The sequence below is a fragment of the Vigna unguiculata genome, chromosome 7 (genome assembly GCF_004118075.2).
Source record: "Vigna unguiculata cultivar IT97K-499-35 chromosome 7, ASM411807v1, whole genome shotgun sequence".
Taxonomy (NCBI): domain Eukaryota; kingdom Viridiplantae; phylum Streptophyta; class Magnoliopsida; order Fabales; family Fabaceae; genus Vigna; species Vigna unguiculata.
The window spans coordinates 36,620,395-36,904,039 of NC_040285.1; the positions used below are offsets into that span (position 1 = coordinate 36,620,395).

At 30.3% G+C, this 283,645-nt stretch overlaps 32 protein-coding genes, 1 long non-coding RNA gene, 2 other non-coding genes and 2 pseudogenes across 44 annotated transcripts; 27 read left to right on the forward strand and 10 right to left on the reverse strand.

The window, feature by feature from the left end:
* Window positions 1-1,597: 1,597 nt before the first annotated feature.
* LOC114191742 (cysteine-rich receptor-like protein kinase 25) lies at window positions 1,598-4,741 on the forward strand. Its single transcript, XM_028081110.1, has 7 exons — window positions 1,598-2,477; window positions 2,958-3,098; window positions 3,192-3,313; window positions 3,384-3,594; window positions 3,709-3,946; window positions 4,047-4,197; window positions 4,294-4,741. The coding sequence occupies exons 1-7, from the start codon at window positions 1,598-1,600 to the stop codon at window positions 4,606-4,608; spliced, it is 2,058 nt and encodes a 685-aa protein (XP_027936911.1). The 3' UTR covers window positions 4,609-4,741.
* Window positions 4,742-7,960: 3,219 nt separating this feature from the next.
* Window positions 7,961-12,758, forward strand: LOC114191741 (cysteine-rich receptor-like protein kinase 10). Its single transcript, XM_028081109.1, has 7 exons — window positions 7,961-9,735; window positions 10,754-10,891; window positions 11,011-11,132; window positions 11,262-11,472; window positions 11,592-11,826; window positions 11,925-12,078; window positions 12,204-12,758. The coding sequence occupies exons 1-7, from the start codon at window positions 8,172-8,174 to the stop codon at window positions 12,534-12,536; spliced, it is 2,757 nt and encodes a 918-aa protein (XP_027936910.1). The 5' UTR covers window positions 7,961-8,171; the 3' UTR covers window positions 12,537-12,758.
* Window positions 12,759-18,292: 5,534 nt separating this feature from the next.
* On the forward strand, window positions 18,293-29,883 carry LOC114191422. Its single transcript, XM_028080594.1, has 14 exons — window positions 18,293-20,065; window positions 20,350-20,484; window positions 20,591-20,712; window positions 20,798-21,008; window positions 21,120-21,357; window positions 21,446-21,611; window positions 21,704-22,033; window positions 25,962-26,898; window positions 27,939-28,076; window positions 28,171-28,292; window positions 28,588-28,798; window positions 28,910-29,144; window positions 29,222-29,375; window positions 29,457-29,883. Exons 1-14 carry the CDS (start codon window positions 18,532-18,534, stop codon window positions 29,787-29,789), a joined length of 4,866 nt encoding a protein of 1,621 aa, XP_027936395.1. The 5' UTR covers window positions 18,293-18,531; the 3' UTR covers window positions 29,790-29,883.
* Window positions 29,884-35,807: 5,924 nt separating this feature from the next.
* On the forward strand, window positions 35,808-40,411 carry LOC114191841 (putative receptor-like protein kinase At4g00960). Its single transcript, XM_028081264.1, has 7 exons — window positions 35,808-36,743; window positions 38,348-38,485; window positions 38,581-38,702; window positions 38,784-38,994; window positions 39,130-39,364; window positions 39,454-39,607; window positions 39,917-40,411. Exons 1-7 carry the CDS (start codon window positions 35,939-35,941, stop codon window positions 40,244-40,246), a joined length of 1,995 nt encoding a protein of 664 aa, XP_027937065.1. The 5' UTR covers window positions 35,808-35,938; the 3' UTR covers window positions 40,247-40,411.
* An 869-nt stretch (window positions 40,412-41,280) lies between these two features.
* On the forward strand, window positions 41,281-50,924 carry LOC114191423. The gene is made up of 14 exons (XM_028080595.1): window positions 41,281-42,161; window positions 43,860-43,997; window positions 44,100-44,221; window positions 44,767-44,977; window positions 45,089-45,323; window positions 45,406-45,559; window positions 45,671-45,967; window positions 47,712-48,585; window positions 48,926-49,069; window positions 49,194-49,315; window positions 49,389-49,599; window positions 49,712-49,949; window positions 50,135-50,285; window positions 50,399-50,924. The coding sequence occupies exons 1-14, from the start codon at window positions 41,366-41,368 to the stop codon at window positions 50,729-50,731; spliced, it is 4,026 nt and encodes a 1,341-aa protein (XP_027936396.1). The 5' UTR covers window positions 41,281-41,365; the 3' UTR covers window positions 50,732-50,924.
* Window positions 50,925-56,671: 5,747 nt separating this feature from the next.
* On the reverse strand, window positions 56,672-59,207 carry LOC114191848. 3 transcript variants are annotated; one of them, XR_003606026.1, is made up of 4 exons: window positions 59,195-59,207; window positions 59,053-59,089; window positions 58,690-58,750; window positions 56,672-57,433 (listed from the first exon to the last, which is right to left on the reverse strand). It is a non-coding gene; the product is annotated as an uncharacterized LOC114191848 (long non-coding RNA). The 3 variants fall into 3 exon arrangements; XR_003606027.1 differs by lacking the exon at window positions 59,195-59,207 and having other exon boundaries at window positions 56,672-57,110; window positions 57,197-57,433; window positions 59,053-59,143; XR_003606025.1 differs by lacking the exon at window positions 59,195-59,207 and having other exon boundaries at window positions 59,053-59,143.
* Window positions 59,208-61,488: 2,281 nt separating this feature from the next.
* On the forward strand, window positions 61,489-72,020 carry LOC114191843 (cysteine-rich receptor-like protein kinase 10). Of its 2 annotated transcripts, none has more exons than XM_028081267.1 (7): window positions 61,489-62,334; window positions 69,573-69,713; window positions 69,813-69,934; window positions 70,025-70,235; window positions 70,473-70,710; window positions 70,830-70,980; window positions 71,120-72,020. In XM_028081267.1, the coding sequence occupies exons 1-7, from the start codon at window positions 61,524-61,526 to the stop codon at window positions 71,453-71,455; spliced, it is 2,010 nt and encodes a 669-aa protein (XP_027937068.1). In that variant the 5' UTR covers window positions 61,489-61,523; the 3' UTR covers window positions 71,456-72,020. The 2 variants fall into 2 exon arrangements, with proteins under 2 accessions (XP_027937068.1, XP_027937067.1); XM_028081266.1 differs by lacking the exon at window positions 61,489-62,334 and adding an exon at window positions 68,548-69,503.
* Window positions 65,171-66,655, forward strand: LOC114191844 (cysteine-rich receptor-like protein kinase 25). Its single transcript, XM_028081268.1, has 3 exons — window positions 65,171-66,103; window positions 66,183-66,313; window positions 66,416-66,655. Exons 1-3 carry the CDS (start codon window positions 65,317-65,319, stop codon window positions 66,431-66,433), a joined length of 936 nt encoding a protein of 311 aa, XP_027937069.1. The 5' UTR covers window positions 65,171-65,316; the 3' UTR covers window positions 66,434-66,655.
* Window positions 72,021-72,810: 790 nt separating the features above from the next.
* Window positions 72,811-75,999, forward strand: LOC114191833 (cysteine-rich receptor-like protein kinase 10). 2 transcript variants are annotated; one of them, XM_028081253.1, is made up of 7 exons: window positions 72,813-73,748; window positions 74,024-74,158; window positions 74,258-74,379; window positions 74,465-74,675; window positions 74,872-75,109; window positions 75,258-75,408; window positions 75,545-75,999. In XM_028081253.1, exons 1-7 carry the CDS (start codon window positions 72,968-72,970, stop codon window positions 75,887-75,889), a joined length of 1,983 nt encoding a protein of 660 aa, XP_027937054.1. In that variant the 5' UTR covers window positions 72,813-72,967; the 3' UTR covers window positions 75,890-75,999. The 2 variants fall into 2 exon arrangements, with proteins under 2 accessions (XP_027937053.1, XP_027937054.1); XM_028081252.1 differs by having other exon boundaries at window positions 72,811-73,748; window positions 74,024-74,379.
* Window positions 76,000-76,396: 397 nt separating this feature from the next.
* LOC114191424 lies at window positions 76,397-87,166 on the forward strand. Its single transcript, XM_028080596.1, has 14 exons — window positions 76,397-77,208; window positions 78,206-78,361; window positions 78,494-78,618; window positions 78,692-78,902; window positions 78,999-79,242; window positions 79,394-79,550; window positions 79,658-79,985; window positions 83,437-84,279; window positions 85,448-85,582; window positions 85,668-85,789; window positions 85,871-86,081; window positions 86,195-86,432; window positions 86,525-86,672; window positions 86,775-87,166. Exons 1-14 carry the CDS (start codon window positions 76,452-76,454, stop codon window positions 87,087-87,089), a joined length of 3,990 nt encoding a protein of 1,329 aa, XP_027936397.1. The 5' UTR covers window positions 76,397-76,451; the 3' UTR covers window positions 87,090-87,166.
* Window positions 87,167-90,334: 3,168 nt separating this feature from the next.
* Window positions 90,335-98,704, forward strand: LOC114191425 (annotated as a pseudogene).
* A 1,592-nt stretch (window positions 98,705-100,296) lies between these two features.
* On the forward strand, window positions 100,297-103,586 carry LOC114191835 (putative receptor-like protein kinase At4g00960). The gene is made up of 7 exons (XM_028081256.1): window positions 100,297-101,299; window positions 101,595-101,717; window positions 101,931-102,055; window positions 102,165-102,375; window positions 102,488-102,725; window positions 102,867-103,017; window positions 103,137-103,586. Exons 1-7 carry the CDS (start codon window positions 100,453-100,455, stop codon window positions 103,479-103,481), a joined length of 2,040 nt encoding a protein of 679 aa, XP_027937057.1. The 5' UTR covers window positions 100,297-100,452; the 3' UTR covers window positions 103,482-103,586.
* A 1,021-nt stretch (window positions 103,587-104,607) lies between these two features.
* Window positions 104,608-107,941, forward strand: LOC114191838 (putative receptor-like protein kinase At4g00960). Its single transcript, XM_028081260.1, has 7 exons — window positions 104,608-105,493; window positions 105,682-105,801; window positions 106,273-106,412; window positions 106,505-106,715; window positions 106,832-107,063; window positions 107,186-107,336; window positions 107,481-107,941. Exons 1-7 carry the CDS (start codon window positions 104,674-104,676, stop codon window positions 107,823-107,825), a joined length of 2,019 nt encoding a protein of 672 aa, XP_027937061.1. The 5' UTR covers window positions 104,608-104,673; the 3' UTR covers window positions 107,826-107,941.
* A 936-nt stretch (window positions 107,942-108,877) lies between these two features.
* On the forward strand, window positions 108,878-112,102 carry LOC114191834 (putative receptor-like protein kinase At4g00960). The gene is made up of 7 exons (XM_028081254.1): window positions 108,878-109,749; window positions 110,001-110,123; window positions 110,472-110,605; window positions 110,705-110,915; window positions 111,038-111,275; window positions 111,410-111,560; window positions 111,691-112,102. The coding sequence occupies exons 1-7, from the start codon at window positions 108,897-108,899 to the stop codon at window positions 112,033-112,035; spliced, it is 2,055 nt and encodes a 684-aa protein (XP_027937055.1). The 5' UTR covers window positions 108,878-108,896; the 3' UTR covers window positions 112,036-112,102.
* A 428-nt stretch (window positions 112,103-112,530) lies between these two features.
* Window positions 112,531-113,569, forward strand: LOC114191845 (cysteine-rich receptor-like protein kinase 29). The gene has a single exon (XM_028081269.1). The coding sequence runs from the start codon at window positions 112,634-112,636 to the stop codon at window positions 113,417-113,419; it is 786 nt and encodes a 261-aa protein (XP_027937070.1). The 5' UTR covers window positions 112,531-112,633; the 3' UTR covers window positions 113,420-113,569.
* Window positions 113,570-117,882: 4,313 nt separating this feature from the next.
* Window positions 117,883-125,541, forward strand: LOC114191832 (cysteine-rich receptor-like protein kinase 10). 2 transcript variants are annotated; one of them, XM_028081251.1, is made up of 8 exons: window positions 117,883-118,535; window positions 123,113-123,386; window positions 123,486-123,621; window positions 123,732-123,868; window positions 123,960-124,170; window positions 124,273-124,510; window positions 124,766-124,916; window positions 125,037-125,541. In XM_028081251.1, the coding sequence occupies exons 1-8, from the start codon at window positions 117,985-117,987 to the stop codon at window positions 125,385-125,387; spliced, it is 2,049 nt and encodes a 682-aa protein (XP_027937052.1). In that variant the 5' UTR covers window positions 117,883-117,984; the 3' UTR covers window positions 125,388-125,541. The 2 variants fall into 2 exon arrangements, with proteins under 2 accessions (XP_027937052.1, XP_027937051.1); XM_028081250.1 differs by lacking the exon at window positions 117,883-118,535 and having other exon boundaries at window positions 122,446-123,363; window positions 123,505-123,621; window positions 123,714-123,868.
* Window positions 125,542-128,625: 3,084 nt separating this feature from the next.
* Window positions 128,626-131,748, forward strand: LOC114191426 (putative receptor-like protein kinase At4g00960). The gene is made up of 7 exons (XM_028080597.1): window positions 128,626-129,436; window positions 129,726-129,845; window positions 130,007-130,143; window positions 130,241-130,451; window positions 130,565-130,802; window positions 131,000-131,150; window positions 131,271-131,748. Exons 1-7 carry the CDS (start codon window positions 128,626-128,628, stop codon window positions 131,619-131,621), a joined length of 2,019 nt encoding a protein of 672 aa, XP_027936398.1. The 3' UTR covers window positions 131,622-131,748.
* A 2,454-nt stretch (window positions 131,749-134,202) lies between these two features.
* LOC114191842 (putative receptor-like protein kinase At4g00960) lies at window positions 134,203-137,440 on the forward strand. Its single transcript, XM_028081265.1, has 7 exons — window positions 134,203-135,094; window positions 135,185-135,307; window positions 135,714-135,847; window positions 135,935-136,145; window positions 136,221-136,458; window positions 136,617-136,767; window positions 136,875-137,440. The coding sequence occupies exons 1-7, from the start codon at window positions 134,305-134,307 to the stop codon at window positions 137,220-137,222; spliced, it is 1,995 nt and encodes a 664-aa protein (XP_027937066.1). The 5' UTR covers window positions 134,203-134,304; the 3' UTR covers window positions 137,223-137,440.
* Window positions 137,441-138,976: 1,536 nt separating this feature from the next.
* LOC114191837 (putative receptor-like protein kinase At4g00960) lies at window positions 138,977-142,169 on the forward strand. Its single transcript, XM_028081259.1, has 7 exons — window positions 138,977-139,871; window positions 139,962-140,084; window positions 140,388-140,518; window positions 140,604-140,814; window positions 140,890-141,127; window positions 141,286-141,436; window positions 141,548-142,169. The coding sequence occupies exons 1-7, from the start codon at window positions 139,052-139,054 to the stop codon at window positions 141,893-141,895; spliced, it is 2,022 nt and encodes a 673-aa protein (XP_027937060.1). The 5' UTR covers window positions 138,977-139,051; the 3' UTR covers window positions 141,896-142,169.
* Window positions 141,814-147,530, forward strand: LOC114191846 (cysteine-rich receptor-like protein kinase 29). Its single transcript, XM_028081270.1, has 3 exons — window positions 141,814-141,932; window positions 142,023-142,092; window positions 146,563-147,530. Exon 3 carries the CDS (start codon window positions 146,650-146,652, stop codon window positions 147,430-147,432), a length of 783 nt encoding a protein of 260 aa, XP_027937071.1. The 5' UTR covers window positions 141,814-141,932; window positions 142,023-142,092; window positions 146,563-146,649; the 3' UTR covers window positions 147,433-147,530.
* Window positions 147,531-151,882: 4,352 nt separating this feature from the next.
* LOC114191839 (putative receptor-like protein kinase At4g00960) lies at window positions 151,883-155,187 on the forward strand. Its single transcript, XM_028081261.1, has 7 exons — window positions 151,883-152,773; window positions 152,907-153,026; window positions 153,203-153,345; window positions 153,454-153,664; window positions 153,863-154,100; window positions 154,350-154,500; window positions 154,621-155,187. Exons 1-7 carry the CDS (start codon window positions 151,975-151,977, stop codon window positions 154,969-154,971), a joined length of 2,013 nt encoding a protein of 670 aa, XP_027937062.1. The 5' UTR covers window positions 151,883-151,974; the 3' UTR covers window positions 154,972-155,187.
* A 3,355-nt stretch (window positions 155,188-158,542) lies between these two features.
* LOC114191836 (putative receptor-like protein kinase At4g00960) lies at window positions 158,543-161,970 on the forward strand. Of its 2 annotated transcripts, XM_028081257.1 has the most exons (7): window positions 158,544-159,452; window positions 159,870-159,989; window positions 160,233-160,378; window positions 160,481-160,691; window positions 160,789-161,026; window positions 161,143-161,293; window positions 161,422-161,970. In XM_028081257.1, exons 1-7 carry the CDS (start codon window positions 158,645-158,647, stop codon window positions 161,770-161,772), a joined length of 2,025 nt encoding a protein of 674 aa, XP_027937058.1. In that variant the 5' UTR covers window positions 158,544-158,644; the 3' UTR covers window positions 161,773-161,970. The 2 variants fall into 2 exon arrangements, with proteins under 2 accessions (XP_027937059.1, XP_027937058.1); XM_028081258.1 differs by lacking the exon at window positions 159,870-159,989 and having other exon boundaries at window positions 158,543-159,452.
* Window positions 161,971-166,970: 5,000 nt separating this feature from the next.
* LOC114191831 lies at window positions 166,971-175,336 on the forward strand (annotated as a pseudogene).
* Window positions 175,337-180,926: 5,590 nt separating this feature from the next.
* On the forward strand, window positions 180,927-185,397 carry LOC114191427. The gene is made up of 4 exons (XM_028080599.1): window positions 180,927-181,927; window positions 182,118-182,155; window positions 183,954-184,884; window positions 185,100-185,397. Exons 1-4 carry the CDS (start codon window positions 181,084-181,086, stop codon window positions 185,207-185,209), a joined length of 1,923 nt encoding a protein of 640 aa, XP_027936400.1. The 5' UTR covers window positions 180,927-181,083; the 3' UTR covers window positions 185,210-185,397.
* Window positions 185,398-186,815: 1,418 nt separating this feature from the next.
* Window positions 186,816-190,810, forward strand: LOC114192243 (putative receptor-like protein kinase At4g00960). Its single transcript, XM_028081902.1, has 7 exons — window positions 186,816-187,775; window positions 188,434-188,553; window positions 189,062-189,213; window positions 189,291-189,501; window positions 189,627-189,864; window positions 189,988-190,138; window positions 190,229-190,810. The coding sequence occupies exons 1-7, from the start codon at window positions 186,956-186,958 to the stop codon at window positions 190,577-190,579; spliced, it is 2,043 nt and encodes a 680-aa protein (XP_027937703.1). The 5' UTR covers window positions 186,816-186,955; the 3' UTR covers window positions 190,580-190,810.
* A 9,295-nt stretch (window positions 190,811-200,105) lies between these two features.
* LOC114191428 (cysteine-rich receptor-like protein kinase 29) lies at window positions 200,106-204,083 on the forward strand. The gene is made up of 7 exons (XM_028080600.1): window positions 200,106-200,916; window positions 202,139-202,249; window positions 202,434-202,498; window positions 202,590-202,800; window positions 202,923-203,160; window positions 203,283-203,430; window positions 203,522-204,083. Exons 1-7 carry the CDS (start codon window positions 200,106-200,108, stop codon window positions 203,876-203,878), a joined length of 1,941 nt encoding a protein of 646 aa, XP_027936401.1. The 3' UTR covers window positions 203,879-204,083.
* A 1,381-nt stretch (window positions 204,084-205,464) lies between these two features.
* LOC114190458 lies at window positions 205,465-207,741 on the reverse strand. Its single transcript, XM_028079351.1, has 5 exons — window positions 207,528-207,741; window positions 207,336-207,440; window positions 206,372-206,442; window positions 206,182-206,244; window positions 205,465-206,066 (listed from the first exon to the last, which is right to left on the reverse strand). The coding sequence occupies exons 1-5, from the start codon at window positions 207,592-207,594 to the stop codon at window positions 205,749-205,751; spliced, it is 624 nt and encodes a 207-aa protein (XP_027935152.1). The 5' UTR covers window positions 207,595-207,741; the 3' UTR covers window positions 205,465-205,748.
* Window positions 207,742-212,362: 4,621 nt separating this feature from the next.
* Window positions 212,363-213,602, reverse strand: LOC114192705 (probable xyloglucan endotransglucosylase/hydrolase protein 10). Its single transcript, XM_028082491.1, has 4 exons — window positions 213,413-213,602; window positions 213,222-213,322; window positions 212,942-213,135; window positions 212,363-212,856 (listed from the first exon to the last, which is right to left on the reverse strand). The coding sequence occupies exons 1-4, from the start codon at window positions 213,600-213,602 to the stop codon at window positions 212,457-212,459; spliced, it is 885 nt and encodes a 294-aa protein (XP_027938292.1). The 3' UTR covers window positions 212,363-212,456.
* Window positions 213,603-216,744: 3,142 nt separating this feature from the next.
* On the reverse strand, window positions 216,745-218,022 carry LOC114192347 (probable xyloglucan endotransglucosylase/hydrolase protein 10). The gene is made up of 4 exons (XM_028082042.1): window positions 217,815-218,022; window positions 217,624-217,724; window positions 217,340-217,533; window positions 216,745-217,250 (listed from the first exon to the last, which is right to left on the reverse strand). The coding sequence occupies exons 1-4, from the start codon at window positions 218,002-218,004 to the stop codon at window positions 216,848-216,850; spliced, it is 888 nt and encodes a 295-aa protein (XP_027937843.1). The 5' UTR covers window positions 218,005-218,022; the 3' UTR covers window positions 216,745-216,847.
* A 4,713-nt stretch (window positions 218,023-222,735) lies between these two features.
* Window positions 222,736-226,786, forward strand: LOC114191647 (dentin sialophosphoprotein-like). 2 transcript variants are annotated; one of them, XM_028080952.1, is made up of 3 exons: window positions 222,744-223,000; window positions 223,598-223,700; window positions 224,824-226,786. In XM_028080952.1, the coding sequence occupies exon 3, from the start codon at window positions 224,880-224,882 to the stop codon at window positions 226,458-226,460; it is 1,581 nt and encodes a 526-aa protein (XP_027936753.1). In that variant the 5' UTR covers window positions 222,744-223,000; window positions 223,598-223,700; window positions 224,824-224,879; the 3' UTR covers window positions 226,461-226,786. The 2 variants fall into 2 exon arrangements, with proteins under 2 accessions (XP_027936752.1, XP_027936753.1); XM_028080951.1 differs by lacking the exon at window positions 223,598-223,700 and having other exon boundaries at window positions 222,736-223,000.
* Window positions 226,787-228,190: 1,404 nt separating this feature from the next.
* LOC114189570 (agamous-like MADS-box protein AGL62) lies at window positions 228,191-229,212 on the reverse strand. The gene has a single exon (XM_028078172.1). It carries the CDS (start codon window positions 228,960-228,962, stop codon window positions 228,294-228,296), a length of 669 nt encoding a protein of 222 aa, XP_027933973.1. The 5' UTR covers window positions 228,963-229,212; the 3' UTR covers window positions 228,191-228,293.
* Window positions 229,213-243,081: 13,869 nt separating this feature from the next.
* On the reverse strand, window positions 243,082-244,239 carry LOC114192606 (agamous-like MADS-box protein AGL62). Its single transcript, XM_028082386.1, has one exon. The coding sequence runs from the start codon at window positions 244,178-244,180 to the stop codon at window positions 243,368-243,370; it is 813 nt and encodes a 270-aa protein (XP_027938187.1). The 5' UTR covers window positions 244,181-244,239; the 3' UTR covers window positions 243,082-243,367.
* An 11,664-nt stretch (window positions 244,240-255,903) lies between these two features.
* On the reverse strand, window positions 255,904-257,947 carry LOC114190901 (premnaspirodiene oxygenase-like). The gene is made up of 2 exons (XM_028079969.1): window positions 257,047-257,947; window positions 255,904-256,783 (listed from the first exon to the last, which is right to left on the reverse strand). Exons 1-2 carry the CDS (start codon window positions 257,941-257,943, stop codon window positions 256,151-256,153), a joined length of 1,530 nt encoding a protein of 509 aa, XP_027935770.1. The 5' UTR covers window positions 257,944-257,947; the 3' UTR covers window positions 255,904-256,150.
* Window positions 257,948-263,556: 5,609 nt separating this feature from the next.
* LOC114192865 lies at window positions 263,557-263,643 on the reverse strand. Its single transcript, XR_003606184.1, has one exon. It is a non-coding gene; the product is annotated as a small nucleolar RNA snoR114 (small nucleolar RNA).
* Window positions 263,644-263,650: 7 nt separating this feature from the next.
* TRNAG-GCC lies at window positions 263,651-263,721 on the reverse strand. Its single transcript has one exon. It is a non-coding gene; the product is annotated as a tRNA-Gly (tRNA).
* A 4,405-nt stretch (window positions 263,722-268,126) lies between these two features.
* Window positions 268,127-269,174, forward strand: LOC114192770 (agamous-like MADS-box protein AGL62). The gene has a single exon (XM_028082583.1). It carries the CDS (start codon window positions 268,301-268,303, stop codon window positions 269,045-269,047), a length of 747 nt encoding a protein of 248 aa, XP_027938384.1. The 5' UTR covers window positions 268,127-268,300; the 3' UTR covers window positions 269,048-269,174.
* A 1,642-nt stretch (window positions 269,175-270,816) lies between these two features.
* On the reverse strand, window positions 270,817-275,640 carry LOC114189841 (inositol-tetrakisphosphate 1-kinase 3-like). Of its 3 annotated transcripts, none has more exons than XM_028078552.1 (10): window positions 275,223-275,640; window positions 273,900-273,981; window positions 273,674-273,706; window positions 272,902-273,022; window positions 272,566-272,664; window positions 272,212-272,331; window positions 271,935-272,111; window positions 271,478-271,533; window positions 271,301-271,385; window positions 270,817-271,158 (listed from the first exon to the last, which is right to left on the reverse strand). In XM_028078552.1, the coding sequence occupies exons 1-10, from the start codon at window positions 275,375-275,377 to the stop codon at window positions 271,067-271,069; spliced, it is 1,020 nt and encodes a 339-aa protein (XP_027934353.1). In that variant the 5' UTR covers window positions 275,378-275,640; the 3' UTR covers window positions 270,817-271,066. The 3 variants fall into 3 exon arrangements, with proteins under 3 accessions (XP_027934353.1, XP_027934355.1, XP_027934356.1); XM_028078554.1 differs by lacking the exon at window positions 275,223-275,640 and adding an exon at window positions 273,388-273,454; XM_028078555.1 differs by lacking the exons at window positions 273,674-273,706; window positions 273,900-273,981; window positions 275,223-275,640 and adding exons at window positions 273,156-273,196; window positions 273,388-273,405.
* Between the last annotated feature and the right edge of the window lie 8,005 nt (window positions 275,641-283,645).

Consider the following 283,645-nt stretch of genomic DNA (forward strand, 5'->3'; position numbering starts at 1 on the left):
ATGGCATCAATATCTGTTGGCGGAAGATTCAATTCGATTAACTTTCATGACAAAAGTAATGGAAACAAGCCTCAAGTATATAGCATAGGAGTGAACATGGCACTGACACAACAAAAAATTTCATTAAAAACGCAGCTGATTGGTTGTGCATATTTTCAAAATTGTGAAACAATATTGGTAGGGTCAGAAAAGCATGATCGGCAAAATGAACGCAATTATGACAAAAAGGGAGGACCATGAATGAAGTGTATTGGGTCCACGCCAAAGCAAAAAATATGGAACACGAACTTCATCATCACCTCCTTAATGTCACGACAAACCTCAAACAATGAACTTAATATATTTGCTTGTTGAAGTTGAAGCTGAACACAGTATATATACATTGTTTCTGGAGAATAGAGAATAGGATGACGAACCAAATGCAGGCATGTGCCGATATATGTCAAAATATCATTATCTTGGAATCACTTTTAGAATATTTTTTAGTGTTTACGTCTTCTGAAACATATGTTATTTTTATGTTTATATAAATTTATTTTATTCATATTTTGATTAATCGGAATAATCTCAAGACCAGTCTTATTCATAAAATGTCTTTTAAATGTATAAAAGGTTTAAACTAATTAATTTCATTTTTTGTCTCACTCAACTAAAAGGGAAGTGGAGTCTTTTAGGTAAAGAAAATATTAATTTTCGTAGAGAAAAGGAAGAGAAAAAAAATTACCGATTTATTCATCAAACTAATTTCCTCTTTATTCATTCTTGGATTAGTATGAAATTTTGACAATAGATTTGTGATTCTTCATTTTAATGTTGAGAATGTTAATTAAAGTACGTGGGAATCAGTTTTACATTATTGGTCTATTTTAGTTTTTTTGATGTATCGGTCAATTGTATTGTAAGCATATATCTGTTTTTGTTTTTGACCTGACTGTTGCATTTATTTGATTTTAGTGTAACATGATTAATGGAGTTGTGTCCGTGATTATACTGCTCATTGAGAGAATTTTACCACGTTAAAAGTATTTTAGTATCTTTTTATGATCACTGTTATTATTCTTTATTGTTGTTGCAAGTTTGGAGATAAATTATTTTCCTTATTTAGTTGTGATGTTTTGTTGGTTGGTTCCCTGTCTAATCTAGTGTTTGTTACTGAATGGTCATTTGTTACCACCAAATTACTAATAACCGTAAACATTACTTTATTTGTGCTAGTATTTAAAATTATAAAAAAAAAAATGATTGATTATTCATTTTCAAGGTGTAGCCCACGATTCTAAATAAAAGTACAGATAACTACACTTGTTTCCGAGTGGTCCTTGATTTTCAATTGGCAGAGTTATCAGAAGTTTTGAATTCTGTGGAGATTTTAAAGAAAATCACTGGAGGTTGTATCCATGATTGCTGTGCACGAAGTAAGTGGGTCGTTACCTTTTTACAATTGCTATAATATTGTCACGAGGCTCTTTGAAGGTGGAGTTCAATATAAAAATATTGGGTGGAGAGGACATGAGTGAAAAAGAATAGTAGTATATATAGTGTGATATACAATTATACCCTTCTTAATTTCTAGCTTGAAAGATTATAAAGAAAGCAGATGCATCTGCCACCCCATAATTATACCCTTCTTTGTTTCCCTTGTAAAAAAGGCATGGCTTCATTTTACTTCTTCATTTTGCAGCTATCTTTCTTTTCCCTCTTTCTTCATTGCTCTGCTTATAATATCATCCAAGGTGCTACCCATGAAAATCCCAAAGCTTTCTATAACTGTACAAGGAACACCACTTCCGCTTCCTATAGCGTGGCTTACCGTTCTAACGTCAAAACACTCCTAGATTGGCTCTCCTCCAATGCCACTAACCATGACAGATTCTACAACACCACAGTTGCTAGCCAACACAAAGCAGACACTGCCTATGGGAGCTTCTTTTGTATGAGAAACGCCCCTAAACTCTGCCAACAATGCGTCACAGAAGCTGCTAAACTTCTATCATCACTTTGCACCATTGCGCAAGAGGCTATTGTATGGTACGAAGTGTGCTACGTGCGCTACTCTGATCGTTGTTTCTTCTCCACTGTGGAGGATAGTCCTAAACTCTCCTTTGGGAATGATGAGGACTATAAGGGTCAGGTTGAGCGTTTCAACGCTATTGTGTGGGATATGCTGAACGATTTGAGAAATGAGGCAGCAAGTGCTTCTGATAAACGAGCTGATAAGTCTGTGAATATCACAGATAACCAAAACACTTATGGCTGTGCTTGGTGCCTACCATACATGTCCGAAGACAAGTGCAGATGGTGTCTTAGCGTGGCCATAGCAGAGAATCCAACCGGTTGCTGCAGAGGAAAATCTGGGGGATCAGTCATACTTCCTAGTTGTGGTGTTAGATACGAATTATATCCATTCCTTTCGGTACATAGTACTTGGCTGTCTCCTCCACCACTTCTCAACACTCCTCCTCCTTTTGCTTCACCAGGTTTGGTAGCTATCATTATCTCTGCTTTTGTATTCTCTTAACAAATATCATCCTTGGAAATCCATTTCCTCATCTATTACCAGAAAAATAGAGAAAATTCTGGAAGTGTTTATTATATGATGTGAAAGGTATCGTGAGGTGTTTAGAACGTAGGGTGTCTAAGATCATTACCATCATCACAATTTTGCTACAGTTTCATACACAAGACATGAGATAAGTTAGTGAATTTGGCAAAACATTAGGGTCAGATTCTAAGATTTTATCGATCCATAACACAATTTCCACTCGTCATATGTTACTTTCAAACATTGACTCCTCTCATATGTTACTATCAAACAGTAGGCAGGCTCTTTTCTTCCTCTTCATCACTCAAGAGCAATATCAGTCATGAGAAATATATTGTTTTAGTTGCGTCATAAATAATAAATAATACTTCTTGCTGCAAAGTAGAAATGACGTAAGGTATTAATATTCTTGCAGGGAAAAGAAAACAGAAGACACTAACAATAGTTGTGACGGTTGTTCCAATTGTTGTTTCACTGGTGCTTTTATCCTTGGGTTGCGTCTGTTTTCTACGAAGGAAAGAAACAAAGAATCGACATGATATTCTCAAAGAAAGCTGTAATGTAGAAAAAAATATACACTTTTTTTTTTCTCAACCTCAAGAATCACTTTCTTTAGCTAAATAACTGAATTGAAATTTCTTTGCTGTAGTTGGGCATGACAGTACCACTTTGGAGTCCTTGCGATTTGAATTAGTCAAAATTGAAGCTGCAACAAATAGATTCGCTAAAGAAAACATGATAGGCAAAGGTGGATTTGGAGAGGTTTATAGGGTAAATATTTACCTAGTTCCAAGTTAAATAGTTGTATACTTATTTCCCACACTAACTGTATGTTTTTCAGGGTATTCTTTCAGATGGACAAGAAATAGCCGTGAAGAGGCTCACTGGGAGCTCTCGGCAAGGTGCAGTAGAGTTTAAAAATGAGGTTCAAGTTATCGCTAAGCTTCAACATAGAAATTTAGTAAGATTACTAGGATTTTGCTTGGAAGATGATGAAAAGATACTCATTTATGAGTATGTGCCAAACAAGAGTCTTGATTATTTTTTATTAGGTATGATACTCTATACTATTATAAATAAAAGATGTTTGAATGATAATCACTTTTATAGTTTATTCTAATCTGAAATGAACACCGATCATTCTAAAAAATTTGACTTATTTCTAGATATCAAGAAGCGAAGATTACTGTCGTGGTCAGAACGACTGAAGATCATAAGAGGAATTGCACGAGGAATTCTATATCTACACGAAGATTCTTGCTTAAAAATAATTCATCGTGATCTAAAACCCAGCAATGTTTTATTAGACAGTAACATGAACCCAAAAATTTCAGATTTTGGCATGGCTAGAATTGTTGCGGGAGATGAAAATGAAGCAAGTACGGGCAGAATTGTGGGGACATAGTAAGATGGATTCTATTTCATTCACTTAATATGTTGTGTTTTACCTGACAAACATTATGATTGTTATATACTAACAAATTTTCTCATGTTTCATGTACAGTGGTTACATGTCTCCAGAATATGCGATGCATGGACAATTTTCTGTGAAATCTGATGTATTTAGTTTTGGTGTTATGGTTCTGGAGATTATTAATGGAAAGAGGAAAGGTTGTTTGTCTGAACCAGAGGTTATTGATGACATCCGCAGACATGTAAGTGACAAATTTATTCCATTTCTATTTAGTGAAGAGAAGAAACATGGGATTGAGAGTTTGATTTGATTCGTTGTTGACATCTGCGGATTGTAGGCTTGGACAAAATGGACAAAGGAAAGAGCACTAGAACTGTTGGATCCTGAGATAGAAGGAGGTTATTGTGGTGAAGAAGTGAAGAAATGTATCCACATTGGTTTGTTGTGTGTTCAAGAAGATCCAAACGATAGGCCTACAATGGCAACAGTTGTGCTTTATCTCAACAACCCTTCAATTAACTTGCCTTCCCCTCATGAACCAGGATATTTTAAGCGTAACAGAGAACAACTCAACATCACCAACGATAAAGAATTGGATAATATCACTGATTCCGTCAACGATATTTCTCTAACTAAATTCTTTCCTCGATAATTACCATTTTGCTGTCTTATTTGTTGCTTATGCTACATACAATTCAACCATAGGCATTTACATTTTCGAATAGACAATATTACAAAATTGGAACAATATAACTTCAGTTTTGTGGATTTTTTTTTTTCTCTTTTATGTATTGTTCATTTTTATCTAATGTAGAATCCTAACTCACGGTTACATGAGAAAAAGTCACCAACTTCTTAAATATAACGTAAACTGAAATTCTTTTATGGAAATATGTTATAAATTAACATTTTATTATGACAAACTATTGCAAGTTCGTAGACTCATGTAGAAGTTTAAAGTTATCCACAAAAGTTCATTCATATTGATCTATTGAATTAAAAAATAAAAATGTTATATCCACAATTTCACATCTTAACAGATTCACTAGAATAGCCGTCTCCACAAGAATAGTAGAAAATGTCTGGCATGGACATAGAATGATTAAAGTTCCAATCAAGATGGTAATGAATTGTCCTTGAGTAGTTTTAATCCCCCATAGTTGGTTTATTTCTTATTCATGACAGTTTATTTCTATAATGAACATTTATTGGTATGGAGTTTATTCGGTTTTTTTTTGTATTTAAGGGTTCTTTTAAATTCAAATTTATAAAAATAGATCTGTTGAATTTTCTTTTTCAAAATAGAGTCAAGTCGTCGTCGTAGTCGACATTACAGGTGAAGTCGTCCTTCACTGTACCGGTTTCTTCTTCTTTTTTTTTTTTTTTTCCAGAAAGCGAAACCGTATTCTCAGAAACCGGTTTCCATTTATTTTAAAAGTGAAGTCGTCCTTGGACCTGACGACTTCACTTTTTGGTTTTTTTTTTTTTTTTTACATTCAGTTTTATATATATATTTTTAATTATATATTATTTATTTTCGAGTGTATGGGGTCGACAACTTTTTGTTATTTTATACAATCAATGCAACGATGCATATTATTATTTTATTTCAAAAATTTTATTTATATTTTGCATATCAAAAAAGTTCAATAAATAATTGTTTAAGATAGTTTTTCAAAATACATGTTCTTTTTCTTTTCATTGAATAAGTCCTTAGAGTTTAAGCAAGAGGCAATATAGGATAGAACATATTTTAATCATTTATTTGGTACAGGTAGAGATGAAAAAAAACATCTTAACAGTACTAATTAAGAAGATACTTTTAATAAATATATGGGAATATATGGATATTTAATTACATACTTACTTCTACTTCTTACGGAAGGAATTAATATAATGTATCTACAAATACTTATTACCAATTTATTAACAAATTATTAATAAAAATATATTTATAATTACAAAATTCTTTATAATTTGACTTCTTATATATTTTTATTTTTTTATTTGATCCTATAGTCTACTGTAAACAAATATTTAAAAAAAAACTAAATAATATATAATTAAAAATATATATATATATATATATATAAAGTTGAATGTAAAAAAAAAAGAAAAAAAAATCAAAAACTGAAGTCGTCAGGCCTAAGGACGACTTCACTTTTAAAATAAATGGAAACCGGCTTCTGAGAGCACGGTTTCGCTTTCTGAAAAAAGAAAAAAACAAAAGAAACCGGCACAGTGGAGCGACTTCATCTTTAATGTCGTCCTCCACCATGACGACTTGACCCTATTTTGCAAAAAAAATTCAACGAACCTATTTTTACAAATTTGAATTTAAAAGAACCCCTAAATACAAAAAAATCAGTTTATTCAATTATTAGATTTTTATACGAAAGCAATGAAATTTAAGAAAGAAAGGAACTTTAATTTCTGATTAGGAATAATTTTAAGGCTTCTAAATTTAATTGGGATGGGCTGGATAATGTAAAGTGAGATATATAAAACAAATACGGAGCTAATATAGTTTTTGTAAACATAAACTTACGTCAGAACAATTTTCCAAAGAATTCTAGACTTTAGATAAAAGTGTTTTAAAATAATATAAAATAATTAAAATATGTTAGGAATTTCAAGGTATTTAATTTGAAAATTTATATATTAAATAAAAATAAATAAAATGGAAAATATATAAGTAGAATGTTTTAGAAAATTATTTTTTAAAAGTTTTGAATTAAAAGTTTCATTATGATATTTTATTAGGGATGACAATACGGGTTGGCCCGACTGGTTTAGGCTCGTCCCGCACATCACTTGGGTCGTGGGCCTGCAGGCTGGCCCACTTTTTTAATTTTTAATTTTTAATTTTTTTTTAAATTTTTATGATAAGACTTTCAATTTTTAAAAATTAGAAAACTTTAAGAAGTTCACAAAATTAAGTAAAGAATTTGGGAAATTGGATGATAAATTGATAATTCAACATTTTCATCATATTTATATTCCTACCATGACATATACAATGTATTCTTTAAATTTTAGCACATTGAAAAATACATAATACTTATTTTTTCCAGTTATAGAAGAATTTGAAATGTTTATATAAGAGTCCATAAAAAAAATAACTAATATACACAAGTGCAAATTTTTTTTTATGTCAACTTGCAGACTGGCCCACGTAGGCCGCGAACTTATGCGGGCCTGCAGGTTCACTATCCTGACCTGTCCTGCCTTTTTTTTCATGGACTTGCGGACCAACCAGACAGCTAGACCCATATTGTCATCCATATATTTTATATAAGGTAAAGTGGATAATCATCTCATGCCAACCCATCACTTTGTTAAAAACAAGACGAATGAGTTGAAATTTTCAATTCCGGTCACTTCATTTTGGTTGTCGCATTTCAATTACTAATACAATGTTATAATTATTTTAATTTTTTTAATTATAAATATTAATTAAATAATTATTTAGAAAATTTAATATAATTAAATATATATATAAATTTTAAAAAAATTAAATATTTTAAAAAATATTACCAATGATAAGCACGCCTACCGCGCCTAATTTTGTAAGAGTTTATTCGTTCTTTATGTTTGAGAGAAAGGTATTCGAGTATATAAGAGTCTATCAAAGTGAGAGAAATTGTGATGGATTAATTGGCTTTGACCAAACTAAGTTAGATTAAACCACAAGTTCTATCTCTTTGAAGTTGTTTTTCTTTTCTTTTCTTATGACACTGGCCCACCCGCACTGTATTTCCCAGTGATTTCTAGCACTGTAAAGTTCCCTCTTCCTGAGAACAAAAATATTGGGCCGATCTAAGTTAGACAGCGTGTATAGATTAATATATGTTGAGTCAGGCACGTGATTGATTTTATTTATTCCTAACTTTTCTTTTCCCCATAAAATAGCATGAAAATTTGTTTTCATTGTGTAATGCTAGCCAGCTATACATAGCCAAATTGAAGGAGCATCCCGAGCAAGAATGTGAACAGAAAAATTAAATATTGGGGAGGACTACACTTCAACCCTCATGCTCAAAAGTACACCTTCCGGGAAGATAGAAGACATATTTTTGTTTTTTGATTCACTGGTCCGTTGACTTGTGTCGTTTAGGTACTTTCTTCTGCTGGGTAATGAAGATGTTCTAGTTTAAGTACAGTAACTGGCCATTGCAAATCGCCAATAACTATCCAAGATTAACAAACCAGTCCATGGCTTCCTTTAACCTTGTCCACTTCTTTACCTTTCTCAGCTTCATCATCAATTTCGTACCCACTGAAGCACAGTTCGACCGTAGTATCTTTGGCCCCAGTTGCCAATATTTCAACAGAACCACTCCAAAGAGCGCCTTAGCATTAAACCTGAGGGCCATTCTTTCTGATCTATCTTCCAATGCTACCGCTAAAAACAAACCATTCTACAACACAACAGTGGCCACCAAAAACCACCCCGAAAGTACTGTCTACGGAATGTTCTTCTGCTGGGGTGATGTCCCCCCTGAGCATTGTAGCCAGTGTGTGGCAAGCGCAACAAAAGCAGTGTTCTCAGATCCAGATCAAGAATTATTTTGTTCCCTAGCCCCATATGCATATATTACCTACAGAGACTGCATGATTCGCTATTCCAACATTTCCTTTTTCTCCACCCCTGACTTAACTTCGGGCTCCTCTTCATGCTTCTCTGTCGATGTCTCCAACAAGACAAACTTGATAAGTTTGTATTCCAAAACCATTAACCAAGTGGTCGAAAAGGCATCAAATTCTGGTGTTGGTGAGAAGAAGTATGCCACAAAGGAAGCAAGGATAGCTGGATTTAAGACCCTTTACTGTCAAGCTCAATGCACACCTGATCTATCACCCCAAGATTGCAGAAAATGTCTAAATTTTAGCGTAGCGGAAACTCGACGGACATGTCTATCAGACTTACCGTTGTGGGATCGTAATCCCAGCTGTAGCATGAGGTGCGATGTCTATCCTTTCTATCGCCCCAGTACCTCTCCCCCACCTTCGGGATTCCTTCCGGTTACACATTCTTCCAACACAGATTCACAAGCTCCTGCTTACCTTTCCCAAAAGTGTTCCAGGAACCAAACCAATATCACCGGTGACACAACTTTCCGGTCAAATCTCAACACCCTCTTCACTTCTTTGTCTTCCCAGTCCACCACCAACTCCGGTTTCTTCAATGACACGGTGGACACGATCAGTGGCTTCTTCATGTGCTTCGCTGACCTTTCCCCTACCCTCTGTGAGCTATGTATCCAAAATGCAACCCAAACAATATCCTCAGAATGCCCCTCCTCCAGAGAAGCTGCCATTTGGTACAATCACTGTATGCTTCACTATTCCGATCACCCGTTTCTCCCCACACTGGACACAACCCCTGCTTATCGCCACTTCAATATCGTCGATACTTTCAAACCCAACCCGCAGCAAAGCTTCTTCACATGGACTTTGGCAGAATCTGTATCTCAACTGCGATTGGATATTGCCGCAGAGCGCACTAACACTAAAAATTATGGAATTAAACAAGAAAAACTGAATGATAAACAAACCCTCCATACTCTTGCTCAATGTAGGCCAGATCTATCTCCTTCGGATTGCAGCACCTGCCTAGATAACATTATGAGAAACGAAATCCCATGGTGTTGTTTAGCAAGTCCAGAGGGAAAAGTACTGTATCCAAGCTGCTATATTATGTTTGGCTTGTCCCCATTTCACACTGAAGCTTCTCAAGTTGAGCCGCGCAAGCCAGATACTTCTTCTCCTGCCACAGGTGATGTTCCTATTCCTGCAACATTTGAATGCATGCATAACATGTTTAATCTACTTCCCAACCTAATAATCGTATCTGATATGTTTTTTTTTTTTTCATTTGGTAGTCTAGGAGAACATGCGGTAATTTGATTGAATTTCAGTGAGAAAAAGTGCTTTTTAACCACATCACAAAAAGAGGGCAAAGTGCACTAAATTGACATTCTAAAACAATAATATATTAATTATATTTATATTACTTTTTAATTTAAAATTGTAATATATATTTTAAGGAGGGTGTCAAATAACTTTTGCCTTCTAATAATTTCACGTTTTAATATGTAAACTGTGTCTAGCTGTCTTTTGCAGTTTTCAACAAATTAGGCCCTAAAATATCTATGTATTATGTAAGTTTTGCACTTCAACAAAACCTATACCATCGGGTATACTACAAATTTTTGTCAGAGTAAAATTTTCGGTGTCCGTTTATTAGAATGTTAAGTGAGTTATTCTTTCTAACATGTCCACTAATTTTATTACACTCAATATAGTTTCATATCGACTATGTTTCAAAGTGTTGGAATATCTCAAAGCGTTGAAAATAGTCTAAGTGTGAATCAAAAATCTCACATTGGATAAAATAGACAAAATTAAACATTATATAAAAATGAAGACCCATAACACCATTGTTTTAAGATTTTGGTGTAAAAGTGGTGTCAAATGTCCTATATATGTAAAACTAATGTCATATAAGTATATGAAACCACAATCTCTCAATAACTATAATAAGTTATAATTATGAAATTTGACATTTTGTAAGTTCTTTCTCTATTAATAGTTAAAGTAAAGTAATGAAACATCTTAATATTTTTTTAAACTTTTTCACTTTATAATGGTTAATGTTATTTAAAAGCAAGCGATAATTTTATAAAATTTGTAAAAACTAGATTCTTCACGTATTTTGGGAAACTTCATAATATAATTTATTCTAACGATTCTATTCTATGGCTCATTGATCTAGTAGTTAGTTTCTTATGCAGAAAGTGACAATGGGTCAAAAACAATTATCTTAGTTGTTGTCCCCGTGGGTGTCTCTGCCATACTCCTTTCCCTCTGCTACTATTTGCTAAGGAGAAATACAAGGAAAATTAATTACAACACTCTTCTCAGAGAAAATTGTAAGTATATTCTAATCATATATAGTTAAATGAAGTTTCAATCCACCATTCTTCGTTGGCAAGTTTTTATTTGGAAATTTCAAAATTTAATTCGGCAAATTAAACATATTTTTTATTAGTTGGTCAGGAAAGTATCACTTTGGAGGGATTGCAATTCGATTTGACTACAATTAAAGCAGCAACAAATAATTTTTCGCCTATGCAGAAGATTGGAAAAGGTGGATTTGGAGAAGTTTACAAGGTAAAAGGGAAAATTAATAATTTATTTGTATAATGTCTTCTAATACAAATAAATACTGACTTTTATATATATATATATATATATATATATATATATATATATATATATATATATATACTTTTTTTATAGGGTATTCTTGTTGATGGACGTCATATAGCTGTAAAAAGACTTTCAACAAGATCTAAACAAGGTTCAGTCGAGTTTAAGAATGAAGTGTTATTAATAGCCAATCTTCAACACAGGAATCTTGTATCATTGATTGGCTTTTGTCTGGAAGAAGAAGAAAAAATTCTTATATATGAATACATGTCAAATGGAAGTCTTGATTACCTTTTATTTGGTTAGATATTTCTACCTTCAAAGTCTTTAAAGTTATTTGTTACACTATATCATATATTAGTTTAAATATTTTTATCATGTTTTAATTGCATTTCACAATCATTCAAATTACTTTTGAAGGTACTCAGCAACAAAAGTTAGACTGGCCTAAACGATATAATATCATACAAGGGACAGCTTTAGGAATTCTTTATCTACATGAATATTCTCGACGCAAAGTTATACATCGTGATCTTAAACCTAGTAATGTTTTACTGGATGAAAATATGAATCCAAAAATTTCAGATTTTGGCATGGCTAGAATTGTTGAAATTGATCAAGATGGTGGGAATACACATAAAATAGCTGGAACATAGTATGTTTTTCTCACTTATATACTTTCTTCTAGATCTCACTCTTATGTATACTATGTGCAGGTTATGTTTTTGCTAATATAATCAATTTTTTTTGTAGTGGTTATATTTCACCAGAATATGCTATGTTTGGACAATTTTCTGAGAAGTCGGATACTTTTAGTTTTGGTATTATGATTCTTGAGATTATCACTGGAAAAAAGAATATAAAGTTTTATGAATCTTATGATGATGGAAAAGGCATCATTGGTTATGTGAGTGTCATTATCTATTATCTAATATTAATGTCTATATATATATATATATATATATCGCATAAATTTAATTTTGCTTGATGAAATGTTTTAGTATTCATATTGCTCTTTATAAACTATTTCAGGTTTGGAAACAATGGAAAAATCATGAACCGTTAAGCATCTTGGACTCATACATTAAAGAAAGTTATTCAGCAGAGGAAGTTCTTAAATGCATTCATATTAGTCTATTATGCGTTCAAGAAAATCCAAATGAGAGACCTTCAATGGCAACAATTATTTCATATCTTAACAATCACTCACTTGATTTGCCATCTCCAGACGAACCAACATTTTTCTTTCACAGATGCGGAATGGATTCGGAGATAGTTATACAAAATCAATCCAAATCCAATCCAGCTGCTGGCAACTCAGAATCTGTTAACGACATGTCCATGAGTATTTTTCATCCACGTTAGATACTAAGCATTTCTTTCGGAATAGTTAATGAAAAAGGGAAGAGGTGAAGAAAGAACAAAGATTTATATTGTTAAAAAGGAAAACAAGTGTTAAAGCCAATAGTTAGTTTTCATATAGTTTCTGTTATATGTTAATATAATAGATAGTTTTCTCTTTCTGTTTTTTACGTTCCTCTCCCTCTCTGTATATGCTTTCTCTCTCTTATGTAAATATAAGATTTTCTACTTAATGAAATTACATGTATAGTTTCTTTTCTAATATGGGATCGAGAGGACAGCAGCCATGGTTTTTGTGTCGGGGAATAAGTGTAAGTCAACAAGTTCTACATTGGATAAAATAGGCAAAATTAAATACTATATAAGAATAAAGATCCATAACACCATTGTCTTAAAGTTTTGAGGTTAAAGAGGTGTCAAATGTCTTATATATGTGTAAAACCAATGTCATATAACCATATGAAATCACAATCTCTCAATGACTATAAACCATATATATGAAAAAATATATAACCCAACAGAGGTATCAGAGCCGATGGTTCAGGTGACTGACCGCATAACCATAACCAAAAAAGGGTCACCTAAATGATTGACCACATAACCACAACCAAAGAGGGATTACTCATACATATGAAGGGAAATATATCATATGAAAAAAAAAAAAGACTCAATCTTGAGGAGAGATGGTTGGGAATAATCCAAGTGAGTCAAAAAGTCTTACATTTGATAGAATAGACAAAGTTAAACATTATATAATAATAAAGACCCATAAAACCATTGTCTTAGGGTGTGTTCGTTTCTAGGAATGTCACTGTTCAATGGTATTTGAGAGAGCGGATTTTCGTGTATGAGCGTGTTCATTTTTAATGATTTTCACTAGGGATGGCAACGGGGCGGGGCGGGGACGAGTTTCGCTATCCCATACCCATCCCCGCATAAAAAATTCATCCCCATCCCCATACCCAAACCCAACGGGTATCAAACTTTTTTCCTATCCCCATCCCCACCGGGTAACGGGTATAATCTCGTACCCATACCCGTACCCGTGTTCTAACTACTTCAATATTAATTTTTATAAAAGAAAAAAAATTACGGTAAAGAAAATATAATATTATGAAATATTCAATATTAGGAGGATTTTCTTCGATGCCAAATACCTTAAAATAAATTATAATTGTTTACATTTTATATTAGAATACCAAATAAAATTTCATGTGAACCAAAACATTTGTTAAATTTGCAAACTACAACATTGATGAACTTAGTTGATAAAATTAAAAAATATTTCAAAAAAATATAAAAGGAAAACAAATATTTAAATTAAAATATATTTTAAATGTTTGTTTACTTCAATTTTTTAAATTCTAATGAATATCTTTTTTATACACTAATAAAAGTTATAATATATCACTTGATCAAAATGACACAAAGAATAAATAATAAACATAATAATAAAAGGAAAACAAATATTCAAATTAAAATATATTTTAAATGTTTGTTTACTTCAATTTTTTAAATTATAATAATCTCTTTTTTATACACTAATAAAAGTTATAATACATCACTTGATCAAAATGACACAAAGAACAAATAATAAACATAATAATAAAATTTTGACATAGATTTTGTATCTTTTGAACTTCAATATATGTTGGATAATGACAAATAAATATTCATAACAATTACATTAAATTTTTATATTGTAGTAAATAAAAGTTATTTATACAATTAAAGTGGAAAAAATTACAGTATGATTAATAGTGAGTTATAAAATAACAAATAATTAGATAGAATATATCGAAATATTATTCTACATGATGAAAATAAACAATAAATAAAAATATTAAAAGACTAACAAATGTGTGTTTTAGAAATAATTTGAGAGACTATCGAAAGAAATCGCACAAAGGAAATCAAATGTATAATTAAGGTATGATAAAATGAAAAATACCTTACAGAACTAATTATTAAATTATGTTTGAAGTGGTTAAAATTAAATAGAAATATCATTAGTGACCAAAAAATTTGTCATTAAATTACATATAAATTAGTAATTAAATTGGTCACTAAATCAAGTACAGATTCGATCATTGAATCGGTCACTAATTTAGTCATTGATTCAGACAATAAATCAACTACTACCACCAATGACGAAAAATAGTGACTGATATGGGTTACTGACTAAATCAGTCACCATTTCATGTTTTTCTTGTAGTGAATTATCATATACTATTCCTAAATATCATTATATATATATATATATATAAAATTTTAACCACTTCAAACAGAATTTAAAGTGAAAAAATTACATTATGATTAATAATGAGTTATAAAATAAAAAATAATTAGATAGAATATATCGAAATATTATTCTACATGATAAAAATAAAAAAAATAAATAAAAATATTAAAAAACTAACAAATGTGTGTTTTAAAAATAATTTGAGAGACTATCGAAAAAAATCACACAAAGGAAATCAAATGTATAACTAAGGTATGATAAGACGAAAAATATCTTAGAGAATTAAGAAAACTTTTCAAATATTAACATATAATTAATGGTTGAAAAATAACGAAAATTATTTTAATGAAACAAAAGAGTTCTTCAAATTAAACAAAAATTAATAATAATAATAAGTAAATAATTTTTTTTATATTATCTTAAATTGAGAGTATAAACATTCTCATGTGAAAGAAAAATTTATAATAAATAAAAATATTAAAAAATAATATAAATATTCAAATGTGAGGCATAATTTTTTTTTAATTAACATACATCATTTTAACATAATTACATAAAGGTTATGATAAGATAAAAAATATATTGGAGATGAGAATGAGTTTCATGACAAATGAAATAATTAAAAGAAATAAAAAATAGAAAAAAAAATATATATAGGGGTTACTTGATTAATTGTGAATATTTTAATAATTTAAACGAGAATGGAGATATGGCGGGGACGGGTATTATGGCGAGTATATGTACATCCCCATACCCATCCCCACACCCAACTGAAAAAGTCGGGGATTCCCCATACCCATACCCATACCCAGTCAATGCGGGGATTCCCCGTCAAAACGGGGACGGGTTCGGGCAATACCCACGGGGACGAGTTTATTTGCCATCTCTAATTTTCACGAATATGGAAGAGTGTATTTGGGGGATGGATGGATTAATCCATCCCCTCAAAACAGCGATGATACTGCAGTGGAGTTAGGCAGATGACGAAAATGTCCTTGTTGAATCCATGTATGTATGGGGAAGAAGAGAGTTGGTTGAGTGTGGTGGGCGAGGAAGAGGATGAAGGGGTGGGCTGTAGTTGCACGAAAGTGGCATGGTGATGGTGGTGATATACACCGGTGCTGCAAGTGTGCAAGTGTGTGTTGTGTGGATGGCACCGGTTACGTAACCGGTGCCTTAACATTGAAGGTGATGACACCGGTTACGACACTGGTATCATGTGTGTGTGTGTTTTTTGTTTTTTTTTTTAAACTTTTTTTTTAACTTTTTTTATATAACTTTTGTATAATTTTTTTAAAATTTAATTGAATAAATTTTTTTACATTCATAAAAATTTAATTGTTTTATTTTAAATTTTCATACAATTTTAATATTTTTTTAATTTGTATTAATTAATTATAATTATTTTTATAACATCAAATTACAAAATTATTCTCTTTTTCTATCAAGGGTATTTTGGTAACTTCCTAATTCTATCAATTTTTACAATTAATTTTATCTATCACATCAATCAAATCTCTCACTAACTTTCATAAAACTTATCTCCAAATCCACTTACTTTACTCTCTAAATCCACTCAAAAAAACATAAAAATTCATCTATCCAAATCTACACAAATCCATCTTCATACTCTCTCCCATATCCACCCCTCAAACGAACACACCCTTAAGGTTTTGGGGTTGGTGTCAAATGTCTTGTATATATAAAAAATCAATGTCATATAAACCATATGAAACCACAATCTCTCAATGACTATATATATATATATATATATATATATATATGAAAGAATGTATAACACTGAAATATCCCAAACCTCTGTCACCCCTCAAATTCCCCCTTGCACTTTCTTAATGGCGAACATTCCACCACATTTTCTCACATCCACTGATGCTACAACCAATGCTGTTAATCCACGCTATCTTCATTATCAAACAAGACCTCTAGATCATGGTTTGGCTCTTGGCGTCAATGTCTTCTACTATTCTTAAAGAAATGGTCAGCCTCAAAACGTCTGCAGAAATATTGAAGAAACTCAACACATACTACATTAGTCATTCCAAAGCACGCATAGAGAAGTTCAAGATGAAATTGAAAACTACCAAGAAAGACAAAAGTATAGCTATGTATGTTCTTGACATTAAAAGCACAGTCAATTCTGTTCTTGCTCCTGGATATAATATCACTGATGAAGAATATATTGAAGTCATTGGCTTACTTGATGAATATGATGCGTTTGTAACCTCTTTCTCGTCTTAACCCTTATTCCTGTTACCGAGATTGAAGTTTCCTCCTTGCTCAAGAAGAAGGAATTGAGAGACATAGACAAATTGATCTCACGATTCAAGCGAATATAACTCAGCACTCCTGAAACAAAAACACTCGCGAAAGGCAGAATCATCGCACTAGGGAAACCTTTTTCAGGATACAACAACACTTATGGAATACATTCTTTCTTTTCCAGAAACAACAATCGCTCGACCTGGCAAACCACTCGATCACCTTCTCAATCCATACCTAGGCCTCGATGTCAGTCACAAAACAAGACATCTTGCGTCCGATTGTTGGCACCGCTTCAATCAGGATTTTCAGCATTCTTTTCAAGTTCATAATTCTCAGGTTTCATCTTCCTATATACTAATGTTGATGACCAACTGTCTATGTCCTCCACTATGATTGATCCTTATGATTGATCCTTTTGTTAGGTCTACAAAAATTCTTTGGAAGATATAATACCAATAAGATCTGAGCCAAATCATATTAACACTACTCTTAACCTAAAATCTTAAGACAATAGATTTTTGTGTTTTATCCTTGTATGATATACTGAACTTTGTCATTTTTACTATGAGATTTAGACTCATTTGAATTTACAATAATTTTGAAGTATTCCAAATAACACGGCATATTTTCCTTAATAATGAGTTCTCAAATATTTAGTAAAGTGTCTATAGACTACTTTTCAAATATTGATTATCTCAATAGATACAATCATGTATTAAGATAAGAGTAATCATATTTTCACACACATTATTCATTCATTTGACACTACAATGTAAAGGTAAAATAATAATAAGAAAAGTAAACTTCTTGTATTTATGAAAGAAAAGAAAGAAGGAAGGGTAATGAAAGTTTGTAAAAAATTTTGATTGTCAAATTATGATTACTCTTGAGACAAAGACGACTATTCTCTCTTTGAAGATGTTTTCTTTCTTTTGCCATTTTTAGCATGCCTACCTGCAATGTATTTCCGAGATTTCTAGCACAGTAAAGTTCCCTCTTCCTAAGAACAAAAATATTGGGTGGAATTCGACTGAAAGATTGACTGATCTAAGTTTGACAGCGTGTATAGATTAGGAAAATTATTTTCTTAAGATAGGTTGAGTCACGCACGTGATTGATTTTATTTATTCCTAACTTTTCTTTTCCCCATAAGATAGCATGAAAAATTGTTTTCATTGTGTAATGCTAGCCAGCTATACATAGCCAAATTCAAGGAGCATCCCAAACAAGAATGTGAACAGCAAAATTAAATATTGGGAGGACTACACCTCAACCCTCATGCTCAAAAGTACACCTTCCAGGAAGATAGAAGACATAATTTTATTTATGATTCACCGGTCCGTTCACTTGTGTCGTCTACCTACTTTCTTCTGCTGGGTAATCAAGATGTTCTAGTTTAAGTACAGTAACTGGCCATTGCAAATTCCCAATAGTTAATAAAATTGCAAAACACACTACTGCATTGTAGCGTACATGGCCTCCTTTACCCTTATTCACATATTTGCACTTCTCAGCTTCACCATCAATTTCGTAGCCACTGAAGCACAGTTCGGCTATGATTTTTCGGGCTATAATTGTTCAGAAAGCCTAACCACTCGAAACAGCGATTTCCAATCGAACGTGAGGACCCTTCTGTCATATTTATCTTCCAACGCCACCGCTAACAAGCAATTCTACAACACCACAGTCACCGGTACAACCCACTCCAACACTGTGTATGGGATGTTCTTCTGCTCGGGTGACGTCCCCCCTGAGCTTTGCAGCGAGTGCGTGGCAAACGCAACCAATGCAATATTTTCAGACCCAGATGCATATCCAAATTGTTCCTTGACCACAGATGCAGTGATTGGGTACGGCAACTGCATGTTTCGCTTTTCCAACCGTTATTTCTTCTCCGAGCTTAATCTGTATCCAAACTTTCCCACTTCCAACATTTGCGACCCTAAAAGTGAGCCCACGCAGAAAGACTCGAACAGGTTTTTATACAAAACATGTAAGGAAGCGGTGGATGAGGCAGCCGAATCTCCTATTGGTGTGAAGAAGTATGCCACAAGGGAAGCAAGGATGTCTGGGTTTCAGACCCTTTACTGTCAAGCTCAATGCACACCTGATCTCTCACCCCATGACTGCAGAAAATGTTTAAATTATATGATGCCGGGTGCTCAAGATAACAGCTGTCTACCTAGGTATCGTTTGTTAAGCTGTAGCTTGAGGTGCGAAGTCTACCCTTTCTATCGCCCAACTACTACTCCCGCACCTCCCGAACCTGTTCTGGTCCCTGATTCTTCCAACACAGATTCCCAACAACCTCGTTATCTTTCACACAACTGTTCCAGTTCCAGCAACAAAGCCATGATCACCGCCGACAGCGCTTTTCTGTCGAATCTCGCGACACTCTTCACTTACTTGTCTTCCAACTCCACCACCAAGCCCCGTTTCTACAACACCACCGTCGACACGGTGAGTGGCCTCTTCATGTGTCGGGGGGATCTTTCTCCAGATCTCTGTCGACTATGTGTCTTAGATGCAACCAAACGAATAGCCACAGAGTGCCGCTCTTCCAAAGAGGCAGTTATTTGGTACAATAACTGTTTTCTTCGCTATTCCAATCACCCATTTCCCTCCACACTGGAAATCAGTCCTACCTATCACCGCTTGGATGTAGAAAATACTTCAGCCCCCAATCTGCACCAGAGATTCTTCACTTGGACTTTGGCCAAGGCTTTATATGAAGCACAGATGGATACTGGGGGAGCGTTTAAGAACTATGGAACAAAGGAAGAAAAACTCAATGATCACCAAAGCCTCTATACTCTTGCTCAGTGCACGCCAAATATAGATGGTTTCACATGCCAAATCTGTCTAGACAGGATTTTCAACGAAATTCCATGGTGTTGTTTGGCGAGTCCAGTGGGGAAAGTATTTTATCCTAGCTGCTATATGACGTTTGGATTGTCCCCTGGTAACACCAGTGATCACCAAATTGAAGCCAAAAGCCCTGCTACAGGTAATCTTCTGATTCTATCAGTATTTCCATAAATAATCACCTAATTCATATGCTCCCTGCTCCCAAAAGCCAAAAGATATTTTCTTTTTTTAAAATGTCATTTAGCTATTCCAAAACATTTAATTCTATGAAAAACACTGCAACAGAGAACAAGGTAAAATACTTGTATTTCATAATAATTAGTTGTTTTTCTATTCCTATGGCAAGATACATTTAGTATTGCTATTATGAATCGTTAACAGTTATTATTGAGGCCTGAATTAATGAGGCGTGTTAATTTGTAGGAAAAGGTAGGTCAAGCATGATTATCTTAATTGTTTTCTTTGTGGCTCTCTCGCTGGTATTGCTTTCCTTTTGCTGCTATTTAAGACGGAGAAATGCAAGAAAAAGTAGCTATAACACTCTTCTCAGAAAAATTTGTAAGTATTGGGAATATGGTTGCAACAACAAATCAATCTACAATTATTTACATGTGAGTTTCATAGATTTTTCAAACTGAACTAATTTAACAATATTTTGGTATAGTTGGTCATGAAAGTGTCACTTTAAAGGGCTTGCAATTTCATCTGAATATGGTTAAAGCAGCAACGAATAATTTTTCCCATCAGAATAAGATTGGCAAAGGGGGATTTGGAGAAGTTTACAAGGTAAGAAAATGTGATAATTTTTTTTATTTATACTTTCTTTATTTTGTTACAGTACAAACAAAATGATACTTTATACATTTTTTAGGGCATTTTGTCTGATGGACGACAAGTAGCTATTAAAAGGCTTTCAAGATGTTCTAAGCAAGGTTCAACAGAATTCAAAAACGAAGTTTTATTAATAGCCAAGTTACAACACAAAAATCTTGTGGCATTTATAGGATTTTGCTTAGAAGAGGAGGAAAAAGTTCTTATTTATGAATATATGCAGAAAGGAAGTCTTGATTATCTTTTATTTGGTTAGATATCTTTCACCTTAAACTTTTTAATTAGTTAAAGTGATTTAAATATTATGTATTTCTTTTATATAATTATAATTAATTTTCTTATTCATTCAAAATGTTTTGCAGACGACACTCAACCGCAAAAGTTAAGTTGGTCCGAGCGATACAAGATTATAGAAGGAATTGCTCTAGGAATTTTATATTTACATGATTATTCACGACTTAAAATTATACATCGAGATCTTAAACCTAGTAATGTTTTATTAGATGAGAACATGAATCCCAAAATATCAGACTTCGGCATGGCTAAAATTGTTGATTTGGATCAAGATCGTGGAAATACTAACAAAATTGTTGGAACATAGTAAGTTTTCTCCCTTATTTATTTTTTAAAAAAAATTTGTTTGTCTCACTTTTATACATATTTGTTAGCTAATTTATATTTTTTATAGTGGTTACATGTCACCAGAATATGCTATGCTTGGACAATTTTCTGAAAAGTCAGATGTTTTCAGTTTTGGTATCATGGTTCTTGAAATTGTTACTGGAAAAAGGAATGTGAATGCTTATGAATCACAAGATGAATCAGGTACTATTGTGGAAGGCTTCATGGGTTATGTAAGTATGGCAATTCGGAACTTTTTAATAATAATTGCACAAATATATATATATACTCCTTCATAAATATCCATTTTCATAATTTGTTATAGGTTTGGAGACAATGGAAAGATCAAAGATTATTAGGCATCTTGGACTCCAACATAAAGGAAAACTTTTCGGAAGTGGAAGTTCTAAAATGTATTCATATTGGTTTGTTATGTATTCAAGAAAATCCAAATATTAGACCTACAATGGCAACTGTGGTTTCATATCTTAACAATGGATCACTAGAATTATCGTCTCCACAAGATCCAACACTTTTCATGCAGAACATAGGTCATCCGATAATTCCTAAGCAAGGATCAAGTTCCAGTCAAGATAACAATGATCACCATCAGGTATCTATTAATGAGATGTCTGTAAGTAATTTTTATCCAAGATAATTCATTAATTTCTTATTTGATAGCATTAATTTTTTTGTTTATTCCTCAAAGAAAGTTATAATTTATCTTTGTAAAGTTTAATAAACTTTCATTTAACATTGATGGAGATTAATGCTTATGTATTGATGGAGATTTAACAGAGAACAAGTCAACATGACGAACGATAAAGAATTGGATAATATCAGTGATTCCGTCACCGATATTTCTCTAACTAAATTCTTTCCTTGATAATACCATTTTGCCGTTTTATTTGTTACTTATGTTTAGAGATGAAATAAACTCATTTTTATGAATATTATTTGAATTTGTCTTTATTTTAACTGAAATTTTCATATTAATTAGATATAAGAATGAATGTAAAAAATCTCCGAATATTAATTAGATATAAGAATGAGTATAAAAAATTTCCATTTTTTCGGTCGAAAATGAAAGTAAATATAAAAATTTACATATCTGCCCGATAATATATGAAATTGCAAAATCCCTGCCGGCCCGTCCAGTTGCCATCATGCTACATACACTTCAACTGTACGCATTAAATTGTAACAAATCCATCGAACATTTGCATTTTCTAATAGACAATATTAGAAAATTGGAACAATATAACTTCAATTTTGGCTCTGAGTTCTTCCGATATTCATCATAAAATTCAAAATTTGAATTTGAGAATCACTGAGTTTGGACAACTAAATTCTTGAGTTCTTCATAAACTCATAATAAAATTCAGAATTTTATGTACAGTAAATGAAGATAGATGTTCCAGTTTAAGTACAGTAAATGGTCATATTTAGGGGTGGTAAAACGGGTTAGCTCGATCTATTTTGGCATGGTTCGTATGTGGTCCGTTAAAAACAGGTCGAGCCGAGCTGGCCCATCAAACAGAAGCGGGCTAATAATCACAACCTGTCCCGTATAGGACAGGCTAATGAATAGGGTCGGACTGACCCGTCCAGTTTTTTTTTTCCTTTTTAGGAGTTTTTTAATTTGTTTTCAAATTTTTTAATTTATTTTATTTTTTAAATTTGTTTATATATACATATAAATTATTATTAAAGTCATATTTAATCAAATAAAATATTTTTTAAATTTTTAATTGATTAGTTAATGTTTTTAATTAGATAAGTTAAAATAATTATCAAATTTACATATTAAATTGTTCAATTATAACTAATAATTTAAATTTGATTTGTAGATATTAATAATTTAAATTATAATACTATTATATATTTATACATTAACAGGTTGGCCCGTTGGCCCGTTGGCCAACCCGTTTTGGCACCCCAACCATATTCACGCACAGATAGAAGGCATTTAGGAGCTAAAATTGTTCAATCATACTTAGGGATGGCAACCTGGCGGGGCGGGGACGAGTTTCGCTATCCCATACTCATTCTCGCAGAAAAAATTCATCCTCATCCCCATACCCAGATCCAACGGTTATAAAACTTTTGTCTCATCCCCATCTCCACTGGGTAACGAGTATAATCTTGTACTCATACCCGTACCCGTGTTCTAATTACTTTAATATTTATTTTTATAAAAGAAAAAATTACAACAAAGAAAACATAATATTATCAAATATTCAATATTAGAAGGATGATTGTTTCTTCCATATCAAATACTTTGAAATAAATTATAATTGTTTACATTTTATATTAGAATACCAAATAAAATTTCATGAGAACCAAAACATTTATTAAATTTGCAAACTACAAACATTAATGAAACTTAGTTGATAAAATTAAAAATTATTTTAAAAAAAAATATAAAAGGAAAACAAATATTCAAATTAAAATATATTTTAAATGTTTGTTTACTTCAATTTTTTTAATTCTAATGAATCTCTTATTTATACACTAATAAAAGTTATAATGCATCACTTAATCAAAATGACACAAAGAACAAATAATAAACATAATAATAAAGTTTTGACATAGATTTTATATCTTTTGAACTCTAATATATGTTGGATAGTGACAAAAAAATATTCATAGAAATTACATTAAATTTTATATTATAGTAAATAAAAGTTATTTATACAATTAAAGTATAAAAATTACCTTATGATTAATAATGAGTTAGAAAATAAAAAATAATTAGATAGAATATATCGAAATATTATTCTACATGATGAAAATAAACAATAAATAAAAATATTAAAAAATTAACAAATGTGTGTCTTAGAAATAATTTGAGAGACGGTTGAAAAAAATCGTACAAAGTAAATCAAATGTATAATTAAGGGTATGCTGAGATGAAAAATACCTTAGAGATCTAAGAAAACTTTTCAAATATCAAAATATATACTCAATGGTTGAAAAATAACGAAAATTATTTTAACAAAACAAAAGAGTTCTTCAAATTAAACAAAAATTAATAATAATAAATAATTTTTTTTATATTACCTTAATGTAAAAGAAAAATATATAATAAATAAAAATATTAAAAAAGAATAGAAATATTCAAATGTGAGGCATAATTTTTTTTTAATTAATATACATCATTTTAACATAATTACATAAAGGTTATGATAACATAAAAAATATATTAGAGATGCGAATGAGTTTCATGACAAATCAAATAATTAGAAGAAATAAAAAATAGAAAATATATATATATATATATATATATATATATATATATATATATGGTTACTTAACTAATTGTGAATATTTTAATAATTTAAATGAGGACGGGTATTATGGTGGGGATATGTACATCCTCATATCCATTCCCGTACCCAATTGAAAAAGTCGGAAATTCCCCATACCCATACCCATACCCATACCCAGTCAATATGGAGATTCCCGGATTCGAATAATACCCACGGATCGAATTTATTTACCATCTCTAATCATACTACGACCGTAAGAAAACAGAAACTGTGCAAATGTAAACAAAAAAGAATTGTATTTGGGCGTAAAATTTGTAATTTTTTTATCAATATAGGAAAGAATTAAATTAATAAAGTAGAAAAATTTAGGGTAATATAAGACCTTATTTACTTAGTTTAGCCTTAATTTTTATCTTTTGTAATCTCATAATGATTTAAGACCAATGGTTGTGATCGATCACATTAACCCTTATATTTAAGAGCATCTAAAAAACTTATTTGGCAAATATATCACTCATATTTGTTAAATAGCTTCTCATTATCTTATCTCTGCATTCCCACGTAATGCTACGTCACACCCTTTTTTTCTTTCTTCATTTCCCTGAATGTTACGGCGACTGAATCACAGAGCCACATTTAAATTTAATCAAAATTTTGACCTTTTAAATCATCTTAAAACTTTAATTATTTATTGTAAAAAATATAAATTTAAAAGTTTAATTAAAAAGACATAAAAAATCAATTAAAATAAGAAAAATAGATAATAAAAAAAATCAAAGAGCCGAAATTATAATTGAGATGAATAATCATAATATATTAGTAGGTAATTTTTTTCATTTTTCCGTTTCATTTTTTTACTTATAAAAAATCATTTCATCTGTATTTTTTTTTTCAAATTTTGTATAGTAAATAGAAAAGCAAAAAAATAATTTTAATATTTTCCATAGAAATCTCTGAAAAAGAATATGATTTTATAATCATAAAATAAAAATACCATATCTTAGATGACGAATAACATATTTGCGATGGAAACGTTTGGAACAAGCGAGAAAATAAACGATGAAAAGTCTCCCTAGAATGACGGACTCCACTCCATGTGTGGAAAAATTTCTTGTACTGTTTTTTTTTCTCCATTTTTTTATTTTTATAAAGATGGACCAAAAGTCTCCTGAAAATGATTCAGGTGCAATCTTGGGCAATTTTCTGTCAATATTTATTGAGATTATCTCCATGATTTATCATTCATGTGTTAGAATCCTAAAGAAATTATTTAATAAAATGCGTTACCATTTATTAAATCATACTCTTAAGACCGAGTTACGGGTAAGAAAGAAATTTAGTATAATAGATAAAAGTCTTTGTTTGGTGACCCTTAAATTCTACTCCATCTCATCATATGAACCAGACTCAAAGAACCATTCTCTGAACTCATCCATGGCTTCGTATCTCAAATACGTGATACCCTTTATCTTTTCTATCACCTTCAACTTCACTGCCACCAGCGCACAGGGTCTTTCTTATCAGTACCAAGTCTGTTCAACAAACAAATTCACTCCCAATAGCACCTTCCAAAGCCACCTCACAACCCTCTTCTCTTCCTTAACTTCGGAAGCCTCCAGCAATGTCGAATTCTTCAACAACACCATCACGGGGACAAACTCTTCCGACACAGTGTACGGATTATTCATGTGCAGGGGTGACATCCCCTCCGACCTATGCAATCACTGTGTCGGGAACGCAACACAGAGACTATCCACACACGCAGACTGCACCTTGTCCAAAGCTGCAGTGGTGTATTACGACGAGTGCATAGTTAGGTATTCCAACCGTTCTTTCTTCTCCACCCTAACCATGCAAGCTGGTTATGCCCTTTGGAACCCCACCAATATGACCAACCAAGAAAGCTTCAAGAGTTTACTGTATGACACCATGAACAAAACTGCGGATGAAGCAGCCGATTTTCCTACTGGTGCTAAAAAGTTCGGCACAAGAGAAATAAGCATAGACATATTTCAGAACCTTTATTGTCTTGCTCAGTGCACACAAGACCTGTCTCCCGGAGATTGCAGAAGCTGTCTGGATAGCTTGATAAATTCCGATCTTCCAGAGTGCTGTGCAGGATCTCAGGGAGGAAGAGTTTATTACCCAAACTGCATCATCAGGTTTGAAATTTACCCTTTTTTTCGATCCCTTTCCACGGCACCAACACCATCACCGGCAGGACTCGTTCCTCCGCCCAATTCAGGAGGTGAGTTATGTTTAATATTATATGCTTCTGTCATCTGCCGGCTGAATTAAGATTTGATTTTTCACTATTCTCGTAAAAAATACACTTTTCACGGTGTTATTTGACAATAAACAACCATTTTTATAAAAGAAATTAAAAATGTTTATCAAAAAATATTTTCTATTTTTTTAAGCCATAACAGATCATATAAGAATTTAAACATTTTTCTTACTTTAATTTTCAATTTCTTTTTAATTGAAAAAACTCGTTCAGCAGATACTGTTAAAATATTTTTTATTAAAAATTATTAATTATATAAACTCTATATGTTTATATTTTATATTTGGAAATTACTTATTTTCGTTTGTATACGTATGTTTTTAATGCATCTACCTTTGTTATTTAAAATTATATAAAGACCGAAATGAATTTAAAAAAAAATTGTTGGTGTAATAAATTAAAATAAATAACAAGAAATAAAAGTAAAAATTACAGTGACATAAAAACAAAAATGAGTAAATATTAATTCATTATAAGAATAAGTTGTTTTCTTGTCTTATGTTGTTTCTTTCGTGGAAGTCCCGCATCTATTTCATACTATATAAATGTTTCATACTATATAAATGAAATGTAAATTTTATTTTATAAATTAAAATAGGTTTAAAATTTTATTTCTTACATTATTAGATGAACTTGAGTAAAAACCTCTTCTTTATTAATTTAAGTCTCATAACACTTGCATAAATCTGTTGGTAATAAGTTGAAACGAGAATCGAAAGAAGAATGTAATGTAATTGTTTGTAATATTTAAACAAAAAAGCATTTTCATTCTGTTCTTTATCCTTCCGGGATAATAAAGTTTATATTGCTTTATTCCATGGAAATGTACTATATTATTAATATATATATATATATATATATATATATATATATATATATATATATATATATATATATATATAACAAGACATATTATTATTGTTATTATATCTATTTATTATTATCCGCACTGAATCGCAAATGTTATTTGTATACGAATGACATATAAACTTCTTGTGCAGAAAATAAAAGAAGTCGATCTCGAACAATTACCTTAATTGTTGTTCCCATTGTCAGTTTGGCGACTTTCTTGAGTATATTTTATTATATTCTCAGGAGAAGAGCGAGAAAGAGTCGTAAGATTCTTCTTAGAAAAAATTGTATGTATTACAATTCTAAAAGAAACTTCAGTTTTAATTATTGATTGCAAGACTTTAAAAGGTTCGTAAACTTATTTCATACATATTGGTTCAGTTGGGGAAGAAAGTTCCACTCTAGAAGGGTTGCAATTTGATTTGGCCACGATTAAAGTAGCAACAAATAACTTTTCCCTTGAGAACAAGATTGGGAAAGGTGGATTTGGAGAGGTTTATAAGGTAAAATGATAAATTTATCTTTTAGTAATATTTTTTAAATAATAGTTTTTTTATAATAAATTTATATTTGGAAAATTATACTTTGAATTCTATTTTTTGACTCTCTTCCTTTACTTTCTGATGTGACTTACTATGGGTCATTGATTCTTTCAAAGAAAAATATACTGATATATTAATTAATGACCCACATAAAAGCACGTGAAAGAGTAAATAAAGAGAGTCAAAATATGAGAGTCATAGTACCATCATCCTTTATATTAGGTGATCATGTTTAAAGTCTGATTTTTATTTATAGGGTATTCTTCTCGATGGACGATATATAGCTGTTAAAAGACTTTCAACAAGTTCTAGACAAGGTTCAGTTGAGTTCAAAAATGAAATTTTATTGATAGCCAAGCTCCAACATAAAAATCTCGTGGCATTCATAGGATTTTGTTTGGAAGAAGAAGAGAAAATTCTTATTTATGAATATGTATCAAATGGTAGTTTGGACTACTTTTTATTTGGTAAACACCTTTTAACCTTGAATTTTTTAATAATTTAAATTATTCATGCATGTAATTCAACTTAATATTACTATAAAAGATCACTTACTCTTGTTTTATTTGATATAACAGCTGATCAACAGGAGAAATTAAGTTGGTATCAACGCTACAAAATTATTGGAGGAACTGCTCTTGGAATTCTTTATTTACATGAATATTCTCGACTTAAAATTATTCATCGTGATCTTAAACCCAGTAATATTTTATTGGATGAAAATATGAATCCTAAAATATCAGATTTTGGATTGGCTAGAATTGTCGACATAGATCAAAATCGTGCAGAAACTAATCGAATAGTTGGAACATAGTAAGTGTTGAATTCTAACTCATTAATTTATTTTTTTTAGTTCTTTACATTATACGATTTAACCATTTTTTTTGTAGTGGTTACATGTCACCTGAATATGCAATGTTCGGACAATTCTCTGAAAAATCAGATGTTTTCAGTTTTGGAATTATAATACTTGAGATAATTACCGGTAAGAAAAATGGAAATTCTTATGGACCCAACCAAGGTGAAGAAGGCTTGATGAGTAATGTAAGTATAATAATTTCTTATATATTATCTATAAAAAAAATGCAACAACTTCAATTTTAATTAATTTGATATTTGTTGCAGGTTTGGAGAAATTGGACGAATCGAACACCATTGACTATACTTGAATCAAATATGAAAGAAAATTATTTTCAAACCGAAGTGATTCGATGCATTGAAATTGGTTTATTATGTGTTCAAGAAAATCCAGATGTTAGACCTACAATTGCAGAAGTTGTTTCTTATCTTAATGATCTCACACTTGAATTGCCATCTCCTGAAGAACCAGCATTTTTCTCTCATGCAATAGATCCGAAAACAGTCATGCAGCACGGGTCAAGTTCCAACTCATCTGTGACTGCTTCCATACCGTTTTCTATTAATGAAATGTCTATTAGTGACTTTTATCCACGATGATAGGTTATTTTTATTGTAAGTATGTATTTACTTTGTAGATGGCTATCATCTATGAATAATTTTAATTTTTAATAATGTGACTGTTTTGAAAAAAATTCTTTGGTGATTTTAAAGTAACTTGTTCTATTACACGAGAAATTAGGCTCTCTTTATTTAATGTGTTACAAGGGATTGATTAATTTGGAGTAATTAAGAGAAAAATGGAAATTAATTGTGCTCTGGCTTAATGAAAGGATAAGAAATTTGAAGAAGTTTTGCTTTTATTTTTGATGTATTTATGTCATGTGTTTGATTAATACAACTCAAAAGTCGAAATATGTAAGATAAAAAAGATAAAATCCATACTTACCAAAACATGGACCAAAGTGGCACAAAGTGTAGAACTTGGCTTTTTTTGTATTTTGAGGTCAATTTGTAATCAAATTTGTATAAATGGGTTCGTTACTTTTTTTTTTCAAAAATGGGTTAAGTTGTTAGGGAGGAGGACGACATTGAAGATGAAGTCGTCCTCCACAATTTCAGTTTCTTTATTTTTCTTTAAACAGGTGATGTCGTTACCTGGGAGGACGTTTTGTTCATTTGGAAAAAGTGAAGTCGTCGTCCTACATGACTTCACTTTTTCATTTTTTTGTTTTTTTTTTTTTTTCATTTTGATTAATTTTTTAGTTTAAATTTATTGAAAAAATAAACAGTAAAAAAACATTAATAGAATAAAAATAAACATTAAATTAATATATTTTAACATTGATTAATAATTAAAATATAATAATTAAGTTAGTAAAAAATTATAAAAATAAATAATTATAAATTAAAAAAAAACAAGAACAGGTATCGAAAATTGAAAAAAATAATATTAATCAAAACTGAAAAATAAAAAAAATAAGAAAACTAATCAAAACTGTTGAATTAAAAAAAGGAAAAAGGAAATCTGAAATATTTAAAAAAGAAAATAATTAAAAGTGAAAATTTTGAAAAAAAATAAAAAAAAAAAACTAAAAAGTTTGAAAAAAATAAATGAAAAGTAAAGTCGTCGTTTAAACCACAACCGTTCTAAAAAGTGACAAAATCATTTAAAAAAAAAAGCAAAATCGGTCATGTTGACGATTTCACTCTAAATGTCATTATGTTCCATAATGACTTGACCCAATTTAAAAATAAAAAAAATCAACAAATTCTATTTTACAATTTTTTTTATCAAAGAAATCCTGAAATACAAAAAAACGGTAGAACTTCTTCGGCATTTTAAAATCGGACATGAGAGGCAACAAACAAGAGTGGAAAGTTTGAAAGTTCAAGCATTGAAAAGTTCATACACAAATTATGAAACAATTATCATAGCAATAAACATATCCCAGTCTCTTTCAAAAGTAAGTAAATTCTTCCGCACCAAACACAAAATGTAATCAAAATTTTAATTGTTTTGCATATTTTGTTAACGATAAATATGAAAATAAAAAAAAAACTTCTTTATAATAAAAAAAATTGATGAAAAAAATTAAAATATAGACGAATCAAAATTATAATTGATAAATAAAAAATTGAAATCATGAACAAAATTTACCCCTCTGTTTCTGATATTTTTCAAACGTCAAAAAAGTGATGGAAAACGTAAGGGATGCGCAAGAAATTAAATAAGGAGAGTAGAGTGCAGGTGCAACGTGTGGACAATTTTCTGTCCGTGCCCGTCGCTGGTAATGTTTCTTCTTTTCCCACTTAATAACATGTGGGGTCTACTTCGAGTAGATATTTCTGTTTAGATTTCATACCTCTTTTCCTCCATTGTTATCAAATTTTTCCTCTCTTTCGTTGTATTAAACTAGTTTCACTTTTTAAAAAGTAAGTTAAAGTAATTTATTTCGTTAAATTAACGAAAACGATATTATTTTATTGTCACGGTCATTCCTTGTCTGTTCTATACGTTACTTTTATCAATAAATTTACTTTAAATAATAAGATTTCATAGTTGGTCGCGTTATATTCTATCATAGTAACTACTATTATCAATTTGATAGAAATGAATTACTGTTTAATTAGAAAATTAGAAAATAACTAATTTAATTTTTGATAAATTTTATTGCAATATTTTTATTTTTTTTCTTTTTTCTCTCTTATAATCTCCTTTATTTTTGAACAAAGAATGAAAGTGTTTGAGTAAGTAAGGATATCAAATAAATCTGTCTATATAGGTATTGTCTGAATTCTTAACGGAGAATCCTTACACGGATTGGATATAAATATAAGTACGAACAACAGTGGATTTACGTTGTGACCTAGGGAGTCATGGCCCCCCAATTTTTTTTATTTATATTATTTATTATATAATTTTAACTATATTTTTTAAAATTTGATATTTTTAATATATTTATAAATTTAATATTTAAAAAAAATTATATATCAATACATAAGAAAAAGTTTTTTTATTGTCCATATTTATTTTTTAATTTGACTTTTTAAATAAAAATAATTATTTTCTTAATATTATTTTTTAAGTGATAGTTTAACCATCTTTTTATTTAATTATTTTTTTAAATTTAATCACTTTAAATGAAAATTATAAAAATTATTTATATTTAATTTTATAATTATAATTATAATTATAACAATAATTATAATTTTATTATTTTTTAATATCATACAAAAATAAATACAATGTTTTTACTAGTTTATATAAAAAATTTGGGATTACTTTTTTGATTTTTATTTTAATTCAAAAATATCAAGTTAGTTCTCTAATTTTTGTTAGTTTCAATTTGGTTCCGATTTTTGAAAGAATGAAGCAATTTGATTTTTTTTTTGTTAAATTTCTTGGATTGGATCAATGTTTTACCATAAAAATTGTAGTTGTGAATAATGATTTTCTTTGTTAATGTAATTAAAATAATCCTAGTATCAATTTTGATGAAAAAATCTTGTTTCACTTCAAGAAATCTAATAAAAATGATCAAATTGCATCCGTTTTTAAAAGATTGGGAGCACTTTAAGACTGGAAAAAAAATTAGAGAATCAATATAACATTTTTGGTCAAAAAAATGGACCAAAAAAGTAATTCGACCAAAATTTTGACACTCCCAAAATATTGGATGAAGATCCGCCAATGAGTATGAGAAATACACGACTTTTTGATATGAGATGGAATGTATATATCTATCTCATACTCATACCTGCCATAATATTCGTTCCTATCATATCCCGTTCCTTTAAACTACTCATAGTCTATTAAGTAACATTATATATATATATATATATATATATATATATATATATATATATATATATACACACACACACACACACACACTACACATTTTTTTTTAATTTTCTTTTAATTATTTGATTTGTCTTAAAACTCATCCGCATCTCCAATATATTTTTTGTCTTATCACAATCTTTATACAATTATGTTCAAATGATGTATATTAATTAAATATTTTTTATGTCTCATATTTGACTATTTCTAATATTTTTTAATATTTTTATTTATTGTATATTTTATTTTCACATGAAAATGTTTAACACTCTCATTTTAAGTGTTCAATAACATAAACATTTCATTTAATAAGTTATATGAAAAACTATTTTTTTATTCTATTATTATTAATTTTAGTTTCATGTGAAAAGTTCTTGTGTTTCGTTAAAACAATTTTTGCTATCTCAGAACCTTCAACTAGGTTGATATTTGAAAAGTTCTCTTAGATCTTGGAGGTATTTTTTATCTTATCATATCCTTATTTATACATTTGTTTTCCCTTATGTAATTTTATTCCATGGTCTCTCAAATATTTTCTAAGACACACATTTGATCATTATTTTAATATTTTTATTTGTTGTTTATTTTTATAATGTAGAATACTATTTGTATATTTTTATATAATTATTTTTATTCTATAAATTATTATCATACATGTAATTTTATCACTATAATTATATAAATAAATTTTATTTGTCATAATATAATAATTTAATGTATTGTCATGAATTTTTTTATCACGTAAAACTTTTATTAGTGTATAAAATAAGATTTCATTAGAATTTAAAAAAATTAATTAAACATACATTTAAAATATTTTTAAAATTTAATATTTATTTTTCTTTTATATTTTTTTAAAATATTTTTAAATTTTATCAACTAGGTTTCATTAGTGTTTGTAAATTTAATAAATGATTTGGTTCTCATTAAATTTGATTTGATATTCTAATTTGAAATATATATAATTGATATATATATATATATATATATATATAATAATTATAATTTCTTTCTAAATATTTGATATTGAAGAAACAAATATCTTTTTAATATTGAATATGTGATAATATTATGTTTTCTTTACCGTAATTTTATTTTATTTTTATAAAAATTAATTAATTAATATTGAAACAATAATAAAATAGGTACAGATACAAGTTCAAATATATACTCGTTATTTGGTAAAATGAGGATGAGACAAAAATTTGATAGTTGTTAAATTTGAGGGATTAAATATAGTGATGAGGATGTATATGTGAGAGAAAGAGAGTGTGTGAGAGTATTTTCTTGAGAGTACTAAAATCATATAGCACTTCAAAAGGAAATTTTATGATTCAAACGTACTTTTTATATGTTGTCACATAGTTCTACACAAACCTTCCAAAGATAAACTTTTTTTTGAAACAAATTTACCTTACAATTTTTTATTTAATGTTTTTAAATAAAATAACTTGTAGTTTAATTCTTTAGCCATTTTTAACTATTATTTTCACTTTCTTTATTTCATTCATTATGTGAATTTCAATAAAAAATAATTGAGTTTTTAAACCATCTTAAAATTTTGGTTTTTTTAATGGTAAATGTGAAAATGACATAAAGTTAATTGTAATAAATAGGAAAAACACGAATCTTAAAAATGAAAGATATCGGTTAAAAATCTCATATCAATTCAAGATAAAATAATTTCATAATATAAATGAAGTATAAACTTCATGTTACAGATCAATTTTTAATTTTGTGAGATTAAACGAGACTTTAAACCTAATTCTACCGATACCAAAGTTATTATTGATAAGTAACCAATAAAACTTAAATCATAAAATATATTTTAGTATACAATGGCCTTTTTGTGGTGTTGTTGTTAGGAAGTGGACAACGACTGTTTCTGATATTTTATCAAACGTCAAATTCCGAAGGAAAGGGATTGGGAAATGACGAAAGATGGACTAAAATAAAAGTCTTCCACTCTTTATTGTTATTGGTATCGAAATTGCGAAATATATATATATATATATATATATATATATATATATATATATATATATATATATATATATATATATATATATACTTTAATATCATTTTGATGAAGTGTGAGAACACGTGGACAATTTTGCAGCTGTACAAAGTAAGCTACCCGTGTCTTAACGAGGTTGATTAAGGATTCATTCTCAGAAGACCCATATTATATTTTAAAATTTATTTTGTAAAGATTATTTAAAATATATAAATACAAATAATGTATGGGAATAAATTAAATTTAAACTTATTTTTTAGCATATATTAATTTTTAATTTATTATATAAATATCTTTTATTAAACATTTAACTCTTGAGTTTTTTGACATGTCATGATTATCTCATTAAGTAGGGTGAGTTATAATTTATGTTTAATTTTATAAAACCAGCACTATTAGAATGAGTTAGAATTTGATATAGTTGTTCAAGTTTATAAAACGAACACTATATATGTAATTTAATTTGTACAATCAGATTAATAATCAGGAATTCGTCGTTCGTCTACGACGTAAGAAATAGAAAAGAAACTTAATTAATAGAAAGATAAACTCAATTAATAAAAAACAAAAAATCTGACTCACAAAGAAATTAAAATATATCATGAGCATGACTTTCAAAAAAAATCGTATTCATTTTTGCTAACTCCAATTGGAATAATGATAAGGGATTCCTTTCCTGGTGAGCATCCTCAGGAAATTATTTCAACAACTCATTTACTTGTATTAAATAATCTATTTAGACCCATTTAGCGGTAAGAAAGTTGGTGCTGTACGTAAAAGTCTCCGTCATGATTGAAATATGAAAATAAAAAAAAGTCTCCACCTTGCTTATGAAATGAAACTCTGCATTTAGATATCCTCACAAAGAACTACATCAAAAAATCCATGGCATCATGTTTCAGCTATGTCATACCCTTTATCTCTCTTATCTCCCTCTGTTTTATAAGGACTAGAGCTCAGGGACTTCAATATCAGTACCAGGTTTGCTCAAGAAACAAATTCACTCCCAATAGTACTTTTCAAAGCCACCTCACAACCCTATTCTCTTCCTTATCTTCCAAAGCCTCCAACAATGTCGAATTCTTCAACGATACCGTCACTGGGACAAACCCCTCCGACACAGTGTACGGACTATTCATGTGCAGAGGGGACATCCCCTCCGACCTGTGCAATAACTGCGTCGGAAACGCGACACAGAGACTGTCCACACACGTAGATTGTTCGTTGTCCGTAGAAGCAGTGGTGTATTACGACGAGTGCATAGTTCGGTATTCCAACCTCTCTTTCTTCGGCACCGCAGACATGGAAATGAGCTCAGGCTATGTCCTGGCGAGCCCCATCAACATGACAAACCAAGAAAGCTTCAAGCGTTTGGTGTATGTGAGCTTGAACGAAACGGCGGATGAGGCAATGAGTTCAGGTAGTGACGGTGAGAAGTTCGCGACAAAGGAAACAGACATAGATATATTTCAGAAGCTATATTGTCTTGCACAGTGCACACCAGACCTGTCTCCGACAGATTGCAGAAGCTGTCTGAATAGTTTGATAAATTCGGATCTTCCACGGTGCTGTGCAGGGAGGCAGGGAGGAAGAGTTTTATATCCCAACTGTGTCATCAGGTTTGAAATTTACCCTTTTTATCGGTCTCTTGGTTCGGCTCCTACGCCAGCACCGCCGCCGAAATTGGGAGGTAAGTTAGTTCACTACTATGTGCTTGTAATGGCTCTGTTTCTGTTAAACTTATATCCTGAGAAACAAGAATCAAAAAGAATATGTGATGAAAGTGGTTGCAATATCTACAGCATAATTAAACTACACTGGGGTTGAAGAATTCAGGGAAACTTATCTGAGTTAGGATTTTGGACTTTTTTTAGTTTTCTTTCGGAACAAATAGGTATTTTGTTATGCGGCCAATGATATTCTGAAACAATTCTAATATTTCATTATTCTAATCATTATTTAATTATTTATTTTAATTTTTTCTAGTGATGTGATATAATAATTATAAAATGATTAGAATGTTGGATTACAAGTGAATCTGAATCAAAATATTGGTATCCTTTATTTTGTTATGCAATAACAAAAAAAGTAATACCGGAAATAGAAGTCAAAACATCAAGTTTAGTTACGGAAATAAAACATTTAAATTCTCTTTACTATTATTTTAGAAATTTTGATGATGAAATTTAAATTAAATTTTCAGGTAATGAAAGTTGATATTAATGAATCAACAGTAAACTTATTTATCCAAATACATACTATATAAGTTAAATGAAACATATCAAAACGAAAGCTATTTTCCTATTTCAAAAAAATGACATAATGTTTAAAAATAAAGAAAAATGGTCTTTTCACATTCGAACAACTATTTTAATTTTTTTTTATGTGATTATTAAAAATATGAATTTTGTAATTATAAGAAAAACAAAATAATGAACATAAAAGAGTAAATAGCCTCTTTTTTTTTTCTGTGATGATATATATATATATATATATATATATATATATATATATATTTTAATTTTATGTCAAATGATTTCATTTTTAAAGGATGAGTCAATCTAATTTTTTTTTTTTTATCGTGAAAACATTATTGAAATAACCTATATCATTATTTATTGTTTGTGTTATATATCACTTTATTGATTTTCACTAATGATATATTATTCGTTGTTATATAATGTGTTATTATTATATTGTTCTTGTCATTAATTTGATAAGAAAAGTATATGAACTCATCTCTCAAAAAGTGATAATAGAAATGATATAAATAGAAAAAATCATCCATTTCTCAGTGTTGATTAGGACAAATAGTTGATAGAGCGCCACACAATACATCCTAATTTTGATGAATAGTGCGGCTTCACCCAAAGAGATTTTTTTAGATCTGATTATACTTTCCTTTAGTGTTCCATATTTAGATTACATGAAACTTCATTTTCAATTCTCTCTCATCTACTCATTTCTTTTCAAAATTATACTGTAAAAATAAACACACTGTGTGTACAAAAAGAATCTAACTTATCCAAAACAGAGATGACATTAAACAATCCTATCTTAAATAACTGATCAAATCAATACATGCAACCAACTAAATATACAAAGAATTCTGTTAATTATCTAATATAAAATTGTTTAATCTCAGTTTTATTTTTATAAATTAAACTATTCTATATAAAAATTGATTAAACAGATAAAAAAAATTGTATGTGTGATTTCTGAGAGCCCCTTCTAAATACTTATGTGAATGAAAATATTATGTGTATATGAATAACACATAAAATTGTTGTGCAGAAAATAATTCGAGTAGATCAAGAACAATTATCTTAGTTGTTGTACCCATTGTTAGTTTCGCAATTTTCTCTGCTTTTTGCTACTATTTGCTAAGGAGAAGAGCAAGAAAGAGGTCAAAGAATCTTCTTAAAGAAAATTGTAAGTATTGGGATGGTATTATAAAAACTTCAGTTTTTAATTATTGATTTGTAAGTTGCATGTTCATAAAATTATTTACAAGCATGTTGATACAGTTGGTGAAGAAAGTTCCATTCTAGAAGGGTTGCAGTTTGATTTGGCTACAATTAAATTAGCGACAGATCATTTTTCAAATGAGAGCGAGATTGGGAAAGGTGGATTTGGAGAGGTTTATAAGGTAAGAAAAGTATTATAATAAAATTTATGTATTAATTTAGTGACTAAATTTTCATAAATAATTGTTTATATTTATTTATAGGGTATTCTTCAAGATGGACGACATATAGCAGTTAAAAGACTTTCGATAGGTTCCAAACAAGGTTCAGTTGAATTTAAAAATGAGATTTTGTTGATCGCTAAGTTACAACACAGAAATCTTGTGGCATTCATAGGATTTTGTTTAGAAGAACAAGAAAAGATCCTTATTTACGAATATGTGCCAAATCATAGTCTGGATTACCTCTTATTTGGTTCGTTCTCTCACCTTAAACTCATTGATTAGTTAAGATGATTTCTCCATGCATTTGAGTTGAAGATTTATTAATCTAGTTCAAATGGTTGTTATAAAATATTTCTTACTTGTTCCTATTCGTTTGATATTGTAGGTACTAAACAAGAAAAATTAAGTTGGCATGAACGTTATAAAATCATAAGAGGCACTGCTCTAGGAATTCTTTATTTACATGACTATTCTCGACTTAAAATTATACATCGTGATCTTAAACCGAGTAATATTTTGTTAGATGAAAATATGAATCCTAAAATATCAGATTTCGGCTTGGCTAGAATTTTTGACGTTGATCAAAATCGTGCTGAAACTGATCGAATTGTTGGAACTTAGTAAGTTACAAATTCTAACCTATATACATTCACTATTATTATATATTTTTTACAATATTTAATGTAACTTGTTTGTGTTTTTTTAACAGCGGTTATATGTCTCCTGAATATGCAATGCTTGGACAATTCTCTGAAAAATCAGATGTTTTTAGTTTTGGAATTATAGTTATTGAGATTATTACTGGTAAAAAGAATGCTCGTTCTTATGAATCTCACCACATGGATGAAGTTCTCATGAGTCATGTGAGTTTTCTAACTTTTCACATTGAGTATATATTCACACATGTTATATATCACCAAATTGCTCCTTATCTCCTTTTTTTTTCATAACCTTATAATTATTTAAAAGTATATACTAGCACTAATTATACATTATATTAACACCTCTTAATTGTTTGAAAAATATTATAACATACACCCTTACGAGAAAGCTTGTTGTCAAGGGTAAAATAATAAGAGTGTTGTTGCTCTGAAATGTGTATAAGAAAACAAAATTATGAGTACAACAAAAAGCAAGAATTCAATATTTAATTAATTTGATATTTATTACAGGTGTGGAGACAATGGAAGAATGAAACACCAATGGGTATATTGGATCCAAATATGAAAGAAAATTACTCTGAAAGTGAAGTTGTTAGATGCCTTCAAATTGGTTTATTATGTGTTCAAGAGAATCCAAATATTAGACCTACCATGGCAACAGTAGTTTCCTATCTTAATAATCATTCACTTGAATTGCCATCACCTCAAGAACCTGCATTTTTCTTACAAGGAATAGATAGAAGAGTTATGCAGCAAGGATCAAGTTCCAGCTTTTCTGCCAACAGTTCCATGCCATTCTCTGTCAATGAGATGTCTACAACTAATTTTTATCCACGATAATACTTTTATTTTCTTATAAATGTCTTTGTTGTATAGATATCATCCTTTCTTAATTTCGGTAAGGATATGTCATAATTTTGAAAGGGTAGCTTAGATAATTATAAAATAACTTTTATGTAAAATTACTGGTTATGTAAATGAAATATTACTCTTTCTTTTGTGTACTGTCCTTCTCTTAATGTTTGATGTGATTTTTTTTTTTCATTTTATAGTATTTTTTATCTGTAAATATTTCATAGCAAGTTTCCCTTTGATAAATTTATAATTTATATCTACTTGTTAGTTTTAAATTGTACTAAACATCAATTAACATATTTACGTTGACATAGATCAAATATTTTCCGTCCGGTTAAAATTTTCTTGGAAGAACGATGATACATAATTATATCGCTTACTAGATGCAGAAACCTTAAGAAGAAGGAAAAAAACAGAGAACGTGAATGAAAAAAGAGGATAAGAAAAAGCTATTGATTATATTTTGTGAGAGAAAGAAACTTTACTCTTTCTATTTTCAACTCCAAGAACATTCCACTCACCCTCCATTTTTTTTCTTCTAATTTCTATTGTAACCTCGTAGGCCCAAATCAGCACCATTACAAGCCCATCTATTTTAACCATTAGCACCACCTAAAGTACTAAAAACACCTTTATTTTCCTTTACTGTATTCACACCTATATTCAATCTAATTTCTCTATAAACACAAATCCTAATGTTTTCACCCTCCAATCGAAAATATCCAACTCCCCATCCAAGACTAAAACCAACGCAGATTACATAGTATTTTAAACACATAAATTAAATCAGTTACAAATTAAACTTGAGTTAAATTTAATTATCACATAAATATTTTCTTAAGTATTAATATAATATTTTATATATATATATATATATATATATATATATATATATATATATATATATATATATACACACACTTGGCGTACACTTATTTTATTTCTCTTTTGACAAAAGGTAAACCATTAATCTTAGGAAAAGTCTTTCTCCATAAATTGACAGTTTGAAAGGCCTGAGGTATTAGAATCTTGTATTGTGTACATGAATTATGAACTATTCATTCATCTCTTCTTACATTATCTCTCTCAACAAACACCACGCACATGTCGTTACTCGTCTACCTTTACTTTTTGGGTTTCTTCCTCAATTTTTCCATAACCGATGCCTCTGAAATTTACTACCTCAATCACAGTTGTTCAAGCAACAGAACCTTCACTCCAAACAGCGCATACGAATCCAACCTCCGAACCCTCCTCACGTCCCTGTCTTCCCATGCCACCACTGCACAATTCTTCAACGCCACATCGGGTGGTGGAGGCGGCAAGGAAACCGTTTACGCCTCCTACATGTGCCGTGGCGATGTCACCAACCACACGTGCCAAGAGTGCATCAGAACTGCATCCCAACAAATATCCGAAGTGTGTCCCCACTCCAAAGAGGCCTTAATTTGGTACCACGAATGTTTGGTTCGTTATTCCAACCGTTGTTTTTTCTCCACCTTGGAGGAGTGGCCAAGGTTCAACTTCATGGATTACAACGTAACGAATTCAACAAATGAGGAAGGAAGCTATGGGTTCTGGTTGTTATCGAAAACGTTGAGTGATGCTGTGGGTGAGGCAGCGAACGCGGGTCCCGCGGGCACCATGAAATTTGCGACGAAAAACGCTACCGTTTTTGGGTCCCAGAAAATTCATACTCTGGTTCAGTGCACGCCAGATCTATCAAGCGAAGATTGCAGTGAGTGTTTGGGTGATATTATGAAAGATATTCCTTTTTGTTGTCTTGGAAGGATCGGTGGAATGGTTCTATTTCCCAGCTGCACTTTGATGTTTGGGTCAAGACATTTCTACAGAGACGTTCATGTTGCTTCTAATGCCACACAACAATCAAAACCTTCAGGTAAATTCTCACGCCAAATGTTTCCACAGACCTATTCTTGAAAAAAAATAAAAACTTATTTATAATTTAAAGTTAGTTTACGAATGAACAAATTTACAGAAATACAAAAAAAATATATTTGTTCTAAAATTAATTTCCCGCCGCTGAGTTAACTTTGCATAGTTTTCTTTATCATGCTTTGATAGTCTCAGTCAGTATTGAGCACGATAATCAAACCTTCCTTTTCGTCCATTATAACTTGTTTGGTAATGCATCTTCAACTACTGACACGCGTTTTTCTGAGGTAATAATGGCTATCTTTATAGCTTTTGCTTACTTTTAACGGTGAACACGGAAATAAAGTCTATGATCCACGTCAACTATTGATTGAATAAGAACTTTCGATATTTAAAATAGCATAATATTTAGTAAATAAATAGTGCCAACAAATGCAAAACCGGTGGAATTTCCGTTATGGAAATTTTCTTTTTACAAAATTTTAACAATGTCCATATGGCAACATTCAATTAGATCAATATTTAAAAAAAAATATATTATGATTTGGAAAGAGAAGATAACATTTAATGAAGGTTTGTCAAAGTTAGTTAACATAACCTTTGTCAAAATATCAAAACCCATTTAGTATAACACGATATCTAAAGAAATAAAGGTACTGATACAAAGAAATTAAAGAGTAATTTGTCGGTTATAAGAAAGAATTTATGGAGACTGATTTTTCATTAGTTGAGAAGACGTGAAGAAATTATTATTTTAACTATGGGGAAGTGAGATTTACATAAAATTCTTTCTCCTCCATGAAATATATATTTATTTTTTATGTTACTTTTTCGTTCTATATTATCTTTAGAATGAATATCAAAAAGGGTGATTTGATTTAGTTCGATCCGATCTATTATGGATTAATCACTTAGACCTAACACAATGAGGTTTATTTATTATCAAGCCAAATAATTTACATTCAACTCGATCCATTACAGGTTGGTGAATTAAACGGATTGACTAACAAACTCACTTAATTAAAAAAAATACAATTTTTTCTTAGTAAAAACAAACTAGATTATAATTGTGATTGAAATATAAATAAATTTCAATACAATCAATATACAATTCAAAATAATGTTTAACCCAAAAAACAAACCAAAATCACAAAAATATTAGGTTTGCATTTGTCAACCCATTATGTATCTAAAAAAACAACTCAACCCAATCGAAATACAAACAAATTTTGTAACCCTTTATTTATGGATGGGTTATTGAGTTAACTCGGCTCACTAGAGGTTCAACTCGAGTGAGTCAAATTCTTGATGGACCAAGTCAAAAATTAACCCGTACTAAAATTTATAAAACAAAAACTAAATTTAACTCAACTTAACTCGAACCCATTAACCAACCCATTTTGACAACTTTACCTCTATCGAAGTTTATTATTCTCTTTCTCGTTATCTCTTTCTCTTTTTATCCTCGTAATCGAGGTATACGTTCACCAGTTCCTGCATTAAGAAAATTAATTTATAATTTCCTTTCATTTTTATCACATTCAAATAATGAATTAGAAATAAAATTAAATTTCATTTTACACTAGACGAGGGCAAGGTAAACCCTTTTTCTTACTCACTTTAGCACTAGAAGAAAAGAATGGGGTGACTCCTTTCACAATTTTTAGTTTGCATCAGAATAACACCTTTATTTCGTGTGTAGGAAATAAAACGATTTCACCTGGAGGAATTGTTACGGTTGTCATCTTTCTTGTCTTCACAATGCTAATCTCTTTTCACTGTTATTTCTTGAGGAGAAGAGCAAGAAAGCGCAAGTATAAGGTTCTTTTAAAACAAAACTGTAAGTATTTTGATTCTAACAACAATATTTAATTTCTAACTATGCAGTTCCAAGCCTGAAAAAATTGCAAACTTAATTTAACAATTTGCTATACATGTGTAGTTGGTCAAGAAAGTGTCACCCTAGAAGGGTTACAATTTGATTTGGATACAATTCAAGCAGCAACAAATAACTTTTCAAATGAAAACAAGATTGGGAAAGGTGGTTTTGGAGAAGTTTACAAGGTAAAAGAATATCATAATCTTTCATTTTATGATTAAACTCAATTAAATTTCAAGTACATAAATTTAGGTATTTTTAATTGAATTTTTATTAATAAAAGTTGTTCTATTGACTGTTTTAAATATTGTTTTTTCTTTAAGTGTTTTACTATTTGTTTTTAAATAGATAGTGAGACAATTACTTTCATCTTTCCATCTCTAACTCACATATGAACTTGATAAAGTTTCTCTTTCTAAGAGTAAGTTGACCAAAGTTGAAAGAGATTACAGAGTGAAGGAACAAATTGATCATGGAAATGTGAAAAGATGAAAACAAAGGTCACATCATTTTACTAACAAAAAAAAAATCAAAGAGCAGAATACCTAGAAAAAAATTATATATATATATATATATATATATATATATATATATATATATTTTGGACATCCAATGTAACAACAAATTTTAGTAGTCACTCTCAATTACAAATGCATAAATTGATGAGTTATTTAAATTAATTGAACCATATGATTATATTTCTCATTTTAATAATGTTGCAACTTTTTAGGGCATCCTTTCTTCTGGACTGCATATAGCAGTAAAAAGATTATCACAAAGTTCTGCACAAGGTTCCATTGAATTTAAGAATGAAGTTCTATTAATAGCCAAATTACAACACAGAAACCTCGTGGAGTTAATAGGTTTTTGTCTAGAGGCACAAGAGAAGATACTTATATACAAATTCATGCATAATGGAAGTCTCGATAAATTTCTATTTGGTTTGATGCTTGATCTTATACTCTTGAAATTTAGCATTTCTTTCATACATTATATGAGGCTTGTAAACATGTGTTCACTTACTTTCCTCATTTACTTAATAAACGTTTCAGGTCATCAACAAAAAAATTTGAATTGGTGTCAACGTTTCAAAATTATAGAAGGGATTGCTCGAGGAATTCTTTATTTACATGAACATTCTCGACTTAAAGTTATACATCGTGATATCAAACCTAGTAATATTTTATTAGATGAAAATATGAATCCTAAAATATCAGATTTTGGTATGGCTAGAATTATGGACATAGACCAAGATCGTGGAAAGACTAAACGTATAGTTGGAACATAGTAAGTTACAAAATTTCATTTGTATCTCCTTTCACTTTTTTACATGATATATTTTAGCTAACTTATATATTTTTTCATGTAGTGGTTATATGTCTCCAGAATACGTAATGTTTGGACAATTTTCTGAAAAATCAGATATTTTTAGTTTTGGAGTTATGATTTTGGAGATTATTACAGGAAAAAAGAATATAAGTTCTCATGAATCGTATTACATGCCAAATGGACTCATGAGCTATGTGAGTATAATAGTTAAATTTTTATGTCATCCTCGTACTTGTGATCTAAATAAAATTCACTTAAATGTTAAGAAATAATTCCAAACATCATTGTTTCATAAACTATTACAGGTTTGGGGAAAATGGATGGACGAAACACCATTGAGCATATTAGATCCGGTTTTGGAAGAAAATTATTCTAGAATTGAAGTAATTAAGTGTATTCATATTGGCTTATTATGTGTTCAAGAAAATAAAAATAGTAGACCTACAATAGCGGATGTTGTTTCATATCTTGATGGTCGTCACACACTTGAATTTCCATCTCCACAAGAACCAGCATATTTGTTGTTGGACAAGAAGGATACAAAAATAGTCTCAGAACACTTTTCTGTTAATGAGATGTCTGTCAGTACATGTTATGCTCGATGATAAGTTAATTCAAATGTTTGATAACAAAGTCAATTCAATGTTTGATAACACTTTTACTTATATTTTTAATATTTAATATGCTTTAGAACATAGTCTAAAGTAAGATTTTTAATATTGGTTTAGTAATAGTTTTTTTTTTTTAAAATAAAACAGGATTTACCTATTTACAAATTTATATTTTTTATCTTTTACACTGAAATAAAAATAAGCAACATAAATAAAACGTAGTAATAAATAATTATTATAATTATCTTATAGATAATCCACCCACAACAACCTCAACCATATTTTTTCCTTCTTATCTTTTGCTCTACAACAAAATTAATATTTAATGACATGCTTATACATATGAAGACAAAGTAGTGAACAATAATTAAGAGTATCATACAGTGTTAATACAATTAATGTGATTAACGTGATCTCTACCCAACACATTATATTCATTCATAACAACAAAGAACAAAACATAAATAAATAATCACTTATACATTACTATAAATATAAAATATAACTAAAGCAAATATTATATTCCTTACCTTTCTACTACTTACGAATTTGTTAATTTTTTCGTCCCTGTTGACATGGCCCCGTGGTTCAATGATTTGATTGAATGATGAAGTATGAGGATGGTTTGGTTAGGTCCACATCGATGAGTACAGGCAAAATGGCACATAGCGAAGTTGGCTTTTACTATCACGTGCCAGTGCTGACTCCACAACCAACAATAATTGACAATGCCATTTGACCCACCTCTCAAATGCCATATTCTATAATTAACTATAGTAATTTGTCAATAAATTTTTTTTTACTCTCATTTTATATTATTTTATTTTAAATACAAAAGATATTTTATTATGACTATTTTCCTCTTCTAAAATAATGTATAACTTTTCCCTTATGTAAACTACCACGTAATAGAAAGGAGGAGAATGCATTCGCTACGTTTCTAAAACAGTCAGATTAAGGCGACTGGATTTTTCAATTTTCTTAACTTTCTTTAGAGATAAAGAAGCTGTCATTAAGACGTAAACAAGGTGGATAAGATAGGATAGTAATTCATAGGATATGGATAGTAATTTTTCTGTACTCTATGTGTATTTATTTGTGGAATAAATATTTATCTCATACTTGTATTTCTGTTTATTAGGTATCCGTTATGTGAGTATTCACATAATTTTTTAATATATACAGATACCCACGAGTATTTATAAAAAGTAGAAATAAATATTTAACAACATATTTTAATCATAAATTCAAATAAAATATAATATATAACATTCATAGATTTTAAACAAAGTCCAAATAATCTATTTAAATAATGTTAAATGACAGTTTACAAAGAAATAAATTTTTTTTAACTAATTGATAAAAAAAATTATTCATTTAAATATAATATGTTAATATTTTAATTATATTTTTTTTATATTTTTTAATTTAAATTAAAGTATAATAAATACAGATATTCAAATATACAGATAATATATATAATATTATATTCATCCATTAACAAGTAAGTATTAAAAATATCCATATTCACTATCCATATATATCCATTTCAGATACCCGCTCCTACGAATTAGTTTTTAACGTTCACCTCTTATAAAAATCATAATCTATTTACAATCATTCATATATAATTGAATTAGTTTTAAATACAAGATCACAAAATATGAATCACCACTTCCATATTTTACTTTGTTGACAAACCTCAATCCAATTCATAGACTGCGGCCATCTCTGACTTCTCTCCCTTCACGCGCATCTGCATGATGCCATCACTCATTTCTTCGTCTCAGTTAGTGCAGAAATTTTGCAGCACAAGAGAATCATGATTACCAAGTCCAAAAATAGTTTAAAACTGTTCCTTTTTTGCATCCTTGTGTTCACCGTTACAGAAACATCTGCTTCGGTGTTCAACAACGTTAGCTGCTCCAGTAACCACACTTTCACTCCAAACACCACCTTCAACGCCAACCTCAACACCCTTCTCTCTTACCTTTCCTCCAATGTCACCAACAACCTTAGATTCTTCAACACAACATCTGGGGAGGGTTCGGACACCGTCTATGGCCTCTACATGTGCCGTGGAGACGTGCCGTTTGCTCTATGCAGAGAGTGTGTGGGTTTCGCGACCCTAACCATAGCCTCGTCTTGTCCCACATCGAAAGAGGCTGTGATTTGGTACAACGAGTGTTTGTTGCGCTACTCTTACAGGTTCTTCTTCTCTAAAATGGAAGAGTGGCCAAGGCACCAGGTCAATATCCCGTTGGGGGATCCTGTCGTTTTGCACAGTAATGGATTCTACACTGCGTTAGGATCCATTTTTGATGAACTTCCAAATCAAGCAGCACTGGCTCTTAGAGTGTCTAATCCTTATGCCGTTAAGCAAGAAAACGCTACTTCGAATGTGACCCTCTATGGCCTCGCTCAGTGCACACCGGACTTGGCTGCCGGAGATTGCAAACGGTGTATCGCCGATGCGGCGGCGGAATTCGCCGTGTCTTGTTGCGGAGGGAGCATAGGGGCAAGTGTTCTGTTTCCCAGTTGCATTGTTAGGTATGAAACATATCCGTTTTATCAGCATTCTGGAACCTCCGCGCCAACAACGATTAAGGGTAAGTTTGTCTTCTTTTGTTTCTCCAATGAAAATGTTAGATTCTTTGGTTTAAAGGATGACAGAGAGAGAAAGGTTTTAGGGGAAAGACTCAAAGCCAACGAGACTAATTAATTAAATCACTTGAACTCAGACAACTCTTCAAAAAGTGTTCTGTAAGAGAGAAGATTTGTTTGATGATAGGAAGCATGATTTTTCAACTGTTGCTTCATATATAACTAGCATACTTGTCGAATATGTGCTGTATTGAGCTTGATCATTAGGTGATTAATTTAGTACAGAAGAAAACGTCGAAATGGTGTTGATGGTGTGTGGTTTGTCAATATGACACGTTTTGACAGGTTCAGGGAATATTCGCACTGAACTGATTGCGATAGTCGTTGTCATGGTTGTCGTTTTGGTAATCATTTTGTTCTTTGGCTACTACGGTTGCATCCGCATAAAAGCTAGGAAGAAACGCAAGGCCAGTAACGACAGAGAAAACTGTAATCTCAATGAACCTCTTATTATCTTCAATTGAGCTTAGTAGAAAAGCCTCAAGTTTTTTTTTTTTTTATTACATGTACTTGGTGTGAGTATTTCCAATAACTGCTGTGAATTGTAATGAAGTTGGCCCAGAAATCAGTGTCTTGGAGTCCTTGGAATTTGATTTTGCTACAATTGAAGCAGCAACAAACAAGTTTTCTGAAGAGCGCAGGATCGGCAAAGGGGGTTACGGAGAAGTCTACAAGGTAACATAAATGCGATGATTAATGTGCCATCTATGTTGTTTTCTAGTTCTATTCTAATGGCATGTAATCACAGGGAATCCTTCCTAGCGGAGAAGAAGTTGCTGTAAAGAGATTGTCAACAAATTCTAAGCAGGGAGCGGAGGAATTCAAGAATGAAGTGTTGTTAATAGCTAAACTTCAACACAAAAATTTGGTGAGGTTAATAGGATTTTGCCAAGAAGACAGAGAGAAAATACTCATCTATGAATATGTCCCTAACAAAAGCCTTGATCACTTTTTATTTGGTAAGACATTTCGGTATTTGTTTCTACTACGAGTTTACATTGCAATTTTAATCGAATGGGAAATAAAAATTGATTTATACTTTGTAATGTATTTGACTAATGGTATTTATAGATCCCGAAAAACAAAGAATATTAACTTGGTCAGAGAGGTATAAAATCATAAAAGGAATTGCAAGAGGAATTCTTTATCTTCATGAAGACTCTCGTCTGAAGATTATACATCGTGATATCAAACCAAGCAATGTTCTATTGGACAATGACTTCAATCCAAAAATCTCTGATTTTGGCATGGCAAGGATGGTAGATACAAACCAGATTCAAGGATGTACGAATAGAGTTGTTGGTACATAGTGAGTTGCAAACCCTTACATCTTTCAAAAGTAAATTCTTTTTTATGTAATTCGTTTATTTATCATCGTAAAAGAATTGTGATAGGTTCTGAAAACTCTCCCGTTCATTACAAATCTTCCATCCATGGTTAGTCTGGTTGTGTATAATCTCCATGCTGATTGTTTTCTGCATTCTTCCTTTTCAGCGGTTACATGCCTCCTGAGTATGCCATGCATGGACACTTTTCGGAAAAGTCTGATGTATTCAGTTTTGGAGTTATGATTCTTGAGATTATCAGTGGAAAGAAGAATTCTTGTTCTTTTGAATCATCTCGTGTTGATGATCTCTTAAGTTATGTGAGTATTCAATTCTTGTTTCTTGTTATTCACTGCTGTTCTTTGAACCATAGTTCAAAAGAGACAAAAACAAAGTTTAAGAAAGTAATAATACGAAAATTAATTAATTTCAGGCATGGAACAATTGGAGGGATGTATCGCCATTTCAATTGTTGGATCCGAGTCTTGTAGAATCTTACTCTCCAAACGAAGTTGAGAAGTGTATGCAGATCGGTTTATTATGTGTGCAAGAAAATCCTGATGACAGACCTATAATAGGAACCATCGTTTCATATCTTAGCAACCCTTCAGTTGAAATGCCATTCCCTTTAGAGCCAGCGTTTTTCATGCAAGGCAGAGTAAGAAGACATTCAGCTGAACATCAACCATCTTCAGGTTACTCCACCAATCATTCTTTCTCCACCTCTGTAAATAACATGTCCACTACCGTATTCTTCCCTAGATAGTATTGTGTTATATGTTATATCAGATTAAGTTTATAGTTTTTATATTTTAATTGTGTATTTAATATCAACATTGAAAGATCATTAAGAGGGTATTGCAAAATTCCCCCTCTATTGATACAGCATAAGTTAAAATTTTAACTTGTAAGCTTTATCAGTTCATGAAAGGAAGTAATGAAACTAAATTAGACAAAAAGTAATAATGATTAATTATTGACGATGATTACAGAATTTACCCTAAAAAGATATTGGAGAGAATTGATGGACATGAGAGAAACAGAAAGAAAAAATGTGGCTAGCTTGAAGCATATTAGGTTGAATTAAGATGAAGAAATTCCAACTTAGGGCCCACAGTTTTAAAGAAGCCACCTATTTATGACATTCCAGCGAGTGAGGTTAGCACTTACATGTACATTGTTTCACATTTTTTTAGTAACATATGTATTCAAGTGCTACTATACAATGTAATGGAAAGAATAAAGTAAAAAGGCCCACGTGTATCATTAAAATATTTGTTTAGAAAACATATTTTAATATTATTATTGATAAATCAATAATTTAATTTAAAAGTTATAGATGTTATAATTGTCAATTTAGATATATTCAAACGATAAATTCATCTAACAATGATATAATTATATATTTATGTATAATTAATTATTACTATGTATTATGTGTTATATGTTATGTGTTTTTGAGTAATTTGGAATAATCAATTTGTGATGACATAAATTGTTATTTTGTTTAGATTAAAAAATGTCAGTATGATGTTTTTTAAGAATTTAATTACAGAACATGTTTGTGATAATAAGTTTAGAGTTTTAGTCAAGATTAAAGAATAAAAAACAGGTGTTAATTTTTTTTGTTTTGGATTTTCTTGTTAGATTTCAAAGTTATTTAAAATATATTTGAAATAACTGAGTCATGTTTTTTTTTTATATTTTTAATATTTATAACAGATTTTATTGTTAATATATATAAATTAGTGATTTGAATAATTATTATTGTTATTGGTTTAATTATTTAATGATTAATTTTATTGTTTAAATATATTATTAATTTATTTAATTATAACAATTTGTAATAGTAATAAGTTGTGAAAGTAAAATATAAGTATATTATGTAATATGGTCATGTATAAATTAAATATAATATAAAATTGATGTTAAAACTTTAAAAAAATATATTATATGTTATATCTATAACAATATATAAAGAGAATTATCTCTTTTGTGTCCACATTTTAAAATACCAATTTTACCCTTTAAAATATAATTATTTATTAAATTTTTAAAAATTGACCGTTATTTTTACAAACATTTTTATAAAATTGTCTATCTCTACTCTTTTATTTTTTCTATTTATCAACAATTATTCTCTCATATTTTTTAATATATTTCACTTTATTTTAATAAATATAATTTTATTTTATATATTAACTTAATAATATTACATTACCACCTACTAATATAATATAATGTATATTTAAAAAATGTGTCGCGCATGTGTGTACGCTAGTATTAAAATAAGATGCATACTTTGTATGATATATTAGAATAAAATATGTATGCACATATCGTTATTAAAGTAAAATTTAGGCATATGGTATTATATGGTCATGTACAAAATATATACAATGTGAAATAATGTTAAATTAGTGTTAAAATTTTTAAATAGTAATATATGTAGATATAAACACATGTATATTACAATAGAATAAAATGTAGATATATTATGTTATATGGTCTCGTACAAAATATATATAAGATAAAATTTATGTTAAAATTTTTAAATAGAGACACATATAAACATATGTATATTATATTAAAATATAATGTGTATTCATAGGTCCTTGTTAAAGTAAAATGTAGGGGTATTATGTAATAATGTCCCATATAAAATAATACAACATGAAATTTTATTAACATTTTTAAATAGAAACACATGTAGATATAAACATTTGTATATTATATTAAAATAAAATGAGTATACACGGGGCGTTGCTAAAGTAAAATGTAATATAGTCCCATAGAAAATAAATATAATATGAAATTGATATTAACATATTTAAATAGAAACAAATGTAGAAACAAACACATTTATATTACATTAAAAGGAAATGCATATGCATGAGTTGTTGTTAAAGTAATATTTAGGCATAATGTGTAATATGGTCCTATATAAAATAAATACATGGTGAAATTGATGATAAAATTTTAAAATAGAAACATAGATGTACATAAAAACCCTTGAATGTTATATTTAAATTAAATACGTATGCACAGGTTGCTACTAAAATAAAATGTTGTCATATTATGTAATATGGTCAAATAAAAAAAATAACATGAATTTGATGTTAACATCGAAATACGTGTAGATACAAACACATGTATATTACATTAGAATGAAATGCATATGCACGTGTTATTGTTAAAATAAAATTTAGGCATAATATGTAATATGGTCCTATATAAAATAAATATAATGTGAAATTGATAATAAATTTTTTAAATAGAATTATATTAAAATGAAATGTATATGCACATGTAGCTGCTAAAGTAAAATGTAGACATATTGTATAATATGATCCAAAACAAAAATAAAATATAATAAATCTTTCCAATCTTCAATAAATACAGAATCAACCTCCATTGAGTATTAAAACAATAGTTTAATAAATAAAGAAATAAATTAAAAAAAGTTGAACATTTCATCATAATTATAATAACAAATAATAATAATACAAATAACATTAATAATTGAACAAAAATATTAAAATGAAATAAAATTATAATATCAATAATAATAATGTTAAATATATTGCAAATTAAGAAAAACAATGTAAACATAATTAAATATATTGACAAAATATAATTCTACAAATAGTTTTTGAAATGCATATGTTGTTAAAGTAAAGCTTATAGGTGTAATATAGTCCCATGTAAAATAAATAAACATGAAATTGATGATAAATTTTTTAAATAAAATTATATTAAAATGAAATGCGTATGAGGTATAATGTAAGCATATTTTATAACATGTTACTGTACAAAAATAAAATATAATAAATCTTTCTGATCTTCAATAAATACAAATTCAATTTCCACTAAATATTAAAATAATAGTATTAATAAATAAAGAAATAAATTAAAAAATATTCATTACATTTATAATAACAAATAATAATAATAAAAATAACATTATTAATTGAACAAAAATATTAAAATGAAATAAAATTATTGAATAAAATTATAATACCAATAATAGTAATAATAAATATATTGTAAATTAAGAAAGATAATGCACATATAATTAAATATATTGACAAAATATAATTCTACAAATAGTTTTTGAATATCGTTAAAGAAATTTAAAATATTTAAACAAATCAACAAATAAGAACGTATGAATTCAAAATCTTGATTCACAATCAAAGAAATTTAAAATAATTAAGGAAATTTACTAATCGATAAAAAATCTTTATAAATTAAATATGTAATTATTAATTATAAATATATAAATTTAAAAGATTTCAAAACCTATGAAATAAAAAATAATTAATCCGTAGTTAGAAAATTAAAAACATTTAATAAAACTAATTGGTCAATTAATAAAAAAATTTAGAAATAGCATATAAATTGATTGTAAAAATAAATGTTTTAATCCTTGAAATATTCTCAATCCCATTTAAAAATAAATTAATTATCACTTTCAAAAGGTTAAATTGATACAAATTTAAAATAGAAATAACTAAATACAGCTTTATCATTTTGGTAAGATGAACAGCAAGAAATCATAAAAGTAAAAGTGGAATCGACCAATATTTTTGCAATAAACCCAATTTTTATAAAAGAGTAAGATAGCCTATTACCATATAACACTCTGGATATGTTAACATTCTATATCCTGATTTTACTTGTTACCATATAATACTCCCTTGAACCACAAATTTTGGCCAAATCTTGAAAAGATAACTTATTCACACAGTAAAATGCTTACTATACAAATAACGTTGTAAAATAATATTAAAACTGACATTGTAAATAAAATATAATAAATATATTCAATACATATTGATTCAAAATTTGTTGAGTAATAATTAAAGTAATAATTTATAATAAAATATATTTATCGATTCAAATAATAATAACAAAATAGATATTGTAATATTGTTATTTTAAATGCATAAATTATTTTTTGCAATATTATGATTGATATATTGTAAATGTATTCAATATATATGAAATTCAATAAAACTAATAAATCTATTATACAGTTATGAGAATAATAATTTAACTTGTGTACTTATTGATCTGGATATTCATGTAGTGATAAATATATTATTTAAATAATCATTTGGGTTATTGACAATAATAAATTTATATTAGCTAAATTATTCAATATAATCAATAACAATAACGTGATTAAGTAAATATGACATTGTAATATGTTTTTGTTATAATATTTGTTAGTTATTTTTTATATTTAAATATATATTTGTGTTAATTGAAAATAATCGGTTTATATTAGAAAAAATATTTTTTCTATAATTACCATGATATATTTTTGTTAGTTATTTTTTATATTTAATGTAGATTTGTGTTAATTGAAAATAATCAGTTTATATTAGGAAAAATATATTTCGTATAATTAACATGAAATGATATATTAGTTATTTTGTATTGTATAATTGATGATTAATTGTTATTATTTGACAACATTTAACTATTAATTATTCCAATATATTATTAATAGTGGTCAAATCATTATATTTTCAGAATCAATAAGATGGATTTGATTTTGGCGGCGAACAATACTTATTAGGTGTCTTTTCAATACTCTGCAGTTTGATTTGGTGGAGGCCCTTTAGATTTAGTAAATCAGTTTTCTAATACTATACTCAGTATGTCTATTAACTTGGTTCAGTATGTCTATTAATTTGGTTCAATGATAGTCTAATATTTTGTGTTAATTTGTTTACTGTAGATAGGTTATTTCATTGAAGTAGTTTTTTTTTTTTCGTTCCATTATAAAGTATTGTGAAATTAATTGAAATTAATTATAAATAGTTATTTTCATGATAACGTATGGTCAAATCAATTATAAATCTTTTTATTCAAATTTGACATTATTTATTATGAAGTGTCACTATGATTAACTATAATAAACTTATTTTACTTTGAATGCTTAAATTATATTTCTGTGATATTATGATTGATTTAGTAGTTATAAAAATAATAATTTACCTAGCATAAGATTAACTATTATAAAAAATTCCATTAATAAAAGAAATGTGTTATACAGTTATTAAAACGATTATTAGGTATAATTATAAAATGTATAATATTTTTTATTATAGAAATATCAATTAATTAAAGATTTGAAAAAGAATACATTTTTAATAATTATTTAAATTAAATAATCATTTACTTTGTATAATATAATATTACTTATTATAGAAGGGTCGATTAATAAGATAAATATACTCTACATTTAATAGCACAATTATTATAAATAATAATAAAATTAAGAGTTATATACTATATTAAAATAAATTGTATATTTTTTGTTATTGTTATAGTTAATAGTATATATCTGGTGCAATATGACCCGTAAACAATATATGATAAGTTTTTTTTATGTTTTTTGAAATCCTATTGTGATTCCATTGTAAACAATAATAATGGACCTTTTGTTTTAATTTGTTGTATTATTTTTATTGTATTTATTTGTAGTTATATAAGATAGCGGTTTTATTTTTTTTTTCAATAATTGAATCTATTTCTTTTAATTTGCAATAAGAAAATTGATATAACAATAATAATAACAATAACTTGTATAATATGAAAGTTTTTAAAGATATGAAAGATTTTGAATATAAATATTTATTATGTTTAACATAATTACAACAGAAATAAAATAAGAATTTAATGGTACATTTATTTAGCATATGATGAATTAAAATTCAATGCTAACCATGTAAGTATACAATCAACCAAGTCTAAACATCAAAGATAGCATTATCTCATACACCTTTGTTACTCAAACCACAATCTAAAATGTCTTCAACTGCCTTTAACCGTTTAGGTACCAAATTCAATCAATCGAAGGTAAATTCAACTCCTAGAACTATCGGTTGCAACAACCAATGAACACAAACACTTAAGTGACTATAAACACTAAAGAAGCATTACAAACCATAAATCATATAATGCCATGGTTAGGAAAAAAGTAACACGATAGCCAAAAAAAAAATTAAAATTGAACTACATGGATTGAGATTTAGTGTGGGAAACAATGATAATTGTTGTAGTGATCAAAATCATGTTGGCCACAATCAACAATATCAGCCTCACCCACAATTATTTCATCAAGATTTAATCTGCAGACAACGTCAACAAATGATATCAGTCCAAGAAGCTGCAAAACATGAAAAATCCTGAAAAATACACAATAAAATTTCGTCACCTAAACACATGCCAGAAATATTCAAAAACCATCTCCCAAAGAGGTTTTACACTTCCCGTGCATGAAAGCCATCAAACAGAAAGAAGAAAAGAAGAACAACCAAGAAGCAACTAAAAAGTTAATAAATTAAATAAATAGAAAGAAAAGTACATTCATCAAATGAAACAATAAATCGTAACATGTACCTTCTATGTGTTATTTTAACAACAAACACCATCTCCCCGGCATTTCAAATGGCTACAGAAAAAGAAAAATAAGCACACAGATAAATGAAACGCCTTTTCTTGAAGAGACATAAAAAAAAGGTTTTCTGCAAAGATCAAACATTTGAAAGCAAAATACATAAAACCCAAACCAAGATATGATATAGCTGTAAAATTGTAAAATGGTAAGGACAGAATTGGGAGACATGAAGCATAGAGAACAACACCATCAAGAAAAACATGTACAAAAATCAAGACAGAAACATAGACATCTTCATTTCAGTCATACTTTTTCTTCAATCCACAACCGTACACATTACAAAAAATCTTACCCTTTATTCAATCTACAACCATAGACATCAAAAAAGCAACTAAACACACAATAATGATATTAAAAACAAAAAATAGTAAATATACTTCATGAAAACAAAAGGTTTAAGTTTTTCTTCAAAACAATGAAAAAACAAAAGGTTCAAGCTTTTCTTCAAAACAATGAAAAAAGAAGAAGTAGAAAAAGTAGAAAACAAAAGTAGAAGAAGACCATGAAGGAGGAGAAAGAAAACTCAAGCTACTGACTTTAACCAACTATTAAAACGTACTAATCCAGAGGACACCATCTTCATCACAAAAAACCACAAAAAAATTAAACCTTTCATGATAAAAAGAAGAAGGAACACATAAGAATTAAAAGAAAAATAAATAACACCATAAAAAATAACAGAGAAATATGAACATAGCTTTCAATAAATACTAACCCACTGCTACAACATATTTAACAGAAAACAAATTACAAAAACATAACCTTTTATAAAGAAGAAGGACCACAAAAGAAGTAAAAAAAATAACACAATGAAGAACAACAAACAAATCTCAAAAACAAACCACAAATAGACGAAAAAAAGAAAAGAAAAGAAGACCACCAACAATAACATCATCATCCTCACTCATTCTTTTTGTTCAAAAATACTTTCTAAAAACGAAAAGTTGAACCTTTTCTTCAACCCACAGTAATAGATGTATCAAGTATAAAAAAATAAATACAACAACAACAAAACATGTTCAAGATTTTGTTAAAAAATACCTTCTAAAAATAAAAACATCAGCGTTTTCTTCAAAACGAAACACATTGCAAAAATTAAATCTTTCACGAAGTAAACAAAAAAATAATAGAACAACAACAACAACAACAACAAACAGAACAAAAAAAAACTTAAGTTGGTATGAGGAAGAAGAAAGAAGAAGGATTGAAGAAGAAGAATAAGGAATACGAAAGAAGAAAAAAGAAATTACCTCGACGAAGTTGATTGCCTCGGAGAAGAAGATCCTACCGATTGCCTTGCAAAAATTAAATCTTTCACAAAGTAAAAAAAATAACAGAGTAAGAAGAAGAAAGAAAAAAGATCCTTGAAGAAAAAAGAATAAATTAAGAAATAGAAGTAAAAAGAATAAATTAAGAAATAGAAGAAAAAATGACCTACACCAACCAAAACTTCTGTCAATCAACAAAAATAAATAGAAAAAAAACTTAAGTTGGTATGAGGAAGAAGGAAGAAGAAGGATTGAAGAAGAAGAAGGAAAACAGAAGAAGAAGAAGAAGAAGAAGAAGGAAAATAGAAGAAGAAGAAGAAGGAAAACGAAAGAAAAAAAAATTACCTCGACGAAGTTGATTGCTTGGGAGAAGAAAACCCTACTGTCAACGTTCAACAACAACAAACCGGAAATTAAAAAAAAAACGAAAACCTAACTTGATATGAAGAAGAAGAAAGAAGAAGGATTGAAGAAGAAAAAAGCTAACCTGAAGAAAGGTGATTGCCTTGGAGAAGAAGGATGCTGCTGACAACGTCAATCAATATTTAAAAAAGATAACCACATCAAAAAGACAAAAATACCCTCAATTTCAACCACGTGTCAATAAATTAAAATGTCTATTTCAGTAATTTACCTACACTAAGAATTTCTTAGATATATAGTAGATTAGACATGAACAGTAAATTAGGCGTGAAAAAGCAGCAACACAATGGTGTGCAAATTTCTAATTATATATGACACAAAAATGCACTTGGAGAGATTTCCTCCACCTCGCTCATAATTTCTATAACAAGGAATGCAATTAGACTGAAAAGGTAATTTCAAGATTATCCTTAATAATTATCTAAAAGTCTTTATTTGTTTTTAAATATTAATTAAAAACAGAAACTAGAGCATTATCCACATTTATTATTATAGTTATTATATTTAGATACGTGAAATTGAATACCCTTGATTTTAAAAGGAGTCTATAAATTGAAGAATAGAAAAAAAATTAGGAATTATGGGATTTAATTAAAATAATTTACTTATAGCCTTAAACATAAATAATTAAAAATAAAAGCTCGAAATTCAAGAAAAAAAGACATTAATACTGAATTTTGTTGACAAATATCCTAAACTCCTTAATAAAAAAATTAAATTTTATACACTTAATTTAAAGATAATTTTTAAGTAAATTATAATAATATATTGCTTTTCAATATAAATTCCAAGATGATATTTGATTTTTTTAATTAAATTAATTAAATGTTCATGTTAGACATTCTTATGTAATTTGACATTTTATAGTGATATTCTAAATTCCATCTATCATTATTATTATTAAAAGTAAAAATAATAAAAATAATCATCCGTGAAATTGAATTCATGATCAAATAATAGATAACTAGTATCCTTTTTTTTTTTACCAGAAAAGAATTATATATATATATATATATAAAGTTTTTTAAGTTGTGTTATCTTATTACAAAAACATTTATTTATTGTAAACATCATAGATTAAACTTAACAAAATTTAATTAACTTTCCTGTTTAGTAATCAAAGTACTCTTATATAGAGTGACTACAAAGTTACATCAGGTCCAAAGTTTTGATTTTAATCAAGCATAAATTTAAATTTGTAATCAAGCATCATACTCTAACAGATCTATAATATGTTGTTCAGATCTCCATATTCATTTAATGTTACACCTTTGTGCTGCATTTAATCTAGTTGGTATTTCAAGGTTGTCTGTAAATTTATTAAAGGTTGTATGAGACATTCTTCACTAATTTCCTATATAACATAACAAGCACTAGATCAAATCTGATATAGTTAGATTATCTTGACAAGAAACAAAACACTTGACTAACATCCCTTATATATTAGAAGTTGATATTCTTATTATGAAAAGAAATTCAAACTAACGTTAGAAGACAAAACATAATAAATCTTTCTATTTATTAAACTCATATTAGTCTACATAAATTATTTGCTCGAAATTACAAGAAATTTTTAACTACATATTTCTATAATAACATATCTTTATAATGAGTTAAACATTCCATTCATCGTCTTTTAAGAATCCAAATTTATCTATTTTAAATTGGAGAGTGTTATATATATATATATATATATATATATATATATATATATATATATATATATATATATATATTTGATTAATTGGTTAATTGATGAAAAATAATTCATTCATTTATTCTTTTAATTATAAAATTATTTATATTATATTACTTGTATTTGTTTATGTTTAAATTTTTTATCGAAATTTTTATAAAAAATTTAAAATGAAAAATGAAAAATGAAAAATAATTTATTCATAAGTTAAAATATATAAATTAATTTTAAGATAGGAAAAACCTTTTTTTTTTTAAATTATCTATATCTCCTTGTGAAAAAAACTCAATTAAACATGTTTAGCGTCAAATTTTTTTCTAGTATGACATGCTAATTTCGATTTAAATGCAAGTTATATTTGGGATTAATTTAAACGTACATCATAACTGTGATTAATAGTTTGAAATAACTATGTCAAAATTAATTTTATCAAACTAAATATTTCTATACTTGTTCTCAATGGTGATATATCTTAATTTGAAGAGAATCAAAATAATATATTTAAAATAAACACAATATTAATGTTTAATCTTGTTTAAGTAGCTTGACTTGCTTCATTGACTTGACATGCATCAAGAAAAGTAGAATGCCACCACGTGTTTTGTGGTCAATTGTATGGATTGAATCAACAATCCAGCGCTCCCAACTTCGCATTTTTACACAACCAAACTAAATACAATAGTAACAACGTCACGACATGGCCCGTCTTTCCTTCAAACATGCTCTCCTCTTCATATTTCTTATCTTTACCACTGTCCACGCAACAGATGTTCCTATTTTCCTTCGCCAAAATTGCACAACCAACGAAACCTTCACCTCCAACACCACTTTCCAAGTCAACCTCAGCACCCTCTTGTCTTTTCTATCCAACTCCACCCGAAACACCGAATTTCGCAACGCCACCGTATCCGGCGGAAGCCCCTCCGACACAGTTTACGGTCTCTTCCTCTGCCGCGGCGACGTGCCCCCTCAACTTTGTCAACAGTGTGTCCTGAACGCGACCCAAAGACTCAGCAATCAAAACACAGATACATGCAAGTTTGCAAAAAGCGCTATAATTTGGTACGACGAATGTTTGGTTCGATATTCCAACAGGGACTTTTTCTCCACGGTGGAGACGAGACCCAGAATGCGTCTGCGGAACACCGCCAACATTTCCGACACAAAAAGCTTCTTGCGCTTGTTGTACACCACCTTGAATGAAACCGCAGACGAGGCAGCGAATTCTTCTAACGGTGCTAAGTTATACGCCACAAAACAAGCTAAGATCTCTGGGTTTCAGACCCTCTATTGTCTGACTCAGTGCACACCGGATTTGTCACCCCAAGATTGCAGAAAGTGTCTCAGTGATGTGATAGGGGATCTTTCATGGTGTTGTCCTGGAAGCCAAGGAGGAAGAGTTTTGTATCCAAGTTGTAACTTTAGGTATGAGCTCTATCCTTTCTACAGAATGGATTCTCCGCCACCTGAAGCAAATGTTAGTCCAACAACTTCTACCATCAAAAAAGGTATTGCTACATATTACAGTTCTTTAAAGTGTTTTAGAGTTATGAATTGAAACTAGAACAACATGCGAATAAATGATTTAGGTCAGATTAGGTTAACAAGGAAAAAAAACACAAGTAATGTGGTAGATTACGGACTCATGTATTAACGTTACAATTAACTGAACTTAATGATCTGTTTTTCTGTCTTTAGGTGAAGCAGGAAAAAGAGGCGTCTCATCAGAGATAGCAACTGCAACTTTTGTTTCAATTAGTGTGACTTGGCTGTGGTGGGTATTTGGTTCTTAAGTGGAAAGAGCAGGGAAGAAGAATCGTTTCAAGTTTCTGCAGATACGCAAACAAAAAGTCTTGAAACCAAGAATCGCTGCAGACATTTATACTTCAATAAGCTCTGGACAGAGCAAGACTATTGCTTCTAATTATACAGAGATGCCTTAACAAAAAGAGTTTCTCATTCTGATGTAACTTGAAAACAATTAATCATATTGTAGAGAGTACTCGATCTTGTTATCCTACTGAATTAGGGGTAATTTGGCAACTATTTTCTTCTTTGTCATATAATTTATAGGATCATTTTGGTATGGGATAGTTTGATAACTAGAAAATAATATTTAGAACACTCAAATATAACAACTTTTTTTAAGAGAAATTCAATTAAAAGTAATCAAATTTATGAAGTAAAATATTTAAAATTTGATGAAGCCTAGTAATATTTGTTTAAAATTGAAAATAAAATAAAATCAGACTAAATGTAAAGGGGCGTTATTTTGCATATCTTGTTAGTTGATTTTTTTAAGGCCATGTTGTTTTAAATGGATGGAAAATTATCTTTTAACAAATTATTGTTTTTTTTACAAATTTGATAAAATTTTCATAAATAAAATTCAATAGATTAATTTTTTATTTTTTAACTAAAATGAAGTAATAAAGTAATACATTTTTTATTTAAAGAAGTAGTTTATCAAAGTTTGTTAAATTTTGTTTGTTAAACTATGTGAAAGGAAGAGCATATGCCAATTTAAAGGATTTTTTTTTTTTGTTTTTTTTTAATTGATTTACAGGTGAAGGAGAGAGTGAAAATGCAGGATTCATCCTTCATGCCATATTCCCTCATGCAAAGAGATTTGGGGTAAAGATTTATTTTTACAAAAACATTCTCATTTAAAATTATTTGTCTATCATGGACACTACCACTCTTTACTATTCTATGGTTTACATTTTTCCTTCAGAGCTTAAGTATGTTCATTATACAAATATGCACTATTTTTTTTTTCTAATTTCTATGATCAATATTTAGACACATACTCTATTTGTAAAATGTATTTCTCACTATCCTAATTTTAAAAGATAAAAAATGTTTTCGAATTAAATATTAATTATATCATAAAAAAGTAGCTTTTTTTCTTCACAATAATCATTAATATCTAAATATTTCTTTTTCAAAAAATAAGGGATTATTTAAAAATAAATATTTTTTTTTCAAAATTAATGAATAATAATGTTAAAAGAAATTAACTCATCTAAAATTCATTTCATATTTTTAACATCAAGAACAATTTAATATTTTTTATTTTTTATTTATTAAATTTTTTTATCTATCACTTCAATCAAATCACTTATAAATTTTCACTGACTTCACTTCTTAATCTATTCAAAAATCAGATTCAAATCTCTTAAAAGAAACAATATTAATTTCATTCTCAAATTATCCCAATTTTTTCCTTTTTCCCTCCTCTAAATCGATCTATAAAAAAGAACACACCTTTAACACAAAAAATTATTTAAAAGATGTAATTTATGCAGGTTTAATAAAGATTGGTTGTATTATTCATTAGCAACTTAATAAACTTCTGAAAGGTAGCGGGCATACTATTTTGGCCAATGTTCATAAAGATTGAAATATTTTTCTTATTTTTATTTGTTTCTTTTCATTTAAATAAAAACACGCCAAATAAGTATAAAGTATTATCAGTACACTGCCTCCCAAACATAACTAATGTTTAAAGATATTTCTCACATTAAAAAGTTAAGCATTTCAAGAAAAAAAAAATTATTTGGTGACAAATTTAATAAAATATGTGTTCTTTCTATTAATAAATTTATTATTAAAATTTTTCAAGACAACGTAATTACTAGAGGACAATATTAGATTCCATACTTAAATTTCTCATACAAAAAATGAAAATAAGTTATTTTTGGATAAATGTTTTTAGAAAATAAAACCATAAATTCTTATCCATGTGAGAAAAAAAAAAATGTGTAGAGGCGTTTGTCATTTGACTGTTCTCTACTCCTACTTCAAAGATAACGCGATCCAGAACACAAGGACATAGGTCATAAAAATCGAATTATTTGTAACCTAATTTTACTTGGGTATATTTATATACGAGTTTCTGGTAATTATTTTTTTTAAACTCTTTGTATAAATTAAAACTTACATATAAAATATAAAAATAAAAAAAATAATTACTTTTTTAAAGTAATTAATATATATGCTGATTCCATACGAGTTTTTGGTTTTTATTTCTCCCTTTCACAAAAAAGTTTAGAAGAAACTTGTGGAAACATGCCAATCCGTGGCTAATTAAATTATTTTTAAGATATTTAATGGTCTTTGACTTCAGCTCACATCTAAGTCTTCTCGTTTGCCATCTTTCTCAACAATTGATCCTTTCTTTTTCGTCATCATGGCCAACGAAACCGAACCCTCATTTGTCCTCACACCAAATTATTTCCACCACCTATGCTTAAAATGATTGGACACAGACTTTGCTTCTTTTTTTCTTTTATTTTTTCGTGTGTTTGTGAACGTAGAAATTCTTTTTCATTTTACTATTCAAACCCCTTCCCTCTATGTATGTACTGACGTCACTGTTTACCCTGATCCAGAAGCACTAGGTTCTCAAACAAACTATTACAAACATAAACATAGGAAAAACAATAATTCACGAACTGCAAATCCTTCTCTAAACCAACATCACCAACATGCCTCATTCCAACTACTCAGCAATTCCCTCAGTTTTCTTCTTCCTCTTCAGTTCCTTCTTCTTTTCAACCAAAGCAACGCCAATATACAGTTCCCATGTCTGCACACACTCTACCACAAACCAACCAAACACCACATTCCAAACCAACCTCAACCTCCTCCTCTCTTCCCTTTCTTCCAAGGCCACCGAAGCCACCCAATTCTACAAAACAACAATTGCCACCGAAACCCCCAACTCCGTCAAGGGCCTCTTCCTCTGCCGCGGCGACACCCTCGCCGCCGCCTGCCACGACTGCGTCACCGCTGCAGCAGCGGACCTAAAGCGCCGGTGCCCGGTTGATAAGGAGGCCATAATCTGGTACGACGTGTGCATGGTACGCTACTCCAACCAATACCTCAACAACATCGTACCCGGAGTGGACATGTCTGATTCCAAAAACGTGACTGGCATTAACCTTGACCGATTCAACGAGCTGCTTGCGGGATTGCTGAATTCCCTGGCAACGAAAGCTAAGAATTCGGAAAATAAGAAATTTGCGACAGGGGAAGTGAACCTCACGCGTTCGGTGACCCTTTATGGGTTAGTGCAGTGCACGCCAGATTTGTCATTGTTCGATTGCAGGATGTGTTTTAGCAGCGCCATTGCGTCTGTTCCGAATTGCTGTGATGGGAAACGAGGGGCAAGAGTGTTGCTTCCTGGATGCAATATCAGATATGAAGTGTATCCATTTTACAGCAGCAATAACAACACATTGACCCCACCGATTGTGAAACCTCGTCCTTCAGGTACAGAGTTAGTAAGTAGTAAATTGTGCTTATTTGATTTTGAGGAGTGAGTGATTGAATTGTATTGACGTTTGCCCAGGACGGAGTGGTGTTGAAGTGATTCTTACATTTGTTATCCCTGTTGTTGCTGCGATGGTGCTTTTCGCTTTTGGGATATGTACTGTCATGAGAAAGCAAGCAAAGAGTGTGATACAATTGTGGAAGCAAACGGTAACAAAACTTGAATTCTTGGATTCCAATTTAAGTAATTGTTTGATAGTTTCGTGTTGTGGTCGATGTTGCTGACTGTTTGATTTTGGGGTTGAAAAACAGAATTATTCTGAGGTGTAGATGAGACTGATGCTGCAAAGAATAGCAAAGGTTGGAGACAAGAGATAGTAATGGGAATGCAATATTGTTAATGCTGAATATTTGAATTTTATGTGCTTAATTAGGAAGGACGTAATGCAAAACAACCTTGATTATTGATATCGGATAGATAGTGCAGTGGTTAGGAAGTTGTATTAGTAATCATCAATTTTTATTTTTATTTATCTTGGTGAGTTTTTATTATATATATATATATATATATATTTTTTTTTTTGATATAAAATTCACTACCCATTAAGAAATGGGCCATTAAATTCTTCAAATGTTGGTGAAGAATTCATTAATAATCAATGTGTTCATCTGAAATTTGCAATTATAAAATGAGAATATGCATTCCGTATAGGAATAAATAGGTAAATAACCATGTTGGATTCTTATAAATTCAGATATATCACACACAAAACAAAGAAAAAAAATAGAAATAAAAACGGTTCAAACTGATATATTTAAGGGGTGAACTTGAAATATACTTCATAAATCATAAAAAAAAAAGAACATATAATGAATATGGAAAACATAATCACAACATTAAGACTTGCTATAAAAATCAAACTCAGAACTTTTGTAATTCACTTATGTAATCTGCATAAAAATTTGTTTTTTTCTTGATTCATAAAATATATATAATTTGATTTATTATTCAACAGCAAATTATATACTAAAAAATTAGTTATACATTTTACCGCGAATTATTTAGAGATGCATTTTTACTTTTAAAGATACAGTAACTAAATTGATTAATCATTATTTAAAATTTCAAGATTTATTTGCAATTATTAATTATTTATTGTTATTATTATTAGTGATTCGTTTTTTTTTGAATTTTAAAAAATATAAATATTTTTTTTTATTTTTGTAGATACTTTTTTTATTAAAACTATTTATTTTAGTTTAAAAAAAATTAGATAAATCAAACAGTTAAATTTAACAAAAATATTATTAAATAACAAAAATATAAAATAGTCATTTTTAATTAAAAAACTAATTATTTATTAAATGATAAAATTAAGAATCAAAATGTGAACATAATGAAATATAAATAATTTTTACTTTTAGACATTTAATAACTAATTAATTTTCTTTCAAAAGGTGTAATTTATACTTTTATTTTTTATTTTTTTAAATGCCATCACTCTGTTATAAATTTAATAGACCGATAAGATATGTAAATATTACAAAATTTATAATAAAAAGTGGGAAATAGTGCAAATAAAATTGGTGAAATGATAATAATTAAATAATAAAATATACTGTAAAGGCAAATCTAAATTCATTATGCTGGACAAGTTTAAAAACACAGTTGCCAATTTAATTATTTGTTGAGCTTTCACAATTTTTTAAAAAAGGAAAATATATTTTGTCAACACAAGGATTTTTTTTAGATAAAAAGGGGTTCAATAAGAACAACATAGGTTGAACACGGATTGAAGAGGTGAATAATCAATTTTTGAAGACCAACAAACTACTCTCCACTTCAATAATGCATATTCGTGGTATCTGTTCCTTCTACCATCTAAACAAAACCAACATTAGATATTATAAAAGAGATGAATAATGTTGAGAATGGTATTAACAAAATTAAATTTTTATTTTTTTAACTAAAATAAAATAATAAAATTATTTTTTTACCTAAATAAGAAAATTTGTTAAAACTTTGTTAAATTTTTTTTATCAACCATTAATAATTCAAAAATCAATAATCTATATTAAATTATATCAAAAAAATAAAAGGAGTAGAAAAATGAAAATCATAATATAAGTTTTGACAAAAATAAGAAAATAAAGTATTAGTGGCACATATACTTAGGACGTAAAAAATTTGTTCCAATATATCATTTTTATTGTTATTATTTTTGTTAAAATAATTATATATTAATAATCAAATTTTGATAATTTTCTTTTTAACTTGAGGTATTGTTTTTTAATTGATTTAAAAATAAAAAAATTAAAAATTAAAAAACAATTTAAAAAATAACACCTCAAATTAAAGTTGTTTTCAAATGTTAAAAAAATCAATTATTTTAAGACTGAACAGAAGAAGTTTCAGATTAAAACACATTGACTTGTCGCAAGCAAGCATTTGTGGTGGTGGTTCCCTTTTGACGTGAAGACTCGCGTCTCCTCAGTAAACACACCTTCGTCATCTATCAAACATGTTGAAAGATTAAACGCAACAACAGAATCTATTTCCATAGAAAAGAAAAAAACAGTTAGTTATTGCTTACCTCACTGATTCTCTCCGAGATGTGCATCTTGAAATCCTCTTCAACCCACTTGCTTATAATTCTCTCCCTGTTTCTGTTCCTAATCTGTGCAAGTGAAGCTGCACCGACATATACCATCCATGCCTGCACAGATGAATCCTTTTACCTACCCAACACAACATTTCAAACCAACTTGAACCTCCTTCTCTCATCCCTCGTCTCCAACGCCACCCTCCACGACGGTTTCTACCGCACCACCATCTCTCTCGGAGCCCCCGGAGAGGTCAAGGGACTCTTCCTCTGCCGCGGCGATGTCACCCCCTCCGGGTGTCACGACTGCGTCGCCGCCGCTACAAAAAAGATCACACAGTTCTGCACCAACCAGACAGAGTCCATTATCTGGTACGACGAGTGCATGCTGCGCTACTCCAACAACTCCCGCCTCAACGACGTAGTCCCTCGGTTTAACTTGTTCAATGTGCAAAGCGTCCCTGAGTCGGACCACTCACAGTTCAACAAAATTCTTGTCTCCACGTTGAATGATGCGAAACAAGAAGCCCTCAATTCGGGGAAAAATTTTGCTACAAAAGAAGCGAATGTCACGAGCTCAATGAAGCTCTACACACTGGTCCAATGCACGCCCGATTTGTCCACTTCTTTATGCACCATGTGCTTCGAAAGCGCCATCAGTGCCATTCCTAATTGCTGTGACGGCAAACAAGGTGCACAGTCTCTGCTTCCGGGTTGTAATGTTAGATATGAATTGTACCCGTTTTACAATGTTTCCTCTGTCTCCACACAACCACAGTTTTTCTCTCCATCTTCAGGTATCAAATACAGTTCCTTGATTAATTTTTTGTTGCTGGGCTGTCTTAGAAAGCGATGAACCTGTGCAGGGAGAAGCAGAATTTCTGTAATTGTAATTGTGGCGATTGTTGTCCCAATTGTTGTTGCGGCTGTACTTTTCATTGTTGGCGTCTGCTTCCTACGTAAGAGGGCAAGCCAAAGATACATTAATTCTTTGGGCCAGGATTCAAGTAATCTCTCTTTCTCGGTCAAGGTGATTGTATTGTATAGTTTGTTTCTCTTGACTTTAATTTGGTTGCTGATTATTTCTGTCTTTGTTTGCTGTGTAGTTGTGGATGATCTTACTGATGTGGAGTTCCTGCAATTTGACTTGGCTACAGTTGAAGCTGTCACAAACAGATTCTCGGATGAGAACAAGATTGGCCATGGCGGATTTGGGGTGGTTTATAAGGTATGAAACATGTTTGTGCTAAATTCAGATAACACATAATTCATTTTATGATAAAGTGATTAATTGGTCTATTCCAATGATTGTTTTTAGGGTGTCCTCCCTAACGGACATGAGATAGCTGTGAAGAGGTTGTCAGCAACCTCCTTGCAGGGTGCAATAGAGTTCAGGAACGAAGCTTCCCTTGTAGCCAAACTTCAGCATAGAAATTTAGTGAGACTTTTAGGATTTTGCTTGGAGGGGCAGGAGAAAATCCTTATCTATGAATACATACCAAACAAAAGCCTTGATCACTTTCTATTTGGTATGTACTTTTTCTACTCCTTTGTTACCTGATGTCTCAATAAGTGTAGTGATTGATTTCGATAAATAGACTGATATGATACCTCACAAGCAGAATCATTTCATTGTATTCACATGATGATACCTTTATCCTTATTAAACAGCAGTCATGTTGAAGGGAGTTAATAGTTGTATTGTCGGAAATTTTAGTAACTTTCCTATTGATAATATAGTTATTTCATTTTTGCAAACATTGTAGACCCTGTCAAGCAAAGAGAGTTAGATTGGTCAAAACGCTACAAGATTATAGTTGGCATTGCCAGAGGAATTCTTTATTTACACGAAGATTCCCAGCTTAGAATTATACACCGCGATCTAAAAGCCAGTAATGTTTTACTGGATGAAAATATGAATCCAAAGATTTCAGATTTTGGTTTGGCAAAAATTTTTCAGGCAGATCAGACTCAAGTAAATACAGGAAGAATTGTTGGGACATTGTAAGTCTAATGTCTATGTTTCATCTTGTCTTATGTTTTAGCAGGAAAAAAAAGTATTTCCTTTCCAAAAAGTTTATTGTTCATTTCCAATCAAGGGGACTATATTGTTGCTTTTTCAGTGGCTACATGCCTCCGGAATACGCAATGCGTGGACAATTTTCGGTGAAATCAGATGTGTTCAGTTTCGGTATCTTAGTTTTGGAGATTGTGAGTGGCAAGAAGAATACTGATTTATATCAATCGAAACACGCCGATGACCTCTTAAGTCTTGTGAGTATAAATAATAGTACTTTTTTTCTTCCACTCTTCCGGTACCAAACTTATAGCTTCAATGCTCAGTTACACACTATTTCAGTGGGTGAGGAAATGAGACATTCCTAGTTTAAATACTAACATTAAACTACTACAGGCTTGGAAGCATTGGACGGAACAAACACCTATGGAGTTTGTGGATCCAACTCTGCGAGGTTCTTATTCAAGAAATGAAGTAAATAGATGCATCCATGTTGGTTTATTGTGTGTACAGGAGAGTCCATCTCACAGACCATCAATGGCCACCATTGCACTTATGCTGAACAGTTATTCAGTTACCATGTCAGTGCCCCGACAACCAGCATCTTTCCTACGTGCTAGAAGTCCTAACGGAGGGCCTGACTCTGATCAGTCCACCACCAACCAGTCTACCACCAGTTCAATTCCATGGTCTGTGAATGAAGTATCCATTACGGAATTATACCCTCGCTAAAGGATTGTGTTTCATGTTTTCTACAATCAATCCAGTGTACCAACAAGTCTTTTCAAACTATGGTGTTACTTTCAAACGTACCTAGGATATACATAGTAAACCTAAATGGCTCAAAAGGTTCTGTCTAATATACTTCATGCTGGATGAAGATGTAGACCAATCTTGTTTTTGAAGCACAAGGTTAATTCCCAGATGGATTCTTGTTTCTTGCCGCATTATACTGGTTAAAGGAAGTGCTTCCAAATGCAAGTATCTAGTTCTCCAATACTGCAACAGATCACTTCAAATTATGATTGTGACGTAAACTGTGTCTGGACTGAGAATTTATGCATGCTATAGTTCCAGAATATGAACCTATATATAGTTTTGACTGTTGCCCCTGTCTTTCAAAGAGCCGTGCTTTGTGCAAGGAAAGTGAGGTTGCCCATTCTAATGGTGGGGCATACTAGAAGTTTGAATATTCAGGACTCACTGTTCATTTTTTAGGATACATTTCAGTGTAGTACGAGTTTGAATCAACTATTTATTGAAAGAATGTCTCTATCACGTTCCGTTTGGATTTTAAGATGCACTTATGAAGACCGAAAACACTGAATGTAAAAAACGAGATCAAAATCACGAAAAACAAAGTAAATGGATGTTAAACTTTCCCCTGCAAAGTACAAAAATTTGCAAAGAAAGTAATAATAATAATATATATATATATATATATATATATATATATATATATATATATATATATATATATATATTGAAACAAATATATTAAACTAATCACATCATATTAATTACAATTTTTTATAAATTTTATTTCATTTTTCTTCATAATTTTATGATTTTTTTTCTTAATCTAAACAATTTCATTTTTTACTTTTTTTTTTACATCAACTACTCAAATCCATCATTTAATTCAATAACAATTTGGTTTTAACCTTGTTAAGCACTGTACCGTCGACACCAACATGAATGTATCTAATGAAAATTTAAGCTGTGGATTTTCTTATAAAAAATAGGTTCTTCCATCATTAAACTTGACTTCATTACTTATGTTTATTTAATTTTAACAAACTGTGTAAAATTGATTTTTTTTTCTTTCTTGTAATATTGTTTTCCCCATCTCGCACACTGGTCCCTTTCTTGCATCCTCTCAAGAACAGTTGTTAAAAGATACTTTATTTTACGAATTAGTGTTACACATAACACATCAAGATCAAGTGATTTTCGTCAAACTATTCGGTGCTTTAACAATTCTATTTTATTGAACTGTCACACAGGACAGAGACACCGTTTGATTTTCGTCAAATGGTTCAAAATTTACAATATCTGATTTAACATTTAACGAAAAGGTAGTCTTTGGTGTTAGCCAACATTGACTTGTATGTATCCTCTGAGGTGAGGACAGAGAATTTCATTTCCATCGTAATATTCATCATCACCCACCCGACCAGAATCTGATGAGCACACTGAAAGATTAAGTGTCAGAACAAAATCTACTTATCTTACCTCTCCGAGATGTGCATCTTGAAATCCTCTTCAACCCACTTGCTAATTCTCTCCTTGTTTGTGTTCCTTAACTATGCAACAGAAGCTGCACCTACATATAGCGCACATGCCTGCACAGATGGATCCTTTTACCGACCCAACACAACATTCCAAACCAACTTGAATCTCTTCCTCTCATCCCTCGTCTCTAACGCCACCCTCCACGACGGTTACTACCTCACCAACTTCTCCCTAGGAGCCCCTGGCGAGGTCAAGGGACTCTTCCTCTGCCGCGGTGACGTAACCCCCTCCGTCTGCCACGACTGTGTCGCCGCCGCGGCCGACAACATCACACGCCTCTGCACCAACCAAACAGAGTCTGTAATATGGTATGACGAGTGTATGGTGCGCTACTCCAACCTTTCCTTCCTCAACAACATAGTCCCAAGTATTGGCATCAGTTCCCAACAGAGCGTTCCTGATTCCGATATTAACAGCTTCATCGATTTTCTTGCATCCGCGCTGAATGGTGTGGCGCAGGATGCGGTGAATTCTCTTTCGGGTAGAATGTTTGCCACAAGAGAAGCGAGTTTCACGAGCTCAATGAGTCTGTACGCCCTGGCGCAGTGTAGACCTGATTTATCCGTCTTCGATTGCAACATGTGCTTAACAGGCGCCATCAGTAGCCTCGGTGAAGGAAAACGAGGTGCACGGAACCTGCTTCCTAGTTGTAATGTCAGATATGAATTGTACCCTTTTTACAATGTTTCCGCCGTCTCCACTAAACCAGAGTCTCTTTCCCCATCTTCAGGTATCAAAGTTTTATACCATATTAACATGTACTAAGCTCATGTGCAGTTCGTTGATGATTTAGTATTCTCTAATCAAATTAAAGTTTTACATTCATTATTTGCATTGAAGATCAGTATAATTATATGATAAAACTATAATTCTGGCTATAGAATAGGACTGAAGGTGCTTAAAAGAAGTGAATCTCAGCTTTGTCCTTGTAATATAAACATGCCGCTGTCTAAATTTCAATGACCTTGTTAATGGGGTGTCTTAGAAAGTGATTAACCTGTACAGGAAAAAGAAGTATCTCTATAATTCTGGCTATTGGTGTCCCAATTGTCGTTGCGGTGCTACTTCTCATTGTTGGCGTCTGCTTCCTACGCAAGAGAGCAAGCGATAAATACAATAATTCTTTTGGCCAGGATTCAAGTAATCTCTCTTTCTCCATCAAACTGATATTTTCGTGTAATCTGTTTCAATTGCCTTTAATTTGGTGGCTGATGATTATTATCTTTCTTTGCTGTGTAGTTGTGGAAGGTCTGAGCGATGCGGATTCATTGCAATTTGACTTGGCTATGATTGAAGCTGCCACGAACAGATTCTCGGATGAGAACAAAATTGGCAAAGGGGGATTTGGGGTGGTTTATAAGGTATGGAACATTTTTTCTGAGTAACACATCATAATTCATTTTATGATAAAGTAGTTAACTGTTTTATTCCAATGATTGTTTTTAGGGTGTCCTCCCTGACGGACAGGAGATAGCTGTGAAGAGGTTGTCAGTAACCTCCTTGCAGGGGGCAGTAGAGTTCAGGAATGAAGCTGCCCTTGTGGCCAAGCTTCAACATAGAAATTTAGTGAGACTATTGGGATTTTGCTTGGAGGGCCAGGAAAAGATTCTTGTCTACGAATATATTCCAAACAAAAGCCTTGATTACTTTCTATTCGGTATGTACCTTTTCTACTTTTCTTACATGTCGCAATTAGTGCAGTGATTGATTGCCCTCAACAGACTAAATGACACCTCATAAACAGAGTAACTAACTTCATTGAACATAGTTGGAGGATTAATAGTTTCTGTAAATGGAATTTGTTGTAATTTCGCTGTTTTAATCTGAGTATTTCATTTTGACAAATTTTGCAGATTCTACGAAGCAAAGAGAGTTAGATTGGTCACAACGCTACAAGATTATAGTTGGCATTGCTAGAGGAATTCTTTATTTACATGAAGATTCTCAACTTAGAATTGTACACCGTGATCTCAAAGCTAGCAATGTTTTATTAGATCAAAATATGAACCCAAAGATTTCTGATTTTGGCATGGCAAAGATTTTCCAGGCAGACCAGACTCAAGTAAATACAGGAAGAATAGTTGGGACTTAGTAAGTCCAATGTCTTTATGTCATTTCCTCTTGGATATATAACTTGTTATACAGATAGTTAGTTAAGTTCAGCGGGAAAAAATGTGTTCTTTCCAAAAATTTTGCTGTTTTTCTTTTTCTAAATAAGGGGATTATATTGTTGTTTCAGTGGTTACATGTCCCCAGAATATGCAATGCGTGGTCAGTTTTCTATGAAATCGGATGTGTTCAGCTTTGGTGTCTTGGTTTTGGAGATTGTGAGTGGCAAGAAGAATACTGATTTTTATCAGTCAAATCACGCTGATGACCTCTTAATCTTTGTGAGTGCAATAGTAATTTATTTTCTTCTGCTCTGCTGATGCCATGGGTAGCTGCAATATCTAGCTACAGACTATTTCAGTGGGTGAGGAAAAATGAGACATTCCTAGTTTAAATACTAACATTATTCTACTACAGGCTTGGAAGAAATGGACAGAGCAAACACCAATGGAGTTTGTGGATCCAACTCTGAGAGGTTCTTGTTCGAGAAATGAAGTAAACAGATGCATCCAAATTGCTTTATTATGCGTTCAGGAAAATCCATCTCACCGACCATCAATGGCCACCATTGCACTTATGCTCAACAGTTATTCAGTTACCATGTCAATGCCACGACAACCAGCATCTTTCCTGCGTGGAAGAACTCCTAACAGGCTTAACCGAGGGCTTGACTCTGATCAGTCTACCACCGATCAATCTACCTCCTCTTCAATTCCATGGTCTGTGAATGAAGTATCCGTCACTGAAGTATACCCTCGCTAATGGATCATTTTTAGTTTTCTTCCATCAGTCCACTGTAATCAATTTCATCAACTATTTGTATCTAAATTAAAGTACAACTTTTTTTTTTATCTGATCCAGTTAAGCTATGATTTAAATGTCTCCTTCAGATATTTCCATTTTACACACATCATAAAGGCAGTATCTTTATATTTTCTCTAAATAACTTCTGTAAAATTTTTTTTTGACTAAGATTATAAATATTTGTACACGTATAATGAGTATTCTACTAAACTTGTTATATTTCGTAATCTTACATTTTAATCCCTAAATTTATACCGTTTATTTATTTATTTCTTAAAATTAGAATCTCCGGAGTTGACTAAGTCATAAGTAATACGTGTTCGAGTTTTAAGTCAGCAAAGACCATTTGCGTGGAATAATGACGGAAAAGCTCGAGTGAATAGTCACATGGTTGGCATTCATTGCTGTCCGAAATGAAACTAAAATATCTAAACACACAAAACATAACAACAAAGGTTTTCCATTATCATTATTTAAAACATAAGCTACAGAATTCCTCCAATTAATTATTCAATCCAACATGCTAGCCTCCAACTTCTGTACAACCTCGTTAACACTTCAATTACTATGTCTGCTCTTTCATGCAACTGCATCGGCAGCAGTTTACAGTGCCCACTTCTGCACCAATCAAACCTTTTACGCATCCGACACCAAATTTCAATCCAACTTAAATACCCTCCTCTCTTCTCTTGTTTCAAACTCCTCCCTTCCCTCCCTCAACGGTTTCTTCCGAACCTCCGTCGATGACATCGACGGCCGTTTCCTCTGCCGGGGCGACGTCAACGCAACCGTCTGCCACGGCTGCGTCGCCGCAGCAGCAGCGAACATAACTCGCCTCTGTCCCAACGATACCGAGTCCTACATCTGGTACGACGAGTGTATGCTAATCTACTCCAACAGCACCTTCGACAATGATGACATAGTTCCCGGGATTCCCCTCAACGACGAAGGAAGCACCGTTAACACAAATCACGACCACTTCAACCAATTACTGTCGAACTTATTAAACACTTTGGAGGGAAAAGCTTTGGAGAGTGAGAAGAAGTTCGCCGCAGGAGCGGTGAGTGTGACGAGCGCGCAAACGCTGTATGGAATGGCGCAGTGCGAGCCAGACTCAACGAGTGGTCGTTGTGAGGCGTGCTTTGGAAGCGCAATTTCAAGTATTCCAAACTGTTGCAACGGAAGCGGAGGAGCAAGGGTTCTGCTTCCCTTATGTAGCATCAGATACCAACTGTATCCCTTTTTGTACAATTCCACCATGGTCATTCCTTCTTCAGGTATGCATATTATTATGTATATCATCGACTATGAGTCTTCTCCGCTAACCCAAGTTTTCTTAATAGTCCTAAAACGATTCAATTCAGTACATTGATCTCTTTTTCTTTACTGTTTTTTGTCTTTCTGCTTTTACCTTAAATGTAATGAAATTTGTGTAAAAATTTTTGAGTGAACAATCAGAAAGTGATAGAGTTTTCAAGTGCTACTTACATGATTTTCACTATTTTAGGATTTTCCCCCTTAAATTATAGAACACGAGTGAATTTAATGATACAGGTTTTTGTTTGAAAATTAAGACAAAAGTATAATTCAACAAATTCAAAATAATTAACATAATTTTTTATAGGATAATAATTTATAATTGAAAGATGGTGAAAGAGATTCAGACTGTCAAGTAATAGTAATTTTTATCAGTTTACTAATTTCAGTCTTACGCCAACGTTGTTTTGTGATTCAGTTATTGTGGTCTTTAAGGAGGAAGTTGGTTCAATTATATTGGGGCCACATGTATTTGAGGATGATAGTATAATCTTTGAATATAATTGATTTTTTTTAACTTCTATCTAATCAACTATAAGATTTTTTGTTTAAATTTCTGAAAAGAAAAATATTTATTTTGGTTTGTTCTTATCAATAAGTTGACTCTATTAACTTATTTCTATTTTCTTTTAATTTTTTTCTTAAATTTTTTTATCATAATAATTTCTAATATGACGATATACATTATAAGTATATAAATAAGGGATTTAATGCATATTCTTTTTCAATATTATTTCCATATCATGTAATACTTGTTTTAACTTAATAAATATGAGTAATAAAATTGACACAAACAATAAAAACAAGTTACCAAAATATTTATTTTATCAAATATCTAATTTAGGAAAATTAGTATTTATCCCAAACAAAAAACAAAACTTCAAATTTATTTATGCTCTAAAATTATTCATTGTGGTTTGAATAGTATATTTTTTTTTTGTTGCATGTTTCAAAAAGAGGTCCCTCGGGCAGGAAGCAAAAGTACATTGGTGGTTGTGGCAATTGTTCTCCCTGCTATTTCGGCGATGCTTTTGTTTATAGGATGCTGTTGGTGGCGAAGAAGGCAAACAAAAAGAAAAAATCTTGAGGATGTCCAGGAAGTGAATGATAGCAGTAATGTTCTTTTTTTTCTAAAGAAAAAATAAATTGAAGTTGTGATCCAGTCCAATAATTGATCTATTTCGAGGTTTGAACAATGTGCTTATTTTTGCAACTATAATAACTTCATACTGCTATTTAATGCAGTTAGGAGATATTTGACTAGTGAGGAAGAGTCTTTGCATTTTGACTTGGCTACAATCGAAGCAGCCACAAATAGTTTCTCAGATGAAATGAAGATAGGAGAAGGTGGATTTGGTGCAGTTTATAAGGTATGAATTAATAAATTTCTTATGGTAAAAGATACAGTGTGTAGAGCTTTGGTAATGTGAAGAATGGTTTTAGGGTACCTTTCCCAATGGAGAAGAGATAGCTGTGAAGAGGCTATCAAGAACCTCCCTCCAAGGTGACAGAGAATTCAAGAACGAGGTTCTACTTGTTGCTCAGCTTCAACACAGAAATTTAGTTAGACTTTTAGGCTTTTGTATGGAGAAAACAGAGAGAATACTGGTTTACGAGTTTATCAAAAATTCCAGCCTCGACCACTTTCTATTTGGTTTGTTATTTTGAACCCTTTTGCTCTGGTTATCCCTTTCGAGATATTATATAAACTAATCGTTCTTAGAATACTACAATTTTGTTTAAATTGTAGGTCACGAAGACCAAGGAGTGCTAGACTGGGCAAGACGTTACAACATTATAGTTGGGATTGCACGAGGAATTCAATATCTTCATGAAGATTCTCGACTAAAAGTAATACACCGTGATCTCAAGGCATCTAATGTTTTATTAGATGCCGATATGAATCCAAAGATTTCCGACTTTGGAATGGCAAAGGTTTTTCATGGAAATCAAAGTCAAGAAAATACAAGAACAGGAAGAGTAGTTGGAACTTTGTAAGTTAAATGTAATTGTAGATTATGGTGTATACCTTATACCAGCTGAAAGAATTGTTTCTGAACAGGAAAATCATTCATTTTCGATTTGAAAATCTTTCGAGTTATTTACTGGAGTCTACGTGCTAACAATATTTTTATTTATTTATAGTGGTTACATGTCTCCTGAATATGCCATGCATGGGAAATTCTCAGTGAAATCCGACGTGTTCAGTTTTGGAGTGTTGGTTTTGGAGATCCTTAGCGGCAAGAAGAACACAAGTTACTATCGATCACATGAGGACAATGATGATGACCTTTTGAGCTTTGTGAGTTTTGAACTACGATTTAACATGTTTTTGTTTAGTTGATTAGCTGTGCCAGGAATTTCAAGAATATATGTATGTATGTATGTCTAACTAAAGTTTTGGCACAGGCTTGGAAGAATTGGATAGATCGAACACCTTTCCAGATATTGGATCCAAAATTGAGAGGTTCTTATTCTAGAAATGAAGTTCAGAGATGCATCCATATTGCTTTGTTATGTGTTCAAGAAAACCCAGTTGAGAGACCTTCAATGGCGACAATAATGCTTGCATTGAACTCTTATTCAGTGACTTTAGGGTTTCCCAGACAGCCAGCATCTCTTGTGAGAGGAAGAGCAACAAAAGAGAGATTAAGACACCAGCTTGATTCTGATCACTCCAACAGTTCTTCAATCCCTTTTTCTGCTGCTGATTCATTGATCACTCAAGTATATCCTCGTTAAAAAGGTTGTGATCAATCTCAGTTAACTGAACCCTTCTTATGTGATGAAATGAATAAAACTCACCAATATTTGAGAAACAAATGACTGCTTCATAAACTAGTTTGTATATAATTTAATTTTTTAAACATACTTTACTTTTCAAGTAATCAAATGTATTTTATAACACGTATTAAATCGAATTGATAATTGATAATTGATAATTCTTAATTATTGTTTTATTAAATGTTTCTTTGATCATGTTTAAAGTGTATGAGAGAAAATTTCACTCAACTATATTTGTAGAAATTACGTGTTTGAGGATCCTCTATAAATTGAGCTCAACTAATATTATTCTGCCACTGAAGATGAAAAGAAGTCATAAATCGCGGAGATTCCTTACTTTATCCTTATCTGTCTTTCATAAAATTATTACTGCGAGTATTAAACTTTCTTTTGGTTTAGTTTAGAATAAATTTTAGTTTGAATAGTTGTAGTTGATTTTGAACCTAATTATTTTTATGTTGATTACTGATTAATTGCGTGAAAGTGTGGCATACTTGTGAGTAATTTTCTGTCTAAAGAATTTCGATATGTAATTACGAAGTCACGATTTATTGCTCAATTAAGTTGAGGTTAAACTAAATTAGTAAAATTGAGTGTGATTCACATAATAAGCACCGAGAAGGGAAAACAAAATCAAAGAGATCCATACACAATTGTTCTCCCAAAGAGAATTCGAGATGCACAACAGTCGTAATTTATTATAAAGGAATATTTTCTTCTCTGTAGTTGTGTCTTTTCTAGGTCTTTTCTCTTTTGTCTTCTTTGAAGAGTAGCTAGTTAACTTTATATAGATCTCCAATTCGTCCTTATTTCAGTTTTTCTAAAATCGTGGTAGGTGATTGATGTGTGCCGAGGTTATCCCAACCTCTGCAGAAATGTGATTACCTGATCGTTTAGTCGTTATCCTGATAAGAGGAGACGGACTGCGGATTTATGTATTGAGCCTTCATCTATACACATAAGTTAACTTCAGATCGAATCTAATCTATCTATGTACATAGATCGACTTTAGATTGGACCCTACACATTTGTGCAAATAGATCGACTCTGGTCTAGTCGCCAGGGTGTACAATGACCACTTTAATTAATTAAAATTTTTTAATTTTTTAATCCTGTTTGTATTTTTTCAAATAAATCAAAAAATTAAAATTAATAATTTATTCCTTCTTTCTTCTTAAAGTATATGAGTAATTGATTGACTTGATATATTCATTGTGTTATTAATCGTACGGCCATTAACTTATTGTGGTTCTCACCAATCTAGAAAGATTATAGAAAGTCAATATTTTCTATACTGTTCGGTCCAAAATGTTTTTTGAAATTAATTTAAAAATATAAAATAACCGATATGAAAACCTTTTCTTGTTTTGCTAATGATAGTATTGTTTTCTGTTTTCTTTAGATAACAAATACGTTAAAAATAAAAAAATGATTTTATTCAAATACCATGTCGAGTGCTTCGCAAATCATGTTCTTCCTTCCAAATGTGTTGAAAATCTAAGTCAGTCCCTTTTTAGATTGGTGAACATTTATCTAACATTTACGTACCCTCCAAACTAATAGATTCACTCAAACAAAAAACATAAAAGTATTATAAGAAAAGTAAGAAATGTAAGAAGTTTTAAAAAAATAAAATAAAATGAATTTGAATATTGTTTAGTGCAAATCCAAATGGTATTTAGTAATAATTTTAATAAATTTAAAAATTAAAACTCCAGCCCATCATAAATTTCACCTAATTAATTTTCTCCTCATCTAATTAAAAAAGCATCTAGTGTGTTTGCGAACCAATTGTGTTAACTAAACTCACCGGTAGCCAGCACAAACTTAGTTCATTTCAAATATATGACGTATTTTGCAAACAGTACATTTATAGTACATTCCCTTTGTACGTGTTTTTTTTTTATTTGGTATTTTTCTTCTTATTTTAATTTTTTTAAATAAGATTTAAGATAGTAGATCTCTTTTTTATTATTCGCGATTACAGGATCTGTCTGGTGTCTTAGTTTAGAAGAGATGAGAAAAGTCGCGATTGAATGTGGATATCTGGCATTGAATACAGAATATGAAACATTATCTCGCGTTGAAAATTATAAGGCTAGGCAAAATATCAATTAGATAACTTAATATTTTATTTTTAGGAAAGATAGCCTCAGATTTTAAGTGTTACGGCTTTGGTGTTATAATAACAACTTGCAGAGCCAGTGATATTATGCAAGGTATAGGGCAACTTTGATCCTGGCAGTATACTCTTAAAAAAATTATTTCAAACTAATAAATAATAAATATAATTTAATAATATTATTACGCTTTTTTTAAATTTCTATATATAAAGTTATTTATTAGCCATCATGATAAACTCTCAAAGTTATTCTTTTGAATTAATAAAATTATTTAATACAAAGGAATTCACAGCGTTGTACTATGATTAGGGATAAAATTTAGGCGTATAGTATTGTTGATTAGTAAATAGTATAATTTAATTTTAGTAATAGGTTGAGAAAGTGGTACTTAAACTTTGTATTGATTGTTAAAAGGAAATTTGAATTAGAGAATCGTATACTTAAAAACCCTTAATTAAAGTATTGCACATAAATTTGACTATATTGTAGAAAATATTTATTTTGTCTATAGTAACAAAGTTTGAACCTAAATACATATATTGCAGAAAATACTCAATTTGTTTACTACTAAACTCGCTTGGGAAGAAGTAGCTATTTGAAAGTTATTGAGAATAGAGTGGTGAACATGATGATGCATGGGACCGAACAGGAGGCTGCGGTCAGCGAAGGGGTTCTTAATTAAGTTCTTTCTTAACCCTTTAATCCCACTTGAAGTGCTGTTCATTTGTTGATTCTGTTGTTCAGAAAAGGTTTTAAAATACCAACTTCTTTTTATTTTTAATCATAAACTTATATTTAAGCCAAACATTATGTTAATCGATCTACTCATTAAATGGTAGGGTTTGAATACATTTAACATGTGAACTAATGCAAATTTGACAAAAGGGAAAAAGCCGTTTGAAACCAATTTCATTTTTGAGGTCCATTTCACACCAACTTTTAATAATATAATATTAAATTAACATAATAAAAATAAAAATAAATTAAATGTTATAATAAAATAGTAATTTTTTAAAGTGTAAGTTGAAGTCAGAGAAAATATACAGTGTCAAAATAACCACTGCCCTTGACAAAAAGAGTTGAATCTGGGAACCGATTGATATCAACCGAAGTAGCTTTTTCAAACTTTCATTCTGAATTTTTTAATGAGTGGACTAGGTCTTTGTTCGGTTGCTTCTAGACCTGCATTTCAATTTGTCAAACATCACGCACTGAAGATGCTGGAAGTGTATGCGTAAAAGAAAAATTCTGACAGTTTATCATTTTATGGTTTACAATAACTTATAGTAATTCCCAACCCAAAATCTTGTGTTGTGCGCGAAACGATGTTTTGGCGCAACATGTTCCTCTCCAGCTCCACCAACCACGTTACCTTTCTTCTGTCCCTGTCTCTCTTGGTAATGGAACCGATTTGTTCCTCTGCAGCTCCGGTTTACAATTACTGTCCAACCAACGCATCCTACAATTCCAGCGCTACATTCGAAAATAATCTCAAATTCCTTTTCCAATCTCTTCTCTCCAACATTTCCCAATCCGACGGCTCCTATTCCACCTTCATGGGCTTGGGGACCGCAAGCGTCGCCAGCGGCTCTTTCCTCTGCCGCGGCGACGTCTCCCTTGCCACCTGTAACGACTGCATAACCACCGCCGTCACCGAAATAACACAACTCTGCCCCAACAAAACAGAGTCCATAATATGGTACGACGAGTGCATGCTCCGTTTCACCAACACCTACTACAACCCCATCAACATCGAACCGGGAGCCAGCTTGTCGAACGATGAAAACATCTCCGCCTCCGACTTGGTCAGCTTTAACAGCACGTTGTTCGGCTTGTTGGACGATTTGGTGGAAGAGAGTGCGAATTCTAACTCGGCGAGGAAATTCGCCACCGGCGATAGAGAATTCGCCGGATCCTCGCCTCGGAGAAGGGTGTACGCCCTGACGGAGTGCGACCCGTCCTTCACGAATAGTGTGTGTGAAGAGTGTTTGCAAAACGCCATTTCAACTCTTCCTTCGTGCTGCGAAGGAAAACAGGGCGCGAGGGCTCTGCTTGCAATGTGCAATGTTAGATACGAATTGTTTCAGTTTTACAATACGAGTGCCACGTCAGCATCCTCATCAGGTTTTTTTCTTGACAAATATATAACCCATTTACTCGTAATTAATAGTATAAATAATTTTTCTATTTAATGAAATTACCTGAGTATAATGTATTGCACTGTTAAGTAATTTCTATATTTTTGTGTAGTATCTCAAAAACCTATTAGTTAAGTTTGAGATCATATATATTCCATTTAGCTGTAATTAGATTAATAAGCTATGTTTTCTGTATTTCATATAATTTCATTATTCCGTGGAAACAGAAATATTAAAGCTAATTTTTTTATTAATTTACTTTATACTTGGGATATTTTTTTTTTCCATTGTATGACACTCCCCATTCCTGTAGTTAGAAAGCATCCAACCCTAATTTCCAAAATTTCAAATCGATCGGCCTCAAACTTCCCCTTCGAGTTCATCCAATGTTGGTTCTGTCGTGAGGGAAGGAGGTAGAGACGATGGAGGAACAATCGTCGTCGTCATTGGTACTGTCTACGGTGGCAGAGGAAAGCACAAAACTGGATTTCATCAAAAGCCGAAGAGATAACCATAACAGTGTCTCTCCTCCCTAGCTTCTTCGCTGGCTGAGACACTATAACGATGTCTCGCATCTCCATCGTCCTTGTCGTTGCGGCCTGCAAACGGCGAAAATGGCGTCGCTCCACGCACAGCGGCAAATGGAAACGACGGTGATTGAGATGCGACCTTAGGAGCTGGAGGCGATAGTAAAAAAGCGAATAACGAAAATGGCAGTGTAGAGATTCAGGCAACGGAGACAACAACAAGGCCACCGACAGAGGAAGTTGTGTAGCTGAAGATGGCGGTGTTGGAGGCGTTATTGACGGTTAAAGAGAGAAACCAAATATGAAACAGAAAAGATGTCACTGGTCGTGGGTTGGATGAACTCGACGGAAGGAGATTGAAACCGCTCTTCGGCAATATGAAAAATTGATTAGTGTTCGTGAATTGAATTCATGTGACCACAGCCTACTAATCTTCATCGATTTCAGAGAGGGTACTACAGAAATTACCTTATAATTAAGTTAAAGAATATATTGATGAAGATTAGTTGAATGCCAAGTTGTTAGTGACATGTTTTTAGGTGTATGTATGTGTAATGAATCATCTTTCTTTTCTTTTTGTAATTACTAATTACTAAAGCCTATTTTTTCGTGCAATTATTTATGCAGGAAATAGCAATTATGTATTACGAGTAATCTTCATTGTTGCCCTCGTTATTGTGTCGATAATTCTCGTATGTGGTGTCTGCTATTTCATATTCAAAAGATCAAAGAAGAAATACAACACTCTTCTAAGGGAAAATTGTAAGTAATCTGAAAAGAAACTGACCCTTTCCCATTTCTTTAAAAGGTTAAATTTACTGATTTCAGCTCTTGGATGTTCCTCTAGTTGGAGAAGAAAGTTCTACTTTGGAGTCGTTACAATTTGATTTAGCCATAATAGAAGTTGCCACAAAGAAGTTTTCACATGAAAACAGGATAGGTGAAGGTGGATTTGGAGATGTTTATAAGGTGAGAAAGCCTTATTAAAAATATATGCATGTTTGTTTCTATTTGTTTCTTGTAGTTAACATGCATTGTTTGTGCTTTTAGGGTATCCTTCCAGATGGACGAGAAATAGCAGTTAAAAAACTTTCACATAGTTCAGGCCAAGGTGCAGCAGAATTCAAGAATGAGATTTTGTTAATAGCAAAACTTCAACATAAAAATTTAGTGACATTGTTAGGATTTTGTTTGGAAGCTGAAGAAAAGATGCTTATTTATGAATTTGTGCCTAATAAAAGCCTAGACTACTTTCTATTTGGTAAGGTTATATTACTACTATTTATTGCTGAGCTTTGAAATACTTTAGCGGATAGAAAAACACTCCCTTATATGTTTCCTTTATCTTACTTTGATTGAATATTTCATTTACAGATTCATACAAAAGTAGTCAAATGAAGTGGTCAGAACGTTACAAAATTATTCAAGGAATTAGCCAAGGAATTTTATATTTACATGAACATTCACGATTGAAAGTTATACACCGTGATCTCAAACCTAGCAATATTTTATTGGATGACAACATGAATCCAAAGATTTCAGATTTTGGATTGGCAAGAATTGTTGGTGTAGATCAATATCAAAGAAAAACAAATAGAATCGTGGGAACATAGTAAGTATTTTTCAAGTACAATTCATCTTGTTTATTAACAATTTTTATTTATTGAAATATACATGTTTACTAACATTTATATTTGTAAACAGTGGATATATGTCACCCGAATATGCTATGCATGGACAATTTTCAGAAAAGTCCGATGTTTTCAGTTTTGGAGTTATAATACTAGAAATAGTTAGCGCTAAAAAGAATGCAAGAGATGTTTTCTCAGACGATGATGACCTCTTGAGCTATGTATGTATATATTTGTATGAGATTATTTTACATTAATCGATGTTAATCAGACGTAAAGAAGGCATAGATCTAATTAATATTTGATTTATGAATTTGTTGCAGGCTTGGGATCAATGGAGGGATCGGACACCATTAAACATATTAGACCAAAATATTAAGGAATCCTGCAATCACAGTGAAGTCATAAAATGCATCCAAATAGGTTTATTATGTGTACAAGAGAAGCCGCATGACAGACCTACAATGACACAAGTTGTTTCATATCTCGGTAGCTCTTTGTCTGAGTTACCATTTCCTGAAAAACCCATAAATTCTAATCAAAGTGGACTAGTTCAAAAGATGATAGCAAGAGGATCTAGTTCAGGTTCTGCACAAACAATGAATGAAATGTCTGTGAGCATATTTATCCCTCGGTAGCATATGTATAGTCTTGTGTATAAATAGATTGTATATCCTAGCTAGTTAAAATCTACATTAATTTGATGTTCTGGTTATCCTCAGACTTAAGATTTCACAATATGAGATAGATAACTTGCCATTATTTAAGTTAAACAATTGTTTCTTTTGATAGAAAAATATAATCACTAATGAGAGTTATTTACGGTTGCTATAGAATATAGGTTGCTATATAGAATATACGCATTGATAAAGGTATGTTGATGCCCTTTACTCCTTAAGAATTATATGTTTGAAAATATATTATGTTACTATTTTTTTAAAATATGATTAAAAGTAACTCCTTTTTTTTATCATAAATATGTGTCAGGAAATGGTTAAAAGAAAAATGAATTAGTTAATATACATTTTGTACAAAAATAGAAATAATGGGCCTAAAACTTAGAGGCTCACAAAAGAAAATGACATGTAAAAGAGGCCCAGAGTTAAATGCATTCCTTCTTCATACTGGTGTTGGGTTCTGAGATTAGGTCCACAGATTTTTGCCCAACAGCGCAGCACCATATATTATTAAAATAATGTATTATTTAAAAAATTGTACATGCTACGTTCAAAATAAATCAAAAAGCAAAATCACTAATAACATTTGTATTCTGAATATAATCGTAGTTCAATGACTTTGAAAATTTTAACTTATATTTACGTATCTAGTTACTTTTACATTATGCATTTTACTTGTGATATTTGTATACATGTTCTTTTATAAAACTAAGAATAGTGGCCTATAGTAGAGTGAAAAAAAAAAACAAATAATTAATCGCTTTGTTTTTGTATTTTTAAACTGATTCAATAATTAAATTGATTTTGCATGAACTTTTCATAATTCTGATTTTTAAAAAGTGATAATTAAATAATATTGTCTTAATAAGATCATTCCAAAATTCAACTCCTTTCCCAAAATCACAGTTTATTTCATGGACAAATTGCTATTGCATGCATGAGTTTTAAGTTTTGAATACTCATATACGGAACCTTTTAATTGAATTTTTAATAATTTTTTTATATTTTATTGAATTCAACAAAATTATAATTTTCAATCGAATCCAGCTGTTTAACTTTTTTATTGACTATGATGTGAAGGTTAATTGTGATTATATGAATGTTTTCTTAGCTCCACCTAGTATAGTTATCTTTACATATATAATTTTACTGTTTTATAATTTTATAGTAAAATATTAAAATTATTAGTGTTACAAGATTATTGAAGAAATTTCACGAGAAATTCTTTATTTACATGAATATTTAAAATTAAAAATTAAAAATTATACATTAACGACTTCAAATCAAATAACGTGTTGTTAAATGACAATATAAAATAAAAGATATCTAACTTTGGTATGTCGAGAATGATTTAAATATATTTTATTTTTAATGTATTTTATAAATGTGCATTAAATTGAATAAATAATTCTTAATTATTGATTTATTAAATGTTTTTTACTTTTGTATTTGTTGTATGATTATTCATTTATACATTAGTTGTAACAATAAGATATAGTTAAAAATGATTTTTATACTAATTTAAATGTATTATAGAAATTTTTTTAAATAATAACCAATTTTAATAATAAAATAATTAATGACTACACTGATTAATTTAGATATAAGGTACAGAGAACTAAAATAGTTTCAATCAATTATGATTGATCTCTAAATAGATAACTAAAATTATTATTATTATGAATTAATCACTAACATAACTTTAAGAAAGTATTATTTATAATAATATTAATAAATAAATAAATAAAATGCCGGCTCATCATACATTTCACCTATTTAATTTTCTACTCATCTACTTAAAAAAGCATCTAATTAATGTGTTTGCTTGCGAACGGTTTGGTTTAACCAGACTCACTGGTAGCCAAAACAGCTTAATTCATCTCAAATATGGCCTATTTTGGAAACTCCTTTTTACATATTATTTTGTATTATTTTATATGGTATTTTCTTTTTTGTCTTATTTTATTTTTTTTGAAATAAGATTTAAGATAGTATATACTTTTTTATTACTCGCAATTACAGTGTATGTCTGCTGTCTTAGTTTAAAAGAGAGGAGAAAAGTCGTGATTGAAGACTGGATATCTGACATTGAATAATATAAAATAAAACCTCGTACTGAACATTATAAGGCAAGGCCAAATACAAATTAGATAACTTCAGAGTTTACTTTTATGAAACATAGCTTCAGAATTTAAGTGTTACGGCTTTCGTGTTATAATAAGAACATGCAGTAATATTACGAAAGGTAGGACAACTTTAAATCCTGGCAGTAAACTTTTAAAAAACTATTTTAAACTGATAAATACTTTAAATTTCTATATATAAAGTTTTTTATTAGCCATCATGATAAGCTTTCAAAGTCATTCTGTTGAATTAATAAAATTATTTAATACACAGGAATCACAGCGTTGTAATATGATATTACGGATGAAATTTAGGCGCGTAGTATTGTTGATTAGTTAATATTATAATTTCATTTCAGTAATAGATTAAGAAAGTGGTACTTAAACTTTGTATTGATTGTTAAAAGGAAATTTGAATTAGAGAATCGTATACTTAAAAACCCTTAAGTATTGCACTTAAATTTTGATTATATAGTAGAAAATATTTATTTTGTGCATAATAACAAAGTTTGAACTTACATACATATATTACAGAAAGTACTCAATTTGTTTACTGCTAAACCCGCTTGGGAAGAAGTAGTTATTTGAAAGTTATCTGAGAATAGAGCGGTGAACATGATGATGCATGCATGGGACCTAACAGGAGGCGGCGGTCAGCGAAATGGTTCTTAGGTTCTTTCTTAACCCTTATCCTAATTCAAGTGCTGTCCATTTGTTGTTTTTTTTTCAGAAAAGGTTTTAAAATACCAACTTCTTTTATTTTGTCATAAACTTATGTTTAGCCTAACTTTATGTTAATCGATCAATCAATAAATGGTAGGGTTTGAATACATTTAACACGTGAACTGATGCAAAATTGAAAAAAAAAGAAGGTTGAATGAGGTAAATATGATTGATATCAACCGAAAAGTAGGCTAGCTTTTCAAACTTTCATTCTGAAATTTCTGGTGAGTGGACTAGGTCTTTGTGCGGTTGCTTCTAGACCTGCATTTCAATTTGTCCAACATCACGCACAGAAAATGTACGCGTAAGGCATTTCTGAGAGTGTATCATTTTATAATTACAATGACTTATAGTTAATAATACACTTACTACTCCAATTCCAAAATCTTGTGTTGTGCGCGAAACAATGTTTTGGCGCAACATTTTTCTCTCCAACTCCACCAACCATGTTACCTTTCTTCTGTTCCTGTCTCTGTTCGTAATTGAACCGTTATTTTCCTCTGCAGCTCCGGTTTACAATTACTGCCCAACCAACGCATCCTACAATTCCAGCGCAACATTCGAAACCAATCTCAAGTTCCTCCTCGAATCTCTCGTCTCCAACATCTCGCAATCCGACGGCTCCTATTCCTCCGCCATGGGCTTGGGGACCACAAGCGTCGCCAGCGGCTATTTCCTCTGCCGCGGTGACGTCTCCATGGCCACGTGTAACGACTGCATAACCACAGCCGCCACCGAAATAACACAACTCTGCCCCAACAAAACAGAGTCCGTAATATGGTACGACGAGTGCACGCTCCGTTTCACCAACACCTACTTCGACCCTGCCAGCACCGAACCCGGAGCTAGCTTATCGAACGGTCAAAACATCTCCGCCTCCGACTTGGACAGCTTTAACCGCACGTTGTTCGGCTTGTTGGACGATTTGGTGGAAGAGAGTGCGAATTCTAACTCGGCGAGGAAATTCGCCACCGGCGATAGAGAATTCGCTGGATCCTTGTCTCGGGTGTACGCCCTGACGGAGTGCGAGCCAAGCTTAACGAATAGTGGTTGTGAAGAGTGTTTGCAAAACGCCATTTCAACTCTACCGTCGTGCTGCGAAGGAAAACAGGGCGCGAGGGCTCTGCTTGCGTGGTGCAATGTTAGATACGAATTGTTTCAGTTTTACAATACGAGCGCCACGTCAGCACCCTCATCAGGTATTTTTCTTAACAAATATAATATAACCTATCTACTCGTACTTAGAGATTCTGGCGACGGAGACAACAACAATGCCACCGTCAGAGGAAGTTGTGTAGCAGAAGATGGCGGTGTTGGAGGCGTCAGTAACATTGACGGTCACAGAGAGAAATCAAATATGAAACAGATAAGATGTCACTGGTCGTGCGTTGGATGAACTCGACGGAAGGAGATTGAAACCGCTATTCAGTAATATGAAAAATTGATTAGTGTTCGTGAATTGAATTCATGTGACTGCAGCATACTAATCTTCATCAATATGTATATGCAATGAATCATCACCTTTCTTTCTTTTTGTACTTACTAAAGCCTGTCTTTTTCGTGCAATTATTTATGCAGGAAATAACCATTATGTATTACGAGTAATCGTCATTGTTGCCCTTGTTATTGTGTCGATAATTCTCTTATGTGGTGTCTGCTATTTCATATTCAAGAGATCAAGGAAGAAATACAACACTCTTCTAAGGGAAAATTGTAAGTAATCTGAAAAAGAAAGCCTGATCCTTTCCCATTTCTTTAAAAGGATAAAATTACTAATTTCAGCTCTTGGATGTTCCTCTAGTTGGAGAAGAAAGTTCCACTTTGGAATCGTTACATTTTGATTTGGCCACAATGGAAGTTGCCACAAAGAAGTTTTCACATGAAAACAGGATAGGTGAAGGTGGATTTGGAGATGTTTATAAGGTGATAAAGTAATATTAAAAATATACGCATGCCTGTTTCTATTTGTTTCCTGTAGTTAACCTGCATTTTTTATGTTCTTAGGGTATCCTTCCAGATGGACGAGAAATAGCAGTGAAAAAACTTTCACATAGTTCAGGCCAAGGTGCAGCAGAATTCAAGAATGAGATTCTGTTAATAGCAAAACTTCAACATAAAAATTTAGTGACATTGTTAGGATTTTGTTTGGAAGCTCAAGAAAAGATGCTTATTTATGAATTTGTGCCTAATAAAAGCCTAGACTACTTTCTATTTGGTAAGTTTATCTCACTACTATTTGCTGCTGAGCTATGAAATACTTCTGCTGGTAGAAAAATACTCCCTTATATATTTTTTTTCTTACTTTAGATTGAATATTTCATTTACAGATCCATACAAAAGTAGTCAAATGAATTGGTCAGAACGATACAAAGTTATTCAAGGAATTACACAAGGGATTTTATATTTACATGAACATTCACGATTGAAAGTTATACACCGTGATCTCAAACCTAGCAATATATTATTGGATGACAACATGGATCCAAAGATTTCAGATTTTGGAATGGCAAGAATTATTGGTGTAGATCAATATCAAAGAAATACAAATAGAATTGTAGGAACATAGTAAGTATTTTTTTCTTAAGTATAATTTTTCATGTTATCTATCAAAGGACATCTTTAATTTATTGAAATATACTTGTTTTCTAACATTGATGTTTGTAACAGCGGATATATGTCACCGGAGTATGCAATGCACGGACAGTTTTCAGAAAAATCAGATGTTTTCAGTTTTGGAGTTATAATACTAGAAATTGTTAGTGCAAAAAAGAATGCGAGACAAGTTTTTTCAGATGATGATGACCTTTTGAGCTATGTATGTATTTATTTGTATGAGATTATTTTACAGTAATTGTTACTAATCCGGCATAAAGAAGGGAAAGATCCAATTAATATTTGATTTATGAATTTGATTGCAGGCTTGGGATCAATGGAGGGATCGGACACCATTAAACATATTAGACAAAAACATTAAGGAATCTTGCAATCACAGTGAAGTCATAAAATGCATCCAAATAGGTTTATTATGTGTGCAGGAGAAGCCACATGACAGACCTACAATGACACAAGTTGTTTCATATCTCGGTAGCTCTTTATCTGAGTTGCCATTTCCTGAAAAACCCATAAATTTTAGTCAAAGTGGACTAGATCACAGGATGGTAGTAGGAGGATCCAGTTCAGGTTCTGCACAATCGAAAAATGAAATGTCTGTGAGCGTATTTATCCCTCGGTAGTATATGTATAGTCTTGTGTATAAATAAATTGTATATCCTAGCTAGTTAAAATCTCCATTAATTTGATATTCTATTTATCTTGAAGTTAAGATTTCACACTATATGATAGATAACTTCCCATCATTTAAATTAAATAACCGTTTCATTTGATAGACAAATATAATCACTCATGGGAACTATTGATGGTTGCTTAGAAGATGCACGTTGATAAAAATATGTCGATCTACTTCCCTTCTCTCTTTTTTTCATGGTATGTAGAGTTTTTTTTTTTTTTCTTTCTTGGACCTGTTTCACATCATGACTTCATCATGCATAACTAGCACACTTTCTTCTTCCGCTTCTTCCATCGCACCTAAAACTTTCACCACACCCATTACTCTCAAATCATCAGATGAAAATGACCTCATTTGGAAGCAGCAGGTCTTAGCTACAATTCGTGGGTTCAACCTGTTAGACTTTCTTGATGGACACCACACTCTTACTCGTTTTCTTTCTACCACAGACGCGGCAAGTAATACGATCAACCCAGACTTCCTTAATTTTGAGGAGCAAGATCAACTAATTATGGCTTGGCTTCTACCATCCATGACAACACCTATACTCACCAAAATGGTGGGTCTTGATTCTTCATCTCAAATCTGGCCACATATTATGCTTCTCACACCACACCAGAGCTCCAGTCAAGAAACTTAAAGTTCAACTCAGACAATCAAAGAAAGATCCTTTTGTACCACTCTATCTTCTTGACATTAAAAAGGTTGTAGAATCGCTTGCTGTCGTAGGTTTTCCGTTGTCAACCGATGAACATATTGAAGCCATCTTGGATGGTCTTTCCGAGGAGTATGACTCTCTTATAACTTCTGTTCCAACTCGTTTAGATCCTTACACTGTCAAGGATATTGAAGCATTGTTACTTGCCCGAGAAGAACGCCTAGAAAAGAATAAGGTGGTTAACTCCTCTCTCTTTCAAGCTAATTTTTCATCCGCATCCAACAATCAGAACAAGCATCACTCTTTTGGCCCACCTCAATGCCTTTCTGCTCCACCTCTACTTGCTAATCGTTTCTTCGCTCGCAAAATGGTCTCCTAATTTTTCTTTCTGCATTAGATCATAATTTTTGAAAAAATTGAAGTTATTTAGTTTTTTCTTTAGTATCACATGATAGTAGCAGTGTGATGTGGTGGGTACATGTCGATTACAGATTGGTGACATTAATACGTGCCACTTACGTTCTGCGATTAAAAGACGACGAAAGAGGTCAACACTCGTCGTGATATTTTGTGTACGAACCGCCACTTACGTTCCGGGATTAAAAGACGACGGAAGAGGTCAACACTCGTGATATTTGGAAGAAAAATATCTAGTAATTAAAATTTCTGTTGAAACAAGGATCAACAACACATTCTAAAGTAAAATAGAAAAAATGGGTTAATTTAAAGTAATTATTAACACATATAATGTATTAATTTATATATATTTTTTAAATTATATTGTCAGTTAGTAGTTAATATTATAGATGTACTAATTATTTGCAAAAAATGGTTCTAATTAATATATAAAACATATCACTAATTCAAATAATATATGAATTAAAAACTTCTGCTTGACATTGACATTAATTATAACCAATTAATTTTCAGTGTTCCTATTGTGAATGTCTATGAAGGAGAAGACAAATATGTAATAAATTACTACAACATATAACACATTAAAAGATAAATTATAGGAGTTAAAGTATATTATATATTCTTTTAAAGTAAAACATTAAAATAAATTAGTAAATTGAAAAGTAAGAACATTAATATTAAAAAATATAAAATTATGTTATTAAAATAAAATTAAAAAATAAGCACTTCATTTATGCTGTTAATTTGACGAGGAAATCACCGTGACTGCTCTGTATATTTTACCATATGCTAGTGGTTTCCGTCACATCACATTAAGTTTTTGTGATACAGAATTGTTCAAAGTTCAACCGGAGCTTGGTAGTCAACTGAGTGAATAATGACAAAAATACGTTAACCCGTAGACAGTGGCAATCACACGGACCTTAAGGTCAAAAGTTAAATGTTCATGTTCACACCTTTTATCAACAATAAATCTTCCCTTTATTTTCTTTCACTACTCCAATCAGACAACTGCGGCCATGGTTTCAACAATGCCCGGATTCCTCTGTATGTTTCTCATACTCCTAACTATATCCCACTCCTATGCCCAAACAAGTTTCTTATACAACTTCTGCATGAACGAGAAGGGTAATTACACTGCAAACAGCACCTACCACAACAATCTCAATACCCTTTTGTCCAACCTCTCTTCAGACACAGATATTGACTATGGTTTCTACAACTTTTCTCATGGCCAAAGCAGTGACAGAGTAAACGCAATTGGGCTGTGCAGAGGAGATGTCAAGCCAGACGCTTGCCGTAGATGCTTGAATGATTCAAAAGTCCTTCTCCCAAAACTCTGTCCAAATCAGAAGGAGGCAATTGGTTGGTATGACAGTTGCATGTTACGCTATTCCAACCGCTCACTATTCAACACCATGGAGACCTCACCTAGTTTCTATATGTGGAACCTTGTAAACGCAACAGACATTGATCAATTCAATCAAGCGTTGAGGAACTTGCTAGACAGCCTCATAGGCCAAGCTACACTAGGGGACTCCAAGCGTAAGTTTGCTGCAGCAAATGTTTCAGGACCAGCCTTTCAGACTATATTTGGTCTTATGCAGTGTACACCTGACTTGTCACAACAAGATTGCACCGAATGCTTGAGTGGGGTTATCGCAGAAATTCCACGATGTTGTGATGGCAAGAGAGGTGGTAGAGTTGTAAGGCCTAGTTGTAACTTCAGATATGAGACATACAGCTTCTATGATCCTACCAATATTGAAATACCACCATCACCTGCACCAGCAGCACCAGCACCAGCACCAGCACCAAAGGTGTCTGCTCTTCCTCCTTCAACCACCGATACCTTGTCCACAGAAGGTAAACGTCAAATCCTTCTTGAAATGATGAAACTCGTACAATTTGATGATTTTAATAAATTCTAAGAAATAAGTGAGGGTACTTAACCTACAAGATTGAAACTTGTTGATGAAATCCTTTTCCATGAAAGTGATTAGACTTTGTTGAGAACTAATTTATTATCCTCAATCCTAGAAATATACTAATTATTGAAGTTCTCTTTTGGCAGGAAAGAGCAAGACTTATCTAACTGTAATAGCAATAGTTGTGCCAATAGCCTTTGTCATACTGGTAATTCTTATGTGCGTCTATTTAAGAACGAGGAAGTCACGGAAACAGATTGAAGGTAACCTAACATGACATTCTCTTTTAGTATGTTATTTGTTGATTTAATCCTTTGATGTGGAGTTTATAGGGTAAAACTCAGGAATATGAAATTGGATTGTAGAGTTATCGAATAATTCTTTTAGAATTCTAGTTGCTATTTAGCAGAACAATAGAATATGAAAATTCTTCCCCTGTTGTAAAAAAGTGCATGGTTCAATCACTGTCAGGAAATATAAAATGAAAAAAAGGTCACATGCAGCAATAGGTGTTTATATAATAAAATGCAAGTGGAGATGGAATAGAAACATTTTAAAAGTGTATGAAGATCAGCTTATCCAAAATAATGAATTGTAGAATTTCTGATTGACATAATGTAAATAGTCGACATATAATAAATTTTATTTTATAAGCCCTATCAAGTTCCCAAAAGAAAGTTGTTATTATTGTTATCATAAATAAGCAAGTAAGCGACTTTAAGGAGAAGATTTTCCCAAAAAGAAGCAGAATTCCATTTGAAGAACTGATTTGTTGCAATTCATTCCCAGTTCAAGCTGAAAATGAGGATGAAATTAGATCAGCAGAGACATTGCAATTGGACTTATGCACAATCATGACGGCTACAAACAACTTTTCTGATGCAAATAGGCTAGGAGAAGGAGGATTTGGACCTGTTTACAAGGTAAATATAAGTGTCACAGAAAGATGTACATCACATCTACAAAATGTATTAGTATACCTGATAGACCTTGACTTACATTCATAAAATTAAAATTTTCAGGGTAAGCTCTCCAATGGTCAGGAAATTGCAGTGAAAAGGTTGTCCGAGAACTCACTCCAAGGAGACATTGAGTTTAAGAGTGAGGTGATGTTAGTGGCCAAACTTCAGCACCGAAATTTAGTTAAGCTGCTAGGATTTTGCTTGGAAAGAAGAGAAAGGCTATTGGTGTATGAATTTGTTCCCAACAAAAGCCTCGATTTCTTCATATTTGGTAAGTTAAAACTAAGGGCACAAAACCATCTATTCTTCATTCATAAACATTCTAACTCGTTGAGAATATGGTATCTTGGCTTTGGTTTGTAGATGAAGTTAGGCGCGCAGAGTTGGATTGGGAAAAGCGACACAAAATTATAAGAGGCATAGCTAGAGGTCTTCTTTACCTTCACGAGGATTCACGTTTGACCATTATTCACCGTGATCTCAAAGCAAGTAACATTCTTTTAGATGCCGGGATGCATCCAAAGATATCAGATTTTGGCATGGCAAGATTATTTGAAGTGGATCAAACTCAGGACAATACAAATAGAATTGTTGGAACCTAGTAAGTATTAGAATGTTCTATGCCATTGCCAAATAATTTATATTAATCACTGTCTCAATTAAAACAAAACCATCTCTAAAGGTGATCTTAACAAAGTTGTCAATATTTGTACGTAAGTGAGCTAATGAGATGGTCGATTTGGACATGCAGTGGATATATGGCGCCAGAGTATGTCTTCTATGGACAATTCTCAGTGAAATCTGATGTTTATAGTTTTGGCATATTGGTTCTTGAGATTGTAAGTGGCCAGAAAAATAGTTGGGTACAAAGAGGGGAGAATGAAGGGGATCTTCTAACCTATGTAAGTAATCATTATTCTTTTAATGACTTGTTTTCCTTGTACCTAGGTTAGATTCCGTTAGTTTCTTACAGAATTGTAATCTTTAAGGCTGAATCTGAATCAATATTTGTACTATTGATCAACTGCTTGCAGATATGGCAAAACTGGAGGAACGGGACAGTGTCAAACATTATTGATCCAACAATTGCGGACAGTTCGAGAAATGAAATAATGAGATTTATCCACATTGCGTTGCTTTGTGTTCAGGAAAAAGTGGGTGATAGACCAACCATGGCCTCTATTGTACTCATGCTTAGCAGCCACTCTGTTTCGCTTCCATTGCCTTCTCAGCCTGCTTTCTCCGTTCCAAGCAGAAATTTCTCAGTCATTCAATCAGAAGAGTATGACCCAGTTGCAAGTGCATAAACTGAATCAAAGGCTCAATCTGCCAAATCATCGCTGAACCAGATTAGTTATAAATTATAATAAAGTGACCCTTCTGTAGATTCCAACTTCACTAACCAATCTCTTGTTTCATTCGGATTAAATATTTTCTTTAAAAAAAAATGAAATTAGTTTTTTTTTAATTTTAATTTAATTTAGTTTTTCATATTTAAGAGTTTATGAATTTAGTTCTTTTAACTAAATTTTGTTAAATTTACTTGATGTTTCGTGTTTCATGATAGCATTTAAGTTATTTATACAATTTAATACATTTTTGTTTTAATATTAATTGAAATGCTATCATGAAATGTCAAATAAATTTAATAAAATGTGGTTAAAAGAAATGAATTCATACATTTCTAAAATTAAAAAATTAAACCAATCCAAAATTTTGAAAAAGGACTGATTTCAATTTTAATTAAAATTTAAGTAATTAAAAATATATTTAATTTTTTTAACTGTACTCATCACACTGATCTAAGATTCGATTTTTTTAATACCAGCTTATCTTATCTGGGTCGTATAAGAAAATCAAATGAACGTGCCTGGAAGCAAATGCATTTTGTCCATTTTTTCTCCTTTTTCATTTTATTTTAAACTTGGTTGGAAACATAGGCCCAAGTCCCATGTCCTGGACAATCTTTCAGATAATCCAATCACTTTATTGAATTTAAATATGTTAAATTGAATTTTCTTTATATTGAAATCATTAAACAGTAATATAATTAAAGTATTCATATAAACATGTGTTTTTGAAATATTAAATAATAAATAATATTGTCTACTTTTAAAAAATTATTCAGGGAAATAAAAAATTATATATATATATATATATATATATAATAAAATATTAATTTGCATAGTTGTAGGTTAAGTGTAAGATACTTGATAATCAAAATATTTATTTTATTCTTCCAGCATGATATATTATAGGTATACACTCTTTTTGTTGTTAATTTTTGGATAATTTTATATTATATTATTTATTTTAATATTTTAACCATTAAAATATCAATATAATAAAAATATGATATCTACTAAAATATTTATTTTTTATTTTAATAGATTTTAAGCTTTATCGCTTACAAATATTACCATCGATTTAATTTTGTTTAATTGATCTTTCAGTTTACGGTGTTTCTATAAATAGAAACTTCAATTTGGATAGGACTGAATTCTTTGTCTTTTTTTGGGATAATTCCTTGCCATTCCCTTCTCTTTGCTGTATTATTTTGACCCGCCTAACTTATGTATGGAGCCAAAGTGTTTTTTTTCTTCTTCTTCTTTGTTTAAGCGGAAATGATTAATATCTCTACTAATAAAATATAACTTTAACTAACACGTTTAAGTATCTCTAAGCATGTCAACATTTCGTTGGTTTGTGGACTCAGTTGGTTTGAATTTCTCGACTACTTAAGAAAAAGAAAATAAAATATTTTTTCAAATAATTAAATATAATTTAATCAATATATAAAAAAAATATTTTCATTCAAATCATAAAATAGTCTAATTCAGTTATATAATTTAATTTTCAACCGTATCTGAATTGAATTCCTATATTTTAACGAATACCACATAAAGATAAATATACTTTTAGAGGGTAGGTATTATAATGTCCGACTTTCATAGGCAAAGACAAATGAATCCTCTCCAGACAGCTTTGTGTGTACCTAAAATTTAGTCAAATCCTAACCGTTAATGGGTTATTACACAATAACTACAATATGATGGTTGAATGATATGCATTTCGGGTCAAAGACAAACTAATTGCAGATAGCAAGTAAGCAGACTTTTCCTCAACATTACCTGACAAAGTTGACAGTGTCAGTGAAAACATCATTCATACTTTGTTGAAAAGACATACAACATTACAACATAACAATCTTAACATCTCACTACACCATGGTCTCTCCGAGTGTTCTTTCTTTCCTTTTTCTACTCTTTACTCTCACCTCTCTGGCTAATGCTAACCCAGAATATCCATACGCTGTTTGCGTCGCAGAAGGTGGAGAGTATGCTCCTGATAGCACTTACCAGACCAACCTCCACACTGTTCTTTCAAGGATCATTTCCGATACTCAGATTGACTATGGCTTCTACAACTCCTCCTATGGCCAAAACTCTGATAGAGTCTACGCAACTGCCCTTTGCAGAGGAGATGTCACCGCACATACTTGCCTTACTTGCCTCAACAATTCTCGTTCACTTCTCCTAAAACAGTGTCCGCGTCAAAAACGTGCGGTGGGAGGATATGGTGAATGCATGTTGCACTATTCATATCGCTCAGTGTTAGGTTACTATGATTCTGATTTCCGGGTCTACTTGCGGAGTGAAACCAATGTAACAGACTGGGACAAGTACAGTTATGTGCTGAAGAAGTTGCTGCCACTACTAAAAGTGAAAGCTGCAACAACTGATTCCAACTTGAATCGTAAATATGCTTCTGGAAATGCAACAGCTCCGGATTCTCAAACTGTATATGCTGCCGTTCAGTGTGCACCAGACTTGACAGTGGCAGAATGCAATGACTGCTTAGGTGGCGCTATTTCAGAATTACCAAAATGTTGTAATAGCAGATCTGGTGGAGTGGTTATTAAATTCAGGTGTAATTTCAGATACGAGAACTTCAGTTTCTATGAGCCTACGGCTGATACACAAACGCTACAGTTGTCACCACAAGGATCTCCATCTCCTCCTCCTTCACCTTCTCCATTCACCACTACAAATTCCCCAGAGAGTACTTATCATGGTATTAATTGTTACATGGTTAAATGTGAATATATTGATCATCAAGCAGCATCTATTTGGCCCAAGTAAAACCTCACACATACCTACATATGTTGGAAATTATTTCTTTTACTGTTATTCCATTGTAGGAAAAGAAAAAGATTTTAACCAAGTATTATAGGTGTTTTAGACTTAAAATATCCAGAATCTTTAAGGTATCTTGAATTGTTTGTCTCTCGATTCAGTTTCATGACTAAATTGAGTTGTCTTCAAGATAAAAGATTATATTAACCAGAAGAGTTCTTGGGTTTATGCAGGAAAAAGCAACAAATCACAAGCTGTCATTGCGAAATACGTTGTGCCTATTGTTGTCTTTTTTGGGTTGCTGATCTTTATGTGCATCTATTTAGGAGTGAGGAAGCCAACAAAACATTTTCAGAGTAAGTTCAGATATTTATTTGACGTTTGATGTAAAGATTCAATCAATATTCTATCTTCTATTTCCTTCTTTGGTCGTTTGCAACCTGATCAAAATATCAAGAAACGAGATTTCAAAGAATGGGATTTTGTTTGTTAAACCAAAACAAGAATATAACAATTTTCTAGAATCAACTGCTTACATGTTCTGCTTTAAAAAACCCTCCCCCATCTAGGTGATGACGGTGAAGTTAGACAAGTAGAGTCGTCACTAATAAATTTTGACACCATCAGAGTCTGTACAAACAACTTTTCTGACGCAAACAAGATTGGACAAGGTGGATTTGGACGTGTTTACAAGGTAAACATTGCATTATTACAACTAAGTTTATCTGTATAGCAAAATGTTGAAGGGCCAGATTGTTGGTCAATTTTACATGCATAAACACTGTTAGTCTGTTATTAATCAGGGGAAGCTCTTCAATGAACAAGAAGTAGCAATCAAAAGGTTATGTAGCATCTCTGGGCAAGGAGATACTGAATTCAAGAATGAAGTGCTTTTAATGTCAAGACTTCAACACAGAAATTTAGTAAAGCTCCTTGGTTTCTGTTTTGAAAGAGAAGAACGACTCCTTGTGTATGAGTTTCTTCCGAATAAAAGCCTTGACAACTTCTTATTTGGTAAGTTGACTTCTTAAACTGGAAGTGCATTACATTATATCTTTTGCATGACTGAATGAAGAAAGGTTTTGACTCTAGTTTAAAAGAAATTTCGAATGATTGCACCATGTAGATCCCATCAAGCGCGCACATTTGGATTGGAAAACACGTTACAAAATAATTGAAGGCATTGCACGTGGCCTTCTATATCTTCATGAGGATTCTCAGCAGAGGATTATTCACCGTGATCTCAAATTGAGTAATATTCTTTTAGATGCAGATTTGAATCCAAAAATTTCAGATTTTGGCTTTGCAAGACTTTTTAATGTGGATCAAACTCAGGTTAAAGCAAGTAAAATTGCTGGAACCTAGTAAGTATCAAGATATATAAAACATTTTAGCTTCTAATCTGTATCCTTATGTAATACAGATGAGGAGCCTGGATTATTATCTTGAGAACAGGTAATGTTTGCAATTTGTATCTGATTGAGTGTATCCTTATTGAAATGCAGCGGATACATGGCACCTGAGTATGCAAGGCATGGAAAACTCTCAATGAAGTTAGATGTATTTAGTTTTGGTGTAATACTACTAGAGATTGTAAGTGGCCAAAAGAATGGTGGATTCCGAAATGGAGAAAATGTGGAGCATCTACTAAGCTTTGTATGTCTACCTTCTTTATCCTCTGTCTTTATAAGGTTTATAATAGAACACTAGGCATTAACTGAAATGGTAGAAGTAGAAAACTGGGACTAATGTTATGTAAAATGAACTACTTTCAGGCTTGGACAAACTGGAGAAATGGGAGAGCAGCTAATATTATAGATCCCACCTTAAATAATGGTTTGGGAGATGAAATAGTGAGATGCATTCACATTGGACTACTTTGTGTTCAAGAAAAGGTTGCTGATAGACCAACAATGGCTGAGGTGGTCCTTATGCTTGATAGCCACTCTTTCGCTCTACCAGTTCCATTGCAACCTGCTTATTTTATGAAACATAGTTGTTTATCGGTCATCCAGTTTTCGAGGTGTAGTTCTATGGAAACAGGGTCAAGTGAACAGAAAAGTTACTGTGCTGATGGATCAGCTAACGAGGCTTCAATTAGTAGTTTATATCCTCGTTAGATGTAAATTATATGATCATAGTCGAAGGTAACAACCATAAATGTACCAGGAAAAAACAGTTTTTTAGTGTTTGCTATGAGAAGAAGGAAGAATTGTTCAACACCATTTCGGTGGAAACATTTCATTTACAGAAATTACTCTTATCCTAACTCTTACATTTGTTTCTGTTATTATTGGGTAATTTCATATCAAGAAAGTGGTTCAAATTACAGAAATTGTGCTCGCACTTCCATTGAAGCGTATATTTTGTGAAGGAAGACTCAGAAGTCCATGGTAGCTTCAAATCATAGATTCAGCACCGGAATATTTAACTAAAGTTTTATATACTTTTTAATTTGAATATTCAGTTGTGATTGAAAATAAATTTTACTAAGAAGGTGATTTTTTTTTTTTATAATTAGACTATAAAACATAAACGCAAGATGTATAGGAATATAAGACTTGAATAAATAATTTACTGTATTGGATAAAAGTTATAAAAATATTTGAAGCGAAAATAATCTCATTGCAAACGTAGGTAGAGAAATAATAATAAAGTATCTTCTAATCTACTCTCTATTATTATTTAAAATTCATTCGAGATTATAAAAATTTGTCGACTACATATTACAGTACTTACTAAAATTTACTTATATTTGTAAATAAATTCCAATCAATTATCAAAAGCGTATTATACCAAATTTATCAAGCATTTAAGTTTAAATACTAGTATTTATACAGTAAAAAAATTAAAGTCTACGATGAAAAGAAGAGAGATAAAAAATATTAGAGGTGTCATTAGTGTCCATAAACTATTTTTATAATAATTTTATTCTTAATATATTTCTTTATATCTTCCATAAAATTTCCGAAGAAAATAAATTATGTAAATAATTTTTAGATATTAGAAATCATACTTTATAATCTCTCAAATATATAAAATTTTCAAATTAGAAATTTACATGGATGGAGAAAAAGAAGACGAATTGTAGGAGTTTATAAGTGATTTGTTAGATATAATAATTTAAAACATTAATTTATATAATTTTATTATTTTAAAAGTTAATTATGATAAAAATTGATTTTTTTTTCTATTATTTTTAGTGACGAAAGACTTACGAACTAAGTCAACTTGACCCTCCTGGAGAGAAAACGTCATTGTTGTGTAAAGTTTGAATCTTGAGCATGTTATACCTGTAAATGGAGGAGAACAATGACAAAGGCTATGGCTGCACTTTCTTTGAGGCTCCTTTCTTTTCTTTGTTGTCTCTTTCTCATATTCATATCGGAAGCTAGCGATTGGGTATGCGATTACAGCAAAGTCGGAAACTACACAGTGAACAGCCCGTATCACAAAAACCTCCACACCCTTTTATCCAGTTTCTCTTCCCGCACAGAAATCAACTACGGTTTCTACAATTTCTCATATGGTCGAGACCCAGACAAAGTGTATGCCGTTGGGCTCTGCAGAGGCGATCAAAAACAGGATGAATGCCTCAACTGTCTCAACCACACCAGAGGCGTTTTAGCAGAGCACTGTCCAAACCAGAAAGAAGCAATTGGGTGGGGTGCAGAGTGCATGTTACGCTACTCAAACCGCTCCATAATTGGCATTGTGGAAAATGAACCTTTTCAGGTACCATTTTACACATTGAATGTAACGGGTCGGGTGAACCCATTCAATGCAGTGCTTCAAAGCTTGATGAGGAATCTAACAAGCATAGCTGCATCAGGTGACTCTCGTCGAAAGTATGCTACAGGCAGTGCACCTGCTCCAGAATTTCAAAAAATATATGGTTACACGCAGTGCACGCCTGATTTGACATCTGAAGATTGCACTAACTGCTTGAAGGAAGCTATGGCGTTGATCCTTGATTGTTGTAGTGGACGGTCTGGAGGCATTGTTTTAAAACCCAATTGTAGAATTAGATTTGACCCCAAAATCTTTTACGGACCTACGGTGAAGTTGCTCCCATATGCGCCAGCGCCAGCGCCACCATCACCATCCACCACCAACGCCTCTTCCTCACAAGGTATTTGTCACCTGCTAGTTGCCTACACCTCAATAATTTCAACGTTTTCCTCTTTCGTGAGCTGTTTAACAGGCTCATTTGTAGAGGGGAAAGTGTTAAAAAGTTGGGCTTATGTTGGCATGCTTACCTTTTTTATGCTGAATATTTTATTAATCTTAATCCCGACATGAGGATACTAAGTTGTACAGGAAAGAGCCACACATCACGAACCGTTATCACCATAGCAGTGCCAGTTGCCTGTTTTGTTTTGGTGTTCCCTCTTCTATGCATCTATTTAAGTGGGAGGAAGCCAAGAAAAAAGGATGAATGTAAGTCTAACATGGATTTATCTTCATTTCTGATAGAAAAGTAGTCTTCCAATGTAAACGGCAGCAATGTAAATCTTAACTGAACTCTTTATGACTTACAGTATTTCTTTTGTTAAATAAACAGAGAGATGGAATTCATTTTGTAGACAATAAAAAAGCAAAGATAGCTGCTTGGAAGAACTTATATGTAATTGAATTTAGAAAAAAGATAAAAAAAAAATTAGTTCTAACTTATCAAAATACTTATGTTACTTTCTTTTTCTCCTAAACATATTTAGAGAGAAGATTATGCACACAAATTCTAGGTCAATATTTCCAGTAGTTAAAAGTATGTTTTTCTCAAAATACTTCTAGTTAGCTAACAGGGGAAATCAATTTAGCCATTCACTACTTGTTTATCACGAGAAATTATTCTCTTGATGTTATTCTTTTACTTGCACTAATTTTACTGGGGTCTTCATGCATGTGAAGTTAAAAGAGAAGAAGATAGTGATGATGAAATTACATTTATTGAGTCACTGCAATTCAACTTTGACACCTTACGAGTTGCTACAAATGAATTTGCTGAGTCTAACAAACTTGGACACGGTGGGTTTGGAGTTGTTTACAGAGTAAGATGGAACTTTTCATTCTGATAAACATTACCCCTTCATCTAAAACATGGTATATTTGGATGCAATACTGGACTGTGATATATTTTCAGGGTAAGCTAAGCAACGGACAAATGATTGCTATGAAAAGGTTGTCAAGGGGTTCTGGGCAAGGACATGTGGAGTTTAAAAATGAAGTAGTTTTAGTCACCAAGCTTCAGCACCGAAATTTAGTTCGGTTACTTGGGTTCTGTTTTGAAGGACAAGAACGACTCCTTGTGTATGAGTATCTTCCCAATAGAAGTCTTGACAACTTCATATTTTGTAAGTTAGCTTATTCTTAAACTACAAGTCCCTTACATTGTTTCTTTTGCATGACTAGATGAAGAAAAGGTTTTTGACTCTAAACTTTAAATAATTGTACTCGTGTCGGCATATAGATCCCACGAAGCATGCACATTTAGATTGGAAAACACGCTACAAAATAATTGGAGGCATTGCTGGAGGTCTTCTTTATCTTCATCGGGATTCTCGACAACGGATCATCCATTGTGATCTCAAATTGAGTAATGTTCTTTTAGATGCCCAAATGAATCCCAAGATTTCAGACTTTGGCTTGGCAAAGTTGTTTGAGATAGAACTTACTCACGCAAGTAAAATTGCAGGAACATTGTAAGTATCAAAATATTATAGGACTATTTAGTTTACAGTTAATCTTCATCTGGAGCATGGATTAGTTTAAAGAGAACTGGTAATGTTTGCATCTAATTGAGTCTGTCCTTATTGACATCCAGGGGATACATGGCACCTGAGTATGCAAGGCATGGAAAACTCTCAATGAAGTTAGATGTATTTAGTTTTGGTGTAATACTACTAGAGATTGTAAGTGGCCAAAAGAATGGTGGATTCCGAAATGGGGAGAATGTGGAGCATCTACTAAGCTTTGTATGTCTGTCTACCTTCTTTATCCTCTTCGTTTTTATAAGGTTTATAATAGAACATTAGGCATTAATTAATCCACTTGAAATGGTAGCAGTAGAAAACTGAAATGGAACTAATGTTCTCTAAGATGAACTACTTGCATTGCAGGCTTGGAAAAACTGGAGGAAAGGGACGGCAGATAGTATTATAGATCCTGTCTTAAATAATGCTTTGAGAGGAGAAATAGTGAGATGCATTCACATTGGACTACTTTGTGTTCAAGAAAAAGCTGATGATAGACCAACAATGGCTGAGGTGGTGCTTATGCTTGATAGCCACTCTTTTTCTCTACCAGTTCCATTGCAACCTGCCTATTTTATGATTAATGGATGTTCATCAGTCATTCAGTTTTCGGAGTTCGGTTCTGTGGAAACAGGATCAAATGAACAGAAAATTGACTTTGCTGATGCATCAACAAACGAGGTTTCAATTAGTGGTTTATATCCTCGTTAGATGTAAATTATATGATCATAGTCAAAGGTAACAACCATAAATGTATCATGAAAAACAGTTTTTTAGTGCTTGCTATGAGAAGAAGGAAGAATTGTTCAACACCATTTCGGTGAAAAGATTTCGTTTACAGAATTACTCTTATCAAAACTCTTATATTTGTTTCGTTTATAGTTGGGAGATTTCGTATCAACAAAGCGATTCAAATTACAAAAGTTGTACTCGTTTCACCGTTACCTTCGTTTTTAACTCTCTATACTCATCAGATACTTTAATCTGTCATTCCTCAGCAAACCACTATCAAGTCCATCATTGTCTTGAAAGGTGTCCATTCTCCACTCCACCCAAGACAAATTCAACGGTCAATTTTCAAATGGTATATGTTAATGCCATGAGAAGTTAAATGTTAATAATCTTTCTTATTTTATGATATTAACATGGATATAATTAATTTTCTTTCATGACAAAAATAGGACCAGTAATGTCTGTGTGAATTTTTGGTCCAACACTTACTGTCCGTGACCAATACGCATGATAGATGAAACTCTGGCATTTTCTAAGACGTGAGAACTGGGCAGAAAAACCTATTCTTTTACAATTCACTATCATTAATGGAAATTTGTCGGTAAAAGACAAATTGTTAAATTGTCGCAGCATGGATAACAGATTTCCGTTTTTCAAAAGAAGAAAATTGTTATTTTTAATCAAAAATTTATAATTATAGTATTGTTCGTGAAGAATGGACTATGATGAAGATTGTAAAATATTATTAGAATTAGAATTCAAAACAACAAATCAATGGATTTTACGTGTTTGGTTGAAAAAAAAAACAGCAGAGAAAAAAAATAACAGAAAGAAAGTCTAAGTAAGAGTTTTTATGTATAATTTTATTTGACGAGTTTAAATTTTTAATAATGAATTAATTTATTTTTCTTTCCTTACAGTACCAATTGTGACTCTCACTTTGGTTGAATCCCAGTCTTCGCTCCTTCTCTGCCTTAAATTCCACCCTTACTTTAGTCTAAGTCATATGTAGTTTCGTGCCTGGAATCGAATAGCACAACATTGTACAGCATGGTCTCTGAAACAGTGCTTTTTTTCCTGTCCCTTCTTGGTATTCTTATTTCTCAAGCTATTGCCGAGCCAGACTACCAATACAATTACACAATCTGCTACCAAAGTGGAGACTATGACCCTAATACCACCTACCAAACTAACCTCAATACTGTTCTTTCAAGGCTCACTTCCAACACCCAAATTGATAATGGCTTCTACAACTCCTCCTATGGCCAAGACTCTGATAGAGTCTACGCAACTGGCCTTTGTAGAGGAGATGTTAGCCCACATACCTGCCTTACTTGCCTCAATCATTCTACTTCCCTTCTCCTAAAGTACTGTCCACATCAGAAGGAAGCTGTGGGAGGATTTGATTTGTGCATGTTACACTATGCAGATGACTCGATATTTGGTTACCAAGATTCTAGTTTCCGCTTTTATTTTTGGTGGGAAGCTAATGTAACAGATTGGAATCAGTACAGTTATGTGCTGAACAAGTTGCTTTTCAAACTAAGAGAGAAAGCCGCATCAGCTGATTCCTTTAACAGAAATAAATTTGCTGCAGGAAATGCAACTGGTCCGAGTTCTGAAACTATATATGCCGTTGTTCAGTGCTCAACTGAATTGACTGAGGCAGAGTGCAATGACTGCTTAGGTGGTGCCTTTTCAGAAATATCCAAATATTGTAATAACAGAATTGGTGGCGGAATTGTTAAATTAAGCTGTAATTTCAGATATATGAACTCCAGCTTCTATGAGCCTACTGCGGAGACACTAGCACTACAATTGCCACCACAAGGATTTGCATCTCCTCCTTCATCCTCACCTACACCATACACCACTTCAAACTCTTCTCAGAGTACTTATCATGGTATTAATTGTTATAATTTGCAGCATGGTTTGAATTACTACTGATTCCCAATGTAGTACATCTTAACTTAAGTAAATTTAAACCTCTCTCAGACATATATGTTGAGGGAGATTTTATTATTATATGATATTATTCCAGAGTAAGGAAAGATAAAATTGAGAACCCTTATTGCATAAGGGTATTTTTAGACTTAACAGCTCCGCACCTTAGAGGCATCTTCAATTCCTTGTCTCTCTGTTCGGTTTATGCAGGAAAAAGCAACAGATCACAACCTGTCAACGCCAAGTACGTTGTGCCAATTATTGTCTTTACTGGGGTGCTGATTCTTATTTGCATCTATTTAAGATTATGGAAGCTAAGAAAGTATTTTGAGAGTAAGTTCAGGTGTTTATTTTATCTGTTATATAAGAGTCGATATTTTTTCCTGTGATTTCTTCTTAGTTAGGTCGTGTGACACCTACTGCAAGATGAATCAATTTTCCTTTTACTTGGCACTGACAAGAAATCTGACATATAAGAGAGATTTTCTCTAAAAAAACTTTAGGGACTTAAGAACAAAAACCAAAAAGGGAATACAACTATTTTCAATAAATGAATTGCTTACATGTAGTACTTGATCTATTGAATAATTGCCTTGGAAAATTTTACTTTTCTATGCTGGACTTTTGATTTCCATTTGACAAACTCAACTGTTATGGCTTTAAACTATCTCCCCCATCTAGGTGAAGCTAAGGTCGATGATAAAATTATACAATTAGAGTCGTCACGGTTTGACCTTGACACCATCAGAGTCGCTACAAACAACTTCTCTGATGCAAACAAGCTAGGACAAGGAGGATTTGGACCTGTTTACAAGGTAAACATTCCACCCTTACGATTAAATTTATCTTAATGTCAAAAAGTGATTGTTGACCAATTTTACATGCATGAAGCACTGTTACCATGACATCTTCAGGGCACACTCTTCAATGAACAAGTAGTAGCAATCAAAAGGTTATGTAGCAACTCTGGCCAAGGAGATATTGAGTTCAAGAATGAAGTACTGTTAATGTCAAGGCTTCAGCACAGAAATTTAGTTAAGCTCCTTGGTTTCTGTTTTGAAAGAGAAGAACGACTTCTTGTCTACGAGTTTCTTCCCAACAAAAGTCTTGACAACCACATATTTGGTATGCTTGTTTTACTTTATACCGCTAGCTAGTCAATCACATAATTTCTTTTGCATGACTAAATGAAGAAAGATTTTGACTCTAGCTTAAAAGATTAAGTGATTGTACTCATTGGCAAACAGATCACATCGGGAGAGCACATTTGGATTGGAAAAAACGCTACGGTATAATTAAAGGCATTGCTTATGGTCTTCTTTATCTTCATGAGGATTCTCAGCAGAGGATTATTCACCGAGATCTCAAACTGAGCAATATTCTTTTAGATGATAACATGAATCCTAAGATTTCAGATTTTGGTTTTGCAAGGCTTTTTAATGTGGATCAAACACAGTTTAATGCAAGTAAAATTGCAGGAACCTAGTAAGTATCAAAATATTATAAGCTGTTTAGTTTCTGATACGTGTCCTTAACTAGTACATGCGAGGAGAATGGACTGTTGTCCAAATAACAGGTAATGTTTGCACGTAATTGAGCTTGTTCTTGTTGACATGCAGTGGATACATGGCACCTGAGTATGCGAGGCATGGAAAACTCTCGATGAAGTTAGATGTCTTCAGTTTTGGTGTAATAATGCTAGAGATTGTAAGTGGCCAAAAGAATAGTGGATTTCGTAATGGAGAGAATGCAGAGCATCTATTAAGCTTAGTATGTCTACCTTTTTCATCTTCTCTGACACTATAAGGTTTATAACGGAGAATTAGGCATTAGCTAATCCACTTAAAATGGTAGAAGTGAAAAACTGGAGCTAATGTGTTTTCATATGAACTTCTTGCAGGCTTGGAAAAACTGGATGAAAGGGAGAATAGCTAATATTATAGATCCCGCCTTACATAATGGTTTGAGAGATGAAATAGTGAGATGCATTCACATTGGACTACTTTGTGTACAAGAAAAGGCTGCTGATAGACCAACAATGGCATCAGTGGTGCTTATGCTTGATAGCCACTCTTTTGCTCTACCAGTTCCATTGCAACCTGCTTATTTTATGAAAAATAGCTGTTTATCAGTTATCCAGTTTTCGAGGTATGGTTCTACAGAAACAGGGTCAAGTGAACAGAAAAGTTATTGTGCTGATGGATCAGCTAATGAGGCTTCAATTAGCAGTCTATATCCTCGTTAAATATGAATCATATGGTTATACTCAAATGTAATGATCGTTACTGCAATTAAATCTTATTTGAACTCTTTATGGCTTATAGTATTCCTTTTATTAAATAAACAGAGAGATGCATTTCAATTTGTACACTAAGAAAAAAACAAAAATGGCTGTTTGAAGAACTTATCTGTAATTGTTTAGTGAAAACATAAAAAAATATTAGTTCTAATAAACATTTTCATATATATTTTGTTGCTGGATGCTACCCAGTCAAAGTAAGGACTTGGTATTGTTTTATTGAGCGGTAAATTAATAATTTCGTCCTAGAGTGATACGTAGCTGACATGGTCTTTCTATAACACAAGCAGGAACGAATTCAGACCGGTTTCTAAATTTAAAAAAGGATACAAATTACAATCACAATACCTTAATCAAAATTTAAAACATTTCCCCTCGTCTTAACAAGAAAAATTCAAAGCACTTAGAACACGCATGTGACGTCTTCTCCAATTCTATGATAAAAGTTTCGTTTCATACAGAGTGCCAAACAAATTTTGCTTATAAAAGAACCAACAACACAAAATTTACTCACCAAATTAATCTCTGAAAGAACGCTAACACAATGGCCGTTTTTGTTTCCTCGAGGTTGCATTCCTATGTTTGTTGCCTCCTTTTCATAATCATATCTCAAGCCAGCGCTCAGCCAAGTTTCTTAAATCACTTCTGTCTCAGTGATGAAGGCAGGTTCACAGCCAACAGCACCTATGAGACCAACCTCAACACCCTTTTGTCCAATCTCACTTCCAACACAGAAATCGACTATGGTTTCTACAACCGCTCCTACGGTGAAAACAGTGACAAAGTATACGCCATTGGGTTGTGCAGAGGAGATGTTAAAGCAGAAGAATGCCGCAGCTGCATAAACAATTCAACGGTCCTTCTCACACAGCTTTGTCCAAACCAGAAAGAGGCAATTGGGTGGTATGACAAGTGCATGTTGCGTTACTCAAACCGCTCAATATTCGGCCTCATGGAAACTTCACCTTTGTTTTATACGTTGGAGTTAGTGAATGCAACCAACGTGGATCAGTTCAATCAAGTGTTGGACAACTTGGTGGACAATCTAACAGCCATAGCTTCTGCATCAGGTGACTCTCGTCGTAAGTATGCTGCCGGAAATGCAACTGCAACAAATTTAGGAAGCACCATATATGGTGTTGCGCAGTGCACCCCTGACTTGTCTCAACAAGACTGCAACCGGTGCTTGGTTGATGCTTTCTCAAGAATCGCAAGCAGCGGCAAGATAAGTGGTGGAGTTGCAACACCCAGTTGTAATATTAGATATGAAAACTTTCGCTTCTATGATGAACCTTCTACCACTGCTGATGCACCTGCACCCTCACTGTGATCCTCTCACACTTCCACCATCAACCTTTAATGCTAATGGAAATTCATGCTGAACTCACTGTGAACTCAATAAATGTCCATTGATTTGTTGGGCATAGTATTGTCTGAAATTGAAAAAATAGTATCTGAAATTGAAATTTGTTTGTCATTATTTAGTCTTTTTGTTTCGAGCTTGAAACTCGTTGTCTTTGCATTTGGAGTCTAGAGACTCTCTATAATTCCTCTTCAAAACAAAATTAATCTCTCTATAATTTGAATCTAAATAATTACTGAAGTGAAGCAACAATATCCGATCCCTCCAAAACGTTAGAATAAAGATCTTTGTATGTCTAAAGAACATTAATCTGCAACTGCTACAACAGGCGTGGTTTCATTTTGTTTTCCTATATCTTTCACGAAATAAACACATCTGTAAGCCTCTTATTCATTCAAAAGCTTTTAATTTCAAATAAGTTTATATCAGACATTATTATAAATTTTGACACTTATGATATTGCAAAGTCCATCACTTGCCTTAAATCCGTTCCAGATGACGTCAAAGAAGAACATGAAGAGGGTGACGAAATTAAAATTGCTGAGTCATTGGGATTCAACTTTACTTGAAGCATTCCACACATGCAGTTATGGAAGTACAATTGAAGGGAAACACGATGGAGTGAACAGAAAGTTAAATCAGTTCAGGAAGAAAATGAGGTTTCAATTTCTGAACTTTACTTTCGCTAGATTTTGGTCATAGTGATGATATTCTAATACTCATTCACCATCAATGCTTCAAGTATTAACAATATCTAAGACAACGTGTAATGTCCCAATATAGTAGAATAATTCTAATAAATAAAACATCGCATGTTTATAGTATAAAATAGAGTATCAACAGAAAGTATATAAAAATTAACCTTCTAAAGTTATTCTTAATATACTGAAAGGAAGAGTACTAAGGTACAAAACATTGACCATAAGCTTAACTTAGACATGAATCAACTTAACTTGAGAGTACTCACCGAGCAAGAAGTTGCAAAATAAAACAGTATGACAAAAGTTGCTCAAAAGAGCATCAGCTACCATGCCCAAGACAAGTCAGCAGCATCACTACCATCTCAATGATCTCCAGGAATCTCCACTGTTCACACCAAGGATTTGGTGATTATCGCAAAAAGAAAAACCACACAAGAAAACAAACACAAATAAAAGGATAAGTTAGAGATAAAATTTGATTTTTAACATAGCATTGAGCAAGTAATCTTACACAAACTTCAAACAGGCAGAACAATAGGCATTCAACATGCGAGGGCAAACAAACAGTACGACTCTAAGACTCAATTTATCCGAATACGTATAAGAAGATCGGACTCACCGGATGCTTGCATTTGTGGTGACCTCTATTGCTATGCAGAGCCATTGCCAATGGATTTCACCCTACCACACAAGGTTAACCTTCAAACATCTAAGGTCATTATCCTGCCAAAAACTAGGGCCTCCCGCGACTCTCACCACTTGAATCAGTCTGCTCTACATGAGACTAATGAATTCTTTAGAGTTTCAGGATGCAAGGATTCAGTGATCATCGCAAAAAGAAACACCACACAAGAAAACAAACACAAGCAAAAAGGTAAGTTGAGATAAAATTTGATTTTTAACATAGCATTGAGGAAGTAATCTTACACAAACTTCAAACAGGCAGAACAGTAGGCATTCAACATGTGAGGGCAAACAAACAGTATGACTCTAAGACTCAATTTATCCGGATACCTATAAGAAGATCGGATTCACTGGATGCTTATACTTGTGGTGGCCTCTACTGCTCTGCAGAGCCATTGCCAATGGGTTTTACCCTACCACACACAAGGTTAACCTTCAAACATCTAAGGTCATTATCCTTGTTGAGAGGGTGTTAAAGGTCAGGTCTGGGGTTCGACCCCGACTGGCAACAACCTACCTGGTGGTCCTTGTGTGGCCTGAGGGATGAGGGGTTGGGGTGTATTGGGCTGCAGACCTGACACGGCCCTCTTGATTAAGAGGGGTGTTACAAAAAATACCAGCAACTTCATGTGAAACACTACAAAACTCATTCTTATACAACCACAATCATCAAACATGCATTTTAAACACAAAGCAGAGCCACAACATACAAAATATTTCAAGAAAACACAAAGGCTCTAGTTTCCCTTAACTGAAAAAAGAACCATAGTGAAAGAGAGCCCTAACAGAAGCTCACCACAGTATGATGGCAGCTGACAGCTTAAGAAGCTGAAATAGATACAAAGATACACGAAAGGAAGATTACAAGGACGATCCCAAAGTTGAACCAACACTACCATACATAGAAGGGAGGAAAACATGAGGTTCAAGTGTTTAACTTATGTGGAAGGAGCTTTCCACTAACTCCGAGGGACGTTTCGCAGTTACGCAAGCACAGCTTCTACTTTAGAAGATAAAGAAGGGAGGGGAACTGTTTTAGAGAAAAGAAACAAAATAAGGGTGAGTAGATTGATTGGAGTCCTGGAGATAACTAGTAGGCTTACTTGGACTCTCTAATAAGTTCAAGCCCAAACTTTATTAGAGCAGAAAAAGGGCTTACCCAATGTTTCTCATGTAATTTGTTTGTACAATAATGTCTTGTTTAAATATGCCACACTTGATCTTGAATTGTTTATTACTTTAATCCCTATTATTGATATTTAAAATCTGGTTTCTCCAATTCGGATATATTGGAATAACTATTCTCAAATCAAGTTTAAATTATATTTATATTTTGAAATGATTACTTTAAAATTGAATTAACGTATTTTGCATATTCCAAAAATATATCTCCAGAATTGAGTGCATATTTGTATGGTCCAAAACAGTTATTTCAAAAACATATTAAAAATTCAAAAAACTAATCCTGAAAATAATGTTAAATTTGTATTTTAGAATAGGCATTCCCATATATAAAAAGAATATTAAAAATACATTTTGGAATACAGGCAGCGTAAATTTGGAGTCTATTTTATAACTAAAAGAGAATTATTTATCTTTAATTAAAAAGAAAGTAGGAAGTCTTTTTTGGAGTTGGAAGAATAAAAGACTGGTGTCACGTTTATATGTGTCATATTATAAAATATCACGTCCTAAGAAAATTAAAAACAAAATTAACATAATTTATAGAGTAAAAATGAGAATAAAAGAATACATAACTTGTACATATAAAAAGTGAGATTATTATAGGAGAGAAAAAAAGTATATATGTCTTCCATTAAGTATTATATTAATATAAAGTAAATATTCAAAAGAAAAAGGCCGAGTTAAAATCATTTGTTATAGGGAATTTTTTAATTAAAGCTTGGTCTAACTTACGTAATATCTAGCCAATATAAGGATCTTGTTATGCAGTTAGTCCTCTGGGAAAGGTTGACCTTTTCCCATATTAAATTAAGGCAAAAGGTGAATTCTAGAACTAAATATTTTCTAAAATTTTGAGTTTAATATGGTGAATTAATATCTTATATAAATTTATTTAGAAATTTATTTAAGTATAAGTAAGTAAAGTACAATATGTTTTTTATATTAAATTTTTTCGATCATGGTGGTTTCAGGATGACCTCATGGATTTGCTCAACTTTAGGAATATATGCAGAAGAGAAAAAATTCAGTGTCATCATTATAGAACTTTCAAAGTATATATATATATATATATATATATATATATATATATATATATATATATATATATATATATATATATATATATATTTATATGTAGAGAGAGAGAGAGAAAAAGAGAATATGTGATAAAAATAATCCTTAAAAACATGAGCGAACAAGTCTATCAGATCATTTCTAGACGTCTAGCTTATTTAAAATAAAAAGAATGTTGATTATAAACTTTTCACTATTGATTAAAATTTATCAAAAAAATATATACAAATTTTAGTAATTTGTATATTTTATTTAATAAATCTACCTGACTTTAATGTGAAAAGGCAAACTAACAATAGAATGTGTTAAAAAAATTATCGGAAGATCCAAGATTATCATATCCATAATCTTGGTCAATCCCTTAGGGATCACCGTGGTTAACCAAATAGTTGTTTCTTCTAGAGGGTATACTCATTTATCACTCTTATTTGAACATTCTAACCACTCTGTTAACCAGTGATTCTAATTGATTGATTATTTAATCGCACAAACACACCCGGCGACCAATCTAGAGAAGTTTCTATGTTGAAAAACATTTAACGAATCAGGTACATCAACTTTTTTTAATTCCTACGAAGTACAAAAGATTACGTGTTATTGTTCAAAAACTCCATATTTTCTCCCGTTGTAAAAACAAAAATTCAAAGAATCGATTTTGAACACAGAAGGCACTACCAGTCTCTATTTTTCAGTTTCCTTTCATTTTCCGCCAAAGAATTGTGAAATTAAGAGTCGTTTCAAACACGGTTCCAAGCCAAAGAACTTTGCGTTATAAAAGCAGCAACAACACAAACATTACACACCAAATCACTTCACTATCTCGACATTGAAGTTCATTAATCTCCGAAGCCTAAATCTGTTACTTGTTATACCAACAGACCAACCATAATGGCTGTTGTTGTTTCCTCTAGGTCTTTTGTTTGTTGTGTCCTTTTCCTTTTCATTGTCATATCTGAAGCCAGCGCTCAGTATAACTATGTATCCTGCGATAACAACGGAGGTAACTACACAGCCGATAGCACTTACCAAACCAACCTCAACACCCTTCTATCCAATCTCACTTCCAACACACAAATCGACTATGGTTTCTACAATTTCTCTTACGGCGAAAACAGTGACACGGTAAACGCCATTGGGCTGTGCAGAGGAGACGTTGAGCCAGACGAGTGCCGCAGCTGCCTGAGCGATGCCAGAGACAATCTCACACAGCTTTGTCCGAACCAGAAAGAGGCTATTTTGTACCATGACAGGTGCATGTTGCGCTACTCAAACCGCTCAATATTTGGCTTAATGGAAACTCAACCTTCGTACTACATGCTGAACGTAAACAATGCAACGGAAGTGTACCAGTTCAATCAAGTTCTCAACAACTTGTTGAGGATTCTAACAGGCATGGCTGCATCAGGTGACTCTCGTCGGAAGTATGCAGCGGCAAACGCAGGTGCTTCAAATTATCAAACCATATATGGTGTTGTTCAGTGCACTCCTGACTTGCCTCAACAAGAATGCTACCGTTGCTTGGTCGGGGCTATCGCAGAAATCTCAGCATGTTGCAGCAGCAGGATAGGTGCTAGGGTTGGCAGACCCAGTTGCAATATCAGATATGAAAATTACAGCTTCTATGAACCTACAGAATATGCACCAGCCCCAGCCCCAGTCCCGTTAATGTGATGCTTCACACTTCCACCATATCCATCTATATAATAGTTATAGAAAATTATTCGTAAATAATGATTGTGATAGACTGAATAAAGGTGGCTATTATTAGCCATATATTATTTCCGCGACCGCGCTGGGAATAAATTTTTTATGTATTGTTCTTTCACTTATTATTTATGATTATTGTGTTTCTTTCCTACCTGATTCTGTTTAATAAATACTTAATTGCATTTATCATTTCCATCAAGTTTTCGTAGACGAGGATCTTACTTTTGGAAAAGCCATGTTTGTTTGTATATGATAACTAGTCCTTCTGCCATGTTGCACGGGGTTTTTTTACATGTATTATATGGGAATCTAGTCAAAACGAATAATTCGGTCTGTCCGACTTGACTCACTATAGGTTGATTACTTAGTTAGTTAACTTAATTCGGCTTATTTATTAACAAGCTAAAAAAAAAATTGAACCCGGCCCATCACAGATTGGTAAGTTAAACGGATTGACTCACGGGTTCACTTAATTAAAAAAATACATTTTTTAATTTTTTTCGGTCAAAACTAAATCATAATTGTAATTAAAATTTATATAAATTTCAATACAATCTAAATACAAACCAAAATCATAAAAATACAAATGATCTATATGTTGGCTAAAAAAAATCTAACATGACTCAAATGCAAAGCCCAACTTAACAACAAATATTTGTGTGATCCTTTACTTGCGGATTGGTGAGTCAACCCGACTCACAGGTTCAACCCGGATGAGTCGAGTTCTAGGTGAACTGGATAAAAAATCAACCCGTATTGAAATCTGTAAAAAAATTTCAATCCAATTTGGTCCGAACTCGTGGTGGGCCCAGGTTGACTTACGGATTCCAACCCATTTTGGTAGCTCTAGATCAAACTAAATATTTTAAAATCTTAAATTATTAAAAAAAATTAAACATTAAATAATATGATCTATTTTAAAAAAATCTAACAAAAAAAGTGTTTAAAATTATATATTTAGGAAAACAATTAAAACTTGTAACTTTAATTGATTAAACTCAGTTCAATAAAATGAACAATAAATTGAGACGGATTGCATCTAATAAAAACAATTAAAATGAAACAAAATTTTAATTGGATTAGATTTTTAGTTTCATCATATCCATTGTAATATACCTTATCTACACCTCTAGTATATGAACAAAGAACTAACCACTTTTTTTAGATGGTTAATGAAGCGAAAGAATATAAGACGTCGTTGATGGTCTTCATAATTAAAATAAACCAGTTAAATTAGTTTATATAAGTTCGGTTAATTGATTTTCTAACTTTAAATTCAAATCAAATTAATTGATTAAATTAATTTTATTTAATTTTTTTTAATTCGAACCAATTTCAATGATTCAATGATAATTACTTTTAAAAAATAAGATTAACATTATACATGTAAAATTTAGTACTTGTTTTGAAAAAGTCACTGAATTCAGGAGTGATAAAATGATCATAGTGATTAGAAGAAAGAAAAAAGAAGTAAAAGTTCTGGGTTTTATTCCTCCTGCTAACTGGTTTTTATGGCAGAGATTGCCTTTGTCACCATTTTGCTATTTCTTTATGATTCACTTAAGGTGTATAGATATCTATTCCAGCTTTTGAAGTTTCAACGTGGTTTTTTTTTTCTTTTTTTAATTAGTTCATTTTGTTATCAACTAATCTTTTGTTTTTTAAGAAAAGATATAATTTTATATTATTTTAAAAAAATATGGTTGTATCTTATGATGATAGTTTTTATTATCTAAATAAATTTTTGACCGAAGAAGTACAAGTTATTAAATAGATTTTAATATCAAATTGAGTTGAATGCCAATCCTTCTTAAATATAGAATTCAGCTGAAAATGATCCGGTTAGCGAGATCATAAAGACACATAAAAGAGAGTTTTTTAAGAAAAACAACTTGTTGCATGCATATTTGTTTCAATGACTTTTTCTAAGAATAAATTATCCCTCTAGAAAGAAGAATATAGGTGACTTGTAAATATGGAAATTAAATAAAACTAATGCTAAGATTTCGAAGACGAATACTTTAGCAACCAGCTAAATAAATATATAATTTTTTTTTTATATTCGAAAACTGAAGAAACTTGTATGATTGAAACAGATTCTTTGTAATAATAATTACAAAAATAAGATGATATTAACAAAAACAATAACAAGTAACATCAATTGATAAATAACACTAATTCAATGATCATCGATGAAAAAAAAAAAAACTATAATAGACTTTAACTTCCAAGAAAATTCATTGACATCACTTAAAAAAAATATTGAGATGAGAATTATATACCTAATTAAGTCAATGACGTTTTGAATCTGTAAACTTAAACGCGGCAGCTCCGTCTCTATCAGGCAACCTTCTAAGAAGTTGTCGTCCTATAATCTACCATTTTTTATATCACCAATTTCTCTTCTTACATCAATTAATGGTCCTAAAGCCAAATAAATTACTAGTATGATGCGTGACTTTTAGTTAATATCTTTACATCGATTTCAACTTCCCACCTTTCCCTCGGAATGTTTCAAAAATGCCACCTATTAAAAATTACATAAATAAAAAATTGTATTCTACTTTTTGTTTATTTTTTCATTAGTGCTTTTGAGATACTGATTAATATATACCTTTTAACAAAATTTGAAATTTGATTCGGCCATGAAACATTATTTTTTCTCAACATTTATTGGAGCTAGTTAAAGTGATGATAGATAAACTAATGAATACAATTAATACTTTATCTTATGGTTGTGAATGTTTAAATGACTTATTCTTTACGTCCATTTTATGTAGCGTCTGAAAATTTTAAAACGGCAAACTCACTGTTCTATATACCTCCAAAAATAATTTTGTGAATTATATATTATATATAATAAAGCCTGTTCAAAATGAATTTTTTTCATGAAACACTTTTACCTTTTAACAAAAAGAAAATCGTATTATTTACAAAGCTAACCAGACTAAATTTCTTTTAATATCATATTATTTGGAAAAATAATTTAGACATATGAATATAAAATTAATAAAAATTATGACAATGATATTTTGACAACTTTTCCTTACAAGATAGCATTTTCTAAATAATTTTAAAATATTAAAAATAAAAAAATAAAAAATTTCTTAGAAAATATCATCTAAAATTGTCAAAATTTAAAAGTAAAAAATTATTTTCCTAAAAATTAAAATAGATTAACTTATTATTTCCACCGCTACTCCTTTGAATCTTATCTTCTCTCGCATAAAAAAATGGATGACGTCTAGTAAAAGAAAAGTCCAATAAATGAGAGATTGTTTAAAGAACTCTATTGAAAATGGTGAACATCAAAATAATTCAACGCATTTAAATAATATTTGTTTATTGCCTTGGGTTTTTCTTTATTCTTTTAAATGTTAAATTTTGTATTGTATTTTTCACAGTATTCGGTGTTTGTATTTCCACTCCTGTCTTTTTACCCACTTCTGTCCTAATCAGCTCGACGAGCCTACGCTTTCAAACTTTTTAATGTTGACTACAGAAAAGTAAGTTTTTCGTTGAATACTTATTTTTCTGGACTACGTGTACTTTTCGGTGTAAGCAACTCACGATTGTTAGAGCAAAAATTAATCTTAAGTTAGTAACCATTTGAAAAGAAAAACTATCAAACACAATATAAAAAAAAGATGTAATATGTTAAAGGAAAACTAGAAACGAAAAGTATGAAACTTACCGAAGGAAATTCTGGTTATAAAGTGACAGCACCGATCATGATAATACGCAAAGCTTCAGTTAAGGTTGTTCGTTGTTCAGATTATGGGATGGGTGCCGTTTCTTGCATGCTTCTCTTCTTTCTCTGTTGTCTAATATCTGAAGCCAGCGCTCAGCTCTTCACTGTCTGTGATGACAACGACGGGAACTACACAGCAAATAGCACCTATAACAACAATCTCAACACCCTTTTATCCACTCTTTCTTCAAACACAGAAATCAACTATGGTTTCTACAACTTCTCTCATGGTCAAAACGCAGACAGAGTCAACGCCATTGGGCTGTGCAGGGGAGATGTGGAGCCAAATAAGTGCCGAAGTTGCCTCAAAGATGCCGGAGGCAATATCACACAGCTTTGTCCAAACCAGAAGCAGGCTATTATATATTATGACAACTGCCTTTTGCGCTACTCAAACCGCTCAATATTTGGGGTCATGGAAACTTCTTCTGGCTTTTATATGTCGAACGTAAACAATGCAACAGGAGCGGTTGAATTCAATCAAGTGCTCCAAAACTTAATGAGGGACCTCAAAGGCAAAGCAGCATCCGGTGACTCCCGTCGTAAGTATGCTACGGGTAATGACACAACTACCAATTTCCAAGCCGTATATGGTCTTGTGCAGTGCACCCCTGATTTGACTCAGACACAGTGCAATGATTGCCTGGATCAGGCTATCTCACAAATCCCAACTTGCTGCAACGACAAGATAGGTGGAAGAGTTGTTGAACCCAGTTGTAATATTAGATATGAAGACTACCGCTTCTACGAACAGACAACGATAATAGACCCAGAGACACCACCACCCACAGTTAACACTTCCACGGGAGGTACTTATCATTATATTTTAGTTGTCAATAGCCTAATTACAGTTGAGTTCCTGATCCACTTTTATCATTTTCCTCTCTGTGCCGTATTATTGTCCTAATCCTCCAACGCTCTAACGCAGCAGAGGGTTTTTGTTTTTGCAGAAAGTAGCAACACAACAACAATTGTCATTGCCGTAGTTGTGCCTACTGTTGTTGTTTTTCTCATCTGTTGTCTCTTCATGTGTTTAAGGAGGAGGAAGGCAAGGAAAAATCTTGAAGGTAAGTCAATTTATTGTCATATTTTTATTGTCATATATTTAAGTCAACATATTCGAAAAACTAACTAGTTTAAATCCGTTCCCCATGTGAAGTTAAAAAAGAAGAAAGAGAAGAAGAACATGAAGAAGAGGATGAAATTAAAATTGCCGAGTCATTGCAATTCAACTTTGACACAATACGAGTTGCTACACAAGACTTCTCTGATTCTAATAAACTTGGACAAGGTGGTTTTGGAGCTGTTTACTTGGTAAGTAACCCCTCTTGATTCAGACGCACATAATATGCTATAACAGCAGTTAGCAAATAATTTACTATACCTGACAGAGATTTATTTTCAGGGTGAGCTCTCCAATGGACAGATAATTGCAGTGAAAAGGTTGTCAAGAGATTCTGGGCAAGGAGATACCGAATTTAAGAATGAAGTGGTTTTAGTGGTGAAGCTTCAGCACCGGAATTTAGTTAGGTTACTTGGTTTCTGCTTGGAAGGAAGAGAAAGACTACTTGTCTATGAATTTGTTCCCAATAAAAGCCTTGATTATTTCATATTTGGTACCTTTATATATCACTTCAAAATTACACTACTGTTTCACTTCTTTCTCAATACAACCTAATTATTCATAGAGTTCAAACTGCTGGCGGCTATATATGCAGATCCAGCCAAGAAAGCACAGTTGGATTGGGAAAAGCGCTACAGAATCATTAGAGGTATTGCTCGAGGTCTTCTTTACCTTCACGAAGATTCTCAACTACGAATTATCCATCGAGATCTCAAAGCAAGCAACATTCTCTTAGATGAAGAGATGAATCCTAAGATAGCAGATTTTGGCATGGCAAGACTGGTTTTATTGGATCAAACTCAAGCAAACACAAGTAGAATTGTTGGAACCTAGTAAGTATTAGAATATGTTATAGCTTGTTGATAGTTGAGAGTTTAATTTCAGTCAACCATCAAAGAGAACTTTTATCGTTAATTTTCACCAAATCATGAATTAGTAACTATTCAAAGAGTTTGAGGCTTAGGCAGTTGACAGAATCTACTGATACCTAAAAGCTTTAAACAGTTATTCAGAATTAAAGCTGCCAATGGCATCATTAGAAACTGAAACAAAACGAAATTAATAGACCTTTTCATATTGGTCTGTAGTGGATATATGGCACCAGAGTATGCAATGCATGGACAGTTTTCAGTGAAATCAGACGTCTTCAGTTTTGGTGTACTGATTCTTGAGATTGTAAGCGGCCAGAAAAACAGTGGAATTAATAATGGGGAGAATATGGAGGATCTACTAAGCTTCGTAAGTCTTTCTTTTGTCACTGTTGCTTCTTCTTTACCACCTAAATTATGGATTAGAAAATTACATGCTCCAAAACGTTAATGTAGAAGTGAATCGATGATCTGATAACAACTTTTGCAGGCTTGGAGAAGCTGGAAGGAGGGGAAGGCTATAAATATTGTAGATCCATCACTCAACAGCAATTCAAGGAATGAAATGCTGAGATGCATCCATATTGGTTTACTCTGTGTTCAAGAAAATTTAGTTGACAGACCAACCATGGCTAACATTATACTGATGCTTAATAGCCATTCTCTGAGTCTCCCTATTCCTGCAGAACCTGCATTTTTTATGAACAGTAGAACTCGAAGCCTTCCAGAGATGCAGTCATGGGAGTATAATTCAAGGGAAACGGGATCAAGTGAAGCGATACTTAAATCAGCTCAAGAATCAGAAAATGAAGCTTCAATTACTGAGCCATACCCTCGCTAGATGTTCATCAAAGTGGATTCATTCATCATCCTTGTTTCTTTGCTTAAACCAAAACAGAATGTCTTGTAGTGTGCAAAATCTGAGTTAAATACATCTCGCATCCTTGCCAAAACTGAGACTGAAAATATCCAAAACCTTCTAACCAATTCCACATCACACCACCCACAAATATCAAAAAATAGCTTAGAATGTTTATGATAGTTTGCTGTTAGAAAAATTATTCATGGTTAGAATTTTTTTTTAATTAAAGAGGAGGAAAAAAGAAAAAAAAAGAGAAAAAGGATAAAAATAAATTTGTTTGAATTAAAATAAAATAAAGGCTTAAATACACATTATGTATTCTTTTTCTTTTTATTTAATTTGGTCTTCATTTTCGTTTTACATTCAATTAAATTTCCATTTTTGTCAAATTTTAGTCAATTTAGTACTTTTTACTAATGGTGTTGAAATATTTAACGTTTTTTAACATTATATATCACGTGTGAGTTCATGATTTTTTTAATTTTTAAAAAAAATTAATTTTTTTAAAAATTTTTTAATTTAAAAAAAAAAATTGTCCACGTATCAAGTCACAATTGTACCACGTGCTCATATCAGTGTCACATGTCAATTTGTGGTTGTATTATTATTTTTGTTAAATTTAACCCAAATATTCGTTATTTTTGTTCAATATAATCCTAGTTTTTATTAAAATATAATTATTAAATGTTTTAAAAATACATATTAACATTTGTAAAATTTACAATTACATCTAAAATATTTAATATTTTTCTATTTTGTATTCTAGATATTAAAATATAATTTTTTTTATATTTAAATGTTAATGTTATAAATATTAATTTATTTTTTAAAAATATTTATAATATTTTTAAATATCAATTTTAAAAGTATCATTATTTTAGAATATAAATACTCCAACAAAATCTTTAAAAATTATATTAAATTAATATTTTAAATAACTGTTTTTATTTAAAAATAAAATCTAAGAATTATATTCAATTTATAATTAAAATTAATAAATAATAATTGAATTTCAAAAATAATTAATAAAAATGTCAATTTTAGAAAAAATATTAGTATAGTTTTTGTAAAAGATATTAAATTTGGTGTCAATTTAGAAGGGACAAAATTGATTCATTTTAATCAAAATTGAGACAAAAATTAAAAAAATAAAAAATATAGGGACTAAACTAAATAAAAAAAAATAACACAACCACAAACTGACATGTGACACTCACATTGACACGTGAACAATTTTTTTAAAATAAAAAAAAAATAGAAGCTGACACGTGACATATACTGTTTAACAACGTTAATTATTTAAAAATTGTTAACAAAAATGATCAAATTGACCAAAATTTAACTAAAATGAGGATCTAATTGAATGCAAAACAAAAAACAACGAAAATAGATACCAAGCCTATATTTAAACATAAAACATATATGAAGTATATAAATAAATATTTCTATTTCGTTTGTTGATACAATAGAATAAACTTTCATATGTATTTATAAAATAAATCATAAAATAAATTTTAAAATATAATTAGATTTAAATTAAATTTTAATTAAAATAAAAAATTATTATCAAATATTGATAAATAAAAAATATACATTTTAAAATAATATTATATTAAAATAGATTACTTGATTAAATACCAAAATCTAAATTAATTTATTTTATTTTATTTTTATTTTAGTTATTGTTCTCTTTTAAAAGATACCACGTTTTACGCCGAGATATCACAGTTATATATTTTATTATATGTTTATGTTAAAAAGGTTGGTATTTTTATATTCAATATAATATATTATTTAAATATAATTGACACTATATATATTTTCGTAAATCGACACTTTATAACGTGGAAAGATTATCAGCACATTTTTTTTTCATTTTTAGTATACTTTTTTGTTCTTTGTGCTTTATTTTTTGTTATTCATATGAATAATAAATTACGTGAAACAGATACTTTATCTGTGACATAAAATTAATAGTTTGGTACTTCTCAAGTTTGTAATTTATAATAATTTGACGATCGATATCGTGTTATGTCTGTAAAACGTTTTACTTTTTGGTGAGATAATAATATTATTTAAATACGCTGAAAAAAAAATAATATTCTTTAAACATGATAGATTAATGTCTGAAAATTTTTAAGCACACAAATAAATAAAAATAAATTCATTATAAAATCAGAACTATAAAGCGTTTTTTTTTTTTCATTATACTACTTACCGTTTACTTTTATGAAATTCAGAAACTAAAGTCGTGAAATGTTGCGTGCAAAGCAAGAGGAGAGGACATACATTTCTTAACTTATCACTATTAGAAAAATAATTGAGACAACATGTGGAAAAGTAATTTAGATATGGATTTATTCAAAAATAGAAACGGATTAGAATTGATTTTCTCGATCAATCTGTGTTGGGCTACTCCTTTGAATTATTTTTTTCTTTGACTAAAAATAAGATTAGTATTTTGTGTTTGTTTTAGTTAGTTGATGGAAACATATATAGGAATATTTAAACATTTTTATTTTTTAGTGACATTTTGTCACAGTAGCCAATTACTAGTAAAAAAATAATAGAAATTGTCTTTTTAACTGTTGAGTTTATTTCAATATTGATTTATCGATAAAGATATTTCGACAATTAAATTTTTGACAATTTTATTTTATAACCTGAGTTGACATTTTTTAATAATCTGAAGTGATATCTTTTAAGTGAATTTTAAATATTAAAAAATAAAAATGAAAAATAACTATAAAAATATCACTTCATAAAAAAAATTCAAAATTTAATTGTTAAAAAAATTATTTTTCTAATTTATATTTATATTTATATGATGTAAGAACAATTTGTAATTTCTAAACAAAAGAAAAGTCTCGGTTTTCCTATTGAAAACCGTGTATTTGTTTGTTAGTCTTTTCTCTGGAAGACACCTTCTTTCAAAGTTCGAAATTTTGAATCCCAAATACCAAATAACTTAAATTGAATTTAAAATACATTATTTGATGGAACCAGCGATTTTTCTTTCAATTATAGATATAAACATTAATTCAATAACATAGAAACTAAAAAGCACCACAGTATGAAACAAAAATTACAAATGAATAGTATGATTTATGATTATGACTTAAGGGAAGTTAGGCTATAAAGTGATAGCAGCATCTAAGGCCATTAATGATCATACACCCAAAGCTTCAATATTCTGTTTGTTATTCTGATTACAGAGATGAGAATGGCAGCAACCTCCTCCATGTTTATTTTATTTCTTTGTTTTCCATTTCTAAAATTGATATCTCTTGGCAGCGCCCAGGACTACTACTACGTATGTGACGACGGCCACGGCAACTACACAGCCAACAGCACCTACAGCACCAACCTCAACACTCTTTTATCCACTCTGTCTTCCGACACACAAATTAACTACGGTTTCTACAACTTTTCATATGGCCAAAACAGTGACATAGTAAACGCCATAGGACTGTGCAGAGGAGATGTTGAGTCCGAGGAGTGCCGCAGCTGCCTCAACAATTCCAGCGTCGATATAACACAGGCTTGTCCAAACCAGAAAAAGGCAATTCTGTGGTCCGAGCAATGCATGTTGCGCTACTCTAACGACACAATATTCAACCAAATGGAAACTTCTCCCTCTTATTACGCGTGGAACGTACAAAATGTAACAGAAGCGGATCAGTTCAGCGAAGTGCTCGATAACTTAATGAAGAACGTAAGAGACATAGCTGCATCAGGTGACTCTCGCCGTAAGTATGCTACGGCGGAAAATTCAACTGCTATAAATTTTCAAACCATATACGGTCTTGCGCAGTGCACCCCTGATTTGTCTCGGCAACAATGTGATCAATGCTTAGAGGGGGCTATCTCAGACATCCCAAACTGCTGCAATGGCAAGGAAGGTGGTAGAGTTCTTAGACCAAGTTGTAATATTAGATTTGAAGTTTACAGTTTCTACGGAACTGCAACAACGTTAGACCCGGATACGGAGGCACCTCCTCCGTCCACCAATACCACTTCCTCTCAAGGTACCTTTTTTTCTTCTCAATTTTCCTATAGCCTAATTATTGCAGTTCACCCAAACGGACAAGAACCCAAACCTCACTTCATAATCCACTTTTAACACGTTTTCTTCTTTCTGGAGTTTTGTTTTCCTTATTCATCCGATGGAGTTTAAATTATTGCCGGCTGTGACAGGTGCTTATGTAGTATACACTGCCCACTTCCTCTGTAACTAGTAATTAGCCTTTATTTGTATTTTACAATCCTTAAAATCACTGAAATGTCTCACCGGGTAGAGGATTTTTGTTTCTGCAGAAAGTAGCAACACAACAATAATTGTCATTGCCGTAGTTGTGGCTACCGTTGTTGTTGTTATTTTGCTCATTTGTCTCTTCCTATATCTAAGGAGGAGGAAGGCAAGGAAAGATCTTGCAGGCAAGTCCAATTATCAATTTATTGTGACATTTTTATTTTCAATTTACGAACTCCTATATTGCTACGATAAACAGACAAACACCCCGAATGCACTGACAGCAGTATTTTTCTTCGAACGTATTCGAAAAACTAACTAGTTTAAATCCGTTTCCCACGTGAAGTTAAAGAAGACGATGATGAGGATGAAATTAAAATTGCCGAGTCATTGCAATTCAACTTTGACACAATACGAGTAGCCACAGAAGACTTCTCTGATTCCAATAAACTTGGACAAGGTGGATTTGGAGCTGTTTACCGGGTAAGTAACTCTGTTGAATTCAGACTGGCATCATCAAAACATGCTATAACAGAAGTTAGCAAATAATTTACTATACCTGACAGAGATATATTTTCAGGGTAGGCTGTCCAATGGACAGATGATTGCAGTGAAAAGGTTGTCAAGAGATTCTGGGCAAGGAGATACCGAATTTAAGAATGAAGTGGTTTTAGTGGTGAAGCTTCAGCACCGGAATTTAGTTAGGCTACTTGGTTTCTGCTTGGAAGGAAGAGAAAGACTACTTGTCTATGAATTTGTTCCCAATAAAAGCCTTGATTATTTCATATTTGGTACCTTTATATATCACTTCAAAATTACACTCCTGTTCTTTTTAACACTTCTTGCTCAATACAAACCTATATATCAATAGAGCTAATACTGTTCGGCGGCTATACACATGCAGATCCAGCCAAGAAAGCACAGTTGGATTGGGAAAAGCGTTACCAAATCATTAGAGGTATTGCTCGAGGTCTTCTCTACCTTCACGAAGATTCTCAACTACGAATTATCCATCGAGATCTCAAAGCAAGCAACATTCTCTTAGATGAAGAGATGAATCCTAAGATAGCAGATTTCGGCATGGCAAGACTGGTTTTATTGGATCAAACTCAAGTAAACACAAGTCGAATTGTTGGAACCTAGTAAGTATTAGAATATGTTATCATTAATTTTAACCAAATCATGAATTAGTAACTATTCAAAGAGTTTGAGGCTTAGGCAGTTGTCAGAATCTACTGATAGCTAAAAGCTTTTAACAGTTATTCAGAATTAAAGCTGCCAATGGCATTAGAAACTGAAACAAAACGAAATTAATAGACCTTTCCATATTGGTCTGTAGTGGATATATGGCACCAGAGTATGCAATGCATGGACAGTTTTCGGTGAAATCAGACGTCTTCAGTTTTGGTGTACTGATTCTTGAGATTGTAAGCGGCCAGAAAAACAGTGGAATTAATAATGGGGAGAATATGGAGGATCTACTAAGCTTCGTAAGTCTTTCTTTTGTCACTGTTGCTTCTTCTTTGCCACCTAAATTATGGATTACAAGATTACATGCTCCAAAACGTTAATGTAGAAGTGAATCGATGATCTGATAACAAATTTTGCAGGCTTGGAGAAACTGGAAGGAGGGGAAGGCCATAAATATTGTAGATCCATCACTCAACAGCAATTCACGGAATGAAATGCTGAGATGCATTCATATTGGCTTACTCTGTGTTCAAGAACATTTAATTGACAGACCGACCATGGCTACCATTATGCTGATGCTTAACAGCTATTCTCTGAGTCTCTCTATTCCTGCGGAACCTGCATTTTATATGAACAGTAGAACTAGAAGCTTTCCAGCGATGCAGTCATGGGAGTATAATTCAAGGGAAACGGGATCAAGTGAAGCGACACTTAAATCAGCTCAAGAATCAGAAAATGAAGCTTCAATTACTGAGCTATACCCTCGCTAGATGTTCATCAGAGTGGATTCATTCATCATCCTTGTTTCTTGTCTCAAAGCAAAATACAAAGCCTTGTAGAACACAAAATCTTGTTTAAGTACATCCTTTGCCTAACCCAAGATTGAAAGATATGCCCATCATATTTGCTTATTAATAATTTTCTTGTATTCTATTTCACTCCTATCTTTAACTAATATGCGATTTTATTGCTATTAATTATTGAAATATTTACGAAATGGTGTCCCAAATGTCCAAAAAAATCCCTTTATTAGTCTCTCATAGTTTTCTCTTTGTTAAGTTATTTATGGGTAGAATTTTTTTGAGAGATCAAATTGATAGGTTGGTTCTTTTCAATTTTGTACCTTTTCAATCATTTGATGTTCGATATTATGATATTTATGGACATAGTTATATGTGGTGGTGAGATAATGATGTGATTTAAATATGGCAAGTCAATGTCTGAAACTTTTTAAATACACAAATAAACAAAAAAAATATTACCTATGAAACTAGCACAATAAGAGAGGAAAGAAGTGTATATTTCCTTTTGTACAGAATTCATCTCAAAATCGATAATCATGTCCGATTCCATTGAACGTATCATAGATTAATCGTTTAGTATTTAGTGGGTTAACCTAACCCAACTCATTTATTAGAGAACTAAAAAAATTCAAATCCGATCTGATTCATCATAAGTGTGGGTTAAAAAGATGGGTTCATGAGTTCACTTAATTAAAAAAATATTATTTTTTTTTCAGTCAAAACTAAATTATAATTCTAATTAAAATTTAAATCTAAATACAAACCAAAATCACAAAAATATAAATAATCTATGTGTTGACCCAAAAAAAAAATAATCTAATGCGATCTAAATGCAAAACTTAATTTAAAAAAAATCTTGTATGATCCTTTATTTGTCAATCTGTCTTACCACGAATTCAATAGGATGAGTTGGGTTCTAAGTAGATTGGATAAAAAATTAATCTGTATTAAAATATTTTAACTCGGCCTAATACAAATCCATAATAAATCGAATTGACTAACAAATTACAGCCCATTTTGACAACTGGATTTTTATATATCACTCACCGTTTAGTATGGTATTTTGATACTCTGCTAAAACAATTTTATGAATAAGCAAGGAACTTCACATAAATTAATATCTTATGAAATTGACAAACAAAAGTCGTAAAATTCTGCTTACAATTAATCAAGAGGACAAATACTTCCTAACGTTTCTCTTAGAAAAGTAATTAAAATGAGGAAAAAGTAATTCGAATATAGATTTATTAAAAAATAAAAATTGATTAAAAATTGATAAATTGATTTTCTTAATACATGTTCGGCTACTCCTTTACATTAATAATAGTTATGAGAAAAATCTAAATATTAATAAAATATTGATAATAATTATTTATATAAAAAACAATAAATAATTAATTATTATTTTTTCACATATTCAAATACATAAGTATAATTATATTACTAATATAATTATTATATCATAGATATTTTACTAATATATGTGTAGGGAATATATTGAATATTTAATTTATTATTTTATAATTTTTTGTACAAAGTTAAATTATTTCTCTCCTTTTAAAGTTTCATTTTTTTTTGTAAATTCTTTATTATCATGATTCCGTCCGACGGTAGAAGTTTAACATTTTAGATGACAAGTTTTTATTTTATTAATTACTTTACAATAAAATTGTTTACATTTTAAATAGATTGATTCCGCATTTAATGAAATTACGTAATACTGTTTATCTAGTTTTCACTGTCTCATCACATGCGGAAAAGGACGCTTCTCTCGTAGTTTCCGGACAATAAAATACGTTTTATTGTGTTCTTTTCTAGCCTCATTTACGAAGATATTAATTTTTATTACGTTCAATTTTTTCGAAAACAGAATTAATTAATTATTTTTCTATGAAAAAAAACATCTAAATAATTTTAATTTCTATTAATTTCTTTTTCAGTTATTTTAGTTGTGATCCAAACGATAATGCTAATGACTCAGTCATCACATTATTTCATTATTTTATTACAAATACAAATCAGGTGCTTCCCCTCTTCCTCGTCGGTCTATTCTTTCTTCCTCTTTCGTCTCAAAACTTTTACCCCGTCACCGTGGCTTTTCTGCCAATCATCCGTAAGCGTCGGCTAATTCTTCCATAGCTTTCCTAATTTTGACCATTGAAATTTCAACACGTTGCACCTTTATTTTATTATTATTTTACTCTATAAAAGGGGACACCTTCACAATTTTATCGGTGATGGAGATAGGTCTGAACATAAAGCCTTATTTTAGACCCAAAAAAAAATCACCTATTTCTTTGCTCTTAGTATATTCTAAACTCTTTACAGTGTAAAAGTATACATCTTTGTATGCTCATTTCATAATCATATAAAGAATGCTGAGTAAATGAAACTTAAATAAATTACTATAGGCGAAGCGAATGTAAAGTTAGTTTATTATATTAAAATATTATCAAAATCAGACAACTGGTTATAAAATATGTAACATTAAATCACAAGTAGACGAAGGGTCAGACGACTGGTTATAAAATATGTAACATTAAATCACAAGTAGACGAAGGGGCATGATCCTGGAAATGATAGATGCAACTTTTGTTTATAACGTGACAGAAGCAACTTTAGTCAATAGACATTATCAGTTATCATACCTATGGCCACCAGTTATTGCGTGCTTGCTTTGTTTCTCTCTTGTCTAATTTCTCGAGCTAGAGCCCAGTACAACACCGAGTACTGTAATAACAACGAAGGGAACTACACAATCAATAGCACCTATCACAACAATCTCAACACCCTTCTATCCACGCTCTCTTCCCACACACAAATTAATTATGGTTTCTACAACTTCTCATATGGTCAAAACAATGACAAAGTAAACGCCATTGGGCTGTGCAGAGGAGATGTTAAGCAAGACGAGTGCCGCCGGTGCCTCAACGATTCTGCAGTCACAATCACACAGCTTTGTCCAAACCAGAAAGAGGCTCTTCTATGGTTGAACACTAGCAAATGTTTGTTGCGTTATTCTCACAGCACAATATTCGGTGTCGTGGAATCTTCTCCTTCGTTCTACTTGAGGAACAGTAACAATGTAACGGAAGCTGATAAGTTCAACCAAGCACTCTCCAACTTAATGAGGAATCTCACAGTGGTGGCTGCATCTGGTGACTCTCGTCGTAAGTATTCTACCGGTAGTGCAGCTGCTTCAAATTTTCAAACCGTATACGGTCTTGTGCAGTGCACCCCTGATTTGTCCGAGACAGACTGCAATAGATGCTTGGATGGGTGTATCTCAGAAATCCCATCGTGTTGTCAGGGCAGGATGGGTGCTAGAGTTCTTAGACCAAGCTGTAATATTAGATTCGAAAGCGCAATGTTCTACGATCAAACTCCTGAACTAGACCCTGATGTAACACCACCATCTCCGTCTCCTCCTTCCTCCGCAGGTACTTGTCATTGTTAGACTTTTTGATATTTTATCATCCTTGAGGCTAGAAATGCCTCGCTCACCCAGCATAAAATTCTTGTTTTTGCAGGAAGCAGCAACACAATAACAATTGTCGTTGCCGTTGTTGTTCCTACTGTTGTTGTTGCTGTCGTTTTCCTCCTTTGTCTCTGCAGATATTTAAGGAGTAGGAAGGCAAGAAACAGTCTAACAGGCAAGTTCATAGTATCTATAGTGCATATATATGACCATTCATAATGTAGAGTAATATTCCTTATAAATGGTAATGGTTATTGAAGTACATAAATCTATTAAACAAAGTATATATTTTTTTAATTATTGAAATCATGAGTAAAGTTGCTGCTAAGAATGTAAAAAGAGGGGCTTATATATATATATATATATATATATATATATATATATATATATATATATATATATATATATATATATATATATATATATATATATATATATATATATATATATATATATATATATATACACGCTTTGCGTTCAGTTTCAGAAATTTTGTCCCACCCGATTTCCTGTTCTGACTCACTATTGTGCTTGAGTTGTGACATATTTGAAAAACTCACTAGTTTAAATTTGTTTCCCAGGTCAAGTTGACCAAGATGATGACATTGAAATTACTCAGTCATTGCAATTCGACTTCGACATAATACGAGTTGCTACAGAAGACTTCTCTAATTCTAATAAACTTGGAGAAGGTGGATTTGGAGCTGTTTACATGGTAAATAACTCTGTCGAGTTCAGACAAACATCGTGTTTTAATCCAAACATGCTAAAGTATTAACCGCACAGAGATTTGTATTTTCAGGCTAGGCTCCCCAATGAACAGATGATTGCAGTGAAAAGGTTGTCAAGTGGATCCAGCCAAGGAGACGCAGAATTTAAGAATGAAGTGCTTTTAGTGGCCAAACTTCAGCACAGAAATTTAGTCAGGCTACTTGGTTTCTGCTTGGAAGGAAGAGAAAGGCTACTCGTCTATGAATTTGTTCCTAACAAAAGCCTTGATTATTTCATATTTGGTAAGTTCTAAGGATATAATAATAATAATAATAATACACATATATATTGCCACTAAAACTCTTGGTTGTATGCAGATCCAGCCAAGAAAGCACTGTTGGATTGGGCAATGCGATACAAAATCATAAGAGGTATTGCCCGAGGGCTTCTCTACCTTCACGAAGATTCTCTTCTGCGTATTATACATCGTGATCTCAAAGCAAGCAATATTCTCTTAGACGAAGAGATGAATCCTAAGATAGCAGATTTTGGCATGGCAAGACTGGTTTTACTGGATCAAACTCATGCGAATACAAATAGAGTTGTGGGAACCTAGTAAGTGCTGTCACCTAATCATAATCATGTACTGTTACTGAATTCTTCAGAGTATGACTTTGTTATGAATATCATTACTGGCATTAGCAACCGAAGCTGTATCACAAATTACGTTATGGAGAGATTGACCAATTGAACCTATTCATTTTGGCATGTAGTGGATACATGGCACCGGAGTATATAATGCAAGGACAATTTTCGGTGAAGTCAGATATCTTTAGTTTTGGTGTACTGCTTCTTGAGATCGTAAGTGGCCAAAAAAACAGTGGCTTTCGTCATGGGGACAATGTGGAGGATCTATTGAGCTTCGTAAGTGCTATTTTCTCCTGAGTTCTTTGTCATTCTGAAATATGTATAAGAAGCTCACATGGCCAAAACATTGGTGGAAGCAGTCACTTAATAACATTTTTTTGCAGACATGGAGAAGCTGGAGAGAGGGAACAGCTGTAAACATTGTAGATCCATCATTGAACAACAATTCACGAAATGAAATGATGAGATGCATTCATATTGGTTTGCTCTGTGTTCAAGACAATTTAAGTGACAGACCAAGCATGGCAACCGTTATGCTGATGCTGAGTAGCTATTCTCTGAGTCTTCCCATCCCTTCTGAACCTGCATTTTATGCCCACAGTACAACTAGAAGCCTTCCGGCCACCATGTCATGGGGGCATAGTTCGAGGGCTACAACAAACGAATCAACCAACAAATCTGCTCAAGAGTCAGAAAATGAGAATTCAATTACTGAGCTGTACCCTCGCTAGATCTTGGTCATGGGATTTATATTCATTCACCATTAATGCTTACACTTGAACATAAATACAGTATTGGAGCTCATGTAAGTAATTTTTTCATGCAAGGTCTTGTTTGAAGAAACCACATTTTCTCTTTGTATAATCTGAAACTGAAACCTGTGCTAACCTTCGGCTGCTCTCGAAGTGTATTCTACTATTCCATTAGTTTGGGGCTGCTCTTTCTGCAATGACGAATCTTTATTACTATTGCTATTTACCATATTGCCAGGTATAATATAACTAATCGCCCAACTAATAAAGTAGAATGTGTTTGAAGATTTTTTAAATTTATAAGTCAATTAAATAACAAATTTCATTTCAGAAAACAAAAATATTTTTTTTTTATTTTATAAAACATATCGTGTACAACAATATATAATAAAATTTTCACTGAGATTTGAATTTCATAATTCAATTCAAAAATACTAAACAAGCTTATAATTTCTTTCCTAACATTCACACCTTTAATAACTAATAATAATATAAATTTTATTATTAATAATAGTAATCATAACAATATAAATTTTATTATTATCAATAATAATTTTAATGATAATAACAGTAATAATGTAAAGTTACTAATATTAATTATGAAATTAAAACATATAAAAATTAATTAAATAATAATATTAATTGTTATTATTATTAATATTAAACCATGTGCATAATTAAAAATAATAATAATATTAAAACTAATAATAATTATAAAATTAACAAAAATAATAATAACTATTATAATAATAATTATTATTATATTTATTTTATTTTATTTTTATTTTAAGTGTAATCTAATAATTTTAAACATTAAAATATTTTTTTTATTTATCAAATCCATGGAAACATCGAAAATTTTGTTTTCAAATTCTTTCATTTTCACGGTATCATCTTTTAAAAATAAACAACTTAATTCTTCTTTTCTTATCATTAATTCACTCACTTTTTCTCGAATTCTTCTATGAAGCCAAAACACACCTAAACCTCAATTGAAATCATCCATTGAGAAAATGTCTCTCAGTAATGATTCAACAAGAAAGATCTAGGGTTCAAATTTCTAAATTGAGCCCCACCAACCGTTATGGATCAAATGCGGAGTCTTCAAAAGCAAATGTGAAGAGATATATTATTTGTAAGATCAATTGCAACTCTAGGTTAAGCGGACCTAGTCAAACTTTTGCCTTTGGCACAATTGTCTTCCATTGCATCCAAATAATTTTAATTTCTAATAAATTTTTGTTTTTCTTACCTACTTTTACAGGTAATGTTAATGGGTCAGTCATCACATTTTTTCATTATTTTATTCAAACCCGGTGCTTCCCTTCTTTCTCCTCAGTCCATTGTTTTTCTTTGCTCTTTCGTCCCAACACTTTACCCGCCGCTGCTTTTATGCACATCTGTCCGCAAGCGTCGGCTAATTCATTTATTATTTTTTTAATTTTCCATATCATTACCGCTGATGGAGATAGGTCTGATAATAAAGCCTTATTTAAGCAGAAAAATCATCCACTTCTTTGCTCTGAGGATATATTTAAACTCTTCGTAGTGTGTAAAAATATACATCTTTGTTTGCTCTTCAACTGTCATTTCATAAGAATATAAAGAACGTTAAATAAATGAAACTTAGATATATTACTTACTACAAGAGAAGCTAATGTATAATTAGTTTATTACGATTAAAATATATACAACTGGTTATAAAATATATAACATTAACTCACAAGTAGACGAAGGGAATAATGGTGGAAATGATACATAGAAAGATTATAAAGTGACAAGCAATCTTTAGCCAAGAGACATTATTGATGGTCATATCTATGGCGGCCATTTCTTCCATGCTTGCTTTTCTTCTCTCTTATCTAATATCTAGAGCCAGCGCCCAGGTTACCCATAGTTACTGTGATAACAGCAAAGGGAACTATACAATCAATAGCACCTATCACAACAATCTCAACACCCTTCTATCCACGCTCTCTTCCCACACACAAATCAACTATGGTTTCTACAACTTCTCATATGGTCAAAACAGTGACAAAGTAAACGCCATTGGGCTGTGCAGAGGAGATGTTAACCCAGACCAGTGCCGCAGGTGCCTCAACGATTCTGCAGCCACGATCACACGGCTTTGTCCAAACCAGAAAGAGGCAATTTTGTGGCTGAAGACCAACGAATGCCAGTTGCGTTATTCTCAGCGCTCAATATTCGGTGTCTTGGAATCTTCTCCTTGGTTCTACATGAAGAACAGTAACAATGTAACGGAACCGGATAAGTTTAACCAAGCACTCTCTAACTTAATGAAGAATCTCACAATCGTGGCTGCATCAGGTGACTCTCGTCGCAAGTATGCTACGGATAGTGTAGTTGCTTCAAATTTTCAAACCATATACGGTCTTGTGCAGTGCACCCCTGATTTGTCCGAGACAGACTGCAATAGATGCTTGGATGGGGCTATCTACGAAATCTCACCGTGTTGTGCCAACAAGAAGGGTGTTAGAGTTGTTCGACCAAGTTGTAATATTAGATTCGAAACTTACAGCTTCTACGATCCAACGCCTAAATTAGACCCTGATGTAAAACCACCATCTGCATCACCACCTTCCTCTTTCAATAGCACTTCTCCCAAAGGTACTTCTCATTGTTAGACTTTTTGATACTTTACCATCCTTAATGGTTGAAATGCCTCGCTCACCCCGCATAAAATTCTTGTTTTTGCAGAGAGCAACAATACAATAACAATTGTCATTGCCGTTGTTGTTCCTACTTTAGTTGCTGCTGTCGTTTCCCTCCTTTGTCTCTGCAGATATTTAAGAAGGAGGAAGGCAAGAAAAAGTCTAGCAGGTAAGTTCCAAGTATCTTAGTTCATTTATGATCTGACATAATTTAGAATAAATTTTCCTATAAATAGTAATTGGTATTGGGCTGCTTAAAATCTATTATTAAAGAGACAGAATACTTTTTTTTTTAATTATTGAAAGCATGTGTAAAGTCGCTGCTGAGAATGAAAAGAGAAAGACGTATATACCCTTTTGTGCTCTGTTTCAGAAATTGTACCACCTGATTTCCCATTCTGGGTGCACTATTGTGATTGTGTTGTAACATATTTGGAAAACTTACTGTTTTAAATTTGTTTCCCATGTGAAGTTAATCAAGATGATGATGACATTGAAATTGCTCAGTCATTGCAATTGGACTTCGACACTATAAGAGTTGCTACAGAAGACTTCTCTGATTCTAATAAACTTGGAGAAGGTGGATTTGGAGCTGTTTACATGGTAAATAACTCTGTCGAGTTCAGACACACCGTGTTTTAATCCAAACAGGCTAAAATATTAACCGCACAGAGATTTGTATTTTCAGGGTAGGCTCCCCAATGAACAGATGATTGCAGTGAAAAGGTTGTCAAGTGGATCCAGCCAAGGAGACACAGAATTTAAGAATGAAGTGCTTTTAGTGGCCAAACTTCAGCACAGAAATTTAGTCAGGCTACTTGGTTTCTGTTTGGAAGGAAGAGAAAGGCTACTCGTCTATGAATTTGTTCCTAACAAAAGCCTTGATTATTTCATATTTGGTAAGTTCTAAGGATATAATAATAATAATAATAATACACATATATATTGCCACTAAAACTCTTGGTTGTATGCAGATCCAGCCAAGAAAGCACTGTTGGATTGGGCAATGCGATACAAAATCATAAGAGGTATTGCCCGAGGGCTTCTCTACCTTCACGAAGATTCTCTTCTGCGAATTATACATCGTGATCTCAAAGCAAGCAATATTCTCTTAGACGAAGAGATGAATCCTAAGATAGCAGATTTTGGCATGGCAAGACTGGTTTTACTGGATCAAACTCATGCAAATACAAATAGAGTTGTGGGAACCTAGTAAGTGCTGTCACCTAATCATAATCATGTACTGTTACTGAATTCTTCAGAGTATGACTTTGTTATGAATATCATTACTGGCATTAGCAACCGAAGCTGTATCACAAATTACGTTATGGAGAGATTGACCAATTGAACCTATTCATTTTGGCATGTAGTGGATACATGGCACCGGAGTATATAATGCAAGGACAATTTTCGGTGAAGTCAGATATCTTTAGTTTTGGTGTACTGCTTCTTGAGATCGTAAGTGGCCAAAAAAACAGTGACTTTCGTCATGGGGATGATGTGGAGGATCTATTGAGCTTCGTAAGTGCTATTTTCTCCTTATGAGTTCTTTGTCATTATGAAATATGTATAAGAAGCTCACATGGCCAAAACATTGGTGGAACCAGACACCTAATAGCATTTTTTTTGCAGACATGGAGAAACTGGAGGGATGGAACAGCTGTAAACATTGTAGATCCATCATTGAACAATAATTCAATAAATGAAATGATGAGATGCATTCATATTGGTTTGCTATGTGTTCAAGACAATTTAAGTGACAGACCAAGCATGGCGACCGTTATGCTGATGCTGAGTAGCTATTCTCTGAGTCTTCCCATCCCTTCTGAACCTGCATTTTATGCCCACAGTACAACTAGAAGCCTTCCGGCCACAATGTCATGGGGGCATAGTTCGAGGGCTACAACAAACGAATCAACCAACAAATCTGCACAAGAGTCAGAAAATGAGATTTCAATTACTGAACTGTACCCTCGCTAGATCTTGGTCACGAGATTTATATTCATTCACCATCAATGTAAGTAATTTTTCGTGCAAGGTCTTGTTTGAAGAAACCACACTTTCTATTTGTTTTATCTGAAACTGAAACCTGTGATACCACCTTCAGCTGCTCATGAAGTGAATGCTATGGTTATTCTATTAGTAGTGCAGCTTGGGGCTTCTCTTTCTACACTAAGGTATCTTTATTACTATTGATGTTCAAAATCTGCCAAATACACGGGATCCAAGTATCTCTTAATCTATTTATTGAAAACGAATAATTTCCTAGATATTATAGTCCAATAATCTAAAAAAACTGATAATAAATTGGTTTACCTATTTTGGATATCAATTTTATATTTTCTTGGATCGGTTGAGTTTTAAGCTACACTAAACATTCGTTCACATCGATTTAAGTTTTCATCCCATCTCAGTTAAATTTGTATTCGGAAAGAAAAAAATTTGGATCAATAATTTTATGAATTTATTTTCATAAAGAAATCATATATATATATATATATATATTAATTACTTTCTTAATATTTTTAGTTTAGAATTTTCTTTTTCTTTTCTTCTTTATTCTAATTGTTTAGTTTATTTTATTTTCACTAATATCTTTAAGATATTTTTCTTTTATCATAATCTTGATTATGTATTCTTTTTCCTTTATGTAATTATGTTTGAATGGTGCACTATCAATTTCATTAATCAAGTAATTTTTTTTTTGTTTCACAGTTAATTATTTCTACTGCTGTTAAGTACTTTTATTTATTGTTTATATTTCTGAATGGTATAAACTCTTTATTTATTAGGTAATTTAAAAAATTTATAGTCTTCATTTTATCTTAATTTTTGTTTTATTTGAAAAAAAAATTATTTTATTTAAATAATTTTTATTATCTCTTACAAGTTTCACTAGTTTGATATCTACGAAGTTTTCTTGGATCTCAAAATACTTTGCATATTATCGTATCCTTAATTATATATTTATTCTTTTTTGCAATTTAGTTCAATAGTATACCAAATCATTTTTATGGAATACATTTGATAATTTTTACTTTTTAATATTTTTATTTGTTTTTTCATGATGTATAATATTGTTTTAATGATTTTTTATATAAGCTTTAAATACCTTTTTCGTCCTCATTTTCGTAGTGTTTGTTGCAGATAGTACTCATATTGACAGAATGTTTAAAATGGTCATCATTTTTACCAAATGTTTAAAATGGTCCTCATTTTCGTAATTCGTGTTTTATTTGGTCCTCTTCTGTGACGTCGTTTATTCAGTAATAGAACACTATACAGGTGGCACTATTTGTATTACGTTGCATTGGGGTGTGTTACGTCTACTGTACAATGTTTCGTTTCTGATTTAAATGGCGTCACAAAAAAGGACCAAATAAAATACGAATTGCGAGAATGAGGACTATTTTAAACATTCAGTAAGAATGAAGACCATTTTAAACATTCTGTTAGAATGAGGACCATCCGTAACAAACACAACGAAAATAAGGACGAAAAAGGTATTTAAGCCTTTATATAATTACTTTTATTCTCTAACTCATTTTCATAAATGTGATTTAACCACCACAATTGCATAAAGACACATTTACCATAATTTAATAATTTAATGTCATTGTCATGAAATTCAAAGCATGAAATATCTATTTTTAAATTCAAATTATTATTAGCTTAGTTTTTTCTGAGTGATTTCATTTAAATAGCGTGTTATAATCTCTATTAATGGAAGAGAAAAGAAAAAAAAGGATTTCATTATAATTTAGAAAAGACATTAAAGAGACATTTGAAATATTTTAAAACTTGAGTATTTGTTTTCATTTTATTATTTTATAAAGATATATTTTTTTAAAAAAATTTATGAATTTTGTTTTATTAACATTTTCAAAACTAATGATTGTTTTGTTTGTCATGAAATTTTATTTATATGTAATTGTGTACAATTTTATATAATACTTTCACTTTTATCTAATTATTATTGAGTACTTTGATTTAAAATTCATACAACTATAATTTCTTTCTATGTGGGCCATTGATTCTTTTAAGGAAAAAGACAGTGATATATTAATCAATGATCTATACTAAGTCACGTTAGGAAGTAAAAGATGAAAATAAAAAAAGAATGGGAATCATAATATCATTTCTCGTATTGAAAATATTAACTCATTAGTTCATTTTTTTCTTTTTAATTTAAACTTAAAATAAAAATATTTAAAAAGATTAAATTTTTTTATATGTAATACTATTATATTTTAAATTATTAAGACTTACAAATTAAATTTTAATTATTATTTATATAAATAAATAATAATATTTAATTTAAATATCTTAATGACATGTATTAAATATAAATTTAGGTCCTAAAATATCATTATGTTCTCCTATCAATATCTTAATGACATGTATTTAAATTTTTATATGTAAAATAAAATAAGTAATAATATTTAATTATATGCAACATAAAAATTAGACGTAACAATTGAAAACTGATTATTCAATAACACTTCACAGCTTCTTAAAAAAATACGAAAGTGGTCATATTCTCATGTTTTATTATTTATACTAATAGTTTAAGATTTTATTAAAAAATAATTGACAGTATCAATTATGTATGACATTAAAATTGTAATAAAGACAAGAAATGTAATTAATGATAATAAACGGGTAAGTGTATTGGTTTGATTATTTCATACTCATATCTATCGCATAACAAGTATTCCCATATTAAAATGATGTATTTTTATTTACAACACAAAATAACAATCGGATAAAGGTTAAAGAATTATATAAACATTCATAATTATATATATATATATAAAAAAATTCATGATAATCAAAACATCAATAAATTTTATAAAAATTAATAAAACAAAGTTGATAAAATTAAAAATTATAGTTAAAAAATATTATTAGAAAGTTATAAAAGAAAACAAATATTCAAGTTTAGAAATATTTTGAATGTTTCTTTACTTCATTTTCTTAAATTTTAAAAATCTCATCAAAAAAATATTAAACTACTAATAATTGAAATTTAAACAATTTTTTTTTTGAAGTTTAGGTGGTCCAAACAAAATTTATGAGAATGACATAAATTATTATATTACACCAAACGAAACATGTTTATATTATTGTGGTGATAAAAGTATATTTATGAGAATAAATAAATAAAAAATATATAAAAAGTCATAAAAAAAAAGGATTTTACATGATAAAAGGAAATAACAAATAAAAGTATAAAACATAAATAAAAGTGTTCAAATTTAAGTCTAATAATAAAATCGTTGTTAGTCATATATATATATATTAGAGATATTATTCACTTTCAAATATGGTTCATCATAATTTTGTTCTTAAAAGACACCATAAAAGTAAAAGGGATAAGTATAATTAAATCGTTGTAGAAACTTTTAATTAATATGAAATTAAATGTGGTAAGAAAAAAAATAATCACATATATATCTTAAAAAGAATTTGATATATCTTTAAATAAAATTACATAAACGAAAAAAAATATATATATAATTAAGAGTATAATAAAATAAAAATTATCTTAAAAATAAATATAAAAATGAAGACAAGAAAATACATATCCATCATATTCTGCTACCCAAATAAAAACCAGATATTGTTCATACATGGTTAATAAAAAAATTCTCATCAAATTGGAAAAAGAAAATTCAGGCAATAATTAATCATAATACAATTATCGTGGAGGCCAGCTATGAATAACAACTTTGTGAGAGGGAAGATTCACATAGAGCACCACAAAGATTTGGATGATACTGTAATGGAAAACCATGTTATACACACCAAAGCCCAATCATATCTCATCTCTTTATATTTAGGACAATCAAAATCGATCTTAGTGGGAACATCTAATTAAGTTAAATATTATATTGACTACTATTTTAATCATTGAAATAATTAAGAGAATTATTGGAAAATTTAGGTATAAAGGATTATAAAGCCAACTTCAAACGATACACCAAAGAAGCATATGTAACCAATCATTTTTTTTTTCATTTTTACTGTAAGATTCAGTTACTTTTATTTTTTGATAAGTAAAAAAAATTTGATATTCTCACGAGTTAAGCTAATGCACTCTAAAAATCTTTCCCGTAATATATGACTAGGTATTTTTTCTCGATAATATACCAAAACTATTAAACATCTTAATTTATAAATATACTTCTCCTCAGATAAAAATATACTTTTATAGAAATTTACATAAATAAATTTCTTCAAACTTCATTCATATAAATCAACTTTTTTATATCTGTACCCAAAAACTTATATAGGTGATTGTTCTTAAAAAAAAAAAATTGTTAACAAGTCATAATTCAGTTTTTCAAAAAATCGAATTATGATATAATAAATATATAAAATAAATTAAAAAAAAAACATATTAGTTAACCACTAACCAACTAATTTATGTTGGATTGAATTAGGGTTATCAAGAAGTGAATTTGAGTTGAAGTGACTCAATTTTAGGATACTATGAACCCTAAGGAACCAAATTAACTCTCACCATGACACTCCTAATTTTGACTAAAAATACTTTTAGTTTTTCTAAATTCGAATTTTTATTTATATTCAGTAACATAAATAAGATAGCAATTAACTATGTGTTAATATGAATGGAGATACAGGTTGGAATCCCTCGGCTATAAAAGCTTAGCGGTATTTAAAACCTGAGGCATCCAATCGTTAGTTGTTATTGGAAGAGCACAGCCATAATGGGTAGCTGCTATTTCTTGACGTGCTTTCTTTGTTTTCTGGTTTTCATGGCTACAATGACATCTCAAGCCAAAGGCGATGTAACTTCAGAAGACTTCCACTACTTCTGCGACTCCAACAACGACAGAGGAAACTACGCAACCGATGGAATCTATAGCCAAAACCTGAAGACCGCTCTCACCCTCGTCGGTATCTATGCGTCCAGAAACGGTTTCTTCAGCGTCTCAAGGGGCAAGGACACATACAGTGCCAACGCCATTGGGCAGTGTAGAGGTGACGTCACATCAACAGAGTGCAGCAAGTGCCTCGCCCAAACCAGAGCCAACCTCACCCGCGTTTGCGGCAACCGGAAGGAGGCCATCGGGTGGTACGAGAACGAGAAGTGCATGCTGCGCTACTCCGATCGCACCATAACGGGCCTCGACGAAATTGGGCCTGCTTACTTTGTTTGGAACCTCCACGACGCACCCAACGCCGATCAGTTCAATCGAGTGGTGAAGAAGCTTCTGGATGGCCTCCGAGACACCGCGGCGTCGGCTGTCAATGGTCGGAAATACGCGGCGTCCAATGCCACGGGCCCAGATCAGCAAGTCATATATGGGCTTGCACAGTGCACCCCTGATTTAAGTGGGCCTCAGTGCCTTGACTGCTTGGTCCAGTCCATCGCTGAACTTCCACGGTGCTGTAATAACAGGATAGGTGCCAGAATTATTAGACCTAGCTGTTACGTGAGGTACGAAACCGATTTTCCTTTCTTTGGGCCTCCGGCATCCGCCCCTTAACAGTTGTTTCCTTTCTAAGCTTTAAAACTCGGTTAAGAAACAAAACTAACGTAGTTTTGTGAATTTTAATATAAATAAAGACCCATAATATTTCGATACTTCGAAATCTTTTATATAGGTAAAAAATAAAATAATTTAAATATTTAAGTATAGTAATTTGATTTATAAATTCTAAAAATTATTTATATATATATATATATATATATTTTTTAATTAAATTTATTTACTAATTTGGTCTATCAAATTAGAGAGGACAAGATTAAATCTTTTTAAAGGACAAATGGACTAAATTGAATAAAAAATTTAAATATAGCACTAGATCGAAAATAATTATTACTATTGTCACATGTCACAATCGGTCAATTGTCACATGATACGACGATAACAGTTTATATATCTCTATAAAAAATTAAAAAATTAAAAATTTCACGACTTAACACGTGTCATGGTACAATGATAACGCTAACTTAACGAAAATGACAAAATTAAACCTTTTGATATAATTAGAAGATTAAATTGAATTAATAAATAATAAGAAGACCAAATTAAACAAAATAAAAAAAATAGGAGACAAAATCAATAATTATACCTTATATTTTATTTATGTACAGAGTAAAAGAATTAATTAAAATAATAATTAAATACTTAATACTTTGAAAACTATTGTTTCCACACACAAGAAACTTTAAATTAATTTGAATAGGTTTTACTTTTAACCGTTGAATTTTAGAAAAAATAAATAAAATTAAAATAAATAATTGAAGATGTCGAAAACGATGAATTAATGATGAATAAAAAAAGTGAGTAAAAATATTATTACTCAATAAAATAAAAGAAAATAAAAGAAGACGTATTTATTCCCACACAACTACAAATCGTTGGGTTAAGATTTATTCAATACACTCAATTAAAACTGAGTTTATAAATTTTGGATTCAACCTAATGGGATTACTTACTAAATATATGATAAAAAAAAATTACGTGTTTGATAATTTCATTATAAGAATATTTTTATTTTTATTACATAAATATTATTATTACCTTATAGTTATTAAAAAAATGATTATATCTATTTTTTATAATATTTAAAAGAAATATTCATTCGGATAATTCAATCCGATTCAACTTGATTTGTTAAATACAAAAGACAAAACTTAATTCAATTTAATTACAAAGGGTTGAAAATTAAATTAAACAGACCCCATCTGATCAGTTATACTCTACCAAGGGCGCTTTTTTAGGATAAATAGAGAAATTAAGCTATTTCCCTCAAACTATAACTCTGACTTCTATTTTTTTTCTTACATGCATTGATCACGAATAAATATAGTCGCTAATTCTTTTCCAAGGTTGTGAAGTGCTTTTATTATATACGCCAAGTTTTCACCATCAAAATTAATAGGTACTATTATTTTCACAATGAACAAATTTTTACATACATTCCATATCTACTATTTCACTAATTAATTTTTCATTTTTTATATATTTCTAAAAGTGGATTGTCAGATTATGTAAAAAAAATATTTTTCAGACTAATAATGCTACCTGTTTTCTTTATGCTAAAAGAAAGAACACTTCCAAATAATTTGTTTCTAATTAAGGCAAACTCCAAAATCTGCAGAATTAGACGGTTAATTTAATTCTAGTTCAAGATAAACTTATATTTAAGAATGCATGAATATATATATATATATATATAAAAAAAAAATGTGAGAGAGAAAGGTGTTTGTCTGTCTTTTCGTTTTTTCTTTTCTTCTTTAATCCATTAAGGTTAGTTATTAATATATTAGAACCTTAACGAATACTTTTTATTAAAACACCTACGTAATATGATGACTATGAAGTCAACTTTTTATGCGGTCGTTCGAACCCTAACGTACCGGGTGGTTCATCAACCGCCATTTAGTTAGACCTTTTTCATTTATATTAATCAGTTTTGATAGTTTAACATCCTTTAGTTTTTAAATAATATAATCACAAAATTATCCTTCACATGTTATATTTGTTTTTATTAAAGAACACTAATTTCTTGACACCGTAACTTCTTTTTTATTCTCACACTACATTCCCATAAATTAATACTTTGTTAGAAAAAACAGTTATATAAGAAATGTTATCCATAGACGCTTGAGCCAAAATACTTTTTTCCCTTTAATAAAAGATGGTGGTCCAAAAATATGGTTGTCAAAATAATTTATTTTTATAAAAAAAATAATTCAATAGGCTTAAAAATGTTTTAAAATTAATATATCAATTTCTATTATTTATATTTATCAACTAAATACATAATTTTATCAAATATTTATAATATAATAAACTAATTAACAGCCTTTTCATGGTGAAATTATGCCACTAATTTTTGTTTCATTTGATTATTCACATGAATGATTAATTTTCTTAATTAAAAAAATGTAATATTTTTGTTGGAACCTTTTCATGGTGAAATTATGCCATTAATTTTTGTTTCGTTTGATTATATAGCAAGGTTACTTATAAACATGATTACAATGCTTTGAACATAGACTAAATATGAAATCGTTAACAAAATATTGCTTTAAGAGCAAAGAAATTAAAATAACAGTTTATAAGAAGACTCGAACAACAAAGAATATAAGGAGCAAACTAAACAGTAGTATCATCGCAAATAGGAAAAGACAAACAAAGAAGCTATTCTATCAGTCTCCCATTACCTTCTGAACCTGCATTTACTGTGAATAGTAGCACAAGAAGCTTTCCAAACATATTGGCAGGGGAGCATAATTCAAGGGAAAGAGGATCGACTAAATCCACACATTAATCGGCTCAATATTCGGTAAATGAGGCTTCAATTACTGAGCTATACCCTCGCTAGAATTTGATACAATAGGGGTAGTTTAAAGTTACATGCTTATCGTAGCTTTTTGTTTTGTTCAATGTTTTGATTGTTCTATCCCTGGTTATTGTGAAGCTTAAGCTGCATGCTTATAAGTAGAATGAAAAATAAATTGTACCTGAATAATACGGATATGATTTTGTGCAAAATATTTATGTTTTCTTTGCTTTCCCTCATTTTTTATATGTTTAAATGCCTTTCTTTTCATCTCATTTCTCACCGCCTTTAACTAAAAATTTTAAAATAATATCTTTATTTTTATATAGTATTTAATCCTACGTAGCCTTTAACTCACATTTAAATTTTTCCAACAATTTCATCATCATGTTTGTCATCGACCGATATTTATGTATGGCAAATTCTTTTCGTCTGTCCTTTTTTCTCATAATAATAGAATAATAAAATAAATTTATAGAAATATAAGAGCACGAACACTTCTAATGGAATGAGTCTGCCAACCGTCACACCAAACTCCATAATGGCGCAAGGAAAAAACAGCACAGAAAGAAAGGAAGACGACGCCATAGTTCTTAATCAGTCCATGGAAATAGTACACTTTTCACCTGGACACAATAATCAACTCAGACCCATTCTTTCTCACAATTCACTGTAATTAGGGAGACTTTAGTCTTTTCCTTACAATTTTTTCCTAAAATGATTAGGCTTAAATTTTTCTTTTAAATTTTAAAATTAATATATCAATTTTTATTATTTATATTTATCAACTGAATAAATAATATAATAAACTAATTTAACAACCTCTTCAAAACTCATTTATTTTTCAGCGTCGAGATGATTTTATCCAGCACAGCGATAACGAGGCTAAGACATGGAGAAATTATGGTACTACTTTTTATTTTCATTTGATTATCTTCACATGGATAATTAATTTTCTTAACTGCCAAGAATGTGATATTTGTGTACGAACACGCTCATAAAACTTTGACATCTTCTAATATTTGTGGGAGGTGAGGACGGGTAAAAATACCAAAACAAAAGGATCCTCTCATTCGTGTTGAAACTGTCAAACATTTAGAGTTAAATATTAATCGCAAAGACGGCCTCTTCATTAAACTAAACTGCACTAGCATATACTGTCAAAAGCTTCTCACCTCATTCCGAGATCATCAATTACAATATGTAGAGATTATATTCAAGGGTCAAGTTTCAACACCTAAACTATACTTCCATCAAATTCATTTGTATATGGCTCATTCAATTTACATTTAAAATACATTTTCATCTATCGATTAAAAACTTAAAAAGAAATAACGAGTTCTTATTATTAAGAATTCTAGTGTGTGTTTAAGTTTTACATTGGCTATAAATGAAAAAGTAGAGCATTATATAAAGATAAAAATTCATAAATTCATAACTTTAAAGTTTTGGGTTGAAAGTGGTGTCAATTACTTATATGTTAAACTCAAATCTCATCGGTGTTTAATCTCTCCGGTGATACCCCTCGTACACGTAACACTTATTTAACAAAATCCACTATATAAATACTCCATAGGAGGTGACGTTTACTCCCTTCCAATGAAGGGAAGAAGACATAAGTGGTTATCAATCAAACACTACACATTAAACAACAGAAGAAAAAGTCAAACGCTAAAAACTTATGTAAATGTGGCTTGGATCAGAATTCATAACAGAAGAAGAAGAAGACTACAATGTCCTCTGTTTCTTTCACCCTCTTTTTCTTTCTCCGTTTTCTCTGTGTCATCGTAATCATATCACAGAGCAGTGCCCAAACACCATGTGATAACAGCAAAGGCAACTACACAATAAACAGCACCTATCACAACAACCTCAACACCCTTTTATCCAGCTTCTCTTCCCACACACAAATCGACTACGGTTTCTACAATTTCTCATATGGCCAAGGTGAGGACGCAGTATACGCCATTGGGCTCTGCAGAGGTGATCTTAAACCCGATGAGTGCCTTAAATCCCTCAATGATTCCAGAGTGTCTCTGCAAAAGAGTTGTCCAAACCAGAAGGAGGCCATTATGTGGACGGTAGAGTGCATGTTGCGCTACACTAACCGCTCCATATTTGGCGTTATGGAAAACCAACCTACGGATGATAACTACTACAATTTAGATGTAACGGGTTCGGTGTCAGAATTCAATGCATCGTTGGAGAGCTTAATGAGGAATCTAACAAGCATAGCTGCATCAGGTGACTCTCGCCGTAAGTATGCCACTGGCAGTATTCCTGCTCCAAATTTTCAAACCATATACGGTCAAGCACAGTGTACTCCTGATTTGTCATCTGAAGATTGCGCTAAGTGCTTGGATGAAGCTGTCTCAATTATCCCACAGTGCTGTAGTGGCAAGGCTGGAGGCAATGTTGTAAAACCCAGTTGTAGAATTAGATTTGACCCTTATATCTTCTATGGACCTACGCTGAAACTAGTCCCTGATACGCCACCTTCACCTTCCACCAACAACACTTCTTCTTCACAAGGTATTTCTTATGTTTTACTCAAATTGCTCACGTCTAATGATTACAACTTTTGTAAGTGATTTTGAATTTGCGGTGACCTTAAGTATGTGTTTATTAATCTTAATCCATAGACTCAGTATTCTGATTGGTGCAGGAAAGAGCAACACAGCACGGACTATCATCGCCATAGTAGTGCCAGTTGCTTGTGTTGTTTTGCTGCTCGCTCTTCTTTGCGTCTATTTAAGCCTAAGGAAGCAAAGAAAAAAAATTAAATGTAAGTCTAACTTGGATTTACCATCATTTGTTATAAAAGTCATTGATTTTAATTGAAAAGTCATTGATCCGATATAGTATAACTTGACCATATTGCTTCTCGTTTTTAATTGTGAAATTTTATCTCTCGATGTTGTTTTTTACTCAAATCTCACTCGAGTCCCTATGCTTATGAAGTTGAAAGTGAAGTAGAAAGTGACGAAGATGAAGTCTCATTTGCTGAGTCATTGCAATACAACTTCAACACCATACGTGTTGCTACAAATGAATTCGCTGATTACAATAAACTTGGACAAGGCGGGTTTGGAGCTGTTTACAAAGTAAGACTTCAGTTTTCGTTCAGATAAATAACACCTCTTCATCAAAATATGTTATATACGTTAACTTGGCCTAGATTGATTTACTATCCTTGAATCGTGTATTTTCAGGGTCAGCTTTCCAATGGGCAAGAGATTGCTGTCAAAAGGTTGTCAAGGGATTCTGGGCAAGGGGATTTGGAATTTAAGAATGAAGTTCTTTTAGTGGCCAAGCTTCAGCATCGAAATTTAGTTAGGCTACTTGGCTTCGGCCTGGAAGGAAGAGAAAGGCTACTTGTCTATGAATTTGTTCCTAATAAAAGTCTTGATTACTTCATATTTGGTAAGTTCAACATCTGCATAATTTTATTTGTTTCTCTTACGTAGTACTGATTCAAGACATATAAAAGCCTTCATAATCATATTTGGTAGGTCTAAAATTATTGCATGATTAGAAAGTCGCTCTAAATTTCAGTTCTGGTCTGAGACAAGACAAATCCTAATTATTGATATAGCGTTAAAACTGATGACCTATATGCAGATCCAACCATGAAACCTCAATTGGACTGGGAAACGCGCTACAAAATCATTAAAGGTATTGCTCGAGGCATTCTCTACCTTCACGAAGATTCTCGACTACGGATTATACATCGTGATCTCAAAGCAAGTAATATTCTCTTGGACAAAGAGATGAATCCAAAGATAGCAGATTTTGGTATGGCAAGACTAGTTTTAATGGATCAAACTCAAATAAATACGAGTAGAATCGTTGGAACTTAGTAAGTATTACAGCATAGCTTATATTATACAAGACTTTAATTTCATAAACTATCAATGAGAAGTTTTAACATCTACTTTTCAATTGTTCAACTTTTGAGTGATAGCATAAAATACTTTTATAGCAATCGGAATTCAAAATGTAATGCTTTGTTAAGAAAATCACCGACAAATAGATGAAAATTTTTTATACTCAGATGAGTCATAATATTTATGAGGTATGACTAAAATTCCGTCTTACTGGAATACAGTGGATATATGGCACCAGAGTATGCAATGCATGGACAATTTTCAGTGAAATCAGACGTCTACAGTTTTGGTGTGCTGGTGCTTGAGATTGTAAGCGGCCAGAAAAACAGTGGAATCAATAATGGGGAGAACATGGAAGATCTACTAAGCTTCGTAAGTCTTTCTTTTGTCACTGTTGTTTCTTCTTTGCCACCTAAATTATGGATTAGAAAATTTAATGCTCCAAAACGTTAATGTATAAGTGAATCCATAATCTGATAACAAATTTTGCAGGCTTGGAGAAACTGGAAGGAAGGGAAGGCTATAAATGTTGTAGATCCATCACTCCAGAGCAATTCACGGAATGAAATTCTGAGATGCATCCATATTGGTTTACTCTGTGTTCAAGAAAATTTAGTTGACAGACCAACCATGGCTAACATTATACTGATGCTTAATAGCCATTCTCTGAGTCTCCCTATTCCTGCAGAACCCGCATTTTATATGAACAGTAGAACTAGAAGCTTTCCAGAGATGCAGTCATGGGAGTATAATTCAAGGGAAACTGGATCAAGTGAACCGATACTTAAATCAGCTCAAGAATCAGAAAATGAAGCTTCAATTACTGAGCTACATCCCCGATAGAAGTTGATAATCACAGTGGATTCATTCATCATTCATGTTTCTTGTCTTAAACCAAAATACAATGTCTTGGAAAGTCGAGTAAAATGTTGGTGCGGTATCTTGTTTAAATATGTACAGCACACGTACTTTCTCTAAACCGAGACTGAAACCTGTGATATGACATGAAGTGTGTGTTACTATTATTCTGCCAGTGGCACAGCTTGGTCCTCTCTCTACACTAACATTTCTGTAATATTCATCTTCAAAATCTGGTTTCCAATTTTGTAATATATATATATATATATATATATATATATATATATATATATATATATAAAGTTAATCCTAAGAGCCAAAAGTAGATGGGCCTAAAATATGGAGTCTATGCTAACATCCTTCAAATTGACAATGTTACTACTAAATGCATTGAGAGTTTGTCAAATAAAAAAAATAAAGAATGAAAACGTAAAATGGAGTGCAACTTAGTAAATATATCTGCAATCTGTAGAACCAAAGAAACAAATGGTAAAGATATAGTGTCAAGTTGAAAATGATGACCAGTAAAATAACAATATGTTTCAATATGCTTGGTTCGCTAATGAAAAACAGAGTTGCGAGCAATGTGAATAACACTTTTATTATCACAATGTAGAGGCATAAGATCTTTCAAATAGGCATTCATATCTGCAAGTAACCAACACAACCAAATAACTTCACAGGTAGTCAAATACTCAGTTTCTATGGATGATCGAGATTTAACATCTTGTTTCTTACTCTTCCATGATATAAATGAATCACCAAGAAAGATTACACCATCCAGTAGTGGATTTCTAGTCATTAGGATCACCATTCCAATCCACATCATAATAAGCATGCAAGTCTAAAGACGACGTAGAAGAAAACAAAAGACACTGAAACTAAGTGTCCCAAAGATCCATACTCTTGACTATATTCTTTTGCAACAAGTCTAACTTTATACCATCCAACTGAACCATATGATTTTGTCTTGAAATGAGAAATAATGATGAATATAAATAATTAAAAAGTAATTTATTATTTTAACTCTCTTTTCTTCAACCAAACAATAAAAATTACTTTCATCACTGGCCTAGTCCGTCGGGTCGGCCCGCAGGCCCGCGAAAAAAATGCGGGGCGAGCCAGGGTAGTGAGCCCACAGGCTCACATAAGCCTGCAGCCCGCGCGGGCTGGCCTGCAAGCCCGCATAAAAAAAAACTTGCACTTGTATATATTAATTACTTTTTATGTGAACTTTTACATTAACGTTTCAAATCCTTGTATAACTGGAAGAGACAAATATTATGTATTTTTTAATGTGCTAAAATTTAAAGAATACATTGTGTATGTCATAGTATGAATATAAATATGAAAATGTTGAATTATCAATTTATCATCCAACTCCCCAAAGTCTTTTCTTAATTTTGTGAACTTCTTAAAGTTTCTCAATTTTTAAAAATTAAAATTTTTATCATAAAAAAAAGTGTACCAGTTCGCAAGCCCACATACCAAGTACGAGACGGAACGAACCAGTGTTTGCAGCCCGCATAAAATGTGAGGGATGGATCAGGCCAACCCGCATTGTATAAGCTTTATGCGGATCGAGCCTAAACGGGCCAAACCGACCCGCATTGCCATCCCTACTTTCATCCTTCTCCTAGATTTTTTTTTCTCTCCACCAAATAGACCATCAGGAACCAACTTCAGAAAAATAAAAAATAGTTAGACTCTTTGGTACTTTATTCTCGGAGGAAGGGAAATACTACTTATGAATTTCTTAAACAGGAATATGTAAATAAAATTAATAATTTATATATTATTTCTTGGTTTTAATCTTCTAAAAATAAATCGCGAGTTATTTTAAATCTAATATTATTGTTATCAGATGTTACGTAGTTCAATATTTTTTCATTGTTTTTTTTAGAAATCGTCTTTAAGTTGAAAGTTCTTTTCATGAAATTATGCATACAAAGTATTTTATTAATTTAAAATTATTTAATATTGCATTTATATAAATCCAAATCTATATAACATTTTTTTAAATATATCAAAATATGAATAATTTGACTAGCTTAAAATTTTATTTAATTTCAATTAAATTAATTATTGAATGGATACAATTTTGTAAACAAAATTAGCATTCTAATATTTGATAAAAGTTGTATTAGATGTAATTCTTTTTTACCTTTTATAAAATAATTTCATTCAATTTTTTTAAATATATTAAAAAAATTAATTTTTCAAAAACCATATGTATTACTATAATATTTAGTGTTTTTGAAAATCAGATGAATCGACAAACCAAATGAAGAATATTTAATAGTTCCATCGCATTTGGATTGCAATCAAACAAATAAAATAATAATAATAATAATAATAATAATAATAATAATAATAATAATGATAACAATAATTGTTAAATGGTATAAAAATATTATTAAACAAAAATAAAGTCATAACTTTATAACACTAAAATATAAATAAAGCATAACTTTATGAGTTCCTAATTTGCAAAGTATTAATAAAAAATCAAAATAAATATAGCAAATTAAATTTTAATAAAATACAGTAGTGTCAATTAACGATAAAAGTTTTGCATCCAAAATGAGTCAAATATTAATATCATTAATGTTAAGGTATAAATATTGTATAAAAATATAAATTACTAAATTATATGGTTTTTTTTTTTAAAATAATAGTTGTTAAATAATGTATACTTAGTTCTAATCCTTATCAAATAGATGTGTTTTCATATTTTTTTAAACTTTTTTCATATTAAAATGATGTTTTAATAACCAGTTAAGAGTAATTTTTGTGGTTGGTTTCTTACGTGTTTTGGACCACCAATTGACGCGGGAGCAGACTGACTTAATCAACGCCAGGTTTTTTCAGTTATCGTCTTTTAATTTTGCTTGTTATTAAATTTCAAATAGATTATATCTATATAATTTTTCTTCACTTTTCTAACGTGTCTGAATAATAGATTTATCTATATAATTTTCCTAACTTTTTAACTTCTATTAAAAAAACTAAATAATCACATTAATAAAAAAAGTTTTTAGAAAAAACATATTCTACTATGATAATTTATTTTTACCGATATTGTTTTAAAATTAGAAAAATATTCATTAACAAGTTTTTTTTTTGACAAAATTTAACAAACTACTAAATAAAATAAAATAAAATAAAATAAAAATATTATTTTTATTACTTCTTTTTAATTAAAAAATAAAAAATTAATCTACTTAAATCTTATTATATAAAGTTTGTGAATTTTTGTCAAAAAGAAATTGTGAAAACCTCGTTTTCCTTAAAATTAGAAAAATGATTTTTTGACTACTAAATTTTGACAACTTTCTCTTATAAACTTAAATATTATTTTTTTAAGTGATTTTCCATTTTTTTTATTTTATTTCTAAAATTCAAAAACCATTTAAAAAATAACAATTTATATTGTAAAAAAAAATTGTCAAAATTTAATATTCGATCAATTTTTTTCTTTTTCCATCTATTACGCATCGGAAACGGCTTTCGTAACCTTTAGTTTCTTTTCCATTGAGTTGAGCAGTAAACTTTTTGTAGTGACTGAGTCAAACAGTTCACACTCTGCAAGAAAAGCTCCTTACGTAAGCTTCAATCCTCATCCTTTCCTTCCTTGTGTTGCTCCTCCTGAATCACAATGACTGCAATTTTCTTTCTCTTCTGTGTTTGTGTCATCGTAATCATATCGGGGGCCAGCGCTCAGACATCATGTGATAACAACAACGGCAACTACACAGTCAACAGCACTTACTACAACAACCTCAACATCCTCCTATCCAGTTTCTCTACCCACGCCGAAATCAACTACGGTTTCTACAACTTCTCTCATGGCCAAGGCACGGACAAAGCACACGCCGTTGGGGTCTGCAGAGGGGACCGTACACAGGAAGAATGCCTCAAATGTCTCAACGATTCCAGAGTGACTCTCACAAAGGAATGTCCAAACCAGAAAGAGGCAATTGTGTGGGATGGGGAATGCTCCTTGCGCTACTCTAACCGCTCCATAATTGGCCTCATGGAGAATCAACCTACGGTGCTGCTCTATTTAACGTTGGAAGTAAGGGGTTCGGTTGAGCAATTCAACGCAACGCTTAAAAGCTTGATGAGGAATCTAACACGCACAGCTGCGTCCGGTGACTCTCGTCGTAAGTATGCTACAGGAAGTGCATCTGCTCCTGATTTTCAAACAATATACGGTTACACGCAGTGCACGCCTGATTTGTCTTCCGAAGATTGCACCAAGTGTTTGGATGAAGCTGTCTCACAAATCCCAGATTGCTGTAGGGGCAGGGCTGGAGGCAATGTTTTGAAGCCCAGTTGTAGAATTAGATTTGACCCTTATCTCTTCTATGGACCCACACTCAAGCTAGACACAGATGCACCACCACCAACAACCACCCCACCACCCTCTCGCTTCACCAACAACACTTCTTTACATTCGCAAGGTATTCTTCTTCTCCATTCACGACTTATTCCTCATCCAATACCAAAAATACTTGCAAGTTGACTTAAAGGGGTGTCACCAAAAGCATATGCATAAAAGTTTGTACGAAAAATAAATCAATTTTTTATTTTTTATTCAATTTTTAATTTACTGAGAACTTGGTTTTATTCCTTTATTTATCTTTTAAGGTTTATGGAAAAGTTTTCTCCCACGACACTTTTGGCTTTGTTTCAACACTTTTTCCGCTGTCTGAGCTGTTGTGTTTTACTTATTCATCTGCCGAAGTGAAAGTTATTCTTTCTGTTGAAAATTCGTATGCACTTTTATACGGTAATAAAATTTTAAAATTTAGGTTCATGTTGGACTTTTGGATATTTTATTATTCTTAATCTGTGACCGAGGATTCTGGTTTCTACAGGAAAGAGCAACACGTCACGAACCATCATGGCTATAGCAGTGCCAGTTGCTAGTGTTGTTTTAGCGTTCAGTCTTTTATGTATATATCTTATAGTGAGGAAGCCAGGAAAAGAAATTGAAAGTAAGTCTCTGACACTCTAAACATGGATTTGCCGTCATATGTAGTAAAAAAAAAGTATAAATGATTCCTTTGTTCAAAATGCGTTTTGTTCAAATTAGTTCTTGGCAGGTAACCGGGGAAATATATTTAGCCATTTCCTGCTGTTTTTCATTATTTGAAAATTTTCTCTTTCTGTAATTTTTTTTTTCTTGCATTCACTTTCAAATAGTCACTAATGTTACCCCTGTCCTCATGCATGTGAAGTTGGAAAAAAAGAGGACAGTGACGATGAAGATGAAGTTACACTTGCTGAGTCATTGCAATTCAAATTTGAAACCATCCGAGTTGCCACAAATGAATTTGTTGATTCTAATAAGCTTGGACAGGGCGGGTTTGGAGCTGTCTACAAAGTAAGATCATAATTTCATTCGGTTAAAACTTTCATCAAAATATATGATACATCATGCAATTTGTCTCACGGATATGTACTGTCTTGGCTGATATATTTTCAGGGTCAGCTTTCCGATGGACAATCAATTGCTGTCAAAAGGTTGTCAAGTGCTTCTGGGCAAGGAGATACAGAGTTCAAGAATGAAGTGCTTTTATTGGCTAAGCTTCAACACCGAAATTTAGTTAGACTAATTGGTTTCTGCTTGGAAGGAAGAGAAAGGCTGCTTATCTATGAATTTGTTCCTAACAAAAGTCTTGATTACTTCATATTTGGTAATTTACTGCTTAATTAAACTGTTACTCTAGTTTTGATTTGAGACCAACTAAAATTGCTTTATAATATTCATATGGTTTCCATTTGTATATATAGATCCAATAAAGAAAACACAGTTGGATTGGCAAATGCGCTACCAAATTATTAGAGGTATTACAAGAGGCATTCTCTATCTCCATGAGGATTCTCAACTACGAATTATACACCGAGATCTCAAAGCAAGCAACATTCTCCTGGACGAAAACATGTGTCCTAAGATATCAGATTTTGGGATGGCAAGACTTTTTCACGTTGATCAGACTCAAGCAAATACACATAGAGTTGTTGGAACCTAGTAAGTCAGAGAATATAATGTAATTGTTGTAGAAACTTAATTTGAATCAACTGTGAAGTAAAACATGTTATACTGAAGCTTCATAGTGATTAAACGTACATGTGGTTGGCACGCAGTGGATATATGGCTCCTGAGTATGCAATATACGGTCAGTTTTCAACAAAATCAGATGTTTTTAGTTACGGTGTGCTGGTTCTTGAGATTGTAAGTGGCCGAAAAAGCATTGGTGCTCGTCATGGGGAGACAGTGGAGGATCTATTGAGCTTTGTAAGTCTTTATTTTCTTCTCATTGTATCTTCCCTCTCTCTTATCATAAAATTACTTGTTTCTTCACACAACTACTTTACAAATGAAATGTGTGAAGTAACGAACATGCATTTGAGCAATTCGTGCAGACATGGCGAAACTGGAAGAATGGAACAATTACAAATATTGTAGACCCCACATTAATCAACGGTTCGCGAAATGAAATGATGAGATGCATACACATTGGGTTACTATGTGTTCAAGAAGATATGGCTGCCAGACCAACCATGGCTTCTGTTGTTCTCATGCTTAATAGCTATTCTATCACTCTCCCAGTACCTTCTGAACCTGCATTTGTTGTGAGTAGTAGCACAAGAAGCTTTCCGAACATGTTGGCATGGGAGCATAATTCAAGGGAAACAGGATCGACTGAATCCACAAATAAATCAGCTCAATATTCAGTAAATGAGGCTTCAATTACTGAGCTATACCCTCGCTAGACTTTGAAACTTAAGTTACCTGCTTATCTTAATTTTTTGTTTTGTTCAATGTTTTGATTGTAATGTGAAGCTTAATTTACATTCTTCTAAGTGGAATGAAAAATTAATTGTACCTGAATAACGCAGATATTGATTTTATGCAGAATATTTATGCTTTGTCTTGGGTTGGCTGGCATGGTCCCGTTGCTTTTCCTCATTTCCTATTTGTTCAGATGCTCGGACTTTTCATCTTTCTTTCTTCTTCACTGCCACTCTTTTATAGTTTACGAATGGACACGCTTTCATTCTATTTAAGACCAATTATTTTTGTCTGTTGTCTTTTTTTCTCATACTAATATAATAATAAAATAAATTCGTAGAAATATAAAAGTATGAACATTAAAAGGAAAATTTAGTTTGATTTCCATTTTTAACTTTTTTTTTATTTGATTTAGTGTGAGTTATTAATTTTTTAAAAAAATAGTACATTGATCACGTTAAATCATATAAAAAATAAAATACGGAAGTGAAGAAAATAAGAACCACAGTATTATTTTTCCATTAAATGAGTCTTTCAAACGTTACACCAAACTCCAGGCAAGGAGAAAACAGCACAGAAAAAAAAAAAAAAAAAGAGGACCACGTCATAGTTGTTAATGAGTCCAGGAAAATACTACACTTTTCACATGCCAGAATAATCAAAGCAGACCCATTTTTCTCACAACTCACTACAATTAGGGAGACTTTACAACGTGATAACTTGAGAGTATGTACTTACTACTAGTCAGAGAAACAATAGAATAATGATTTGAAGGTAATTACGCTATTCAGAGGGATTTAAGAGAGAGATATCGGAAAGAATCGATGGATTATATTATTTTTCCATCTTTTCTCATATGTAAAAATTTGAAGGATTTTTGTAAGATTACCGTGATTCTTTCTATTTTTTTTCCTTAATTCAAATTGATTCATCTGCATATTTTTTTAATTTATATAAATTAATAACATAAATTATCACTACTAATATTACATAATTATGATAATAATATAAAAATATATCTTTTACAACTATGTTTACAAAAATAATTAATATTTTAAATATCTAAATTATTTATCAACCAAAAATTTAATATGTAAATATATTATATTTTATTTATGATTTTATTAAAATATTTTTTTTTAAATTTATTTATTAAATTTATTTTATAAAATAAATTTAACTCATATAAATATAATTTTAAATTACTTTTAACATCAATTAAATTATTCAAAAATTTTATTTTTAAATTTGTCCGCTTTCATCTTTAAATCTTTTGAAATAAACAACATAAATTTTACCTTCTAATCCAATCAAATTTATTCCCTCCCACTTTTCCGAATCAATCTTGACAAATGAACATTAAGCTCATTTTTAATAGAATTTCGCTCTTAAATGACAGTATTCTATATTTTATCTGTTAGTCTTCTTTTAGAATAATTAAAAAAAAAAAATCATTTGACTATCTTCTGAAAACATGTTCCCAACACTGTTTATATTTGACATTTTGTTCTAAAAGTCTAACAATATGTTTAGATGATTTATATGCTTTAATATAAATTTTGTGAGAAAAGTTAATTTAGACATATATTTTAATTATGTTTAATCATTTAAATGACACGTTATTTAAATTTATTGTAGTTAAGTAAGATCACCAAACTTATTGATATCATAATAATAATATAAAAACTCACACTTAAAATAAAAGACAAAAATAAAATTAACAGAACACATAATACACAAGAATATAACTTTACTGAAAAAAGAAAATACAATATTGTTCACTCTAACTAAAAAAATTAAAATGGAAAACAAATAGAAATAAAATTTCAAAAGATAAACTAATTTTCTTTCTTAATTTCTCTCTCAAACAATAAAACAATGAAAAAAAAAATCTATCTTAAAATATTTAGCTCTTTTTATAACGTGAAAGTACTAAAATATTTTTTTCTGTAGGATATATATATATATATATATATATATATATATATATATATATATATATATATATATATGATGGTAGACTTTTTTTATTTATGCTTGGTGGTCTGTCCCAGCAATAGAAATTGAAAGAAATTTGTTTATTCACCATGAAAATAAAAGAAAAACTAAGTTTCATTTCAAAATAACCAAATAAAATTTGATTATAAAGCTAACAATTGCAGTATTTTACTCTGTCCATTTAATTTTTCTTATAGCTTAATAAAAAAAAATGTCACAAAACAATCTTACTGATAATTTCTCAAGGCGCCTTAATGCGATGCCTTGAGCAACTTGCCAATGAATTATATTGTCAAAGCAGAGTGAATGACATTTTATCATTCAGAACAGTTCTTTAAATAAAATAATGAACCATAGCTCGGGGGAATTTAGGGTTTACTAGTATAATTAAGTTTCAAATTGTTCAAAAATTTGATATTTTCAATTGATCACTTATTTAATTTTTTATTTATTGAATACTTAAAGGTTTTATATTTTTCGATTAAATTTATATTATTTAATTTTTTCATCAACTGATTAACCGTAGTTATTATATTATTTCATCATCTTATTTATTTATTTTAAATATTGAAAGATATGAAGCATTTTTTGGTAAATACAAAATTATATTACGATTAGATTAATATACGACTACGTATACTTGTCCCACATATTAAAAAATGTAAGATTGTTTTGTTAATATAAAATTAGAGTCGTCAAAGTGGATCAGAACCTGTTGGCAACCTGGCCTACCACGAGTTTGGACCAGATTTGGTTCAATTGTTTTTACAAATCTCAGTACATGTCAATTTTTGACCCAATCCACCAAGAATCCGGTTCACTCGGGTTGAACCCGTGGTGAGCTGGGTTGGCCCACCAACCTATATGGTCACACACATTAATTATGGACTTTGCAATGTTTGGCTGCTTTTTTTTTTTAACCAAACACATTAGTGGGTTGACAAATAGAAACCTAACTTCAACTCCAAATAGATGGGGATAAAGAAGATGCTTCAAAAGATGAAAATATTGTGATTTATCCATTCAAGACTCTAATATTATAGTGGGATAAGTGATAAGAATGCTTTGATATTAGATAGTAATTTTTTTTAAAATTTTGGTTTGTATTGGAGTTTAACATCATTTTGGATTGTATTAAAGTTTATTTAAATTTTAATCCAAATTTTAATTTATGACTTAAGAAAAAATTTATATTTTATTTTAATTAAGTGGGCTAGTGAACCAACCCGTTTAACCCACCAATCCGTGGTGGGCCAGGTTGGGTTTTAAGTTTTTCGGCTCGCTTATAAGTGAGCCAGGTTGGGTTGGCTCACTAAGTGACCAACCTGTAGTGGGTCGAGTCGGGTTGGGCCGGGCGTCCCATTTTGACAACTCTATATAAAATAACATAACACTTGTCGTTGTGTCACGTACTTATATCTTACTTATTAATAAAGTATCTAAAATTTATAAAGTCGTAGTACACTACAATAAAATATTTGAATGATGACCAATTTTAGTGAAAAAATAATAATTAGTCACTATATAGTGACTAAATTGACAACTAAAAAAGTTTCAAAAAATTATAATTGGTCTCTAAATTGATAATTAAAATATTTTCAATTATGAATTGATTTTTAAAATAGTCACTAACATTAACTACCAGATTTTGGCTACCAAAATAATTGGTTTCTAATTAAGAAATTTGAATTCACACATTAACAATCATATATTTATTATATTTGTAAGAATTATTATACAATTTTTAATATTCACATATCACGTAACATATCTTATTATTTTAAAGATAAACGTATCCACGTATTGGATACGTGTCATATCTCATACACGTATCGTATATGTGCATCATTGAATTTTTGTTAATATTGTTATCTAAGACGATCTCAATTAAAATAATAAAAAATATTTGTTGTTTTATATGAATTACAATTTCATTTTTATATCGATCACAATAATTTCACATTTTTTTAATAGATAGACCTCAAAATAATGAGACTACTCATATCACCTCAAAAAAAATAGCCGGCTCAATTGAAAAACGCAACAAATTTAAGTATTTAATGAAATAAAAAATATAAATGAAACTTAAATTTATTATGGATTTAAAATTTAAATAATTTTTTCATATAACAAAAATACAGGAAAAAGTGTAACAGATAAAAAAGTTTGGGATCAAAGAACACTTTATGTTGAGAATTTCAAAATGTAACAATCTTCAAAATCTGGCTTCCGAATTTCCGTAGCATTTTTTCCGATCTCTATATATACACTACATCAAACTACCGCCCAAATTCTTTATGTTGGAATCACTTAAATCTTAAGTTCAAAAGTTCTAACAACTAAATAAAAAAAGGAACATGTGATAAAATAAAATAGAAACTATAAGTATTTACTTAAGGAGAAATAATTTTTAAATGAGAAGTGAAACAAAGATAATGATGAATAGAAATAATTAAAAAATAAGTTATTATTTTAAAATTATTTTTACTCTCTTTTCTTCAACCAAACAATAAAAAAATACTTTCATCCTTCTCCTCGATTTTTTCTCTCCACCAAATACAGATTTTTTTTTTTCTCTGACATAGCCTTGTTGAGGATGATAGAGGAATGGAAGTGATGGAGGTTGGTTAAATGAGAATGAAAGCACCAATGTTATGTATTAAGAATTGGACAAATCAGGATGATAATCTATATTTGTATTATGGTGATGAATTTCTTATAATGTATAAGGAAAAAGCTACAGGTTCATCGACTATTAATCAGTTAATATTTAGAAGAATAATAATATTTTAATTCATTTAAATTAAAAAAAGTTGGTCAAAAAGAAAATCAAAATATCATTAATATATTAAAAACCATAAAGACAGGAATGAAAAAGACTCTGTATCGTAAGAGAAGATAGTTAGAGAGGAAAAATCACATCAGCCCCTTCTCTTCCCTAACCTGCTATATTTAATGTTACTACAAAATCTTGTAGTAACATGTGCCTTGGATTTTATGGCAGCCGATTATTCTTCTATTGACCATCATTTTTACTAATTTGCCCCGTGTCTCTCCATTATCCAGCTCACTTCCTTGTTGGCATTATTACACTTGACAATACTCTCATTATTGGATGTTACAGTGAAAGGTATGGGGATGAGAAGAAAACCGTGTGGGTCCGGGTCTTTGAAAATTGAGATGGAGGTAGGAGAGTCGGTTGGTTTTGCATTATGCACTCCAATTTAATTGGTCTGGAAGTGAAGGTCATAAAGGCAAAGGAGGAAAATGCGTGCCCCTAAGTTTGATAATTGGTAAGCTTCAATCCTCATTCTCGCTTCCTTGTGTTACTCCTGAATCACAATGAGTGCCATTTTCTCTTTGCTTGGTCTCTGTGCCACCATTATCATATGGCATAGGGCTCAGGCATCATCCTGTGATAACAACAAAGGCAACTACACAGTCAACAGCACTTATTACAACAACCTCAACACCCTCCTGTCCAGTTTCTCTACCCACGCCGAAGTGAACTACGGTTTCTACAATTTCTCACATGGCCAAGGCGTAGACAAAGCATACGCCATTGGGATCTGTCCTGGCGACCGTACACCAGATCAATGCCTCAAATGTCTCAACGATTCCAGAGTGACTCTCACAAAGGACTGCCCAAACCAGAAAGAAGCAATTCTGTGGAATGTTGAATGCACCTTGCGCTACTCTAACCGCTCCATATTTGGCCTCATGCAGAATCAACCTACGGAGCAAAGAGTGAGGAGAGATGATGTAAAGGGTTCAGTTGAGCAATTCAACTTAGCGCTTGAGAGCTTGATGAGGAATCTAACACGCATAGCTGCGTCAGGTGACTCTCGTCGTAAGGAGGGTGCAGGCAGTGTACATGCTCCAGGATTTCAAACCATATACGGTTACACGCAGTGCACGCCTGATTTGTCATCCGAAGATTGCTCTAAGTGTTTGGATGAAGCTATCTCAAAAATCCCAGACTGCTGTAGCGGCAAGTATGGAGGCAATGTATTGAAGCCTAGTTGTAGAATTAGATTTGACATTTATATCTTCTATTTGGGACCTTATACTCCACCTCCAGGTACTCCTCCTCCTTATACTATCTTAATTAATTCAATTCCTCCTACTGAACTAAATTCATCCATGTGGTTTTCGGGTGGTTTTAACATTTATATCTATATGTGGACAAAGTTGGTAAAAACCGTGTACCTTTTTTTATGTAATAAACTCTGTAGATCTTTGTGTGGTTTTGTTTTCCATATTCATATATAAAAAAGAAGAAGATATCAGTGTTAAATAGAGGAAAAAAATCTTAAGAAAAACAATGCCTGATCATCTAAATAACAGTTCTTAACAAAGTTCTTATGGGCAATTACTGTTATTCCATAACTTCTATCCTTGGAACTGTTTAAGATTCACCTTGTCAATTAGGATTTAAGAACCCAAAAGGACCCTTAAAAAATTGTGATAAACACCCAAAATAATTTCTACCGCTACATATGCTCTTAGATACATAGTGAGAGCGACCGCCAAAATAGACAACTAGTGAGAGATAAAAAAAAATATTGATACTAGAGTGTGTGGCGATACACAAACTCCTCATTTTGTTAGAGACCCAATCCATATAACCTTATGTGTCTTCATTTATTATTTTTTATAAGATTTTTTTATAACAAAAAAATTATTTTATAAAATTTATAAGATATTTATTTTATAATTATTTTTTTACATTATAATGTATTTATGTAAATTAATTAAAATTAAGTAAAGGAATAAGGATATAAATGAAAAAAATAATAATAATTTAGTTCAAAAAATTAGAAACCTTGTGTCACAACCGAACTCATGACGGGATGACGAACCAAAAATAAAATATAAAAACAAGTTTTGGAGTCGCCACCATAGTTATTATAGGAAGCTATGAAAACCATAAAAGGGAACAAAGTTTACGAAAACAAAGCTTGGGTTAGGGATGTCAAAAATATTTGTACCTGTAGGTATCCACGGATAAAACCCGTAATGGGTAGGAAATGAATATTAAAAATGGATACCCGCTACCCTCGGGTACGAGTATTTTTGATACCCGCATGTTAACGGGGCGGGTATGGGTATCATAGTATCTGAACTCGTGGATACCCGTACCTGCTAAACTTTAATTCATAAAAATACCCTCATATATATATATATATATATATATATATATATATATATAGTAAAAATCATTATGACCTAATTTTTTTTAAGCTGCACATCTTGTCTTCTGTTTTCATTCTTCCAACTTCAAGTATTGGTACGTTGTCTTCTTTCAATTATACCCCTTGACATTCTTCTCTTTTCCTCCTTGAAATTGGACATGTACACATCAAATCCTATATAGACAGTGACATTTATGGTATGCTTGTTGTCAAATGATGAAATCAAAATAAGAATACTTAGTACATGACAGTTGAAATTTATTATTTGATTATTTTTTTAGGAATCAAGGAGAAAGTGAACTTGTTGATCAAAACACTAATTAAAAAAATTTCATTATGTTGAACGTCATTTTATATTTATTTTTATAATTATTTGGACTTGTATGAACTTGAGTTTGTTTGAACTTTATTTAAAATTTATGACATTGATGTATTTTATTTTATTTATTTGAATTTATGATTAAATATTTGTTTTTAAATAATTTGTAAATACCCGTGGGTACCTGTAGATATCCGCGGATATGAAAAAAATAGGCAGGTACCCGTATAACGGATACCCGACGGATATGGGTACGGGTACGGGGCGGATATATATCTAGCAGGTAGGGTACGGGGGAGTTACTACCTGTACCCTACCCGCCCCATTGACATCCCTAGTATGGGGTAAGGGAGTTAATTACGCATAAAGAACGTGTTAGCACCCTACGACGCCCATCTTAAGATGGTACCTTTAATTAAAATACAAATTGATGTGGTCTCCTTTAAATGTTTATTTTACAAACAATAAAAAATAAATAAATAAATAAATAAATAATGACAAAGAAAAACAAAGGAAACACAAAAGATTTTTTGTTTTTTGGACCCGACAAGGATTACTCCTTGCTCCTACGTATCTCCATCCCTTCGTAATGGAGAATTAGGGTCACGTAGTTCTTTATGAAAAACTTTTTGAAAAAAATAATTTATTCGAAGAGGTTGATATCACTCTTTTTTAATATTTGAAAATTTTGTATTTTTTTTAGTAATCTTATAGAAGAGCGAAGGTATTAAGTACTAAGACATCGTGAGCGGTCACACAAGCACTTATACATTTTAAAAGTTAAAATGGTATTTAAATTATTTATTTGTTATTACTTCCTTTAAAATAAAAAAAAACTTTCGAAATAAGATATAATACCAAAAAATGTGACTATTATATGTCCATAATTTATGAAAATATTAGAAAAATAAATAAATAAAAGATTAAGAAATAACGTTTAGGATTAAACATATTATTTTATTATAAATTTTTTTTAAAACACTTAATATGAAAAATATGGCACAACATATTCATACAATGTTAAAACATAATATCTCTCACTTATTCATGCAACAACGTTCACTACCCAATGCAATCAACAAACATTAATCATAAAATTAATGAACCCAAAAATACATGACAATAATGCTTTTTTCATATAAAAAAGAAATAGTGAAAACATCAAGTTCAACCAAGATAATAACCAAAACTTAAGAAAGACTGCATAACACAACAAAAATAAAGTGAGTCTTGATCACAAAGAAATTTAAAAGGCAAGAAATGGTCTTAAAATTATCACATTATGGGAATCAAATCACAAAAAAATCAAAGCACAAAATAAAATGTGATCAGGATCAATTAATTATAATTAGAAAAAAATATTCTTGAGAAACATATTACTATTTTTCTCATCTGGAAAAAGAGGTATCATAAAATCAGAGCACAAAATCAGAGTAAATGATTCTAAATATTAGACCAGATTCTGTTTCTAATTATTAGACTAATTTCTTGATCTGGAGCAAAAACGACAAAGCATAGAATGTGAGTGAGAATATAAAACTTTGGATTGTCATTAGTTGCAAGAAAAGACATTGTGGATGTACAGAGTATTTTGAGCTAAAATAAAAACAAAACCTCAAAAAAAATACATAAAAAATTAAAATAGTCTCTCTTTTTTTTTATTATTAATATTATCCTATTATTATTATTTTTTATTATTATTTAAACAAAGAAAAAACTAAAAATAAAACTTTTTTTTATTTTTTTTTTAAAAAATTATTATTATTTATTTTATTATTTATTTAGTCACGAAATTAGGTGTTTAACCGATCAATTGTTGAAATTTGATGGAAAGTGTTGGATTGCACTAATACAACGCAAACTGAATTTGAAAACGTCAACTATACGTGAACCAACCACTTAGCCACCAAGGAATCGACCTGATCACCAATTATTTTTATTGAAAATAATTTTTAACGACTTGATAAATTCTTTTGATGATTTGGATAACATTTTTTAAATGATTTCTTATTTTTTTAACTTTTTATTTTTTTATACATTAAAAAAACACTTAAAAAATATTATCTTGTAAGAAAAAGTTATTAAAATTAAATTGTAAGAATATGATTGTTCTTATTCTATCTGAAAAGGCCCCTCTCGTCCCATTTTTTCTTATTCCATAATCCAACATGGCTCAGCTTTCGCCGAGGCTACTTTCCTTTCTCTGTTGTCTTCTAACAAATTTTATATCTTAGTGCAGTACAAGACTTACACTACTTCTGTGATGATACAAACGATAGAGGAGAATACACAGCCAACAGCGCCTACCACACCAACCTCAACACCCTTTTGTCCACTCTCGTTACAGAAATCAAGTACGGTTTCTACAATTTCACAAACGGCGAAAACGCTGATAAAGTTTACGCCATTGGGCTGTGTAGAGGAGATGTTGAGCCAGAGAACTGCCGCACATGCCTCAACGGTGCCAGGATCAATCTCGCTGAACTTTGTCCAAACCGAAAGGAAGCAATTGGTTGGTTCGAGAATGAGAAGTGTATGTTGCGCTACTCAGACCGCTATATATTCGGCCGTAATGAAACAGAACCTGCTTTTTGTGCTAACAACGACACAAATGCATCGGATTTGGATAAGTTCAATGAAGATGTCAACACCTTGCTGCGTAACCTAAGGCGCATAGCTGCATCAGGTGACTCTCGTGTTAAGTATGCTGCAAATGGTATATCATCAGGTTCTAAGGTCATATATGGTCTTGTTCAGTGCACACCGGATTTGGAAGAGTCACAGTGCGCTGATTGCTTGTCTCAGTCCATTGAACGTATCCCAATAGATTGTTGTAAAGACAAAATAGGTGGTAGGATTGTTAGACCAAGTTGTAATATGAGGTTCGAAACTTCCTTTAAGTTCTACGGAGATCCAGCATTTATACCACCACCTCCTCCTTCACCTCCACCTCCCCCTCCACCTCCACCTCCACCTCCACCTCCAGGTACTACTTATACTATCTTAATTAATTCAATTTCTCCTACTCAACTAAATTCATCCATGTACAGCTTTTACTTGTGTTACAGAAAGTAATCATTTTCTTCTTCGACCTCTACTGTAGTAGTTTGGTAAAATGTGGTTTTCGGGTGGTTTTAACATTTATATCAATATGTGGACAGAGTTGGTAAAAAACGTGTATATTTAGATCGCCCAATATGGTAATCAACAAAGACATTTTTTATGTAATAAGCTCTGCATATTATGTAGATATTTGTGTGGTTTCGTTTTCCATATTCATATGACAGCAGAGAAAAAAAAAAAGCGCGTTAGTGCTACATAGTGGGGGGAAATCTCAAGAAAGATAATACTGAGTCATCTACGTCATTCTTATGGGCAATTACTGTTTTTCAGTAAGATCTATCCTTGTAACTGCTTAAGGGGTCACCGGGTCAATTATTATGTTAGAAGAACCCAAAACAAAAGGACCCACAAAAAAGTGTGATAAAAACAAAAAAAAAAAAAAACAATTTCTGCCGCTATATATGCTCTTAGATTAGCCAAAAAAACTGATAGATACAGTGAGAGAGTGAAAATAATAGACCGCCAAATGCTAATAGAGAACTAGTGAGAGATAAATAAGAATAGTGATGCTAGAGTGTGTAGTGACAAACCCTTCATTTTTGTGAGGCACCCTATCAATATACCCTAATGTGTCTTTATTTATTATTGTTTTAGGTGTTACATGGAAGTTGAGAGTGTTATGTGTTCATATATTTTTTTCCTTGATATTATGTCTATTACGATGTAATAAACATTGAGAGAAATGACAAATGTCAGTCACATGTTTTGAAAATTAGATATCCAAATATCATTCTGCGTGCTATAAAAAAACAATGTTATATCTGTATTTGATGAAATCAACCATCTGTTTTTCCTTTAGGAATTAGGATCTATCATCAAGTAACAAGTTCTAACAAACCGTGATTAGATTGCTTTAATAATTAGTTATTTGATTTGTTAATGTTTTATGGTCTTTATTTGTGCAAATGCCCCTCTGATTATTCTGATTTGTGCAGGAAAGAGCAACGCAACTATCATAGCAGTGTCAGTAGTTGTAATTGTTTCCGCGGTGCTTACTTTTATCTACATTCGTTTAAACAGGAGGAATTCATGGAAAAAGTTGGAGAGTAAGTGGAACCACTTGTTTACCGTGACATTTCTTCTATTTAATGGTCCTGCATTATTGCAGCGTTTTAAATAGACTACACCTCATCCTAACATCATAACTTAATATTGATCTCGCATCTCATATGAAAAACTTACTGTTTTAAAACCGTTCATGCATGAAGCTCTACAGGAAAAACTATACGATGATGGAATTGACTCTTCTGAATCGTTGCAAATCAGATTTAACATCATACGAGATGCTACAAATGACTTTTCTGATTCTAATAAACTCGGACAGGGTGGATTTGGAGCTGTTTACAGGGTAAGACAAGAGTTAAGCATAACTTCTTCAAAATATGGTATACATACACGTCTTGCAGAGAACATACTTTTCCTAACTGGTATATTTTCAGGGTACGCTACCCAACGGACAACAGATTGCCGTCAAAAGGTTGTCAACTAATTCTACACAAGGAGATACGGAATTCAAGAATGAGGTGGTTTTATTGGCCAAACTTCAGCACCGAAATTTAGTTAGACTACTTGGTTTCTCTATGGAAGGAAGAGAAAAGCTACTTGTCTACGAATTTGTTCCAAATAAAAGCCTTGATTGTTTCATATTTGGTAGGTTTAATTTGAATGTCTGCTGAATTGGACCATACCTCTGCTATGTCGGTTATGACATTGGCTTGACACTCAGCATAATTACATAGTCCTAAGATGCATGTGTCTTGTTTGTGTAAATGCAGATGAAACCAAGAGAGCACAATTAGATTGGGATAGGCGCTTCAAAATCATTGCAGGTACTGCTCGAGGTATTCTTTACCTCCATCAAGATTCTCGATTGCGCATTATCCATCGTGATCTCAAAGCAGGTAACATCCTCTTAGACGAAGAGATGAACCCTAAGATAGCAGATTTTGGCTTGGCGAAGTTATTTGTTGTGGACCAAACTCATGAAGATACACAGAGAGTTATTGGGACACAGTAAGTGGTAAAACTTAGCTTATTAATGTTTAGGTTTAGCAATTGAAAACTGACGTATATTCGAATATGATTTGTTCATGCTTGACTCGGATGCAGTGGATATATGCCACCTGAGTATGTATTGTATGGACATATTTCAGAGAAGTTAGATGTTTTTAGCTTTGGTGTATTGATTCTTGAGATTGTAAGTGGCAAGAAAACCATTAGCATTCAACATGGAGAAGAAACGGAATATCTATGCCATATTGTAAGTCAGAATTTTGTTACGTTTATGTTGTTTGGAGTTGGAAGTATGAATTTTGAGATGCTTACGTGAAAAAATTGATGCATGCAGGCATGGCGAAGTTGGAGGGAAGGAAGAGCAAGAGATATTGTAGATCCTACATTAAACAATGGTTCAGAAAGGGAAATAATGAGATGCATCAATATTGGGTTACTGTGTGTACAAGACAATGCAACTGCGAGACCCACCATGGCCGCCGTTGTAGCTATGCTGAATAGCCATTCTTCCCGTCTGCAAGTACCTACGGCACCTCCATTTTATGAGAATGCAATCTCTGGAAGGCATTCAGTTATAAACTATAAGTTCAAAAGAATCTGGAAGGTATTCAGTTAAATACGATAAGATCAAAAGAATCCCCAAATACATCAGATCAATATTCCCTCAATGAGGCTTCAATTACCGAGCCATATCCTCGCTACATTTTCATCACCCCCTTAGTTTATATGTTGAGATTAAGAAGAATGTCAAAGCAATGTTACCAATTACAACATTTGTTTAATTGCTTCTAGATCTTCGTTGCTTCTTGTTTGTATAAGCTGCTGTTTAATGCGTTTTTTTTAAGCCTCGAAGGAGAAATGTTAGTGAATAAATATTTTAAATATGTTATGAATTAATGATTGTCCATTGATTTGATATAGTACAGTTATTCATATGATTGATATACATATATATGATTCATTACTCTTTATGTTGTTAAAATGAAGTTAACATTGACGAAATTTTTACATATAATATAACGATCATGAATGCTATGAATGATAATGAGGATCAATAACCAACAATCATTGAAGATTATCGACAAAGAAATGATTGGCCAAAATAAAAATATGTAAAAAAGTATAATTAGATATGCTTGCTAAACGAAAGGTGTTTTTGGACCTATAGTTCGCACACCTGAGGGTGTGAAACCTATTGAGTACATATAGATTTTTGCCCGAAATTAAAGTAAGAATAATGAAATTGTTAGTTACAAAGCACAATTGGATGCTCAAGGTTTTTTTACAAAACCTGATATTGATTTGGGAAAAGACATATTCACTGATATTGGATGCAACAATATTACAATATTTGATTATCCTAGTTGCATAACAAGGTCTGCATTTACATCTAATGGATGATAGGATATTTATACGGTTCTCTTGAGAATAATATTCATATGAAAATTTATGAAGGATTTAATTTGCTCAACAAAGCAATTTCTAAAAAGGATTATTCAATAAGATTGAACAAGAACTTTTATTGATTAAAATAATCAAGATTTATATGGTATAATCGTCTTATTGAGTATTTGTTGAAAAAAGATGTATAAATGATCCTTTTTGTCATTGTATTTATAAGAAAATATTAAAAAATGAATTTTTTTATAATTATTATTTATGTAAATGATATAAATATATTTCGAACTTTGAAGGATAAAATTTTATTTGAAATTATAAATTAAGTATTTAAATAAAGATGTTTTTATACATACTTAAGGTAATTAAAATAAGGGTTAAATATGTTTTTGTCCCTCAAGTTTCAGCGAAATTTGGAATTAGTCTCTCATCAAAACTTTTGACTAATTTAGTCCTTTATCTTCCAAAATGTGTGAATTTAGTCATTTTAACCAAATTTTGTTAAGTTTATCTGACGTTTCAAGCGCATTTCATGATAGTATTTAAATTATTTACACTGTTTGACACATTTTTGCTTCAATGTTAACTTAAATACTATCATGAAATGCGTTTGAAACGACAAATAAACTTAACAAAATGTGGTTAAAAGGACTAAATTCACACATTTTGAAAGATGAAGGACTAAATTGGTATAAATTTTTGATGAGGGACTAATTTCAAAATTCACTGAAACTTGAGAGACCAAAAACATATTTAATCCTTAAAATAACAAGTCACAATTCATTATATATCTCAATAAATGTTAGGTCATTAGATATTAATAAAGTTGATTAATACACGAATGATAAAATTGAAATTTTTAAATAAATTGCTTCAATTTTACAAGTAACAAAATATTAATTTAAATTTGCAATTTTGAAATAAATTTTCAAATAATTGAGGGATGGATGAATGAGACATTAAATAATCAAGACTCAAATCGCTACAAGTGAAGCTTATAAGTTAGAGAGTGAAATTTTGATCTATTTTTGTGTAATTACTTTAATCGACCAAAATGTATAAATTTTAAGAAATTACGAGAATTCACCAAAGGAAAGCTTATAATCCTTGTTTGATCAATGAAATCTGTATTAGTTATATCTGGTGCAAACTTTTTAACAGGAAAAAAGATAGAAGACTGATACTTTCTGACAAGTCAACACATTATTTCAATAATATTAGTTTATTCGTTTGGTATATCAACATATTTTTACTTCCCTTTGATATTATTCTTTATTATTATTTTTCTTATAAATACAAAAGTTTATATATATTTTTTATGATAATTTTACTCAAACATGAATGTCAATGAAAATAGTGTCAAATAACTTTCTTTTTCTATTCTCTTACTTCATTTATCACAAGTGACAAAACAACATTAAAACTCTGCCGTGTAGGACATGGAATTGGAACGACTTCACCAAGTCTGCATTTAATTTGAACTTTCCTATTTTCTTGTCAACCTTCTTCCTTTTATAATTTCCCTCTTCACTATTTATGATTCAGATTTGTTTGCTTTGTTCTTTTGAAACGCGTGTGGTGAAATGATTAAATCTGATAATAACTATCTCAAGAAACAGAAAAAGAAAAAACCTTATTTTTTATTCATTGTTTTCTGTTAAAGAAAATATATTAATCTCTAATAAATAATATAGAATGAAATATAAATTTATTTAAGAGATATATGGTTAAACTTGAGTCCTTCAAAATTGGATAAAAAATTAAAATCTACTTAATTTAATTAAAATTGATATGAATTATAGATCTAATCTATATATTTTATTAGATTTAGACTCAATTCTAAAAAATTCAATCCATAATCATTCTAAGGCGTAGGTGAGTTATGCTAAACCAAAGAGAGATAGATTAAGCGTTTAGGACAGACTTATTTTGAAATTAGGGTAACTTAAAATCAAAGAGTTCTAATCTTTAAAAGCATGCATTAATTTCCTATTTACAGTAAAACGGATTGTATAAAGCAACAAAGTATGTTGTTAGTATTGGGGAAAAAAATGATTGAATCTGTACTCTGTTCAAATTATGAGCAACAAAGCCCCTTTCTAGGCACTCTAACATTTTTGTAATTTTGTTTTTATTTTACCATTATTTCATGATCGATTTCTAAAGTTTCTTAATTGGTATAAAGGCATTTGAACATAATACTTTAAAATAATAATCATTAAATATATTTGTTAATTTAATTTCACTGTATTGACTCTAACTCTACGTCTAAACATTATATATATACCAGACTTACTTGGACAAACTCCGTGTTGATATGACAGATCAATTACTACCAATTACTAATAACTTATTTATTCTTAATAATATGATTTTTAATTGTTTATTATTGTTATAATAAAAAAACATCATAATTAATTATGAATGTGCCGTTTTATAACTATTCTTAATTGATTATATTATAAAAAAAAACACTTCAATCTGTTTTCTTTTTATTTTAATAATATAATAAAATATAAAATTGTTGTAAAATTTTACTTTTATTTTTTCTTTAAATTATTTTTCCATCATATAAATTATTAAATATCCAAAAACTCCTTGTTACTACCAAAAATATTACATCTAAACAAATTATGTACGTCACGGATGGAAAAATTAGTATGTTAAAAATACGGACGGTTGTAGGTAGTAAAAAGGATCGGTCCGTCAATTCTTGTACTCATTATTTTTAATTTAAAATTAAAATAAAAGACAGTTTAAAAAATTCATTAATTTATTTCAATATTTAAAAGACACAAATATCATTGAAATTATAATTTAAATTATTAATATTTATATATTAAATTTAATTATCTATCGTAGAATAATTTAATAAAATAATATTTTGTAATTATTTTGTTATAAATATTAATTAATTAATTAAAAAATAAAAAATTATTTATATGATTAAGTATTATTTTAATATTATAATTTTTTAAATCAAAAAACAAATTTATAAAAGTGAAAAAATTGACGACTAATTCATTTTATGATGAATGAATTAAGATTTTCAAATTGCTTCATTCCAGTTTTGGTATGATTCAAAGATGGATTGAATTAAAACGGATCAGAGTAATTTTGTACCACTTTCGAGCACATAAAATAGTGTTTGGATTTCTCACTAATACCTATTACTTTAGACAGTATAATATATATATTTTTTATTTTACAATATAATTAACACAGATCTTGATTTTACAACTAAAACTTTTTATCTTAGAGAAGTTAATTAAAGGGACCTAAATAACACAGATATTGATTTTGTGAAGAATATTTATGTTTTGTCTTAGGTTGGCGTGCTCCCTTTGCTTTCCCTCATTTTCTAATCGTTCAAATGCCTGACTTTTCATCTTTCTTTCTTCACTGCCACTCTTTCATAGTTGACGGAGGAAGTGATAATTAATGGACACTCTTTTGCATATTTTTCTTCACTCCCTTATGAATCAAATTCATTCCAAGAGACTATAAATATCTTTAATAGATACAATTTTAGTTAAATTGTTATTATTCACTTAAACTTTTTTTTCATCTGAACATTCGTTATATACTTAGAGTTTATATTTAAAATAACTTTCATTCTCATTTGTTATTGACTGATATCTATCTAAGACAATTTTTTTTTGTTGTTGTCTTTTTTCTCATAATAATATAGTAATAAAATAAATTTATAGAAATATAAAAGTATGAGCACTTTTAATGGAATAAGTGTTCCATGAAATCAAACTCCGTGATGAGGCAAGGAAAAAACAGCACAGGAACAAAGGAGGACCACGCATAGTTGGTAACGAATCCAGGGAAAGGAGAGAGTTACTTTCACAGTTGATTACCATTTAACAATTTTTTGACAATTTTTATATGAATAAAAATAGTTTTAATAAAAATTAATTTTTATATTTATAAAGAAGAAAAGAAAACAAAGAGTACCGACAGATAATATCATCTGAACGTAAAAAACAAAATTCTTGTATGAAAATACATTGTTCCGAGGAAAAAATACTAAACTTTTTACATGCCAGAATAATCAAGAGAGACCCATTCTTTCTCACAACTCACTGCAATTAGGTACGCTTTAGTCTTTCTTCTTACATTTTTTTTAAACTCATTTTGAGTAGAATTATGCTGTTAAATAATTGTGTAATCTATATTTTATCCGTTAGTTCCTTTTTTAGAATAAATTTTTAAAAAAAATCATTTAACTATCTTCTGAAAACATTCTCAATTTTTCAAAAACACAAAAATTTATATTTGAGATTTTGTTCCAAAATCCAAATCAATAGCACGTTTTGCTATATGAAATAATATGTTTAGATTATTTATATGCTTTGATACAAATTATGCAGACAAGGTAAGTGGGACATATATTTTAATTATTTAAATGGGCTATTATTTAAATTCATTATATTTAGAGCTGTCAAAATGGATAATTCAATTCGGTCTGGCTCGATTTATAGTAAGTCAACCAAATCTGACCCACTTATTATTAGCGAGTCAAAAAAATTTGAATCATGTCCGACCCACTACGGATTGGTGGGTTAAACGGGTTGGCTCACGGGCTCATTTAATTAAAAAAATATTATTTTTTTATTTTTTTCTGTTAAAACTAAATTATAATTCTAATTAAAATTTAAATAAACTTTAATACAATCCAAATACAAATCAAAATCAGAAAAGATACAAATTATTTATGTGTTAGTTAAGAAAAACAACCTTAACGTGACCCAAATACAAAATCCAACTTAACAAAAAACATCATGACCCTTTATTTGCGGGTTCGTGAGCTAACTAGGTTCATCACAGATTCAATTCAGATGAATCAGATTCTAGGTGGACCTAATAAAAAATCAATTCATATTAAAATTTATAAAAAAAAAAATTTAACCAAGTCCGACGTTACTGGCGAATTGACTCATGCGATCTCACCCATTTTAACACTCTAGCTGTACTCGATAAATATCACCAAACTTTTGTTGGATACCAGAACAATAGTATAAAAACACAATTAAAATAGAGGAGGAAAATAAAAGGAAAAACTAAATTTCATACTGGCTACGCAAATAGTGTTATATAAAGGTAGCAACCACAGAAGTTTGATTCAGCGAATTAATCACTTCACATCCTATGCCAGCCAATAAAAGCTGATTCATATCTCACAAGACTCTAAATTAGTAGTAACATCCTATTGTTCTGAATCCCAGAAGACAACCAAAATGGCTGTGCTAACATTAAGGTCATTTTTCTGTGTCTGTTGTCTCCTCCTGATAACAATTTTTATGTCTGGAGTCAGTGCCGATAAGAATACAAAAAACTTCCACTACTTCTGTGATCATACAAACAATAGAGGAAACTACACGGCCAACAGCACCTATGAGACCAACCTCAACACCCTTTTGTCCACTATCACTTCCAATACAGAAATCGAGTATGGTTTCTACAATCTCACAGAGGGCGAAAACACTGACCAAGTGTACGCTGTTGGGCTGTGTAGAGGAGACGTTAAGCCAGATGAATGCCGCAACTGCCTGGGACATTCGAGAGGCAATCTCAGTGAGGTTTGTCCAAATCGAAAGGAAGCAATTGGTTGGTACGAGGACGAGAAGTGCATGTTGCGCTACTCAAACCGCAAAATATTGGGTCTTATGGAAACTGGACCTGCGTATTTTGCGTGGAATTTAATTGAGGCAACGCAAGCGGAGGAGTTCAATAAAGTGGTAAAGGACTTGCTTGATGGGTTGAGAAGCAAAGCTGCATCAGGAGACTCTCGTAGCAAATATGCTACAGCAAATGCAACTGGGCCAGATAACAAAATCATTTACGGGCTTGTGCAGTGTACGCCTGATTTATCTGGACCCGACTGCGATAATTGCTTGATTCAGTCCATCAAAGAAATCACAAATTGTTGCGATAGTAAAATAGGAACTAGAATTGTTAGACCCAGTTGCAATCTGAGATATGAAACTTCCTCACCCTTCTTTGGGTCTCAAGCATATACACCATCACCATCATCATCATCCTCCCCACCTTCTATGGTCACTACTAACACTTCCGCAGAAGGTACTTGTCAAATTATGCTTATTTCCACCTTCTAAAATAATTATTATTTAATAAAAATTCACTATTAACTTTTATTATTATAAAAATTAATTAACTCATGATAGCGTAAATGTATAGTTCTTTTTTAAATTATATGATATCCCTTACACGTATATTTTACGTCACTGGATTATTCTGGTTTATTATGCAGATAAGCGCGATGCGTCAGGAAGTACTTGTGGAGATCTAGTCTCCATACTGTTATTTTGTTGTTTTGTTGCGTCCTTTTCTGTTTTTGCTTGAGTGAGGAAGCCAAGGAGAAGATGTTTTGAAAGTATTTCTACTTAGCATACATAGCTGCATCATCAGAAGAATCTTGTAGTAAATATACTGCAGCAAGTTAGTTGTAATTTTGTAGACATATCTTTTACCTTTGTGTGCGTAAACTTTTATTGTTTTTAATTTTGTAAACCTCATTTTGATTACACGCATATTTAAAATGTTGTTTAAAAAACTCAATATTTAGTGCCAAATTAAGTTTCAGAATGGTAACGGTATGTAGGTAGTAAAGAGAGAAGAAGCTGAATAAAGTTGTACAGATAGGATATATATAACAAACATTTTGACAAACATAATTGCCCAGATAACAATGTTGAATGAATATTACATAGAGCTAGAGTAGTTTCTACAGTGGGCATGAGTACAAAAATATAATCGGTTATTAAATTAGTTATTAATTAATTAGAGACTTATCTAAAAATTAATTTATTTTGGTAGTTAAAATCTAGGTATCTAATTTTTAGTAGTTTATAATTTCTGTTGGTAGCTAAAATTATGATAACTAATTTTAAACACTAATTTAGTAACCAATTATAATTTTTTATTTTAATAAACAATAACTTTTAATTTTGTAAATTAGTATCTAGATTAATCACTATAATTATCGATAATTATTGATCACTAAAATTTGTCACTATTTATAAATTTTCTTGTAGTGAAAAATATAATTAAAACTAATATTATTATTAAATTTAAACATATTAAAATTACTAAAATATATTATTTCTTTTTGTAGCTAATACTATTAATTGAATACTTGTCAAGAATAATTAAAAATTCCTTTTCAAAATAAAAAATTTTAACATTACATTATAAAATATCCCACATACTTGCTAAAGGTACATAAACTAGTATTTGAACATTTTCTGCAATTGCTTAAAAGAGATAATATTTGAATGAAAGATACGAGAAACGTCAAAACCGCGTTTTATTTGAAAAAAAGACAACAAAAAGTAGAAGTGGTTGCCTTGAGTCTCCCGTTAGTCTCAGTCAACATAAATACCCAGTTTTTCTAATAAATCATTTTTCATGAAAAAGTTAGATAAACATATGCTTAAAGAATTAAAAAGCACAACATCGTTGTCATCCATTCTTTCCATTGACAAGATTTTGATTTTGCTTGTGACCTTCCATGACATTTCCAGGACAAGCCATGGCGGTCTTCTTAATCAACACTCAACAATGAAGATACAGATTAATTACAAGTATAGTGCATACATTATTACACTATTTTATTTTATTTTATGAATTCCATCAATTCATGACACTCTTTTAATTAACCTGGAATAACAATGAAGAAATTAAATAGAAAGTCACTCATTTATATACCTTCAATCGCAGTTAAGGCAAGATTCCTATATCCAGTCTATTTTTCATAATAGGAAATAAAAAAACTGCACAAAAAGTAAAATATATAAAATCATCAAACTTATATGCTTTAATTGAAGAAATAACAAAAATAGAAAAGTGGAGTTATTAAGTCCTCTTCGGGTCAGTCAACAATTAAGAATTTGCTACTGGAAACCTGTTAAGACCAATATTGGTCACTTCACACCAAGGTTCCATGCACTCTGCATTGAAAGAGTCTTGTTTCTACACTTGGAAAAAAGAAAAACTAAATTTCATACTGGGTACCCAAATAGTCTTATAGCAACTACAGAAATTTGGTTCAGCCAATTAATCACTTCACATCTTATGCCAATAAAAGCTGATTCTTATCTCACAATACTCTAAATTAGCAGTAACATCCTATTGCTCTGAATCCCAGAAGACAACAACCAATATGGTTGTGCTTGCATTAAGGTCATTTTCCTGTGTCTGTTGTCTCCTCCTGATAACAGTTTTTATGTCTGGAGTCAGTGCCGATAACAATACACAAAACTTCCACTACTTCTGTGATCATACAAATAACAGAGGAAACTACACAGCCAACAGCACCTATGAGACCAACCTCAACACCCTTTTGTCGACTATCACTTCCAATACAGAAATCGAGTATGGTTTCTACAATCTCACAGAGGGCGAAAACACTGACCAAGTGTACGCTATTGGGCTGTGTAGAGGAGACGTTAAGCCAGATGAATGCCGCAACTGCCTGGGACATTCGAGAGGCAATCTCAGTGAGGTTTGTCCAAATCGAAAGGAAGTAATTGGTTGGTACGAGGATGAGAAGTGCATGTTGCGCTACTCAGACCGCAAAATATTGGGTCTTATGGAAAATGGACCTGCGTATTTTGCGTGGAGTTCAATCAATGCAACGCAAGCGGAGGAGTTCAATAAAGTGGTAAAGGACTTGCTTGATGGGTTAAGAAGCAAAGCTGCATCAGGAGACTCTCGTAGCAAATATGCAACAGCAAATGCAACAGGACCAGATAACAAAATCATTTACGGGCTTGTGCAGTGTACGCCTGATTTGTCTGGACCAGACTGCGATAATTGCTTGCTTCAGTCCATCAATGAAGTCAGTAATTGTTGCGATAGTAAAATAGGAACTAGAATTGTTAGACCCAGTTGCAATCTGAGATATGAAACTTCCTCTCTCTTCTATGGCGCTCAAGCATATACACCATCACCCTCACCCTCACCATCGCCATCATTTTCGCCACCTTCTATGGTCACTACTAACACTTCCGCAGAAGGTACTTGTCAACTTTATGCTTATTTCCATTTCCACTTAGAATTTAATGATGATTAATAGCGTAAAATAATTAATTTAATAACAAATGACTGTGAACTTTTATTATTAACAAAATTAATTAACTGATGATAATGTAAATGTATAATTCTTTTTTTTAATTACGTATCCCTTAGATGTATATTTCACGTCAATGGATTATTCTGGTTTATTATGCAGATAATCGCGATGCGTCAGGAAGTACTTATGCAGATATAGTCTCGTTCATACTGTTGTTTTGTTGTATCCTTTTCTGTTTTTGTTTGAGAGCCAAGGAGAAGATGTTTTGAAAGCAATTCTACTTAGCATATACATAGCTGCATCATCAGAAGAATTTTTTCTAAATATGCTGCAGCAAGTTCAGTTGTAACTTTGGAGACAACTTTCCCCTTTCTGTGTGTAAACTTTTATTGTTTTTAATTTTGTAAACTTCATTCTGAGGAATAGTATAGTTATCAAAAAAAAAATAAACTTTTATTTAAACACGTCAAACTTGCCTTTTATGAAAGAATTTTATTTAAGAAATTGACACTCATATATTTCGTTACATTTAAATACAAACTCGCCATTTCATGGGTATAATAATGCCGTTGATAATATAAAGTGTTGTAAAAGTTCGTTGTTACGACTTACTCGGTTCATGATTATGATGCAAATTAAGTTAAGATGTTTACTTACTTTTTACACTAAACACACACTTAGTTTTCATTTATATTATTTGGAAAGGTTAAAAAGTTGAAAGAAGAGCTTGAAGTGAGTTTTAAGTCTAACTCAACCTCACAAAATCAACTTGTAAAGTAAGGTTTGCACATCACTTTATATACTATGAAATTGTCTTATCTCTAGTCAATGTAGGACTTCCAACACACTCCCTCAGCTTGCTTGTTTTATTGATTTATTAGATGGGTGACCAAGTTTCATATGCCACAAATTTCAAGGACTAGCATTATTAATGAGAGCAGAATGTGGAAAAAGAAATATTTGTGTCAGATATACTCAAGTTATGTCTGTCTTGAGAACTATCTAAGAGATAAAGCCTTGATGTTTCCTAGCTTCTCAATTGTCTAGAAGGTATCTGTCTGCACAATAAGACAAGTATTTTAGGAGAAAACCATAAAACAATTAGTAGAATTAAGAAATTTATGAATAGAGATGAATTGAACAGAAAATTCAGGAACAAAAAGGGTGTTGTGAAGGATAAGATTGTCTAAGACAATGGTACTCGAAATTTTAGCCATCACAAAGTTTTAGTTGGGTAATTGTATAGAAATAAGTTAAATAAGTTTGAAAATTTGAAATAAAGATTTAAATAGAATAACATGGATTGGCATTTTGGCTCTACACGACTCCTTATTGGAAGAAGAAATTAAATGGAGCTTAATATACTAAATTGGGTACCCTTGATTTTTTATTTTTTTTAAACCAGCTTAGAGTTGAAGAGTTAATTAAAAGTTGAAAATTGAGTTTATAGAACAAAGTTGAGCTTGTCTAAAAAAAATATTATAAACACTTTTAAAAGAGAGAAATATAAAATAAAAATGCTTAATTAAGTTTTGAATTTATGATAAATTTGATAACTTCTAATTGAATTCCTAATCAATTTTGGTGATATATTATAAAGTTCTCTGTTTTTTTAAGTTCAATTTGGTGAATTGTTTAGGAGACATAAGAAAACTAATATTTTTTATTTTATTTTAACAAAATATTTATAATAATTTTATTTTACAATTAATTTTTACATTACAATGTATTTAGGTAAAATAATTAAAATTAATAAGGATATAAATGGCAAAAAAGGTAATTAATTTAGCTCAAAAAATTAGATATCTTTCAATTAATCAATTCTTGAAATTTCATGGAAAGTGTTGCATTTGACTCATAGAAGGCAAACTGAACTTGAAAACATCAATGATAGGTGAAGGAGCTAGTAACCATGGAAGTTTCATCTACCTAATCACTAAGCTTATTCTATCTGAAAAAGGCTCATCTCATCCCATTTTTTTTCTTATTCCTCACAAAACAATCAACAATCCAACATGGCTCAGCTTTGGCGAAGGCTACTTTACTTTCTCTTATGTCTTCTGATAACAAATTTCGTATCTCAAGTTAGAGCAGCTAACACTACACAAAACTTCCACTACTTCTGTGATGATAATACCACCGGTAATGGAACCTACACAGCCAACAGCGCCTACCACGCCAACCTCAACACCCTTTTGTCCACTCTCATTTCCAATACAGAAATCGATTACGGTTTCTACAATTTCACAAACGGCGAAAACACCGATAAAGTGTACGCCATTGGGCTGTGTAGAGGAGACGTTGAGCCAGAGAACTGCCGCACATGCCTGAACGGTTCCAGAGCAAATCTCACTGAACGTTGTCCAAACCGAAAGGAAGCAATTGGTTGGTACGAGGATGAGAAGTGCATGCTGCGCTACTCAGACCGCAATATATTCGGCCTTATGGAAATTGGACCTGCTTTTTATGCTAACAACGACAGAAATGCATCGGATTTGGATGAGTTCAATGAAGATGTCAACACCTTGCTGCGTAACCTGATGCCCATAGCTGCATCAGGTGACTCTCGTGTTAAGTATGCTGCAGATGGTATATCATCAGGTTCTAAGGTCATATATGGTCTTGTTCAGTGCACACCGGATTTGGAAGAGTCAGAGTGCGCTGATTGCTTGTCTCAGTCCATTGAACGTATCCCAATAGATTGTTGTAAAGACAAGATAGGTGGTAGGGTTGTTAGACCCAGTTGTTGTATGAGGTTCGAAACTTCCTTTAAGTTCTATGGAGATCCAGCATTTGTACCACCAGCTCCTCCTCCTTCCACCACCACCACCACGGGTACTACTCCTTATACTATCTTAATCTCCTGCTGAACTAACCTGACATGTACATTTTTACCTGTGTTAGACAATTTAAACATTTTCTTCTTCCACCCTCCATATATATATATATATATATATATATATATATATATATATATATATATATATATATATATATATATATATATTGATACTAGACTGGTGATACAGAGACCCCTCATTTTGTGAGACCCTAACAAATATACCCTTATGTGTCTTCATTTACTATTATTTTAAGTGTTGGATGGAAGTTGAGACTGTTCTGTGTTTTCAGATATCTTTTTCCTTGAAATTATGTCTAATACAATGCAATATGAAAAAAGAAAAATTGAGAGAAATGATAAATGTCTGTCACATGTGTTGAAAATTAGATATCCAAATATCATTTTTGCGTGCTATAAAGAAACAATAAATGTTACATCTGTATTTGATGAAACCAACCATATTTATACGAAAAAAAATGTTTCCCGTTTTCGTAATATTTAAAATTTTGTTTTTCTTTAGCAATTAGGATCTATGAAGTAACAAGTTTTAACAAACCTTGTTTAGATGGCCTTAATAATTAGTTATTGGATTTGTTGATGTTTATGTTCTTTATTTCTGCAATGTCCCTCTGAGGATTCTGATTTGTGCAGGAAAGAGCAACGCAACTATCATCATCGCCATAACAGTGCCCGTTGTTGTAATTGTTTTCGCGGTGCTTATTTTTATCTACATTCGTTTAACAGCGAGGAAGCCACGGAAAAAGTTTGAAAGTAAGAGGAAGCTCTGGTTTCCCGTGACATGTTTTCTATGTAATGGTTCTGCATTATTGCACCGATTTAAATACACTACAGCTCAACCTAACATCATAACTTGATCGAAATATTTGAAGATAGATACATAATGTTTGTTAAAAGAGTGATTCCTAAAATTAAATCGTGTGAGATAAAAGAGCCCAGTTTTGAAAAAAAATGAAGAATGATATTTTGACTAAAATTTTGACAATTTTTTCTTAAAATATGAAATGACATTTTTTAAGTGAATTTGAAATATTAAAAATAAAAAATAAAAAATCACTTAAAAAATGATACCTAAAATTATAAGAAAAAATTGTGAAAATTTAATAGTCAAAAAATTATTTTTATTAAAAAATGTATAAAGCAAGTTAGTGTTAGACCGCATTGAATTCTTTATAAGTTCATTGAGAAAAAGCTTATTTTGATATTGCTATCTTATCATCTTAGAGAAACTTACTATTTTTAAACCATTCTCTATGTGAAGCTCAAAAAGAAGAACCAGATGATGATGATGGTGATGATGGAATTGACGCTTCTGAGCCATTGCAAATCAGATTTAGCATCATACGAGATGCTACAAATGACTTTTCTGATTCTAATAAACTTGGACAGGGTGGATTTGGAGCTGTTTACAGGGTAACATAATTGTTAAGCATAACTTGTTCAAAATATGGTTGCAGAGAACTTACCATTCCTGACTGTTATGTTTTCAGGGTACGCTACCCAATGGACAAGAGATTGCCGTCAAAAGGTTGTCAGCTAATTCTAGACAGGGAGATGCAGAGTTCAAGAATGAGGTGCTTTTAGTGGCCAAACTTCAGCACCGAAATTTAGTTAGACTACTTGGTTTCTCTATGGAAGGAAGAGAAAAGCTACTTGTCTACGAATTTGTTCCAAATAAAAGCCTTGATTATTTCATATTTGGTAGGTTTAATTTGAATGTCTGCTCAATTGGACCATACCTCTGCTATGTCGGTTATGACATTGGCTTGACACTCAGCTTAATTACATAGTCCTAAGATGCATGTGTCTTGTTTGTGTAAATGCAGATGAAACCAAGAGAGCACAATTAGATTGGGATACGCGCTTCAAAATCATTGCGGGTACTGCTCGAGGTATTCTCTACCTCCATCAAGATTCTCGATTGCGCATTATCCATCGTGATCTCAAAGCAGGTAACATTCTCTTAGACGAAGAGATGAACCCTAAGATAGCAGATTTTGGCTTGGCAAGGTTATTTGTTGTGGACCAAACTCATGAAGATACACAGAGAGTTGTTGGGACATAGTAAGTAGTAAAACTTAGCTTATTAATGTTCAGGTTTAGCAATTGAAAACTGCCGTATATTCGAAGATGATTGTAAAATGGTTTTGTTTAACTGAGTTTTGTTCATACTCCACTCTGATGCAGTGGATATATGGCACCTGAGTATGCATTGCATGGACAGTTTTCAGAGAAGTCAGATGTTTTTAGTTTTGGTATATTGATTCTTGAGATTGTAAGTGGGCAGAAGATTAGTAGCATTCAACATGGAGAGGAAACGGGCGATCTACGCCATATTGTAAGTCGGAATTTTGTTCCATTTATGTTGTTAGGAGTTGGAAGTATGAAATTTGAGAAGCTTACTAAGTGAAAATATTGATGCATACAGGCATGGCGAAGTTGGAGGGAAGGAAGAAGAAGAGATATTGTAGATCCGACATTAAACAATGGTTCGGAAAGTGAAATAATGAGATGCATCCATATTGGGTTACTGTGTGTTCAAGACAATGCAGCTGCGAGACCCACCATGGCTTCCGTTGTACCCATGCTGAATAGCCATTCTTTCAGTCTGCAAGTACCTATGGCACCTGCACTTTATGGGAATGCCATGTCTGGAATCATTGCAGACATGCAGTTATGGGAGATTAATTCAGGGACAACAAGATCAAGAGAATCCACCAATAGATCAGATCAAGATTCGCTCAATGAGGCTTCAATTACTGAGCCATATCCTCGATAGATTTTCATCACCTCCTTGGTATATCTTGAGATAAAGAAGAATCTCAAAGCAATGTTACTAATTACAACATTTGTTTGATTGCTTGCTTGTTTTATAAGCTTCTGATTAATGCTCTTTTTTTGTTGTTAAGTTTTGAGGGAGAAGAGTTATGGAATAAATATTTTAAATACTAATTATAGAAATTATAGAATTACATTAAACTCTCTTCCATCTTAGCATTGAAGTGACCTTTTTCCACCTACTAGTTTTTCTACTCGTTGTACGGGAGTTTTAGATGTAAATTATTTTTTATCAATAATGAATAATGAGTGGTATACGATAATATTTATAGTGAAAAGTGATCTCTTTATAAATTTGTGAATTTGTGAAGTGTATGATAGATAAAAGAAAATGTAATCAATTAATAACCTAATAAAAAATAAATGAGTGTTTACAAAAATATGATAAACATTAAATACCATTTTGAATAGTAGACAAAAGGTATTCATCACTTATACAATTTGAATAAGACAACCACTTAATATCACGTCGAATAACACAACCACCATCATCAGGACAATCTCCAAATATCATCAAATGTAGTTAATTTCAACAAATTCATATATATTTAAACAATTAAATAAATTTAAATAAGAATAAAAAATATTGATTTACGTACCTATATTCTCTTCTTTCTTAAAAAGTTTCAATTGAATAATTCTATAGAAATTATAGAATTACATTAAACTCTCTTTCCATCTTAGCATTGAAGTGACTTTTTACACCTATTTGAAAAGTATTATTTATTACTTTTCATTTTTTCTTTTCTTTTATAAATACAAAATTTTATTTTCTTATAACCATTTTATCCTTGCAATGAAAGTTGTCAAATGGTTGATTATATCAAATAGTCATTTCCATTTAGAAGAAGCACCACACTTTTCCGTACCTAGAAATGTGAGGTAGGGAATGAAAGACTAATACTTTCTGAGAAGTCAATACATTATTTCACTAATTTTAGAGTTTATTATTTTATTTCATTTGAAAAAAAAAAAACATTAAAACTCTGCAGTGTGGAGATGGAAATTGACCGACTTAATCAACGTCTACATTTAATTTGAACTTTCCTATTTTCAACCTTCTTCCTTTTAAATTATGATTCAGATTTGCTTTATTCTTTTTAAATGTGTGTGGTAAAATTATTAAATCTGATAATTTACGATATAAAAAAACAGAAAAATAAATTTATTTTTAATTCATTGATTTTTTAAGAAAATATATTAACAATATATATTAATAACTGATATAGAATGAAATAGAAATTTATTTAAGAAATGTAGTTAACGTAAGTCCTCCTCCAGTTCGTCAACTATGTAAGAGATATGCTTTTCGAAAACCTGTCAATATCAATATCACCTACTAAACATTACCTTGTGTTTGGATGGAGCATTTCAATAATGCTCAGAAATTGAAATGCTTTACATTTGAATTACTTGCAATTAAATTTCCTTCATTTTCTAAATAACTTGTTTGGATAAAGAAATTAAAATACCTTACATTTCAATTTCTTGTTTGGAAAAAACAATTGAATTTCTTGTGAGATAAAATTTAATTTTTATAATATTTATTTTAGGCTTAATTATGTTTTGAGTTCATGATAAATTTGGAAACGGGTTCGATGACCCAGATGGACCGAGCTGACCCACCCAACTACCCAACCAAATTGATCTGACCCGACGACCCAGACGAGCCGGACCGGTCGAAAAACCCAAACAAGTTAGGTCGACCCGATGATCCAAACAAGCCTGACGAACCATACCTGCCAGTCATGCTTGTCAAGTCCATCAACCTGGCTCGGCACGACCCGACCTAACTCGACCCGTCTGGGTCATTGTCCAGCTTGGCCCCACTAGGTCGTCAAATCGACTCAACCCATCTGGGTTATCGAGCCCGTTTGTGTCATCAGGCACACTTGACAAGATTGTGTCCATAGGCCTACTCGACTTGGCAAGGTCGTCAAACTCGTTTAGGTCGCTGGGCCGGTTGGGCCTAACTAGGTCATCGGGTCGGTTAGGCTTGTCGGGTCAACGGGTCGATCAAGTCGTTGGGCCTGCCTAACACGTCTAGGTCGTCAGGCTTGCCCGAAACCTCTAGGTCGTATGGCCCGCCAAACTCGTGTGGGTCATCGGACCAAGTGACTTGTCTTGGTTGTTAGGTCAGTTCGACCCGTCTCTGTCTTCGAGCCCACCCGACTCATCTAGGTCGTCGGGCCAACCTGCTTCGTTTAGATCGTTGGGTCAGCTCGACACATCTTAGTCGTCAAGCCTGTCCGGACAGTGTGGGTTGTCAAACTTGACCGACCTGTTTGAGTTGTCAAGCCCGTCCGAGCCGTATGTGTCATTAGGTCACTTGGTTCGTCTAGGTCATTGGTCCTGCCCGACCTATCTAGGTTGTTGGGCCTGCTCGACCCGTTTGTGTCATCAAGTCGGTCTGATCCGTCTGGATCGTATGACCAACCCAGCCTATCATGGTTGAGAGGTTGAGTGAGAAGAATTTCAAATTCCACCTTTTTTTAGGGTATTTGAATTTCTTCTAATTTAGCTAATTGAAATACTTCAAAAAAATGCATGCATTTTAAATGCTTTTTAATTTCTCTATCCAAACAAAGTATTTCATTAAAAAGAATTTCAAATTCTTCAAATAAATGAATCACCCTCTTCAATTGACTCATCCAAACACACCCTTAAGGTCCCGCCTATTGAATTGCCTATTGAATTGTGAGAGTTCCCTTTCTTCTTTTCCACACAAAAATAGAAAAACGTGTTTCGTTCCAATCCCAGAATCAAAATATAAATTTTAAAAAAATATATTGACACCATACAAAAATTCATTATTTTAGTAATACAATAATACGTATTATTATTTTTAATTAAAAATAATTAAGAGTTTATAGTACTTTTGTGAGTGTCCAGATATAACTGCCTTGTAAATTTTGGTTATAGAGGTAGCTATATTTTGATTCAGCCAATTTATGACTTTCATCCTAGGCCAATACAAGGTAATTCAGGTCTCAAAATCAAAAACACTTCAAATTAAGATTATTGTTCATTACTTTCCGGCCTGTATCTTCTATTTTATATATCTTTTGTTAATATTCTTTCATATTTTATGATTAGCATCATGATTATTAAGAGATTGTGGTTATATATATATATATATATATATATATATATATGACATTAGTCTTACACACTTATAAGACATTGATATCATTTTTACACCAAAATATTAATGCAATGATGTTATGGGTCTTTATTTTTATATAATGTTTAACTTTCTTTATTTTATCAAATATGAGACTTTTTAACTCGCACTTAGACTATATTTAACAACTTTATTGATAAAAAAATAAAATAAGCTCATATATAATCTTATTTCAGAAGTGTGAAGATTGCTTAGCTCGTTATAAAAAATTAATAGAGACACCGGAACTCATTTAAATATCCTAAAAGATTGTTGTAAATATGTGATTTTTTACTTGTTACATGAGATTCAAAACCTCTATAAACAAATTCGATTTTTATATACCGTTATTTGTTAAATGTAACTTTCTTTAATTAGTATTTATAAAAGATAAAAATTTAATTTAAAATAGAGATCAAACAATCAATTTAAAAGGATATATAATCAGTAAGTTTATGATAAAAATAAAAATGTAAGTAGGAATGAGAATTTGCGTCCAATATGGATAGTGTTATCTGTTATTCAAGTGTCAAAAAATAAATTTATTTTCATGATCTGTTTGTTTATTTGTCGGATATTTATTTAAAAAATATTTATAAATTTTTTAAATTTTATGAATATATGTAAATACTTACAAATATTTAAAAGAAACTTTTTATAAATTTTTATAGTAAAATGTAAATGAAATTTTAAAAATATATAAAATATAATATAATATAAATTAAAATTTAATTTTAATTAAATTTAATATAATATAATAAAATTTAAATTTTAAATAAACTTAATTAAAAAATATAAATTAAATTTTAATTTTAATTTTTTATAATATCACACTTGACCAAATTAAAGAGGTATTACCGTAAGTGTTATCCACTACCGACAAGTACTAATTATTAACCAACAGATTTTATCTAAAGATGTAGGTATAAATACACATTTGGTACCCAAACTTTTTCAGAAAGTTCAATTTGGTACCCGAACTTTAGGAATGTTCAATTTGGTACTCCAATTTTCTAAAGAGATTCAATTTGGTCCTCTCTGTTAAGTTGGAGTTAACACCGTGTCCGTACAGGACACGTGTCAAGCCATGAAATTTTAATTTTTTATTTTATTTTTTTTTTTCAAAAAAATTAATTTTTTTTTCAAAAAATTAATTTTTTTTTCAAAAAATTTAAAAACTGCCACGTGTCAGTTTATCATCGTGCCACGTGGCAGCTTACAATCATGACACATGGCAGTGTAATAGTTGTTTTCAATTTAGTACCCCAATTTAAATTTTTGGTTCAATTTAGTACCCAATTTTTTAAAATCATCCAATTTCGTCATCTTCCATTTGAGACCAAATTAGTAAATAAGCTTAATTACAACCTATATATACATGTTACAATAACTTTTTCTAATATATACATCAAATCATTTCACCTAAATACTTAAATTATTTTATTTTTTACATTTTAACCTTTTTAATTTTTTATACATGAAATTTTTTACACTTGTAAAAAATAAAATAATTTGAATATTTAGGTGTAGTGATTTGATGTATAAATTCAAAACAATTATTTAACATGTTTATATAAGTTATAATTAAGTTTATTTACTAATTTGGTCTCAAATAGGAAAGGACGAAATTGGATCATTTTAAAAAATTTGGGTACTAAATTGAACCAAAAATTTAAATTAGGGTACTAAATTGAAAAAAACTATTACACTACCATATGTCATGATTGTAAGCTGCCACGTGGCACGATGATAAACTGACACGTGGCAGTTTTTAAATTTTTTGAAAAAAAAATATTTTTTTGGAAAAAAAATTAAAAATAAAAATAAAAATTTCATGGCTTGACACGTGTCCTGTACGGACACGGTGTTAACTCCAACTTAACGGAGATGACCAAATTGAATCTTTTTAGGAAATTTGAGTACCAAATTGAAAATTCCAAAAGTTCTGGTACCAAATTGAATTTTTCGAAAAAATTTGGGTACCAAATGTGTATTTATACCAAAGATGTACGAACACGTTGTCCCAATTTATAAACAGGCTAAATGTTAATACAAAAGTAGCACTTCGAAAAACAACAGTTTGTGTGATAAAAAAAATATTATAATAGAAATATCTAATTACTAGAGTAAAGAATCAAAATATTGTAAAAGACTGTTTTATATAAAAGGGTATTGTGGTATTTGACCACAATTTTTATATACTACCTCTTTTCACAGTATTCTAATAAAATTGTTTTAGAAAACTAATCTGGTCATATTAAATTGAGATTACAAAAAAAATTAAAAATGAATACTTTGATATTTCAAATTATAGGAATTTTAATAAATTATTTTTTATTATATTTTCATTTAATGTTTTAGTTGTATATATAAGTATTATTCCTGTCAAAAGATTTTTTTTTAAGTGTTTTAAATGCATGTTAAACTCGTCTTTTATAAAATGATTTTTGTTTTATTTGAAAGTGGCGTTCAAATTAGGGGTAGGGTTTCAAATTAACGTGTTCATCTACGTTGATGGGTTTTATTGCGATTTAGTGAGCGTGGTGTGGTAGATTTTGGATATCTTTTCTTGAAATTTGAAGGGATAGATCATAGACGACCAGGTGAGTTTCACTTCTAATTTGTTTTCGTGGTCGGTATGTTGTTGTGGGGTTTATTGTTTTTGTTGCACTTTTCTTTTTTTTTGTGTAGTTCATTTGGGTGTGTTGATCATTATTTGTGTGTGGAAATACCCGTTGAACCACCACTATGAAAGAAATTACAAATTTGATGCTCCAACTATTATATCGAGAGAAAAAAAGATTGACCACCAGATATACTACATCAAGCAACGAACAAAATTTCAGAGAGGAGTTTGCACAGTCAGTATTTTCAGGCCAAAACCCATATGAAATTCATTTCCCAAACCCTATTTCCCTTTTTATCCCAAATTTTGGATTTTAAAACACATTAAACATTCTGACGGGTAGAAACTATAATGAGCCACCTAGAAAATATAGCACACGCATATAAATAATGCAAGACAATAAAATGTTTTGTTAAAGATCTAAACGTCTTTATGATAAAAATCAAATTGAATAACATTAAAAAAATTGGGACCTTGCAAAAAAAAATGACCACATTGGAAAATTTCATGAAAATAGATATCAAAATAGTATTTAAGTCACATAAAATTTTATTACGTATCAATTTGTCAACGGTAGTGTGATGTGACAGTGACACGTGTCATTGTCACATGATGTGGCATTCTTTAGTCTCAATTTAATTTCGTATTTTTATTTTGTTTCAATTTAATCTCTATCTTTTTTAAATCGTTTCTATCCAAATTGAAACTAAAATTAATTTTTATATAATTATACAAACATTTTTATTAGAATTAAATTTTTTATTAAATATTTTTAACAAGATTAAGTTTATTTAAATTTATATTTTATATTGAACTGTATTTAAAATTGTTTTAAAGTTCTTACTAGGGGTGACAATTAGGGCCTGGCCCGTCGGGTCAGCCCGCAGCTCCACTAAAAAAACGTGGGGCGGGCTAGGGTAGTGAGCCCGTAGGCCCGTAGTGGCTCGCAGGCCTGTAGTGGCCCGCCTCGCATGAACCTGCAGTTCGGGCAGGCAGGCCCGCAAGCCTGCATAAAATTAAAAAAAAAAAAAAAAAACTCGCACTTGTGTATATTAATTACGTTTTTTACGACTCTTGCATTAACGTTTCAAATTCTTGTATAATTGAAAAAGACAAGTATTATGTATTTTTTTAATGTGCTAAAATTTAAAGAATATATTGTGTACGTCATAGTATCAATATGATGAAAATATTGAATTATCAATTTATCATCCAATTTCCCAAAGTTTTTATTTAATTATGTGAACTTCTTAAAGTTTCTCAATTTTTAAATATTGAAAGTTTTATCATAAAAATTAAAAAAATAAAAGCGGGCCAAAAAATATGCGGGACGGGCCAGTGTTTGCAACCCACATAAAGTATGCGGGATGGACCAATGTTTGCAACCCGCATAAAATGTGCGGAGTGGGAAGGGCCAGCCCGCATTGTGCGGACCTTATGCGGACCAGGACGACCCGCATTGCCACCCCTAGTTCTTACTAAAATGAAACATTAATATAAAAAATTTAAAATTAATTTCAACTAACAAATATGTTGAACTTTGTTAATCAATTACAATTTATAAAATAAAAAAAAATGTTGATCAACTTTTTCAATTCTTTTAAAATTTATATTTTATATTAAACTTTATTTATTTTAATATTTTATTACATTATATTTCAATATTTTTTTAATTTATATTTCAAATAATTATATACAAAATATGTAAAATTTAATAATTTCTATACAAGTGTTTGTGATTTTTTTAAATAATAATTTTATAAATCAAAATAAACATTTTAAAATAGTTTTAAACAATTTTATAACAACTTAAAACAAAAAAAAATTAAATTTGAAAAAAGCTTTAAATAAAGTTCAATGTAAAATATAAATTTAAATAAACTTAATCTTGGTAAAAATATTTGATAAAATTATCAATTTTGATAAAAATATCAATTTTAACAAATATATTTGTATAACATTTATAAAATATTTAAAATCGGTTTCATTTTTGTGAGGGACAATTTAATTAAAAAAAGGCTTAAATATCTTTTTGGTCCTCATTTTCGTAGCGTTTGTTGCAGATAGTCATCATTTTGACACAATGTTTAAAATGGTCCTCATCTTTAACGAATGTTTAAAATGATCCTCATTTTCGCAATTCGTGTTTTATTTGGTTTTTTTCTGTAACGCCATTTAAATCATTAACGGAACATTGTAAAAGTGGCACAATTTGTATTAGGGTGTGTTACTTGTACTGTAAAGGTGTGGTACAGTTTGTTAACATCACTCTTTCCCTAACCCAGGAACAAACACAATCCAGAAAACCCTAAACCCACTTACCTCATTGATGATGATTAACTTTAACTGGAAAATTGAAATGAAGAGCGCAACTGCAATCCAATGATGAGATGATCTGAGCTCAAGAAAGACGAAGAGGGAGAAATTTCCCTAATTGCAAAACTATGTCACCCTAATACAAATCGTGCCACATGTACAATGTTCCGTTAATGATTTAAACGGCGTTACAGAAAATGACCAAATAAAACACGAATTACGAAAATGAGGACCATTTTAAACATTCGGTAAAAATGATGCCCATTTTAAACATTCTGTCAAAATGAGGATCATCCGCAACAAACACTATGAAAATGAGGACCAAAAAGGTATTTAAGCCTTAAAAAAAGATAATGATATTTTAACCTACTTTTTTTAATCCACTTTTAACCTACCACTCTCATCACCCTTAGATCATCTATTTGATTTTTTTTAGTGATGTGATATGATGATCTAAGAGTGATGCAAGTAGTGGGTTAAAGATGGATAAAAAAAGGTGAATTAAAATATCATTACCCAAAAAGTGAGACTGAATTGAGATAAAATAGAAGATACATGGATCATTGAGACTAAAATAATGACACATATTATCACATCACACTGTCACTGTCATGTTGAAATATCTTAATTTAACATGTGACAAATTTTTATTGAACAAAAAAAATCATTAACTATGACATATAATACCTTTTTAACATTATTAGTACATTATTAATGAAAATGACGTAATTATATCAAATTTCTTAAAATATAAATAAAATCTAGTCACATAAAAGAAAAGAGACATAATTAAGATTTTTCAACAAAAGTGGAAAACAAAGCATAATTTAACCTTACATTTAAATATAAAGTAGGGAATATAGTGTAACTTTTCCAAAATTAAAGTGAAAAATAAAGTTATTATTTGATGGGTATAATATAATACTGTTGACGATATTAAAGTGTTATAAAAGTTCGTTGTTACGACTTATCCCTCTGTTTTCTAAGAGTAGTTTACTGATTTTTTTAGGAGACATAAAAATAATAATTTTATTTCCTATTAAAAAAATATTTCTAAGAATTTTTTTACATTATAATGTATTTATGTAAATTTATGAAAATTAAGTAAAAAAATAATTATATAAATGAAAAAAAAATATTAATTTAGTTCAAAATATTAGAGATCTTGTATTGTAAGCAATCAATTGTTGAAATTTGATGGAAAGTGTTGCATTTGACTAATACAACACAAACTGAATTTGAAAACGTCAATGATGATACGTGAACGAGTTAGCAACCAAAGAAGTTTCATCGACCTAATCACCGATTATTTATCTGAAAAAGGCTCCTCTCGTCCCATTTTTTCTTATTCCATAATCCAACATGGCTCAGCTTTCGCCAAGGCTACTTTCCTTTCTCTATTGTCTTTTGATAACAAATTTTATATCTCAAGTTAGTGCAGCTAACAATACACAAAACTTCCACTACTTCTGTGATCATGATAACGATAGAGGAGACTACACAGCCAACAGCACCTACCACACCAACCTCAACACCCTTTTGTCCACTCTCATTTCCAATACAGAAATCGATTACGGTTTCTACAATTTCACAAAAGGCGAAAACACCGATAAAGTTTACGCCATTGGGCTGTGTAGAGGAGACGTTGAACCAGAGAACTGCCGCACATGCCTGAACGGTTCCAGAGCCAATCTCACTGAACTTTGTCCAAACCGAAAGGAAGCAATTGGTTGGTACGAGGATGAGAAGTGTATGTTGCGCTACTCAGACCGCTATATATTCGGCCTTAATGAAACTGGAAAACCTACGTATTATGCTCATAACGAGGACAGCCCAACGGACTTGCATCAGTTCAATGAAGATGTCAACACCTTGCTGTATAACCTATCCCGCAGAGCTGCATCAGGTGACTCTCGTGTTAAGTATGCTGCAGATAATATATCATCAGGTTCTAACGGTCCCATATATGGTCTAGTTCAGTGCACACCGGACTTGGAAGAGTCAGAGTGCGCTGATTGCTTGTCTCGGTCCATTGAACGTATCCCAATGGATTGTTGTAAAGACAGCAAAGGTGGTAGGGTTGTTAGACCCAGTTGTCATATGAGGTTCGAAACTTCCTATAAGTTCTATGGAGATCCAGCATTTGTACCATCACCTCCACCTCCACCTCCAGGTACTACTTATACTATCTTAATTAATTCAATTTCTCCTACTCAACTAAATTCATCCAGCTTTTACTTGTGTTACAGAATTTAATCGTTTTTTTCTTCCATCTCTACTGTAGTAGTTTGGTAAAATGTTTTCGGCTGGTTTTAACATTTATATCTATATGTGAACAGAGTTGGTAAAAAACGTGAGATCACCCAATATGGTAATCAACAAAGACACCTTTTATGCAATAAGCTCTGCATATTATGTGGATCTTTCTGTGGGTTTTGTTTTCCATATTCATATGAAAAAATAAATAAAATAGAGATCAGTGCTAAATTGTGGGAAAAAATCTTAAGGAAAACAATACTTTAGTCATCCAAATCACAGTTTTTAACAAAGTTCTTTTGGGCAATTACTGTTATTCAATAGGTTCTATCCTTGGAACTGTTTAAGATTCACCGTGTCAATTAAGATGTGTAAGAACCCAAAACAAAAGGACCCACAAAACAGTGCGATAAAACCCCAAAATAATTTCTACACCTACATGTGCTCTTAGATACATAGTAAGAGAGTCAAAATAATCGACCGCCAAATAGACAACTAGTGAGAGAGAAAATATATATATTGATACTAGAGTGTGAGGCGATGCACAAACTCCTCATTTTGTTAGACAAAATGATTTTTTTCATAACTAAATTTTTGATATTTTTTTTTTATAATTTGATAAGTCATTTTTTAAGTGATTTTTTATTTTTTATATATTTTTAAATCAATTAAAAGATGTAAGAAAAAGTTACTAAAATTTGGTTGTCGATCTATTATTGTCCTTTTGTGACCCTATCCATATACCCTTATGGGGTCTTCATTTATTATTATTTTATGTGCTGGTTGGAAGTTGAGACTGTTCATATATCTTTTTCCTTGAAATTATGTTTAATACGATGCAATAAGAAGAAAATTTGAGAGATATGATAAATTGGTCACATGTTTTAAAAATTAGATATCCAAATATCATTCTCCGTGATACAAAGAAACAATAAATGTTACATCTGTATAAGAAACAATAAATGTTTCAAGTTTTCATAATATTTAAAACTTTTTTTTTCTTTAGGAATTAAGATCTATGAAGTAGCAAGTCTTAACATCCGTGTTTTTATGGCCTTAATAATTAGTTATTGGACTTGTTCATGTTTTATGTTCTTAATCTGTGAAATATGTCCCTTTGAGGGTTCTGATATGTGCAGGAAAGACCATAACCATCATCGTCATAGCTATAGCAGTGACAGTTGTTGTAATTGTTTCCGTTTTTGTCTACATTCGATTTAAGCGGAGGAAGTCATGGAAAAAGTTTGAAAGTAAGTGGAAGCACTGGTTTACGGTGACATGTCTTCTATTTAATGGTCCTGCATTATTGCAGCGATTTAAATAGAGTACACCATAACTTAATATTCCTCTTGCATCTCATATGGAAAACTTACTATTTTAAAATCGTTCCTTGTTGAAGCTCAAAAAGAAGAAGTATATGATGATGATGACAAGGTGCTACAAATGACTTTTCTGATTCTAATAAACTAGGACAGGGTGGATTTGGAGCTGTTTACAGGGTAACATAATTGCTAACCATAACTTCTTCAAAATATGGTATACATACACTACTTGCAGAGAACATGCCGTTCCTAACTGGTATATTTTCAGGGTACGCTACCCAACGGACAAGAGATTGCCGTCAAAAGGTTGTCAGCTAATTCTAGACAAGGAGATGCAGAATTCAAGAATGAGGTGCTTTTATTGGCCAAACTTCAGCACCGAAATTTAGTTAGACTACTTGGTTTCTGTATCGAAGGAAGAGAAAAGCTACTTGTTTACGAATTTGTTCCAAATAAAAGCCTTGATTACTTCATATTTGGTAGGTCTAATTTCAATGTCTGGTTAATTGGACCATACCTCTGCTATTTCAGTCATGGCTTGACAATTAGCTCAATTACACAGTCTTTAAGTTTCATGTATGTCTTGTTCGTGTAAATGAAGATGAAACAAAGAGAGCGAAATTAGATTGGGATACACGCTTCAAAATCATTGCGGGTACTGCTCGAGGTATTCTCTACCTCCATCAAGATTCTCGATTGCGCATTATCCATCGTGATCTCAAAGCAGGTAACATTCTCTTAGACGAAGAGATGAACCCTAAGATAGCAGATTTTGGCTTGGCAAGATTATTTGTTGTGGACCAAACTCATGAAGATACACAGAGAGTTGTTGGGACGTAGTAAGTAGTAAAACTAGCTTATTAATGTTTAGGTTTAGCAGTTGAAAACTGCTCTATATTCGAAGCTGATTGCAAAATGGTTTTGTTTAACTAAGCTTTGTTGATGCTACACTCTGATGCAGTGGATATATGGCACCTGAGTATTTGATTGGACAGTTTTCGCAGAAGTCAGATGTTTTTAGCTTTGGTGTATTGATTCTTGAGATTGTAAGTGGCCAGAAAATCAGTAGCATTCAACATGGAGAGGAAACAGGATATCTATGCCATATTGTAAGTCGGAATTTTGTTACGTTTATGTTGTTTGGAGTTGGAAGTATGAAATTTGAGAAGCTTACGTAAGTGAAAATATTGATGCATGCAGGCATGGCGACGTTGGAGCGAAGGAAGAGCAAGAGATATTGTAGATGCTACATTAAACAATGGTTCAGAAAGTGAAATAATGAGATGCATCCATATTGGGTTGCTGTGTGTTCAAGACAATGCAGCAGCCAGACCCACCATGGCTTCCGTTGTAGCCATGCTGACTAGCCATTCTTTCGGTCTACCTCTGCAAGTACCAACGGCACCTGCATTTTATGGGAATGCTAAGTCTGGAATCTTTGCAGACATGCAGTTATGGGAGATTAATTCAGGGACAACAAGATCAAACGAAACCACCAATAGATCAGATCAAGATTCGCTCAATGAGGCTTCAATTACTGAGCCATATCCTCACTAGATTTTCATCACTGCCTTAGTTTGTTTGATTGTTCATACATGTTCGTTGCTTGTTGTATAAGGTGCTGTTTAATGTTTTTTTCTTGTTATGTTTTGAGAGAGAAATGTTATTGAATAAAAAGTTTTAAATATTGATTATAGAGCATTAAACTAAGCACTCCCTCCTCCATCTTAGGAAGAAAAAAACATAAACTCCCTCTACCATCTTTGCATTGAAGTGACCTTCCTGTATAAATGTTTAAATTTAGGTGAGATTGTTATGACGTTACAAATTTACTGACACATAAAGGATAAAATTACATTTTTTCAGTAAATTAACTTAAATTTCCAAGTAACAGAATTATTTAAATTTGCAATTTTGAAATAAATTGTCAAATTGAGAGATGGATGAATATGATAAAATAATCAATACTTCAAATCATTATAAATGAAAGAGAAATGATATATATATATATATATATATATATATATATATATATATATATATATATATATTAGGTTTTAATGTACTTTCTTGTGTCCTTGAAATCATCCTTGTAGTTAAACACCAAGGCATATAAGTTAACAAGAGAGTTAAATTCTTTCCTATCCGGTGTAATTTTTAATTCATCCACTAATTATCTGTCTTAAAATAATAATAAATTATAATGATTAAAAATAATTAGTCAATTTAATAATCATTTTAGATACTAATTTATGAATTAAAAAGTTTTGGTAACAAAAATAATTTAAAAAAAATTATAATTAATCTATAAATAGTAACTAAAATATTTTATATTATAAATTAATATCTATATTGTTCACTAATAATAATTACCAAACTTTTTACTATCAAATAGTCTATCTCTAATTAGAAAATAGATCATTAAACATATTTTTTGTCACGACAATTAATTATTATTTAAAAGTTTTCAGACGATGATCACTCGTATTGTGCCGGTCATTGCTGCTGTGGTGTTGATTTTTATCTACATCTGTCAAAGTACCAGTTTACTGTCATTTTTTGTTTTATTTTATTCGTAAGAGTCACATATTTCTGTATGGAAGAAATAGAAAGGCTACTTGTCCTTGAATTTGTTCGTAGTAAAAGCCTTGATTGCTTCATTTTTTGTAAATTCAATTTAAATGTATGTTTAATTGGACCATACCTCTAACCTCAATTGAGGTAGGATAGGCTTAGTAATATACGCCATGTTTGTGTATGCAGATGAAACCAAGAGATCAGGGTTAGATTGGGAAAAACGTCTAAAAATCATTGCAGGCATTACTCGGGGCATTTTTTACCTCAATGAATATTCTCAATTGCTTGTTGTACATCGTAATCTTACACCAAGTAATATTCTCTTGGACGAAAAAAATGAACAAATAAGTTTGAACCGATATTCTAAATACAAATAAATTTCAACAGAATGGACAAATAAGTTTCCATTAAATCACTGATAAAAATTTATTAATAATACTGACACTACTATTTCCAACGATATTTGTTATTATTAATCACAGCTCGTGTGGTGATATGAGCTTTGTTTCTTCTGTGTTGTCTTCTTTTCTCATTCACTGAGGAAGAAAAATTAACAAGAACGTAACTTAGATAATGCAAGCAAGTACTCATTAATTTAAAAATAGAGAACTCTACAATAATGCCAAGCATTGTCCCTGGCGCTGAGGCCGTAAAAATAGAGAACTGTACATTTTGAAGAATGAAAGCTTTTCCCACTGTATCATCTCATGCGTGTGGGAGGCTATGGTTATATTTCAATTCAGCATAGGTCACACCAACCAGATCGAAATATATCATATTTTAACTGATCAAAATCATCTCAGTAAATTGTTCTAACATGAGGATCTAATCCTCAAAAAACCCTTTTGGCTCACGAGAGCTCAACAATCCTTGGACGTTTTTTGGAATTACCAGTTCCCTTTTGTTTTTCATGAATATTATCCTTACCAGAAATAGATTCTTTAATTACTGACCCATTTCCATTTTCAACATCGATTCCATCTTTGCAAGAATTATCACCGCTTTCATTTTCATCATCCTCACTGTCATCATCAGCACCACTATCCTCCGAATCTATTTCACTACCATCAGCAGCCAGTGAAATCACAGGCTGACAAGTGGAAATTGCAGATTCAGCAGCAGCCACTGCCTCCGGTGTCTTAAGATCAGCGACACCAAGCATCAAATCCTGCAAGAATTGAAAATGAAAGAAAAATAAATAGTTTAATTCATCATTTGCAAGTCAGTAATATATACAGACCTAGATGTAAAAAGAGAGAAAATAGAATGTGACTGACACTGACCATTTCAATAACTTCAGATTCGTTTCCAGTTAGCTCTTCAATATCATAATTCTCTGGATGTTCCTACAGATTATATATTTACACATGTGTGTGTATGTATATATTTAGAGCTATGAAATATATAAAAAAGTAGACAAAATAGTTGAAAAACAGTGAAAAGAATGGATTCGATCAGAAACCCAGATTTAACCTTTGCATCAAGTTCCAGCCGCTTATTTGCTTCTGACATCACTCCCAGGAAGTCTTTAACCTTCCCTAAAACTGCATCAGCAAACAAAATTTCATAACTTCCTCTTCTTAGAGTTGTGCTACATACTGGAAGTAACCAGTGCAATGCTTATAAGCAGAATATTACAGAGCAGTGTAATATAAACCCAATTGAAGAGCGAAATATTATTCAGGTAAAAAACAACATTATACTTTTTCTGTCTGTCACCTATATGTTTAGTTTTCCTTCAAACCAAAAGTTTAGCAATTAAATGATGTAAATTTCTCGAGAGACCAATAATATACAAAATAGTTGTAAGACAATACAAAAACCAACGTGAACACACAGAAAAAACCCAATTGGCACCAACACCCACAGACAAAGAGACTGAAAATGTTTCACATTAGCCTATAAACGTGTGCTATTTATTTCTCTAATCTTGGCCACCTCTTAGCTTTCCTCTCACTAACATGAGCCTTAGAATCCTTGCAATTGCCCTCCCTGTATTGTACCCAACAAAAAGACCACTTAAAAAGCATAAAACCCGTATCATTCGGCTTGAAGGCTCAAATGGAGAGACTCTCCATGGAGATACATGATCATTACCCTTGGGCCAGGTCGGAACAAAAACTGAAATCGGGGTAATTCTAGAAAGATTATACAAAATAATTGACAAATTTAATACTATTAATTAAATCTATTGATTCTGAAGTAGTTGAAAGGGTTTTGTGTACAGTATGAGAGGTATTATATTGGTAGACTCTAGGCATAGAGACGTATCTCAGTCATCAGTTAACTTGCTAAAGTTACGAAAAAGAAACATAAGCAGATTAAAGAAGTAGCATCCATAACAAACTTCGACTTTGGAGTGATTAACCATTGTTTGAGGCATGCCTTAACAAAAACATGTAAAATTTAAAGAGTTGGGATGAATTTGAAACACTACGTTGGCTTGGGGGAAGTGGAGCAGTGAGGGGAGTGCCATGAGAGGGGAGTTTCCGAGTTGGAGCGTCTGCTTCTCTTTTACTGCCACTTAGAAGAAGAGCGGATTCTGCACAAACAAACGGCAAATTCATCGTGAGTGCCCAAGAAAAGGGAAAATAAGGAAGCAAATTCCATTGAAGAAAAAGATAGAGACCTAAGGAAGAAAGGGGCGTGCCCTTATGCTCCAACTGCAAAAGCTCTTTGCTTCTTCTCTCTGCCATATCTTGTTGTCACCTTTCTCAATGTCCCTGACGGTTACGGACAGCGTTCAAGGAAGCAAGCCAATGCAGACGTTGTTTCAGGAACTACACACTTAGGTTACGCGAATTATGATACTTGAAAAAAGAATTGGCATAACAATGTGGATTTCTCCTCTGGGAAGGGAACTTTGTTGTGGGCTTGCATGTCCAATTAGGGTAAAATTAAAAACCAATAAGGAAAATAAGGGGTGCAGGAAGCAATAATCTTAATTTAATTGCGATCTGTTTTGGACTTGGCCTTGAGTAGTTTGTGGGTGGCACAAATACCTTGACGACGTCGTTTTACGTTTCAGCTTACCACTTTATTTCAAATTTTTTGTTTCTAAAATATGAAAAAAAATAATAATAAAACAATTAAATTCAATTTTTAAAACTATTTAATTGATACTAAATAGGAACTAATTTTTATTGCAAATATTAATAGATTCTTTGAGAAAATGCTGTTATTTTAATAGGCAATTAAATTAAACTTAAAGTTACTTTTTTAGAGACTATACTACTGGATTAAGACTTTTTCTAGAGATGAATTAGATTAACATTCCAGATACAAGATTAAGATTAAGAGTTTATCATAAGTGATATTTAATACAAATAATTACTCGTGATGAAATAACTTAGAACTGACATGTTGAGGTATCTTGTTTGAAAAAAATAGAGCGGTAAATTAGGTAACCCAACCACCAGGAGACACGCCAATTTAGTAATGGAAACCATTAAAAATATTTAAAAAAAAAAATTATTTGGTGTTAAAGTTTGGGTTTAATACTGTATATTTTTTTAGTTTTAGTATTTTTTTAAAAAATAAATACATTTATTATTGTAAATAATATATTTTCTAAACTCAATTCATTTAATATCAATATAAAAAAGGTTAAAATACTTCTATGGTCCATTTTTTGTTGAAAAATCTCAAATAGGTCCTAAGATTTTTTTTAGTCTCAATTAGGTCCATATTTTTGAAATGTGTAACAATTAGGCTTATTCTGTTAGTATGGGGTTAACGTGTGTTAAGGATGTGACGTGTCAACTCCACATTTTTTTGAATTTTTTGAATTTTTTTTTGAATTTTTCTATTTTTTTTTAAATTATTCATGACACGTGTCACGTCAATATTGTGTCACGTATCAAGTCAGTAAAAGTGACACATGTCAAATCATTGTTTGAATCTCAATTTGGTCAATATATTTGTTATTTTAATTTAATCATCTCCAAATTGATATCAAATTTAACTTTTATATAAATTTAATAATGATATTTTTATTAAACATTTTAATAATATTAAGTTTATTTTATATTTGTTTTAAAATTTTAAAATATTTATTTTAACTTGTTACAAAATTGTTTTAAATAATTTATATACAAATGTTAGAGTTGATTTAAAAATAACAATTTTATGAATTTAAATATACAAATTTAAAATAATTTTGTAAAAAGCTAAAATAAATATATTTAAAAAAAATTTTAAAAATGGACTGAAATGTAATAAAAATAACAAATATATGGACCAAATTAAGATTCAGACAATGATTTGACACGTGCCACCCTACTGAATTGACACTTGGCACAATATTGACGTGCCACGTGGCATGAATAATTTTCAAAAAAAATTCAAAAAATTCAAAAAAATTCAAAAAAAAATCAAAAACAAAAATAAAAAAAAATGTGGAGCTAACACGTGGCACATTCTTAACATCGTTACCCTCATACTAACGGAATGGACCTAATTGTTACACATTTTCAAAAATATGAACCTAATTGAGACTAAAAAAATTCTTAAGACCTATTTAAGATTTTTCAACAAAAACATGGACCAAAAGAGTATTTTAACCTATAAAAAAATAGATTCAAATCAAGTTTAGCTAAAATTATTAATATAATCCATACTTGTTACTTACGATTTTCGATTTAGAACAGTTACATAAATTAAGAAATTAAACTTCTTTTCACGTGTTTAGCGAGAACTTATAAACTCATCTATGTTGATACTTTTAGCATAAATTAGTTTTAAATTTGTGCCTACCCATATGTAGATATTTATTCTTGTGTTTTTTTAATGGTAGTAAATATATATTATATTAAGAAGAATTTAAAGGTCAATAAAATAAATAATAAATTATTTTTAAATTTATAAATAAGTATAGAATAAAATCCTCACAAAAAATATTTACACACTTAGAAAGTCAATATGTATGTAAAAAAAATGTAAATGATAGATTTTATAAAAATATAAATGAGAAAGCATGCGTATAAAATATAAAGTAAATTCTTTAAAAATACAGAAATGATAGACTATGCATAAATATGTAAAGTAGACTGATTAAAATTACAATTTAGTGCATGAAAAGACTGGTCTAATGTATATTGATAAACTCATCTTATCTGTGTATCAACAAGTTTGTTTAATATGTGTTTATCATACTATTCTAGTTAGTATATGAACATGTTTACCTAATGTTTATTTTTAGACTTATTTAATTATTATATGGATAAACCGGTCATATGTGTATTACAAGACTTTTATAATTAAAACATGGATATAATTATCTAATGTGTATGCATAAACTCGTATGATTTATCTAATCAACTTATGAATAAACTCGTCTTATATATAAGAAATTACTATTTTGTTTAATAAAATTTTGCAAAATTAAAAATAACTATCAATTTGTTATTTTTATTTAAGTATCAAAATTTGATTGTTCAGTATATTTTTAAATATATTTATTGTTATTATAATTTCAATTAAAGTATTAAATATAATTGACATTGTTTAAAAGATAAAATGATAAGTTATTTAAAAGAAAAAGTGTGAAAAATATTGTTTATAATATATTAAATAAAAAAATAAATGGATAAAAGAGAAAATATATTATTTTTTGAAATAATGTTATTTTAAAAAATAAAAGTAAAAAGTTAACTATTTGAAATTGTGATATATTTTTAATTAAATTATTTATCCAATAAGCATCATAAAAAATTATTTATTTTTAAATGATTTAAAAAAAATTAAACTACTATTTCACATAATAAAATAATTATTAGCTCTTGAAATATTTTTTTTAATAAATTAAACTATATAAAAGATAAATACAATCCAATAAATATTAAAATTATTATAGTAATTATATGTGTTTTTGATGTTGAAATAAATAATAATAAATAAAAACAAAAACGAATTTCTTTTTTAAATAATTTCTTAAATTAAAATACTATTTTATTAAATTCTTTTATAGTAATTTTTTGGATATGTAGTTTTAAAATATTTATTAATTATTGAAATTAAACTTTGTATAAATTAAACAAAAATAAAAACAAACATAGTCTATTACTATGTATGCAAATACAAAACAGTAATAAAAAAATTATAAATAAAACATTAAAGGGTTTTAAATTTATTTATAAAATATATTTTACAACATATATTTAAAAATCATATGAAGATAAAAACATATTTAATGTATTAAATAATTACTGATTAAATATAATAAAGTTACAATTATATTTTTTTATGAAAAAAATCTCATAAATATATTTTGTATGAATATTTTTCTATTTTTTATAGTTTTTTGGATATGTAATTTTGATATAATAAAATAGTTAATAATTATTAAAATTAAATCTTTTTATATAACTTAGGAAATAAGAGAGTGTTTAGGCTACATAGTTATTGAAGAGAGAAAAATTAAGTAAATAAAAAATAAAAAAAATTAATAGAATTCAGATTTTTTTAAATGATTTTTAAATTAAACTACTATTTTGTTAAGTTCTTTTATAGTAACTTTTTTATATGTAGTTTTAAAATATTTATTAATTATTGAAATTAAATTTTGTATAAATTAAACTATATAAAAAACATAATTTACTACTATATATATATGAAAATACAAATCAGTAATAAAAAAATTTATAATTAAAATATTAAAGGGTTTTAAATTTATTTATAAAATATATTTTACAACATGTATTTAAAAAATATATAAAGATAAAAAAACATATTTAATCTATTAAATAATTTTTGATTAAATATAATAGTTCCATAATTATATTTTTTATAAAGAAAATATCATAAATATATTTTTTATGAATATTTTACTATTTTTTATAGTTTTTTGGATATGTAATTTTTATATAATAAAATAGTTATTAATTATTAAAACTAAACCTTTTTATATAATTTGGAAAATGAGGAATTGTTTGTGTTATATAAATGTTATATAAAGAAAATAGTTATTGAAGAGAGAAAAGTGAAGTAAATAAAAAATTTAATAAAATTAAATTTTTTATTTTATTCAAAAAAGGTAGATAATACAAAAATATAAAATATGGAAATGATCAAATAGTTATAATTGTATATACATGTTAATAGAAAGAAACAGGTAATGTAGTAATTTTATTAATATTTTTTTTTCTTAATAGATAATAATATGATAAATATTTTTAAAATATTTTAAATTCTTAGTATATAAATCACTTAAATACATTGTTCGTCTCGATTTTCGTAAATGATGTATTTAAGCCTATATAAATTTATTAGAATTCAAACAATAAAATCTTAATTCTTAATTAATTTGAAAATTTGATAAACTCTTAATTAGTGTTTTAATTTTATCTTTTTTGTACAGTAGAATATAGTTTTAAAATCTCAACATCTTATTCATTTTTATTAAGGTTGAAATAAAGATTTGGTGTTTCACCATTCTAATCTAATCTTGTAAGAATACAGGGCATATGAAAGCCAGCTTTTAACTAACTAGCATTAAACTGGAGAGCAACAGCAAGAACACATCTGAAGCTAAAAGCTTTTAAAACATCCTCGTTTGTGATCAATATCTGGGAAGAGAACATTCCCTTGGAAGATTGTTGTGGAACCTCTGAGTGTCTTGGCAGTAATCATAAATCATGTAGTTCTTCCTCACCCATTTGAACAACCTTATTTGTGCAGGTGTGAGTGTGCTAAATCTGTTTTGGTTCCACCAATTGCCAGGGCCAGCTGCACTGCAAATCTTTGGGTCCCCTTTCCATACACAAGCATCGATCTTGTAATTTCTGAATGAAGCTACGAAGGGACCCTTTGTCCAATCAATCTTATCTTGTCCACCTCGTGTTGCCCAGGTACCATTCCACAGAGTACTTTTCAAACTCATTGGCTGCCACATAGGAAATGGAACACCCTTGTCCGCATGGTTTCTGTAAACTCTTACCGGAATCGTATCCACCATAAAACTGAAAAACAAAAACTCATTTTTAAGCTGACATGACATACAAACTGATTGAACAGGTTAAACATTGATCGTACAAGATGGCTTACACAATCTGGTTTATATTCCACAACACTGAATAAGTATGAAAGTTCTTTGTTGGATCAAACCACAGATGAATTCTCTCCTCTCGCTCGCCTGTTCCATCAGCGAAAACATTTGTTTGTAGAATATATGGCTGTCCGGCGACATTGCCAAGAAACTCAAAGTCTACCTCATCTCGCTTTGGTTGATCAGAGGTAAGCTGTGATATTTTATTGTCAAACTTAAATCAGTATGCTTTTATGATTCAGATCAGCACTCGGAAAAAAAGGGTAAAGGGTTGCTTACATAATAGGCTACGACGGTGCCTGCAGAATCACCTGGCACTAGTTTGATTTGCATGTCATTTTGCCCAAATAAAAACATCTGGTTTGAAGAAAAACCAGTTCCTGCAACAAGAATTAAACCAAACTCAAAACTAAGAAAGGGTACTTGGTTTTATTATTGCAGGTAGTTAAATTAAAGTTTAGAGTTAGTACCAGATTCTTGGTCCAGTTTCAAGCTCCTTGTCCGTCCATCCGCGGATGTGTTCACATGGTTGGGAGACCATATGACAAAAAAGTCCTTGTTGAAGTTTCCTGTTGAAACAACAGATGCAGCTGAATCTTGAAACAGACTGAAGGAAACAAACCCGATGAAGAAGATAAGCGCCGTGTAGAAGTTTTTCATGGTTCCTGTGAATGAATATGTCTGAGGGTTCTTACTTGTAAATGATAATCGATGAGCCATGTATATATAGGTATTGCGGTTGGATTTGAGGTATCCCCAGTATCAAATCTACTAACTTAGTAATAATAAAATTATATGTTTATTATTATTTATTTCATTGGCATTATTTATTTAATTTATACGATTAAAGTTAAAGAGACTTATTATTATTATTATAATAGAGATTAAAATAATGAAAATCGAGTCTCATATAATTTTAATTTAAATTATTTTTTATCATAAGATTATTAAGGATAAAATATCATTAATCTAGATAAATAAACATGTGTAGTTGTCTTTATAAAATAAAGATTAAAACATTTTATTTTTAAAGTATACATATAAATTGTAACAGACATATGACCATTGAACTAACTTAAAGCAGAATTTCTAGCGGTTAATATTACATTTGAATTGTCAATGTCAATGAAAAATTCTTTTAAAAAAATATATAATTTTTTTAGATTTGAGATTATCATAGAAATTAAAAGTTATTTTCTATACTTTGATATTGGAAATTTTTTGTGATATTAGTTAAATGATTATCGGGTATGATTAAATTCTTGTGGAATTAATAATTAATCAAGAAAGAATTCATCAACTCTTGTTAATGAGGTTGAGCTCTACATAAATAAAAAATTTTGGACATGAATTTAAGAATGAAAGAAGGAAGGAATTTTCCAAGTCATTTATCATATGTTAACTTATGAAATTTGATAATTATATCATATTCTAGAGTTAACATAGAGCGATAATGATGAAAGGAAATATTATATAAATCTTCATTTGGTTCTAAAAGGAAAAAATAATCCATATTATACTACCATTAAAAAATGTTACTAGACGTCAACCTTGATTAATAAATTAATGAGTTACTTTATTACGGGTTTAATAATGATCTTATGTGGTCACACATTAATGAGTATTTTCATCTTTGATGGACAGAAAAATATTATTAATTAAATTAAAGAGTTTAATTTTAATTAATTAATACTTTTTAAGTGAAATATTATTATATTTTTTCTAACTCCAAAAGTATAATTAATATAAAATCTGAAAATCTATAAATTAATTGGGTAAGACTCTGTCGATTAGATTGGTAAGCAAATATATATTTTTATTAATATGATTAATAAAAATATCTTATTTGTTACTTAAAATCAACAGTACTAGGTAGAAGTTTCAAAATAAAAACAAAAATAAAACTACGTGGGTTTTACTATTTGTCATGAGATGAAACAAAAATAAACACCTTGACTCTGCATTAGAGAAAAAAAAATGAACAATTTTAAAATTAATTTCTCTTTTTGAATCATAATGTTGAAGTTATTTTTTTCTTACAGATAAATGGTTGACACAAGAAAGGTCATTCTTAGTGTAAATAAACGTAAGACATTAATATATTCGAAGAGAAAAATTCTCAAAACCAATATAAGATATTTTTCTTTAATTTTTGTCTCCTTATATCTAGTATACATAATTTTAACGAATATAGATTCAATATTCCGGTTGTACATGTTATGAATATGAGTTGTAATCTTCCATTGGAGTAAGTCATTTTGGTTAATGTTTGCTGCTGTTTATTATTGATTTTTGAAATCATAATATTTAATTGTGATTAAATGATGTTATATTTGACTGTAATAAAACCATGGAAAACTTTCATGGTGATTGTTTAACTGGTTTCGGAAATTGAACATTGATAAATGTATAGTTAAAGCTGAGACGAAACTGTCAAGCTTCATAGCTTTGTTCTAATTCCTTGTATTGGTAAAGGTTTCAAAATTAGACTTTGTTCATTTTTGGATTAATGTATAAACTTGGTTGTCCATGCCACAACAGTGGGACTGTGTGGGTGATACGAGTTTTTTTCTAATCTGTGACATATACATTGAATTGTGCTTTGCATTAGATATAACTGAACGTTATATATGGACATTAACATTATTGAATGCTACGGAAAATTGTTACTCAGCAAGTTGACTTCCATCAAATAAAAACCGTTGAAGCAAAAAATATTATTATATTTTTTAAACTGAAAAAGGTTTTCGATTTCGGTATTTTTTCTATTCATTTTGATGGTAGAAAACTGAATCTGGGAGTAACTCCCATCATATAATAATATAATATTATAATAAATTGATTTTTTCGAAAGTTAAAGTTACGGTTTTATATATTTATTCCTTATACTATTTTGATGCAATTATTAATGGTGATTAATTAATTAGTAAAGTGATATATAAATTTAGAATTATATATGTTACGGAATCTAATTATGCTCTTTGCGACCTAAGGAAGCAAATTCCATTGAAGAAAGATCGAAACCTAAGAAAGAAAGGGTGCAGACAGAAAATAAGGGTGCAAAAAGCAATAGCCATTATTTAATTGGGCTCTATATTGGGCTTGGCCTTGAGCTGTTTGTGGGTGGCACAAATACCTTAACGACGTGGTTTTACGTTTCAGCTTACCACTGTATTTTACTTTTTTTTTCTTTTTCTAAAATATGAAAAAAAAGTTAAAACAACTAAATTCAATTTTTAAAATTATTTTAATGATACTAAATAGGAACTAATTTTTATTTCAAATATTAATAGAGTATGTGAGAAAATGTAGTTATTTTAATAGGCAATTAAATTAAACTTAAAGTTACTTTTTTAGAGATTTTACTACTGGATTAATACTTTTCCAGAGATGAATTAGACTAACATTTCAAATACAAGATTAAGATTAAGATTTTTTTCATAAGTGATATTTAATAAATAAAATAATTACTCGTGATGAAATAACTTAGAATTGACATGTTGATCTATCTTGTTTAAAAATAATATATCGGTAAATTAAGTAACCCATACTACCAATATACTTCGGTTAACATGCCAATTTAGTTATGGGAACCATTAAAACTATTTAAAAAAAAAAATATTTGGTGATAAAGTTAGGGTTTTGTACAGTTTTTTTTTTTGAAGTTTTAGCATATTTTTTAAAATTAAATGTATTATTATTACTAGTATATTTTATAAGCTCAAATCCTTTAATATTATATAAAAATTTATATTAAAATCAAATTTATCTAAAATTATTAATATATTTAGTATTTGTTCTCAAGTTTATATGAAAGCTAGCTTTCAACTAATTAGCATTAAACTTGAGAGCAACAGCAAGAACACATCTGAAGCTAAAAGCTTTTAAAACATCCTCGTTTGTGATCAATATTTGGGAAGAGAACATTCCCTTGGAAGATTGTTTTGGAACCTCTGAGTGTCTTGGCAGTAATCATAAATCATGTGGTATTTCCTGACCCATTTGAACCACCTTCTTTGTGCAGATGTGAGTGTGCTAGAGCTGTTTTGGTTCCACCAATTGCCAGGGCTAGCTGCTCTGCAAAACCTTGGGTTCCCTTTCCATACACAGCCATCAATCTTGTAATTTCTGAATGAAGCTATGAAGGGACCCTTTCTCCAATCAATCTTATCTTCCCCACCTCTTGTAGCCCAGTTATCACCATTCCACAGAGTGGCTTTCAAACTCATTGGCTGCCATCTAGGAAATGGAACACCCTTCTCTGCATGGTTTCTGTAAACTCTCACGGGAATCATATCCACCATTAAACTGCAAAACAAAAACTCATCTTTTGCATTTCAACTAACCCTTTGGAAACACAATCATGCCATTCAAATTGATTGTAGAACATGGCTTACACAATCTGGTGCATATTCCACAGCACTGAATAAGTATGGAAGTCCTTTGTTGGATCAAACCACAGATAAATTCTCTCCTCTCGGTTGTCTGTTCCATCTGCGAAAATATTTGTTTGTAGAATATATGGCTGCCCGGAGACATTGCCGAGAAACTCAAAGTCTATCTCATCTCGATTAGGTTGATCAGAGGTAAGCTGTGATATTTTTTTCTCAAACTTAAATTAGTATACTTTTATGATTCAAATTAGCAATCAGAAAAAACAAGGGTAAAAAGGGTTGCTTACATAATAGGCCAGGACAGTGCCTGCAGAATCACCTGGCACCAGTTTGATTTGCATGTCAATTTGCCCGAATAAAAACATCTGGTTTGAAGCAAAACCAGCTCCTGCAACAAGAATTAACCCAAACTCAAAACTAAGAAAGGGTACTTGGTTTCGATATTGCAGGTAGTTAAATTAAAGTTTAGAGTTAGTACCAGATTCTTGGTCCAGTTTCAAGCTCCTTGTGTGTCCATCCGCGGATGTGTTCACATGGGTGGGAGACCATATCACAAAGAAGTCCTTGTTGAAGTCTCCTGTTGAAACAACAGATGCAGCTGAATCTTGAAACAGACTGAAGGAAACAAACCCGATGAAGAAGATAAGCGCCGTGTGGAAGTTTTTCATGGTTCCTGTGAATGAATATGTCTGAGGGCTCTAACTTGCAAATGATAATTGATGAGGCATATATAGGTATTGCATGGGAAGGACAACGACAGTTCTGTTAAATTAAGAATATCTTTAGAAAGAAGTAAAGGAATCTTTAGCTGTCAGAATCTTCGTTGATGAGAGTACCTGGATTCGTTAAGGTTTACATTATTAGTAAATGACTACTGTAACCTCCATTTTGGAATTATCATGTCGTTAGCATTGAATAATCAAGTGAAGTTCTTTTGACATATTTGAGAGAATCTCGTAGTTGCTGTCTCCAGTGTTATGAACCAAACATGTTTAATTAGTTGCCTGCTAACAAAGAACAGTTTGTAAGATGAATTCTAGAGTTTCTTTCCAAAAAATCCACATCCAACATAACTTGCGGCAACGAAACTTATTTTGATGGCATTGATCAGAAGAAGGATAATAAATAAAATATGTACCAGTCTTTGGATACACACTTGTGCTTGCTCAAGCAAGGCCTTTTACCTCTTTTTCTCTGTAGAAAGTTTACGGAAATCAGAACCTGACGACACATTTGCTTTCTTGCCTCCTTAGATTTTCTCTCTTAAGATAACTTGGTTTTAAAGCTTCCATTTTTTTCCATGGGCTTCTCATAAGGTTTATTCCTTCCCTTCCCTTGTAGGGCACATTATTGTGTTAGTTATACTAAAACTCGTATCTACATTTTTTATTCGTTGCCTATGAATAAGTATTCACAAAGAATTTCCTCAAAAAGCAAAAAAATTATATTCACAAAAAAGTAGATGGGGATATCTATATATAGTGTGGGAACTATTTTTTTCTTTTTAATATCAGCATCTATAGACGGAACTATAGTTTACTTTAAGATACAGTGGATTAAATGTAAAATCAGAAATTGAATGGCACTTAAGACAAACAATTCCATTAACTATTCCAACGTGTTTAGACGAGTTTTATAAAAAAAAAAACAATGATATTTTGACTACTAAATTTTGACAACTTTCTTTTACAACATGAGAGGTGTCATATTCTAATTGTTTTTGGAATATTGAGAATGAGAAAAAGAAAAAATTGAAAACCATTTAAAAAATGACACCTAAGATTATAAGAGAAAGTTGTCAAAAAATCATTTTCCAAAAACAAAATTAAAAAGATACACAAAGTTAAAGTTTACATAAGTTAAAATTAATTTATATCTGAGTTAAAAATATATTTTTCTACAAATTAACTTGTAAATAAGTAAACTATAAGTTACGTAAAAAATAATTTTTATTTTTTTATTTTTTTAAATGTTCTTTGGGAGAAGTAGGCGTGACAACGTGGGTCGGTCCGTCCTGTATTTGGCCTGTAAAATGTGAGCCAGATTGGCCCGTCCTGTGTTAAAAATGCGGGCTGAAAAGTCTAGTCTACCCCGCATATGTTATGGCCTACGAGCCCATGGATCGGCCTTTTTTTTTTTAAATATTCTTATGATAAAACTTTTGATGTTCAATAAATTGAGAAACTTTAATAAGTTCACCAAATTAAACAAAGTCTTTGGAGAGTTGAATGATAAATTGAAAATTCAACATTTTCATCATATTTATATTTGTACTTTGACATACACGATGTATTTTTTAAATTTTAGCACATTCAAAAATACATAACATTTGTCTTTTCTACTCTTACAAGAATTTGGAATGTTCATGCAAAAATTCAGAAAAAAAAATTAATCAATTTACACAAGTACAATTTTTTTTTTGTGTGGACCAACCCGCGCGAGATGCAGGTTATACGAACCAGACTTTTGCAAACCAGTGAACTTAATATCTCGGTTGGCCTCATATTTGTAGACTTTCATTACGATATATTTTATTTTTTGAAACTAATCGGTTCAGAAAAAAAATCATTTTTAGGTAAATATAACTATTTTGAATCTTTTCACACCACAACCTAAGCAGTTTATGATAAACCTACGATTATTACAAAATTTTCCTTCAAATTGTATATATTTCTTTCCAAATATTTATATAAATAGTATACATCACTTTTGCCGTTCAAAATTCGGTTTCTAGAAGATAGTACAAATTTGAATATAATTATGTGTAAGCAAATTAGCTGAAATTCGGTTTAATGGAATCAAATTTTGAGTTGAAGCTTTTCTTTATCATTCAAATATAAAGAAGGGATTGAAAAAAATTTAAAGTAAAAAAAATATTACTTTTAAAAATAAATATTTTTGATAAAAGTGTAAAAATATGCAATATTTAGAAAACTAAAAATTAAAAAGGTAATTATACTGTGGAATAATTTTTGAGGAAAATAAATGTGTTAAAAAATAATGATTTAAAAGATAAATATAGTAAGAAATTATTATTGAAAAACTATTATTACGTAAAAAATAAGGATTAATTATGTCAAATTTTGATAAAATTTTATCTTTAAACTTTAAAAATAAATAGGTATAATCTCACTATTTAAAATGTGTGAGATCTTTTTAACATGTAAAACATCTTTTAGGCTACTGTTTCAATTGTTAACATCATCTTCTTGTAGGCTACTGTTTTAATTGTTAGCATCATCTGACATGTTTAAATACAAATGTCAGTTTGAAACACACATTTAAAAACCTAACATAGAAAAACTAACGTTATCGGATAAAATAATTATATCTATTCAAATTTTTAATTTTTAAAATTTTGGTATCAAAATGTATCAATTTTTGGGATGAATCCTAAGTTTACATTGAAGTTTGGGAACTAAACTATACTTAACTCAAATAATAATTTATAAAAATAATTAATTTAATAACTACTTAATTAGAAAAATAATTGCAAAAATGATTTCCTAAAAAATGAATATTTAGAGAAGTAATTATTTAGTGTTTTTTATTGAATTAAAAACTAATATTAGTAGTTGTTTAATTTTAAATAGAATAAAAATTAAGTAAATGTAAATGTGAAAATAATATATATATATATATATATATATATATATAAATTTTTATAATTTATGTAAGTGAAAAAAATTGAACCTCAACAAGTAATGAAAAAATGGATTAAACAATTAAGTGATTTTTTTTTTATATTTGTTAGATATGAAAATGTGGATAGATAAAAATTGTGCAATAAATATGTTAAAAGATATTAGAAAATTGTAATGTAAATTTTAAAAAATATGGCATAAACATTTAAGAACTAAGGTATGATGATTGCATGTTTACTTAAAATTAATAGTATTTAGATTTTAATTAAAAGTACATTCGTGTATAGTCTACGGTCCAAGGTGAACAATGGAACGGTTAAACAGTCTGAGACGAATGGTATATGACAAAATCGAACACATTCGAAGATCGGTTTGCACTGATCGACACATAATTAAGGGACAAACTAGCATAAACAAGAATCATGAAGGTAAAACTCAGATTATGCATATAACAAAAATTATGGCACCGAATCCTAAATCTTAATCGTATGTGTGATATTTGAGTAAATAATAAATATTTAACATAATTGAGAAAAAAAAAATCATAGTGCTGATTGGGTGAAAAAGATCACAAGGGTTGGTCATTTAGTTTGCTGTACATTTTCTGAAAGAAGACACCTTTATGAGTATTAATTAAAATGTGGGGTCTAACTGTCAACCCCACCCTGTATAAATTATTGAAAATTGTTTGCCTCTTCTACACAAGAAAATTGTTTGTCTGTCAACAGCTATATATTTATATTCTTGGACCAAATTATGCTTAAAAGTTCACAAAAAGAAAATTGCTTAATCGTCTACGTTATGTCTAAAATACAAATTATGCTACTTCTCCACTAGTTTTCAAATATGAAAAATAAATCGTAAAACGTATTCGGTAATAAACAAATTTAAATGTGACAACCCAACCAACCAATGATGATTCCAATACTTTGAATGCACCAAAAGGAAAGAAAATGAAAGAACATAGCAATATAAACTTGTTTATATTTCATAAACCTTTCGAGTACAAGTATAGATACCCCTTAAGTCATAAATAATAAATAGGTTTTAGTTTATGAGATATAATCGTTTTTTTTTCTTTAAAAAATATATATTAAGTTTTACTATATGTAAAATCGCTTTCCTAATGTTTTAATCTTTTTAATATAAATTATTTAAGAGTCAAAATTAAAAATAATTTAAATATATTTTCTTTCTTTTCAGGTATTTTTTAAATATAATATTGGACAGTTCCAAATTCTAGAATAATCAATACTTCAAATTTGATATCGAAAACACGAACTCTCGGTATTAGATCTCGACTAAAAAACTTGGGTGATATGATAACACCTATATCATAGAGTTAATTTATTTTTACTTCTTATTGAATATGTTAAAAAATGTTAAATAAAAAATATAAATAGACTAATATTAAAAGGAATAATAAGAATAAATTAATTACCTTCAGTATAAGTAAAAATAATATTCAACCAGTGAAAATAACTCTATGAGAGTACATACTAATATTTGATTGTCATATCTTGGATCATGTTTATTAACAAAAAGAATAATGAAAATAAAACAATAGGATTAGAAGACAAATATTTAAAATAAAAATAAAATGTGACTATATTTTAGAAACATGGTTAAGTTTAAATGATTGGTTACAAAAATAAAATAAAATAATTAAAGCCATCTTGATGCTAAGGCTTGCTTGATTTATCAAACATTTCCAAATCCGTTTAGCTTCTGATTTAACAATTTGTGCATCCAAGAAGGAAGAAAAGGACAATGCTTTTTATTTATGACCCTGGCAAGTATGGGGTTAGTGTACGGTTAAGACTCAGAATGAGGTCAAAGGACATTGCAACTTCCTTGTTTTAGATCGCTGTGTTCCTCACTACCACTCATGCTTCTTATGAAACCACTTTGACACCTAAATCCTTAAATGACACCACTTTTGTCTTAGTCTCACCTTCTCAACTCCCACTCACTCTCACCCTTTCTTCGTGCTTCTGTTTCCTTCTCCGTGCTCATTCAGGTAATTTTCTACCCCTTCTCCAATTTTCTTTATTTTTCCATTCTGGAAGAGGGATTGGGGTGCTGAACTCATTTTGGAACAGGGGAAGGTTGAAAAATTCAATTTTTTTCTTAGTGACAATATGCACCCGACCTTATGTCTGTTTGCCCCTTTCACATTTTTTTTTCTTCAGAATGGTTATAACCCTTGAAGCTTGCTCTTGATCAAAATGGGGTTTTACTGAGAAGGAAAAAAAAAATCTGAGCGTGTGCTTATATTCGGATTAATTTGTCATGAACTTCTCTTGTTTTGAGATTCTCGGTGATTGTTGTGTGTGGGATTTTTTTCCTTTGCTTGTGGGGGGAAGGGGATTCTAGGGATTTCGTGTGGTTTATTATCTATGATTTTGTTCCTTTGTGTGATTGTTTCCCTGAAACCCCATAATACTGGTTTTTCTCTTTTCTTGGAAATCATTGATTTTTGTGTGGTCGAAGTGCATAGCATAAACTGAAATGAACCATTACACTGTTTTTCGAGTTGATTTGCCTAGTAACATAAATGAGGATGTCACTTGCCGTGGAAGTTAAGAATGAAAATTCGATCCTTGTTAATGTGTAGTTTAACATGGTTTTCTGGATTGGAAAATCCCCTGGGGAATACCTTGATTAGAATGTGTATCAGAAGCACGGGTACTGCTAAAACCATGCTGTATCCGAACCAGGTACATACCCGTATCCTACTCGTTGGGTACTCATAGCTACGCACCAGAAATATTTTACAAAAAGGATGGATACTTCATTTGGGTAGGTATGGGTACGTTTTTAGTACTATTGGACATGTATTCAAGTCAAATGAATACAAAATTTCAAATAAAAGAGAAGATATTGTCCAATTTGATTCTTTGCAGGTTAGATGGAACTTGAAACCAAAAGAATGGTGGGTCATATAGAGTGTTGCAATTTCTAGGCTTCAGTAAATTGCATTGAAACTCTTTCACAACCCTCATTGTCTTCTTGTTGTTAGAGGAACTAGAACACATCCATTTATCTATTCTATGAAAAGAAATAGATTAATCGTAAAGGAACTAAACATTTAGTTTTTCTATATACAAATATTTGTCTCCTCTCATAAAAGGGTAATAATTATAAAGAGGGTAAAAACTAAATATGAGAATTTGTTGGAGATGTGAATGTGATCCACACACCTGAAGGGGCTGAAGCTTTTGACATTTGCTAGTCTTTCTACCGATGAATTATTTTTGAAAGATTTTTTTTTTCAAAGATGTTGGAGAAGGAAATGATGAGATTAAAACTGTTAAAGGATGATACCATAGTTATGTTTAGGTCTTATATCTATTTTTGTTTAAGAATTACATATTTTAGTTTTTTATTATGAGATATGTTTTGGTCGTGTTGTTTTCATGTTATTTTGTAAATTATGTTTATTTATGTTTTTACTATTTATAAAATGTAATCATATTTATAATTAATTATATTCTTTATATACATATGTATGTATAGTTACCCTAACCAAATTTTTTTGAAAATGCCATATTTGGTATAATCTGCCTTTTGTGAGTGAACCATAATTGTTTAGAGTTTTTTTTTTTTTCCACAGTTGTACCAACAGAGAAAATGTTTTGAAATGGAGTAAAATTTGTGTTTCCCCTTTAATAGTCCTTTTCATTTCCACATTTCTTAATTGCTGTCAATGAAGGCTCTGGTAAATGTTTGATAGATACAAACACTTGGTATTTTGTATGTATTTTTCTTTGTAATTATATCTTTACTATAAGAAGCATAGCTTACACGGATCCTTAATATTGCTTTTCCTGTCCAAAGCAGATTGTTTCTGCTTACCATTTTGGAGAAGACATCAGGGGTTTCCAAATAAGTTAAACATGATAAAACGGTTTCCAAGTAGGAATCATAGGTCCAAAGGCATCAAGGTAAAGCATGTTCTGCAAGTTCTCCTGTTGCTTGGTGTTTGCTTCTGGTTGATCTACCAGGTTAAGCACAATCATGATAAGAAGAAGGAATTTGAGAAAAAGGATGTAAAACTTTCTGTCAGTACCCAGACAGATCCGATCCCGAAACTTGGTAGAAAAGATCTTCTGCCAGGTAAGCATGACGAAAAACATGATGAAGATGAGGAAGATGAACGTATTGAAGAGGATGAAGAAAATAAACATGATCACGAAGAACAGGAAGACGGAAGCAAGCATGAAACTGAGGAACATGAAGATAACAAGCACGAAGGCAGAGAACAAGGGGAAGAACAAGATAAACAGGGAGGAGAAGAGCGGGAGGAGGATGAAAACAAAAGTGAAGATGTTGAAGATGAAGGAAGAGGGGTAGGAGACGACGAGATTGATGAAAATGATCAAGAGAAATCAGAGGTGGATACTACTGATCGTGATGATGAGTTCTTGGACGAAGAGAAAGAGAAAGAACAAGAGGCTGATGAGAAGGAGAACGGAAATGGGGATGATGAAAAAGGAGGTTTAGTTGAAAACCACAACAATCATGAGGCCCGGGAGGAACATTACAAGGGGGATGATGCTTCTAGTGCTGTGGCTCATGATACTCATGCAACTAGCACTGAAACTGAGACAGTTAGCTTGGAAAACTCTCATGAAAACTCAGAAATGAATATCACAAAATCTGAAAACGAGGCAACTAATTCAGATGAAAGTGTCGAGAATCAAAATGTTTCAGATTTGAGGGCTTCAGAAGGTGATGTGATTGACGGGATTTCTTCAAATGAAACTGCTGTTAAAGAGACTGGAAATAATACATTGTCCAACCCTGTGGATGATAGCTCATTGCTAAACAAAACAACCTCAACAAACTCTGAGAGCCACTTGGAACCAGGCAGTAATCTGACAGTAGTGACCAATAACTTGACTGAAGCTGGTAATGACACTACAAGTTCATCTGAACAAAATAAAACAGTGTTATTAGCCGAATCTGACCAAGCTCAGAACACCACGAACAACACAATCACTGAAGATGTGAAAATTGTGCAAACAGAGGGATTAGAGCAGAGTGGCAATGGAAATTCTGAAGAACAGCTGCACAACACGGATTCGGCTGACTCTGTTAAAACTGAAAATGGAGATGCAGCTGGAGGAGAATCATCTAATCTAGCAGCTTCAAATGTAACTGAGAACCCTTACAGAAATGAGAGGTCTGAATCTGATAGCTCTGAAAGTGGCAAGTCCCAAGACAACAATGAAACGAGTGAAACACAGAATGCTGATGCCACGAAGGATGAAACGTCCAAAGAAGAAACTCAAACAAATGAAACTGATGAAACATCAGACTCTTCCGCTGCCAATGAAACTTTGGATTCAGCTGAACTTGATGCCATCGATTCTTCTGATAATCATATCCATGAGGATGCGGCCGAAATGCGAACCGATCTCGATACATTGCCAGATATCAGAAATGAAGTAGATGACGAAAGTGCCGCAGAATGAAGTGGAAAGAAGGTCATTGGGTTCTAGTTTTTCTTCTGACCCAGTTGTTAGAATCTGTTTGCTTTACACAAAGTTGTGACAAGGCAAGATCTTTAAAGGCGCAAACACAGTTTAGAGGATATTTTTAATGATTGTATCAAGGTCTGGATGTGTGTAATTTGTTGCTACGTTCCGCTGTCTACTACTTTTGTTCCACTTATTTTTGCGTGAACTTCTTCTCGTTCTTTCTATTTTTTTCTATAGGCCATTTTTTCATTACATCAGTTCTAGTGGATAAAGGATGGTGTTTAAGATGAATCTTAATGAAGATATCGATTATAAAGAGAGGTAATTTTGTTCTTTATTTATTTCCTCTTTTATAAATAACTAAAATGTTATTTTATTTTTATTTTAATACATTTGTGAACCTTGCTGTCTGTTTATTCTTACAACAATGGACTTCAAAATGACCTTTATTTCTCTATCCAGATGTTAACAGAGACTTATGTTTCCATGATTCACAGTTTTCTCCAAACTCTTAATATGACAAAATTTTACTTCATTCCATGATCTCAGTTATGAAATTGTATTCGATAAATAGAATTTACAATAATATTTTTCAAAGAAACTTTTTTAAAATAATTTATAACTGTTTTTATTTGTAATGTGTCAGCTGGTTAGTTTATTACGATAATTGAGATTGATACACACAAGGGTTGGTGGGTTGGTGGTAGCATGCTTAATTGGCTCCAAATTTTATTGTGAAAATAAAAATAGATACCCACTGAAACTTGTGTGTAACTATTACGTGATGTGATATTTTTTTAATTCAAATAGCTTTTTATCGCTTAATATTGCGTGATAAACTAAGTCTATCAGTAAAGTATGGTTAATTTCTTTGCCATATCTAATTTATTTAATTCATATCTCTTCATTTCTTTCTCCTCGGCCAAGAGACAGTCATATTTATTAACACATATTTTTATCAGTCTATTCATATTCCTCAATATTATATCTCATATTTTTTGTTAGTGTTCAACAATTATTAAAACCTTAAAATTCACCATTTATATGTTACGATTCGTTGTGATATGGCTTACCATCAAATGCTATAATAAAATAGATTTCAAATGAATTCATATAAATTTATACATGAATTATAAATGGGTGGAATTTGGTATCATTGATTTAGAATCTCCTCATGATTCAATGAAAAGACCATATTCAACATTTTATTGAGTTTATTTGTAACTTCCTTCAACACACTGTATTTGGATATTTAAATTGCATTTTCCATTCTTTTAAAATAGTTAATAAAAGTTATGAAGCTAATGCTTTTTTTTTTCTAGATTCATTGATACATCGATATTTCTACACATCATCCACATGATATAGTGTACTCCACATCCACTCCTTCATCACACTTAATGATTAGAATCTTATTATTTAAATGATGAAGGTTCAGGTCTTTAGTATCATTCTAAGTCAATTCAGTGTAATTTTCAATATACATACATGTGTTCGTTTCTATCAGAAGTTCTTATTACTTTTGAATCTAAACAATAACTGGTTTATAAACGACAGTAAATAAACTAAAACGGTTGCTTTGAACTACAAACTACAAGCATACTTTATTTAATAAATAAGATAAACAAAAATCAAAGAAACTATACTTTTAGTGTTAAATTTAATTTGATCTTCTATTCACTTGTCCAAAACCAAAAGGTGAAGTTTTATTCACTTGTCCAGAGTCCTTGATTAATTATATGTAATAATGGACAAATTATTTTCAACCACAATAAACCAACCTTACCAGTGTTTCTGATTCACCCCTCCGAAAAGAACAGAACAAGATCAAAGATACCCATTTCGAAAGGCGAGATAATGAGCATTAGGAAGTGAAGAAGCCATGGCAATCCCAGCATCAGGTTCATACCGTTGTTCAAGTGCACCAAATCCATTACTAGGTCCAAGAATCGACGAAGAAGATATAGCAGTGGAGTGGTCAATGATGAATTTGGTGGCATGTTTTTCTATGTTCTTCTTGAGCTCCTCAATGGAGGCCTTTAACTGGAGCAGTTCATGCAATCCAAGCTCATCAATGGGACTCTCCCACCAAAATTGTCTCTGCCTAGCTTTCCTCACGTGATCCAGATCATCCCCTCGCTTCTTTTCAACCTCGAGAAGATTAAAAGCCTGAGTGAGTTGCATGTTGAGATCACGAACGTTCGCATTCCGATGAGCCTCAACGAGGTGGTGCGCACTGGAATCTTGCGGAGGGTTCCGCGTGGTGTAGCGATCGATGAGGGACTCAACTTCTGGGTGGCCAAAAGAGAAGGCTTTGTCTGCAGGAGAGAAAACCACGATCGCGATCTCTACGCCACAGAGGGTGCAAAGTTCGCTGGCTTTCTTGAACACTCCCGAACGACGTTTGGAGAATGTGACTTGCAAATGACTCTTCTTCGGTATTTTCTCTATTGGGATCTTTTGACGACCCAAGCTAGACTTTTTATTCTTCGACATGCTCCCAGATAAACTAAACAAACACAGAGACAATACCTCCTTTTGGCATTGCACTCTTTCTGGGGAAACTATTCTCTCTCTTTTATATCACTCAATCTTTGTTTTACACCTGTCCCAATTAATTTTCCTTTTTATGTCTTTTATTTCTTTTTATTATTAGTCCTAAACGAGGAAGTTATATAATCTTTGCTCTTAATATGTGATTATGGTTGCAGACCAAATTGGAAGTTATCATTCACAGGTTACCATATTCGGTTCTTGATTTGTATTTTTTACATAATATACATTGCAGACATTTGTTTGTAATTTTTTAATTAAAATTTTTGGTTGTACAAAAAAGTTGGGTATTATTTAATTATTATGTTGGTTATTGACGCATATGATTTATCCTTGTCCGTCAATATAAAAAAGTACACGAGAGATACTATTATTTTTATAGTTGTCCATGCATGTAATTTGGTTTGGTTCGGCTTGATCTATACGACTTAATTATTTAATGAGTCAACTCAATTTCTTTTATTTATTAACGAGAAAAAGAATTTAAATCTGGTCTGGCCCACCACAGATTGATGGATTAAACGGGTTGACTTATAAACTTACTTAATTAAAAAAATACAATCTTTTTATTTATTTTTTCAATCAAAACTAAATTATAATTCTAATTAAAATTTAAATAAATTTTAATACAATCTACATACAAATCAAAATAACAAAAATACAAATTATCTATGTATTAACTAAAAACAACCTAACCTGACCCAAATGCAAAACTCAATTTAACAAAAAAGTACTTTTGTGACCCTTTATTTGTGGGTTGATGAGCCAACCCAGCTCACACAGTTCAACCTGATTAAGTCGGGTTCTAGATGAGTCAAGTTAAAAATCAACTCGTATTAAATTTTATAAAAAAAATTCAACCCAACCCGAATCCATAATAGACCGAATTGACTCGTGAATTCCAATCCATTTTGACGGCTCTAATTATTTTTACATCACAAATTTTTAATTACATCTTATATCCATTATTTTATCCTTTGACTTTTTTCTTTAAGTATTTCCCTAAAACATAGATATATTGTTAATATAACTGACATATCAAAAGTTTAAAGTGACACCTAATATAATTTTATTTAAAAAATATCATGCCTCGCAAATTCTTTGATTAATGATTGACAAATAAAAAGGTAGAGATAGACCTATATTGACTTTGTTTTCATTAGTTTGAGAAATTATATGCGAAGGGAAGGGGTCCAAAATTATGAATGTATAATTAAAATCGTAAGAAATTAAAATGTTTTTTGTTTAAAATTAATATTTTTTCTTATTAAATCATGTGTTTGTTTATTGAAATTCATAAATTTACTTTTATAGCTTTGAAAAGTTATAAATTTCGATTCACAGAAATAATTTTTTGGAATTTTTTTTTAACAAGAAATTTTAAGATAGAAAAATAAGAGAAAAAAAAACTCCTCTTAATAAACAACAATTCAAACATTAAAAATAAAAATTAGAAAAAATTATAAGAGAAAATTTCTACCCCTTAGATGATGTATAAACTAATGTTAATTTATTAAAAATTTTAGTTCGTTATTATTTAATATATAATTTTAAATTCCAATGCAAACAAGAAAAGAGATAAAATGATTACAAAAATTGTAGGTTCTTTCGGATGAAATTCAAACATACACTTATTAAAAAATCATAAAGATAATTTGTTTGTAAATTTTTCAAATCATTTTGAAATTTAAAATTTAAAATTACAAAATCAAATACGCATACAAATGTTTTTTTAAAATAGTTAGAAAAGAAAGGAGTTGTAAGGAGAGATAAAAATATACTTTTAGTTGTCTCGTTCTTTTATATTAGATTTCGAAATGGATAATTTTTTTTAATCCACTTTAATTTACTATTTTAATCACCATTAGATCATTATATTATATCACTAAAAAGAATCAAAATAAATTATCTAATGATAATTGAAGTACTGAATTAAAAATGGGTCAAAAAAGATTAATTAAAATATCATTTTCCTTTTGAAATTATTGATGACCAATAATAAAAAAATAAAAATTAGCAGAGCTAAGGGGTTAAAATGTTAAGAAACATATTCTCTTAATGTAATACATAATGTTTTATGGGCTATGCTTTACAAACCCAAGATAAAATCACTGTATTCTTTTACGGGCCTTTAGTCCAACAGGGACCAATGGTAATTGATAATTATCATTCAAACTCTTCAACTGTTCTTTTATTTACGATAAGTTAATACTTTAATAATTAATTTAATATTAATAAATTTATTTTTCTAATAAGTATATATAACCATAAATATTATATCATATTATATAATATGCAAATCGAGGACACGTCAAATTACTAAAACAATAGAATTAAAAAATTTATTCCCCAATCTCATTTCTTTTAAATCCAATTCTAATAAAAAATTTCAGTCACATTTGAAGGAAAAAAAATAGTCAATATTATATTTGTTAAAATTATTCTTGAAGTGACTATACCCTTTCTCATATAATATATGTAATAAATTATTTATGTTTACTAATATATTAATTGACAACATATTTATCATTATTTACTATACTACATTTAATATAAATTATATACATTAATATAAAATTACAATTAGTCATTGATTAATAAATATAAATTAATATATAAATTAATAAATTAGCACTTCGATTAATACAAATAAATTAATAAATTTATGATTTATTATAACAATTCATGAATTAAAATTATATCAAAATTAAATTAATATTTCTTATTATAGTAGTTAATAAATATAAATAATACTATAATTAATAAATACAAAATTAATATATTTATTCGTCGGGAGACTGATTAAGAAATATATAATAATATGTTAATAAATTGCCATATTAGCCAGTTATCTTGATATTATATAGAAATAATGATAAATTCATTTATTATAATGAAATGAATATTGTTGTTTCGTTGCTTTTATATATTTATTGTAAATTACATACCTATCTCGTGAGATATCTACATGATACATTATTTTCTATTATTTTATGAAAATTAAGTGTAAAATACACATTCTTTTTGTAGGAGATGCGATAACATTGGCATATATGATACACTAATAATTTAATTTAGATTATGTGTCTGTATTTGATACATTTATTTTATGATATTTTGTTAATATTTATTAATAAAATATTTAATTTATAAAATATAATATTTTTATGATGACAAAAATTATAATATTTTATGTTTAAAATTTTACTTAATACATGATTTTAATTTAGATTCAAATAATAATAATAATAATAATAATAATAATAATATATTTATCATATTTTTAATAATTATTGTATATTTTTTAATATGTATAGATCAATTATCATAATTTATTATTCTAAAATTAAACATATCGATCAAATACATGTGATATATTTATCGCAACATCATAGAGCGACATCTTATTTTTTTAATGTTAAGAAATTATTTTGTTCAATTAATATCAGACAGATAATTATTATTATTTATTTAGAATACAAGTATTAGAGCAGATGTTACAAAAATCGTTAAGTTCGTTCAGAAAGTAAACTAGTAAATGAAAAATTGTATATTAAAATGTTTAAGTTTATTGTTATATGAAAATTTTACAGAAGAGAGAAGTGGTAGAGGGATTTCTCTTATATTGACACTCAAAAAATATGTGTCAATATTGGTGGGGTGTTTTTATTAGATTATTTATAAGATGTTATAAAATTAATTGAACAATGTTTTATTTATAGGAGAATCTTAATAGACTTTTCTAAAGGATAAAAACTTGTTTGATAGAGTAGTAATTACAAACAAAGTGAGGAAGGAGTACAAAAAAAACTTGTATAATAATCGTGGGCTATGAAAAAAATATATTATCATTTAGTTAGACGGATATCTCTATATTACAGTATGGGAAAATTAGAATTTTGTGAAAAAATATATATGATGGATAAGGGAGTGCTTAAAATCATCAATAATATCACTAACCATGTTTCTTGTTTTTTGACCTTAGGCAAATGATTGTAAGATTAAAATATACACAGTTCTTCATGAAATTTGTAATCATAAGGACATAGTTTTCTTTGTTGAAATTAAATGTAATCCAACCTCATGTTTTAAATTTCATCTATTTGCTTATAGACCATATGGTACCGAAAAGATAATGAAATAAAATTTTCTTTGACATTATTTCTTGGAGTAGTCGAGAGTATTTTTAAACCGCTGAAAATTTATTGTGATAATTCTGCAGCAGTCTTCTTTTCTAAAAACGACAAGTATTCTAAAGGTGCTAAACATATGGAGTTGAAATACTTTGCCGTTAAAGAAGAAGTTCAGAAACGTAAAGTGTCAATAGAACATATTAGCACAGATCTTATGATTGCTGACCCTTTAACAAAATGGTTACCGCCCAAATTGTATGCTGGTCATGTAAAGAATATGGGCATTATGTCTACTAGTGAATGTTAAATGTTGAATGTTAATGTTTTTAATGTTTATGTGACACTTTGAGCTCCCTAATGTATAAATTTCTGAAATCTGTGTTTTCTTCTTTATGTTTATGTATGCAAATTATGATGAAGAAAACAAATTATGTTATGTTATTGCTTTGTAAAATGACATTATGTTTGAACCTATTATGGACTTCTCATTTTTAAGGTCATATTAAGGAGAAATGGATGATATAGTAGTACATGGAAGGGATCATGTCGATCAAATGATGTGTGACCGCCATGACTCTTATTATTTCTGTATCTTTAATTATGAATAATGATGGAACCAATTTATGCAAGGTCTTTTATTGCGCATTATGTTTATATATTAAATCACACAATGTTATGACATCATATGAGTCAAGTGGGAGAATGTTAGAATTAATTGACGAATTAATTCTATTAGTGACTCATTTGAAATATTATGATGGGCCCAATTGTGATTTAATAAAATATAAAGACTTATTGGTTATTATTATGGGAAGTGATAATAAAATAAAATAAAGATAAAGATAAAATAAAAACCAACTTGATGGACGTTGGTATAAAAGGAATTGGGGTTCTGTCTCTGGCCATAAGGTTCTTTTTCACAGTAACCCATCAAGAACGTGTGAGAAGAGAAAGAAAGGCAACAAGATAGATTGGGAAGCAGTGGTTGAAGAGCACACAAGATTATAAATTGAAGAACGCATATTCACAGGATCTTTCATGGATCAAGGTTAGTGCTCTATCATGATTTATCGTGTGAGAATTATAAATTTTAAAGATCCTTAATTATTAGTTTTACAGTTATGAGATTAATAGGATATATATTTTTTGAAATTTAAACAACTATAATCTGTATTGAAAGGCTCTAATACCAATGGTTGAAATATTCATATCAATCACAATACAATGAATAACATAAGTACAATTGTTGAAATATTCATATCAATAACAGTACAACGAATAACCTAAAATATAATATTATAGTATATGTTTAGAAAGAATTATGTACCGGAATCAATAAAGGATCCATCTCTCTTCATGTCAAAAGACTGAATCTCGAACAAAGAACATATATGACTATTTGCCTTTTTTTTTTTTAACTAATTAATAGGTATTAGTTTTATATACTTACCTGTAGAGACTAGTGATCTCTCAACAAATTATTGAACAATCAAGCTCATCACAAACCGTTTACTCCTGTGCAGTCCAACCCATCAGAGACCATTCAACAGAAACCTAATATATATTATCCATAAATTAATAACAATATTTAATATAATTGATATTAACAAATAATATAATTTATTGATTAATATTAATCTATAATAATTATATAATAAAATTATATAAATATAACATCTTCTCTCCTTCTTTAAGACGACCAGACACTATAAGAGCAATTTGTGATGCTACCAGAAATCAATGACAAATTACCCGTCCATGCTTTACTAAAATGAATGAACGAAGTCCCATGTAGGATTCTGAAAACCAACCAGAAACAGAAAATTCACTCTCCTGCTTTGCATGTTTGTAAGTACATTCTTTCTATCGTGTATAAATTTTGATACAGAACAAATTATTTTGACACCTCCCATTAATAAAAATAATGTCAATGTCAAATGTAATTATTTTGTGACACTACATTTATTTGATAACACAACGTAAAGGTAAAATAATCATAAAAAATAAATTTTTATATTTGTGAAGGAAAAGAAAAAGTAAAAAATAACATCTAATGGGTTAAAAAAATTGAGTGTCTGCCAAACTTTTGGTATCATTCTTTTTCATGCATGGAATTTTGTCCAAGGATGCAACTGTAAAAGCTCATGCATACATATGCTCTTGTTTCTAAATCGATTTTGGTCTTGGCTATTTCCCTCTTATTTCGGTCTAGGATCGGAGATTATGAATTTATAAATACTCAAATGTGTTTGGATCTTAAGTATAAGCTTAAGTTTCATGTCGAGATAAAATGAGAAAATTGAATATTATATAAGAATGAAAATTCATAAATTTATTATCTTAAAATTTTGGGTTGAGAGTGGTGACAATTTCTTATATGATTGACATCAAGTCTCATTGATATTGTATTTTCTAATGATGTATTTATCTGATGAACCCGTCGAAAGACCTGACAAGTGGTATTAAAATTCATGATTATGGTAACCGACTAAGACGAATCATGCTAATGAAAAAAATAAATTTGTTTTGACACTACTTATCCCAGTTGACAACCACTTTTAAAGGTATTTTGGTTATTAACTTTTTGTATTTGTAAAGAAAGAAAGAGATTAAAGGGTAATACTAGATATAAAGTATGTGTAAAATTTGTTGAGATTCAAAATAATAGTATCCGTGGAGATATATATAATAAAACAAAATCTTTAAACGTACTAATATTAATGTTTCATCAAGATTTGACTTATGTCTCATTATTGAATTTTCCATTAAGTTTTCTTGGAAAGACCAAACAATTGATGATTATTTTTTATGATCGACTTAAATGAGTATATTATTGTCTAAATACCGAAATGCTTTTAGTAGAGATTTCAAACAAGTGTGTTTTGATGAATACGATAGTTACAAATGAAAATTACTAATGAGGTATTTATGGTTAGAAATATTTTCGTTAAAAGAAAAGAAAGAGACTCACTTAAAAGTAAAATTATCATAAATTCGAGTGTGAGATTAGGTTCGACATGAGATAAAAATGATAAATTTTAATATTATAGAAAAAAACTCACATTCATTATCTTAAAAGTTTTTGTCAAATTCTTATATAAATTTTTAGTGGATAATTCATTGTCATTTCTCTAGTAAATCTAACTAAAACAACCTAAGACAAACTTAATCTTTTGAGTCGATGTTGACGTAGATCATGCTCTTAAAATTTCAACCAGTGGTGTTACTTGAACCTAATTGGTCAAATATTAGATGTAGAATTCAAGAGAGTGTTATTGAATTCAGAAAAACACTAGTTGGATTAGGTTAAAGCCACATCAAATACCTCTTATTTTGCATGGAAATTAGTAGATAATAGAATGCAAACAAAGGAAAAATTTGAAGAAGCACGACTTTCACATACAACACCACAAATTTTGTCGTCAATGTTTTAAAGAGAAGAAAGAAAATCTCATACTATATTTTCTTATACCATCGTTAGATTGTGAAGAAGAAATTAAGATTTAGTAAAAGGGACAGAGGATAGAAATACTTTTAAAGAATGACGAAACCAAAACCTACTTTATATTTCTTTCATATTATGACACATTTCCAATAACATAATGGTCTTTAGAGAAAGATATTAATTCGGGTGGTTGTATTCATGGTTTACTATTACTTGGTCATTATGGTTACATTAACATGGTATCATATTAAAAAAAAAAAGAAGAGAAGTTGTTAATATTGAATGCGTATTTTAGTTTAATAAATTTAGATTTTGTTCTTATTAGTTGAGCATCTACGCGAAAAACTTTTCTTTCTGAGAATTGATGTTTTTTAAAAAGACTTCCAAAGCATTTTTTTTTTCAAACTCTTTTAGAAGGCTAAAAGAATAAGTTATCATTACATAAAAACACACTTAATAAGTCATGAGAAAATAACATTAAATAAATTAAAATTAACTTATAAAGTTTATCGATTAAAAAAATGGAAGGAAATAATAACTTAAAAAATTGATTTTATTTATGAAAAACTAAGAATATAACTGTTATCTAATAAAACTGAAAAAGCTATATCAGTGATTATAACTCAAAAAATATATATAATATGTAGAAATGTATACTTTTTCTTATGAAAATAATATAAATATGATTGTAATCCTGAAATATAATCATATTTTACTTTTGATTTCTAGATAACATTTGCTTTAGTTTCTGTAAAATTTGTTGTCTTGTCATATTTTAGTTTTTCTAGTATTTATGTTTTTTAGTAACTATTTTTATATCATGTTGTATTGTATAAAAGTTCCTACAAAACATATTTCAAAGGAACTAAACATTAATATCTACATAGGGAGAGAGAGAGATAAAAGTGATACATACAAAAAGAGCCATAAAAAGAATTTTATAGAGACAAAATCAAATTCAAAAATGATAAGAGACGAAAAGCAAAATATGGTTATTTTTCAAAAAATAAAACTATAGGTAACTTATAATTATTATTTTTATTTATTTTTCCTAATTTTAGTATCAATATTTATCATTAACAAATTACATAGTTAACAACTATGTTCATCTTGATGATGATGACACCATAATTGATGGATAACCATCATCAATTGTCTTAATTTGATTAAATGTAAAATATAAATTAATTTTTAATTAGTTCTGAAAAAATATATTACTTCTTTTATGAATATAGAATTGATTATTTGAGTTCAAAATATTTTTCTAAAACACTTTTTAAACAAAAATATCAATTATAGTAAAAAAAAAGTAATCAATTATTGAAATTTAGATTTTTTTATTGATTTTTATGTACTGTCACTCTAATTATTATTCAAGTTAAGAGAACAACAATATAAAAAAACAATAGAGAATCTAAATTTTAATTATCTTAGTAAATCATCAATTTAATTTTTTTTTTAAAAAGACAAACATTTAGATATTTTATTTAAAAAATATCTTTTTTGAATACTTTTGAAACAGGAATTCTTGAAATATCATATTTTAAAGAAATATTTTTATTAAGAAGTAGGATCTTTAATATATTTTTCTCATGTCGAAACATATACATCTTGAGCATGTAATTATGTCCATAGTGGTGACACCATAGGTCCAGCAAATAATAAATCTTTGATTGCAGTGACATAATAGATTCAACAAATAACAAATTTCGCTAGGAGATAGGCTCAAACTCATGACTCTGATATTATATTAAGAAGTGCACTTTAACTCTAATTAAAACTTACAAAATTTGTTTGTAAGATGAGATTTTGACCCATCTATATACTATAAACTCGTTTTATCTCTACTCAACGTGGGATCTCCAACCATCACTGTTCAAGATCACAATTCTAAGATAATATTTTTGTCTTTGTAATCTTTGTTATAATGTTTTGTGATATATGAATGTTTAGTACCTTGTAATTTTTTAATGGAGATTTTTTTTTTAAACAGGATTATAATTTTATTTTTTTTGTTTTAGTTACATAAAGTTATTGTAAGTGAATAATTCAAAAATATAGTGAAACAATTCCTTGTTTAAGTTTGACTACATATAGATTATTATAAAATTGAGTTGATTGTATGAATTATTCTTTTCATTTATATTATCTTCGATTTTTTTTGTTCATATATTATGGATGTTTATCTTATCTTTTCTATTACCATTCTAAAAAGAACTTTAACAAAAGTTTTTTTTCCACCATATTGATTGTGATTTTAATCATACCTTTTTCTACAAGTTATGTAAAATAACATATGTTTGATTTTCTCCCATTCATATGAATATATTAAATGAGTTTAACTTTCATACATTGTTATGGAAAATTCTACATGTCAATTAATTAAAATTAATGAAGTTTTCTTAAGAAATATTAAAATTATCATGTTTTATTTTTTATTTATTTTTATTATTTTATTATTATTTTTTTAGATATTTTAGGTTTTATTTAATAAAATTAGAAAAGATAAATATTTTATCCCGAATGAGTGAAAATATCAAAAAAGTTAAGAAGAAATCAATATAATTTGATTATAAAAGTTATCAACAAAAAGAAGATATAAATGAAGTTATTTATTTAGGTATTCCAATACAGCATCAAATACAAAGTTACAAAGCCAATCCAATTCAAAAAATCATTAAGTAAGGCTTGATAGAGGTAAAAAAAAACTCTTATGGGAAATAAAACTCCCTTTGTGAGGGAGAAAGGAAAAAATAATTGTTTAGTGAGAAAGATATTTGACCTAAAAAAAAGAAGGTAGAGACACATTCTAAAAGTTCGAGACATTCATCTTTGTTACGACTATAGTATTTGTTAAGGAGTACCTAACTCCTTATTGATAACTTTGGGTGTAATGTATTATTAATTCTTTGTGAACTGTAGTGTTAAATATAATTTTTTTTCCATAGTTCTTGTTTTTTTTTTCTTGTTTTAACTACGTATTCTAGATTGATTGATTACATATATGGGAGTACCTATTGATTGAAAGATTGGTCGGAAACCTGATTAGGATAAAAACACTAATAAAGAGATAGGATTTTTATTATTCATAACATTGGAATCTTGATCATTAATGTGAACTTATAATAAAAATGACTAGACATAAAGTTTTTATTATTCAAGTTTAGACCTGTAGATAACACATTACGACTTTTTTTTGAAGAAGTAATTAGAAATCTATTATTTGGTATTTTTGCTTTGAATTAATTCATGAAACTCAATCATCCAATCCCAGTAAAACTTTTATCGTATCATGTTGTACATAATATATTTGATAAAAATACAAAAAGAGTTTTGTTTTTGTGAAATATGTTTTCTAATTGAGTTTAAAATTGCAAGAGTTGTCGAGTATTGAAAAAAAAATTTGGAAAATGATTTGACTTTCCATCTTATTACATGTGTGATTTGATATATTTGTCATTCTGGAAACAATTAATACAAACATCACACACTCATTTCAAATAAAATATAAGCTTACATCAAAATTACTTTAAATAAATTTTTTAAATATCACAAGTCAATAATATCATTAATAATACCTTGAAAACTTTCACATTTATTATAATTGAATTTTACCATGTATGCAATATAAACATTACATAGTAAACAATTTTTTTCCAGATTTATCTTCATTATCATTCCCCCTTTGGTCTATGTAATTTCTGTCCAATTTTGAATATTTCAACGTTTATATACCTTTTATAAAATTTATACTCAAAGTTATTTTGAATAAACATTACTTCGAGTTGCCATGCATTTAATTCATATATAGGATAAGAAATTCTATAATTTGGAATTTTTAAATTATTTTTCCTATCTTAATATTTTGTTTCGATAAAATCATTAAAGTTTATTATTATTTTTTATTTGTACAAGATATTTCAATTACTATTAACATACAAGTTATTTTAATACTAGACTTAACTAAATAAATATCAGTTGACGTTGATCATTACCTTTTTTTTTATCAAAGTTTGTGAAAAAATAAAATAATTGACACTAAGATTTTTTCACTAATATTAGTTGAAATTATCTTAAGCTAATTTTGGTTATAAATTAGTTAACCAATATTAATTATAATTTTGGTTACATTATTGGCTGAGATTATTTTACCAAAGTTTCTACTAACATTGCTTAAGAAATCTATCAAACTAACATCACTTAAAATAAATTCTACTTAGATAACTAAAAGTTTTCCTTTGTTAATAATAATAAAAATGTATCTTAACTAACATGGGAGAAAAAAATTTATTGGTGACAATAAAAGAAAAATAATATTTCTAAACACTAATAAAAAAAAAAGGCTAAATGTATTTTTTCTATTTTAAATTATTTTAAAAATTTATATTTTGTCTTTAAATTAAATACATACTTATTTTGTACATATATGATATGTTGACTATGTGACGAAGTTCTATATAATAGATTCAAATATAATTTTTATGTGTGGTTTGCTAGGATGAAATATGTATATATTTAGCTTAATGGTGAAATTATATTTTTGAAAATAAGTTTGTTAGAGATAAATTTACATAATCTTGATATTGTTCCTTTGATAAGCTAAATTGGTCACAAGGTTTGAACAATGTGTAAGTGAATCTGCCAAACTAGCAAAGGAGGTGGCATCAGAAGAACTTGCATCATCGTAACATTCAATAGCAAGTGTCAAGTATGATTGATTTTCTTACATTCCTCACAATATTTTGTGTTTCTGCTAATGCACTCACCAAGATTAGTATTCTCCCATTATGACTTTTGTTGATGAAGAGGATAGTGGCCAATCTGAATAACATCTAATACTTAAATTGATCAACTCAACCGACAACAGTACAAAGAATTAGCGCTATATAGAGCTAAGTAACGAGAAAACCTAGAAATTCACCGCCCCTAACATAAAACAGAAGATTGTTTAAGAGAAAAAACAAGAGTTTTATCAAGACTATGTAAACCTATCTCTAAAAAGTTAGAGATCAAAGACATATTTAACAAACAAAAATCACATAAAATGTCATCCAAAACAAAAAAGTATAATTAACATCTATAAATAATAATCTTTATGACAATATCAGTAAAATGATAACTCCTTTCAACCTTGATGGAAAACTTATATCAACTAAAAAATTAGATTCATTATTATTAATAAAAAAATTTGTTTAAAATCAACTGAAAAATATATTAAGAGAAGTTTTACTAAAGTTACCATGCATCCAATGTATTGTCTACTTTAGAGTTTGTACTCTGTCACGGTTTTGTTTTTAAAAGATACCTCAGAGAATGGAATGAGGAAAGGTATTTAAACTGCAATGAAGGGCTTAATGGAAGATGGTTTGCATATATAGAACCTCGTTATTGGCCCACGGTAGGCACTAATGTTCCAATCGTTAGGGTCAATCACCATACATTCGAGGTATGGCCTTGATGCCAAGCTTTTGCATCCTATTGTACAGAGATATTTTGTAAAAGGGTTAGAGCACTCCATAAGTGTTCTTCTTTAATTTATTAATTCATTGCTAATAAAAAAAATGCATCGAGGTATTGTCCGCTTTGAAACTTGTACTCTATCACGATTTTGTCTTTAAAAGGCGCATCGGGTGAAAGGACAAAAGGATATTTAAACTGCTTTAAACATCGATTTCTAAGTGATCTGAAACAGACTATTAGGTACGATAAGAACATAAATCTCCAGTCAAACCTTGTTATCAGTCCTATGTATGCTAAGTGGCATTGTTGGGTCGATCACCCCATCTAATTATTGTCAAAGAAAAACAATAATTTTTGAGTTGAAAAACACTATTTATGCTAACTAGAAAAACCTTAATTAATTTAATGAAAAATAACTTTGATATTGATAAAAAGAAATAATTATAATCGGCTTGGATCTAAAAAATTCACCATAAGAATAATAAAAACCAATATCAGCTGACTGACAATTTCAACTTTGACCAAGTCAAAAACCTTTTAGTATTCCTGAATGTGTTCAGGTCAATTACAAAACCAAAATTACTTGAATGATGAATTTTACGTGTAATTATTATCATCTATCATAATCAGGAATAATTTTTTATTCGGATAAATTATCTTAAATTTGATTCAAATATAATTTAATTTAAATGTAGAAGGAAATCAATTTTTACATAAAAAAGTAGTGTGTATAAAAATGATGTTGCAAACATCAGAGTTTTATATTCACAATTTTTCTTTAATTTCTTTTCTTCACAATATTTTTTTAAAATTTTCTTCCCTTTTATCCATAACTTAATGAATGTATAACTTATTTCGCTTTCTCTTGTTGTTCTGTGTCTCTCTTTACACTCCTGTGTATGTGCTTATCAGCATCTGTAACCACAATCCATTTAATTAATTAAACAAATTATGAACTATAAAGTAATTTGACCTAAGTAAAAGCAAAGCAAACATGTAAAAAGTAATCAAATAAGATGCCCTTTATTGAATTATCTGAAATGAAAACACAACACTACAGACCCAACTCCGTAACAAAGAAATGATACAATGCAGGGACTGCGATCCAACAATACATGACGTTCAAGATAATGGTTCAAGACATGTCTTCAATATCCGGAACCCTATTCCAGTGCTAAATATGTCACATACATAAATGGAACTACCTTATACTAAAAGAAAAACAACACGAAAGAAGAATTCGGAGCTTGAAAACCAAGACGAAATCTAGAAAACGAAAGGGCATCATCAGCATGGATCCGTTGAATGGATCAGAAAAAACCACCAGCAGGAGCAGGTCCAGGTCCAGGTCCAGGTCCATACCCTCCCATGGCCATGTTATCGAACCCGTGATGCTGCTGCTGCATGATGGTTACATCAGGGAACATATAGCTCTGAAGCATGGTGGGGACGGTCTGAGCAGTGAACACCTGAGGAGGCTGTGGCTGAAGCTGAAGCTGGGGCTGAAGCTGATGCTGATGCTGATGCTGATGCTGTGGCTGAGGCATGAAATTGGCAGAGGAAGAAGCCCCTGGGAAAAACTGATGACCCTGGTTAACAGCATTCTGAAGCATTGCCCTCTCAGCAAGCTGGGCAACGTGCTTCTTCAGCTCCTCCAATGCTGTCTTGTACTGCTCCATCTGCTCCACACTCAGCTCCTCAGTGGGGCGGGTCCACCACATCAGGTCCTGCGCCTCCCTCCTCATCCGGCTCAGCTCCTCCCCGCGCTTCCTCTCCGTTTCCAGAAGTTCGTTCACCTGAGTCAGCTGCTTGTTCAGGTCACGCACGTTGGAGATGCGGTGGGCGTCGATGAACTGCATGGTGCCCGAGTCCTGCACCGGTGCCCGCCCCAGAAAGCGGTCGATCACGGCGTCCACGTTGGGGTGGCCGAAGGAGAACACCTTCTCGCCCGGCGAGAACACCACCAGCGCCACATGGGCTCCGCAGAGGGTGCAGAGCTCACTCGCCTTCTTGAAAAGGCCGCTTCGGCGCTTGGAGAAGGTGACTTGGAGGTTGCTCTCATTGCTCATTTTCTTCATCTCGATCTTTTGGCGACCGCGGCTTTTCTTTGCTCCTGAATCCATGGCAATGGGTGGTATAGCTTAGGGTATGCCGCTGCCAAGAAGAGAATGTTGTGGAGAAAACAAGAGTGAAGGGTTGAATTTATAGGTGTTTTGTGTCTGTAAATGGAGACCCAAAACAACACGCCTCTTTCTTGGCTCCAACAAAAACCACCAATTTTATTTTCATTCAAGTGGTTTCTGGATTGGGAGATTGTGAAAATCCCCTTTGGATGCATATATGGTAGAATATTTATTGTAAGAAATCAGCAGCTCTTACAAAATTTCATACCTTTTCTTGATCTTACCCGGCCATTTATCAGATAAGGTGTACCTGAGCAATTCGCAGCTGTCATTAATAATCTTAATGTTCTTTCTTTTTATTCATGGGGTTTGTAAAAACAAACTTCAACACCTAAATGATTCATACCTTTAAGACAATTGTTCTAAAGATAATTAACTACATGAAAAACTACGATAAGTATTTACTATCCAATTCATTAAGCCAGCTTTTATTTCAAGCTTTACAACCTTTCTTTAATACATGGTGTTTGAGAAAACAAGTCTCCAAAAAATAATTAATCAAATTTACATAAAAATTAAAAAGATAGACCATAACATTTCTTCTAATACTGAAATTGTTTTATTTACAAAATGTTTTTCATTTAGGTTATCGAGAAGATTATCTAAACAAAATCCTTGTATTTTTCTTTTTGGAAAAAATGGTGAAAAGAAGAATCTAGTTAAACCGACATTCATAATATAGTAAATCAATATTGATACCATTAATCAAGGTTGAATTGTTCAAAGGAAAAAAAAATTAAAGATATTTTTGTCGATATAAAAAGAAAATATTAGTTATTCCTGAGCAAATAAAACTTTCTTAAAATCATCTTTGAATTTTTTGCTAAAAGAAGTATGTTTGCTTCGTATTATTGTATTTCAAATTTCATAATAAAAAACAGCAAAAGTAGGTGAGTTTTTTTGAGTAGTCATTTGCTTATAACATTTCTAAGTGTTAAATAAAATTAAATAAAGATGCACCAATAATTATAAAAAAAAAGATGTTTATTTATTATAGCTATCTTTTTAAGAAGGAATATTTAATACTCAGATATAAATGTGTTAAATTAATCATTAATCAATAGTGCAAGTTATTAATTATTTTGTGGTAATTAATTAATTTATTAAATATAAATTACAAATAAATATGTCCCATTATTGTTTATTGCCACTTCATGTCAAATATAAGACAAATAGTCATTAATTTTATGAACTATTATCATCTTTTTCAAACATACATTATTTCAATAATTTTTAATGTATCCCTAAATACCAAAGTATAATCTCAAACAAATATTTAATGAATTAATGTTTTTCACCCTGTTACTCTTAATTTCCAGTTGGACAGAGTTAATTTCTTCTTGTCAAAGAAAAGTTGCATACATCTTATACGTATCAGTTCCATTCTAGTTTAGATAAATTTCTTCAATAAAAGAATAAAAAAATTAAATAAATAAGTATAGATTAATTTATGAACATTAAGAATATAGGATAATACTCTATGTTATTTTGAACAATTTTATTTATATAAAGATTAGAATGTCATTTCTTTCATTTTCATTATCTCACTACTATTTTTTTTTTCTCTCCACCAATTCCTGTTCAATTGCAGGTAGGTGGAGAACTCTGGATCATTATCACTGAGTTAACTTCTCTATTTAACCTTTGAAATAATGAAATAATTACACAATATCTCGTTAAGAATCTATTTTAGTGAATGAATAGTTAGTCACTATAATAATCAATTGATATACTAATTTACAAAATAAAAAATTTATATATTACTAAAATAGTCACTATTATGAATAAAAAATATAATTGATTTCTAAATTTGTTTCTAAAATTTAGTTATCAAAGTTTTAGCTACTAAAGAAAATTGGTCACTAAACATTAACTATCATGGTTTTAGCTACCAAAGAAAATTGGTCACTAAACATTAACTACCATGATTTTTGCTACTGAAGGAATTGTCTTCTAAATTAGTCTCTAATTAATTCGTAACCAATCTAACAACCAATTATAATTTTTTATTTGACTATTTTAGTAACTAATAATTTTTTATTTTGTAAATTGATATCTAAATTGATCATTATAATTACGAACAAATTTTGGTTACTAAAGTTGCATACATCTTATACGTATCAGTTCCATTCTAGTTTAGATAAATTTCTTCAATAAAATAATAAAAAATTTAAATAAATAAGTAAAGATTAATTTATGAACATTAAGAATATAATACTCCATATATGTTATTTTCAACAATTTTATTTATATAAAGATTAGAATGTCATTTCTTTCATTTTCATTTTCTCAGTGTTATGTAATTTTTTTTTTCTCTCTACCAATTCCTGTTCATTCAATGTACATCTCTTTATTTAAAATTTGATTGCAGGTAAGCGGAGAACTAAGGATCATTATCAGTGAGTTAGCTTCTCTATTTAATCTTTGAAATACCGATCCATTCTGGCGATTAAAAATTGTTAGTCATTATAGTGACCAATTAAAATACAAATTTACAAAATAAAAAATTATATGTTATTAAAATAATCATTATTATAAATAAAAAATTATAATTGATTTCTAAATTTGTTTTTAAAATTTAGCTATCAATGTTTTAATTATTAAAGAAAATTGGTCACTAAACATTAAATATCATAGTTTTTGTTATTGAAGAAATTGGTTTCTAAATTAGTCTTTAATTAATTATTAACCAATCTAACAACCAATTATAATTTTTATTTATAATAATGACTATTTTAATAATCAATAATTTTTTATTTTGTAAATTGGTATTTAAATTGATCATTACAGTGATTAACAAATTTTGGTTACTAAAATTGATTTGATAAGAAAAACTACTTTAGATAATTTTAGTTAATGAATTTGAAAGAGTTCATTCCTTTGAAAGAGTTCATTCCTTTGTGAAGATGTTAATAACATTATATATCTTTCCTATTGCATGTTGAGTTTGTAGTTTTTAGATTACATATAGAGTAAAACTCTCCATATGAAACTTAAGAATATTTGTTGCATTTTAATTTAAACATCATTGAATATTTATTCAATTTATTGGATCTCATGTTTTCTGGTTGCATATAAAATTTGAATACCGTCAGTTGTGTGTGCATATGTGACATTTCTCATGATCATGTTAAGTTCTCATTTTTTACATGTGAAATTACGGTCTCTCTATTTAAAAGAGTCTCCGATTTATAATAATTTCTAGTTTCAAAATAAAAAGTACTATGACATGAATAAGATAGATAGACAGAACACTTTTTCGATGGGTTTATATTTTATTTCATATGGGTTATTGATTATAGTTATTTGAGAGATTGTGGTTTTATATTTAATGTGGGATTTTTGACTCACACTTGTACTATTTTTAATCAAGAATCTCCCCTCAAGTGTGAATCACTTGTGGTTAGTTATTCCGAACTATTGACTCTGATACCACTGTTGGATTATATATTCTTCATATGTTTTGATTATATATGGGTTATATATGACATTAGTTTTACATATATAAGACATTTGACGTCACTCTTATCTCAAAATTTTAAGACAATGGTGTTATGGGCCTTTATTCTTATATAGTGTTTAACTTTGTCTATTATATCCAATGTGAGACTTTTCACTCACACTTAGACTATTTTCAATACTCTTTAAGTGTAAATGTCCCACTCCACGAAATTTTATGAGTTATTAAGTGAAAATATTATCTGAATCACTCCAATTAGTGTTAAAATATGAAGTTTAGTATTTATAATGAAGAAGAGAGATAAAAGATATAAAAGTGGACGTGAAGTAGGTGTAAAAAATTATAGAACGTCAAAGTAATGAAACCCTTATGTCTAAATGTTTTTTTGACACGCATTACAACCACTTGACACTCACTTTTAAGGATAATTATGGACATTTAAAAAAGTGAAGTTTAGTATTAATAAGGAAGAAGAGAAATAAAGGGCAACAAAGTGAATATGAAGTGGCCGTAAAAAATTATAGAGTATCAAAGTGATAGAATACTTTTCTAATACCATCACTCAACAAAAATAAATGTCTTGAAGAAAGATATCATACGAGTCACTAAGTAATAATATCATTTGACACGTCCTTGCTCAATAAAGATAAAAGCTCTCGTCTCAACCGTTGAGTAAGAGTATCATATTAATACCCTCACTCATCAAAGATAGATACACTCAAGTAGATGTATCCTTTTTATAAATTTACTTCATATTTTCATATCTATTCAATATTACATAAACATACTCTGAATTCCCAATAATACATAACAACAACTTACCTCGTTAACAGAGTCAAGGACATCATGTATTGCACCTTTAAGCAAGTGTGTTTTCCTTTTTCGGGAATATCTCGTATTGATTGTATATATATAGTTGAATATGGATGGAATAGATAGGGTTTCATCACTGCATCACCTTCTTTGTTTGCTCCAAATTGTTAACTAAAACTTTATGGTATTAGACCATCTTCCATATTTTTGTAAGTTGAGTAATTGTTCAATATTTCCCTTTTTAGTTGCTTTCCATTATAATATTTTCAACAGCGCCACCAACTTGTGTGATTTAGAATTATTGTCGTGGCGTGGTATGTGCATTTTTGGGTACCATTCTATTTGTGACAATGTCCAGTTCATTTCACTTCACTTTTATCAATATTAATCGAAGTCATGTCAATAAAAAAAGTAAAAAAATGATATTTTAACCCACTTTTTTTTATCCATTTTTAATCTACCACTCTCATCATTCTTAGATTATTTATTTAAATTTTTTTATAATGATGTGATGTGATGTGATAATCTAAGGATGATAAGAGTGATAGGTTAAAAGTGGATCAAAAAAAGTGGGTTAAAATATCATTATGCTAAAAAATATTTACCAAAACAAACTAATAATTGAGACCAGGAAAAGTAAAACCATATATACCAAGTTATGAGAAATACTACTGTGTTTCAAAGTACATCCATTTATACTCCTCTCTAATATTATAATAATATATATTCAAATATTAAATTAAAAATAATATAAATATAATTAAAAAATTATTATTTATATTTTATCATTTAATGGTATAAAAATATTAGCAGTCTTAAGTTATATCTTTATTGTTAAAGAAAGAAGACATGGTGTCCTTTATATTTTTTCAGTTCAATCAAAATAGGATTATATTAAAGTGATATTGTTTGGACCTCATTTCAGAGGCATATGCTTAGATGTAAACTTGCACCACGTCATTTGATCTTTCTATCAAATTTTATGCCGACGAGGAAGTTTTTCTACCAGATCCTTCTTTCTTTCGACGTTTGATTGGACGATTACTTTACTTGACTAACATCAGGCCTGATATTCCTGATATTAGTTTTGTTGTCCAACAACTCTGCTAGTTTGTTTCTTCTCTGCGTGAACCACATATGCAGTAGGCTTTACGAATCATTTGGTACGTAAAACATGCTCCTAACTATGGCCTTTTTGTATAAATCCAACACCTTTGTTCAAATTTAGGAGTTCTCTGATTTCGATTGGGCAATGTGTGGCACTACCCAATGCTCTGTTTCTGGATATTGTGTTTTCTTAGGCATCTCTATTTGGTTGCTTGGAAGTCTAAGAAACAAATCATTGTTTCACAGTCTTCTTCTGAGGTTGAGTATCGCGTCTTGGCATCCCTAACATGTGAACTACCATGGATTCAATACCTTCTTTAGGATTTACGTTTTTTTGTTCCCACTCCCTACACTGTCTTTTGTGACAACAATTCCGCTATTCACATTGTAAAGAATCTCACTTTTCATGAGAGAACAAAGCATATAGAACTTGATTGTCACATTATTAAAAGTTTGTTGATGGTCTTATTCACCTTCTCCATGCTCCTTCTACAATTCAACTTGTTTATATGTTTTCTAAGTCATTACATCCTTCTACTTTCTGGGTTGCTACTTCCAAGTTGGGACTTTATAATCTTCATGTCCATCTTGAGATAGGATGATAATATATATCTTCTGCTTTTATTTACATTAATAAAAATATCATATATTTAATTCTCTTCTATTATTATCAAATATTATGTTTTATTAAGTTTTACTTTTCCTTCATATGATGGAACATTGTACTCTATATATTGAACAATGTTCTAATAAATCAATAAGCAAGTTCTCTTTGAGCTATTTTCACCAAATATCTTTTGTACGCGTTTTTGTATGCATTCTTTCTTCTTATGACTTATACATACATAACATTCATATTTTTATCTCGTATAGCTACATTAGTTTTTCATAACTTTTTAAAGGATTAGAATTTTTATCAATATTATTGGTGATTTCATATCAAGTAGAATTAAGATAAATTAATTATAATATATAAATGATCATAAATTTCACCTTATAAATTAATTTTATAAGATTGAATAAAACTTAAAATTTACTTTTTAAGAAAATATAAAGTCAACTAAAATGCATCTAACGAAATTTATTATTTATTGAATCTATTATAATGACCATTATTAAACCATTCATTGATTTATAATTTAACGTTCAATTCAAATATATATATATATATATATATATATATATATATATATATTATATTTAATTTTAGACTTACCCTAAAAACTTATCACTACAAAATTCGCCAATACGTATTAATGAAAAATGAAGAAAATTATACTATTATATATACATTGCATGCAAGATGTTAAGGACGTTGTTATTTTCATACTTACTTGACAATTCAATATAATATTATTTTAATTATATTTATTTTATTTTTTAATTTAAAGTTACAGCACAAATATTTAAGTGGAAGTAATAGAAAAATGTAAGTGTCAAATAATATTTTTTCATATGTTAATATTTATCTAAGACAGAGTTCGGGTGCATCACCACATGAACGACATGACATAAAAAAAAGAAATAAAAGACTTAAGTGAATCTCTACTTATTTTAATTTAAGCATTATATCATTCTAATTTACTCATAATATAGTTTAACTAAAGGACAGTAATAAGGAACTTTACAAAAATAATAATGTCAATTTCAATATACAAAAAAATTATATTATTGTATTTTAAAAAATTAAGAGTCTTTGGTTGAATATTTAAAAAAGTCACATTGTTTATCTTTTTAAAATAGAAAACTTACTAAATATTTTATTAATAGCAGATAAAATTAAACAAAAATAAATAAATAATATGCCAAAATAAAGTAAGTAAACCTAAATTTTAATAACTAAAACGAATCTAAACTAGTTAACTGAGTAAGTGAGTTATAGTAAACTTCTTTAAATGGGTTCAATTATTACCTATAAAGAAATAACAAATTCTAATAGACTTTTACACGGTTCAAAATAAAACCTGCTTAATTAACAAATATATATCGATGAGATTATTGAAATATTTAGAATTACATGAAAATTTTGGAGAATGATTTAAGAGTGACAAAATAGGTTAGTTCGGTCCATTTTGGTTTATCTCGCCTTTGGTTCGTCAAAAACAGATCAGATTGGGCTGGTCCGTCGTTAAGATACGGGTTGGACAATTCAACCTGTTGGCCCGTCACTTTTTTTTCTTTTCATTTTCTTTAAACCTTGTTTTAAAAATTTTGTTTAAAATTATATATATATATATATTTGTTTATATAATATAAAAATTTTATTTATTTTTAATTTTTAAATATAAAAAAATTAAAAAAAATGTCTTGACGGGTCAAGGCGGACTGATCCGTCTTTGATCCGCCAATTAGACAAACTAAGTGAACCGAGTCATAACAGATCGGTGAATTGAAAATTCTAACCCAATCTACTATTTTCCTAACGAGCTTGTGGACCAATGACAACCTGACCCGTTTAGGCATCCTTAAAATGACTAATTATATTTTCGTTGAGAAATTTTTTTCTTCAAAATTATCAAGTCTATTAAAATTTATTATGATTTGTTCTGCTTATTCCTGCACCTCCATACATTTTAATATGCACCTCCACCAGGTTGTGAAATGATACATTTATTCTCATATTTTATTATTCTTGTTCTTCCTCCTTTGCCACTCTCCCGCATTATTTTTCCTCCTTTCTTTCCTTTTTGTTGACATCCCTTCTACGCTTTTCATTTTTTTTTCTATTAAAAAAATTATAAAATCTGAAATATTTTTTTTATTTTATATTAAAAAATGCTATAAAATGTTAATTTTAATATTTGAAACACATTTTTTATTTTTGTATTACAAAATATATCATCTGAAATGCAAATTTTTGCTTTAGGATATCTCTTAATTAAGTAATTTGAAACTTAAGATGAAAATCCTATAAATTAAAATTGAAAATTTCAAATATATGGAGCTGCAGGTAAAATAATAAAGGTGCAGAGAGAATCAGCCTTTATAAAGTCCAACATAATATGAAATGTATTTCACGCTCCATACATATCAAAAGCCCAACATAATGTCCATCTTTTATCTCCAAACAATTAAATTTTAGAATTTTATTTAGGACAATGATACTTTAACCTACTTTTTTTGACCCACTTTTAACCCACCACTTCAATTACCATTAGATTATACATCACATCACCAAAAAGAATAAAAAAAGATGATTTAATGGTGATTGAAGTGGTGGGTAAAAATGGGTCAAAAAAAATGGATTAAAATATCATTTTCCTTTTATTTATCATTGGAATAGAAAGAAACCTCAAGAAAGAAGATGAGCCATATTCGTAACGCTCATTCTATGAATTAATATCAGCTAATTATTATCATAGTTATATTTAACGATTACAAAAATAATCAATATTTTCTTTAAACTTGACAAATGATGAGTATTATGTTGGGCTTTTTGATAATAGTTAATGATGGGCTTGTTGGGCAATTTTAATAGTGTCCATTGGGGTTTCTCCACGTATCTCCAACTTTTATTCTGCACCTTCAAACTTTTTCAAAATACCTTTAAATAACTCTCTCAAATCGTATTTCAAAATCTGATAGTATTAAATTTTTTAAAATCCTATTTTAGATACTATCAAATTTTGAAATACGATTAAGAAAATTATTGATTTTTAATCCGGTTAAAAGAATTATCGGATTTCAAAATTTAATTAATACAATTAATAGATTTCAATTTATTTATATATATATATATATATAAATTTGTTTATATATATATATATATATAATTTGTTTATAAATAATGTATTAAAAAATAAAATAAAATAATTTAACATTAAAAAAGATAAAAAAACTAAAGATATATATATATATATATATAATATTTTTTTATATGTTTTTATAAATTTTAGTTTTAATTTAATTTATTGTTATAATACATTGTATAAAAATAAAATTAAAAGAAAAACACACACACATATTATATATATATATATATATATATATATATATATATATATAAGAAAAATGAAGAGTGGACACATTATGTGGTAGCAGCAAAGATTAAGAAATATTTACATGATCACTTCAAAAATATAATCTAGAATACAATTTTTGTCAATCCACAAATTCTGTTCGTATTAATACTGAATAATTATATATAGTAGCTTACATTAATTTTCAGACTCAGTTGATGTAGTGTGTTTAGAAAAAGTCGCAAGGAAGTGTCTTTAAGAAAGACAGTATAACAACTATGTCTAATGTCAACATATATACTATATGATTGATTATATATTGAGGATGTAGATAAATGTATACAAAAATTGAAGTTGGAAATATGAGGATTATGATTTAATAACAACGTTACTAATCATATCAATTGAGTTATTTTTTTCTATATTTGTTTAATTAAAAACAAGGGTTATATTGTGGATTTATTGTGTTCCATCAGCTGCGAAACATTCCAATAATATCACGTTACAAAATCCTATCTGAAAAAGACAAGAAAAGAAGCGAAAAAGAGTTGAAACTCTTACAAAATTCTATTTCAAATATCGTAAGCAAAGAAGAGAAAAAAGTTGAAATTTTATCTATTTGAATTGAATCAAGAGAAAGAAGTGAGAAAAAAATGAAAAATTAATAACTGATTTAATTGATGGGATATAATAATTTTTTTAATATAAATAATTGGAAAATGAGTAAAATATCATTAATTATATTAAAAATGATTTGATTAAATGTTAAAAATATTTTATTACCTTCTATTTGCATTTAGCCTTTCTAATTGAAAAATAATATTTAATTATTCTAATTTCGGTAGTGTATATAATTTTTTAAAAATAACTTCAATGTAATCATTTAAATTTTTTGAAATATAAATTAACGTTGAAATGAAAAATTTTATTATAAAATGTTTGAAGAAATAGAATGTAAAATCCAAAAAAAAAAAAATTAAAATAATTTCTCTTCAAAACCACTAATTATTTGGCGAGTTCTCATTGGAGTGTCATGGAAGAAACAATTGCCCAATAAAAAAGAGAGAAGACATATTGTGTGTGCTGATGAAAGTCATCTTGACCTTTTATAAGGACAAATACAATTATTAAGATGTACTATGAAAGGTATGATTTTTAATAAAATTTCATTTGATTATCCTTAATTACGTAGAATATGGCTGTAAAAATAATACAACACTGTAATCTCAACAACATAGCTTTACTTTCACAATAGAAAATGAATCCATCTACATGTACTTCTTAAAATTAAAATTAAAAATTAAAAGTATAACTAAAATTAAAAATATTCTTATATCCGTCGTAAAATTTGTTCAATTTAAATGTGTATGGTTCTCATGATTGAAGAAAAAGATTTGAAAAGATGATTAAATTTAGGTCGTTTATAATGATATAAAATCGTGAAATCAATTGAGAAGAAATTATCTCAGTTGGTTCAAGTATGATGTATTCTAAAGACTTTGGTGTTATGTAATTTTTCTCTTGCCTTGAAATTGTGCTCTGAAACTATTTGAAAATAATAAACATATATTCGCTTTCTTTATTTATTTATTTTCATTCTATTACCTATTCAATTTTATATTTATATTTATTATGTTCTTTATTAAACAGTGTAGATTACATGCACTAAAATTTAATCCATTCCATCACCGGTGAACTAAAATTTTAGTGTTACAAGAGTGGTTAGAAATTTGGTCCGATAATAAATAATTTGTTATTGATGGACAAGTTTCAAATCACTCTACGCTAATTTTAAAGACAAGAGTGGTTAACATGCTATAATTACTTTTCAAGTTTTTGCTTGCTTGAAGTGAAAGTTCTAAGGTTAAAGTAAACAATTTAGTTTGATAGATTTTGTGACAATATTTTTGTAGTATCACAAAAAAAATCATTAATTGATTTCCATATAATTTGTGATGTCTTTTTTGACAAATCCTAGCATGATAGAATAGAGTCCTTATTAACTTGAATCATTAACAAACTTTAATTTTTTTTATAACAATTATTGTGATAAAATAGTTAGTCACAATATAATTAATTACATTGTAAGATTCACTAATATTATTTACTAATTATTACTTATCATAAACTTTAGAATTTTTTCACGAGTAAAAGTTTGTGTGAGAGTGATTATTGATGCAAATTTGATGCAATCCTTTTAGTCATAATTAAGTTATTTTGATATTAATTGGTATTTCATAATGATTATTTGTCTATTTCCAAAATCTATATTAACATTACATATAACACTTGACAAGGTTAAACGAAGAAGTTTACAAGTTATTTTATTAAAGATAATAAATACATGAGAGAATAATACAATTTTACATTAAAATCAACAAAGGAAACACGGAAATCAAAACTATAATAAAGACCATATTTTCTGAAAAGATAAACTTCACATCTTAGTTTCACTCTAGAACAATACCTTTAACACACAAGTAAGGACAACCCAGTAATGTGATATAAAAACCTTAATTGCACACATTTATTGTAAAACAAACATTTTTCACACATAATAATGACTAAGATTCAATTAAGGTTTGATGAAATAGGAAGAGGATTACGAGGAATGGGAACCAAGACTAGATCTGTTTTCCTTTTTGAGAAGGCTCCCAAAGCTTCAGCCATTTCGAGGTTTTCCTTGTTTCCATTTGGGAGTTTCCAATTAAAATAGTAAAGTAATTGTGCAAGACAAAGTTCAATAGTAATTACCCCAAAAGAAATGCCAGGACATATTCTCCTTCCAGCACCAAAGGGTATGAATTCATGATGGTTCCCTTTATAATCAATTGGACTATCCATGAATCTCTCAGGATAAAATTTCTCTGGATCACTCCAATACTCAGGATCTCTTGCAACTGCCCATGCATTCACTATCACTTGGGTCCCAGCAGGTATCATATACCCTTTTACCTCACAAGTTTCTCTACATTCCCTTGGATGAAGAAGAGGGAAAGGAGGGTGCAATCTCATGGTTTCTTTGATCACTGCTTTCAAGTATTTTAGTTCCTCAAGTGATTCTTCGCTACAGTATCCTTTGCTACTAAAAACTCTTGTAACTTCTTCTTGAGATTTAGCCATTACTTCTGGATTTTCCAACATCTCTGACATTGCCCATTCTATAATTGCAGATGATGTATAAGTCCCACCACCAAAAATGTTCTGCAACAACAAAATTAGTTTAAATCTATTAGCTTTCGAATTTATACTTGCATGCATGTGTTACAACACTTTCCCACAAAGATATAGCTTCTAAGAAGAAATATTTAATGGGTTATATATCTATATCTATATATATATATATATATATATATATATATATATATATAAATATATATATATATATATATATATATAGATAAATAGATAGATAAATAGATAGAAAGATATGCATGTATTGTAACCAAAAGTAATGCAACACTCACCAACATTACGGCCTTGATGTTGTCTATTGTCAAAGGATATTCGAGGGAATCTTGATTTCTAACATTTAGAAGAACAGATAGGAGACTATTAACCTCTACTTCACCAATTTTTTTTTCTGTCTCTGTAATGATGTTTCCAATTATTACATCATATTTTCTATGCAACTCCTCTAGTTTAGGTTTCTGGCCAGTGATCACATGAAGCCATTTGTGAGAAGGGAACATGTCAAAAATAACCATACTTTCGACCATTTCCACAAGTTTCTTGACAATGGAAATGAACTCTTTTTGATCCTTACATTTTTCACCAAAAGTCGTCCTTCCAACGATGGCACTTGTCATGGAGGCCACTTTTTCACTGAGGTTGACAAAAGAACCAACGTTGGTCTCAATATTTCTTACTAAATTCAACACTTCTTTTTCTCTTATCGATCGAAATGATCTCACACGTGCGATGCTTAGAAGCTCTTGTGAGCATATTCTTCTTAGTTGCTTCCAGTACCCCCCATATGGTGAGGTGACAATGTCAGTGGAGCCATAACACATGATGTCTGCACCAACTTGATGGGGTCTTTGAGCAAAGATTGTATCAAAGGTTTTCATGACATCTTTGGCCACTTCGGGAGAAGAAACCACAATGGTTGATGCCTCACCAAGTTTTAGGTGCATGAGAGGACCATAGTTTTTGGCAAGTTCTCTCAAGCGATGGTGAGGTAGAAACCCAATCAAGTGGTGTAAGCTTCCAATGACAGGTAGCTTCCATGGTCCTGGGGGAAGCTTCACTGTTTTCATTGAGGTTTTGGATCTCTTTGCCACTTTTAGAAACAACGAAACAAAGAGGATGAAACTCAATGAATATAGAAAAAAGGGTAAGAATGAGATCAAGTGATGATCCATTATGAATTTCTATGGCAAGTGACCAATGTGAGAGTGAAAGGTATATATAGAAGTTTTGTTCCACACCGTAGTATCATCACTGGTTTGTTGTTGAAGATATTAAAAATACATTTGTTTCTTATTTGTTTTCTATTGAAGATATTAACTTCCTTAGCTGAACTTCATGTCAAATGTTTCTTTTTGCAATATGTTCAAGCTACACGATATTCTCTCACCAATATTTTTAGGTTTGAAAATTAACAAATCTGTTAAGGATATTTCTTTGAGGAAACACAAATATACTTTATTTTTATGTATAAGTGCAAGTGATATGATAGGTTTAAAAAATATTATTAAAGTATATTTCTAGATGATTCAAATAACATTTTATCAAAATAAACTTTAAATTTAACTAAAATTTTCAAGATTAATTTTGTAAATTAAAATTTACAATCACTTGTACATCTTAATTTTTGACTGATTTTTTGAATAATTTCGGATTACAGCCTTAATTGGCCTTAAAAACTCATTATTTCCATTACTAGTAGTGTTTACATTAATTTAATAACTAATATAAAATAAAAAATATATATCCGAAAAAGTTGATATAAAACAAAATGAAAAACAAAAACAGTTAAGTACGTAATGCTTGTATACTTTTATTTTAGAAAATCATAATGGTGATCAATTTTTGCATGTTGTATTTCCTTTATTTTATCTTAATAGGACTATAAATTTAATTGTTCATTTCCGGTACCATAAGAAATAATATAGTTAATTAAAATATAAAAAAATATACGTGAAATGAAATCATACAATACAGTTAGAAGATTTAAAAAAAAATGAAGATCAATATGTCTATGTTAAAAATTACGTTAAATCGAGGCAGAAAAATATATTAAAGTCAAAATAAAAAAAAATGTTTCAAAATTGGCTTTTAATTTAGTATTGTACACGTTTATTTTAAAAAAAATATTAAGATCTTAGCTTCAACAAATTGAGGTGTAGTCCTTTTTTAAGTGATATGTTTTTGAAGAAAAAGATTCTCATAATAAGTTACGATCATACTCAATAAACTATCGATATGCCAACCATGAATTATATAAAATATTTATTTATTCTTAATCTTGACAATGATATATATTGTCTATGTAAATCCTAAATGAAAAAATAGACGGTTTTATCCCTGGAAAATAAAAAAGAGAATAAGCCTAAAATATTGTCTAGTACAAAAATACGAAAGTCAATAATAAAATTGATGAATTCTAAATTAAGATATAGATTCAAATTTCATATAGAATATAAATTATGTTATCTAGAATGATAGAAGAGAAGATTTGAAAGATTTTATCCAATTACAATTTCAAAATAACTGTAGTAATTCAATAATTAAATTTGAATTAGTAAATAATTAAAGAGGATTGATCGAGTAGTACCATAAAAAGGGAGTACTAACTCTCATTTCTTATTTCTTTTTGAATTAAATGATCAACTTACTTTCTTAGCAAACATTTCTTTTTTTATTTACAATTTCTTTTTTACAAAAAGCTTTTGATATAAGAATAAATCCTACTACTTCTTATCCTGAAGTTTCTTAGATTGAAAACAAAATAATCATAGACATATTGACCAAATAATTGGTCTACGTAGCCTTTACCCCAAATTAGATGTCTAATATTTACAATGTTCTGATAATTAAGGATCGAAAAATTGTTGCTCAACAAATTAAAGTTACCTGTGAACTACAAAAATTAGTAGACAATAAACTTCAAAAAAAATTGAGATATAGTCCTTTTCTAAATAATATATTTTTGAAGAAAAAAATTATCGTTATAAATCCAGATCGTATTCAATAAATTATTTATATGTCAACCCATGAATTATATTAGAAATTTATTTTTAAATTTTAAAATTGAAAAATCTAATCTAAATAATAATAATTTATTTTTAATCTTGACAATGATATACATTGTCTATGTAAATTCTAGACGTAAAAGTAGTAGGTTCTTTCCTCAGAAAAGAAAAAAAAAAAAGAGGTAAAAAAAATAAGGAAGAAAAAAATAAATATAAAAAATTGTCTATCGACGAAATACGAAATCAAATAATAAATAAAATGAATTTTAAATTAAGATACAGAATATAGATATATTATCTAGAATAATAGAAAAAAATAAACTTTCGAAAGATTTGATCTGATTATTGAATATTACCAAAGAAATCTAGTACTAACTCGCATTTCATTTTGAATTGGCCGATGAACTTGTTTTTTATTCGAACATTTCTTCTTGATTTGTCCCGTGGTTAATGCTTTGTTGGATCACATTGAACACATCACATTACACCATCAATGCAAACAACAACTTCAACTTGCTGGTAGTTAAGGATCGATTGAGAGATATTGTTGTCTAGAATGATAGAAAAAGAACTGTAAGAATATTTTATCCAATTGAAATTTTAATAAGAACGCAAACATTTACATTTCTGGTAGATAATGGTTGAGATGGTGTTGTTGGTGAACAAATTAATGTGATTAACTATATTAGATAATATATTATATTAGAGCGAACATCTCTGCCAATTGAAATTTTCATAATAACGCAAACATTTACATTTCTGGTAGATAATGGTTGAGATAGTGTTGTTTGTCAACGAATTAATGTGATTAACTATATTAGATAATATATTATATTAGAGCTAACATTTGTGGCAATTGAAAATTTCAAAATAACGCCAGTGAACACTTACATTTCTGGTAGATAAGGGTTGAGATAGTATTGTTGATCGACAAAACAAATTAATGTGATAAACTTATTATATTATTATATTAGAACGACCACCAACTTACCGTGGCAAAATATTATTTTATCACTAGACCACTGCTACTCTTGATATTGAAATTTAATGTAGTTATTTTATTTTTTCAAACCTTTCATTTGACGTGATTTCTTACACATGATTAAATATAGTCGTTAAATCCTTCAAGTCTGGTAGAAATAAATCTTTAATACAATCTAGCGTGGATTTATGAAGGCAGTGCGAAAATTTATATGAGAAAAACGTAAAAGAAAATACGACAAGATATTTCTTTCGGTAACTTTAAGGTTTCAAAAATCCAACATAATCGAGTATAGATTAGATACGTGTAAATAACTATAAATTAAATAATTTATAAAATAAATTATTTTAATATTAAAATTATATTTGATTAATTGAATTATTATATATTTTTAAATAAATTTGTAATATATAATATTAAATAATTATAAATACATTTTGATTAATTTGTGATGATTGTTTGTTTTAATTAATTTGAACTATTTATAAGTCTTTTTTTTAAATATATTATTTGATCCTGTTTTATGTGTTTGGTTGTGATTTATTTGCAACTAATTTAAATCATTTTAGTTAAAAGATATTGTGAAGAGGGGTGACAAAGTAATGTACTGTCTTTATTTGTTAAAAACTTTCCCTCCTAGTGGATTACATGTTTGCCAAATTTACTTTGGTTTCTTACACACATTTCATTTGACGTGATTAAATATAGTAGTTACACTATTCAAGTTTATTTCACCTTGTAAAAATAAATCTTCAAAACAAACCAATGAATTTAAATGAAAACAATTGAAAATTCATTTTAATTAGAAGTAAAAGGGTGATTTGAATTTTGCAAGATGAATTTGTTTTATCCAACTAAAACGGAAGAGTTAATTAAATTATTTAAACCACTAAACTAAAGTTTAATTATACTATTCTTAATTAAAAAAATTATTTTAAAATTACACCAATTCACCTATCTTTTTAATATTAAACAATTGTACATTATTTACAAAATTTATTTAGAGGAGATTTTTTTTGTTTTTATTTTTGTTTGAGCGAATAACACCGGTTTTGAATAAGAAATCTCATAAAAATATCATAAAAATGATATTATACAACATTTTGAGCATATAACTAATAGTCTAATTTTTAAATTCTTTTCATAATTTTATTACAACTAAAGTTATAAACAAAACCTTAGCTTTATCATTCAACCAGAACATATTATGTTAACTCCATGAAAGAAAAAGAGAGAAAGGAAATTATTGCACTATAAGAAGAAAATAACTACATCACAACAAGGTTTCAATAGAGACATTTATACTGAATTAGGAAAACTAAAGTTGAACCGAAACTACACAAATTTAAAGCCATGTAATATCATCCCTTAAACTTATGGTAAGATTAACAACGACCATAAGTTTATCTCTAAATTTAGTGAAAGCAGAGTAATCGGAGAACCCACCGCAGCCAAAGTAAAGTATCCACTATTTTCTTAATATAAAAAGATAGTTGGTAATTGATTTGTCTTTCTTTGGTTGGAGAAGCTAAATCTTTAAATTTTTTACTTTTGCTATAGCTTGAGTAGTATAGTATTTGAGAGTCTAATTTATCCAACAAACTGCAATGGGTCAATTATGGATTTAGTCTAATAAAACAGTCATCTATAATCTACTATATGTTTTTCTCATAATACATTAATATCTGATGATAATAATGCAAGAAAATTAATTACATGATATATCGATTAATAGAATTAAAATTATAAGATATAGGATATTTCTAACACTCCTTCTCAAGATGGGTACGAAGCTTATGAAGGCCCAACTTAAAAATAACAGTTTTTTAAAAACATTTGGATGAAGAAAATCTTGAGAACGCAAGAACTTTGAGAAAGCAAAAACCTTGAGAACGCAAGAACCTTAAGAGATTGGTTTGAGAACGCAAGAACCTTGAGAAATTAGTTTGAGAACACCGAGAACTTGAGAAGGTTGAGAACTTGAGAAAGTCGAGAACTTGACAAAAGGAAGGTAATGATGAAATATATTTTTCATTTGACACCATGTTAGATATGTATAAGTCATTAGAAGGAAAAATATGCACTAAAGAGTGTTTACTGAAAAGCAACTAAAATATAACTTTCATATTGGGTTCTTCTCGTCGACTTTCTTCAGGTTCTCATCGACTTTCTTCATGTTCTTGCCAACTTTCTCCAATTTCTCGTTAAACTTTTTAGGTTCTCAAGATTTTTTTTCATCTGATTCCTTTACAAAAAAAACTTACTTTCAAGTGAGTCTTCATAAGCTTCATGCCCATCTTGAGAGGGGATGTTAGAAATATCATATATCTCCTGGGTTTTAATTCTATTGATGAAGATATAAGATATTTTATTCTCCTTAATTAATATAAAATATTCATGATGATATATCAAGTTTTACTTTTTACTTTATATCATGAGATATTATACTCTATATATTTTGAACAAATCTCTAATAGATTAATATAAAAAACATGAAAGTTCTCACTAAATTGTTTTTCATCAAACATCTCTTGTGGGTATTTGTGGTTATTTTTCCTTCTTATGATTTTTACATATTTAACATTTATGTCAAAATCTAATTTTATTCAAATAAATAAAAAAATTTAAATAAAATAAATAAAAACTAATAAAAAAGATTAAATTTATTTTGTGATGAAAAATATATTTGCTTTGAGAAAAAGATATTGCACCCTGGGGCGAAAAGGAACATAAAGGAAAACAATATAAGCAAAATGAAAAGTTGAGACTGTGGAAGCAGAAAAATAAAGAAAAAAATAGAGCTCAGATGTGCCACAATTCGTCTGAAAGGATCAGAAGCGTGACAGACTCATCCATCACAGTAAACACCATTTTCATCACAGCTCCAACGACTGCACCAGCCGGGAATCGAACCCGGGTCTGTACCGTGGCAGGGTACTATTCTACCACTAGACCACTGGTGCTTTTGTTGGCAAATGTGGATGATCAATCAATTTATTGTTTTTATTTGTTAAAAAGTTCCCTCATCAACTTGATCTTCGCCAAATTTACTGTTTTCTTACACCTTTTATTTGACATAATTAAATATGTTAGTTAGCTTCTAACCACAATGGGAAAAAGATATTTCTTACACCATACTTGTTTTCATTTTAAAATAGTTTTAATTTTTTTTTACTAATTATAAATTGTGGACAATTTGAAATTGGAAACCAAAAGAGGCATCATTTCATTTGAATGAAAAAAAAAAAAACCTAGTTCTTCTCCCTCACAAAAATTAACCCCAATTCTCTCATTCCTCTTCCTCTCACCATCATCTTCTACCTTTCTACATTGTGACGACGATGATAATGACATTACTGCAAATTCCTAACAAACTAAATAGTCTAATTTCACTAAAGTTTCGTCATTGATGTTGTTATCGGAGTCCTTGTAGTTCTCTAGTACTTTTGATGCCCAATCGCAAGAATTAGTTCATCTTTACGCATTTCAGATTTGTAGTTTAGTTTTGTTTGTGTTTTTTCCTTCTCATCTGACCACACATTTCATATTTCTTTTGTTTTGCAAAATGACGCGTCGTTGGAGCCTTTGATGATAATATATTTGTTTTGTATAAATGAAGCAAACATTCCATTTTTTTATTCTTCTTTTCCTATTGTGTTTGTTGTTTCGATGATTAAAGTAGAAGAATGACATAAAAAAAATGACAAAAACTTTTCAAACAAATATGGTGACCCATGTGCAAGGGGAGTTAAAAAGGATTTTTTGTACAAGACTACCAGAATTTGAAAAATTAAAATTTTAGGTACACATAAAGTTACATGAATTTGTTATGGACCATATTAATCATATTTAACCGGCTATCAACCTAAACTAATTAACTAGCTTGAGTGGTTTCCAAAAAAAAATGATAGAAAACCTATCATATATATTTTGGTGATCCATGTGAAGATAAGTGGAGAGCTAGAAAGAACTTTTTTGTATAGTCTACTAGAATTTGGAAAATTAAACTTTAATGTACACACGAAGTTACATGTAGTTGTTATAAACCATAGTGATTAGATTTCCATCGATCCTCAACCCAAACTAATTAACGGGCTTGAGTGGTTTCTAAAAAAATGACAGAAAACATGTCTAACATATATGGTGATACATGTGCAAATATATGGGGAGTAAGAAGAAATCTTTGTACACATTCACGAGAACTTGGAGAATTAAACTTGTATGTACACACAAAGTTCCATGTACTTATTATATATCACAATAACTCGATTTAATTGATTATCAACCCAAAATATTTAACTGGCTTCACTAAACTCAAAAAAATTGACAAAAATATGTAAAACATATATGAGTATCCAATTAATTATTTTGTGTCATTTTTTGTCCTCGTATAGTTAACTGGGACCCAATCTATTATATCATATAATAGATTAAATATATTTTTTAAATTAATTTCCATTAATATATTATAAATATTTATTATATCAGAATAAGAAAATATTTTATTAAGTTTTAATTAATTATATTTATATTTATTAGAATAAAAAATGTATTATATTGTATATATTTTTGTTATTATATTATTTTTTATAAAAATTATAAATATACTAGCATAAATACACGCGTTGTCGTGCGTGTATACGCATTTTTTAAATATACGTGATATTATATTAGTAGTTGATGATATTGTAATGTTATTAAGTTAATATATAAAATCAAATTATATTTATTAAAAATTAAAAATAAAGTGAAATATATAAAAAAAATATGAGAGAAAAATTGTTGATAAATAAAATAAAAAAAGAAGCAGAGATAGACGGTTTTATAAAAAATTTGTAAAAGTAACAGTTAATTTTCAAAAATTTAATAAATAATTATATTTTAAAGAATAAAATTGGAATTTTAAGATGTAGACACAAAAGAGAAATCATCTTTATATATTGTTATAGATATTCGCAAATCCTCGCAATTAAGCCAAGAAAGTTAATAAGAAAAAAAAAAATCGTTTCTTTTTCGTAGAAAAGTTTTGATATTTGAATTTCCCACTCACATCCGCGCTTTGTAACGATCCTTCGTCGTCGAAAACAAACGGTAACTTAGTGCCTTTTACGTTGCAGAAGATTTAATGGGTGCATAGGAGTCCATACTCTTAAAATATCAATGTAGAAATCTTATGATTACTTACTATTTTTATAACAAATACAAAAAATCACATCTAATATGATGACTTTCATTTATTAAATTATAAAAATAAAATTTCTAAAACAAAATAATAACAGCATAACAAGGTGACCTTTTTAATCTATTTGTACCTACTAATGGCGTTTAGGAGTTTTATATATAAATAATAATAATGTAAGGTGTTAATAGAATTAAATATGGATGCACCGAAAAGTTATATATATATATATATATATATATATATATATATATATATGTGTGTGTGTGTGTGTGTTTATTTTTGTTATAGTTATTTTATAATTTAAGAGAGCTTAATTAACATTCTGAAGTAAAGTGTTAAGGTAACCATTGACCGGTAATATATTTATTACTGAAAGCGAGTAAATTGATTTCTTTATTAAATTTGAAATATAAATAAATAAGGTTCATCATCGTTTCAAGTGCAAGATAAATAGGCATTAGTATTATGAATTACTACCATTATTATTAAGTATAAATGTTATGTAATATTATGATATACGTAAGTGAACAAAAACAAGTTAAGAACTTTTTTATCTAAAGTTATATTAATATTTTTTGTTTGTTAATATTCTATCTTTGTTGTTTCTATTATGTAACATAATTCAATAAATTATTTTGAAAATTTAGTCACTTATAACAAGTAATATTTTGAGCAGGTAATCACATGTTACTTAACAACTATAATACAATGATACTTTAATGTAGATTAATTATCCGTATCCGACATGTATTCATATATGAAACTTTAAGATATATATTGATACTTATCAATGAAGTATATAATCTATAAAGTAGTAGTATTTTTATGATGACAATAATTTATAAATTTTTATGTTGACAATGTTTAATATATATGATTTTAATTTGGATTCGCATAATAACAATCATATATTTATCCTGTTTTTAAAAATCATTTTACGATTTTCAATATACATATATTACATATCGTATCCTAATATTTTTAAAATAAATGTCTCGACATATTGAATATGTGTTGTATCCGATACACATATTATATCCGTGCATCATATTCATATTTAAGAATAATATATTCTTCTTGTAAGCATCGGCATAGGAGATTTTTCATCTTCCAAAAACCATGTGGACGTCCTTAATCTCAATGCAACCACGTTAATTTTTCTTCTTCTTGGAGATTGTCCCTGAAGAATCGAGGAAAACTGGATTTTGTACAAACAACTTCTTACATTGTCTTAGGCACTTCTGTTGCACATGTTAATTACTAATGATTATACAGAAAGGTAAAGAACATCAATATTATCTTTGAAAAGATGACAAAAAAATGTGACAGCAATATGGAAATTTATTTTTAACGTGGTTCAATAAGAGCAGACTATTATTCAGTTTGTTCATCAGAAAAACATATTCATTCAATATTGGTTTTATATGAGGTACTTTAAAAAAGTAAATTAACAAAAAGCAAACATATTTAAAAATGAAAAAGAGTGTGTTCACATATATGTTTTTAGGAAAGTTTTTTAACTTTGGAATGAGTAATGATTTCCTTATATGTCCCTAACAAATTATTTAAAAATTTATATTTTTCAATGATAAAATATTAATTAATGATATCACTTTTGATTTACTATATTATGAAGCGGTTGAATGCAATTGGTGCGAGATTGTTTCACTTTAACAAGTGGTGGGAAGTTTTGATGATAAATATGCAATACCAGTGAATGTAATTTGTAAGATATTGTTTCGGTTGAACAAGTGGTAGCAAGTTTTGGTAGATAGATTTGCAATTATATTAAATATTTGGAGAGAGAATTTTGTCCCTTATACTAATCCTCTCTAACTTAAAATTGTCTTCCCAAAAGAATACATGCTTTCTACACCAAAAAATATACTGTGAATGCCATTTTAATATGGTAAAACACTAAAACTCAGGTCACTGTTTCTCATCAATTTTTTACGCTAAATTAACACTCTCACTTTCACTGTTCTCACCTCTCAAATCCATTCATGAACCTAGATTAACAATACTCATCACACCGGAAAAAAAAAAAAAAAAAAAACTCTGAATAAGTGCTTTTTGTGTACATTAATTTTGCTGCCATATACGCCATGCAAAGGGGATTTTGAGAATCTCCCAATCCAGAAACCCCTTGAATGGTAAGAAAACCAGTTGTATGTGAAGAACCCACGTGTAGTTTGGAACGTTTTCCTTCACAGACACGATGTGTATAAATTCATCCCTTCACTCTGCAACCTGTGTATGAGCCATATAGGGTAACAACATTCTCCATAGCGGCATCATACCCTAAGCCTAGCTATAACCTTTTCCTTCATTTTTTTTTTGTTATTTTTCCGTTCACCGCCATGTCTTCAGACACAAAGAAAAGCCGTGGCCGTCAGAAGATCGAGATGAAGAAAATGAGCAACGAGAGCAACCTCCAAGTCACCTTCTCCAAGCGCCGTACCGGGCTCTTCAAGAAAGCCAGTGAGCTTTGCACTCTCTGTGCTGCCGACGTGGCACTGATTGTTTTCTCCCCCGGAGAGAAGGTCTTTTCCTTCGGTCACCCTAACGTCGACGCCGTCATTGACCGCTACCTGGCGCGGGCCCCGACGCAGGACATGGGCACCATGCAGTTCATCGAGGCTCACCGCCTGGCGAACGTGCGTGACCTGAACGCGCAGCTCACTCAGATCAACGCCCAATTGGAGGCGGGGAGGCAGCGCGGGGAGGAGCTGAATCGTATGAAGAAGGAATCACAGGCCCAGCTATGGTGGGCCCAGCCCATCGAGAAAATGAGCCTGGCCCAGATGGAGCAGTACAAGGCGGCGTTGGAGGAGCTGAAGAAACTGGTTGCGCGTCTTGCTGACATGGCCATGCTTGAGAGTGCAACAAACCAGGGTCGTCATCAGTTTTTTCCCGGGGCTCCTTCCTCTTCCAATCTGGTGCATTACCCACACCCTTCTCCCGTGTTCCCTCAACCGCTGATTCAGTCACCCATGCTTCAGAACTTCATGTTTCCTGATGGGAGCATCGTAGGCCACCAAGGCTTTAATCACATGGAAATGGGAGGATATGCACCTGGACCGGGACCCGCTGGTGCTTTCTTTTGATCCTTTCATGTTAAAAACTTCGTCTTTTTTTTTTTTTTTAATTTCTTTTTATTTCGGTGTAGCTCCGGCTTAGCTAGTTAATTACATGGTTATTATTCTTTGGGGTTCGGATATTTCAGACATGTCCTCAACCATCATCATCATCATTGCCATGTTCTATTACAATTTTCTTCCCTTCAATTGCTTTTCTTTCTTTTTTTTTTGTTATTATTCTTGTTTCATTTTAATTATTTAAATAAACTACATGTGTTTTGGGTCAAATTATAACTTTTACTGTCTTAGTTTATAGTACTAAATATGACTGTCCCAATTTATTTTAGTTGGTTTTCTTTTATAGTCAGATAAAATACATTTACTTGATAACTTAAAATAATAATAATTTCATTATGTTTGTTATTTTTTTAATGTAAAATTATAATATATATTATTATATTATTATACAGAGTTATAAAGTGGAAGTATTTTTCTTTTAAGAGTGTCAAACTATTATTTTTAAAAATCCAAATAACAATGTGATAAATGATATCTTGAGGAGAAAAAATAATATGTAATAAGAAAACAATGTTAAAGGAAGACCTTACTTGAAAAATAAGTATACAAGTATAATTATTATTCTTATAAAAACGAAAAAGATAAACCCACTGTGTCATCCAAAATAATCACAAATATTTATACTTCCAGAATCTGCTTTCCCGAAAAATACATAATTTCAGGAATCTTCCACGACAGAAAACGAATGGAGTTTCTGAAACGGAAAATTATGCGGTGCAGTTGCTGCTTTGTGATACAAAATGACAAAAGGTAATCTTGACATTTCATAATTTTGGAGGTGCTGGGGGAAATATGTGGCGCGTAAAAGTAAAGCCTAAATCTGCTAGTTATTGGATCAGACCAAGCCCAATAATAACTGGCCCTATTGGCTTGAAGCCTGAATGCATCACGCCCATAGCCGGGCAACCTTTGAGCACATGAAACACTTACCTCTTGTATCGCACAAATATATGAATACAAAATATCCAAGTTTTTCACTAATTTAATTCCTTAATCGTGTATTATTAAACTTACCGACATTTCAATTATTCAATTAATCTTATTAAATAAAAGCCCATGTTTTCAATCATACGATGAACGGAATAAATTATTTTCAAAACCATGTACAAAAGTTAAAGTTCAAGTACATTTATACAAGTATCATTATTTATTAATAATAATCCAATTTATTTTATAACATACAAATATCAATAAAGCAGGCAGTGAGAAAAAAAGAAGTGACAACTGAGTTTCGTGAATTTTCTTATATATTTGAGAAAGTATATTTGAATATCTGACATCAGATTAACACCACATGGTTGCATATAGAATGTGTCAAGTTTTTAATAAATTATTCCAACATGAACTTTTAATAATGCGTATGTTAAGTTAGATAAATAAATTCAATTTTTTATTTCGAAAATTATTTAAATGAGTTATGTTAAGTTATGTACTATTCAAGTAACCCATGTATATATTTAAAATGAAAATATTATAAATTGTGTTATTAAAATGTTAGTACACTTTTTCAAATTCATATTTTATTAACTAATACTAAGTTGTATTCCTAGAAAACTGTCTTCTTTTCTAATATATGAATTCTTTTTTATGTGTAGATTAATATTAAAATAATTTTTAGATGTTATACTAATTAAATTAAAAACTAATTTTAAAATAATTTCACCAAAACGAAACTACTTAAGTTATAAATGAAAGGATAAAAATAGAGAATTGGGACCTTTGGCAAATGAAATTGAAATCTTGTAGCAGCCATTTGGCATCACCAAAATTTGCATTAATTTGGATAAGCACATACATAACAATAAAAGCAATTTTTGCTCATTATTGAGAGATTAGACATCTATATATTTCAACCTTTTTTCAGTATTTTGGTGGCTTCATTGGCATTCAAAAGCCACTTGCATAAAGTTTTAAGAAAGCCACCAGGTAGAACAGCCTGCTAAGTGGATCTTACTAACTTCCTCCTGTTTAAGTCGTAAGTTTCTTCTTAAACTTGCTCTGCGTTAGGCTAAGTAGAAAATCTGTAAATACGTGCTCATAATCTGGCATTTTCCCATACCCTGAAGTGCATCAAATCGTAAAAATCACAGTTATCATTAACATGACATGTCAAAAAAACATAGACAAACTTCGATGAAACAATCGAGACATAACAAAGTGTCGAATGTTTTTTACACATAATGTGTGGCCAGAGATACTTGCCAGGAAAGTAGTTGATGTCGATTACGTAAAACACATCCTTGGTTCCATATTCTCTAATCATATCTATGTTGAACAAGTGGAGTCCCTAGAGATGATAAATCAGTTTCGTTTTAGTATATATCATCTGAAAATGAAAAGTGGCTGCAAAAGGAAGAAAATAAGAAATTACAACAGTACCAATCTATGACGGAGCTCTCTCGCAAGCTTCTCCAATAAAGGTCTCGGGGGATGCTCTGTAACAAAAATATCACAGAAGAAATGAGACATAATCCCAGCCATTGCGTCAAAGCACTTAGATGCATGTAGTAACTCACACAAACAATCACCAGACAACATAAAAGCCTCTTGAAAAATAGGGGAGAAAGAGTTAGTGGTTGCTGCACAATGGTATACACTATGTAATGATCAATATACACTATCCAATTGTATCAACCATTCAGTTGACCTTTGCAAAGCTTTAGTACGGACACGTCCTTATCATGTGGAACGTAAAAGATAAAACAATAGTCCATAACTAGCACCCCTTTCACATACAACAGAAATTGAAAAAATGAAAAGGGAAATAGTATTGCTTATAAAAAAAAATACAATATTTTTGGTGATGCTGGACGAAGGGTAGTTTTTTAAGCGTTACCTGCGATATTAGGATCTAGATCAGCATCATCTGCAGAAGCTGCTGCACATGAAACTCTTGGGAAACGGAATACACCTGCAACTTTTGATAGTTCACGCTTACTGATATTAGGAAGAGAGAAACGCCTCACAACCTTTATGGTTTCCCCAACAATGTAAATCTTAAAAAGAAGGCCACCTGTATTGTCAATCCCCAAACCCAAAAAAAAAAAATAGAGATTAGATAACAATGCAAATTGAACAGAAACAAGATCATGGTCTATGTTCAGTTCACATACCATGATTGACAAACTCCTGTAGAACAAGCGGAGGTTCAAGATCTGATAAAGAGAATTCGTCATAAGCAAGAAATAGTTCATGTGACTTCGCAGTGCCATCCACAACTAGCGGTTTTGCAACTGAAAATACAAAAGAAAAAAGGTAATATTTTTAAGACACCATGCCTCAGTCAACTTCAGGTCGTAAAACATAACGTTATAACAGCATATCCATAGATAAAAACAAGGTTCTTCAAAGTCCATTGACATATTCTGGGCTATTTGTGCTCAACACCCATCAATGTAGAGATTGACCGAATGCATGCCCATCATATAGTTAAAATAGTAAGTTAGATGCATCCCAAAGATACATACCTAATGGCAACTTCATTCCAGCTTTAGTGACTTCATAAGGGATACTAGAGGGGTCTTTCTCTTTTGTGATAACCAACTGACGTGGAATGGAAACCTTGCCTGCAAAACAACAGTAGTTAATACGTAGATACAGATACTGGTAGGGCAAAAACCTAGTTTACCATACGTGAAAACAGAATCAGCTTGAAAAATTGAAAAGCCAATAACTTCTTACATTGCAAAAATAAAATAAAACATAGTAGTTCAACACCAGAGCAAGATGCATGCATTGTGTTGATTCTAGTACATCTAATTAAACATTTTTGTACTATCCTGAAACTTTCAGATGAGGGTTACCATGACAATCGGATAAGTTCAGATCCACCACATCTTGCAGCATGGATTGGCGATTGTGCAAGTGTTGAATTGCACCCGGAGGATCAAGGACAGTTACCTCGGGATGCGTTTGCCTATAATCCTTCAAAATTAAAAAGGGAGAAGAACAAAGATCGAATTAGCTCCATCAATACAAACTTTACAGACTATTCAGAAATCAAGAAATAATATTATCAGCTAGAAGACTGAAGAAGCAAAAGATAAAACTTTCATACGAAATGGATGCATTTGGTGAGTAGCAGCATTGGCTTCTAACCTATATAAGAAATTTGATTTCCATGTCATAGTACAGTAGTAGTCACTAGCAAAAGTATTAAAGAAACAACATTTTCAACTAAAAAACAAAGAACCAAATAGAAGGTAGAGATAATAATTCATTCTTTGGGCAACAAACTCCAGCCATGCCTAACCAAATTATTTAGATTAATCACAAAAGTAAATCCTCACTTGTTTGAACACTTGGGGACTGATTTCAACTATCTGATCATGATTCATGATGAGGAGAGCATGAACTCTGCAAATTTTGTCAGACAATAATAAGCTTTTAAGAATCCAAAAGACTTGGTTGTCCAGTCCAGTCCATCACCGCCAGCTCATGCTTAATTCTCAGACTAAGGATACTAACGATATTCATGCAATGTCACAAATGTGCGTATAGAAAAACAATAAAGCTGCACAAGATTGCTATCACAATGTGGAAGTGGGTAGAAGTGTCAGGAAGGAGTTCACAAACCTCAATAGTCTCATGCCACTCCTCCCCTGATAACTGGAAAAAACAAATACCCAGTCAGATTATAATAGAGCATAGGAAACAGTAGTAAATCTTAAAATGCTAATAGCCTGTTATTGAACAAAAATTTCGACAAAACCATAACTGAAATCTCAAAAAAAAAAAATCGCCACATATGAAGAACTTCAAACGTCACTAATCATAAAATGCTGAAAGAACTGTCACAAACCTTATGCAAGATAATGTCAAAAGGACCTTGTTCTGGTAGTGGCTTCTTTAGATCAACAGCAACAAAGTTTATCCCCTTGTTCCTGCATCGTACAAAATTTGTACACATCACTATTAAGAGCGTCAAGAGAGTAGCAAAAGATTTTGTTAGCAATTTTATTCAGATATACTGCCAACCAAATACGTTTCATCGTAACAATACATATACCACACGCAAATGGTCAAAATTTGTATTACCTCAAACTAATCCTGACTATCTAAGCAAGATTAATCTTATCATGCCCTCAAACTCATAATTTATATGTTTCCTGTATATATACTTTTAAGGAGAGATTGGTTTAGACTAGTATAGAAAATAACAATATCGGTCCGTTAAATAGCTTTATATTAAATCATTGAATTATAACAGCCTATATCAAGCAAATCTCGATGGGAAATAAGGGTTTCTACATAATATTGTTGGAACTTTCCACTTTGTACAGTATAACTTCTCAAAAAAAAAAAAAGATCATTAAATCATTCAGTATGTAGCTGAGCTTCAATGATATAGTTTAAGATTAACTCTATTTTAAATTATATGAAAAATAATAATCTTAAACTTTTTTTTGATAGCTTAACTTTTACAGAACTTAGGTGACGAGTAGAAATTCAATTTAATCAATAAAAATAGCATTAATATTGAATGGAGTAATATATACAGGCCATACTGACGTGATTCGATTTCCTCTAATTCTAATGCCCAGTTGGCAGCAGTCATGTCAGTGAACAGACAACATGATGCTGCAACATTAGTGGACAATAATGTAAATTTAACATTCCAGAGAAGCAAGCAAAGTGAATTAATTCAAATTAAGAATGCAAAACCATGTACTAAGATTTGACCTTGGGTTGTCCATGTGGACAAATCCAAAGGAAAGTAGGGCATAAATGTTGGAATATTCCAATTTAAATTAGAATCGAGAAAAGCACAAGACATAGCAGATATGCATAAGCAAAATAGGAACCTTTAAAATAATTTAAGAAACAACAAAAAAGGGAAAATAAAAACACAGTTGCCAGGGTTCGAGTCACGAAAGTGATAGCCATTAGGCATGGTGCAAAAATTGCTCAACCATTACATACTACACAGACAAGGACATAACGTGTGGCTGTGAACCCTACCACTGCAAGCAAAAGCTGCTTTTACGCTAAACAGGTAAAAGGATGAAAACAATAAAATTCAAATAAATAAATAATGGATGGATGAATGAAGTCCCTTTGTTTTGGGAAATTGAAAAGTAAAAATGAACATGCATGCAGATGAAGGAAAAAGATGAATAGCTACCGTGCAAGGCCAGTGAAACTTGGCTGCAGAAAGCTCTTTTTTTTCTTGGACGTTAAGGCGTACCCAACCACCACTTCCTGACCCGAAAACGTTGTCGTTCCCGGTTGCTTCTCCTCTTCGTCTTCCCCGCTTGAGATTTCTCCGTTCAGTCTCATCCTCGCACACCCCGGAAATCCCTCGATTCAAAGATCAAATATTTTGCCCTCCTCTGCTTCAATTTTGGCGCCGTTAGGTTCTCAATCTCGGATTTTGCAAATCGCGCATGGAGAAACAGGGGAGGAAAGCGTTTATGAGGGTAGAAAAGGGATGTAGAGGAATGTGTGATGATTTGTGGGAAGAGGAATATTGAGTTTTGCAGAGGAAGAAGAAGATTGGGTTTGGGTGTAATTGTGGAAGAAGTGAATGGAATGAGAAGAATATGTGTATATATTTATATTTATATAATAATACAATAGTGTGGTATATGATGTTGTCAATCCTTGTAGAAAGTCTTCCTCTGCGCTCTTTTTCTTTTGTTGTTTTTCTCTATTTTTCTATTACTTTAATTTTTGGTTGGCCTATTTTATTTTGTGAGTCAAATGATTAAAATTTTACAAACAAGAGCATGGTTTCCCTGACCAAACAGTCTCAGATCTCATTTCATACTCAAACCCATTACATTGGGAATTGATAATAAAAACAAAAAGACAAGTTTCTAATTGGTGGTTCTAAAAACATATTAATATTTATATTATTTTTCTTGTATCCTTTTATATAGAATCTTACAGTTCTAAATTATTAGTTTATGAGATTTAAATCATACATGATTAGTTATAGGTTAATTATTAGCCATGTATTCTTAAGAAATATTTTGTCCATTTTTGTAGTATTAGTTATAAATTTTTTCAATATTTCAGAGAGGTATGAAACATATACAAACTCTTAAATTAAGATGAGACCATGAATAGCATTCTAATTATTCCAAAATTGTAAGAAAAAAAAAAACACTGGTGCAAGAAAGCACGAGAAGATGTTATTTTATATAAAACATTTACAGTACAGTTTTTATTATATACTTGTGAAATATAGTTTACCTTCTTTAAAAATAATATGAGTTATTATTATAAATTAATAAATAGGAAAAATAAAATTTATTTTTATTTATTTAATGTATGAAATATTAAAAATAAAAATTGAAATTACTGAAAAATTAATGTCTCTTATACTATGAGAAAATAGTTATCTTTAAAGAAACTTTTAAAAAACTCGTATAAATTAATTGAGAAAAATTCAATGTATAGTACTATAAATATCAGTTTTGTAATCTTATTAAAATAGTATATTTTTTTATTCAAAATATTAAAATGAAAAACTGAGAAAAAGAAATATAAAAGTTGTTAGATTATGTCCAGAAAAAAAATTCAATTTACAAAAAAAAATGTTTGCAAACACAATTTATTTTTGTTTTTTAAAAAATAAATAAAGTCTATACAATTTCAGTTTTGTTGTTATAATAATAATTCAAATATCAATAATAATCTAGAGTATAAAAATAACAAAATATTAAAAATATTTTTTTATAATCATAACATTTATTATTATGATTATTACTAGTATTACTATTATCATTATTAATGTTATTATAGTAAAACTGGATTATTATAAATTTCTGTTAAATTAATGTCATATTTCTTTATATTACTTCAATTTTATAATAATAAATAAATAAATAAAATCCATATTTTTAATAACAGAATTAGTTTAATTTTGAAAGATAAGAGTTAAATCATGCTTGTAAATATAATTGTTCAAAAATAAAATTTTATCCATTTTTATAATTTTGACAACTTTACTCTTTTAGTAATTCCATGAAAATTACACTACTTATGAAAAAGACCACCTTTTCAAGTGTTTCACATAGGAACATAGGATTAGGAGTGTATAATTCTGAATAAAATATTCAGTAGTATTTCCACCGATTCTGGAATACCTAATGACTAGGAGGTTAAAATTATCTGACAAGGCTTAATTAAATATATACTTTTCTAGTTTTTTCCTTACTTTGAGGCGTAAATGTTGAGTTTTAGGGTCATTGAGATTCAATTAGTTGTTGAATTTTGCAACGTGTCAACTTCTTTTTTCTTAGCTGATTAATAAATACAAAAAAATTTTAAAAAATTATAACATGTGAAATCATTTATAATATTATAAAACTAAATTAAACTAGATGGAGCTCGAGACTTGAGCGTGGTACCTTGGTCACAAACTCATTTCCTTTGTATAATTCATTCTTTTATGTTATTGCATATTTTAAGAGTTATATTAAAAGTTAAATATTTTTTTTCTAACTTTAATATATTTTTATAATTAGAAATTAAATCAAACTAGATGGAACTTGAGGCTTTGGAGTGTAATATGCATTTGGCTACAATCTCATTTCTCATTATTTATAATTCATTATTTTATCTTAACGTACATTTTAAGAGTTTAATTAAAGGTTAAATATATTTTTGTTTTTTAAATTTAAGTAAAAATTAAAATTAATTTATTTTTAAAATTTTAATTCAATTTAGACATACAATTTAAAAATTGTGTGAATTTAATTATTTTAATCAAATTTTGTTAAATTTATTTGATGTTTCAAATAAGTTTTAAATGTGTTTTTTCGCTAATATTAAAGAGAAAATGTGTTAAGTGATATAAACAACTCAAATATTAAATTGAATATCTAAATTAAACAAATATTTCAAAATTAAACTAATTATAATTTTCACTTAAAATTAAGATAATTTTAATTCTTACTTAATAAACAAAAACATATTCAAATCTTTAATTAACTTACAATAGTTTTATAAACAGAAAGCCTATTTCACAAGTGCAAAATCAGCGTAAACATGCGGATCAATATTTTATCAGATGATTTTTTTGTTGGGATTAGTACGTGAAATTTGAGTAACTTTGAAACAAACTGTCTTCAATTTAAAAATAACTATTGTAAAATTACTAAATATATTATGTTTAATAACATATAATAGACAACAATGTAAAAAATATATGACAATACTAATCTACGATCTATTCATTCACGTATCTATATGGAAGTTATGGTTAAGCTGAGAGTATATACCTATTTATATTTAATGGTTTAAATTTTTTTCGCTAATATACCAAAATAATTTGCCTAATATTGAAATAGCTGGACTAATATTTTTATGTTAGGCTTGTTATCTTTGTCTTTTCTTGAATAAGGTTTGTTTCTTAGAAGGAATAAAACATATTACAAAAGACAATATGAGAGTCATGACACTCAAATAACGAACAAATTAAATGGTAAAGACATAATTAAAAAGTATAAAAGTTGGTAAAAATTGAAAATAGTATACAAAATTTAAGTATCCAAAGAGAAAAAAAAAATAATTAAAAAATACATGTTTCTATAATTCCTGTATTTGATTTTGTTCCGTCCAAACACGATATTAGGCTTTTGCACATGGTAAAATAGGTGCGCTATAAAAAGTGTTTGTTGCTCTTTTAAAGTGTTAGATAGAAGCAGCAACGTGATCCATATTCCTCACATGCTCCAACTTATTCCATTTGTCAGTTGACTTAATTATAGCATCTTCTTTTTCCTTCAAATTCCGTCATCAACTTTGTTTTCATGGTTTATAATACCATTATGCCAAACCTGTTGCATGGCATCTGACATCACTGCACTACACCCAATTAAAACTCTGCCTTTTCGACCACCTTAAATCATCCCGACCTTACATTAGTCTAAGGAGCTGCATACCAAAAACATTAGGGTTTGAAATTCACCTACGATATTAAGTTTTCCCTAGAGTAAAAAATAAAAAATAAGTATATAGAAACAACTATTATATTTATTATCTTAGGAAAGAAATAATCTGATAGATTCTATTTAGAAAATAGTACTATTATTTTTGAATTTAAATCTATCAAAGACACAATGAAAATAAAGAGAAAAACACAGAATAAGACAGAGATGGAAGACGCCATAATCTACCAGATTGATAAATCAAGTGAAGATTCATCACAAAGATGTAATCTTTGATAAGAACCACAAACCTAAGGCAAGAACAAAGATAATCCTCTCTATAATGAAATTAAGTTCAATATATAATTAAAAGTGTTTACATCAGTTTTTGATACCTCTATATAAACACATAAATTTAAAAAAATCTGGAGAACCCTACAAGAAGGTTGAGCCCAAAAACATAAAAATATAAACTAATTTATGAAAGAAATTTCAAAACTAAAAAATATAAAAAACATAACTATTTATAAAAGAAAATTCAAAGTCCAAAAATATAAATTATATTTTCATAAAAACTATCTTTCAAATATGTTCAAAGCCATGATCTTTTATATTCTTTGAATTTTCAGATACTTGTAACATCAAGAGTCTGGAATAAATATGATCTTTCAATTTTTTATTCCTTTCCTTTGTCGTAAGTCTTTTAAATGATTAAAAATTTATCTTCAAAGTTTTTATATGAGTCTAGGATAGTCTTTTGTGATAATGTCTTATATATGAAAAAATTGAGATCATGATTTTATTAGTGTTATGATTATTCTGTTATCATTTCTCAAAAGACCATTAATCATTCAGAACCTATACTCTTCTTAATTACATCTTGTCTTTTGTGTTGGTTGAGATGCCATGAATCATACATATCTCATAATCACAGGGCATTGGATTCTATCTAAATCCTACCATATATTATCCGCATAAACAAATGAAGAATATTTCTTTAATCTAAGAGAAAATCAAATATTGGATATATATATATATATATATATATATATATATATATATATATATATATATATATATATCTCCCAAGGTTGGTAAGTTGTTGAGCTAAATGACTAGTTTCATGAAATTGCCAATTTTCATGACTGCAGCATGACGAAATAGTTTTTGAAGTGTATCATAAGTTATAATTGCTCCATTCATGTTATGAAAATTATAGCTAGCCATTTGATGAATATAATTAATAATAAACACAGGAGTGATTGCTGTGACAAAATCTGCATATTCATGATAAAAATTAGTTTTTATTAAGACGGGCTCGGAAGATATAATTTGAAACTCTGCATGTTGGTAATCCAAGTTATTGAATTTGATGCTACAAGCCAAAGTAGTGAAAACAAATCTGTACGCATGCAGATTAACTTAATAATTTTCATGAATAATAATTTGGAATTAATTATAATTTATATCGTATTTTATCTGTTGATGTCGCATATACTCTCTATTGACACGACAGTGTCTTTTTATGAACGGAATAGGACATAAAATTTGAAATCGTCAACCGTTGGGTTTGTGAAATTGAAGCTTCGCACTATCTTATATCATAGGCAACACTGGCTAAGTTACATATCACAGTGTTATGTCATCCACATGTTTTGGCATTACCCATGATTTATACATTAACTTTAGTTTATATATTTGTACAAAAGTTTCATTTTATTGATCTATTAAATAATTGGGACCAAGAAGTTTCATTTTTTTATATAAAATAAGTTAGATTTAGATGTAAGTGAATTTCACTACTATGATATTAAAATAACTATGATATTTAAATATTAAAATAAGATTTAACTCATTTTTAAATACTTACGTGCCCATTTATATAAATTAATTTCTAAATATTTTATACTAATTATAAATTATTTTTTATTATTTTCGGTGTAATTATAATATTAAGATCTAATGCATTATTTTTAAGTTTAATTTGACTTAAAGAACTCTCAATTCAGCCTATATAATTTTTATATAGTTGATCCCATATAAATTGGACTCAATTTAATATGACACTTTTTAACTACGATCCAAATTTGATCTACTCTACTCAACTTAATTTGATTTTACATCAGTTTAGTTCGATTCAATCTAACTTAGTATGATTATAATCTATTTAACTTAGACTATACTTAATATTGTTCAACATAATCCCAATTTGACATGATCAGATTAAATGGAGTTAAACTATTTAATATGAACTTGATTTATTAATACAATATGAATTTTGGTTCAACTTATATTGATTATTGGACTCACTTAATTTGGATTCAACTTCCAATTTTATTTAAAGTAAACTAACTTAATATGATTTAACCTAATTAATTAATTTAATATCAATCTAACTTGATATGTTCATACTAACTTAAATTTAGGTTTAAATTTTATATATATATATATATATATATTTAATTTTGTTTTAACAAGTAATTTTATTTTTACTTTCAAAAAATATTTTGTGGACATTTTATCCAATCAACTTCTTTTATACGAATTTTTTTGACATTATAAATATATAAATAAATGTCAAACCTTGTTATAACCATTAACTGATATAAATCAAGAATATTTTGAAATATGAACAATATTCCATCAAACACAATCACACACACACATATATATATATATATATATATATATATATATATATATATATATATATTTCAACAATATTTGTTCAAAAAATAATCAATATAATTTTATATAGATCAAAAATAAAACACACAATAATTAAAGTTACAATATATTTATCTAAATTATATTAATTAAATGATATTTTTGAACATGTGTCAAGTACTGTTTTGCAATTGAGAGAACACTTTTCTTCAAGTACTTATGTATGAGGTGCAGACAATTGAACATATCAGAGACAACAGTTTCACAAACCTTTGGTTTTATTGCACAGAAAGTACTGTTTTATTGCATCTGTGGGTTCAACTCACTCACAAATTCTCACTTTAAAAAAATTATTTTAATTAATTGAAGAAGAAAATTTACATGTCAGAGGCACTTTGGTTTGTTCTCTCCCATTATTTTAAATTTTACTAGTATATAATATATTTTAATAAAATAATGTGATCCGGGTAAAATTTTAAATATTAAAAATTAAATTATAAGTTTTGGTTTTTAATTTAGATATCATGATTCTAAAGAGGTTGTGTTGTATTACATCATTAAAATTATACCAGGAGCAATTTAACAAGAGGAATTTACCTTTCTCAAGAAAAAATCAAATGCTTTACAAATTAAATATATTATTTTAATGAGAAATTTTAAATATAAATTTTAATTTTCTACACTTTTGTAAAGTTATTATTTTCACGATGTTAAAGTTTTAATTAGACAAATACTTCTCAAAAACTAATTTTGTGAAAATGAGGCATTTATTACTCTTTATATCTTCCCATCAACCAGTCAAATTATATATTTAAATAATTTATGATTTTGATAAAAAGTTGTCCAACACTTTCAAAATCTATTACTTAAATTATTTTCAAATAATTAAATCAATTATTAACTTCCAAATTCATAACAAAATTTGAAATAAAGTAACTTTATAAGTTTAAAATTAATTATTGGATACTCCAAGTAATTGTTATAAAAGAATGTAACAATATAAATATTTCACAAGTTTTGAAGAAATCGTCATTTCAATAAAAGAAATATTAACATATTTTATTTTTAGTATAATAAAAATCAATTTTATAATGTTAATATATAAATTTTAATTTTTTTAATTTAGTATGAACTCTTTTAATGATTGAAGTAATTAATTCCATATATATTTTTCTTTTCTTTTCTATTTCTATTCAAAATTAATTATATATTAATGATAAATTATCTAATAAACATGCATGTGAGCATTACAATTCAATTATTAATAGAGTTTAAATAGAATTAACATTTATAATAATATTTATTTTATCATATTAAAAATAAAATATGTGAATATTTATTACATTAAACTGATTATTAATCTAAAACTACTTTTTCAGTAATCAAACAATATAAAGTTTTAGTAAGGAGTTTAATTAGTTAGATAAAAAAAAAATCTATTTAACAAATACAAATAAACCTAAATATTAATAAAAATACATTTATTCTCAATTGAAATATAATAGGTAAACATTATTTTAGCTAGCAAGTTATCGTATGGCAGGATGTAATAGTGAAAAAACATGAAAATTATAATGAGAATTTGTGAAAAAATAGTGAAGAGGGATTAAAAAACATAAAGAGAAAAAAAAGAACTAAGAAAAGAAGTGGTTCAACCCACGGATGATAAATCATTATAATTTCACTGGGATTTTAAAAAAATTTAGAAAAAAGTTATAAAATAATTTTATATCAAGTTATTTTCTTTTCATAAAAAACGAAATAAAAATTTAAATAATTTTTGGACCATATAACTGTACTAATTTTAGTTTTTAATTCACGTGTCCTTTTGTCCCTGTAATTTAATATTGTTTTTTATTTTAGTAGTTGTGATTACTCTTTCCCAAAATAAAATCTTAACTGAAATGTAACCATGAACAGTAATATAAACCATTAAAACTCCACTAAAGAAAATGATTTATTTTTTTTTAAAAAATCAGTATAATTAAAAATAAAAAAGTAT

Bases quoted from the DNA above. Each gene is read 5' to 3' on its own strand.
- LOC114192770 (XM_028082583.1), top strand. From the start codon at position 268,301: ATGTCTTCAGACACAAAGAAAAGCCGTGGCCGTCAGAAGATCGAGATG.
- LOC114191843 (XM_028081267.1), top strand. From the start codon at position 61,524: ATGGCCCGTCTTTCCTTCAAACATGCTCTCCTCTTCATATTTCTTATC. The intron at 62,335-69,572 runs GTATTGCTACAT...GAACCTGTGCAG, and splicing joins AACTTCTACCATCAAAAAAG to GGAGAAGCAGAATTTCTGTA. The intron at 69,714-69,812 runs GTAATCTCTCTT...TTTGCTGTGTAG, and splicing joins TTCTTTGGGCCAGGATTCAA to TTGTGGATGATCTTACTGAT.
- LOC114191834 (XM_028081254.1), top strand. From the start codon at position 108,897: ATGGTCTCTGAAACAGTGCTTTTTTTCCTGTCCCTTCTTGGTATTCTT. The intron at 110,916-111,037 runs GTATGCTTGTTT...ATTGGCAAACAG, and splicing joins TCTTGACAACCACATATTTG to ATCACATCGGGAGAGCACAT. The intron at 111,561-111,690 runs GTATGTCTACCT...AACTTCTTGCAG, and splicing joins CAGAGCATCTATTAAGCTTA to GCTTGGAAAAACTGGATGAA.
- LOC114192705 (XM_028082491.1), bottom strand. From the start codon at position 213,602: ATGAAAAACTTCTACACGGCGCTTATCTTCTTCATCGGGTTTGTTTCC. The intron at 213,136-213,221 runs GTAAGCAACCCT...AAAATATCACAG, and splicing joins GCACCGTCGTAGCCTATTAT to CTTACCTCTGATCAACCAAA. The intron at 212,857-212,941 runs GTAAGCCATCTT...TTTGTTTTTCAG, and splicing joins TGGAATATAAACCAGATTGT to TTTTATGGTGGATACGATTC.
- LOC114191844 (XM_028081268.1), top strand. From the start codon at position 65,317: ATGCCTCATTCCAACTACTCAGCAATTCCCTCAGTTTTCTTCTTCCTC. The intron at 66,104-66,182 runs GTACAGAGTTAG...ACGTTTGCCCAG, and splicing joins TGTGAAACCTCGTCCTTCAG to GACGGAGTGGTGTTGAAGTG.
- LOC114191742 (XM_028081110.1), top strand. From the start codon at position 1,598: ATGCATCTGCCACCCCATAATTATACCCTTCTTTGTTTCCCTTGTAAA. The intron at 3,099-3,191 runs GTAATGTAGAAA...TCTTTGCTGTAG, and splicing joins TGATATTCTCAAAGAAAGCT to TTGGGCATGACAGTACCACT. The intron at 3,947-4,046 runs GTAAGATGGATT...TTTCATGTACAG, and splicing joins GGCAGAATTGTGGGGACATA to TGGTTACATGTCTCCAGAAT.
- LOC114191647 (XM_028080951.1), top strand. From the start codon at position 224,880: ATGATAAAACGGTTTCCAAGTAGGAATCATAGGTCCAAAGGCATCAAG.
- LOC114191837 (XM_028081259.1), top strand. From the start codon at position 139,052: ATGGTCATATCTATGGCGGCCATTTCTTCCATGCTTGCTTTTCTTCTC. The intron at 139,872-139,961 runs GTACTTCTCATT...TTGTTTTTGCAG, and splicing joins CAATAGCACTTCTCCCAAAG to AGAGCAACAATACAATAACA. The intron at 141,128-141,285 runs GTAAGTGCTGTC...TTTGGCATGTAG, and splicing joins AATAGAGTTGTGGGAACCTA to TGGATACATGGCACCGGAGT.
- LOC114191424 (XM_028080596.1), top strand. From the start codon at position 76,452: ATGCTAGCCTCCAACTTCTGTACAACCTCGTTAACACTTCAATTACTA. The intron at 78,362-78,493 runs GTAATGTTCTTT...TATTTAATGCAG, and splicing joins CCAGGAAGTGAATGATAGCA to TTAGGAGATATTTGACTAGT. The intron at 84,280-85,447 runs GTTTTTTTCTTG...TTATTTATGCAG, and splicing joins CACGTCAGCATCCTCATCAG to GAAATAGCAATTATGTATTA.
- LOC114190458 (XM_028079351.1), bottom strand. From the start codon at position 207,594: ATGGCAGAGAGAAGAAGCAAAGAGCTTTTGCAGTTGGAGCATAAGGGC. The intron at 207,441-207,527 runs GTCTCTATCTTT...TTGTTTGTGCAG, and splicing joins CACGCCCCTTTCTTCCTTAG to AATCCGCTCTTCTTCTAAGT. The intron at 206,443-207,335 runs GTAGTGTTTCAA...TTGCTGATGCAG, and splicing joins TCCACTTCCCCCAAGCCAAC to TTTTAGGGAAGGTTAAAGAC.
- LOC114189841 (XM_028078552.1), bottom strand. From the start codon at position 275,377: ATGAGACTGAACGGAGAAATCTCAAGCGGGGAAGACGAAGAGGAGAAG. The intron at 273,023-273,673 runs GTTTGTGAACTC...TTAATTTTGAAG, and splicing joins AGTGGCATGAGACTATTGAG to GATTATAGGCAAACGCATCC. The intron at 272,112-272,211 runs GTATGTGAACTG...TTGACAATACAG, and splicing joins ACAGGAGTTTGTCAATCATG to GTGGCCTTCTTTTTAAGATT.
- LOC114191833 (XM_028081252.1), top strand. From the start codon at position 72,968: ATGTGCATCTTGAAATCCTCTTCAACCCACTTGCTAATTCTCTCCTTG. The intron at 73,749-74,023 runs GTATCAAAGTTT...TAACCTGTACAG, and splicing joins GTCTCTTTCCCCATCTTCAG to GAAAAAGAAGTATCTCTATA. The intron at 75,409-75,544 runs GTGAGTGCAATA...ATTCTACTACAG, and splicing joins CTGATGACCTCTTAATCTTT to GCTTGGAAGAAATGGACAGA.
- LOC114191839 (XM_028081261.1), top strand. From the start codon at position 151,975: ATGTCCTCTGTTTCTTTCACCCTCTTTTTCTTTCTCCGTTTTCTCTGT. The intron at 153,027-153,202 runs GTAAGTCTAACT...ATGCTTATGAAG, and splicing joins GCAAAGAAAAAAAATTAAAT to TTGAAAGTGAAGTAGAAAGT. The intron at 154,101-154,349 runs GTAAGTATTACA...ACTGGAATACAG, and splicing joins AGTAGAATCGTTGGAACTTA to TGGATATATGGCACCAGAGT.
- LOC114192347 (XM_028082042.1), bottom strand. From the start codon at position 218,004: ATGAAAAACTTCCACACGGCGCTTATCTTCTTCATCGGGTTTGTTTCC. The intron at 217,725-217,814 runs GTACTAACTCTA...TTCTTGTTGCAG, and splicing joins GAAACTGGACCAAGAATCTG to GAGCTGGTTTTGCTTCAAAC. The intron at 217,251-217,339 runs GTAAGCCATGTT...TTTGTTTTGCAG, and splicing joins TGGAATATGCACCAGATTGT to TTTAATGGTGGATATGATTC.
- LOC114191832 (XM_028081250.1), top strand. From the start codon at position 122,487: ATGAAACTTACCGAAGGAAATTCTGGTTATAAAGTGACAGCACCGATC. The intron at 123,622-123,713 runs GTAAGTCAATTT...CCCCATGTGAAG, and splicing joins GGCAAGGAAAAATCTTGAAG to TTAAAAAAGAAGAAAGAGAA. The intron at 124,511-124,765 runs GTAAGTATTAGA...ATTGGTCTGTAG, and splicing joins AGTAGAATTGTTGGAACCTA to TGGATATATGGCACCAGAGT.
- LOC114191428 (XM_028080600.1), top strand. From the start codon at position 200,106: ATGGCTCAGCTTTCGCCAAGGCTACTTTCCTTTCTCTATTGTCTTTTG. The intron at 202,801-202,922 runs GTAGGTCTAATT...GTGTAAATGAAG, and splicing joins CCTTGATTACTTCATATTTG to ATGAAACAAAGAGAGCGAAA. The intron at 203,431-203,521 runs GTAAGTCGGAAT...TGATGCATGCAG, and splicing joins CAGGATATCTATGCCATATT to GCATGGCGACGTTGGAGCGA.
- LOC114191835 (XM_028081256.1), top strand. From the start codon at position 100,453: ATGGTCTCTCCGAGTGTTCTTTCTTTCCTTTTTCTACTCTTTACTCTC. The intron at 101,300-101,594 runs GTATTAATTGTT...GGGTTTATGCAG, and splicing joins CCCAGAGAGTACTTATCATG to GAAAAAGCAACAAATCACAA. The intron at 102,726-102,866 runs GTAAGTATCAAG...ATTGAAATGCAG, and splicing joins AGTAAAATTGCTGGAACCTA to CGGATACATGGCACCTGAGT.
- LOC114191741 (XM_028081109.1), top strand. From the start codon at position 8,172: ATGGCTTCCTTTAACCTTGTCCACTTCTTTACCTTTCTCAGCTTCATC. The intron at 11,133-11,261 runs GTAAAAGGGAAA...CTTTTTTTATAG, and splicing joins GATTTGGAGAAGTTTACAAG to GGTATTCTTGTTGATGGACG. The intron at 12,079-12,203 runs GTGAGTGTCATT...AAACTATTTCAG, and splicing joins GAAAAGGCATCATTGGTTAT to GTTTGGAAACAATGGAAAAA.
- LOC114189570 (XM_028078172.1), bottom strand. From the start codon at position 228,962: ATGTCGAAGAATAAAAAGTCTAGCTTGGGTCGTCAAAAGATCCCAATA.
- LOC114191846 (XM_028081270.1), top strand. From the start codon at position 146,650: ATGGGTAGCTGCTATTTCTTGACGTGCTTTCTTTGTTTTCTGGTTTTC.
- LOC114192243 (XM_028081902.1), top strand. From the start codon at position 186,956: ATGGCTCAGCTTTGGCGAAGGCTACTTTACTTTCTCTTATGTCTTCTG. The intron at 189,214-189,290 runs GTAACATAATTG...TTATGTTTTCAG, and splicing joins GATTTGGAGCTGTTTACAGG to GGTACGCTACCCAATGGACA. The intron at 189,865-189,987 runs GTAAGTAGTAAA...ACTCTGATGCAG, and splicing joins CAGAGAGTTGTTGGGACATA to TGGATATATGGCACCTGAGT.
- LOC114191841 (XM_028081264.1), top strand. From the start codon at position 35,939: ATGGCATCATGTTTCAGCTATGTCATACCCTTTATCTCTCTTATCTCC. The intron at 38,995-39,129 runs GTTCGTTCTCTC...TTGATATTGTAG, and splicing joins TCTGGATTACCTCTTATTTG to GTACTAAACAAGAAAAATTA. The intron at 39,608-39,916 runs GTGAGTTTTCTA...TATTTATTACAG, and splicing joins ATGAAGTTCTCATGAGTCAT to GTGTGGAGACAATGGAAGAA.
- LOC114191838 (XM_028081260.1), top strand. From the start codon at position 104,674: ATGACAAAGGCTATGGCTGCACTTTCTTTGAGGCTCCTTTCTTTTCTT. The intron at 107,064-107,185 runs GTAAGTATCAAA...ATTGACATCCAG, and splicing joins AGTAAAATTGCAGGAACATT to GGGATACATGGCACCTGAGT. The intron at 107,337-107,480 runs GTATGTCTGTCT...CTTGCATTGCAG, and splicing joins TGGAGCATCTACTAAGCTTT to GCTTGGAAAAACTGGAGGAA.
- LOC114192606 (XM_028082386.1), bottom strand. From the start codon at position 244,180: ATGGATTCAGGAGCAAAGAAAAGCCGCGGTCGCCAAAAGATCGAGATG.
- LOC114191423 (XM_028080595.1), top strand. From the start codon at position 41,366: ATGTCGTTACTCGTCTACCTTTACTTTTTGGGTTTCTTCCTCAATTTT. The intron at 45,968-47,711 runs TGATAAGTTAAT...GGCCATCTCTGA, and splicing joins TCAGTACATGTTATGCTCGA to CTTCTCTCCCTTCACGCGCA. The intron at 48,586-48,925 runs GTAAGTTTGTCT...ACGTTTTGACAG, and splicing joins CGCGCCAACAACGATTAAGG to GTTCAGGGAATATTCGCACT.
- LOC114191842 (XM_028081265.1), top strand. From the start codon at position 134,305: ATGGCCACCAGTTATTGCGTGCTTGCTTTGTTTCTCTCTTGTCTAATT. The intron at 135,095-135,184 runs GTACTTGTCATT...TTGTTTTTGCAG, and splicing joins GTCTCCTCCTTCCTCCGCAG to GAAGCAGCAACACAATAACA. The intron at 135,848-135,934 runs GTAAATAACTCT...TTGTATTTTCAG, and splicing joins GATTTGGAGCTGTTTACATG to GCTAGGCTCCCCAATGAACA.
- LOC114191422 (XM_028080594.1), top strand. From the start codon at position 18,532: ATGGCCTCCTTTACCCTTATTCACATATTTGCACTTCTCAGCTTCACC. The intron at 28,077-28,170 runs GTATGTATTACA...ATATTGGTTCAG, and splicing joins GATTCTTCTTAGAAAAAATT to TTGGGGAAGAAAGTTCCACT. The intron at 29,145-29,221 runs GTAAGTGTTGAA...TTTTTTTTGTAG, and splicing joins AATCGAATAGTTGGAACATA to TGGTTACATGTCACCTGAAT.
- LOC114191836 (XM_028081257.1), top strand. From the start codon at position 158,645: ATGACTGCAATTTTCTTTCTCTTCTGTGTTTGTGTCATCGTAATCATA. The intron at 159,453-159,869 runs GTATTCTTCTTC...TGGTTTCTACAG, and splicing joins CACTTCTTTACATTCGCAAG to GAAAGAGCAACACGTCACGA. The intron at 159,990-160,232 runs GTAAGTCTCTGA...ATGCATGTGAAG, and splicing joins GCCAGGAAAAGAAATTGAAA to TTGGAAAAAAAGAGGACAGT.
- LOC114191427 (XM_028080599.1), top strand. From the start codon at position 181,084: ATGGCTGTGCTAACATTAAGGTCATTTTTCTGTGTCTGTTGTCTCCTC. The intron at 182,156-183,953 runs GTCTCCATACTG...TGCCAATAAAAG, and splicing joins GAAGTACTTGTGGAGATCTA to CTGATTCTTATCTCACAATA. The intron at 184,885-185,099 runs GTACTTGTCAAC...TTTATTATGCAG, and splicing joins TACTAACACTTCCGCAGAAG to ATAATCGCGATGCGTCAGGA.
- LOC114191426 (XM_028080597.1), top strand. From the start codon at position 128,626: ATGAGAATGGCAGCAACCTCCTCCATGTTTATTTTATTTCTTTGTTTT. The intron at 129,846-130,006 runs GCAAGTCCAATT...TCCCACGTGAAG, and splicing joins GGCAAGGAAAGATCTTGCAG to TTAAAGAAGACGATGATGAG. The intron at 130,144-130,240 runs GTAAGTAACTCT...ATATATTTTCAG, and splicing joins GATTTGGAGCTGTTTACCGG to GGTAGGCTGTCCAATGGACA.
- LOC114191845 (XM_028081269.1), top strand. From the start codon at position 112,634: ATGGCCGTTTTTGTTTCCTCGAGGTTGCATTCCTATGTTTGTTGCCTC.
- LOC114190901 (XM_028079969.1), bottom strand. From the start codon at position 257,943: ATGGATCATCACTTGATCTCATTCTTACCCTTTTTTCTATATTCATTG. The intron at 256,784-257,046 runs GTGAGTGTTGCA...TTGTTGTTGCAG, and splicing joins ACATCAAGGCCGTAATGTTG to AACATTTTTGGTGGTGGGAC.